Here is a 288,358-nt window from a genome sequence, read left to right on the forward strand (position 1 = left end):
TCTCCACGTAACGATCGGCATTGACAGTTATTGTTTTTCCCTGTTCATTTGCGAAAAAATACGGTCCAATAATCCCACGAGATGAAACACCACTGTCACTTTAGTAGCGTGTAAAGACCGCTCATGAACATCATTAGGATTTATGTTTGCTCAATAACTGTACTTCTGTTTATTCACATAACCTGTGAGATGAAAATGTGCCTCATCTGACATCTAAAACTTGTTTAGAAATTCACCGTCATTTTTTATTTTTGTTATCATTTGTTGACAGGATCCTAATCGTAACCGGTAATCGTTGTCCTTCAATTGTCGCACCATCTGTAGTTTGTATGGATGAAATTTTAAATCAAGACGAAGAATTCTGCAAACACTCTCCTGGGACATTCCAATCACTGCTCTTTGCTTACGAATTGAACGCCGTGGGCTCCGTAAGACAGACTCGCGTACAACATCAATGTTCGCTGGAGAACGCACAGCCGCCCGGGGTGGCCGAGCGGTTCTAGGCGCTACAGTCTGGAACCGCGCGATCGCTACGGTCGCAGGTTCGAATCCTGCCTCGGGCATGGATGTGTGTGATGTCCTTAGGTTAGTTAGGTTTAAGTAGTTCTAAGTGCTAGGAGACTGATGACCTCAGCAGTTAAGTCCCATAGTGCTCAGAGCCATTTGAACCATTAGCCAGAACGCACACTTCGTCGTTCTGTTAGCTTCTTCTTGAGGACAGATCTTTAAAGCTATTAATCCAACATTTTATCACGTGTTTCGACGGAACGGCATCATGACGTCCTAAATTATAAAAAGATCGGAACTTCCTATGCGCCGCTACCAACTATCACTGTTTTTATAAAACATTTTTATGGCTAACGCACGCTGTTGTCCGTTCCACTGATCCATGATTACTGGAATTGCGGACTGTTTACTCGCTAAACCCGCGAACCCGCAGTGCTGCCACCTGCCCATGGCTGCCACCACTCATTTAAAACATTCCAGTTTGTTACTTCTTTACTATAAACTGTATTCGCGACACATTTTACAGACAGTATGTACATATACTACTGAATACAAATCCAAAAATTTTACCATTGTACGACACATCATTCAAGAGATATGATATCATAAACATTGAGATGCGTGAAAAAGTGCCGCATCTTGCATGACGTTGAAATTTATTATTTCTTTGCTGACCTCTATTCACAATCAATTTGACAGACAGTATCTACATGTGCCGCTGACTGTGCCTACAAAATTATATCAGTGTACGACACATAGTTCAGGAGCTATGACGTCATAAACACTAAGAACAAGGCCAGACGCTGCGTGATACAGGTGTGGACGCACGACTGTAAATAAATTACCCGGGCAACTTCGGGTTTCTCCGCTACTAAGTAATAAAATTAGGAGCTGCACGTGAAGGAACACATCAGTAAAGGGAAAGATGTGAAACAGGAAGCTTATCCTAAGACGAAGCTTTCGTCTATGCCTTCGAGGACACTCTTGCTATTACAAAATAAATGCGGAAATAGTAAATATTTACAACAGTTCTGCTTTAATTCGACAGCAGACACAAAAACGGTATTATGAATCAATCGAGTATTGTAGGGTACTCCAAGAGATCGGATACGGTGAAATTTCAAAACATGCTTTAATGTCAGTTTCACTTTTTATTACAGTGGTAGAGTGAATGATCGAGGTATTGTTACAACAGAAATTCCGGTGCAAAGCGAAATACATCGTTCGGTGACAACTTCGCGGATAATACAGAAGAGACATCCGTTTTTAAACTGCATACCATATTTCGTGAACAAAGCAAAGAGACTGAAAGGTGCAGCGACAAAGCGTCTCTCGACAATCTCCCGACAGTATACAAAGTCTATTTTAACCCTCGAGCACTCGCGCTATGAGCATTTCACTCTCTGAGATTTAAAACACTCGGCATTTTGTCAGCAACGGCAACGGGGTTCTCTCTCACACAGTAGCCGTGTTTTGTACATCCGTTTCATTTCATTCCCATCTCCGACGCGCAAGTCGCCCAATGTGGCGTCGAATGCAATAAGTACTTGCCCTCGGCGGCCGAACTTCCCCGAATGGGGGACTCCCGGGCCACAGTGCGGTAGGCTCATTTCCAAGTACAGTCGTACTCAAAAGTATCCGAACGAGCTGAATTGCATGTTGCCTATTCGCATACAACCCTCATAACGCAGCTGTCTAGCAGGTTCCCTAATCGCTCCTCGCTACAGTCGTTTGACTATTGAAAATGGTTCCAACAAATAACCACTAGAAAACACTGCTCTGTATCGCAATAACTCAAGATGTAAAGTAGTTTGGTTGGTTTGGTTGTTTGGGGAAGGAGACCAGACAGCGTGGTCATCGGTCTCATCGGATTAGGGAAGGATGGGGAAGGATGTCGGCCGTGCCCTTTCAGAGGAACCATCCCGGCATTTGCCTGGAGTGATTTAGGGAAATCACGGAAAACCTAAATCAGGATGGCCGGACCCGGGATTGAACCGTCGTCCTCCCGAATGCGAGTCCAGTGTCTAACCACTGCGCCACCTCGCTCGGTGTGTAAAGTAGTTCAAATGGTTCAAATGGCTCTGAGCACTATGGGACTCAACTGCTGTGGCTATCAGTCCCCTAGAACTTAGAACTACTTAAACCTAACTAACCTAAGGACATCACACACATCCATGCCCCAGGCAGGATTCGAACCTGCGACCGTAGCAGTCGCACGGTTCCGGACCGCTCGCCTAGAACCGCGAGACCACCGCGGCCGGCTGTAAAGTAGTAACACGATACTACAAATATTATGGAACACCTTATCACAGATAAGACTGTCCTTAAGGCTTGTAAGCTCACATTTATTACAATATAAGACGTACCTGAAATGTTACCACTGTCATTATTATATTAGATAGGTAATGCACGTAATAAGTTCGTCATATTCATGATTTCCCCTTCAAAGTAACATACCGTACTTATTATTTAACACAGAATGACATCAAAAATTTAAGTTTTTCACGAGCTGCTAGTTGAGAATATGTATGAATTTCAAATGAAACGACGAACCGCACGTTCTGCATATGGACTCAAACCCAGGTCATGCAGACTAAGCAAAGATTTCGTGACTGACCGAAACTAACAGCCATTCCTGACTAAGCATACAGAGAGCGATATACCTCTATTTTAGACAGTATCAGTTAGGAAATATCAACATACATAACGTAAACATTTTTAATGGACACGAATTCCTACCCTGCATCAATTGTCCCAGTTAACGAACTACGAGAGAGGTTAAATATTGCTTCTTCACAAGTAACTTACTTGAAATGCCGTGAGGTAAAGCTTTGTGTTGCACAGGGATTCGAACCCAGAACATAATCGGATTGTTATCGAAGCACAATCGACTGTGACATATAAGATTCTCTCGGCAATAGCAAGATGTTTTAACTGAAATGACGAGACGAAACATTAATTTTTTTCCTGCCCAGGACTCCAACCCGGCACCTATCGCTGTTACATTCTAGAGAAAACGAACGTTAAATGTGGGTTTGTTACACCAGCAGCGACATGCGAGCATGTTTGAACTAGAAATAATATGACGAAGAGTTCAGTGCTGACTGGTAATCGAACCCCACACATATCGTTGTTGACTACACACAAAGAGCCGTCAGCTACCGAATTTTTCTCCACCAGCAGCACGGCATAACATCCTTGAACTTACAGTGATCTCGCAAATAGTTCTGTGTCTCACTGGGAGTCAAAAACGTCAGACAGCGTAAGTGTTGACAACGAAAGAAAATATACTAAAAATCAAAATTATTATCCACCAACAGATAGGTGTTCTCATGCCAGAGCTTGACAATACATAATGGAAACTTTAGTGCCGGGCCAGGATTCGAACCCATTCAGGCGCAATATGTGGAGATGTTGAGCAATCTGCAGTTTTGAACAAACAACAAATTGTAGTCGAGCTGTATTGTCATGAATGAATCTAATTCCGTGTTAAGGGCGGTCTGAGTTGCATTCCCAGTTCAGATCCAATTTTATCGACATACAGAAGCTGAAATAAAAGGTAGAATAAGTGTCCTGTGACCCTACAAAGCGTTTGTTTCGTCACTAGAAATAAATAACTAGTATAAGAAAAGTTACTAGTGATAGAGTTTCTACATGTCGCCACTCCTGACTTTATTGTGGTTCAACCTAATGTCTACTTGGTAGAGAAGGAATATCATGTTTAATGTGAATTTCAGACCACAATGCCATTATACCTTCTTCACTTGGCGTAGCCAGAAGAGAATAGAATCTGTCTCTCCCTATCAAAAATCATCGGTAGAAGTTGGAACTGAATCCAGACCTTGAATATAAGAACCTCTCAGCAACCCAACAGTCCACCAGACACGCAACTGTGTGTCTCATTTTTCTCTTGTAACGCCGTTGCGACACACTGGATGATAACTCTGACACACAGGCTCCCTGTAATGGTTTACAGCATGTTCGGTACATTCATTAACTTGCTTGACCGAATTGCCATGAGCTAGCTGCCTTGGCTACCCAGTGCAGACACTCGACTCTATTTTTTAATCACTGAAACTAAATCACGAAACTGCCACTTACACAGAACTGTCAACAGTGTAGGATGCAGAAATTTAAATAGGAAGTGTTCCTTTCCATTTGAGCAACTCTATTGCGCTATCTGTTTGTTGAAAGCGTCGTGCAGTGCAAAAGAACAGCTGTAACTGTCTATCTCTCACAAGTCTACATCCGCCCATATCCATTATCTCACAACACTGAGGAATGCGGAAGTTCTGTAGGATTTGTCGTTGACTTCTTGAGCAAGTGTAGCTACAGTTCAGCTAGTAGTGTAGTGGTAAGTATAATGCACTGTGGACAAAACGTCACGAGTTCAAATACATTCACTGCTACATTTTTAAAACGCAATTCTGCTGTCTGCTGAAGTTATCAGTCTAATGGAACTTTGAACATAATTTCCTTCACTTACCGAGTGAGGTGGCGCACTCGGGAGGACGACGGTTCAATCCCGTCTCCAGCCATCCTGATTTAGGTTTTCCGTGATTTCCCTAAATCGCTTGAGGCAAATGCCAGGATGGTTCCTTTGAAAGGGCACGCCCGAGTTCCTTCGCAGTCCTTCCCTAACCCGAGCTTGCGCTCCGCCTCTAATGACCTCGTTGTCGACGGGAAGTCAAACACTAACGACCACCATCCCTTCACTTCTCAACTCAAAATATTCGCATGTGGAAAAAGAGCTAACTACTGCGACATTTTGTTCTTTTCAGGTTTAATAGACAGCTAGGCAGCAGATGCATCTCGAAACTTTTGTATTATGTTTGGGGAGAGCGCATCGTGCCAAAATACGTCAGATAAGTATTTTCTACATTAGCTGTCGTGTGGTAGTGGCATTTTATTCTTCTTCAAACCTTGTTTGACAGCTTTAATTCAGAACAAGTTTTCTACATGCATGTAATCAATAAACTGCATGTGCATTGTCAGACTGTTATACCTAACGTCTGAGAATTCGCATATATCGTTGATGATTAATTTCTCTCTCATATTTACTATTGTTTAAACAACACTAAAAGAAACCCTACGAAAATTGTGCATTGTATTATAAGAAATCAAATAAAACTACCCACAGTAACCTTACGACGAAAGTCTGTTTTAATAAAGCTGAGTATCTGTACACAAGCGTGCCTCTATCGATCCGAATTAGTAAAATACTACTCACTTTGATTTCGACTGAGTCTGTGTTTAATTGGTATGCTGTGTCATACTCAAGAGGTATGTATATAAAGCACTTGATGAATAAAGTTATGTATTCCTAGAAACCCAAAATTTTCTTGTCAGCAGTGGAAAGAGGCATTACCTGTTGTGCAGCATTGTACGTTTTTCACCATTGCACTATGAGCCGAAAGTATTTTCTTGCGTTTTTTTTTTTTTCCTGATCGATGTTTGATCTGACTGATGGAAGCTCTTTTACAGAAGGAATAAAAACGTCACAGTCAGCCAGATTGGAACCGCGACCCGTGACAGACGCTTTTTTAGAGAGCAGCATGTTACCACAGAGCTAGCGAAGACATATGCATTTAGTATTCATATTACGAGGCCAATAGTGAATAGAACTCGTAAATCGTTATCTAAAGGCCTATGTCATTTCCCAACGTAAATTGGCTCTGCCCAGTTGGTAATGAAGGAACGTAATGTTTAATGTGGATTATGAATTATAACGTCTTTCTCTTGCGGTTACCAGAGGTAAAGTAAATCTGTTTGTGCCTCTTAAAAGTAAATGCCTGAACCCACGCATTGCCCCTGAGATAGTTCGTTCCATCAGACCATTGTGGCCACATTTCCCAGCCCCTGGAGTGTGCTGTAACGGATGATATGCTTAGCTTACAAAATTAGTCACGGTGGAAAACATGTGAGTCTATTAAATGGTTAAGTAGAAGCAATCGTCTGACAGAGAGATTATGCTATTCTCATGTCAGGAGGATGTAAAGACTCTTCATTTACTTGCGCCTAGAAATGTCTGTCGAATACTGCCAAACCAAAAGCCAAGGGATCTTACTGCCTTTCGATATACGTCGCTGTTAGTTCTTCCACATGATTTGGTCGACGTGATCTGTTTCAAGTTGTGTATGACAGAGAATGTTGTAGAAAATCAATTATTTTCCTTTGCAATAAACAGAAAGATTTTCACTCTAAACTACCGAAGTTCAAAATTGTCGCAATATCAGTTCAAATTTGATATTCGCTTCTGTAATGTGGGAGAGTATTTCACAGTTGCAAAACGTGCATCTGACCCATTGACCTTACGCTTAGTCGCTGACCATAAATTCTAGCTCAGAGTGACACCAGTTTAAGTAACCTAATGTAGCGAAGACTGTTTGCTAGTGCTCTTTCTCACAAGAAAATACGCAATTAACCCATTGGGCTCCATCAGTACACTATAACAGTAATTTCTGTGTGTATGCAATGCATACGGATTGTAAAATTTACTGGTGCTATCTCTTCCACTTCTATATACAATATGCCTGATCTAAACAGGCCTTTTACCATCACAGGCCCTGGGCAGTGCAGCATTATACTGACAACAGTAATGTGCTCTTACTGACAACCTCACTGTTCGTTTTACCTGATTTTGTAATCTTTTAAATGAAACAACATGACCTTCCAGTGGGAGACATTTCGTCCCCCTTTTCCTTCTCTGAAATTTGTCAGTAAGCTTTTTGCCTTCCAACCAGCGAAATGCGGCAGAGTACGGTTGGTAAACGATTCACAAACCACGATTTAGCGCCGTTAAGACGATTTCTTTAAACATTGTCGTAGCTGAAGGAATTTAGTTTCTTCTTAAATCTTCCTATGCAGCAACATTCACAGATATGTCAAATAGGAAAAGCTCTTTATCCAGGTACGGAGGTTGTAAAACAAACTTCCCACAGTTTGAGTCAGGTTGATCTTTTCGTCTGATAGCACTGTGTAAGTATTTTGTCTGAGAATTATCACAAGTAGTTTTCATGTAGCTGTGGAACCACTGGTTGAAAACGAGTTTAACACCAATGCGTACAGTACTGCTAAATAATCAAAATGATTATCAAACTAAGGCTTAGTTCATTCAGAAACTGTGCGTATTTATAATATTGAAGCTAGAATGAGTATCCTTGTCTTCCTTGAGAAGGCACTGGAAGACATTTAGACACACGTATACAATACTATGAATACTGCGAACGCTATAGTTAACGTTGCTCTCAAACTAATTTTGTTTTTTTAGTTCTTCTGGGTCTTCAATGTGCAATAAGTGTTGCAGATACAGTCTTAGACAAAGAAAGTGACCGCCGTGTCATTCACGTAAGGTGGACAAAACAGTCGTGCTCCCCTCAGAATTCTATGTCCGTCAATATGCTCGGTCTGGCGACATTGAAGACTGCTGCACTTCTCAGAGGAAGTCTTGACTGCAGGCTGAGAACATTAGTCTTGACTACAACCGTAATCTTGAGGTAAAACACGAGACTAGGTAATACGACATCTGGCAACAGAAAGCACACGTCAACAAAACTTTCACTGACTCTTTCCTCCCGGTGCTAAGGCTATGAGTTTAATTCAAGCGAATCTATAATATATTTCGCTTTCTGTCACATTGGTAATAACAGTTAGGTTCAACACTACTTTAGGGAGAAATTTCTTGGCTGGTCATCTGCCTCTGAACACCGCATGCGCCTGAGTTCTCTGGAGCCCATTTGCTGCCTACCGGCAGGGCCTGAGACACTGCGCTGCCTCGCCTTCTGCTGACAACGTCTGCTCCACTCCTCACTCTGGACAGTGTAACATGCTTTAATGCTGTTGAGTGGTGACCCATAAAATCTGTCTACGATTTGTGTCTCAAACTCGATAGCAACGGAGGTACAAAACCGTTTTTATTTGATGAGTATTTTATTTCACTAGTATGCAATACATCAATGTGGCACAGAATTAATTTCATTGTTCCTGATCCAGTGTGCTATAATTAAAGCGTCATATCCTGTTCTTTTTCCTTTCACAGGAGATTCTTCAGATAATTTATTTTTTTCATGGATTCATATGTGTTAGTCAAGGCACAGAGAGTAAACGCAATGTAATGCGTTTGGTTAGTTTCTTTCATTCCCTACGGTAAATGGATGCAAAACATTGTGTCAATACCTTTCAGAACATGCTCTATAGCTACTCAGGCAAATTATTTGTTTTGAGGTCCATACATTAATTAATGGAGAAGTGAACGCTGTTCAACAGTGATATTTAAAATATTCATTTGGATTTAAGGTGACAAAAGCAAGCAAAACACAAATATTTCTTGCACCATGCGCAACACACAAACGACATCTCGCTGTTCTGACGTGTTGTCTGATATATTGCTTGGAAAACATATCTGATTCATGTTGCTAAATACAGCTCTATCAGATGTCAATGTGATTGCATACCAAGCGTATAAAAATATATTTTGAAATACACAGAAAGGCACAAAGGGGTATTGGAGTGAAACATATCCATGAACAAGATTGTAATAGGGGTCGACAGCATCGACGTCTACCACCTCGACAACTCGAACGGTGACAGAGCTCGGCCAGCTACTTACGTTTACTGGTATCAAAGCTACAGCGTGAAAACACAAAAATGTTAATAACTTGAAGATCATTAACTTTGGAACCCACAGTAAAGTATAGTAGTCATCAGTTAGAAGATTGCTTTGAACACCACAGGGCTTTAATAGGCACAGACCTGTTGGAGGTGGTATGCCGTAGCTTTCCTCCGACCTTTGAGTCGACTTGCCTAGACAGTTAATAGGGGAACCTACAGTTTAACGTGGCTTTCGAACCACAGTGCAACTCGGCATTTTCACCCATTGGTGTTAAACTCGTTTTCAACCAATGGTTCCCACAGCTACATGAACACTGCTTGTGATAATTCTTAGACAAAATACTTACACAGTGCTATCAGACGAAAAGATCAACCTGACTCAAGCTGTGGGAAGTTTGTTTTACAACCTTCGTACCTGGATAAAGAGCTTTTCCTATTTGAGATATCTGTGAACGTAGCTGCATAGGGCGATTTAAGAAGAAACTAAATTCCTTCAGCTACGACAATGTTTAAAGAAATAGTCTTAACGGCACTAAATCGTGGTTTGTGAATCGCTTACCAGCCGTACTCTGCCGCATTTCGCTGGTTGGAAGGCAAAAAGCTTACTGACAAATTTCAGAGAAGGAAAAGGGGGACGAAATGTCTCCCACTGGAAGGTCATGTTGTTTTATTTAAAAGATTACAAAATCAGGTAAAACGAACAGTGAGGTTGTCAGTAAAAGCACATTACTGTCGTGCTTGGGTAGCTCAGCTGGTAGAGCACTTGCCCGAGAAAAGCAAAGGTCCCGAGTTCGAGTCTCGGTCCGGCACACAGTTTTAATCTGCCAGGAAGTTTCATATCAGCGCACACTCCGCTGCAGAATGAAAAATCTCATTCTGGAAACATCCCCCAGGCTGTGGCTAAGCCATGTCTCCGCAATATCCTTTCTTTCAGGAGTGCTAGTTCTGCAGGGTTCGCAGAAGAGCTTCTGTGAAGTTTGGAAGGTAGGAGACGGGATACTGGGAGAAGTAAAGTTATGAGGATGGGACGTGAGTCGTGGTTGGGTAGCTCAGCTGGTAGAGCACTTGCCCGCGAAAGGCAAAGGTCCCGAGTTCGAGTCTCGGCCGGGCACACAGTTTTAATCTGCCAGGAAGTTTCACATTACTGTTGTCTGTATAATGTTGCACTGCCCAGGGCCCGTGATGATAAAAGGCCCGTCTGGATCAGGCATATTGTATATAGAAGTGGAAGAGAGAGCACCACTAAATTTTACAATCCGTATGCATTGCATACACACAGAAATTACTGTTATAGTGTACTGATGGAGCCCAATGGGTTAATTGCGTATTTTCTGGTGAGAAAGAGCACTGGCAAACAGTCTTCGCTACGTTAGGTTACTTAAACTGGTGTCACTCTGAGCTAGAGTTTATGGTCAGTGACTAAGCGTAAGGTCAATGGGACGGATGCAGGTTTTGCAACTGTGAAATACTCTCCCACATTACAGAAGCGAATATCAAATTTGAACTGATATTGCGACAATTTTGAACTTCGGTAGTTTAGAGTGAAAATCTTTCTGTTTATTGCAAAGGAAAATAATTGATTTTCTACAACATTCTCTGTCATACACAACTTGAAACAGCTCACGTCGACCAAATCATATGGAAGAACTGACAGCGACGTGTATCGGAAGGCAAGAAGATCCCTTGGCTTTTGGTTTGGCAGTATTCGACAGCCATTTCTAGGCGCAAGTAAATGAAGAAAGATAGTGCGTTTATGTTGTCAAGTGACGTCTTTAGCAATTACTTCAGTTTTTATGTAATCTACGAGTAATTGCTGATATTTGATATTAACATGAAAAGAATAGCCGGCCGAAGTGGCCGAGCGGTTTTAGGCGCTTCAGACCGGAACCACAGCAATAAGATCCCTTGGCTTTTGGTTTGGCAGTATTCGACAGCCATTTCTAGGCGCAAGTAAATGAAGAAAGACAGTGCGTTTATGTTGTCAAGTGACGTCTTTAGCAATTACTTCAGTTTTTATGTAATCTACGAGTAATTGCTGATATTTGATATTAACATGAAAAGAATAGCCGGCCGAAGTGGCCGAGCGGTTTTAGGCGCTTCAGACTGGAACCACGCGACCGCTACGGTCGCAGGTTCGAATCCTGCCTCCGGCATGGATGTGTGTGACGTCCTTAGGTTAGTTAGGTTTAAGTTGGTCTAAGTTGTAGGGGACTGATGACTTCAGAAGTTAAGTCCCACAGTGCTCAGAGCCATGAATAGAATTCCGTAGACAGGAAAAGAACCTGTTCCTGGCAACTACTTCTATAATGACCAAAAGGCAATAAATGATGTTCAAGCACGTGTGTTCCAGCAGCGGTATGAAGAAAATGATAGTAATAATGACGGTAATATTCGAATTATCCGGTAACTTCGCACTTCACAGTGGATTTTCTCGAATTAAGAAATTTGCTGAATTAGTGAAAGTTTCAAAATGGCTTCACATCGGGGATATGATGCCTAGAAGAGTCTTTACATCCTGAGAATAGCATAATCTCTGCGTCAGGAGATGGCTTCTACTTAACCATTTAATAGACTCACATGTTTTCCACCGTGACTAATTTTGTAAGCTAAGCATATCATCCGTTACAGCACACTCCTGGGGCTGGGAAATGTGGCCACTATGGTCTGGTGGAACGAACTATCTCAGGGGCAATGCGTGGGTTCAGGCATTTACTTTTAAGAGGCACAAACAGATTTACTTTACCTCTGGTAACCTCAAGAGAAAGACGTTATAGCTCATAATCCACATTAAACATTACGTTCCTTCATTACCAACTGGGCAGAGCCAGTTTACGTTGGGAAATGACATAGGCGGAAGAAATGGTAAACAGTAATACTGCCGCCAGTAAACTTACTTACGTTAGAAAATTTTATTTTATTTGATGAACCCATAGCCATTCAAAGGAGCAGGGATATTATACAGGGTGATTCAAAAAGAATACCACAACTTTAAAAATGTGTATTTAATGAAAGAAACATAATATAACCTTCTGTTATACATCATTACAAAGAGTATTTAAAAAGGTTTTTTTTCACTCAAAAACAAGTTCAGAGATGTTCAATACGGCCCCCTCCAGACACACGAGCAATATCAACCCGATACTCCAACTCGTTCCACACTCTCTGTAGCGTATCAGGCGTAACAATTTGGATAGCTGCTGTTATTTCTCGTTTCAAATCATCAATGGTGGCTGGGAGAGGTGGCCGAAACACCATATCCTTAACATACCCCCATAAGAAAAAAACGCAGGGGGTAAGATCAGAGCTTCTTGGAGGCCAGTGATGAAGTGCTCTGTCACGGGCTGCCTGGCGGCCGATCCATCGCTTCGGGTAGTTGACGTTCAGGTAGTTACGGACAGATAAGTGCCAATGTGGTGGCGCTCCATCCTGCTGAAATATGAATTGTTGTGCTTCTTGTTCGAGCTGAGGGAACAGCCAATTCTCTAACATCTTCAGATACTGTAGTCCAGTTACAGTAGCACCTTCGAAGAAAAAGGGACTAAAAACTTTATTGGCTGAAATGGCGAACAAATGTACAACTAAATGAAACTTTATAGCTCCCTTAATTCGCCGACAGATAGTGCTTAGCTCTGCCTTTTGTCGTTGCAGAGTTTTAAATTCCTAAAGTTGTGGTATTCTTTTTGAATCACCCTGTATTATTTGTACTTGATTGAACTGCAGACGTAGAAAAATTTGGTGCTGGACTGTGATTTGAATTCGTATCTCCTCTCTCGAGCATCTGAATCTCTCGGAACAGTATAGTTCAGTCATTTCGTTCCTTTCCCCAAGACTGCAGTCTCCTCTAGGTCTACTCCAAAGGTAAGTATGTGGGTCCGAATACTGATCCAGTACAAAAATACTCATAATTTCATTTCAAGCCCTATCACGTGCATACCGGCCTGCTAGTGAAAATTAATATGCACTTTTAATGTCTGTTCATGTGTTGCCAACAATCGCAATAGGTATCGTTATTTCTCATCAGACACGCACACATCTTACTGTTTGTGAGTAACCAATTGATACTTAAGCCATATTCGTGGATGATAAAGAAGGACCGTAGGTATGCAGTTCGATTGTCGCTCAGGCACAAAAATTGGTATCCTTATTTCAGATTCAAACACCTAGCAGCTGGTAAGAAAAACCGATACATAACATTTGACTTTACTTAGTTAACAATCCGATTACGTGTTGGTTTCGTATCTCCGTCACAGAACTTCACATCATGCGCTCCACCTTTAAATGCATGCACACTTTGTTACTTCTGAATGGAGGTATATCAGATATCTTTCGTGTTTAGTTAACAGAGACGAAAAGGTCTTGATAGGAGTCCCGGTTTATTACAAAAACTGTGGTCTTTTATTTTTAAGTTTAGATTTGGTTACCGATATTGGCGAATATTTCGGTAATTCATGACTCTTCATGGGTAGTCAGCAATATGATAAGATTAGATTTGATTTGATTCGATTAATATTTGTTCCACGGATCATGAATAGGAAATATCGTAATAATGTGGAACATGTCATTTTAATGAAAGATTTCTTTACATACCATGATGCAATTTCTTTACAACAATATTTACTCTCTATCTCTCTCTCTCTGTCTCTCTCTCTCACACACACACACACCCACATTGTTTTTTATTTTTCTTGTTTGTTGTGCTCGGCTATCGGTCAGGCACGAAAACGTCCATGAATGAATATCTTAGTCTTGAGTACACTTACGAAAGGAATATATAAACAACTATGAGAGTTACTGATTTATGATGCTTAGTTTACAGTCAGTTCTGATTATTATTAGTAACTACGCTCCAGTCCCTAAACCTAGTTACAGAAATACAAATCAGACGCATTCCAGGCTGTGCCAGCCCCGTCTTTGAGATGCCAGCTATGGTCACTTCCCAGCCCTCTGTAGGAACACATCGGTTCGTCTTTTCCTGCTGGTACTGTAACTGAGATTTGGCAACAAGGCAAGGTATATTTGGCAACTCTGTGATCGACGAGTTACTTGCTGGTGTGCACGGAATTAAGCGTCAAAGTTCACTTGATTTTTCTTGTCATTTCCATTGAATAATCTGAGTTATTATCGCTTGAGGTGTAACAAAAGTCTGTACACTTACGGTTTTCAGCCCAGGAAAGTCGTTGCACGTGGAAATCGCAAGTAATCTTGTGCTTTAAATAGCGATTTACGACTTCTAGTCACTTTTGGCCCCCTAATAGGAATCCCAAATGTATATCTCTTCGCTAGCTCTGTGGGAACATGCTGCTCCCTAAAAAAGCGTCTTTCCTGGGTCGCAGTTTCAGTCTTGCTGACTGTGGCGTTTTTATCCCTTCTGTGAAAGAGCTACAAGCAGTCATATCAAACATCGATAAGGAAAACGCAAGAAAATACTTTCGGCTCATAGTGCAATGGCGAAAAAGTTACAAATCTGCACAACAGGTAATGCCTCTTTCCGTTGCTGACAAGCTGATTTTGGGTTTCTAGCGATACATAACCTTAGTCATGAAATGCTACATTTGCATACCTCTTGAGTATGACACAATATACCAATTAAACACAGACCCAGTCGAAATCAAAGTGAGTAGTATTTTACTGATTCTATTCGATAGAGGCATGCTTGTGTACAGATACTCAGCTTTATTAAAACAGACTTTCGTTGTAAGGTTAGTTTTATATCATTTCTTATATTACAATGCACAATTTTCGTACGGTTTCTTTTAGTGTTGTTTAAACAATAGTAAACACGAGAGAGAAATTAATCGTCAACTATGTATGCGAATTCTCAAGGTTTGAAGAAGAATAAAATGCCACTACCACACGACAGTTCATATAGAAAATACTTTTCTGACGTATTTTAGCACTATGCGCTCTCCCCAAACACAATACGAAAGTTTCGAGATGCATCTGCTGCCTGGCCGTCTATTAAACCTGAAAAGTACAAAATGTTGCAGTAGTTAGCTCTTTTTCCACATGCGAATATTTTGATTTGAGAAGTGAAAGGAATTATGTTCAAAGTTCCATTAGACTGATTACTTCAGCAGACAGCAGAATCGCGTTTTAAAAAATTAGCAGTGGATATATTTGAACACGCGACATTTTCTCTACAGTGCATTGTACTTACCGCTACACTACTAGCTGAACTGTAGCTACACCTGCTCAAGAAGTCAACAACAAATCCTACAGAACTTCCGCATTCCTCAGTGTTGTGAGATAATGGGTATGGGCAGATGTAGACTTGTGAGAGATAGACAGTTACAGCTGTTCTTTTGCACTGCACGACGCTTTCAACAAACAGATAGCGCAATAGAGTTGCTCAAATGGAAAGGAACACTTCCTATTTAAATTTCTGCATCCTACACTGTTGGCAGTTCTGTGTAAGTGGCAGTTTCGTGATTTAATTTCAGTGATTAAAAAATAGAGTCGAATGTATGCACTGGGTAGCCAAGGCAGCTAGTTCATGGCAATTCGGTCAAGCAAGTTAATGAATGTACTGAACTTGCTGCAAACCACCACAGAGAGCCTGTGTGTCAGAGTTATCATCCAGTGTGTCGCAACGGCGTTACAAGAGAAAAATGAGACACACAGTTGCGTGTCTGGTGGACTGTTGGGTTGCTGAGAGGTTCTTATATTCAAGGTCTGGATTCAATTCCAACTTCTACCGATGATTTTTGATAGGGAGAGACAGATTCTATTCTCTTCTGGCTACGCCAAGTGAAGAAGGTATAATGGCATTGTGGTCTGAAATTCACATTAAACATGATATTCCTTCTCTACCAACTAGACATTAGGTTGAACCACAATAAAGTCAGGAGTGGCGACATGTAGAAACTCTATCACCAGTAACTTTTCTTATACTAGTTATTTATTTCTAGTGACGAAACAAACGCTTTGTAGGGTCACAGGACACTTATTCTATCTTTTATTTCAGCTTCTGTATGTCGATAAAATTGGTTCTGAACTGGGAATGCAACTCAGACCGCCCTTAACACGGAATTTGATCCCTTCGTGACAATACAGCTCGACTACAGTATATTAATAATTTTTACTTATGGACCGTCTGTCAGACGGTCCATAAGTAAAAATTATTAATATACCGTAATATTACACGCAACTGAGGAAGACAGGACTAAAAAAGTTGAAGCTCGACTACAATTTGTTGTTTGTTCAAAACTGCAGATTGCTCAACATCTCCACATATTGCGCCTGAATGGGTTCGAATCCTGGCTCGGCACTAAAGTTTCCATTATGTATTATCAAGCTCTGGCATGAGAACACCTATCTGCTGGTGGATAATAATTTTGATTTTTAGTGTATTTTCATTCGTTGTCAACTCTTACGCTGTCTGACGTTTTTGACTCCCAGTGAGACACAGAACTATTTGCGAGATCACTGTACGTTCAAGGATGTTATTCCGTGCTGCTGGTGGAGAAAAATTCGGTAGCTGACGTCTCTTTGTGTGTAGTCAACAACGATATATGTGGGGTTCGATTACCAGTCAGCACTGAACTCTTCGTCATATTATTTCTAGTTCAAACATGCTCGCATGTCGCTGCTGGTGTAACAAACCCACATTTAACGTTCGTTTTCTCTAGAATGTAACAGCGATAGGTGCTGGGTTGGAGTCCTGGGCAGGAAAAAATTAATGTTTCGTCTCGTCATTTCAGTTAAAACATCTTGCTATTGCCGAGAAAATCCTATATGTCACAGTTGATTGTGCTTCGATAACAATCCGATTATGTTCTGGGTTCGAATCCCTGTCCAACACAAAGTTTTACCTCACGGCATTTCATGTAAGTTATTTGTGAAGAAGCAATATTTAACCTCTCTCGTAGTTCGTTAACAGGGACATCTGATGCTGGGTAGGAATTCGCGTCCATTAAAAATGTTTACGTTATGTAATTTATAGTTGATATTTCCTAACTGATACTGTCTAAAATCTTGGTATATCACTAACTGTATGCCTAGCCAGGAATGTTAGTTTCCGTCAGTCACGAAATCTTTGCTTAGTCTGCATGACCTGGGTTTGAGTCCATATGCAGAACGAGACGGTTCGTCGTGTCATTTGAAGTTCATACATATTCTCAAATAGTAGCTCGTGAAAAACTTAAATTTTTGATGTCATTTTGTGTTCAAATGGCTCTGAGCACTATGGGACTCAACTGCTGTGGTCATAAGTCCCCTAGAACTTAGAACTACTTAAACCTAACCAACCTAAGGGCATCACTCACATCCATGCCCGAGGCGGGATTCGAACCTGCGACCGTAGCGGTCGTGCGGTTCCAGACTGTAGCGCCTTTAACCGCTCGGCCACTCCGGCCGGCTGATGTCATTTTGTGTTAAATAATAAATACGGTATGTTTCTTTGAAGAAGAAATCATGAATATGACGAACTTATAACGTGCGTTACCTGTCTGATATAATAATGACAGTGGTAACATTTCAGGTACGCCATTTATTGCAATAGATGTGAGCTTACAAGCATGAAGGACAGTCTTATCTGTGATAAGGTGTTCCATAAAATTTGTAGTATCGTGTTACTGCTTTACATCTTGACTTATTGCGATACAGAGCAGTGTTTTCTAGTGGTTATTTGTTGGAACCATTTTCAATAGTCAAACGACTGTAGCGAGGAGCGATTAGAGAACCTGCTAGACAGGTGCGTTATGAGGGTTGTAAGCGAATGAGGCAAAATGCAATTCAGGTCGTTCGGATACTTTTGAGCACGACTGTTCCTCGATCAACACTGCATCGTGTAGTTCACCAGCGTCTTCGTATGTGTGCTTACAAAGTGGAAATTCTGCAACATCTGACGCTGAACGACAAACCACGCCGACAACAATTTGCTGCGGGTAAGCTGCAGCGTATTGATGAGGATGCCAGCTTCATGGATAGATGTTTATTCTCAGGTGAGGCAACCTTTCATTTATCAAGAAGGGTTAATAGGCATAATGTTCGGATTTGGGGTTCGCAAAATCCCCACATTGGCATTGAACATGTTCGTGATAGCCCTAAACTAAATGTGTGGTGTGGGCTAATGCATGACAGGAGTTTTGGACCGTTCTTCTTTGCGGAACAAACATTGAATGGGTCAGTCTATCTGTACGTGTTGGAGCAGTTTGTGTGCCCTCAGATACAAGACTTCCAACACAACATTATTTTTCAACAAGATGGAGCTCCGCCACATTGATCAATAGCTGTTCGCAAGTTCCTGGATAGTAAATTTCCCAGTCGTTGGATCTGACGCGGTGGACCCATTGCCTGGCCACCACGTTCGTGAAGAACCGACTGTATGCGACCAAAGTGGACGATATTCCTACGTTGCGACATCGTATCACTAATGGTATTGCAACAATAACAGAGGAAATAATGTTACAAAGAACTTGGCAAGAAATTGGACATAGACTCGATATTCTTTGTACTACAGATGGTTTACATGTTGAGGTGTATTGATGATAAATAAATAAATTCTTTGCGATGCTCTACAATGTGGTACATTTTTCATTGTCGTATCTACTGTGATTTTTTTCCTGGGTCTTTGAAATCAAGGAGGTTTTTTGAGTGGTACAACCTGTATTTTATAGAGGCGTGGAGGGCTAACAATTCTCAACCAAACGCCTGTATTGTTGCTGCCTTGGCATCAGCTTCAAGGAGAAAAGGGCGAGAGGCTGCCAAACATCGTTTACATATTATTGTAGTAGGGCGCCGTTTATTGATTGGCTCGCGCCAACGACAGTGGCTTGCGTCAACATCAAGCACGAGAGGAGCGTCCAAAGCAGGAAGTGCTAGTAGTACTGCCTCAACTCTGACCACATAAAACAAATAGTGGGACAAGCAGATGCCATACTCAGATTCATAGGAAGAATCTTAAGGAAATGTAACTCATCCACGAAAGAAGTGGCTTATAAGGCGCTTGTTCGACACATTCTTGAGTATTGTTCATATATCTGTGTTACCTGTCAGATAGGACTGATAGAAGAGATAGACAAGATCCAACGATGAGCGGCAGGTTTCGTCACGGGATCGTTTAGTCGGCACGAGAGCGTTACGGAGATGCTCAACGAACTCCATTGGCAGACGTTACAAGAGAGGCGTTGTACATCACAGAGGGACTTACTATTGAAATTTCGAGAGAGCACTTTCCGGGAAGAGTCAGGCAACACATTACTTTCCCCTACATACGTCTCGCAAAAGGAGAAAATTCGAGAAATTAGAGCCAATACTGAGGCTTACCGACTGTCATTCTTCCCATACGCTATTCGCGAGTGGAACAAGGTTGGAGGGCTCAGTTCGTGGTACAAAAAGTACCCTCCGCCACAGACCATTAGGTGGCTTGCGGAATATGATGTAGATGTAGATGCTTCGCTTCGCCGTTAGAGTTTTTAGATCCCTGCTGCATGGGGCAAGTGGCAACGATAAAAGTTGAGGACCCCTAAGAATCGGCGCAATTCCATGGCCATTTCTGATCGAGCTATGCTGGGGATAGCCTCTATCTTTTCTGGCAGCAAGCGTGAGCTCTCAGAGGAAATAAAGTATCCCAAGAATGTAATTTCTGCCCTACCGAACACGCACTTCGATATATTCAAAACGATTCCAAACTCGCCCTTGTCAAAACCTTCAAACTTCTTAACTGATACAGATCCTATAACGCGCTGCAGTATGGAGCTTTACCGACGATCATTTCTTTCACGTACGTTTTGTCAATGGAACAGAAAAAAGGAGAGGGGAGAGGCAGTGGCAGTGGTGCAAAAAGTACTCTCCACCACGTACCGCAAGACGTATTGTGGTATGTCGACGTGGGTGGATTTGTAGACTGTTGAACAAGCATTCGTATTAGTTTTATATCGTGCTGATCGCGAACCGGCATAATATTCTGCTAAACTGGTTGAGAAACTTCCAGGTTCGGTACGCGGCTTAGTTGAAATACAACGGTCAATAATACTACGCTCTTATTCGATTCAAGATAGTGTCCTTTTCTTCTTTCGCATGGAAAATTTTTTACTCTATAAGAGCAACGGATTCTGTAACTGAACAGCAGTGGTTCACGATAGTGAGCTCATTTTGTCGTCTTGGCACTGCCCACTGTAGCTGGCCTCTGACTATGTTACACATGTCACAGTAAGTGTTTTTTTTTCTTTTAGCTGTTATAAGTAAATGTAAGATGGATAGATAATACATAACATAGAGTATTGTACTGAGACAATGAATGTAGGGGAGTGGATGTAGCATTGCCGTCCTGGACAAGTTTCTAATGGTGGTAGTTTGCCAATGCCTTCCTCTGACCTGTTATGAAGTGCCAAGTGTGCAACTCTACAGCGTTGATGACTGTGATGGGTACTTATACAGTGCGGTGTTGGGTTTGTGTTGTTAACGACGAAGGGAAGGGAGAGAGGCTGAAACTCCACGCCGTCACGAGGCCTACTCCTCCCGAAGAGCATGAAGGGGGCCTCCGACTCTTGATGTCCCCTACGACGGACTGATCACAACAGTGTCACATGCCCTCACTTCATCAGACACTGCGGAGAGTTTTGGAATTTAATCCAGGACACTGGCGCAAAGACTGGTGATTCGGGAACTTTACGCCTCCACCTCTCCTCTCCGCCGGCCAAATATTAGCTGTGAAAATATTCTAACAGGATTCTAACATAACAGCTTGGCCCGAGTCGAGCGCTATCACGGAAGCATGCGTTAGCGATCGCTGTTACGGTGAACACTAAGCTAAATGGACAGATTCGATTTTTCGAAGCATCCAAATTAATTGGTTTACGAAGACTGAATAAGGCTTACCGGCTCCACCGGGAACATAGTTTACTATGTTCACAATGGAGACACACGTTTGCTTAGCTCCAGTGGGAATCTGCACGTACTGTCAGCATAACACGTTCTGATACAGAAAACGCTTGCTATCGTCTGTACATTAAGACACAACGCAAAGTGTTTTCTGGTGCGGCACCTCGTCACCAGTAAAAACCGGACTGTCAGAGATTGTTGTAAATAGGTTACACTTGAAGCTTCTATACGCTCTGAACAGTGGAGTATTACGAAACTGTTATTGATCGTTGAGAAAGCAGAGTCGTATGTCTCTCACTGCTACTCTGACGTTACGTTGGCGAGGAAGATAGTAAGTGGCAATCAGTTTTATGATTACATAAAAGAAATCTAAGACATAGTAATTTTGCTGCATTTTTTTCTCTCTCTCGCTCTCGTGCGATTTGTATGTGTGTGTCTTTCGAAAGCTGTTTGCTCCCCTCTTGTGGCGTCGACGGATCTCTCTTCGTGTACCACAGTTTCATGCAATGCTGTCGGATAGGCATTCACCGCAATCACAGGCGCAGTAATGGGACTGTCATGTCAAAATTCAGTAAAAACAAGGCAAAGTAAGGTTATAGTATTTATTTTGCAATTTCTTCTGTACATGATTTATCTCTGTATCGATGGGAGGGGGTAAGCAGTTCCGGCATTTGCCTTACAACCAAGGAAAACCTCCCGAAAACCCTGGTCGGAACTGAGGGTCCGTGGTTAGCTGGACGCACTGGATGGGGCGGCGACGCTAAGCATCTGTCATGTAGAGGCGTCATGCGTGACACAGGCGCGAAGAGTCGGTAGAGTCCCTCTCTGCGTTGGGTGGCCGACACCGGCCCGCAGCGTAGTGTCGCACTGTCCGTGGAAAACTGTCCGGTTCGTTCCAGCAGGAGAGGGCAACACGGAGCGACGGCAGCTTTACACAGCAAGAATTTTTCACGTGAGTGCGGGTAAGTTTGTGACACTACAGACTTGCCGACGAATACGCCTCTGCGACTCACGTCTGCGGCTCTTACATCTGCGACTCACACGCCTGCTCGACTACACATTGGCAGGTATACGCTTCTGTGGTTGAGCACGTCTGGAACTACTCTTCTGTGAATCCTACATGTATGGGGCAGTACATCTGGAACACAATTTTTGCACGCAGGATTGTGACTCACGTTTTTAGGACTACATACCTGATCCTCCTACGTGTCTGTACTCTTACATCTGCGAATCGAGTTGTCGAGGACGCTAAGCTGCGCATCTGAGAATCTTCGCAATGAGTCCGCGCTCCGCGAGTCTGCACTAGGCATCCAAGAGTCTAAGCGTCAGCGACTCTTCAATGCACGGCCAAGAATCTACGCTAAGCAGCCTACGCTACACGTGCACGTGATTACACTTTCGCTCACTTGCCAACGGTCAGCCCGACAGTCTGAAGCACTAACCGTAAAGACCCTCCTGCGAAAGACCGACGAACGGTCCAGCAAGGCAGCGCATGGCCTAGAAGGTCCAGCGCAAGGTCTTCTGGGTATTACACGTGGTAGCAACAGGACTGGCATCGCGGCTATAAGGCGTTTGCCATTGCCCTTGCAGTGTTCTTCTCCTGACCGAAGCATCGCGTAAGCACGAGGACACAGTGTAGGCTCGTGGACGTTTAGTGTAGATGCATAGCGTAGATTCACGGGCGCGTAACTACTTAAGAGTAGCAGATGCGTAGACTTGTGGAGGCACAGCACAGACTCGCAGACCGCGTACTGCTGGAAAGATTCTCAGACGCGCAGCGTGGAGTCGTCGACGGCTTCGTTCACAGACGAGCAACGTACAAAAACGCAGCAGTCCTAGATGTGGAGTCCCAAATTCGTCAGAGTCACAGTCCTGTACGCACAAATGGTGAAGAGTCCCAGACGTACTTTCACACACATGTAGGTGTCACAGAAGAGTAGTCCCGCACAGATATGGTGAACCACAGAGGCGTACAGTCGCCAGCGCGTATCGTGCAGGCGTGTAACTCGCAGATGTGAAGAGTCGCAGACGCCAAGACGCGTAGTCGCCGAACAACCTGTCGAGTCACAGACTTGGCTACACTCAGGTGAAAACTCGCAGCTGCCGTCACCCCGTGTTGCCCTCACCTGCTGCTGAACTGGACTGAATTTCATGCACAGGGAGCCTCCTTATATAGCCATCGCGGCTCTGTTGAGCTGCTGTTTCCGAGGAAACCCGTAGCGATATTGTTGCCTCGCCGCCCTGGTTCTAATGTTACAACAATCGGTAGCATATTTCACGTGTATACTCCTTATAATACCTATTAAAACACAGTGATCCAGATCTTTCCGAGAATGTTGCTTTTAGCAGTTCTGGCGTATATTATTACTGGTTCCGATTTGGAACCTCTAAGCAACTGAAGAAACGTGTTCTCTAATCTCGGTCTCCACCAACATCCGTTAGGATTTTCACTCCGAAAACAGCAGACTTCTGTCCGAGCATCTTTTTTTAGGTCATCGGTCTTCTGACTGGTTTGACGCGGCTTGCTACGAATTCCTATCCTGTGCCAAATTCTTCATCTCAGAGTAGCACTTGTAACCTACGTCCTCATTTATTTGTTGAATGTATTCCAATCTCTGTCTTCCTCTACAGTTTTTGTCTTCTATAGCTGCGTACAGCCCCTTCTCCTTCTCAGTGTCTTCCACATATTCCTTTCTTCTCCGATAAAGACGCCATTGTCTGCACCACAGTGGGTTTGAACGAAGTCGTATAATAAGGTACGAGAAGCTGGATGTTCCTTCTGCGATACTGCAGACAGATTTAGCCACTGTACATGATTGCTAGCAGCGGTAGTCACGGGAACGTATGGTCGCAGGATGACCGGCCTCCGGACGGCCACGCAGCACTTTTTTTTCTGAGTGGTTTGATGCGACCTCCCACGAATTCCTCTCCTGTGCCAACCTCTTCATCTCAGAGTAGCACTTGCAACCTACGTCCTCAGTTATTTGCTGGACATATACCAATCTCTGTCTCCTTCTACAGTTTTCGCTCTCTACAGCTCCCGCTAGTCCCATGGAAGTTATTCCCTGATGTCTTAACAGATTATCTTATCATCTTGCCCCTTCTCCTTGTCAGTGTTTCCCACATATTCCTATCCCGTGCGATTCTGCATAGAACCTCCTCATACCTCACCTTATCAGTCCACCTAATTTTCAACATTCGCCAGTAGCACCGCATCTCAAATGCTTCGATTCTCTTCTGTTCCGATTTTCCCACAGTCCATGTTTCACTACCATACAATGCTCTGCTCCAAACGTACATTCTCAGAAATTTCTTCCTCAAATTAAGACCTATGTTTGATACTAATAGACTTCTCTTGGCCATGAATGCACTTTTTGCCAGTGCTAGTCTGTTTTTTATGCCCTTCTTGCTCCGTCCGTCATTGGTTACATTGCTGCATAGGTAGTAGAATTCCTTAACTTCATCTACTTTGTGGCCATCAATCCTAATGTTAAGTTTCTTTCTGTTCTCATTTCCGCTACTCATTACTTTCGTCTTTCTTCGATTTACTCTCAGTCCATATTCTGTACTCATTAGATTGTTCAATCCATTCAGCATATCAAGTGATTCTTCTTCACTTTCATTCAGGATACCAGTGTCATCAACGAATCGTGTCACTGATATCTTTCCTCTTGAGTTTTAATTCCATTCCTGAAACTTTCTTTTATTTCCATTATTGCTTCTTCGATGTACAGGTTGAACAGCGTTGGTGTCTTACACACTTTTTAATGCGAACACCTAGCTCTTGGTCGTCACAGAGCGAGGTTGGGCAGTGGTTAGCACACTGCACTCGCATTCGGGAGGACGATGGTTCAAACCGGCTTCAGACCATCCAGATTTAGGTTTTCCGTGATTTCTGTAAATCGCTTCAGGCAAATACCGGGATGGCTCCTTCCCTAATTCGAGCTTGTACTCCGTATGTAATAACCACGATGTCGACGGGACGTTAAACACTGATCTCCTCCTCCTCTTAGTCGCCCGCTCTTATTATTCCATCTTGACTCTTGTACGTATTGTATGTAACCCCTCTCTCCCTATAGCTTACCCCTATTTTTCTCAGAATTTCAAACATCTTGCACCATTTCACATTTCCGAATGATTTTTCCAGGTCGACAAGTCCTATGGACGTGTCTTGATTTTTCTTTAGTCGTTCTTCCATTATCAACCACGACGTCAGAATTCCGTCTCTAGTGCCCTTACCTTTTCTAAATTCAAACTAATCGTCATCTAGCACATCCTCAATTTTCTTTTCCATTATCCTGTATATTATTATTGACAGCAACCTGGATGCAAGAGCTTGTTAATTCTCGCTATAATTCTCGCACTTGTCAGCTCTTGGAACCTTCAATTTGTGTGGATGATATTTTTTCCGAAAGTCAGATAGTAAGTCACCAAACTCATACATTCTACACAACAAGGTGAATAATCGTTTTATTGCTGCTTCAATGTACTCTTTTCACCTATCCGCTCTCTCCTCTGCATTTAACAGTGGAACTCCCGTTGCTGTCCTTAATGTTACCTCCCTTGCTTTTAATGTCACCGAAGGTTGTTTTGACTCTACTATATTCTGAGTCAGTCCTTCTGACAATCATTTCTATTTCGATTTTTTCACATTTTTCATGCAGCCACTTCGTCTTAGCTTCTCTACACTTCCGGTTTATTTCATTGCTCAGCGACTTATATTTCCGTAGTACTGAATTTCCCTGAAAAGTTTTGTACTTCCTTCTCTCATCGATCACCAAACGTATTTCTTCTGTTACCCATGGTTTCTTCGCAGTTACCTTCTTTGTACCTACGTTTTTCTTTCCAATTTCTGTGATTGCTCTTTTTAGAGACGTCCATTCCTCTTCAAATGTACTGCCTACCGAGCTATTCCTCATCACTCTACTATGGCATTAGCGAACTTCAAGGGTGTCTCGTCATCCCTTAGTACTTCTCTATCCCACTTCTTTGCGTATTGATTCTTCCTAACTAATGTCTTAAACTTCAGTCCACTCTTCATCACTACTATGTTGTGATATGAGTCAGTATGTGGTCCTGGGTACGCCTTACAATCCAGTATCTGATTTCGGAATCTCTGTTTGACCTGATGTAATCTAACTGGAATCTTCCCGTATCACCTGGTCTTTTCCAAGTATAGCTCCTCCTCTTGTGATTCTTGAACAGAGTATTTGCTATTACTAGCTGAAATTTATTACAGAACTCAATCAGCCTTTCTCCTCTCTCATTCCTTGTCCCAGTTCCACATTCTCCTGTAACCTTTACTTCCACTCCTTTCCTTACAACTACATTCTAGTCCCCTATGACTATTAGATTTTCATCTCCCGTTATGTCCTGTATTATCCTTTCAATGTCCTCATATACTTTCTCTGTCTCTAAAAAAATCCTTATTATTTGGATGTTTTGAATGACAAAGAAATACATCATTCGATCTGCAATCTTTTTGAAGTGAAATACCCCATCTTAATCAAGAATGTTTGCACCTGCTTTCATTTCGTTACCCACTAAAAAATGAATACTTTTTTTAGACACTTAGAAATTCATCAATAGTTACATGGCGAACACAAAGCCAATATAAACACGTATTTCTGTCTAATCTTCGGGAACCTTTATAGATATTTCGGTGTGTGAGATGATGACTGTGTAACACGTCAGAACATGGAGTCCAACGCTCTACCACAAAAACGAATTCCTGTAGACAATGTACAGGGAATGTGACGGGGTACAACGAGAATACAACAACGCCGAAGCTACAGACCAATCATTGGACAGCTTACATGAGCAGAGAGTGGCAGAAGATGTTGTTCTTCGTAACTTTTGTCTTAGGACTTGATGTTGTGATGGCTCTTAGGAGTACCATAGAAACCGCGAGGGAGTTCTGATATTGTCAGCTGTTTCCTGTAGCGCCTTACGAAAGTGGTGGAATATCTGTGAAATAACTAATGCCGAAAAGGTGTTACATGTTCGCAACACATCGATGAAAATGGAGTCGTAGTTGTTACCGTTGTGTGATGCAGAACATGTAGCAATTTGAGGCTGAACTGATAGAGAGTTACAATTCTAGAGGCAGAAAATTCGGTTTTGGATAGTGAATCATGGAATCTGTTACACCAGTAACTGGCCGTGTCGGAATACCACGGCTTCTACGACGTTGCCTATTCGAGAAATGTATCTTGGGGCAGACTCCGATGGCTGCAGTGGGAAACATTGAAATGTGATACTATCAGAATGCAGCATAGAAGACATAGACAGAAGTAATATTATCTCTAATCTTTTGAATCCATTAATGAATTATGTCGTTCCCCCAGGGCGCTGCATTTTCCAGAAACTACTGTGATTATTTTTGTTTCCGAATTTGAGGAGCGTCTATAGAATCCAATACGTCTAGGACGCCACAAGATTCTAAAGGCTATGCCAAACGGCTTGCAATTGTTTTGAACACCAGAGGTGGGGCAACATACACTGGGTACCTGATAACGTAGTGGCAAAACACTGTAAAGAGTTTGTCTATTTACAGCAAGTACTTGAAGTTAGGCCAGCCTTCTGATAGTCACCCACAAGGACAGAATAACCGTAACCGTATTCTGAATAAGTCTGAAAAGTAGCCGAGAAGTACTGGCAGAAATGAAGCTCTGGTGCTTGTTGTGAAACGTGTCAGGATAGCTAATTTAGGAAGAAAACTGGCCACGAAAGGGAAGGTTCCGTTTGGAGATCTGGACCAGCACATAGTTTCAATCCGTAAGCAAGTTTCGTAACAGTGCTCTGAAATGTAGGCATATTTCCTAAGGTTGCGAGACAGGTGTCACTGTAATTAACGGATTACAAAGGAAGGTAAATTACCGTTTTCACCTCACTGACTTTACGGCTCATACGTCTCGACAAATGTTCTAATTTTAACAAGAACAGGCTTGACAAACATTTATAGATAGTCACATCTCTTAGGAAAGGTATATATTCAGATGGCAGGTAAGGTAGTTTCCTTTGCTTTCTTATTAACTTTTTATTTTTACTGTCACGACAATTCATTGACAGTAACCAGGATTAGGATTTAACGGCTATGTTGAAGAAGCACCAGCTTGCACAGGGCATGGACTGGTCAGTGTCTTTACATCTGCGCCAGTGTAGTTGTCCTCAGAGTTACCTACCCGTATTTTCCATATCACAAAATCATGTAAGAAAAGCCATAAATAGTTTTCATTTCATGATTATTTCTGATTTCCTTACTCAACTTGGCTCTACAGCTTTACCAAATAATATTTCTCCGAAAAAGTTTTAGACAGTTCACGACAATGACGTTATCATAAAAGACATTATTATAAAAGACGTTATTATAAATCTTTCCGATACGTCTACGAACACCAGAAAATATTACTCAGGTGTGAGACAGTTTTGCAAAAAATTCCAGCAAAATCGCAACCCCGGTTTACAGAGCAAGTGGGAATTGAAGGATCGTCATGTCAGAACGTTATAAAACAGGGTCTGGGCATTTACTCCCACATGTTTCCTGCTGCACATGAGTTAAATGTTCCAGACCAACAGTGCGTGTTTAGTTCTCACCGTGGTTTCTGAATGGAAAGCTACCGAGGCATCTCGACCCCCATGTTTTCATTTCTTTAGATAAAGATCGGTTCAGTGCGTTCGGGTATGTGAACTCACCGAATACATTCCTCCATGCAAATCCTCGTGAAGACTTTGATAAACCGCTGCATATTGTTGAGATTAGTGTTTGTAGTGCAACATCCCGGTCAGGTTCAGTTTGCCCATTAAGTATCTATTGTAATAATAATTTAAAAACACTTTGATACATCGTATTACCGTAAGCTACTTTCTTCTGAATTTATCTATGGCTCAGACATTACCAGTTTACATCAGTTTCGGCAGTTCTCTCATTTACGAGGGGACCAAATCCCCGTGTTCTCCGGTCAACTGCATTGAGATTCTTTTTTTTTGTGTCGAGTAGGGGTCGCCAGTTTAGAGAGCATCAGTCCACACCAGGCATGTGGATGTGGTCTTAATCGAGTCAGACCGCTTGATTACGGAATGCCTATCACCAACTCCAGTCCCAAAGATCTATCCCTTGACTGGTATTGCACCTCCTCCTGTAAGACGCGGAGTGATTCGTAACGCGAGTGCTGCAAATTAGTCTGAAAGTCACTTCAGGTTCGTGTATGGTCGTTCAAAAGAGCAGTGATAAGAGCTGAATGAGAGGATCACTCTAGTGACACAGCTTCACCGTAAGGCACTAATTCATTTTACAAGCTACGGCGAAATAACGAGTATTTCGGAAAAAACCCTATCATTCGAATAACACTTCCCTGGTTCTCTTCTCACACCGTCAGTATTGTAACGACAAGAGTGAATCCACACACGCAAGAAAGATTCCTATGTAGTACTTATAAATAATACTTTATTACAAAAAGTAGATAATGAACTCATTCGCAAACAATGTCTTCGGGGACGCAACCCCATACGGTGTGAACGCACAATTTGTAATCTCCCTGATTTTTTTTATACAAAAGAAATTGTAAATCTCTGAGGTTGTCGTTCGCTAACGCTAAGCAATAACTCTGAAATTATTGTTTGGTCGGAAGTCTATCACTGATGAACCACTAGCACAAATCAAAACTCCACCGCCGTATACCGTCCAAGGAACACGGTTTCACACTGAGGCTGAGATCAGTAGAGTTGATGGTGTAACACCAATAATCGATAGGTTAATGTATAATCCGTGAAAGGTCTCTGCTGACATTGTACTCTAGTGTATCGGCATAGTCATGGTCATTGGTTGTGTAAATACGCTGAAGAGCCAAAGAAACTGGCACACCTGCCTAATATTGCGTAAGGCCACCGCGAGCACTCAAAAAAGCCGCAACACGAAGTGGCAAGGACTTGACTAAGGTTTAAAGTAGCGCTGGAGGGAATTGACACCATGAATCCTTCAGAGCTGTCCATAAATCCGTAAGGGTACGAAGGGGTGGAGATCTCTTCTGAACAGCACGTTGCAAGGCATCCCAGATATCCTCAATAACGTTCGTGTCTGACGAGTTTGGTGGCTAGCGGAAGTGTTTAAAGTCAGAAGAGTGCTCCTGGAGCCACTCTGTATCAATTCTGGATGTGTGGGGCGTCACAGTGTCCTGCTGGAGTTGCCCAAGTCCATCGGAATGCACAACGGACATGAATGGATGCAGGTGATCAGACAGGATGCTTACGTACGTGTCACCTGTCAGAGTCGTATCTAGACGTACCAGGGGTCCAATATCACTCCAACTGCACACGCCCCATATCATTACAGAGCCTCCACCAGCTTGAACAGCCCCTGATGACATGCAGGGTCCATAGATTCATGAAGTTGTCTCCATACCTAAACACGTCCATCCGCTTGATACAATTTGAAACGAGACTCATCCGACCAGGCAACATGTTTCCAGTCATAAACAGTCAAATGTCGGTGTTCACGGGCCCAAGCGAGGTGTAAAGCTTTGCGTTGTGAAGTCATCAAGGGTACATGACTGGGCATTCGGCTCCTGAAGCCCATATCGATGATGCTTCGTTGAAAGGTCCGCCCGCTGACCCTTGTTGATGGCCCAGCATTGAACTCTGCAGCGATTTGCGGAAGGCTTACACTTCTGTCACGTTGAACGCTTCTCTGCAGTCGTCGTTGGTCCCGTACTTGCAGCATCTTTTTCCTACCGGAGCGATGTCGGAGATTTGATATTTTACCGGATTTCTAATTTTCAAGATACACTCGTGAAATGGTCGTACGGAAAAATCCCCACTTCATCACTACCTCGTTGATGCTGTGTTCCATCGCTCGTGCTCCGACTATAGCACCACGTTCAAACTCATTTACATCTTGATAACCTGCCACTGTAACAGCAGGAACCGATCCAACAACTGCGCCAGACACTTGCTGTCTTATACAGGCGTTGCCGACAGCAACGCTGTATTCTGCCTGTTTCATATCTCTGTATTTGAATACACATGTCTACCCCAGTTTCTTTAGCGCTTCAATGTATGTAATAATCATGATAATTATTTTGACGTTTTAAGAAATTATGTTGCAATTGCACCTCTGGTTCTATGTGTAATAGTCTGTGAATGTATAATTTGTAAAAACTCTGTATATTTTACTGGTCCATAAGTAGGGAAGCTAAATATAAAACCTGTAGCAAAGCCCCGCCGCTAAGGAAGTAGTTCGACGAGACTGGAAAAGGTGGACTTGACGAGCAAGGCTTTGATATCTTTGTGGCGAGTTAGTCGAGTTCTGACTGTGTTACTGAGTGGTCAGAGTCAGTCTTGGTCAGCTAATGTGGCATAAATTGAAGTACGAAGAGCTTGCGAGCATGTAAATTATCCTCGGATGGAACGTAAAGTGGTATATCGACCATGGTTTCACTGTTTACCACGTTTGGTTAAATTTACGATGCCAAGAAGAGTTATATCACGCCGTGGCTAACATCAAGACCCATGGTTGCTATACCGACAATTTGATGGCCACTGTAGTTTGCCACAAGCGCTGCCAGTTCCAGCAGAGTTGTCATCTAATTATGTACAGTCGTGCTCAAAAGTATCTGAACGACTTGAATGGCATTTCGCCTGATTCGCATGCAACCCACATAACGCAGCTGTCTAGCAGGTCCTCTAATCGCTCCTCGGTACAGTCGTTTGACTATTGAAAATGGTTCCAACAAGTCACCACTAGAAAACACTGCTCTGTATCGCAATAACTCAAGATGTAAAGTATTACCAAGGTATTACAAATATCAGAGAACCCCTTATCACAGATAAGATTGTCCTTAAGGCTTGTAAGCTCACATTTATTACAATAAATGACCTGAAATGTTACCACTCTCATAATTACGTCAGATAGGTAATAGACGTATTAAGTTCGTCGTATTCATGATTTCCTCTCCAAAGTAACATACCGTACTTATTGGTTAACACAAAATGACATTAAAAATTTAAGTTACTCACAATCAGATAGTTGAGAATAGTTCTTCAAATGACACGGCGAACCGTCTCGTTCTGCATATGGATTCAAACCCAGGACATGCAGACTCAGCAAAGGCTTCGTGACTGACGGAAACTAACAGTCATTCCTGAATAGGCGTACAGAGAGTGATATACTTCTGTTTTAGACAGTATCAGTTAGCAAATATCAACTTTAAATGACATAACGTAAACATTTTTAACGGACGTGAATTCCTACCCAGCATCTATTGTCCTTGTTAACGAACTACGAGAGATGTTAAATATTGCTTCTTCACAAGTAACTTACTTGAAATGCCGTGAGGTACAGCTTTGTGTTGGACAGGGATTCGAACCCAGAACCTAATGGGATTGCTATCGAAGCACAATCAACTGTAACATATAGGATTTTCTCGGCAGTAGCTCGATGTTTTAACTGAAATGACGAGACGAACATTAATTTTTTTCTTCCGAGGACTCCAACCTGGCACCTATCGCTGTTATATTCTAGAGAAAACGAACGTTAAATATGGGTTTGTTACACCAGCAGAGACATGTGAGCATATTTGAACTAGAAATAATATGATGAAGAGTTCAGTGCTGTCTGGGAATCGAACCCCACACATATCGTTGTTGGCTGCACACAGAGAGACGTCAGCTACCGAATTTTTCTCCACCAGCAGTTCGGAATAACATCCTTGAACTTACAGTGATCTCGCAAATAGTTCTGTGTCTCACTGGGCATCAAAAACGTCAAATATCGTTAGTGTTGACAACGAATGAAAATACATTAAAAATCTAAATTATTATCCACCAGCAGATAGGTGTTCTCATGTTAGAGCTTGATAATACATAATGAAAAATTTAGTGCCGGGCCAGGATTCGAACTCATTCACGCGCAGTATGTGGAGATGTTGCGGAATCTGCAGTTTTGAACAAACAACAAATTGTAGTCGAGCTGTATTGTCACGAAGGGATCGAATTCCGCGTTAAGGGCGATCTGAGTTGCATTCCCAGTTCAGAACCAATTTTATCGAGATACAGAAGCTCAAATAAAAGATGGAATAAGTGTCCTGTGACCCTAATGTCTGAAGTGGTGCTGGAGGGAACTGAAACCATGAATCCTGCAGGGCTGTCCAATAATCCGCAAAAGTACGAGGGGGCTGTAGACCTCTTCTGAACATCACATTGCAAGTCATCACAGATATGCTCAACAATGTTCATGTCTGGAGAGTTTGGTGGTCAGTGGTAGTGTATAAAATCAGAATAATGTTCCTGGAGCCACTCTGTAGCAATTATGGACGAGTGGGGTGTTGCATTGTCCTGCTGGATTTGTCCAAGTCGTTGGGATGCACAATGGACATGAACGGAATCGGGTGACCAGACAGGATGCTTATGTACGTGTCACCTGTCAGAGTCGTATCTAGACTATCAGAGGTCTCATATCACTCCAAATGCACACACCCCACACCATTACAGAGTCTCCATCAGCTTGTACAGTCCCATGCTGACATGAAGCGTCCATGGATTCATGATGTTCTCTCCACACCCTTAGACGTCCATCCGCTCAATACAATTTGAAACGAGACTCGACCAACCATGCAATATGTTCCCTGTCATCGCCGGCCGGTGTGGCCGAGCGGTTCTAGGTGCTACAGTCTGGAACCGCGCGGCCACTACAGTCGCAGGTTCGAATCCTGCCTCGGACATGGATGTGTGTGATGTCCTTAGGTTAATTAGGTTTAAGTAGTTCTAAGTTCTAGGAGACTGATGACCTAAGAAGTTAAGTCCCATAGTGCTCAGACCCATTTGAACCATTTTTCCTGTCTTCAACAGTCCAAAGTCGCTGTTGACGGGCCCAGACGACGCGTAAAGCTTTATGTCGTGCGGTCATCAAGGATACACGATTGGGCCTTCGGCTCCGAAAGAGCACATCGATGATATTTCCTTGCGTGATTTGCACTGAAATCTGCAGCAATTTTCGGAAGGGTTGCACTTCTGTCACGTTGAACGATTCTCTTCAGTCGTCGTTAGTCCCGTTCTTGCAGGCTCTTTTTTCGGTCGCAGCGATGTCAGAGATTTGATGTTTTACCGGACTCGTGAAATGGTCGTACGGGAAAATCCCCACTTCATCGCTACCACGGAGACGTTGTCTCCCTTCGCTCATGTGCCGACTATAACACCACGTTCAAACTCACTTAAATCTTGATAACCTGCCATTGTAGCAGCAGTAACCGATCTACCAACTGCGCCAACACTTGCTGACTTATATAGTCGTTTCTGAGCGCAGCAACGTGTTACATATCTCTGTATTTGAATACGCATGACTATATCAGTTTCTTCGTCATTTTATGCGTATTGGTCCTGCCTTATTGCGTTTTTTAATTATTTGCAATGGCTAAGTACATATGAAATGAGTAAACTAATATCATTTTCTATATTTGTAGATGGATAGACAAGAAGCAATAATGTTGGCTTGGCTGGAAGATGAGCTGGAAAGTGCTGATGCAGCGTTTGTTAGAGCCGATAATATTGAAAGTGACCCAGACAGTGAACACAGCAGCCACTGTATTGGACGGAAGAAGATGAGGGTGAAATGTCTTCCATCCAAGCACCAGGTTAGCTATTTTACTTGAGCAGAGACAAGCAATCAAAACTGGAGTTAAAAACCAGGCGTTCCAATATGCGGATAAGATGTCATAATACAGTTTTGGTATTGGTAGACTAGCGGTAAATACTGTGGCAAAAGATGACAAAGCTATTGTGAGTAGTGGGGCTATGTTCATATGGCCCCACATTCCATTGTTGCCAGATGCATCCAAGATGGCACGGATGACATTATCCAATTTAGCAGCATGTACACTTGACAACAGTGTATGATGTCATCCAAGATGGCGACTGTGACGTCATCCAATATGGCGGATTTTGATGGCAAGATAGGACAATCTACTAACCTAACACCCCTCCCCTACCCCAGAAAAAATGACAAGAAGTTCAAATTCCAACAGGATCATGCATCACACCGCTACCAACCTAAGAAAATCGCGGGAAAAAGGTCATTTGGGCTACCTCCACTAACCTAAGTCATCCGACTGCAACCTCTTTCTAGGAACTGGTGCCAAGTTTGAATTTTGGTGAGAAAGAAAGGTGACTTGGGGTTTCTCTACCAACCAAAGAAAATCGTGGGAAGGCAGGTCACTTGGGCTACCTCCACTAACCTAAGTCACCCGACCGCCACCTGTTCCTAGAAATTGGTGGGAAAAGGACTCAGCCTGCACTGGGCTGCTGGACAGAGGAAGGAGTGTACTTTATTTATTTTGGAACAATTTATTTATGGATGGAGTATATTTAGCACAGTGATACAGAATACATGCTCCGACATGCCACACAGCATACAGACCTGCAAGCTACTCCTAAATAACTCATGTATAATGCTCTACACATGCGCCTGCTACTTCTAAACTGTCAAAATAACGCATTGCACAGCCTACAGACATGCAATCCACTTGCAAATAATGCAATACATTTTCACCCAGCGAGCCAAGTAACTCATAAACTGTCAAAATAATAATCCATCTAAAAGACTCTGCAAACATGCTTGCTTATTGTCAACTGTCAAAATCATGCACCAGTCTTTATTTATACAATTAGAGACAGCACCACCATCCAGTGTGTTCACCAGGATATCCGCACTCCAACTGACCTAGTACACAGTATCACCACCAGAGGGTGTTGTCATCCATTCTGTGACATAATCCAAGATGGCAACCATGATGTCAGCTGATGATGCAAGTACCATTATCCAAGATGGGGGTAAACAGTGTGTTCACTATGAGGTCTGGTCCTAGTACACAGCACCACCACCAGAGGATGCTGTTGTCCATTTTGTGATGTAATCCAAGATGGTGGGAAGAAAGGGCGGGAAAACGACTATGCCTGTGCTGGACATAAGTTTTTATTTTGCAGGCAATGTCTCCACCATGAGATCTAGACTCCAACTGACTTAGTACACAATGCTGCCATCAGAGGTGCTGTTTCCCTTGTGTGATGTAATCCAATATGGTGGTCTGGAGGAGGAAAATGGAGTGAAAATGACTCAGCCTGCACTGGGCTGCTGGATAGAGTAAGGAAGGAGTGTACTTTATTTACTTTGGAACAATTTATTTAGGGATGGAGTATATTTATAACACTGATGCAAAACAGATGTTTGGGATCATCCCACGTAGTCCACAGACCTATAAACTACTCCAAAATAATGCTCTGCAGACATGCAAACAACTCATTTACCGAAATAATTTGAGTACAGTCATGCAGACTCCTCCTAAACAATGAAGTACACTGATGTGTAGACACACTCAGTACTTGTAAAATAACCAAATAACACAAAGCGCAGCCTACAGACCTGCTCAGAAAATAATGCAACAGACATGCAAACAACATATGCAGACACCGTCTGCCACCCCCTGTCCAGTAGATTGCACAGGAGGCTACCCGCAGCCATGTGAAGTGACGTGGCCATCAGCTGTCAAATCATGCGGTGGCGACATCCTTTTCATACTTGATACCTTAGAAATTCCTCTCGAAATACATGTTCACCTAGGCACCACTGCTGACACGACCAGGTGGGACCGCAAACATTCCAGGGGCGCGCGCGCTGTGACAGCCATGAGCTGCTGCCAGACGCAGGTGAAAGTTGCCTCTATTTTGCGGTATACAGTCAGTGTTATACTGACGTCACAGAACTCCAAGGCTCGCTCACACAGCTCCCATATGTGAGACACCTCCAGGCAGCACATATCTTTACCATTGAAGATAGAGTTTAGGACCTTACACAGACCTCGAAGTCATGGCAGAAAAACAGAATGTATGGCAGTGTACAAAGCATGTTAGAAAACAATGTTTTAAACAATGACACAGGGTCACAGGGAGCATCTCTTCTGACTTACAGTGTAGTGTGTGGGATACAGTTATCATCCTACAGTATGGGTGATGAAACCTTAAACTGTCCTCTACACTGAATCAAAAGCTGTATATTTTATAGGATCTTGCCGCATAAGTAGCAGCATCAGTTTGACAGGTAAATTCGATGATGGATGGGGTGACCCATTAGGAATGTTATTCTGTTGAGCATTGTGAAATCTCTATCTCCGCACTGGACCACACTGCAGCTATGCGTCATTGCGCCAGCATCGGTGCATAGGTGACTTCTATATCGGATGAAGTTAGTGGAGCTTTTATAGTTAGTAATTTTACTCTGCTGTGGGGGGAGGGGTGTAGAGGATAACGATGATAGCATGTTGGCCAGATTGATTTGAATGGATGCGGATCTGCTTCAGACTGTAGTATCTGTATCTAGTTTGGAGACATTCAACATTGCGCCCATTTCCACTGAATGGTCCAAACATGGTACTATTGCATTAACTCAAGTCATTCTGTTTCTAAACGGGTTGCAGAAGGTGGTAGATATGTCTTTCTCCGACTTCTGCTCAGTTCCAACTTAAATTGGAATGATCACATGCAGAAGGCTGTAGAAATGGGAGTAGTTGCAAGATGTGTAGGGGGTGACTAAACCCACATTGGAATTTTACTGTAGCAGCTAGGTTCTGGAAAGGTGACTCGTTTCAAGATATGGGAATGACAGAAATATGATTGAGTAGTGGTTGTAATCATTAAAGGAATTGTCAATAGGATCCAATGCAATGTGCTGAGTGGAAAGACCTGATTCCAAACCATGGACATAATTTCTAGTGGGCAGCGTAACACTGGCGATCTGAGAAGCTAGTGTACATTTTCTTATGACCGCAATCAGCATACCAAGCATACCATCTACTACTGTTTGTGATCCTTCTCAGTCAACCATCGCCTATAGCTCAGTGGACATATCACCGCACCTCTGACAATGGATCGATACAGAATGCATTACAAATACTGTAGAAATATCTAGCTGCAGTGGTGTGAGGGATTCGCAAATATCAGTTTCCTTAGCCAAATCACTTTCTAAATTGAGTAATTTTATTACGAGGTTGCACCGTTGGCGACTTGTTGGTCTGATACTATATATTTCTGTGATCGCTGTTACAGTATCTGTCTTGGCAAAAAAGCACCTCATTCAGTGGTAATGTGGTACCTCGATTTGCAAAGTGGGTATAGCTTTTAACATTGATACTTGTATGCATCTATAGAACCAAGACCGCTTGTGACAGTAACATACAGTAGTTGTTGGGATTGGGTTTTTTAACGTCTGGCGGTTTGTTAGACGATCACCATCTCGGTATTTGTCTGGAAAACCCACGTGATACGTAGGTAATGCCATACATGGATTTATAAAGCAAGTATAGCTTTAACATGGATACTTGTGTGCACCTGTAGAACCAAGACCACTTGTGACAGTAACATAAAGTAATTATTGTGATCGGGTTTTTTAACATATGAGACGATTACGGCTCTCTTTCTAAGATACAGTGGTAACACTCACAAGAAAAACTTATGAGACATGTCCACCCATCGATGATCTTCTCTCAGTATTATTTTGTATCGTAGGTAATCAGTTATCGATAATGTATTATACTTAGTAGTAGGGGGTGCATGATAGGTTCGTCTTGAGCATCAGGCTTATAAAGTATGTGTTTGTGTTCCGACATATGCAGAGGAAATGACTATGTCCATTCATCAGGAAGGTATGGATTTGACGTCTAGCACTGTGATAGCAATGGAAAGAGTATGTCAAGTCATAAAAATGGTACTGATATTTCTATTTCCAGAACCATAGGCGTCAACAAGGTGTATTTCTGATACTTTGCTCATTGTCGAATGTCTTTTAACTGAGAACTGTGATCATAACATTTAGTTGTTAATTACATGGATGAAATATATATATATATGACCGATTTTTTGGGATGATTGATTCTACCTGTGCATGCTCGGCCTGTAGCGCTGGTGACCTGTGTGGGGGTGATTCACACTTCCCTTTAATGGTAGGAGCTGTCAGAACGGAGAGGCCTGTTGGATTGTAAGAATGTAGATGAATTAAAGTGTTGTCCTCTAGACTACCGAATAGCGAACTAATACTTAGTATGTGTTGGATAGCTTTCGTGATCACAAGGAAATTGGAGAGTGAATGTAGAGGTACGTTTGCGCTAGACCATTATTCCCTCCCAATGTAAATTGTCCAGTTGACGGATTCTCCACATTTTGCGCCTTTATTTAGTTGAGAGAAGGTCCATTGTGGGGTGTGCATCTAGCATGTGGAAGACACGTTTGCCGGTTCCCTAGACATAAGAAAAACCTTAGTTGACCTTATAAATTACAGGGATGATTTTGAATCTGTTACTTCACCGAGATCGGTATTTGCGGGCCGAAATATCATTTTTCGTCTGTTTGTTTCTAGTTACTCAGTGGTGTAGAGCACACTCCACCTAGCTAATGTTTTTGGTTTATATAGAAATAACTGGAATTCGAGAGTAGGAAAAGAGAAAGAAGGAAACATAGTAGGAGAATACGGATTGGGGCCAAGAAATGAAAGAGGAAGCCGCCTGGTAGAATTTTGCGCAGAGCATAACATAATCATAGCTAACACTTAGTTCAAGAATCATGAAAGAAGGTTGTATATATGGAAGAACCCTGGAGATACTAGAAGGTATCAGATAGATTATATAAAGGTAAGACAGAGATTTAGGAACCAGGTTTTAAACTGTAAGACATTTCCAGGGGCAGATGTGGACTCTGACCACAATCTATTGGTTATGAACTGTAGATTAAAATTGAAGAAACTGCAAAAAGGTGGGAGTTTAAGGAGATGGGACCTGGATAAACTGAAAGAACCAGAGGTTGTACAGAGTTTCAGGGACAGCATAAGGGGACAATTGACAGGAATGGGGGAAAGAAATACAGTAGAAGAAGAATGGGTAGCTTTGAGGGATGAAACAGTGAAGGCAGCAGAGGATCAAATAGGTAAAAAGACGAGGGCTAGTAGAAACCCTTGGGTAACAGAAGAAATATTGAATTTAATTGATGAAAGGAGAAAATATAAAAATGCAGTAAATGAAGCAGGCAAAAAGGAATACAAACGTCTCAAAAATGAGATCGACAGGAAGTGCAAAATGGCTAAGCAGGCATGGCTAGAGGACAAATGTAAGGATGTAGAGGCTTATCTCGCTAGGGGTAAGATAGATACTGCCTACAGGAAAATTAAAGAGACCTTTGGAAAAAAGAAGAACCACTTGCAGGAATATCAAGAACTTTGATGGAAACCCAGTTGTAAGCAAAGAAGGGAAAGCAGAAAGGTGGAAGGAGTATATGGAGGGTCTATACAAAGGCGATGTTCTTGAGGACAATATTATGGAAATGGAAAAGAATGTAGATGAAGATGGAATGGGAGATATGATACTGCATGAAGAGTTTGACAGAGCACTGAAAGACCTGAGTCAAAACAAGGCCCCCGGAGTAAACATTCCATTAGAACTACTGACAGCCTTGGGAGAGCCAGTTCTGACAAAACTCTACCATCTGGTGAGCAAGATGTATGGGATAGGCGAAATACCCTCAGACTTTAAGAAGAATATAATAATTCCAATCCCAAAGAAAGCAGGTGTTGACAGATGTGAAAATTGCCGAACTATCAGTTTAATAAGTCACAGCTGCAAAATACTAACGTGAATTCTTTACAGACGAATGGAAAAACTGACAGAAGCCGACCTCGGGGAAGATCAGTTTGGATTCCGTAGAAATGTTGGAACACGTGAGGCAATACTGACCCTACAACTTATCTTAGAAGCTAGATTAAGGAAAGGCAAACCTACGTTTCTAGCATTTGTAGACTTAGAGAAAGCTTTTGACAATGTTGACTGGAATACTCTCTTTCAAATTCTGAAGGAGGCAGGGGTAAAATACAGAGAGCGAAAGGCTATTTACAATTTGTACAGAAAGCAGATGGCAGATATAAGAGTCGAGGGGTATGAAAGGGAAGCAGTGGTTGGGAAGGGAGTGAGACAGGGTTGTAGCCTATCCCCGATGTTATTAATCTGTATATTGAGGAAGCAGTAAAGGAAACAAAAGAAAAGTTCGGAGTAGTTATTAAAATCCATGGAGAAGAAATAAAAACTTTGAGGTTCGCCAATGACATTGTAATTTTGTCAGAGACAGCTAAGGACTTGGAAGAGCAGCTGAACGGAATGGACAGTGTCTTGAAAGGAGGGTATAAGATGAACATCAACAAAAGCAAAACAAGGATAATGGAATGTAGTCGAATTGAGTCAGGTGATGCTGAGGGAATTAGATTAGGAAATGAGGCACTTAAAGAAGTAAAGGAGTTTTGCTATTTGGGGAGCAAAATAACTGATGATGGTCGAAGTAGAGAGGATATAAAATGTAGACTGGCAATGGCAAGGAAAGCGTTTCTGAAGAAGAAAAATTTTTAACATCGAGTATAGATTTAAATGTAAGGAAGTCTATTCTGAAAGTATTTGTATGGAGTGTAGCCATGTATAGAAGTGAAACATGGACGATAAATAGTTTAGACAAGAAGAGAATAGAAGCTTTCGAAATGTGGTGCTACAGAAGAACGCTGAAGATTAAGTGGGTAGATCACATAACTAATGAGGAGGTATTGAATAGAATTGGGGAGGAGTCTGTGGCACAACTTGACTAGAAGAAGGGATCAGTTGGTAGGACATGTTCTGAGACATCGAGGGATCATCAATTTAGTATTGGAGGGCAGCGTGAAGGGAAAAATCGTAGAGGGAGACCAAGAGATGAATACACTAAGCAGATTCAGAAGGATGTAGGTTGCAGTAGGTACTGGGAGATGAAGAAGCTTGCACAGGATAGAGTAGCATAGAGAACTGCATCAAACCAGTCTCAGGACTGAAGACCACAACAACAACAACATAGAAATAATTCTCAGTCTATATCTTCAGAATTATGTTGCATGAGCGATCAGTAGGATACTGCTAAGTGCAAACCATGCGAAATTAGATATATTCTTGTAGCCCCTGAGTCTGGGTGTAGAAACATGAGCAAGCAGGCACGTCCAGACCAGAAACAGTAATGCATTTGTACCGATGGGGGTAAACGAGCCAGTCTTTGCACAACAGTTCTGAGAGTGACTTCGATCCACTGATGGCTTTCTGATGTAAAAGGGATGATTTTGTGTGGTGGTGGATATGAATTGTATGTTTACTACATCGAAACAGTACGCGGTGATATATTCCTTGGTTGGAGATCAGTTTCGTGCTCTAATATTCAAGCTCCTGTCCTCACTAGGAGAGCTGTGTAATTGAGTAAGAGTCTTTCTGTATTTGACGATATGTACGGCACTTTGCGACGTTTAGTTGCCGGTGCAATATGGGTTCAGTGTAAAATAGTTTATTGCCACTAAATATCACATCTGTAGAAGGAAAGAAAAGGTGGACGGTGCTTCCCTAGGACTGACTAGCATCGTGACATATAGCCAGTTTGAGTGTAGGCATACCATAATTTTTTCAGGTGCTGTACAGATATAAGAGATAACTGCACTGTTTATGTAAAATGTGTATACATTGCATTGTAAGGTTACTGTGGCTTATGTTGTGTAAAATATGTATATCTTGCATTGTGAAGTTACTGTGGTTAATGTTGTGACTGTGAGTCCTATCATGAGGGATGTATAGATTCAGCACATCGATAACTGTTAGGGTATGAGAAAGATTTTTCATGGGGAAAATTATTTTCACTATAGATACTGAGATTCGTTCCAGATGCACAGCTGTTAAGAGGAGACATTACCTGTACATCGATCGGTGTCAGATTGTAGCAGCATTCATAATACATAATTGTAGTTACACTGGTAAATATGTTCCTGGCTCCCAACATTCTTGTGAGTATCATATGTGTTTGACGATCTGTAGAAAACTTAACAGGTTTAACTGTCAATGCAATTTAGTGATCTGTGCAAAATAATTTTACCACTGAAAGTCCCATCTGCAGAAAGAAACAAAAGGTGGATGGTGCTTCGGTACCAGAGGCATCAGTAATTTGGCAGGTAAATTCTATAACAGACTATCATAATACTTGATTCATTCACATCCTTTGTGCTGGGATATAGGAGCTTCTACATAGTGGTGGGAATGTTTGTGTGTGTTGAAAGCAGGAAGGGTAACACGTAACGGACTGAGGTATCACATTAGGACTGCTGGGAAGAGTGCATTCGATGTTATTCTGCGCTAGTTGCAGTTAAGCACGGTTAGATGTGTCTCTCATGTCAGGTTCGGAACAATGCGCCCTGTGCTTACTCTGTCATCAACGGTAAAGACACGTGGTGCCCAGAGGTGCCTCGCATGTGGGAGCTGCGTGAGCACGCCTTGGAGTTCTGTGACGTTAGTATAACACTGACTGTATACCCAAAAATAGAGGCAACTACACTCCTGGAAATTGAAATAAGAACACCGTGAATTCATTGTCCCAGGAAGGGGAAACTTTATTGACACATTCCTGGGGTCAGATACATAACATGATCACACTGACAGAACCACAGGCACATAAACACAGGCAACAGAGCATGCACAATGTCGGCACTAGTACAGTGTATATCCACCTTTCGCAGCAATGCAGGCTGCTATTCTCCCATGGAGACGATCGTAGAGATGCTGGATGTAGTCCTGTGGAACGGCTTGCCATGCCATTTCCACCTGGCGCCTCAGTTGGACCAGCGTTCGTGCTGGACGTGCAGACCGCGTGAGACGACGCTTCATCCAGTCCCAAACATGCTCAATGGGGGACAGATCCGGAGATCTTGCTGGCCAGGGTAGTTGACTTACACCTTCTAGAGCACGTTGGGTGGCACGGGATACATGCGGACGTGCATTGTCCTGTTGGAACAGCAAGTTCCCTTGCCGGTCTAGGAATGGTAGAACGATGGGTTCGATGACGGTTTGGATGTACCGTGCACTATTCAGTGTCCCCTCGACGATCATCAGTGGTGTACGGCCAGTGTAGGAGATCGCTCCCCACACCATGATGCCGGGTGTTGGCCCTGTGTGCCTCGGTCGTATGCAGTCCTGATTGTGGCGCTCACCTGCACGGCGCCAAACACGCATACGACCATCATTGGCACCAAGGCAGAAGCGACTCTCATCGCTGAAGACGACACGTCTCCATTCGTCCCTCCATTCACGCCTGTCGCGACACCACTGGAGGCGGGCTGCACGATGTTGGGGCGTGAGCGGAAGACGGCCTAACGGTGTGCGGGACCGTAGCCCAGCTTCATGAAGACGGTTGCGAATGGTCCTCGCCGATACCCCAGGAGCAACAGTGCCCTTAATTTGCTGGGAAGTGGCGGTGCGGTCCCCTACGGCACTGCGTAGGATCCTACGGTCTTGGCGTGCATCCGTGCGTCGCTGCGGTCCGGTCCCAGGTCGACGGGCACGTGCACCTTCCGCCGACCACTGGCGACAACATCGATGTACTGTGGAGACCTCACGCCCCACGTGTTGAGCAATTCGGCGGTACGTCCACCCGGCCTCCCGCATGCCCACTATACGCCCTCGCTCAAAGTCCGTCAACTGCACATACGGTTCACGTCCACGCTGTCGCGGCATGCTACCAGTGTTAAAGACTGCGATGGAGCTCCGTATGCCACGGCAAACTGGCTGACACTGACGGCGGCGGTGCACAAATGCTGCGCAGCTAGCGCCATTCGACGGCCAACACCGCGGTTCCTGGTGTGTCCGCTGTGCCGTGCGTGTGATCATTGCTTGTACAGCCCTCTCGCAGTGTCCGGAGCAAGTATGGTGGGTCTGACACACCGGTGTCAATGTGTTCTTTTTTCCATTTCCAGGAGTGCATCACCTGCGTCCGGCAGCGGCTCAAGGCTTTAATGACGTGCGCGCCGATGGAGTTTCTGGGCTCCCAAACGGTCATGTCAGCAACGGTGCCTAGATGAACACGTATTTCGAGAGGAATTTCTCAGGTATCAAGTATGAAAAGGATGTCGCCACCGCATGCGTACGGTCATCAGTGCATGATTTGACAGCTGACGGCTACGTCACTTCACACGTTTGCGGGTAGCCTCCTGTGCAGTCTACTGGACAGGGGGTGGCAGACGGTATCTGCGTATGTTGTTTGCATGTCTGTTGCATTATTTTGTGAGCAGATCTGTAGGCTGCGCTTTGTGTTATTTGGTCACTTTAAGAGTACTGAGTGTGTCTACACATCAGTGAACTGCATTATTTAGGAGGAGTCTGCACATCTGTACTCAAATAATTTCGGTATATGAGTTGTTTGCATGTCTGCAGAGCATTATTTTGGAGTAGTTTATAGCTCTGTGGACTGTGTGGCGTGATCCCAATCATGTGTTTTGTATCAGTGTGACAAATATACTCCATCCCTAAATAAATTGCTCCAAAGTAAATAAAGTACACTCCTTCCTTACTCTATCCAGCAGCCCACTGCAGGCGGAGTCATTTTCGCTCCATTTTCCCCCTCCAGACCACCATCTTGGATTACATCACACAAGGGAAACAGCACCTCTGATGGCAGCATTGTGTACTAGGTCAGTTGGAGTCTAGATCTCATGGTGGAGACATTGCCTGCAAAATAAAAACTTATGTCCAGCACAGGCATAGTCGTTTTCCCGCCCTTTCTTCCCACCATCTTGGATTACATCACAAAATGGACAACAGCATCCTCTGGTGGTGGTGCTGTGTACTAGGACCAGACCTCATAGTGAACACACTGTTTACCCCCATCTTGGATAATGGTACTTGCATCATCAGCTGACATCATGGTTGCCATCTTGGATTATGTCACAGAATGGATGACAACACCCTCTGGTGGTGATACTGTGTACTAGGTCAGTTGGAGTGCGGATATCCTGGTGAACACGCTGGATGGTGGTGCTGTCTCTAATTGTATAAATAAAGACTGGTGCATGATTTTGACAGTTGACAATAAGCAAGCATGTTTGCAGAGTCTTTTAGATGGATTATTATTTTGACAGTTTATGAGTTACTTGGCTCGCTGGGTGAAAATGTATTGCATTATTTGCAAGTGGATTGCATGTCTGTAGGCTGTGCAATGCGTTATTTTGACAGTTTAGAAGTAGCAGGCGCATGTGTAGAGCATTATACATGAGTTATTTAGGAGTAGCTTGCAGGTCTGTATGCTGTGTGGCATGTCGGAGCATGTATTCTGTATCACTGTGCTAAATATACTCCATCCATAAATAAATTGTTCCAAAATAAATAAAGTACACTCCTTCCTCTGTCCAGCAGCCCAGTGCAGGCTGAGTCCTTTTCCCACCAATTTCTAGGAACAGGTGGCGATCAGGTGACTTAGGTTAGTGGAGGTAGCCCAAGTGACCCATTTTCCCGCGATTTTCCTACGTTAGTAAAGATAATTGTGGTTTTAAGCATTATGCTGTTGTAATTTGAACTCCCCGCCGTTTTTCCTGGCGGAGGGAGGGGTGTTAGGTGAGTGGAGATAGCCCAATTGTCCTATCTTCCCGCAATTTTCTTAGGTAAGTAGAGGTTTGATGCATTATCCTGTTTGAACTTCCCACCATTTTCCAGGTGTGGGGTGTTAGGGTAGTGGAGGTAGCCCAATTGTCCTATCTTTCCGGTAAAATCCGCCATATTGGATGACATCACAGTCGCCATCTTGGATGACGTCATACACTGTTGCCAAGTCTACACGTCGCCATCTTGGATGACGCCATAGCCGCCATCTTGTAGACATCTGGCAACAATGGAATGTGGGGCTGTACGAACATAACCCCACTATTATTGTGGACTGTTGTTTTCTGCTGACTGACTTAGTTACATATATGAATATTCAATTAGAAAAATCAATGACCGCCTATCAAGAGAGGAGGATTGTTAGGAGACATATTATAGAACTAACAGCATCCTTTGACGTTTTATACATGGCAGGTATAAAAATATGTGTCGTTTGAACGTGTAGGAAATGTGCGACAAAGACAGGGCAGCTCCTGATTCGTGAAATATTTGAATCCTTTGTAGCGAAGTTGTCGATCGAATTACCAGGTTCGTGGAAATGTAAAAATCGATGAACTGTTGGAAACATTTCGAGGTCGCTGTAAATTTCATATGTGCACAGAAAATATACCAGCCAAGTACCGAATCAAGGTGTATGCTTTATGTGATTCAAATTCTTTTTACAACAAAAGTATAGAAATTTACTCAGGTAAGCAAGCAAATGACCCATAGGCATTCGATAACTTTGCATCTGCTGTCGTGAATCGTTTATCACATGATATGTTCTATACAGGTAGAAATATAACGAAGTTCTAGCAATAGTGGACACCGGAAGATCCTGAAGAACATCCCAGTAAAGGGGTCGAAACGTTGATTATTTTAGAGGAAATACGACGCGGCCTAACAACCCAGAAGTTTTTAACTTTAGTGACAACGGCCACGAAACCCTGCAGACTTACAAGAAATATAACGGCTGACAATTATTTCACCTCGATTCCATTGGCTGACGAATTGATGAGCAAACAACTTTAGTTGCTACTCTCAATTCCTACATGCTAAAATAAGATCAAAACCTAATAGTATCTTTGATTTTCATTTGAACAAGGTTCTTGTTTTCTATATACTAAAGAAAAACAACAGAAAAAAGTTGTACTTATGATTAGTTCACTCCATGGTAATGACCAGGTTAATCCAACTACTGGGGGAAACGCAAAACACAAAATCGTCACCTATTATAACCCGACAAAAGGACTGTCTGAAATAATAGTACTCCATAGTTCGAGTAGCATGCCGGTGGTCATTGACATTTTTTTCCGGTTTTAAATGTTATTGGCATAAATAGTCAAATAACATGCGAAGAACATTGCAATGTGATTACTACTAGCAGACAATACCTGAAAACGCTCACCTGGAGCTAACACAACCACAAATTATTGTGCGTAGGAGTACAATGCAAAATCAGCAAGTTATAAAACCAATGAAACTGAAGTTTCAGGCTCCAAAAATCCAGTGATGTATGTTAAGTCCGTCCAAAACGCAAAAATCGGAAAACAAAAAAGGCCTATTCATTGTCAAAAATGTTTGTGGAATGAATGTGCTGCAACATTATATGGTATATGTGAAGCTCGGATATACGACGAAGAGTAAGGCACAAAAGTTAAATAATCAAAAGTACTCTTTTTTTTTTTCTTTTTTTTTTTTTTTTTGTAAGTGTCTTCGAAGAGTGGCGATTTAAATAGTCCTGAAATTATCCCTAACAGCATAGATATATTGATCGTGTACTGCAAATAAATATTTTAAATAGTAAAATATGAGTGTTTTATTAAAAAATAACGGGAGACATACTACTTTCCACATAGTAGGTACATTTCAGACTGCTTACTGAGTGTGGGCAAAGTGCTCGATGCACGACCGATCGCGTAACTCTTAAAGGCTCTCGTGGGTTGACGCCATCAGTGAGCCTCAGCTCTCCGAGAGTCATGCGATTTCAATGTACTCAAATCAACCATTCAAATATTTATACATAATTAGCTAGATCGTCGTACATGTAGGATGCAAACCTTTGAAGCCTTGCAAGCCAACGTTTCTCCTGTGCATCGGAACTCTCATGTCGACACTTGAAAAGTCCCACTCACGGCGGCGGCTGGGATTCTCGCATTCTTATAGATAGACTAATGTCACAGTAAGCGACTTTCTCTGATGAAGTTAAATGACTTCCGTCGGAAAGTGCCACACTGGGCGGAAACTGTCGCTCCGTGAAATTTCCGCGCACTAACGTCGATATAGAAAGACCCAGGGTCCATTTTTAGTTGCAATTGTCGCTGACATCCTTGCCACACTTCTTATCGCTAGTCGCGCAGCAGCCACGAGGTTTACTGTACTGTTTCGTCCGCGTACAGTACGTCTGAAAATTGAGGCCTTGACTGTGTACAAAGCGTCCTTGACGCGAATAAGCGTGGCGCATGTAAACAAATCCTTGCAGAAGATGCTGGCAGGCAAGTCTGTACCCAAAGCGAACCATCGTAGGGTAGTGTAGAAACAGACTCAAGAGCAGTCCAAATCTGGAGGCAACATGACAGCAAGGCATTGATTGGTACAGCAATAAACGAGCGGCCTAGGCCAGGCAGCGTCATGAATTGCCTAACCGAACTGTTGTCAGGCTGCGTTGACAGCCAGATGTTGGGTTCAACAATCCGCCGCGACTGCCTATCAGTGAGAGGCGTAATGACGCTAGCAACATCTCTCCTCCAGTAAATGCTACATTCGATGGCCAGGGCACTATATTTGTACCTTCCTGTATAAATAAAAAAAATTATGTGTAACCTTCCCGAACAGAAAATATAAATAATTAAATTTGGATAATTAATTTCTAACGTATGAAAACTGTTAAATCTTAATTCATGAAAAACTGATAAAATTTGACGTAAGCAGCGCTACGCCATGGCCCTGTGAAATCAATCTGAATCTGTTCGTGTGAAATAAACTGAAAAATTCTTACCTCGTGATGGTGTCGCGGATAACGGCGTCTATATATCTGCTCGTAAATTGCACAGCTTAGTGTAATGCTGGGCTATCTACTAATACTGGATAACATTTATCTGACATCTTAATTACGAGAAAAACTGACTTTACTTAGTGACACAACTGCACAGCTAGTCGTCTGATTACTAAAGAAGACATGACTATGATCTGACCAAAATTCTGGAATATTTTAATTTAGATAAATGACTGGATCGGGACTGGCAATGACTTAAGGGGAAATTATACTTTTATAGTTAACTGGTAAAAACAATTATATTCTGAAAATTTTTTACGTTATTGATAAAGATCTACAATCCATTACACGGGAAAATTGAATATACACTCCTGGAAATGGAAAAAAGAACACATTGACACCGGTGTGTCAGACCCACCATACTTGCTCCGGACACTGCGAGAGGGCTGTACAAGCAATGATCACACGCACGGCACAGCGGACACACCAGGAACCGCGGTGTTGGCCGTCGAATGGCGCTAGCTGCGCAACATTTGTGCACCGCCGCCGTCAGTGTCGGCCAGTTTGCCGTGGCATACGGAGCTCCATCACTGTCTTTAACACTGGTAGCATGCCGCGACAGCGTGGACGTGAACCGTATGTGCAGTTGACGGACTTTGAGCGAGGGCGTATAGTGGGCATGCGGGAGGCCGGGTGGACGTACCGCCGAATTGCTCAACACGTGGGGCGTGAGGTCTCCACAGTACATTGATGTTGTCGCCAGTGGTCGGCGGAAAGTGCACGTGCCCGTCGACAGGGACTGGACAGCAGCGACGCACGGATGCACGCCAAGACCGTAGGATCCTACGCAGTGCCGTAGGGGACTGCACCGCCACTTCCCAGCAAATTAGGGACACTGTTGCTCCTGGGGTATCGGCGAGGACCATTCGCAACCGTCTCCATGAAGCTGGGCTACGGTCCCGCACACCGTTAGGCCGTCTTCCCCTCACGCCCCAACATCGTGCAGCCCGCCTCCAGTGGTGTCGCGACAGGCGTGAATGGAGGGACGAATGGAGACGTGTCGTCTTCAGCGATGAGAGTCGCTTCTGCCTTGGTGCCAATGATGGTCGTATGCGTGTTTGGCGCCGTGCAGGTGAGCGCCACAATCAGGACTGCATACGACCGAGGCACACAGGGCCAACACCCGGCATCATGGTGTGGGGAGCGATCTCCTACACTGGCCGTACACCACTGGTGATCGTCGAGGGGATACTGAATAGTGCACGGTACATCCAAACCGTCATCGAACCCATCGTTCTACCATTCCTAGACCGGCAAGAGAACTTGCTGTTCCAACAGGACAATGCGCGTCCGCATGTATCCCGTGCCACCCAACGTGCTCTAGAAGGTGTAAGTCAACTACCCTGGCCAGCAAGATCTCCGGATCTGTCCCCCATTGAGCATGTTTGGGACTGGATGAAGCGTCGTCTCACGCGGTCTGCACGTCCAGCACGAACGCTGGTCCAACTGAGGCGCCAGGTGGAAATGGCATGGCAAGCCGTTCCACAGGACTACATCCAGCATCTCTACGATCGTCTCCATGGGAGAATAGCAGCCTGCATTGCTGCGAAAGGTGGATATACACTGTACTAGTGCCGACATTGTGCATGCTCTGTTGCCTGTGTCTATGTGCCTGTGGTTCTGTCAGTGTGATCATGTGATGTATCTGACCCCAGGAATGTGTCAATAAAGTTTCCCCTTCCTGGGACAATGAATTCACGGTGTTCTTATTTCAATTTCCAGGAGTGTATTACAAATCTGGGTCAACTGGTGCTGACGAATCACAAAAGAGAAGATTGAAACAAATCCATATTAACATCTCAGACAAGTGACTTAACTACGTGTATGCCAATAAAAGTAATAACATTTACCTTACAATAGATGGTTGACTTAATTACAATGTTGATCTTTCATTATATTAACAATTATTCATTTGTTCATCGTCATCTCATTCTATGGTATCATTTAGCTCTGCGGCTGATCACAATTATTATTCAGTTCCATATAATAAAATTTTGCAATTTGTTCTGCGCTGTGACTTTAACAACTACTAACTATAAACTGCGCTGTACCAGTGACAGACAACTACACTGTAGCACCGAGTGACTGCAACTGCTGCAGAGACTGCTCTGACCTGCGACTCTATTGCAGCTATCTTTTAACAGGGGCAAAGATATTTTGTGTCTCAGGCAGCGCCTGTGAATTGTCGTTCTAGAAAGGGAGCATCGAGATTACATTTGCTCCAGCAGAGTGGTGAACCCCTTACATAGTGTGACCCAGAGGGTAAATCATCGTAACGGCAGCCAGAAGACCATGTATTTGGGCAGCCAAATGAAAACGAGACATGAAAAAAGTAAGTAAACTGTTCATTATTTCAAAAGTAATCGTCATAACGGTTAATAGATTTATCTCACTGTGAGACAAGCGGCCAATGTCTTCAGGAAAAAATGTCTACCAGTGTCTATGAAACAATGATTGTACCAAGACGTGTACCTCTTGGTCCGAAGCAGATCTATGGTCACGAATGTACGTCTTCAGGGCTCCAGAAATATGGGAAACACATGGGGATAGATAGAGACTATGTGGAGCAAATAGAACTTCTGAAGCTTAGCCGCAACAACCTTGACAATATTAGGGCTGACATTATCCTACTACAGAATGATACCGTCCGTCAATATTCTGGGAGTTTGGCCCCGATGGGGCACTTCAGTTCTTGCAAAGTGATTTATGTCGCGGTATGACAAGTTCGTTTATTTGGATAAAAGAGTGTCGGGCCCGAAGATGGCAAAATGAAATGCCGAAACTGGTTGCTTTCAGTTGAAGGTGTCACCAGGCTGTTTCAAGCCTTAAAAGATTTTTTTCCTAAATGAAGACAAAGTCCCCAAAACATTGGTTCAATTCCAGAATGAGATTTTCACTCTGCAGCGGAGTGTGCGCTGATATGAAACTTCCTGGCAGATGAAACTGTGTGCCGGACCGTGACTCGAACTCGGGACCTTTGCCTTTCGCGGGCAAGTGCTCCTGCGCAGGAGAGCTTCTATAAAGTTTGGAAGGTAGGAGACGAAGTACTGGCAGAAGTAAAGCTGTGAGGACGGGGCGTGAGTCGTACTTGGGTAGCTCAGTTGGTAGAGCACTTGCTCGAAAAAGGCAAAGGTCCCGAGTTCGAGTCTCGGTCCGGCACACAGTTTTAATCTGCCAGGAAGTTTTATTGGTTCAATTCTTCAGCAACCCTTTAAGTAAAGCTTTCTTGTGGTTCATTGACAGCCAGCTTAGCGCTTTGCGGCATGGAAGAAAGGAAACTTAGGGGATCACGAAAGGTGTAATAGAGGTAAAGGATGTCCTGAAAAATACTCTTGTAACTGTTACTAAGAGAAAAGAGCAACACTTTATTTCTTTTAAATCTGTTCTTAAAAGAGCAGAAGTAACACAGCCGGAGAAAAGAACTTTAAAGAAGATGAAAAATTTTATGACAGTAGTACAGAATATCTGAACAAGTGGCGCACCTCTTGTACACCGTTACTGCCGGTGTTTGACTGGATTTTACTGAAGAGAGTGCCAAAATGGGAAAATGTTGGAGAGACAGTTTCTTATTCGAAGAAGAAAATAATTGAAATCGATGACTCCATATTCTTCGATCAGTACAGAATACTGACAAATTTCGTGGAAGAAAATCTTCACAAGTCTAACGATGAAAACGAAGCACCATTACAGTGTCGTGAGAAGTGGATGAGTTTTTTTAAAAGCCGTGTTCAATAGTACTCTGAGGTGGTAATAACTGCGAGGTATTTGTTTCCGATACTAGCCCATAATGCAAATGTACAAAGAATATTTTCGTTCTTGAATATCCAGTTAACAAATAAAAAAAATAGCAGTGGATTCTTCTGAAGTAATCCTACAGATACTGTACAGCTATAAATCGACTGTGTAGAATAGTACCGCTAATTCTCAGAGAACAACACTATGATCAAAAGGCTGGAAGCGGTGAAAAACACCTTTTTCTCCAAGGACAATCAATCCCATCTACAAGCACTCGCTATTATTTAAAGTTTATGTTAATTTTATTTTATTAAACATTCCATAGCTACAATATTTTGAAGGATCACAATGAATTTGTTTCTTAACTGTTACTTGCAGCTGCACTCACACATCAGTAATTTTATTATGATGAGTGATGGTGAGTAGGCAAGTTACTATGTGTGTGATAATATCAGCTGCCCTCACATGTCTGGCTGGGTAAGCATAGCTCGTGATGTGTACCCCACTCTACCCCCTCCCAAGCTGTTCCAACACACGATACACCGGCATATGCAGCGTTGCTGTCGAGCAGTGCTTACAGAGGAGCATGGTCAGGTGGCTATTGAAGTGCTATTGAAGTAGCTATATACTACACAGAATGTACATTATCCCACAAATAGTTTTGAGGTATGGATTAAACACACCGAAGACTGTATAAGCATGATATTCATGATTTTGAATCATATCATGTCCGTAGCACAAATCAACCAATAAAAACGTTTTCACTGTATGCTGAAGATCAAAAGTTAAAGAGCAAATAGCTTTTTGAAAAAAGTAAATATTTTTCCCTAATTCACGTAACATTCTTCAAATCAATAAACACATGTCTTATATTACACAACTTTCTAAAACTGTGTTCTTCTTCATAGTTCAAGCTATCTCCATACCAAATTCCATCGAAATCGGTCCAGTGGATTGGTCATGAAAAGGTGACAGAGTTACTTTCGCAGTTATAATACAGTGCTGGCCATTAAAATTGCTACACCAAGAAGAAATGCAGATGATAAACGGGTATTCATTGGAAAAATATATTATACTAGAACTGACATTGATTACATTTTCACGCAATTAGGGTGCATAGATACTGAGAAATTCGTACCCAGAACAACCGCCTCTGGCTGTAATAACGGCCTTGATACGCCTGGGAATTGAGTCAAACAGAGCTTGGATGGCGTGTACAAGTACAGCTGCCTATGCAGCTTCAACACGATACCGCAGTTCATCAAGAGTAGTGACTGGCGCATTGTGACGAGCCAGTTGCTCGGCCACCATTGACCAAACGTTTCCAGTTGGTGAGAGATCTGGAGAAAGTGCTGGTCAGGGCAGCAGTCGAACACTCTGTATCCAGAAAGGCCCGTACAGGACATGCAACATGCGGTCGTGCATTATCCTGCTGAAAGGTAGGGTTTCGCAGAGATCGAATGAAGGGTGGAGCCACGGGTCGTAACACATCTGAAATGTAACGTCCACTGTTCAAAGTGCCGTCAATGAGAACAAGAGGAGACCTGTAACCAATGGCACCCCATACCATCACACCGTGTGATACGCCAGTATGGCGATGACGAATACACGCTTCCAGTGTGCGTTCACCCCGATGTCGCCAAACACGGATGCGACCATCATGATGTTGTAAACAGAACCTGGATTCATCCGAAAAAATGACGTTTTGAGATTCGTGCACCCAGGTTCGTCGTTGAGTACACCATCGCAAGCGCTCCTGTCTGTGATGCAGCGTCAAGGGTAATCGCAGCCATGGTCTCCGAGCTGATAGTCCATGTTGCTGCAAACGTCGTCGAACTATTCGTGCAGATGGCTGTTGTCTTGCAAATGTCCCCATCTCCCCATCTGTTGACTCAGGGATGGACGTGGCTGCACGATCCGTTACAGCCATGCGGATAAGGTGCCTGTCATCTCGACTGCTAGTGATACGAGGCTGTTGGGATCCAGTACGGCGTTCCGTATCACCCTCCTGAACCCACCGATTCCATATTTTGCTAACAGTCATTGGATCTCGACCAACGCGAGCAGCAATGTCGCGATACGATAAACCGCAATCGCGATAGGCTACAATCAAAGTCGGAAGCGTGATGGTACGCATTTCTCCTCCTTACACGAGGCATCACAACAACGTTTCACCAGGCAACGCCGGTCAACTACTGTTTGTGTATGAGAAATCGGTTGGAAACTTTGCTCATGTCAGCACGTTGTAGGTGTCGCCACCGGTGCCAACCTTGTGTGAATGCTCTGTAAAGCTAATCATTTTCATATCACAGCATCTCTTCCTGTAGGTTAAATTCGCGTCTGTAGCACGTCATCTTCGTGTTGTAGCAATATTAATGGCCAGTAGTGTATTAGTACTGATAAAACGTGCAATTACGATATTATTTTTCCTGTAATCTAGTTTATATGAAATACAACCTATACATTTTCCAAGCTTTGCTCAAGTTGCCTGTGAAAACCCTATGAATTTTCGTCTAGTGGTTTAAGAGATTAGCGTGTTCGAACAGGCAGACAAGAGGGTTTTAGCAAAATATTAAATTACGATAGCTTTTTTTTCGTGATCGAATTTTGATGAACTAAAACCAAAATGGTGCCCCGAGTACCTGTAAAAATCACTTTAAAACTCGTGCAATAGTTTTGGAGAAGCCTGTTCGAACAGTCAGACAGACAGATAGATATGACAGTTTTACATATTTATTATTAGTATAGTTATTTAATATCAATAATTAAACGGATATTGTAGAAATAAATCAGAATAAATTTGTTTTATAATAGTAAATAGGCTATCAACAGGTTAAAAATGTATTAACAAAAATTAGTATTAAAAACTTATTAAATTAAAAAATCTGGATGCATTTGGGGGGGGGGGGGGGTCGGGTGGGGATCCATTGGAGCCTGGCTGGTTGTGTCCCAGTTTTCTCAGAAAATGATTTGGTCACATTAACTACGACTTACCTTGACCTGCTTCAGAGAAGCTTGTTTCTAGTTTTCAGCTGACTATATGGAGCTTCTCTCGTCATGTGAAATGAACCAGAGCAACGAAAGTATTAAGTGTTTGTATATCAATCTTCGTTGGGCAAAAGGGCATAAGCCCACAAAAAAGAATATGTCTCTTTTACAGCGACCAGTGAAAATTTTATTTGAGCAAAAGAAATTGAGGTGACAGAAGTCATGGGCTACCTCCTAATATAGTGCCGGCCTTATTTTGCCCTGAAGAAATACTGGACCACGCTGTCTCCAGAAGCGTCCATAACTGCGAAAGTGTTGCCAGTGTAGAATTTTGTGCATGTACTGATCTCTCGATTATGTCCCATTAATGTTCTATGGAATTCACGTCAGGCGATATGGGTGGCCAACTCATACGCTCGAATTTTCCAGAATGTTCTTCAAACAATTTGGGAACAACTGTGGCCCAGTAACAGGGGTCATCCTCATGTGTAAAAATACCATCGTTGTTTGGGAGTGCGAAGTGGATGAATGGTTGCAGATTGTCTCCAAGTAGCCGAAAATAACCATTTCCAATCAACGATCGGTTTAATTGGACCAGAGGACCCATTCTATTCAATATAAACACACCCCACACCATTATGGAGCCACCATCACCTTGCAAAGTGCCTTGTTGGCAACTTGGGTCCGCGGCTTCGGGGGTCTGCATCACATGCCACACTCTAACACTACCATAAGCTCTTACCAGCTGAAATCGGGACTCGTCTGACCAGGCTACGGTTTTCCAGTCGTCAGGGGTCAAACAGACATGTTCACGAGCCCGAGAGTGGCGCTGCCGGTGGTCGTTCCGTTAGCAAAGGTTCTCTCGTCGGTTGTCTACTGCCATAGCCCATTAACGCCATATTTCGCTGCATTGTCCTAACGGATACGTTTGTCGTACGTCCTGCATTGATTTCTGCAGTTTGTTTCACGCAGTGTTGCTTCTCTGTCAGTACTGACAACTCTACACAAACGCCGCTGTTCTTGGTCGTTAAGAAACGCCGTCGGCCGCTGCGTTTTGGGTGATAACAGGTAATGCCTGATATTTGGTCTCCTCGGCGAGCTCTTGACACTGCAAACCTCGAAATACTGAATTCTCTGACGGTTTCCGGAATGGAATGTCCCATTCCTCTAGCCCCAACAACCATTCCGCGTTCACAGTCTGTTAATTTCTCGTGGTGCCACCATAATCACGTCGGAAATCTTTTCACATGATTCACCTGAGTACAAATGACAGCTCCCCCCAAAGCACTGCCCTTTTATACCTCATGTACACGATGCTACCGCGATCTGTACATATCACCTCGATGTAGAATGATCGTATTTTAAATATTTAAAGCAAGAAATTTTTCTTGATTTGGTGCTAACACCCATAATTGTAAATAAACTTTAGGTAGCAAGATACGTGGCGCCTCTGTCGTAAAGTGCCATATCTTTGGACTCTAGCATCTTTGTTACTATCTTTTGTTCTATAGTCTCTCAGTGCGAACCTTTTGTACTGCCATGTTGTTCTCGCTTACTTCAGTGCTAAATAAATGTATAAGAGGCATATAAACATCTAAAGTGTATTATTACCACCTACAATACGTGATAACCACAGTGGTGACACCGACATCGCCATTGTATGTTCGTGAGTTATTTGGTGCTTCAGTACATCATTAACGGACTTCGTGTGCCAACCCGCATGGAACAATAGATCCACCAGTATCTTTCCATACTAGTACTATACATCTTATAACTGTGCTTGTGACCACGAGTGGTCAAGTGTACCTAATTTGCATTTAGTTAAAAGCAAACAACTGTGTACACCCCAGCCAAGCTGGCAGCCACTTAACTGGCTCAACATGGCCGCCGTCAAGCGCAACTACGCAGCGACGGCCGCTACGTGGACAGTGCGTGCTGCCTAGTGACATTGTGAATGACAGCCCAGTCAAGGACGTTGTGGTTTACCCTTCGGCTACGCCGTCCCCTTCGGTTTGGTTTGATGTGCCGACAAAGTTCCAAAACTGTGAATTCCAATGCACGAGGTTGCACATTCTTATATACCTAATGTCACAACACCCCTCCCACACACTGTTTCGGCGACGCTGGTCGCCAGACCACTTCGGTTTCCACAACCGTCACTCTATGGTTATACCACAATCGCCTTCCACCTGCTTTCGTAATGGCACTGGCTGTTCCGCCGCGCCAGTTACTGAATCAGCCCCCCCCCCCCCCCCCATGGCTGCAGCGCAACTGCCTTCTGCCCGCTGTTGCAGTGGCACTGCCCGTTACACCTGTGCCATGTTAGTCATCGGGCCTGCAATTGGGACATGTCATGCCATCTATTAAACCTGCTCACTCCACACCATGTGCTACTTGCGGCCGACCCCCATGCAGACCTCGGGCGATGCACCGTCCACCGCTACTGCACTCCTGGTGTCAGGGGGCTTCCTGACCTGCATACACAGATCTTCGCCTGCCAGTGCATCAACATGTGTTACCCAGCAAGTTTCCTAAGCTGCCTGCTTTGCAAAAGGACAACTCTTAAGACTTGGTTCGCATTGGTGGATCACCTACTGGATATCCATGGGATTTCGGATGATGACGCATGTTTTGTCTGCCTGGTGAGTTAGCTCCAAGTTAACCAGACCTCATGAGTGATCTGTTCCTCTCTCCGCCCACCTTGATCAAGTATTTGATGGCGAAAGCATTGCTCATCGAGAGTCTTTCTCGCTCACCAGTGGAGGCTATCCACCAAATTATTCACGACGAGCACCTCGCCGACCACACACCTTCACAGCTTTTGGCAGCGCCTTCATTCATTAACTGATGGTCAAGCATTACCTGGCGCTTCATTTTGGACATTTTGGATGGTCAAAATGGCTTCACACCTACAACTACCCCTGCTATCTCACGTCGCCGACCCTCTCGAGGTTTGCTTACGCATGGCCGACCGAGTCTAGGCTATCATTCGCCACCGACACTACCTGTCATGGACGACATCTCCTTTGCCATCAGCTGGCACACGTGCACCTTCAGTTCCGTGCTCTGCCGCAGATGTCAGCGTGCTTGCCTCAGCATCTCAGTGGCCTGTCAGGAGCTGCCACCTAGCGGCCTACAGGAGGCCGGCAGCCTCCCAACAGCAGCCGACCCCACCCACGCAGCAGCCCAAGAGGCCACAAGCAATGACACAGCCAGCTGTGGCCTCCTTCTGCTCCTCACCACCTCGCCTCCAAGCTTACCCACTATGCTGGTACCATGGTACTTACAGGGATGCCGCAGGCAACTGTTACGTGCCTTGTGCCTACCCAAACGATTCTGGCAGGCACATTTAGGTACCACGTCTTGCCACAGTCCTTCATGGTACCTACGGCCCAATGCCACAAAAAGGAATATGTCTCTTTTACAGCGACCAGCAGCACTACACCTCTACGTCACTGACTTGTCATCGGGCACTCGCTTTCTCATCGACACCGGCGCCGACGTCAGCATTATCCTGGCCAAGCACACAGGCAACATGCTTTCACCTGCTACTCTTCTTTTGATCGCTGCTAATCATTCTCCTATCGCAGTCCTTGGCTCCATCAAGATGTTGCTTCGCCTATCACCAGTCGCCACCTTCTCTTGGACTTTCCACATAGCCGACATGGATGAACCTGTGATCGGGTTGGACTTTCTACACCATCAGGAACTTCCACCAGACCTGCAGGCCGCCGCACTCTGCCACGCAGCTGGTTCTACTGTTCCGTGCTTGAACGAGTTCAGCACGACTTTGCTCTCTGCCTCCGTGGCTACACTTTCCTCATGTGCATCTCTGCTCGAGCGTATTACTGCACAGCTCTCTGATTTGTCGGAAGTGCGCTGAGAAATCCATGAGCTCCACAAATAGAATGAGGCACTATGCACCCACATTGCCACTCCCTCTGCTGAACTGTCACATGCACAGAGTATGATTCACAGCCCGTCTGCAGAGCCGCAACAAGACAACCAACATTTGCGTCTACTGCATTTTGCACTACATTGCTCCTGTGTCAAGCTTTCCTCCACCTGCTGCCGTCTCCACGTCGCCGCAGGCGATTCTACAGGATGATCATGTTCTCACTTTACGGGATTCCTTGCATTGCGTGGCTGCTGCACTACTACGCCCTCTCTCGTCGTCTGCAGCCAACGCCCCGCCCACGCCGTTCCGGCCTGGCGAGGTCAGTGAACCGTCCTTGCATCTGCCCCCCCTCTCACCCCCCCGTGCTTGCCTCCCTTCGCAGGTATTGGCCATCAGCAATGGCATTTGTCATAGAATCCGCACCACAAATGGCCAACCTGTACGTTATAAAGCTAGGCGTCTTAATGCTCCCAAACTTCTACAAGCAAAAGAAATCGTTCAGGATTTATTGACTTCAGGAGTGCTTCGACCATCTGACAGCAACTGGTCTTCACCTATCCACCTTGTCCCTAAGAAGGACGGGTCCTTATGCATGTGTGGGGACTACAGGTCCCTCAATGCTTGGACAGTTATTGATAAACTATCCCATTCCTCATATCATGCAATTACTACATGGCTCAAATTTCTTCTCGGTCTTAGATTGCTCGAAGGCGTATCACCAAATCCCTATGCACCCTTCAGATATTCCGAAGACGGCCATCATCACACCCTTTGGCCTATTTGAATACTGTTGCATGCCTTACGGCTTGAAAAATTGCTGTGCACACGTGGCAACAGTTCATAGATTCCAATTTGCTACCTATGCCTTTTACTTTTGCTTATTTGGACGACATTCTGATTTTTGCCTCCTCTGCCGAGGAGCGCCAGGTTCACCTCAATGCTGTCCGTTCAGTCCTCATGGCCAATGGCATGGTGATCAACCACGATAAATCTCACCTCTGTTCTACATCAGTTACATTCCTAGGCCATACTGTCTCAGCTGACGGCCTCCGACCAACGGATTCTCGTGTCAAAAACATTCTCACCCTGCCTCTTCCTGAAGATTAAGCTCAACTCCGTCGTGTTCTGAGTATGGTAAACTTTTACTCACACCATATCCCTCAGGCTACCTCCATACAATCGGCTCTCACTGACATTCTCTACAGCAAAAATACCATGGGGAAATGGAAGTTGGACTGGACCAGACCCATGTTCGACACATTTGATAACCTCAAAACTGCGGTAACCAAAGCCATCACACTCGCCAACCTCGTTCCTGAGACCCATGCTTTTATTACAACTGACACTAGTGACAGCTGTGGGTGCTTTTTTACAACAGCACACCACCAACTCCCCCCAGCCGCTCTGCTTCTTTTCGAAGAAACTAACTAAAAGCCAGTGTAAGTGGTCGGCTTTCTACTCGAACTTCTCGTAGATTATGAGGCAGTCAAACACTTCCCGAGCGACCTCAAGGGGGCAACCTTTGACGATCTATTCGGATCACAAGCCTCTCATGGATGCGATACTCAATCCGACTGAGGACCTTCTGCTGAGACGTTTCCGCCATATGGACTATATTTGTCAACATTCTTCAGACACTTTCTACATCTGCGGCATGGTGAATGTTGTAGCTGACTGTCTATCTCGTATCTCCGTGCTTACTACACTCCAGACCGAAGACACCTATACACAGCGATTGGTTTCGGACAGCAAGTCATCGCTTGCTATCCAACCTCTAGTCCTGCACGTATTGATCGCCCCGGCCTTGCCACATTTGTATGGGCACTCCTCGCCCATTGGTACCGCCCACTTTTCGGGGTGGGATCTTCAATGCTTTTCACACCTTGGCCCACCCTGGAATGTGGGCCACGATGTGGTTATTCACTGAATGCTTTGTCTGGCCCAGCATGCAGCACGACTGCCACACTTGGACCCACATGTGTCACATGCCAGCATAGTAAAGTCAGCAGACACACTCAGCCTCCACTAGGCAAGTTCGATATCCCAAGGGGTCGCCTTCGGCATGTCCATATTGATGTGCTTGGGCTGCTCCCCCCTTCTGAGTGGTACATATACATATTATCTCTGATCCACCATGTAACTGGTTGGGTTGAGGCAGTCCCTCTTGTTGACACAACAGCAGAGACAATCGCGCGCCCTTTCATATCTGTGTGGGTTTCGAGGTTTGGCTGCCTCCTTTCCCTCACTACTGATCAGGGATGAAGGTTCGAATCCACGCTTTTTGCTCGACTGTGCGAGCTGTGTGGTGTAGCCAAATTCCACACCACAGCCTATCACCTGCAGGTGAACGGCCTGGTTGAACGGTGGCACCAAACTCTCAAAGCTGCACTCATGTACCATGGTTGGTTATGGTCCGAGGTCCTTCCTTGGGTCTTACTCAGCATCTGCTCTGCCCATAAGGAAGACCTGAATGCATTGCTGGCTGAGATTCTACATGGAGAGCCCCTCCTTCATCCAGCGTAGTTTGTGGAGGACACACTGCCGGCTGCCGCCATCGATCTTCCGGCCCTTGTGGAACAGGTATGTGTGCACGTCACTCCCCTGTGCAGCCCCTTGCCTCACCCTCATTCCACACCACCGGCGTTCGTCCACAAGGACCTTGCATCACGTGAATTTGTGATGCTGCGCAACAGCTCCATGTGAGTGGCCTAGCAACCACCTTACTCGGGCGGGTGGCGGGTGGTGGGGGTGGGGGTGGGGGGGCTTTGTGGAGCCTCCTGCGTAAAGCGCGATATCTTTGGACTCTAGCATCTTTGTACTACCTTTTGTCCTTTAGTCTCCCGGCGCGCAACTTTTTTTGCTGCCATGTTGTTCTCGCTTCAGTGCTAAATAAATGTATGAACGACATCTAAAGTGTTCTATTGCCGCCCTACGATACGTTATAGCCACAGATATAATGTTTCATGTTACATAGGGGAATAGGACTGAACCCTTCAGTCCAAAGAAGAGCGTTATATGGCATTAGTTGCGTTACTGAAATGTATCTTTACTTCATCGTAAGTGGTAACTGTCTACAGAGAGAGGGAGGGTCTTTTAAGTTTGTCCCAGGCACCAACTACGCTTACACTCTAAAATTTAGCTTGCGTTCGAAGCATATTGCTTCAAAACAGATTTTACATCAGAATATTTCTTAAAATTATGAAGCCCTAATTGAGACACTCCTTATATACCTTTTAGCTTCATACAGTTAGCTGCATTGCGAGAAACGGCAGAGGAAATCAAAAACCTCCCAAAACGATTGGGGAGCTGCGGCGCTACATTCCGTTAACAAATGTAGTCCCATAGGGCGTTTTTAATTCAGAGCGCAGCCGACGGCAGCGTCTATATCGATTGTGGGCCGCAGGGAGCGCACGGCGCCAGCGCTGCGCCTCGAAGAAGTAAATTTCTATGTAGATTGAATTCGCCAGCAGCAACCGGTCGCCAGTAATTGTTGCCTCACTGCGCGTTTACATCTGCGCCCAAGTTCCACCCCCTCACAGATGAATGTTGAAAACAGCGCCACACACGCTTTGAAAATACTCAGAATGATCCGAAATTGTTGAAAGATTTCATAATGCTCTAGTTTCAACCAGACTGAACTCATTCTTGTTGAACATGATGGCATCGTACAGAAAGAAGAGAATAAGAATGTTACAATACTAAATTCTGTCTTCTAAAATAGTTTTTCGGAAAAACATTACAATTCTAACTTTCGATCCTTACATGGATACAATTACGACAGGAACTGATAAACCGAAGTCTTTGGAAAGTTGAATGGCCACGGGACTTACTTTGTCCATTAGATTGTAACATATATCCCAGACTGACAGCTAGTCATCTGAGTGAAATTTAATGATAATCTAACTTACTTATAGCTGTTTTAGTGATCCCCTTTCACGTCCCGTTTACCAGTTTCAGTGTGCATTTATAATATGTTTGTCCACTATGTTTCTGTGGATTCATTTAAAGTTCTCATGCTAGGTATAAACATTATTCCGTTCAGATAGGCCACTCTTCGCATCCTCTCCCATTAGGCCGCTATTAGCCAAGGAACACTTCTGGCACCACTCGTGACACTATATAGTGGCGCCATTCTCCCCCGGTTGGACTTGCACCCGTATACTCTCATGCCAGTGCTCTCAGCCCCACAGTCTTTTTTAAAACATGTTGCTGGAATGTGGTAAACGACGTGTTTGTTGCAGTGCGTTACAACATTGTTTTTTAATAATTAAATGGATATAGAAACACCAAATAAGGTAGACCGACATGTGAGGGAAGTGAATAAACTGCTCGAAAGTAGAATGACTACAGAAGATCTAATTTCTGAGACTGAAAGGAAACCAGCGACCTGGATGCCACGACTGAAGCATGCTCGTGTTCCCGAACTTCAAAAGAAGAAAAATATAAAAAGCGGTTCTGAAGCTTTTAACAAAAAACAGTATGTATAATCAGATCAACTGAGCTTCACGGAAACTCTTTACAAGAAAACAACATGCAGTATGCAAGCAGACGACAGTAGCCATGACCATAAAGAGACTGGCACAGAAGCTGACCCAGAAAGGTGTGAAAATGCATCCAAATTTGAAAAACCAAAAAATAGAATTAGGAAGTCACGTAAAAATGAAACAGGGAACTCATTGCAGTGTAAAAAGATCGCTGCAGAAGCACATTCCAACGAGGAAGCAAACGATGAAGACAGGCACTGTCTTCTGTCCCTCCTGTGAGAGATTTGCAAAGTGCGCCCTGAAAGAAAACTGAAATTACGTTCCAGTATAATTTCTGTTGCCGCAGTAGTGCAAGGATGTTGGACCAACTATGCAGTACCCATTTCATCACAATTTCCTCCTTCCACTTCACATGAGTATCTTCTCAGCAAATGCACTGGATAACACATTATCCATCGGATACTAACATATCACAAACAAGTAACTGTGTTCATTTTCAGTGAGAGTGATAGCATATGAATGTTTATTGCGTCTTCGTTTATATATAAATACATATATTCAAAGACATATTTCGTACCATTTCCTGCATAACTGATTTACCGCAAGTTTACTGTTGTTACCAGTCACAAAGTGTTTTTCAAAATTGTATGAAATTGCTGAAGATGTATTATGAGAAATAAAGTAACAGCTACATTATTATTACTTTCCTCAGTGTGAGAACCAGTTTCTGTTCTGCTGAAAACAGTTGTTTAGTTCTGTGTCCATTCTGGTTATACCTTCTTTTACGTAGCCAAGCCACTCGTAAAACGACTATTTAGACATTCAAAGACAACTGAAAAATTCACTGTCGTCCACAATTACATCGTCAAACTATGTGTACCATAATCCTCTGGTCATTCATTCAGTATACATTGGACATTTTCTCACTTTCGTATCCTTCCGGCTTTTCTTTTTTAAAACAGGACTGAAGAGTAGTAGTTCACACAACGACATTCTCTCAACTGGCTATTTCCCGATGAAAATTGAGATATCATTAAAAAGTGCTGCCACGTGACAGTTCTGGCATGCTTTGTACTGTTCATAGATCTACCCCCTCTCCCTCCCACTTAATGTCATCTATGATGTCAAGCACTTTCGCCAAATATCTCCTAACATGCCAATTGTCCTATGTAAAAACTGGCGGGAAATTAAAAAATGACAATAAATTCAAAAATTGGTAGGACATTCAAAATTTGGCAGGAAATTCAAATATCCAGTTGTGCTACAGGATTCCCCCCCCCCCCCCCCCCCTCCCACTCTTATGTCACTATTGAAGCAAACTGTTATTCACTCAGTGGTGTATGGCTATTTTTAGCAGTATGGAATTACCTACTGGCTTTAAAGTTTAAATAATTTCTCCACCACCACCCCTATGATGTCACACTTTAAACAAGTGTCATCCTAACTTGGGGTCTAATTTGTACTAAGTCCTTTGCCCTATGCTTAAACAGCTGTTAGTTAGGGTGACAATTGTTCAAAATGTGACGTCAGAGTGCTGGGTGAGGACGACTGTTTAAAAGTTAACATCAGAGGGGAATTGTGTATTGCTAAAAATAACCAATACCTCCTAGTGAATAACATCTTGGGGGAAAGAATGTTAGTGGCTTCTCATGTCGCTGAAAGGGTTACTATCTGTAGGGTGAAAAACATCTTCAGGCTCAGGGCAAATGCTTTATCTAACAGACAGGCCTGGAACTGTGAGGAAAACAAACACATTTTGTCCTAGAACTGGTACAGGGGGGAGGCTTAAAGCTTTGTGTCGTGCAGTCATCAAGGTTACATGAGTGGGCGTTCGGCTCTGATAGCCCATATCGACGATGTTTCACTGAATGTTTCGCACACTAATACTTTTTGATGGTACAGTATTAAAATCTGCAGCAATTTCCGGAAGGGTTGCACTTCTGTCATGAACGATTCTCTTCAATCATCGTTGGCCCCATTCTTGGAGGATCTTTTTCCGACCGCGGTGATGTCTTGAGATTTTATGTTTTACCAGATGCCTGACTTTTATGGTACACTCATCAAATAGTCATATGGGAAAATCCCCACTTCAGATGTGCTGTGTCCCATCGCTCGTAGGTCGTCTATAACACCAAATTCAAACTCACTTAAATCTTGATAACCTGCCATTGCAGTACTAGTAACCGATCTAACATCTGCGCCAGAGACTTCTTGTCTTATATAGTCATTGCCGACTGCAGCGCCGCATTCTGCCTTTTACATTTCTCTGTATTTGAATATGCATGCCTATATCAGTTTCTTTCGTGCTTCAGTGTATATTTAAATTGTATAATTAATAATTTATCATTGGAAGGAATAAAACAAAATTAAAAATTGGTAGCATTGAGGATCGAACCTGAACCAACAAATTGCCATTCACTGCACTTTTCAATGTTTTTGTAATGTCAAGTATTGAACCGCAAATTCCTGTGCCCGCTTTGTGGCGACTCTGATGCAGAGTGCCCTATCTTCGACATCTTCCTTCTTTGAACTAGCATGTTCAGGTGTGTACGTTTGGTGCGTAGATGTGTATCAGCCATCCTTTGTTATATGTACGAGTGAGCAATAAATGTGTATTCAATATTAAGTGTGTTATGTCTCAATTAATCTGCCATGATAACCACAGTGGTGACCCCGACACCGTCAACGTCTCATTCAGCGATATTTTTTTGCTTTTCTTCGGCATTCACTCACATCGCATGCCAGACTGCATTGTTTCCGCCACACTGGATCTACAAATAACTTTTGGTGCAAGTGTATTGGACCCATCAACACTGCCACTTGCGATCATGAGTGGACAAGTGTACCTCCTTGGAACATGGTTAAAACTGAACAGTTATTTACGCCTGGCCACGCTGGCGGCCACCTAACCCTACCTATTTCAACATGGCCGCCACCTAGTATGGCACCACAACAACAGCCACAACAAGAACAATGCCCACAGCATAACCATAACATGGAGGACCTTCCAGTTAAAGAAATTGTGGTTTATCTTTCATGTTCATTGTTACCTACAGGATGGCTTGACATGCCAGCAAATTTCCATAACAGTGATTTGAATATTTCTATGCATGGGGTAGCACATTCTCATTTACATATTGTCGCTGCACCTCCCCCGCTCCCCCGTGACCCCCACTGGCCTCGACCACTCTGATTTCCACAACTGTCGCACCATAGTTGCACCATGACCACCTTCCACCTGCTTTCGTAACAGTGTCAGTCGTTCCACCCGCTTCAGTTACTGGGTCCACTGCCCTGCCGCTCCACCACGACTGCCCCCCTGCCTGCTGTTGATATGGCACTGGCCACTACACCCACGTTGCACTCCTCGTCAGGCTTGCCGATTGGATGCACCTTGCCAGCCTGTACGCAATCCGCCTCCTCCACCCTCTCTGTATTGTGTGCTGCTTGCGGCCACCACCCCAGCCAGACCTTGGGTGATGCATTGCTTGCCGCTACTGCACTTTTGGCGTCAGAGGCATCCTGCTCTACCCAGAGCAATCTCCATCTGCCAGTGCTGCCTCAACATGTGTTGCCAGGCAGGTTCCCTAAGTTACCTGCATTGCAAAAAGACAATCCAAAAACTTGGTTCCCCTTAGTGGATCACCTCCTGGACATCCACAGCATTTCTGACGACAGCGCTCGTTTTGTCTGCCTGGTGAGCCATCTCCACACACATACAGACCTCATCAGTGACTTGCTCCTCTCACTGCCCACCTCGCACAAATATTTGATGGGCAAATATACTGTTTATCAAGAAACTTTCCCACCCCCCGGCAGAGGCAATCCATCACATTATTCATGAGGAGCATCTTGATGACTGCACCCCTTCGCAAATTTGGCGGCGTCTAAGTGCTTTAATCAATGACCAAGCATTGCCTGACAGCGCCCTTTGGTCGTTGTGGCTGGTCAAAAAGGCTTCAGACATGCATCTTTATCAACTGTCTCACATCAATGATCCACTCGAGGTTTCATTACGCTTGGCAGATCAGGTTTACCGCATCATTCAGCACCAACACCACCTATCATGAACGACATCTCCACCATCCTACTCAGATGGCACAGCTGCATCTCTAGCTCCTCACCCTGTCGGCTGAGGCCGGCATGCTCACCACAGTGCCTCAGCTGCTCGTCAGAAGCTGCCACCTAGTGGCCTACAGGATGTACTGCCAGCGGGCTCCTGACAGCCACCGACCTCACCCGAGCAGTGGCCCAATCGGCTACCAGCCCTGCTGCAGTCAGCCACAATCCCCACCCACACTCTGCCGACCTGCCAACCAACTCATCCACTGTGCTGGTTCCACACTACTTACGGGGACACCTCCTGCAACTGCTGCGCGCCCCACGCCTACCCATACGAGGCTGATGGGCACATTTAGGCATCACATCCTGCCATGTACCTTCACGGAGCCTATCTTCCAACGCTGCTCCACTCGCTTCAGTGACGCAATGCCTCTATGTCACAGATATTTCGAATGGCATCCGCTTTTTCGTCGAAGCTGGAGCCGACATTAGTGTCATACCAGCCAAGCATGCTGTCGTCGCACTATCCCCCTCTGCCCTCACCTTGATCGCCCCCAACCAATCTCCCATTGCGGTCCATGGCTCCATCTAGATGGACCTTCCATGCTGCCAACGTGGATCTGCCTGTGATCAGGTTAGATTTTCTACACCATTACGAACTTCCACCAGACCTGCAGGCCACCACGCTCCACCACACACCTGACTGTACAGTTCCGTGCACACCCAAGTTCAGCAACACTTCACTCTCCACCTCCTTGGCTATGCTTTCCTCATGTGCTTCCCTGCTCGAACAGACTTACATGCCCGCATCGCCTCTACCTCTACTGAATTATAACATGCACGGCATACCATATGTTGCCTATATGCAGCCTCACAGCGAGGCAGCCTATCACTTGCCCCTACAGAGTCTTCTCGGCAACCTGCTCCAGTGTCAAGCACTCTACCACCTGCTGTTTTTTTCGCATCGCCTTGGCCGAATTTCCAAGACACATCTGCATGCACCTTGTCTGATTTTTCGTGCCACTGCACTCCTGCATCGCGCCTTCTGTCACCAACTGCAGCCGACGCCCCACCTATATCATCCCGGTTCATCAAGGTTAGTGAACCGATGTTGCCTGTGGATACATTTATCGATAATTACCCCATTCCACATATCCGAGTTTTCATGCAGTTGCTTCATGGTTATATCTTTTTCTCCATATTAGATTGTGCCAAAGTGTATCACCAGATTCCTATGCATCCACTGCATATTCCAAAGACGACCATAATCACACCCTTTGGCCTATTTGAATACTGTTACATGCCTTGTGGATTGAAAAATGCTGCACAGACATGGTAGCAGTTCATTGGTTCCATTTTGCTGACTCTGCTTTTTGCTTACACTTACTTAGACGATACCCTTATCATTCTTCCTCCACTGAGGAGCATCAATTTCACCTTGCTTCAGTCCGATCAGCCCTGCCGCCAACGGCGTGGCGATCAACCATGATAAATCTCAACTGTGTTCCACATCCGTTACCTTCCTTAGCCATTATGTCTCTGCTGATGGCCTCCGACTGACAAGTTCTTGTGTCGAAATCATACTCAAACTTCCTCACGCCAAGGATTAAGCTGAGCTCCGTTGTTTTCTGGGTATGGCAAACTTTTACCAACATCATATTCCTCAAGCTGCCTCCCTTCAAATGCCCCTCAGCGACCCTCTCTCCGACAAAAACACCACTGGAAAACGGAAGTTGGAGTGGACTCAACTGATGCTCGACATTTTTGGTAACCTTAAAACTGCCCTTGCCAAAGCCATCACATTCGCCCACCCTGACCCTGTGGCCCATGTCTCGATCATGGCTTATGCCAGTGACTCAGCTGTGGGCGCCATTTTACAGCAGCACACCACTGACTCCACCCAACACCTCCTCTTATTTTCAAGGAACTGACTAAGAGCCAGTACAAGTTGTTGGCATTTGACCATGTGCAGGGAGGAGACCCCCCAAGAGGGATCACTGCCGACAAAATTTTATTAAATAAAATTTTCCATACATAATGTTCGGCCGTAGCCGGCTTGGGCATACTGTGGTGGAAGGTGCTGGCCGGAAGACCATGGTCGGCACATTTCTGCTACGTGCTCCTCGGTCAGACTCAAGTCCCACGGGTTGGTTGCGCTGACGGGGGTACGCTACTAGCAAGGCGCGTTGGCGGAATCAATCCTCCAATCAGAGACTAATCGTGTGATCGCGTGGGGACGCGGCCGGGAGCGGCGAGGGCGGCTTGGAAACAGCTCCGCGCTCTCTTAGCTTCTGACCTCGGCCCCGAGTAGTCGCTCCTCTAGCCTCTGCCTCTCTGATGAGCAGACGGCAACCCCTCTTGGGGCTGCTCGGCCCTACGTAGGCACCACTGTATCATCATTACAGGAATAAACTGGGTCCATTCCACTTCATTACTTTTCATTTTACAACGCCCTCCGCTCCTGACCTCTATCCTGACGAACAAGTGGTGTCAGAAGTGGGATGCGACCCACCTTACGGTTGTAAAATCAACTTATCAGTTGAGTATGAGTACTACAAAGGGGCCGAGGCTGAGCAAGTAAAGGAAACTAGAACGAAAGTGGCGAGGCTGCAGCGCGCCATGCGCGTGCCAGACGGTCGCCTGCGTTGCAGAATGTGCGTGGCCGCGCACTAGCGCGCCACAAGCGTGACGCAGTTCGCCGCCGGACACGAGCCGAGGAGGGTCCGCGATGCAGTCACGCTCGCCGACGCCGCCGCCGACGCCGCTGTCCGTAGCTGCCACGAGTTACCGCCTGCGCCAGGGTCCGGGGTGCGGCCCTCGCGCCGCCCCGCCGTCGCAGCTGTCCGTGCTCTCGCCAGCCGCCTGCTGGGCCTGCGCGTGATCAACGCGCCTGCCGCCGCTCGTCGACACCGCCGCCGTCCGTCGTCTGCACGCCATCAAACAATGTAATTCGCTAGCGACGCTACGGTGGTGTAGATGCCCACACTATTGTAACATGCATATCACCAGGCAGCAATCGGAGGCAGGAGCAGCCGGAGAGGATAAAGATCCCCTCTTGGCGCTGCACTCCCAGTTAAATCAATTAATTTTAACTAACTCGGAGCTTAAGCAACAGTTAGATGATCTTAAAATGGCTTCTCCGCAATCTGATGTTGCTAAGCAAGTGCTAGTGGAAGAACAGCCGAAGCAAGTGACTCCACCACTCACTAGTGCAGAATCACCTGTGGCAGTAGGCACCTCTACTTTGGTGCAGAGCTTTCCAGCAGTAGCGTTTATTCCGGCGTTCGCTGGAAAGCCGCACGAGGATATTCAAACGCTTGTCCAGAATATCCAGGACATCGGAAAGCTTTGCGGTTGGCCAGATGAATTTCTCTTCAACGTGATCAAAATGAAACTCACCGGCGAAGCGCGGAACTACGTGCAGTCGGTCGAGAGCTTGAAAAATGCCCCTACCTTCCAGTCCCTTGCAACAGGGTTGATTGAAAGGTATACAGACAAACGTGGTACTAGTTACTATCGCGACTTGCTTTCCACCCTTAAGCAAAAAACGGGTGAAGATTTAGAAGCATTCGCGGACAGGATTAGAAGCGTCGCATGCCACACGTACGCAGTAAGTGCCAGTTCTGCTCGTAACGAGGTTCTGTTGGAAGAATCAGAATGTCGTGCGATAGACGTGTTTATTCGTGGCATAAACCCTCAAATAGGGGGCGAAATCAAGGTAGCTTCCCCCCGCGCTTTACACGAAGCCGTGCGATTAGCACTCTTGAGAGAGGAGGCGAGCCGATTTGTGGCCGTCTCCGCGTGGCAAAGCGAACTCCAACGTGTCTTCTCGAACGATACTAAGTGTGGGCGCTGTAATAGACAAGGACATGTGGCAGAGCAATGTCGCATGCCATATTGTCATCAGTGCAGGAACATGGGTCACCAAGGCGTGCATTGTCCAAATAACAGGCCACAACCGCCTGCAAATTCCAGGCGAAATGCAAACCAACCACAGAATTCGGGAAACGGCCGCGGGGGCAGGAAGTGCCACGCCTACCGGCCCCCGTTAAAAATAGTGACCCCCTAGCTTATAAGGGAATCACGCAGGTGGCAAGCATGGTTGTCGATGGTGTTAGAGGCCGCAAACCAATACGCGTGCTAATTGACACAGGCGCACAGATCAGCTTGGCATTTTTATCGAAGAGAGATAAAAGAACATTGCAACCGCCGCGGTACCATATCAGTGGTATTGGTCCCGGCATAGTGAAACCTGATGGCAGCTGTTGCGTTGAGTTCATGTTGGACTCCACAGAATATGCTTTTACGATGGAGGTTGTACGAAACAGGCGCACGGATTACGATATCATCCTGGGAAGTGACTTTCTGCGTCATTTCCAGGGGGTTATTGACTATAGGTTAAATACCGTCCAATTCGGCGACAACGTGCACCGTTTTGGACGTGACTGCACGTTGCGGGCGAGCGGAGCTGGGAAAAAAGGATCCGTTTCCCAAGTTTCGGAGTCTCCCGTAACGATGCTAAAAGCCGATAATCCCGTGGAGATACCAGAAGGCACAGGAAAGATCCTTTGGGTGCCTGTCGGGATACGTGAATCCGAAGAGGTTCATTTCTTGGTAGATCCACTCTGCCAGAATGAAACTCTTGACCAGATGCAGGTTCACGTAAAACGTAGCCTGTGCAAAGCGCAGCAAGTACAGAAAGAAAATTGCGTACCCGTGTGTTTAGACAATTTTAGTCACAAGCAAGCTTTAATACCGCGTGGTACAGTATTAGTCAGCTTACAGGTTATCACAGAAGATGAGTTGCCAATGAGAACCCCTTCTCTGAAAAAGAAAAAGACTGCTGCCGCCTCTCAACACCTTTTGACAATCACGTCACATCTGACAGATAAGTTTAAAGCTAAGCTTAGTCACCTCCCATTGCATGAACAAAAGCTAATAAATGAAGTACTGAATGAGTATTCATGGTTGTTTGAAGACAGGAAATATTTACCAGCAACAGATCTAATCCAACATGAGATTCCAACCGGAAATGCTAGGCCAATAGCTCAAAAAGGGTACCGAATTCCCTACCATCTTCAGTCAGTGGTAGAGGAAACTATAAAACAGCAACTAGAAGCAGGAATAATACAACCCTCTTCTAGTGCGTGGTCTAGCCCAATTGTAGTCGTTCCAAAGAAATCTATAGACGAAGAAAAATCCTATCGCCTCTGTGTAGACATGCGAGCAGTAAACAAAGTTACTACTCCAGATCATTATCCATTACCCCGGATCGATGAAACACTCGACCGTCTGGGCAATTGCCGGTACTTCACAACATTAGACATGCGCAGTGGATATCATCAAATTCCAATTGCTCCTCAAGATCGAGCTAAGACAGCTTTTGTAGTTCCTGGTGGCTTATATGAATTCTTAAGGATGCCTTTCGGGCTTCGCAACGCGCCAGCAACCTTTCAGCGATTTGCAGATCTGCTATTACGTGGGTCGAAACCTACTATGTGCCTTGTGTATCTTGATGATATAATTATATTTTCAAAACCCCGTTGCTGAACATGCTGAACATCTACGCAGTGTACTGTTGCGCTTGCAAAATGCTAATTTAAGCTTAAAATTAGAAAAATGTTCTTTTGCTCAATCACAAGTGCAGTATTTAGGTCATGTCATCAGTTCCAGCGGAGTCAAGCCAGATCCACGATTAACTGAAGCAGTAGACACTTCTCCTATTCCAACAAATTTAAAGGAATTACAATCCTTCCTTGGCCTTGCAAATTATTACCGCCGTTTTGCTAAAGATTATGCTACTATTACCAAACCACTTACTAAATTGTTGAAAAAGGATACTCCTTTTGTTTGGACGGACGAATGTTCGACCGCCTTTCAAACAGTGAAAACTATTTTAACTAGTTCACCTCTACTTGTTTACCCAGACTTCGCTGAACCTTTTATTTTATCTTGTGACGCATCTGACTTTGCTGTAGGATGTGTCCTAAGCCAAGTGCAAGATGGTGAGGAAAAACCCGTTGGGTATGCCTCTCGTCAACTGAATAAAGCAGAAACTAATTACAGTACTACAGAAAAGGAATTGCTTGCCCTTCTTTTTGGAATTAATTATTTTAGATGTTACCTTTATGGTCGCAAGTTTACAGTTCTTACCGATCACTCTGCTCTGCAGTGATTATTGAATCTTAAAGACCCTAGCAGCAAACTTATGCGCTGGGCCATGAAACTGTCAGAATATGATTTTGAAGTTCGGCACAAGCCTGGTCGATTGCATCAAAATGCTGATGCGTTAAGTAGAAATGTGCGTGTCATTCAATCAGATGAGGTATCAATTAAAGAGTTAAAAGAAGCACAGCAGGTGGACGTTCAATGTCAAAGATACGCCACCTTGCCAGAATTTGAAGTAATAGACGACCTTTTGTATCGAAGAACTCCCCATGGAAATCGTTTGGTAATACCGGAATGCTTGCAGCAACGTATAATACGGCAATGTCATGATACAATCCAAGCATGTGACAGCGGAAAACGCGCTACGAACGCTCGAATTGCGACACGTTATTGGTGGCAATACCGACAACGTGACGTGGACAGGTATGTAAGATCTTGCCTGCCGTGTGCACAACGAGCACAAAATAGGCATCCGCGAGTGCCGCTGCAAACACTTCCTCAGGCATCTTCACCCTTCGAAATTCTTGCTTTAGATTTCCAAGGTCCTTTTCCACAGTCGCAACAAGGTAACAAATACATTTTGTCTGTTATTGATCACTTTTCACGTTATCTAATTTTGGTTCCCCTCCCCGACATGACAGCTGAAACTGTGGCGAGAGAGTTTGTAAATCGTGTGATACTACCTTTTGGAAGTCCTGATGCCATTTTAACGGATCAAGGAACCAATTTCATGTCTGCTTTATTTGTAAAAGTTTGTAAATTGCTAAGAATCAAAAAATGGCGTACAACTCCCTTCCATCCTAAAGCCAACGGTCGCGTTGAACGCGTACACCGTACAATTTGTAAATGTTATCCTAGTATGTTGCAAAAACGCACGCTGATTGGGACAGATATGTACCGTATATTTCTTCTGCATACAACACCCGAATACATGAATCCACGGGGTATACTCCTTACGAAGCTGTGTTTGGACGGCCGATGAATTCGCCGTTCGAAATAGACAAACTACCTCAAGGTGTAGAAATAAAGGAAGTAAAAGGTTTAGCCCGCCGGCTAAAAGCGATCTGGTATAAGGTAAAGAGGAATAATATCAAAGCTACTAATAAACAGTTGCACAGGCAGAACAAAAATGCTGTTTTACCGACTTATCAAACAGGTGATTTAGTGTTACTACGAAACCCGGCAATCAAAAAGGGACGAACTAAAAAGTTCTCTCCCCGCTTTGAAGGGCCGTATCGGATTGTACGGTTGACCTCACCAGTCAATGCCGAACTGCAATTAACCGATCGTACGGTGCAACCCTACCACGGTAGGGCTGTGTCACCACAACAGGTCGCAGCCCCCGATCCGCCTGTGTCACATCCACCTCAAGTGGAACAAAGACGAAAGAAAAAACGGAGGAGATTACCTCCACAGGGCTGTAGATACCCTTTGCGGAATCGACACCCTTATGGGTTGAGGTCGCGTGATTAATCACGCCTAATTAGAGTTTTATGTTATGTTTCATTGAAACTTAGTTTAAGTCATTTTCTCCAGGGACTTGGAAGCAAGACGTGCCTGGCCACCACGGAGTTCCCAGCCATTCTCAATTGTCAATTTCCAGCCCTGCCATGTATTTTTGCTCATTTTTATATGTATGTTTATGTTTTATGTTTTGCAAGCAATGCCACGCATTAGACGTCACGCAACTGACTTGCTTCAAATGCAACCATTACACTTGGTGTTGGCAGTACCGCGGCTGCTAACTCCGAATAATATTCTTCAATGTCCTCTATTGCCATCTATTTGGCAAACCAGTACATGTGGAGTATTTTTACTCCGAGCTTTTCTTAATACTTGTTACGTTGACGTCTAGTGTATTGTACTATATGTCTTAGTTCTGTATTTGCTGCAGCTAACCGTAAGTAATCGGAACAGAATAAGCCAGGACTTGAAATGCATACTCCTCGTACGCTTTGTTTACGGGACCAGCTGTTGGCGGGGCAACACTTCAGCTGTCGATTCCCCTCCTCCCTGCAGCGCTGTCCCATCTCCTCGCCAAGAACTGGCCAGCGGCCATCATTTTTTCTCAGCCAGTAACAGCGCTCCACGCATATGACGTATCTTATCACCACGCGCGCTGCCGCCTCCAGCGTCTCAACAAGCGGCGCGTCCGAGTAGTTACAAAAACAAACCGCAAATTACTGCCCTATCCTCCGTGTATGACGGACTACAAGGCATTTACCATCATTTTATATGTTGTTGTTGTTGTGGTCTTCAGTCCTGAGACTGGTTTGATGCAGCTCTCCATGCTACTCTATCCTGTGCAAGCTTCTTCATCTCCCAGTACCTACTGCAACCTACATCCTTCTGAATCTGCTTAGTGTATTCATCTCTTGGTCTCCCTCTACGATTTGTACCCTCCACGCTGCCCTCCAATACTAAATTGGTGATCCCTTCATGCCTCAGAACACGTCCTACCAACCGATCCCTTCTTCTGGTCAAGTTGTGCCACAAACTTCTCTTCTCCTCAATCCTATTCAATACTTCCTCATTAGTTATCTGATCTACCCATCTAATCTTCAGCATTCTTCTGTAGCACCACATTTCGAAAGCTTCTATTCTCTTCTTGTCCAAACTATTTATCGTCCATGTTTCACTTTCATACATGGCTACACTCCATACGAATACTTTCAGAAATGACTTCCTGACACTTAAATCTATACTCGATGTTAACAAATTTCTCTTCTTCAGAAACGCTTTCCTTGCCATTGCCAGCCTACATTTTATATCCTCTCTACTTCGACCATCATCAGTTATTTTGCTCCCCAAATAGCAAAACTCCTTTACTACTTTAAGTGCCTCATTTCCTAATCTAATTCCCTTAGCATCACCCAACTTAATTAGACTACATTCCATTATCCTTGTTTTGCTTTTGTTGATGTTCATCTTATATCCTCCTTTCAAGACACTGTCCATTCCATTCAACTGCTCTTCCAAGTCCTTTGCTGTCTCTGACAGAATTACCATGTCATCGGCGAACCTCAAAGTTTTTATTTCTTCTCCATGAATTTTAATACCTACTCCAAATTTTTCTTTTGTTTCCTTTACTGCTTGCTCAATATACAGATTGAACAACATCGGGGAGAGGCTACAACCCTGTCTTACTCCCTTCCCAACCACTGCTTCCCTTTCATGCCCCTCAACTCTTCTAACTGCCATCTGGTTTCTGTACAAATTGTAAATAGCCTTTCGCTCCCTGTATTTTACCCCTGCCACCTTTAGAATTTGAAAGAGAGTATTCCAGTCAACATTGTCAAAAGCTTTCTCTAAGTCTACAAATGCTAGAAACGTAGGTTTGCCTTTCCTTAATCTTTCTTCTAAGATAAGTCGTAAGGTCAGTATTGCCTCACGTGTTCCAGTGTTTCTACGGAATCCAAACTGATCTTCCCCGAGGTTGGCTTCTACTAGTTTTTCCATTTGTCTGTAAAGAATTCGTGTTAGTATTTTGCAGCTGTGACTTATTAAACTGATAGTTCGGTAATTTTCACAACTGTCAACACCTGCTTTCTTTGGGATTGGAATTATTATATTCTTCTTGAAGTCTGAGGGTATTTCGCCTGTTTCATACATCTTGCTCACCAGATGGTAGAGTTTTGTCAGGACTGGCTCTCCCAAGGCCGTCAGTAGTTCCAATGGAATGTTGTCTACTCCGGAGGCCTTGTTTCGACTCAGGTCTTTCAGTGCTCTGTCAAACTCTTCACGCAGTATCATATCTCCCATTTCATCTTCATCTACATCCTCTTCCATTTCCATAATATTGTCCTCAAGTACATCGCCCTTGTATAGACCCTCTATATACTCCTTCCACCTTTCTGCTTTCCCTTCTTTGCTTAGAACTGGGTTTCCATCTGAGCTCTTGATATTCATACAAGTCGTTCTATTATCTCCAAAGGTCTCTTTAATTTTCCTGTAGGCAGTATCTATCTTACCCCTAGTGATATAGGCCTCTACATCCTTACGTTTGTCCTCTAGCCATCCCTGCTTAGCCATTTTGCACTTCCTGTCGATCTCATTTTTGAGACGTTTGTATTCCTTTTTGCCTGCTTCATTTACTGCATTTTTATATTTTCTCCTTTCATCAATTAAATTCAATATTTCTTCTGTTACCCAAGGATTTCTACTAGCCCTCGTCTTTTTACCTGCTTGATCCTCTGCTGCCTTCGCTACTTCGTCCCTCAAAGCTACCCATTCTTCTTCTACTGTATTTCTTTCCCCCATTCCTGTCAATTGTTCCCTTATGCTCTCCCTGAAACTCTGTACAACCTCTGGTTCTTTCAGTTTATCCAGGTCCCATCTCCTTAAATTCCCATCTTTTTGCAGTTTCTTCAGTTTTAATCTACGGGTCATAACCAATAGATTGTGGTCAGAGTCCACATCTTCCCCTGGAAATGTCTTACAATTTAAAACCTGGTTCCTAAATCTCTGTCTTGCCATTATATAATCTATCCGATACCTTTTAGTATCTCCAGGGTTCTTCCATGTATACAACCTTCTTTCATGATTCTTAAACCAAGTGTTAGTTATGATTATGTTGTGCTCTGTGCAAAATTCTACCAGGCGGCTTCCTCTTTCATTTCTTAGCCCCAATCCATATTCACCTACTATGTTTCCTTCTCTCCCTTTTCCTACACTCGAATTCCAGTCCCCCATGACTATTAAATTTTCGTCTCCCTTCACAATCTGAATAATTTCTTTTATTTCATCATACATTTCTTCAATTTCTTCGTCATCTGCAGAGCTAGTTGGCATATAAACTTGTACTACTGTAGTAGGTGTGGGCTTCGTATCTATCTTGGCCACAATAATGCGTTCACTATGCTGTTTGTAGTAGCTTACCCGCATTCCTATTTTCCTATTCATTATTAAACCTACTCCTGCATTACCCCTATTTGATTTTGTGTTTATAACCCTGTAGTCACCTGACCAGAAGTCTTGTTCCTCCTCCCACCGAACTTCACTAATTCCCACTGTATCTAACTTCAACCTATCCATTTCCCTTTTTAAATTTTCTAACCTACCTGCCCGATTAAGGGATCTGACATTCCGCGCTCCGATCCGTAGAACGCCAGTTTTCTTTCTCCTGATAACGACATCCTCTTGAGTAGTCCCCGCCCGGAGATCCGAATGGGGGACTATTTTACCTCCGGAATATTTTACCCAAGAGGACGCCATCATCATTTAATCATACAGTAAAGCTGCATGCCCTCGGGAAAAATTACGGCTGTAGTTTCCCCTTGATTTCAGCCGTTTGCAGTACCAGCACAGCAAGGCCGTTTTGGTATTGTTACAAGGCCAGATCAGTCAATCATCCAGACTGTTGCCCTTGCAACTACTGAAAAGGCTGAGTTTTATATAACTAACAACCTTTTTAAAAAAACTCTTATTCTAGATAATTAGCAATTTCTAATTCATCGTTATTTCTTGTACACGCTAAGCGCGTGACATATGTCGCTGCAGTAGCGGCCGGTCTCTCGCGGCTACACACCGTCTCACATAACCGCTGACGTGCCGGTGCCTACTCCGCACCTACGCGTGCGCTGCGCGCTCGCTAACAGCTCCAAGCTGGTTTCTTTCATGCAGCCGGAAGACACGGCAAACAAAATTTATTCAAACATCCCAATAAATCTTAACGTAAATATTAAGTAGATGTGATTCATTGTTTAAATTCTTTTCCTTGTTTTGTTTCACATTAGCTGGATAAATCACACGAAGTTCTTAACGATTTACATTATTCTGCATACCTTAGTCTGCCAATCCTATAAGTGAAGTTTCACTACTGCTTTGATTCATTGTATAAGCTACAAACTACAGCCCTAACCCCCTTACACATCGAACTATGAGGACATTTAACGTTATCTTCCTTGGACAAGGCAGAATATGGGCAAACCAACGCAATGCCACGGGTTTTGCACGCTACTGACGAGGCACAAACGACCAATCGTCCGGGCTGCCGTATATCGGTGGGCGATTGTTCCTTGGATGCTACGCAGTTATTTTTGCCCTCCCCATTTATTTTACTCTACTGCCGTGGTCATTGTTCTATCCTGTTTTCCTTCTTCTGTCGATGAGGAGGCCTCTACAACATGTTAGGTACCCTCTTCCGACAGTACCGGTCTTTTAATCTTACCACCCATTTACACCGAGATATTGCTCTTCCTTGTTGCAGTCTTGCCCCAAAATATTGGCCGATGATCCATTGTGAGATACGTACTTTGCCTCTAATTAGCCGGTGATGTAAGCGCTACGGGAACTGTGTCTAGTTGTCCTTTCAGATCAATTTGTTATCGTCAGTTTTAAAACTAACACACACGCAGCCTAGCAGCCAGCCTCAGGTGGTCAGTGTTACATGTTAACGTTGAGCGTTCCAACTACTTACAGAGTTATTATTATACATCATTGTGTTTTTATTTTCCTGTCAATATATGTCATTGTGTTTAATTATGTCATTATGCTAGCGCTAGTGATTTATAGTTCATGATTTTCATTTTATGTAGTGTTATGTACTGCGCGCACAAAAAGTGACGCTATTTATGCATGTATGCTATTCTAGCTTCAGAGCTATTTTTATTGCTTGAACGGTCGACATTTTCCTAGTACAGCAGGTCGCTAATAACCCAGCTGATACTTTTATTCCATGTATCGCAGGAAACCCATGTGCCTACACTAATTCTTATTAAGTCAGACGGACGCCCTTAGGCCCGCTGAACCACGGTATCGCAGATAGCTCCAATGCACTGCCTACCCCTCAATTATTAGACAGGTTGCCTTAGCACTATCCGCAGGTTGCTCCATTGCCCTGCAAATTATATAATCATCAATCCAAGTCTGCAGATTGCACTAATGCACTGCTGAACTTATTAGTCGAGTCACTCGCAGGTAGCTCATTCCCACCGCGAACTTGTACTTACACGTCACCGAATCCCAGGCTCCTCGGTTGACCACAAAACAATTCATACATCAATTACCGTGAGACAATTTGCGCTCACACTACGCCTTTGGCACTCAACCATAAATGAACTGAGCCCCAGACGCTCTTTTATTACATTTTATACAACGCCACTTTCTTCTACATGGCAATTCCATTGCAAAATCATCGGATTCTGCCAAAGATTCAGATACCGTTCCCCAAATGGCAGCCTTTTCAGTTGCTGAACGGATTCGTTGCTTTTCACCATCTGACAGTGCAAACTGCACCTTTAAGAACAATGTTGTTATATACACACACTGTCGGATTCTACTGACGTAGTCCCTTATGCACTTCATCAACCGACTAAAAACCAACATCCCATGACGGATTTCGTATCCAATTTGGAAGTTTATGTTCGGGAAATATTCCCTTTATTTTATTTCTTGTCAATTATTATTACTTCAATGTCTTGTTTTATTGTTATCGATTTATAGTTGTGATTAATGTTAGTACACTTTATGGTTATACGTTATTTTTAGGTCATGTTCGGTATTCCCTTTTAATTTTCATTGTTTCTCGAATGGAAGTATCTCTGATAGCACCTATTGGCCTTCAATTCGTATCCGCCATCAGATACCATTAGTCACACATTTACTCAACACTTCATACGCCCAACAACAACTTACAACACACTCACACTGTTCATATCCACACTACCTTGGTGTAACTTGATGTTACCAGACCTCTATTGTCATATACTAAGTACATGAACAAGGCTTTTATCGTTTATGCCCTCTGCTCTTAGGAAGGGGAAAGGGAAGTACGTACGTATGTACGTTATGTTCAGTAGCAGTTTCTTTTAATCAACAATGTAATCAATTTACCTGTTGAACACTTAAGTTGTTCTGTTAAAATGGAATCAAACGTCTTTGTGACGTCAGCTATTCGTTTATTATTGCTTCGCAATAAACTGTTACTTTTAAGTTGCACTTACAATGTCTTAGTCTCGGACGCTGAGCCACTAGCGCTCTCCGACGCTGTTATCTGAGCTCAGCACTCTGCCGGCTCGGCGCTGATAAAGCTGCGCTGCGCCGCCTCCACAGCTTCACGCCCAGCCTCTGTATTCAAGAGCAACAGACTCGCTCTCGCTAACATTCATTTCCGACTTCAGTACAGTTAATCTCTCTATTGACCACTTCTGTAAGTAAAGATACTATGATTATTGAGTTAACTTGAGTTGTCCTACTCTCATTCGGGTTTTCTACAGCTGAAAAACCACTCAATTTTATTTCTGAAATTTATGAAGTACTTCACCTGTCTCGCCGTGTCGATCCTTAGCGGGGTGGGTGCCCCTGCGTAGTGGCCAATGCGTGGGTGGTGCCTAGGCTGTGCTGGTTTACACCGCGATCACAGGATTCCTTCTCATTTTATTCATTTAAAAAAAAAACTTTCTTCGTACAAAATCTCAAATTAATTAACGACACTTGGCCTTCGTCCCATAGCAGGTTGAAAAATTTTTTCCAGCAAGTTACGCTTAGTCTGCACTGCGTAGTACTGCCTCCGCGTTCAGCGTCTTTTTTGCTGACGCATGATTGATCTGCGGATACTCAGTGTTGAATTACACCATTGTCTTGCCGCCTTGCTACCCCCACAGCTGCCAAATTGTTGGTTGCCTGCCGTGATTCTACTTCGTGGCCTTCTTCATCAGTAAGCGTGACTGAACTGGTCCATCGTCGCTACTTGCCAGGTAATTATTGCTACAACGTTGTACCCCCTCTGTCATCTCTAAATTACTCATCAAGTAAGCCAGGAAATTTTTACTTGTAGGGTCACTAATACTTTCTCCCGCAGTCGACCGTTATCAACATTGGAAGCTGAAAGCAGCGTCCCCTTTTACTATGCTGCGTTGGAGGTCCGACTTACCCGTAATTCGGACGGTATTCGGATGCGAATGAGGTTGCCAATCACGTGCGCAAATTGCAAATACGAGTGCTATCAAACATACACTTTTCCAGTCTCTTGGGCTACCCTTCACCACCATGTTGTTTGGCAGACTCAAGAATTTTTAATAGTTAGTCGGGATCGACAAACTCACGCCACTCTCTCTCGCGCTGAACTATCCAGTTGCTTCCATACAACACATTACTTATGCTCCACGCAAATTTTACACACTAACACTACTGAGTGCGAGATGTCACTGTTTTTAGCTGAAACTACTACACCTCCATGTCCTCGTGTTCTAGTCTCACCTCGTCAACCAATAATTCAGCCTGTTGGCAACAGTTTTCTGTTCGCTGTTCCACAGACTGTCACCGCCACCCTGGTGTGCCACCGTTCAATGTCAGAGACTGAATCGTACCGGGTAACACTGAATAATAGTGGCCAAGTGTATAATAGTTCAAGATGTGATGTATACGCTGCTTCTATGAGGATACCAGCTCAATTGCACTCCACCTTTCATGTCACCATTCCCACATTTACCTTATACCTTCCTGAACTCTCTTTTAAACTCCATCACCATGAGAAGCTAAAGAATTTACCGAATACCAATGATTCAGATCTACTCCAATTGATCAATCATCTCCTTACCCAGGAACACAACCAAGTTGCTCTTGACCGAGTGGCCTCACATATTGCTGATTGGCACCAAACCAAGTGATTAACCACCGTTGTATTACCCAGCGCTGGTTCGGTAATCATCATTGTAATGATTCTGATTATAGTATCCTGGATACTCTGTAAAAGAGGGTTTTGCAAATGTTTCACTTCCTTCCGAGAAGTAGTACCACCCCCACAACCTGAAGGTGAATATCACACCTGAAACTACCTGCCAACCTTGGTGCATGCGATCAGGCATGACCCCCCTTAGAATTAAGTTGTAGTCTAGGTGTCAGGTCAATGAACTAGTATTTCTATGTAAAGTCTATGGAATCACAATTTAACTGTCGAGTCTTAACCCTCATGTAAGTCATTTTGTTTTCTCTTTAAATTTTTGTCATTTTGTAATTTTCTCATTCACCCACTTGGGAAATTACCATTGTAATCCTAGATTTAAGAACTCAAAGTAATATTACGGGGAAAAACCCCCTTGTGACTATTAGGCCTGGGAGCATTCTCTCACCCCCACGAGGGTGGAGTGTTTCAGTGTGCTGTGTTCCGGTGCCCCTCATCATCGCCTGGGTATCCACCACCACTGATACTGCCGACACACACTCACAGCACGGCGCCGTCCCACTGCCGTCGCACCAACTTCACTAGTTTGTTATTCAAGAGCCTTCCTTCAGGCCCTTCAGGCCACTTTGTAACTTTTGCCCATATTGATATTTATACTATGTTATCGATGTTAATTTCTGGGACCATTCATAATGATCATATATTTTTTCAAATGGAATAATCAATTAGAATAAGCTCATTCATTTTCATCCAGAGAGCCTTCTTCGGAAGGGGAAAGGATGTGCAGGGAGGAGACCCCCCAAGAGGGATCATTGCCGACAAAATTTTATTAAATAAAATTTTCCATGCATAATGTTCGACCGTAGCCGGCTTGGGCGTACTGTGGTGGAAGGTGCTGGCTGGAAGACCATGGTCGGCACATTCCTGCCACTTGCTCCTCGGTCAGACTCAAGTCCCACGGGTTGGTTGCGCTGACGGGGGTACGCTACTAGCAAGGCGCGTTGGCGGAATCAATCCTCCAATCAGAGACTAATCGTGTGATCACGTGGGGACGCGGCCGGGAGTGGCGAGGGCGGCTTGGAAATAGCTCCGCGCTCTCTTAGCTTCTGACCTCGGCCCCGAGTAGTCGCTCCTCTAGCCTCTGCCTCTCTGATGAGCAGACGGCAACCCCTCTTGGGGCTGCTCAGCCCTACGTAGGCACCACTGTATCATCATTACAGGAATAAACTGGGTCCAATCCACTTCATTACTTTTCATTTTACAACGCCCTCCTCTCCTCACCTCTATCCTGACGAACAACCATGAGCTACTCACTGTGTACGGGGCAATTGAACATTTTCATAGTGACCTTGAGGGGCGATCCTTCATGATCTACAGTGATTACAAGCCACCCATGGACATTATTTGTAATCCAGCTATGGACCTTCCACCCAGGCATTTCTGCCATATGGACTACATCCGTCAGCACTCTTCCGACACATGCTATATCTGCAGTGCGGAGAACGTTGTGGCAGACTACCTTTCCCGCATCTGCATACTAACTGCACCTCTGAATCTAGAGAAACTCGCCCAACTGCAAGCCGCTGACGATGATACACAGTGAATTAAATCAGACAACAGCTCATCGCTCTCCATCCAGCCCCATATACTGCCTGGTTCGGCGATCCCTGTCTTTTGTGACATGTCTATGGGCACACTTCACCCCCTGGTCCCCACTGCCCTTCGCCATAGGGTCTTTACCACCTTGCATGGCTTAGCTCACCCTGGGACACGAAAATCGACACGGCTGGTTAAGGAGCACTTCATGTGGCCTGTCGTGAAGCACGACTGTAGCACTTGGAGCAGTGCGTGCGTTCCATTCCAGCACAGCAAGGTCAGCAGGCATGCTCAACCTCCTCTGGCCAAGTTTGACATCCCAAAGAGGCGTTCCAGCACATCCATATCGACGTCATTGGTCCCTTTCTCCCATCTGAGGGCTACAGATATATCCTATCGATCATTGACCATTTGACTCGCTGGGTCAAGGCGGTCCCCCTTACTGACTTCACAGCTGAGACTGTCACCCATTCCTTTGTCTCGGTGTCGGTTGCCCACTTCGGCTGTCCCCTATCTCTCACCACTGGCTAGGGGCGTCAGTACGAGTCTGAACTCTGTGAACTCTGTGGAATCGCCAAGTTTCATATCACAGCATACCACCCGCAGTCGAACAGCCTCATTGAGCAGTGACACCGCACAGTCAAGGCTGCCCTAATGTGCCACAGAGGCCTCTGGTTGGACGCTCTCCCATGGGTCTTGCTGGGTATTTGCTCGCCTCATAAAGATGATCTTAATATCTTGTTCGCCAAGGTGCTGTATGGCGAGCCTCTCCTTCTCTCTGCCGAATTCGTCGAGGATTCACCTTCCACCGCAGCCGAGGATCTCCCCGCCCTTGTCAAGCTTGTCCGCATGCATGTTGGACTAGAAATCTTGACATATTCTCACTGTCTGGAAACCGTGGCGAATTTGCAAGCGAGACAGGTTCAACACAAAAATTTGCAAAAAAAACAAAACCACCTAATTTTTTGAAACAGAACACAAGAGGCACTTTCTGTGGATATCCTTAGCTCAGACAATTTTCTTTTTCAGTTATACGGAATAAATCTTCAGCCTGTATGGCACCAGGGGAGTTGACAGCAGTTATTTCGAATGGGCTTCTTTCTACAGATTTTGTAGTTTTAATTATTTTATCTGGCCATTGCCCACGGTAAGACAATAAATTAATGCTGTGTGAGGCAGGTGGTCCTTCCTGTAATAAAAAATGCAATTTTTAAATAAACTGATAAGTAACTCATACCTCTATCAAGCGAGTAAAAAATTAACACTCAATGCAAAACTTAAAAGTGTGAGAACAAGAAAACAAGAAGTCAGTGTTTTCTAATCCTTCTACAAATGTCTACACTACGGTATGTCACAGAATAGGAACAGATTTAGATCTTTGTCCACTCATAGACTGTTAATACACCGGTAATCATAAGGCATAAGTCTGTGCGTAACATTCGCGCGTATAGCAATCTATTAATTTTAAGCAATCCGAGTCTGAATCAACGTATTCTTATTCTTAAAAAGAAAAGAAAAATCAGGATTGGATAAAGCTATGGCACAGTACGAAGAGGACTGTTCACTAAGAAGTAGGTTTGACAAAAAATATGCTTGTCAACTAACTTTGTATCACATTTTTCACACGAAACTGATGTGTATGACGCCTTTAACTGTTGTGTAGTGCCGTAACGATAAATAGTACTACAATTTGCAAGACGTGCTATATTTGTGCCCCAAAAACTGGCGTTTTGTACCCATTACGTAAGAGACGATACATAGGAATGTTTCATCAGCACAGAGTGCACTCCAGATGGTCTGGCATTACGCCGCAGAAGGACCGGTTGGATAACAATAGGCTGAAGTTCTATAACTGATCACTTGCTACCAGATCTGTACTATTAAAAACACACCTAACTCCTGTAAAATCGTTTATGAATTCCCTAGCGCTTCACTAACATCCATTACACTAATAAATTTCAATTTTTCTTATAAAATTCGTAACATTTTAGGACCAAGACACTAACTCTTACCGCAAGTAAAGAGAATAAGCTCCTACTGCACCAACAATGGCTCAGCTCTTGAAGAGACAGCTGGGCATTAGGGAGATCATTACCTAAGCTCTGTTTATAAAAACAATATCTTTACAAGATTTTTCAATGCTTGGAGGAGGCGATGTAAAAATAAACTTTAATAGCCTTTCTTCTTCATTTTGTTTCCTTCCTTGTGCTCAAATTTCACCCACAGCCTGCTACAAAGGGGGGATATAGTACAACATGATAGGGTACAAACACATTGTGCTGCTGATACAAGATGACATCTAATGTGCCAATATTACACAATATGGGGAAGTCGAGGGCAACCTGTAAGCTGGCCACTAAGATCACCTTACATCAATCATCTGGATCTTCCTGCCCCGTGTCATCTCAAAAGTGAGGTGTACAGCACTCCCACTGACATGGTTGAAGAACAGGAGCAGCGGATATATCTCCAACAATTCATAGCTTAGTACGAAAAAAAAAAAAAAAAAAAAAAAAAAAAAAAACGCAAGAGGTAATGGAAACAGACCAACTGTGTGTGCTTTATACATCCTACTCCTCCTCTTTTTCCAGCTGAATTGATGGAAATAGACCAGTTGTGCGTTTTGCTCCCCATGCCTTCCTCCTCTCTATTTCCATCCAACAAGAAGTTGTCATTTTACAGGGTGGCCACCATTCCACCTAGGTGGCCAACGTTCCCAGTAGATGACCACCATTCCCATACTAGGTGGCTATAGTTCACCTAGGTGTCCACCATTCTCCCTAGGTGGTCTCCATACCCCCTTGATAACCACCATTAAATGGTAAATGCTTAATGCTAAAACAGTTAATACTAAACGATAATGCTAAATGTCGAGTGCTGAACATTAAATCCAAACAAAGCTGGGATGGAGTGTATAAGGAAACCAATGTGAATATGAAACACTCTAAATTCGCCACATTGTTTAAATTGAACTTGGTGGCTCAGATGGATAGAGCGTCTGCCATGTAAGCAGGATATCCCGGGTTCGAGCCCAGGTCGGGGCACACATTTTCATCTGTTCCCGTTGACGTATATCAACGCCTGTAAGCAGCTAAGGGTGTTCATTTTATTGTAATTTCAGTCTAATGGGCTGCATGGTGACCGATGGTATCTGTGCCTTTGGACATGTCCGAAAGAACAGATACCATCTTGGTATATATAAAGTCTGATTTAATGCATGCATGGAGGTAGTACCATGGCTAAGCGAGGGCTACGACATGATCCTAGGAGTAGATTTCTTTCATCAACATCATGCCAAAATTGACCTTGGACAATGAACTGTGGAACTTGGTGGAATGTTATTTCCTCTAGGGGAAAGTGTTGTCAATACAGAGCTGTCGCGAGGGGCATTCAACATAATGAACAAACCAATTGAACCACGTGCATTAGCATTAAGGCTTAATTCACATGATTTTGTGTCTAGTGGCACCGGGAGGTCACTTTGGATAAGTGTGGAGTCGAATCTACCTGTGGGTACAGTATGTGCTATTGAACCATTGGAGAATAATGAAGATTTGGGTTCATTGGGTTGTTTTGTGAAACAGTGTTGTACATGTACAGGAGGGGAATGACGGGCGAGTAGTTCCTGTGAACGTGGTTAATTTTAGCGCTGTAGACATGAATTTGAGGAAAGGAGTTTTAGTAGAAAATTTGGATGTGCCAGATGACAACAAAGACTGGTGTTCAAGAGGTAGGCAAAGCGATCAACCACTAAGTGCCGATATAACTGCATTGCATGACAAAATTAAGCATTTGAAAGGAGGAGAAAGAGAGTATATGGAAGAATTATTGTAGGAATTTAAGGATTCGTTTTTTTCCACAAGGGCCATTACCAGCAACTCCATTAGTCCAACATAGGATACCAACAGGGAATGAAGCACCTGTTTACCATAAACCATGCAGAATACCGAGGTATTTGCAGTCAATTGTGGAGGATTTCATTGATAAGCAGTTTGCGCACGGTATTATAGAGCATAGTAATAGTTGCTGGGGAGCAGGCATTGTCGTTGTGCCTAAAAAATCTGCAGATGGAACTAAGAAATACAAGTTCTGTTGTGACTACCAATACGTCAATAATAAGACAGTAATGGATGCATACCCTATTCCAAACATATTGGAGCCTTTGGATCACTTAGGACAGTGCCAGTACTTTTCAACGATGGATTTGACAAGTGGTTATCATCAGTTAGAGGTGGCTCCAGAGGATCGTCCAAAAACTGCTTTCTCTACACCTGGAGGCCATTACCAGTACATTAGAATGCCAATGCCATTAGGTTTGAAAAATGCTCCGGCAACGTTTCAGAGGTTGCTAGACAGTGTCTTGAGGGGTTTGAAACCACGATAGTGTCTTGTCTATTTGGATGACATTATAGTGTTTTCAAGTAGTATGGAGCAACATAGACAGCGGTTAAGGGAAGTCTTTATGTGGTTAAGAGCAGTTCGTTTGACGTTGAGCCTGGAGATGTGTCATTTCGCATTAGCAGATGTAAAATATTTGGCTCATATTATCAGTAAGGACGGAGTGCGAACAGATCCGAGGTTGGTACAGGCTGTAAGGGAATTTTGGGAACCGAAAACAGTTAAGGAAGTGCAATCATTCATCGGAATTTGCAGTTTCTATCGAAAGTTCATGAAGGGTTTTGCAGACTTAGCACAACCGTTGACGCGATTGTTACAGAAGAGTGTGAAATTTGAGTGGACAAAAGAGCGTAAGAAAAGCGTTTGACAAACTGAAAGAAGTGTTAACATTAAGTCCGGTTCTTGTGTTTCCAGATATTGAAAAGGAGTTTATACTAGCATGCAATGCATCGAATCAAGCAGTAGGGTGTGTCCTTAGTCAGGAAACTGATGACAAAGAACATCCGGTAGCCTATGCGACTAGGCAGTTGAATCCAGCAGAGAAGAATTACTCAACAACAGAGAGGGAGATGCTTAGCGTAATCTATGCAATCACATATTTTAAATGTTATTTATATGGGAGAAGATTTCAGGTAGTGACAGATCATGCTGCGTTGAAGTGGTTGTTGGGGGTGAATGATCCGCCCACTAGACTCGCTCAGTGGGCTGTGAGGCTTAGTGAATTCGACTACGAGGTGGTGCACAAGCCTGGGGAGAAGCACAGTAATGCAGATGCACTAACAAGGGAACCTCCCCATCACCCCCCCCCCCTCAGATTTAGTTATAAGTTGGCATAGTGAATAGGCCTTGAAAAACTGAACACAGATCAATCGAGAAAACAGGAAGAAGTTGTGTGGAACTATGAAAAAAATAAGCAAAATTTACAAACTGAGTAGTCCATGTGCAATATAAGCAACATCAAGGAACATGCGAATCCAGGCTTGCGGTGGTCCCGTGGTTAGCGTGAGCAGTTGCGGAACGTGAGGTCCCTGGTTCAAATCTTCCCTCGAGCGAAAATTTTTTTTTCTTTATTTTCGCAAAGTTATGATCTGTCCGTTTGTTCATTGACGTCTCTGTTCACTGTAATAAGTTTAGTGTACGTGTTTTGCGACAGCATCGCAAAACCGTGCGATTAGTAGACAAAAGGACATGCCCCTCCAATGCGAACCGAAAACATTTGATCACAAGGTCATAGGTCAACTGATTACTCCACAGGAAAACACGTCTGATATACTCTATACGACACTGGTGACGGCATGTGCGTCACATGACAAGAATATGTTGTCGCCCCACCTAACTTGTACACTCTGCGAATGGGTAAAAAGATCCTTCTACCTTGCTCAATTTAGGTTTTCTTATGGATGTAATAATCATAAATAAAATAAAATAAAATAAAATAAACTTTTCCCGCAGACAACCAGCGGCAGGTCACTCTCCGGCTCGCTACTGCGGGAAGTCATCCCGGCTCCCAACACACGCCAGGGACTTCCCGAGGCGAGGGCTGCAGATACGGATGCCGGATAGCGGGTGCTTGTCGGTTGCCGCTATCTCAGCCACGCAGGCGACGAGAAGGACGCAGCTGGCCACCCGCGGCTCACACTGAGCTGCGCTGAGTCGGCAGGGACACAGACCGCTGAGTCAACTGCGGCATCCTGATGATGCCGCAACTCTGCTGGCGTACAAGGTCGGCACGACACAACGTTGCATTGCACAGGGCACTGGGGTGCTTCCTCAGCATTGCGGGGCCGTGTGATGCAGACCAAGGTGAATGGAGCACTATAGTGGAAGCAAATAAATCATTTGGAAAGTTCTTGCTGAGTTTTAATACGGCACCTCCTGGCACCCATCCGCTACATTTGGTGTCTTTCTGCTACAGTTGGTCATCCTGATACAATCGGTGGTAGAAGCAGCCACAACACATTGAAGGATTACTTAGGTAAAACAGAGTAGGGGTCTGATAAAAAATATTATACAAATAAATAACAATAATAATGATTATAAAACATCCAACATTCTACCTAACACCTACACTTTATGATTCTTCATTCTTTTTTCCTTTCTAGAAGTACGTACCCCCAAGCTATGCATAGCACAATACTAATACCTCTTCCTCTTTCTGAGCTCAACATCTCACTCATTATGAAGGGATGCTGACTCAGGTTTTCATGATAGCAAATGGGAAGTTGCGGTACAGAAAATGGCCCAGAGATCACCAGTGTGTGTGTGTGTGTGTGTGTGTGTGTGTGTGTGTGTGTGTGTGTGTGCGTGCGCGTGTGCGTGTGTGTGTAAGCGAAGTGACATGAAACGATGTGTGTATAGTGTGTGCAGTGACTGATAGTGAGATATGAGTGAAAGATCTGGCATTACATTTTTTAATAAGTTATTTTTAAAACTAGTATTGTATACCAGGAGTAAATCTAATGATTGTGTCCAACTAGATGTCTGTAAATATATGTGTATGCGAATTAGCTTATTTTAAATTGGTCTAAACTTGTAAATACTTTGATATGTCCTATAGCCTTGTAAAAAGAGATCTATGGATGAATAAAGCTACTACTGCTGCTGCTACTGCTACTAGTCAACCAACATTTCACTGCTGTATCTTCTCTTTTTTGTTTGTTGAGTCATCAGTCTTCTAACTAGTTTGATGCAGTCTGCCGCAAATTCCTTTCCTGCGCTAAACTTTTCATCTCAAGAGTAGCAATTGCAACCTATGTCCTCAGTTATTGGTTGGATGTATTCCAACCTGTCTACCTCTACAGTTTATACCCTCTACAGCCCCCTCTAGTACCGTAGAAGTTAATTCCTGAAGTCCCTTCCTGTTGTCGGTGTTTTCCACATATTCCTTTTGTTGTCAATTCTGCAGAGAACCACCTCATTCCTTACCTTATCAGTCCATCTAATTTTCAACATTCTTCTGTAGCACCACATCTCAAATGCTTCAATTCTCTTCTGTTGTAGTCTGGTTTTTCTACAGTAATTGCTTCACTACCACCCAATGCTGTGCTACAATAGTACATTCTCAGAATTTTTTTCCTCAAATTGAGGCCTATGTTTGATAATAGCAGATTTTTCTTTGCCAGAAGTGCCCTTTTTGCCAATGTTAGTCTCTTTTTTTTTTTTTTTTTTTTTTTTTTGTGTCCTCCTTAGTCATCCATCATGGGCTATTTTGCAGCATAGGTAACAGAATTCCTTAACTTCATCTACTTCATGATCCCCAATTCTGATGTTAAGTTTCTCACTGTTCTCAGTTCTGCTACTTCTCATTACATTTGTCTTTCTTCCTTAACGAAATCAAAATGCCCATCAATAGCACTGCGAATATCTGATGAAATACCAGGGAAAATACACCTGATGACCATTAGGATAGATGTGTTGGTGTGACACTGCAGTGCTTCGCTAGGTCCTATGGGTAAAATGGCACAGCCTTGCCATTCTTCATTCTTAGCCAGTTACTTAGGACAGGGGGCGGGGGGGGGGGGGGGGGGGAGGGGGGGAGGGGGGGCAAATAGATGACAGACTCTGAACCTCATGGAAACTTGGCATTTTTCACAGTAATATGTTTTTGCCACAGGTGAAAAATGCAGTAAGTGACTGAAAATATTCTCAGATCGAATGAGGACTGAACCTAGTCAGGATGTGCAGTTTGACATTTACCCTTGTAGGCAGTGAACCTTAGCAGGTAATGTTACCAGCTTCTTGGGGCTCTCCTTAGTTGTATGATTGATGTCATGTCATTAGATAATTGCTTGTAATTCAAAACAGCTTGCCGATAATTAGCACTTGGTGCAAAAACTGGAAACTGACCATCATATAAAGCAGTGTAATGATATTCATGTAAATATATGAAAAGATCTGATATTGTTTGACTACAAGATCAACAGTCAGTCACCAAAATCTATAGCTACCTGTAAATAGTAGAAGTGTGTGTCTGAGGCTATTTAAAGTGGAACAGCCACATAAATCTAACCATTATGAATGAAGAAGCTGGATAGTGTTATCAAGGATACTGTAGCAAAAAGTAATTCATCTACAAAGGATGCTGGTTGTAAAACTCTTGTTTGACCGAGCTACATGTATGTGACATTACTGAAGGAAAGAGAGAGGATATTAAAAAATAACTGCTCAATTTTTCTCTATCTTTCCTTAGGCAGCAAGAGAGCACCATCAAACTATCTACCAATCTCTAAAAGAAGACTCAACAACAAAGATACTGTGTACCACGGAAAGCTTCCCCCAAAAAGTACTCAGAGCTCACATTCTAGTACATTATTTCTACGTACATTACACACAGCAACTACAACCTGTGCATCATTCACAAAAACAAAACAGAAAGGCCAGAAAAAGAATCTGGCACACATCATATCCTTAACTCCACACCAAGAGCGGATTGCAGAAAGCCATTGTTAGCTGACATGTAAAAGAAGAGCACTGCAGGACAATCTGAAGAAACACAGAATTATTTTAAATTGTTAACCAATATCAAAAGACTTTTTTCATTAATGCTATATCTCCTCAAGTTTTTCACTGACCACCTCTTCATTTCTTTTAATGCCTGCCTAGTCCGCCCCCGGTAGCTGAGTGGTCAGCGCGATGGACTGTCAATCCTAAGGGCCCAGGTTCGATTCCCAGCTGGGTTGGAGATTTTCTCCTCTCACAGACTGGGTGTTGTATTGTCCTAATCATTGTCATTTCATCCCCATCGACGCTCAGGTCGCCGAAGTGGTGTCAAATTGAAAGACTTGCACCAGGCAATCTAAAAAAACAATCAAATACACATATACACACTGGGCTCACAACCTTTATGGAACAGTACTGACCTAGTAACAAATAAAAAGAGCCTCAAAAGTCAGGTTCTGACCAAGGTTTCCACGAAGCAGTTACAGGACCTAATAACACACTTGCAGACATTCCTCACTGCGAACCCACTGCTCCATTCACAATTCACTGACGTTTGGCTGAAATGAACTTAATTTTAGTCAAGGAATCATTACGTGATGTCTTTTGTACATTTAACATGCACTTTTGATGATTATAACTTCCATAAAATTCGTCTTGGTTGCCAACAGCATCATGTAGTGAAATGAAGAAACAATGTTTTACATATCATCATACATGATGTTCATATGTAATAAGATGAAAAAGCCACTTGTGATAGTGGCTGAAATGTTAGTTATCATTTTACATGATGTAGTCTACAATACACAAGTACTGTCAAACGCAATGCTGCCTTGCACAGAGATTTCAGATTGCACCAGAGGTACCAAGGAGAGGTGTCTAGCACAAATGGGTGATTCTAGGGGGTGTATTGCAGCTTCCGGTGTGAAACTCACGAAGCCAGCACTGCCTGCTGTGATGTTACTGGAGAAATATAACGGCAGACTGGACATTGGTCGCTAGTTGCAGTTGTAACACAGCACATTATTACGAGGTGGTATTCATTGCAGTAAGGCACACAGCTGTTTGGTACAGTGGGGCTGCAGTACGGTTTTTTTTTCTTCCCCCCCCCCCCCCTCCCCCTTCTCCACCGCTTTACTCACAGCGCAGCTGATGCTGCCCGCAGTGAGAACTGCAATACCCTCTACAAATCTAAATAATCCATATTAGTTACTATCCGATTTTGTTAAAATTTGGTGAATAGCCTTTTGTTATTAATGGAATGAGACATTACAAAATTACCGTTGCATAAAAATCAATTAATTAGAATTTTCTTTTTTAACACTTTACTCACAGTGCATTACACAATATAAAAATAGGTCAAAATTATTATTTGATTACATTTTGTTGTTGAGTCATGAGAATGAATGAGAGAGAGTATGTGGGACATACGTTAAAACTTAATATGTCATTGTTCATAAAATCTTGTACAAATAGACCGTGCGAAAGTTATGGTGCAACCATGATTCAGATAATGTATGGCGGTGTGAGATTGCTTTTGTATAAAAGCAGCCAGAATGAAAGTTAGAGACGGAATAAGTTTATTTATCAATTTGGAGAATAATTCATACTTCACTTATTTTGATTAAACAATATACTAGAAATTGATGTTTTAATGACATTAATTACTATCAGATTATTGATTGGATAAGGCAAGTTTTGCTGCGAGAATGATCTGGAAGGAACATTCTGATTGGTTGTTTAGATCAACAGCCAATCAGAATTAAGCTGTTCCCGGGTGAATATAGTGGAGTGGGCAAGTAGAGCACTTGCCCACGAAAGGTATAGGTCCCAAGTTCGAGTCTCGGTCCGGCACACAGTTTTAATCTGCCAGGAAGTTTCATATCAGCGCACACTCCGCTGCAGAGTGAAATTCTCATTCAGTGGCTAGAACAGTTCAAGATAGTCGCTTGCTAACCGGCTTATGGATAACACCATGTTAGGTAGCCCCATAAAAATACTCTGAAAAATGAAGAAATAAAGAGTCAATGCGGTTTGAATAACTCGTGACTGAAGAAACTGGGGTTACGAACATTTTAGTTAAAGTTTGGTGTTTCCAAATTAAATAGTTTGAGAGTTATGAGTGAGTGAACTTTCTGGTCATAGTAACAATTCCGCTTGGCATGTTTTGTGCTCTGTGCTGAATACTTTGGCGAGCACTTCTTACTAAGAAGACCACTGAAACAACTGAATGTTTAACTCATGAACAGTTGTGGGTCTGTGACTGTTAGAATGTGAAAATTAGTTGGGTCGGACTTGCAAAGATTCTGGCTGCTTTTCCAGTGAAACTATGTTGTACACACATGAACTTTGAATGATAGAGCATTACCATATTAAATACGGATTTGATAGCTATTTCATATGTTTCCTTATGAATAAAAAGCAGATTCAATCTAATTTAAAATGCTTTCTGCATGTAGAATGCATCCTCCGAATGCCCGATTTCTTAAATATAAACTTTCAGGAACTGACTTTCAACTAGAGTTACGCAGCCTGTGTGGTAGGTATTATGTAGTGGTTTCATCAATGCTGCTTTACACTGCCCAGCACGTATTTGCTACTACAGAGTGAAGGGACATCGGAAGAAGCATATCGAGGTAGGTGGACTATCGATGAGCGATAGAGAGAATGCAGACGACCGACCCCGCCCTGCCGCACAGACTCCAGGTAGTAATGTGCAGATAGTGCTGTAGTTTAGTTTGTCATTGCTACTTTTGTAATGGAAACTAAATTGCCAGTGAAATATAGAAGAGCAGGCTTAGTTGTACTGTGACTCATTGTAACAATAAGGCCCATAAATTACAGAATATTATGTTTGGAAAATCCAGGATGGAATGTAATAATATTGTGATAAAGGAAAGTTGTTATTCATCTTATAGCGGAGATGCTGAGTCACAGATAGGCACAACAAAATAACTGTCACAAATATAGCTTTTGGACAGTAAGGCCTAATTAGACTGCACACACACACGTACATTCATGTTTCATTGTTTTCCAAAAACAATGTATGTGTTTTGGATTCAGGCACATTATTAATCGGCAAATAAAATGAAGCTGTCAGGAGACGCCTGGTAACAATAAAGTTAATGCTAATGGTCATGTCAATACTTACCAGTTTTTTGAAAATATATGTAATTGGATAGATAAGTAATCTCTTACCACCAAGTAGTGGTAAGAGAACTTGTATACAAAAGATAAGAGCAAAAAGTGCTGTCAAAGGCAAACTGTAATACCTTTTATATGAGTATTCTCCTACTGCCACTTGGTGAATAGATTTTTATCTACGCAACTACTTAACGTAAGACTTTGTACGTCAGCAGGCTTTTGTGGCCATTACCACTGAAGTTAAAAAATCTCCTGGGTTGATGAGATCACATCATATTTCTTCTAAATTATCATTAGAGTCGACTCAAACTGCTGTGACCTTCATAAGAATCTTGTGGTGTCAGAAATCACAAGACTCTGAAGAAGATCCCACCAGAGGGGTCGAAATGTTGGTCATTTAGAAGCAATATGATGTGGAGTAACAACATAAAAGATTTTGATTTCAGAAACATAAGACTGTTGGTAATCAAGAGCAAGCTATTTATCACAGTGTTTCACATTAGGTCAGATTCTGAAAGTGTGTTACCTGGAGCACATTCTTCTGTTTTTGTTGGAATGTCAATTGAAGCAGCGATAGAAGGCTTGAATTCCGTCCTCAACAACCACAGCACCCTTAGACAAACAAATAGCTTTCACATTTCTGGCTAATGTTGTAAGGAGCACCCTGCCTCCCCCCCCCTCCCCCCCCCCCCTCCCGTCTGAACATTGTGGAATGCAACAAGATCACAAACCTTGCAAAATAATTCTCGGGTCAGTTTTGGTTCAACCTATTAGTCAATAAATAAGATGCTCCCATGTTTCTTATACCACTAATGAGACCATGATGAAGTTTACAGATGTCTAAACTCCTTTTCCAATGCTTTGAGGTCATAGCTTAACAAACTTCCACAAATCTACATAATATGAATCATTTAGTTGCTCAGTAAGATTACCTCCACATTTTCTTCAACACTTAGTTCTCAACTTGCACATATTGGCACGATAGTAACTGTGCAGCTATCCTCACACTTTGGTGTGCACATCCAGTGCTATTCATGTGCATCTCTGTATTATGAAACACAATTGATAGGTTGCCCTTCTGATGATCCAGCAGATTTAGTAGTAATAACTTCTCTGTAATGGCAGTATGTGTCCTTCATCTAGCAAATTGTTTCCTGACAATTTCATGAACGGGTACATTGCAGAATACCCATACTAACCTGTCACACTCTGCATACTCTGAGAAATGCATTTTGTTCATAGAGAGCTAAGGTTGCATCCATACTTTCAAATTTTTATTTCTAATGTTGCAAGCAACATATACAAGGTGAGTCAAAAAGGACTTTACAGCTTTGGAATGATACAGAAATTTATTTAGATAACTTACAGAATTGGCAGATGTGTCATTTTGTTGCAAACAACCTCAAGTTTGATTTTTGTAGTGCATCAGTACCCCATTACGCCACCAGGAGTGCCAGCATAGCGCACAGTTAAAATGGCTACTTTCAGCGGTGCAGAGTGTGCTCGCTGCGTGTTACGGTTTCATGAAACAAACTCTACAACAACTGTTCAGCACAAATCGTGCACTGAATACGCTAAAGAACCTCCCCTACCAAACAATCTAGCTTACCTGAAAGTCAAATCTATGCTGCCATTGCACAAGTTAGGCCCGATTTGCTGCAACGAGTGTGCGAAGAAATAGATTAGCAGTGGGATGTTTGCTGCATCACAAATGGTAACCGCATCAAACCAAAATGACACTTGATACTGTTCTGTGAAGCTTTATGTTGTTTGCTACAAAATGATACATCTACCTATACTGTAAGTTATCTCAACAAATTTCTATATAACTCCAAAGTTGTAAAGTCCCTTTTGACTAACCCTGTAAAATGTACTGTCCAGATCCTTCTCGTTCTTCCATTATTCTTTCTAAGAACTCACAAGTCATTGTGATGTCCAAGTCATAATATACTAGCTGCTTTCATGTTACAAATAAACTTTGGGTCATCACTTCAGCAGATGTACCTCATTTGACTACCCATGTTCATTTTATTGAAGGTAAGGATACACACCTCTTAAAAGGTTTCGTACAGTTCTCCAGTTCTAGTTAAGCTGTCCCACCCAAATCTGAAGCAATTAGTGGCCACACAAATGATACTCATCTCCTCAAATACACTGGTGTCCAACATTAAAGCAACAGATGTGTAGAAGGCTTTGGTAGAGTGGCCTTTATCATCGGAGATCTGTCTTATGTCTACCGCTGACATGTCTTCACAGCAGGGAATGCCTAGAGTGGAGTCATCAACATGCCACCTGGACGGTCGGACAGTGGTCCACTGTTGTTTTCACAGATGAGTCCCAATTTAGTCTGGAGAGTGATTCTTGGTGGATTCACACTGTGTGTGGGGAGGGGGGCAAACATTGAGGAAAGAGACCAATATCGAGGGGAGGATCCCCATTGGTGTACGCAGGGATTATGTTTACCACTCAAACCCCTCTTCATGGAATTGTATGGGTGAATCGGCAAGGTTTAACTGCTGTCAGTATCATAAAGAGGTCTTGAGGCTTCATTTGAAGTTGTTGCGAGGTGCTGTGGGCCCAGACTTCGTACTGATGGATGATAATGCTCATCCTCATAAGCATTGGTGGTTGATGTTTTCTTGGAAACAGAAGATATTGCACACATGGCACGGCCTGCTCGCTTTCCCGATTTGAATCCCATAGAGCATGTCTGGGACGCACTAGGGAGATGATGGAAGAATTGGCAAGACCATTTTTTGTCTACCATTATGCATGTTGCGGTTATTTACATTCTGTATATTTTTTTTTTACATTGTTTCTACTTTACTATCACCTGTTTATACTATTTTGTGGCAAAACAAATGCAACCTTGCAAAATGTCCATTTGTTGCTTTAATTCTGAACACCACTGTAATTGTATGAGTGGATAGAGACCAATGCAGTTTACCAAAACTGTTTTTCCAGTCTGTTGTGCAATAAGCCAGGCATCAGTTTAATCAGTAATTCATATTACAATGATGTCACATATACACAAGGGAAAACAATGTGCTTCTAAATAGTTTGTTTATTTCAGCATGTCTTAGTGAAGATGTGGTACTCAGCACATTGAAGAAAAAGGCAGGATGCACTGTACTCAAATGCAAGAACATTGACAGTTCACAGCAATGTCGTGCATGAAACTGTCACCTTGCTACAAAAGAAATAATGAATTGCTGTCGTTTTAAAGCAAATTCTCACATTTCCATCACCTGAATCACTGACAACATTGGTAAAGTCCAAGCATATTTTCACAACTATTGCCTAAAGTAACATCATTGCTATTTTTTAACTTGCTCAATACTTCTGATGTGAGACAGTACTATGGTTAATAGTTTTTTTTCTACCTCGAAAGGGCTTTTCTGACCTATACCAGGTGAGCTGTTAAGGGGCCAGGGGGAATCTGCATGGGGGATATTCAGGAGGGGGAATTCCAGTTCTAGCATTTGCCTTACAAACAAAAGAAACCATCCAAAAACCTTCATTGGAACTGGCAGACGTGAGCTACTTTTTTTTTCCTAGAATGATATGTCCAGACAAAAGATAAGAAATCTGTTGCACATGAACAGATATATGGTTGTATGTACACAGAGTAAAGTCACCTTGCTCAACTTGAATGGTATTCATGTTGATTTGATAATTATTACAAATTGTAAATATACACAAATGCAAGAGATGGTAAAGCTGGCTGTGCTACTCCTTTGAACAGTCTCTTGCTATTTTTGACCCTATTGTTATACAAACTTCCAACTCAACTAATAAGAACAGTAGTTGTTTTAACATGTACCAGAACAAAAAGGCATAACAATTCATGATCAGTATGAAAAATACACTAATGAACAAGGTCACTGCCACAGTTCAGAACCATAAAGAAATTATGTCTGTGGTACTGCTGTATTCCTGGTGCTGTCAAGGGTGTCTGACCGATGACAGTGTATTAGCCGGAAGTCATCTACCTGTTAAATTTCTACCTATCTTAGCTGATTCCATCACGCCACATCATGGGTCTGTAATTTACTTATCAAGTGTTCTAACACCATACCCACATGAAGAAACAAGGCGTCACCTGCGAATGTTTTCCATCTGGTGTTTTCAGTTGGAGCTAAGTGTATATTCAGATTGTTTCCACAGCATACAATTTCTGCTTGTACCAAGTTACCAGCTGAATGTGCCTCCATGAACAAAGTGCCAAAAGTAACTAGTTGACATCTACTCTGCCATGACACAAAGTTTACATATGTAGCCCACCTTGGTATGCAGACAAACATGACCATGGTGTGGTGGTTGCATGAAATTCATTGCCTTAAATATGTCATGTACTTTTAATACCTTTTTGTTACTAGTTATTGAATTGTAATTTTTTATATTGTCTTTTTTCTGATGTCACCATAGCAAAACATAATAAATTTAATCATATAAAAATTGTCCTTATATATATATGTAACCACATTCACATAAATTGGATCCCAATTAAATATAATACTTTTTAGTCACAGATATTCTAAATATCACATATCTGTAACAGTTGTATCATAATATACAAAGACTTCCTAGCTCAGCACATTGCAAAAGTACCCATGCAGCACACAAATTTCAAAAAAGCTGAATCTCAGAGCTTAGATTCAGTCAGCCAACCAAAATTTTGTGGTTTGCGATCTGCTGATGGATTGATGGAGACATTGATAATACTGGGTCGGTCATTCACCTATAAAAAAAGAAAAGGGAATCTTTTAGGAATCTAAGAAAATAAATTTACTTAAACAATATTTGCGGAAATAATTTTCATTATATTGGAAATTTATATTTAAGAGAAATGGAACAGGGAATTAATACAAGTAATAGGGTAAAATTTATGAAGAGTGTAAAGTTCACGAATAATTAATAGAAAATAGTAATCCAGAAATGTGTGAGCATTTGTAGTAATAGGAACTCGAAACACATTACATACATTGTACATTAAATGAACCTTGAGAACATGTAGCGTAGGGTTGTCAACTTTTTACAGAGAAAATAAGTAATCAAGGAGGAAGCCTACAAAATAAACATTTTAAATACTGTTTCCTACAAAGAACAGTGGGAATATATTTAAAATCTGCATGCATGTTTTATTGTACATTATTGCCTGTGTTTATTTACTCATTTTGCTTCCTTTTGCAAAGATCCATCTGATTTTATGTATGTACAGAATTCCTACAGTTAAAATTAGCATTCACTGTTACTTGAAGCTCTACTTTCATAAGTTCGGTGGTACATTTGTTACACTCCTCTGTCCATTTATTGTTCACTAGGGAAAAAATTCTCTCTGGCTCAGCATTTGAACCAGGGATGGTTAATACAAATCCAATTATTTTCAGCAAATTGGAAACCAGAACATCTTTTGGCACTCAAGAGATAGAAAACGTTAATCCACATACTTGCTTCAAAATATCATTTGCATTACAAAATTCACCATATAAACAATCTTCACCTATGCAGGACCTGAGGTTGCATGGATGGCCATAGTATGTCAGGTGGAATAAGTTATTTTAACTACCATTGGAAAAGTTCAAAAAATATGTGGATAAATTCAAAATAATACAAGACACAGGATCTAAAAAAAAGTGGGGCCAAAACACAGACAGGATCTAATAAAGAAAAGAGGGGAGGTGAAATACAGGACTTCCAAGGAAATACAGGATAGTTGGCAATCCTAATATAGAGCAAGAGAAGTGATACCATGTACACGCATATCTGCACTGCAGTAAGAGTTCTGCAAACAGATGGCTGCAATATCCACGAAACTTTTGTTTCTGCTATGTTGATACATTTTGGAGAATAATATTAGTCAAGTCCTACTTCAGCTACAGACCAGTTTTACTTCCATTGCTTTTAAAGTAGCCGTGATGTTTGTGTTTTGTTTAAATGGATAAATTGTAAGACCACACTAATCAAAAAGGCTTTGTCTGCTACATTTAATGGAAATGTTTACAGACTTAATAAGAAGAGTCTATTCCTTAATTTTCAATGCCTGTAAGGAGATAATGTCAAAAAATTTGTGCATTTTTTTACTAAAAGATAATATTTCCTTGCCACAATGACACATTTTTTACCTCACCATTATATAAAACCAAAATTAAAAGCTGCAGAACAGTGCATACATTTCTCTGCAGTAGCGAGGGAGCTGTTTTACAAGCGAAATCTTTTTACCAGGCTAGTGTATATTAAGTGAATGCTGCAGCTGTTTTTGAGCGAGTATCTGTTATTTACCACAAATTCTATGAGAAAGTATAACTAGTGTGATAACACAGTTAGAATTCAAAGTCAGTCTCTCTCACTCTCTCTCTCTCTCTCTCTCTCTCTCTCTCTCTCTCTCTCACACACACACACACACACACACACACACACACACACACACACACACGAAAACTTGAATAATGAACAACTTTGAATTATTTGTCATGTTTGATGGATTTCATTGATATATTACTACAATACAAATTTCATTGCTAAGGATTTATTTTTTATGACATATTAAAGTGTGACTGTTTTTCAACCTTGAGTAATGTTCTCATGGTGTGACAAGTTTTATCAGAAGTGCTCCCTTCAGTGGTTGTGGATGAGCAATTTACTTCATAGTAACTCAGCTTGCCCTTTTTTTCACATGACATACCACAGACAAAGGGCAACATGCAGATTCCACATCCCTAGATTTATGGAAAACTTTTAGACATGGTGCCCCTCTGCAGACTGTTAATGAAGGTCCGAAAATATAAGGGGCAGTCAAATGAGATAGAGACAAATGAGAAAAGTAAGCAAATTGTTTCAACAATCGGAAAATTCTGGAAGAACAGCAAAAAGACTGCAACACATATGAGCTTTCGCACAAGCATAACTCACACACATGACTACTGTCTCTGGCCACCAAGGTAATGCACCTGATGGGAGAAGCAATCTGTTTAGTCGTGGTAAGGAGGAGGCTGGGGCAGGGAGGGGGAGGGATAGCAGGTTAGGGGTGGGGGAGGGTAGAGTGCTGCAGGGACATCGTGGAGACAGTGTAGGGCTACTTGGTGCAGTTGGGACTTTTTTTTTTTCTTTCTTTCTCCTGCTCCGCTACTTCTCTCCTTTCCCACTTGCCCTCCCCCCTCCCCCAAAGAGACCTCCTAACTGCACCTAGCAGCCCCACCATCTCCCACAACATCACTGCATGCTCTCGCAAGCGGCACTACACCCTCTCCACAGCCTCTACCTTCTATCTCTTTCCCTCCCCAGTGCACACTCCTCCTTACCCCCAACCACCCAGATTACTTCTCCCACCAGGCGCATTTGCTCACAGTCCAATCTCAGTGGCCAGAGACAGTGGTCATGTGTGTGTGCGAGTTGTGCTTGTGTGAATGTGTGTGTGTGTATGTGTTTTCTTCAAGTTAGAAGATGGCCTTTAGGCCAAAAGCTCGTATGTATAGCTGTCTCTTTGTTGTACTTGTCTGCAACTCAACATCTCCTCTGTACGTTACGTAAATAGTTTATTATTTGACAAGTGATCACGATAACTGTTAATACGTTTATCCCAATGTGAGGGCTGGCCCCTCATGTTACCAAGAATGTTTTGCCGACACTGTAGCAGTTTTATTGGGAAGCCCTTACACATCCCCCATACAGCCCTAATCTCTATCCATGCAAATTCCACATTTTTGGAGCCATGAAGTAATACATTTGTGGCTGTTGATTTGCTTCAGATGAAGAGGCGCACACCTGCGTACAGTCAGCATCCTGTAGCCTTCAGCAAACATTTTTCCATGACAGCATTGATAGCATTGATTAAGGGTTATGGTGATTACTTTTGAAACAATAAACAGTTCAATCACTCTTTTTCAATCTGTCTCGTTTCTATTTACTACCCCTCATACAGATTAGGTTCCCAGATATGTCAGTGGCTCAAAGACATCTTATGCAATAGAACCCAGAATATTATTGTCCTTGAAGGAGAGTGTTCATAAGAGCCAAGGGTACCATCAGGAATGCCCTAAGGAAGTGTGATAGGACCGCTCTTATTCTTTATATACATAAATGATCTGGTGGAGAGGGTAAGCAGCACTCTATGGCTGTGTAGTGTACAGGAAGGTGTCATCATTGAATGACTGTAAGAGGATACAAGATGACTTAGACAAATTTTGTAGTTGGTGTGGTGAATGTCAGTTTCCAAATGTAGAAAAATGTAAGTTAATGCAGATGAGCAGCAAAACCAATACAGTGATGTTTGAATAAGGAATTGGTAGTGAGCTGTGTGACAGTCACATTGATTAAATATCTAAGCATAATATTGCAAAGCAATCTGAAATGAAACAAGCAAGTACGGCAGTAGTAGGGAAGGTGATTGGTCAACTTTGATTTATTAGGGAAAATTTTACAAAAGTGTAGCTCATCTATGATGAAGACCATGTACAGGACACTACTGTGACTCGTGAATGAGCCCACTTGAGAGTTTGGTGTCCCCACCAAATCGAATTAAAGGAAGAGATGAAAGTAATACAGAGGTAAGCTACTACATTTGCTACCCGCAGATTTGATCAACACATGAGTATAATGGAGGTGCTTCATAAACTCAAATGGGAATCCGTGGAGAAAAAGCATCACTCTTTTTGCAAAACATTATTTAGAAAATTTAGAAAACTGGCATTTGAAGCTCACTGCAGAACGATTCTACTGCCGGCAATATACAATTTGCTTAAGGACCAAGAAGATAAGACAGAGAAATTAGGACATGGGCAGAGGCATATAGACAATCATTTTTCCCTTGCTCTATTTCTGATTGGAACAGGAAAGGAATTGACTAGCAGTGGTACAAAGTATCCCCACCAAATCCCATACAGCAGCTTTTGGAGTATGTTTGTAGATGTACACGTAGATGTGCTTGTGTTCAACAAAATTGTTACTATAAATTTGTTTATTTGCTACATACATTCAAGTTAGTGCTGACTGCATTTAAAATAGGACCTTTTGAAGTCCATGCATACCTGTAGGCCTAAATCCACTACTTACACAGTGGAAAATATTTCAGTTTGTAGTTTCTCCGTAAGACTTTGCTAGAGCTCCACCATTTTCACTTTCTGACAAGATACAGGAACATTTCTATAGTAAACTGCTCACACATTGCCAGTGAGTTGATTGATTTTAATTAAACTTCCCATGAAATAAAACCACAGTTCAAGTTCAGAAAAAAAGAGAAAAATGGTTATGTTTCAAAACACCATAACAAACAGTTCCATAATAATGTGAAGAGTTTAGTTTTTATCAAGGAAATGCACAGAGCAAAGTAGCAGTCCAAGATCAGAACATTATGTCATGTCATCCTTTGCTTTACAATCATTAAAATGTTTTTCTGTTTGCTGAAATTGAACTGAAACATTACACACAAAATTAAAAGTTTTTAATTTTAATTAAACAATTAGGGGTCAGATATTAGACAGTCGACACATACTCAGCTAAAGAGGCAACAACATAAAAAGGGGAGGGAGGGAGGGAGGGAGGAAGGGAGAGGGAGAGGGGGGGGGGAGAGAGAGAGAGAGAGAGAGAGAGAGAGAGAGAGAGAGAGAGAGAGAGAGAGAGAGAGAGAGAGAGAGTGAGTGTTAGTTTAGTAACAGGATGGTGTGTAAATTACATGACCTTACCATTAGCGAATTCCGGACAGCACTCTGGAGCTGTTGCACAGTTGTACAATAATAACCATCATATCCAGCTATGCCCATCATTTTATCATATCGAGCATTTACTGACAGAGCAGATGGTGGAGTCCTGCAAAATAAAATATGTCATAAGGTAATTACAAAAGGGAAGCACTTTGAACACACTACTTAATAATTCAAAAACTTCAGCTACATATATGTAGTTATTGTTGTCACTGCAAATACAACACAGCAAGCTGAATAGTCCACAAAATCCATTTTAACCACAATACAAAAGACGAGCAATCAATGTTTGCTTCCGTTTATGATATTGTAACAAATGAATGGAGGGAGTCAGTACGTAAATAACAACTTGTGCGCACCATAACCTACTGCTGCTATCGAGTTGTGTTAAAGTCATAAACAAGCCACTATCCAGTTCTTCATATATTGTCTATTGTAGTCACTAAGTGGACAACGTAAATGAGACCGACTGAAGCTTAAAAACATCAATATCCTGGTACAAAATTTGTAAACTCTGAATGTAAATGTCTTATTTGAAACAACTTTTATAACATAATTATCTTTACTGGATATAATCAACAAAAACTAAAACCAGATTTACCGTATGTTACCATGTACAAAATACACATTTCTCTGTTTCCAGGAGTTCTTATCTTAGAGCTTTATCCTACAAGTACTTTTTTGCATGCCACAAAGTGTGACAAATCAGCATCAAACTCTATTCAGTCTTTAACTTGTTACATATTACACTCAGTTATTTACTAAAAGTTTTACATACTACTGGAAAAAATCTCATTACAGATCCTTCCATTGGCCACCAGTTTTCCTGAATTCCAGAGACAGGAACTTGCACTTCAAATATCCTTTCACACTGCCGCCCTCCTGGACTCATCTATGTTTGCCTTCCAAATTCTCCTTGTTTTTTCCTCCTTTCATTCTTTTTAACTTCTTTTTTTAATTATTGCCCTGCCTCATTTTAATATATTTTTTTATTTCCATCTTCAGTACACACAATTACTATCTCCTATCGTCTTTGAGCTGAGACTTGCATAGTGTTTACACATCTATTCGTTTTAATTTTCTAGTCCCTCTGACATTTCCTTCACTGGAGTCAGTCCTCATACATATTCACCATAGCTACCCCTAAGTTGGGTTCCAAGTAAGCTGACTGCTCCCCCTTTCCTACTTCCCACATTTTTTTTCTGTTTTTCCCCTACTCTTTTTTTTCATACTGCGGAAGAAGCCTATGTTTCCAAAAGCTACAATTAATTATTTTCATTTATTGTTTGTGTTTTTACAGGCTGTACTTTCAGCTGAATATTCTAAAAGCAAGCAATGGTCAGCTTTTTTGTCTTTTTATGAAATTAATAAATTTCTGAATGATATTTTTCTTTTTCTGTTAGATACTTACACTTTTGTAATTTCTCCAGCTTCCTGTAAGTCTTTGAAGAATTCTTTCTCAAACCCACCATATATTCCATTGTTATTTACAATTATTATTATCACTGGCAGTTTGTACCTGGGAATGATAATAAAAATAATGAGAGAAATGTGTATTAAACACCTAAGCTATCAGATTTTAAATACACCACAGGAAAGTCATCTCAGTTACACATTAAGACCAAGTACTTAACATGATTAGCACAATTGTTGGTCGAAACTATAACTGGTGGGATGTAGCATATACTCAAATAATTACTAACCTGAACATTGTTTCTATTTCCATCCCAGAAAAACCAAAAGCAGAATCTCCTTCAACACACAGGACTCGTTTACTTGGTGAATTTGTTCTGCACCATAAGGCAGCAGCAATACCAAATCCCAGTCCTACACCCATTGTTCCAAATGTGCCTACAATACAATCACATCATAGCTATAAGCATACACTGAAATATCTACTGTATATAGTTCTGGAGCTGTTTAAATAAATTTTTAAGTATGAAGGTATTTTAAAAATAAATTATGGAGAACAACATGAGTATATTCACCAAACCATTCAACCAAATGTAGATGGGATAATGAGAAGAAAAGAGCCAAATAGAGAGCACCAGAAGAGTGTAAAGCTTGTGGCAATAAACAACAATGCAAAGTAAGTATGATTAGACAGTGAGGATTCCAAGAAGGCTGAGGTGGAAAGGAATAAACAAAGATCAGGCCAAAGTGAAGAAGAGATGAGTGCACGAAACCAAGGAGGGAGAGGGAGAGAGAAAAGGCCAATAATAGGGAATTATGTGAAACAAAAAATGGACAGTACATAAAAAGAGATACAACATATGATTAGATAGGACTGAACAACTTGAGTTACTGTTGAGAGTGATCTCTAGGCTGAAGGATAAATTCCCTTTCCTGAACTCTGGTTTGACATCCTCAATTATGTACACATTTGTATTTCACATGCTACAGGTCTTGCCACTGCACTACTGGAAGCAGTATGGCAAAAAGTATTGCCAGAGTTCTAATTAATCCTCCACAGTTTCCTTACATTTGCACGTATGGCGAAGGGTATACAGTTCACCAGCATCCCCATGTTACTTCACTTGTATGTGGTGCACTGGGACAACTGTTGGTATGCATAAGCCCAAACATGTGCAAGATGTATGTAGGAGAAGGTAATATGCATTTGGTCCCGTCTTGGAGTGTTAAGGTTTTTTTTTTTTTTTTTTTTTTTTTTTTTTTTTTTTTTTTTTTTTTTTTTTTTTTTTTTTTTTTTGCATTAAAACTTTATTGTAAAACGTCCCATTTCAGTCTGAGTTGCATTTCCATGCTGCTCTCGTGATTTCTTTGCATTCTTTTATGCACATACTGGATAACAGTGGAGATAAACCACATATCTTTATGACTCCATTTGACATTCTTTCTCAAAGTCCTTCCTCATCTACAATGCCATTCTGGTTATTGTAGAACTGCAGAGCAATTTACCTATAATCTATCACTGCATTCTTTATCAATTTCAAAATTTTGTTTCACATTACTGAGTACCCTCACTATTCCTGTGAGGTCATCAACAGAGGTTTATAAACCACTACGTCTCTATAACCCCCCCCCCCCCCCCCCATGAACCATGGATCTTGCCATTGGTGGGGAGGCTTGTAAGCCTCAGTGATACAGATAGCCGTAATGTAGGTGCAAACACAATGGAGGGGTATTCGTTGAGAGGCCAGACAAACATGAGGTTCCTGAAGAAGGGCAGCAGCCTTTTCAGTAGTTGCAGGGGCAACATTCTGGATGATTGACTGATCTGGCCTTGTAACACTAACCAAAACGGCCTTGTTGTGCTCATACTGCGAACGGCTGGAAGCAAGGAGAAACTACAGCTGTAACTTTTCCTGAGGACATGCAGCTTTACTGTATGGTTAAATGATGATAGCGTCCTCTTGGGTGAAATATTCTGGAGGTAAAATAGTCCCCCATTCGGATCTCCGGGCGGGAACTACTCAGGCTCTGAGCACTATGGGACTTAACATCTGTAGTCATCAGTCCCCTAGAACTTAGAACTACTTAAACCTAACTAACCTAAGGACATCATACACATCCACGCCCGAGGCAGAATTCGAACCTGCGAGCGTAGCAGTCGCGCGGTTCCGGACTGAGCGCCTAGAATCGCGAGACCACCGCAGCGGGAATACTCAGGAGGACGTCGTTATCAGGAGAAAGAAAACTGGCTTTCTATGGATCGGAGCATGGAATGTCAGATCCCTTAATTGGGCAGGTAGGTTAGAAAATTTAAAAAGGGAAATGGATGACGAAGAGGATGATGATGTGTATGATGAGATAAAAGTAAGTATTCAAATAGTGAAGGGAGACAAAAATTTAATAGTCATGGGTGGCTGGAATTTGATAGTAGGAAAAGGAAGAGAAGAAAACGCAGTAGGTGAATATGGAATGGGAGTAAGGAATGAAAGAGGAGTCCGCCTGGTAGAATTTTGCACAGAGCACAACTTAATCATAGCTAACACTTGGTTCAAGAATCATAAAAGAAGGTTGTATACATGGAAGAACCCTGGAGATACTAAAAGGTATCAGATAGATTATATAATGGTAAGACAGAGATTTAGGAACCAGGTTTTAAATTGTAAGACATTTCCAGGGGCAGATGTGGACTCTGACCACAATCTATTGGTTATGAACTGTAGATTAAAACTGAAGAAACTGCAAAAAGGTGGGAATTTAAGGACATGGGACCTGGATAAACTGAAAGAAGCAGAGGTTGTACAGAGTTTCAGGGAGAGCATAAGGGAACAATTGACAGGAATGGGGGAAATAAATACAGTAGAAGAAGAATGCGTAGCTCTGAGGGATGAAGTAGTGAAGGCAGCATAGGAACAAGTAGGCAAAAAGACAAGGGCTAGTAGAAATCCTTGGGTAACAGAAGAAATATTGAATTTAATTGATGAAAGGAGAAAATATAAAAACGCAGTAAATGAAGCAGGCAAAAAGGAATACAAACGTCTCAAAAATGAGGTCGGTAGGAAGTGCAAAATGGCTAAGCAGGGATGGCTATAGGACAAATGTAGGGATGTAGAGGCATATATCACTAGGGGTAAGATAGATACTGCCTACAGGAAAATTAAAGAGACCTTTGGAGAAAAGAGAACCACCTGTATGAATATCAAGAGCTCAGACGGAAACCCAGTTCTAAGCAAAGAAGGGAAAGCAGAAAGGTGGAAGTAGTATATAGAGGGTCTATACAAGGGCGATGTACTTGAGGACAATATTATGGAAATGGAAGAGGATGTAGATGAAGATGAAATGGGAGATAAGATACTGCGTGAAGAGTTTGACAGAGCACTGAAAGACCTGAGTTGAAACAAGGCACCAGGAGTAGACAACATTCCATTAGAACAACTGATGGCCTTGGGAGAGCCAGTCCTGACAAAACTCTACCATCTGGTGAGCAAGATGGACGAGACAGGTGAAATACCCTCAGACTTCAAGAAGAATATAATAATTCCAATCCCAAAGAAAGCAGGTGTTGACAGATGCGAAAATTACCAAACTATCAGTTTAAAATACTAACACGAATTCTTTACAGATGAATGGAAAAACTGTTAGAAGCCGACCTCGGGGAAGATCAGTTTGGATTCCATAGAAAACTTGGAACACGAGGCAATACTAACCCTACGACTTATCCTAGAAGGAAAATTAAGAAAAGGCAAACCTCTGTTTCTAGCATTTGAAGACTTGGAGAAAACATTTGGCAATGTTGTCGGGAATACTCTCTTTCAAATTCTGAAGGAGGCAGGGATCAAATACAGGGAGCAAAAGGCTATTTACAATTTGTACAGGAACCAGATGACAGTTATAAGAGTAGAGGGGCATGAAAGGGAAGCAGTGGTTGGGAAGGGAGTGAGACAGGGTTGTGGCCTATCCCCAATGTTATTCAATCTGTATATTGAGCAAGCAGTAAAGGAAACAAAAGAAAAATTCGGAGTAGGAATTAAAATCCATGGAGAAGAAATGAAAACTTTGAGGTTCACCTATGACATTGTGATTCTGTTAGAGACAGCAAAGGACCTGAAAGATCAGCTGAACAGAATGGACATTGTCTTGAAAGGAGGACATAGGGTGAACACCAACAAAAGCAAAACAAGGATAATGGAATGTAGTCGAATTAAATTGGGTGATGCTGATGGGATTAGATTAGGAAATGAGACACAAAGTAGTAAATGAGTTTTGCTATTTGGGGAGCAAAATAACTGATAATTATAAAAGTAGAGAGGATATAAAATGTAGACTGGCAATGGCAAGGAAAGTGTTTCTGAAGAAGAGAAATTTGTTAACATTGAGTATAGATTTTTAAGTGTCAGGAAGTCGTTTCTGAAAGTATTTGTATGGAGTGGAGCCATGTATGAAAGTGAAACGTGGATGATAAATAGTTTAGACAAGCAGAGAATAGAAGCTTTTGAAATGTGGTGCTACAGAAGAATTCTGATGATTAGATGGGTAGATAACATAACTAATGAGGAGGTATTGAATAGAATTAGGGAGAAGAGAAATTTGTGGCACAACTTGACTAGAAGAAGGGATTGGTTGGTAGGACATGTTCTGAGGCATCAAGGGATCACCAATTTAGTATTGGAGGGCAGCGTGAAGGGTAAAAATCGTAGAAGGGGACCAAGAGATGAATACCCTTAGCAGATTCAGAAGAATGTAAGTTGCAGCAGATACTTGGAGATGAAGAAACTTGCACAGGATAGAACAGCATGGAGAGCTGCATCAAACCAGTCTCTGGACTGAAGACCACAACAACATGTCTTTATAATGTGATTATTACCTCAGATATTCCACTGAATTGCTGGTCAAGAGAATGTTTATTAGATGTGTTTGATCCAACTCTAAGGGCATTTTTCTCATCATGTACAGAGCACAAATAATTTGGTTTTTTAAACTTTAGTAATTAGTATTTAATTTAGTAACTAAACTTTAGTTATTAGTAATAGTAATAAACATTTAGTAATTCTTGAAGGATATTACCAGTTTCTGGAACTTATGATCTTTTAGCCCCTTCAGCACTCTGTTATAGTCCTCTCTTAGTAGGTGTGGATAATGCTCATCATCATCATCATCATCATCATCATCATCATCATCTACACTAATCACATTTTGTAGAACATTTACATACAAATCTTTTGAAACATCATTTTCTCTACACACCACTAATTTTCCTTTTCCACTGATCTTCATGTGTTGTTATTCTGCATAGTGTAATAATATAGTGCTTGGTCATATGCTGCATAAACAAATAAGTAAATAAATAAAGTAGTAAATAAATAAATAAATCTGTTCCCCTTGTTTTGTATTCTTACTAAAAGCTTTCCTTTAAATTGGTTATTCTATGATTGTCCTGCATTAGTTTTTGTCATGTTTTCATCAATCTCTGCAAAAATTTATTTTGAAAACTATTCTTCTTGTACCTTTTTCATATCTTTATTTGTTGCATTTCTATAATGCTGCTTAACAGATTGTCAACATGCTGTTTATTATTTTCTCCTTTCTTTCAGCATGTTGAGGATTTTTTATGGTTTCCACATATTGTACAGCAATGTGTCCTCCTACAGTGTGCACGAATTGAGGGGCTGCTAGATACACAGCCAGCTGGGGAAGCATGGAGAGAGTGGCAGTGGTGTGTGGTTGCTCAGAGCACTGTGCGGGAAATTCAATGTGCTGGAGAGGAAGTGCAGTTTTAAACTGAAGCCTACGCTCACATTTTTTGTAAATACTAAGTGGGGCCCTCCCACAATTGCATGCTGACCATTCAGAAAGAGCTACCGTCACCTCTGCTTTTGTCAGTATCTAAAAAGATTTCCACTGAAAATGCAGCAATTTATTTTTGCCTGCTTTGTTAACCATTTGTAACTTTCAGAGAAACATCATTAATGGCGACTTTTGAGTAAAACCTACACGTTTTTCTGGCTGCCATTTTAATATTTACTTCTTTTGTCAAAACACTGCTGAGTTTACACAGTCTCACCTCACTAACATATTGTGCAGGCACAACTGCGAGAGAATTCTGAAACAGTGGTTTATTAAGTTTATTAACTGAGGAACAGAGCAAAAGCAAGGTCAGTAGCTTATGAAAAAGCAGATTCTCATCCACAAGATGTGTAATATCTTCACTTATGTTGTTCCAAAACCCACAGTATTTCTTGTTTCACCAGCTATCAATGGCCCTTAAAAATTACATTCTTTCACTGAATTAATCTGTAGTTATTGGAATAATACAGTTTTACATAATAACACTATTGTGAAATACTCTCCTTTTTGCACGCTCTCATTTGCTAACATCTCGTTTCGATATCTGAAACAGTTTATGACATATGAGGGATGTTGTAGACATTTCACTTTGGCTGTATCACTGGCACAGTGCAATCACAAATGAGTGTGCTACATCAGATCAAATTTCTCAAGATCGATGATAGTATGTACCTCTACCCAAGTCTAAAGAAAAACTCAATACATTAGCTAAATTTCATACACAGCAACATATTTTGTAATATGCACCAAATCCAAAATTATAGCTATCTCTATTTTACATTGCACATGTTTCTGAATTTCGCGCAGTGTCTTACTTTCATGTAAATATCACAATAACTATGGCCATTAACGATGATGGGCACATCATCATCATCATGGACCTGACAAATACAGCTATAAGTAAAACAAAAATGATTTTTTTTACCTAATAGTTTCTGTAAAATTGTTTGAGACAAATCACAGGGTCCACACCTTGATTCTGTAATCACTGACCCACCAAAAGGTGGATAACCCTTATCTGCCTTCCCTCATGAACAAACTAATGAACTCACCCAGTGCTTTGGACGAAAACTGGTCACTGTGCATTGGCCACCATATCCTGTGCAAGCTATACCTGAACCATTTCCAATGTCTTAAACTCACTTCCTTAAAACAGTTTCCATTTCCCGAAGGTTCTTGATGGAAATGAACTATATATTTTACAGTATGAAAATGGCATGTGGTGACTCCTTCCATTTACCTCCATTTGTAGCAGCATGGCAGCCCAGCCTGGGCTGACTGAAAACCAGTGATTTGAAAAGCTCCTGCCTATCAAGCTAACTCTGCACCTCCCCAGCACCCGCACTGCTCACTTCCACCGCAGGTAGGCCTTAGACTGCCATGCTTTCCAGGAATCAAGCATGCCGAACTGTCACTCAACCAGCCTGTGCTTTTGCTTTGATGAGGCAGTATCTTTCAGCTGTGTTCTCAACAACTGATCCCACGCAACACCATGTGGCTCACATCATCAGCTACCACACTTTACTGGAGTTCACACTGACAGCAGGATTTCGCACCCTGCCCAGTTTCTGCATTCTTCTGTGTTCCAGTCAACGAGAGAAGTGCCACCATGTCTTCTGTGCTGCCTTCCCCATCTGTCCCCCCTCGAGAGGCGTTCCTTAACTACGGCTGTACTGAGTATGAGGCCAGATACCCAGTTCATCTCCCACAGTATCAGCATCTGGATTACATTGTGGAGTGGAGTGTACTTTAGTGGGTGAAGTTCAGTGAGTGCCAGGCAGGTTTATTACCATTTCATTCCTGGTCATTTTGGCAGCTCTTTACCGCCAAGCACATCACCAAAACGAGTTTTCTCTCTAAATGGCTCTGAGCACTATGGGACTCAACTGCTGAGGTCATTAGTCCCCTAGAACTTAGAACTAGTTAAACCTAACCAACCTAAGGGCATCACAAACATCCATGCCCGAGGCAGGATTCGAACCTGCGACCGTAGCGGCCTCGTGGTTCCAGACTGCAGCAGCTTTAACCGCACGGCCACTTCGGCTGGCTCTCTCTAAATGTCCTGGCTACCTTGACCGCCAGGCAAGTCTGTCTCACTATTGAACTTTCTCCTGTTTTTGCCCATGGACACACAAGACTTGGGAATGGACATTGTACTAGCAAAACACTGTGTTAATGTCTCCCTTCTCAGCACTTGTCTTCTCGCGCCACCAGACGACGTCAAAGAAAATACTGTAAACTGTATCATAGTTCGCCCTGTTCCAAGACACTGCCATGACTGAGGACCCCCTTGATGAAGAGGTTGCAACCCATGAAATTTTGCTGTTGTAGTTAGCTTTCAGAAATAAATATCTCTCAAACCAGCTCACATACCTCTTGCAATACACCTCATTGTTTATTGTTGTCCTTACTGATTAGCATATCTTAGGGGCACAGAAGGAAACCTTTAAATAATTCCTTCAGGCATCAAAGATGAGGTTGCTGTACATCATCCGATGCACACAAAAATGATAAAAATGTGTCATGGCTGTCGAAACATGTAATTCACAAAGGTTGTTAAAACACATCTGGAAATTTTACCTTGTGAATCCAATCAAATAATTGAATTCTAGCTCATTTATCAAACTACAGTGCATTCCCAACAATTAACATCTTGTCACAAAGACAGGATTATACCTAAGTTTTCTTCAGTTTGATTTAAGTGATGGATAGCAAACACAACTTATAGAGTTGTTTGCCCCCCTTTTTTCCCTTCAGGTTCTGTTGCATCATGTGAATGCAATCCTAATAAAAAAATTATACAAAATTCCTAGAAATGACAACAGTGATGCAGTATTACAGAATTAGTGACATGAATAAGGAGTTAACAATAATTGTAACAGTATTCAATACATACCAGCATCCAACCTGTGCCTCGGAAGAATGTTGGAAAGAACTGATCTTCCTATATCCATTGTGTTGGCACCTTCACTCACAATGATGCAGTCTGAAAGTCACAAAGAAATTCAAGATTTTAGTTTTGATTATACATATATGGACCTCACCATTTATGGGGAGGCTTTTGTGCCTCAGCGATACAGATAGCCATACCATAGGTGCAACCACAACGGAGGGGTATCTGTTGAGAGACCAGCAAACATGTGGTTCCTGAAGGACAGCAGCCTGGTCTGACCTTTTAACATCAACCAAACTGGCCTTGCTGTGCTGATACCATGAATGGCTGAATGCAGTGGAAACTACAGCTGTAACTTTCCTGAGGGCATGCAGCTCTACAGTATGGTTAAATGATTACGGTATCCTCTTGGGTAAAATATTTCAGAAGTAAAATAGCCCCCATTTGGATATCCAAACAGGGACAACTCAGAAGGATGTCATCATCACGAGAAACACAAATGGTGTTCTACAAATTGGAGCGTAGAAGGTTAGATCTCTTGATCACACAGGTCAGTTAGAAAATTTATAAGGGAAATGGATAGGTTGAAATTAGATATAGTGGAAATTACTGAAGTTTGTTGGTAGGAGGAATAAGACTTCTGGTCAGGTGAATAAATGGTTATAAATACAAAATCAAGCAGGGGTAATGGAAGAATAGGTTTAATAATGAATGGGAAAATAGGAATGTGGGTAAGCTGCTATGAACAACATAATGAACAGATTATTGCAGCCAAGACAGACACAAAGCCCATACCGATCACAGTAGTACAAGTTTATATGCCAACTAGCTCTGAGGATGATGAAGAGATTGAAGAAATGTATCAGATAAAAGAAATTACTCAGATAGTTACGGGAGATGAAAATTTAATTGTGATGGGGGACTGGAATTAGACAATGGGAAATAGGAGGGAAAGAAAAAAAATAATAGGCGAGTATGGACTGGGGGAATGAATTGAGGGAGGAAGCTGCCTGGTAGAATTTTGCACAGACCATAATTTAATCATCACTGACACTTGGTTTAAAAATCATGAAAGAAGGTTGTGTATGTGGAAGAGACCTGGAGGCATTGGAAGGTTTCACATTGATTATATACTGGTAAGACAGAGATTTTGGAATCTGATTTTAAAATGTAAGACATTACCAGGGGCAAATGAGGACTCTGACCATGATTTACTGGTTATGAACTGTAAATTAAAGCTGAAGAAATTGCAAAAAAGTAGGAAATTAAGGAGATGTGACCTGGATAAATTGAAAGAACCAGAGGTTGTTGAGTGTTTCAGAGGGAGAATTAGGGTACAATTGACAACAACAGGGGAAAGGAGTACAGTAGATGATGAATGTGTAGCTTTGAGAGATGAAATAGGGATGGCAGCAGAGAATCAAATAGATAAAAATACAAAGCCTAGTAGAAATACTTGGATAACACAGGAAATATAGAATTTAACTGATGAAAGGAGAAAATATATGAATGTAGTAAATTAAGCAGGTGAAAGGGAGTACAAATGTTTAAACAATGAGACTGACAGGAGGTGCAAAATGGCTAAAAAGGAATGGCTAGAGGACAAATGTAATGATTTAGAAGCATATTATAAAAAAAAAAAAAAAAAAAAAAAAAAAAAAAAAAAAAAAAAGATGAGGTGACTTACCGAACAAAAGCGCTGGCAGGTCGATAGACACACAAACAAACACAAAAACACACACACAAAATTCAAGCTTTCGCAACAAACTGTTGCCTCATCAGGAAAGAGGGAAGGAGAGGGGAAGACGAAAGGAAGTGGGTTTTAAGGGAGAGGGTAAGGAGTCATTCCAATCCCGGGAGCGGAAAAACTTACCTTAGGGGGAAAAAAGGACAGGTATACACTCGCACACACGCACATATCCATCCACACATACAGACACAAGCAGACATATTTAAAGACAAAGAGTTTGGGCAGAGATGTCAGTCGAGGCAGAAGTGTAGAGGCAAAGAAGTTGTTGAAAGACAGGTGAGGTATGAGTGGCGGCAACTTGAAATTAGCGGAGATTGAGGCCTGGCGGATGACGAGAAGAGAGGATATACTGAAGGGCAAGTTCCCATCTCCGGAGTTCGGATAGGTTGGTGTTGGTGGGAAGTATCCAGATAACCCGGACGGTGTAACACTGTGCCAAGATGTGCTGGCTGTGCACCAAGGCATGTTTAGCCACAGGGTGATCCTCATTACCAACAAACACTGTCTGCCTGTGTCCATTCATGCGAATGGAGAGTTTGTTGCTGGTCATTCCCACATAGAATGCATCACAGTGTAGGCAGGTCAGTTGGTAAATCACGTGGGTGCTTTCACACGTGGCTCTGCCTCTGATCGTGTACACCTTCCGGGTTACAGGACTGGAGTAGGTGGTGGTGGGAGGGTGCATGGGACAGGTTTTGCATCGGGGGCGGTTACAAGGATAGGAGCCAGAGGGTAGGGAAGGTGGTTTGGGGATTTCATAGGGATGAACTAACAGGTTACGAAGGTTAGGTGGACGGCGGAAAGACACTCTTGGCGGAGTGGGGAGGATTTCATGAAGGATGGATCTCATTTCAGGGCAGGATTTGAGGAAGTCGTATCCCTGCTGGAGAGCCACATTCAGAGTCTGGTCCAGTCCCGGAAAGTATCCTGTCACAAGTGGGGCACTTTTGTGGTTCTTCTGTGGGGGATTCTGGGTTTGAGGGGACGAGGAAGTGGCTCTGGTTATTTGCTTCTGTACCAGGTCGGGAGGGTAGTTGCGGGATGCGAAAGCTGTTTTCAGGTTGTTGGTGTAATGATTCAGGGATTCCGGACTGGAGCAGATTCGTTTGCCACGAAGACCTATGCTGTAGGGAAGGGACCGTTTGATGTGGAATGGGTGGCAGCTGTCATAATGGAGGTACTGTTGCTTGTTGGTGGGTTTGATGTGGACGGACGTGTGAAGTTGGCCATTGGACAGGTGGAGGTCAACGTCAAGGAAAGTGGCATGGGATTTGGAGTAGGACCAGGTGAAACTGATGGAACCAAAGGAGTTGAGGTTGGAGAGGAAGTTCTGGAGTTCTTCTTCACTGTGAGTCCAGTTCATGAAGATGTCATCAATAAATCTGTACCAAACTTTGGGTTGGCAGACTTGGGTAACCAAGAAGGCTTCCTCTAAGCGACCCATGAATAGGTTGGCGTACGAGGGGGCCATCCTGGTGCCCATGGCTGTTCCCTTTAATTGTTGGTATGTCTGGCCCTCAAAAGTGAAGAAGTTGTGGGTCAGGATGAAGCTGGCTAAGGTGATGAGGAAAGAGGTTTTAGGTAGGGTGGCAGGTGATCGGCGTGAAAGGAAATGCTCCATCGCAGCGAGGCCCTGGACGTGCGGAATATTTGTGTATAAGGACGTGGCATCAATGGTTGTTTCCCCCTAAGGTAAGTCTTTCCGCTCCCGGGATTGGAATGACTCCTTACCCTCTCCCTTAAAACCCACTTCCTTTCGTCTTCCCCTCTCCTTCCCTCTTTCCTGATGAGGCAACAGTTTGTTGCGAAAGCTTGAATTTTGTGTGTGTGTTTTTGTGTTTGTTTGTGTGTCTATCGACCTGCCAGCGCTTTTGTTCGGTAAGTCACCTCATCTTTGTTTTTTTTTTTTTTTTTTTTTTTTTTTTATATAATTTTTCCCACGTGGAATGTTTCCTTCCATTATATTGATTTAGAAGCATATATCACTAGGAGAAAGATTGTTTCCACCTACAGGAAAATTACAGACACCTTTGGAGAAACGAGAACCAGCTATATGAATATCAAGAGCTCAGATGGAAAACTAGTCTTAAGCAAAGAAGGGAAAGCTGAAAGGAGTATATAGAGCAGGCCTGGCAAACCATGGCTCATGAGTCATGCCCCTCCAGTGAGTGCTTTGCCATCCAACTCAACTTGAGTGGTGACATCATGGCCCTAACACAACCACGCCGCAGGACTGTCAGCTGTCGTGCATCATAAGCTCTACAACATCAACTCCCGAAATGCAAACACTAAAAGACATAATTGGGAATTGTGTTTTATTCATCTCATGAGGTACATTTGCAATCCATTTGGTTTGAGTACACGAGACATGTCAAAAATTTATAATACAGTTACAATGATTTCTACATTAACAAACAATAACACTAAAAGGATATTTCTTGGAATATATAACACATTTTATCCAGCTCAAATTTCCAGTTTGTCCTGCATGAATTCATCCACTGAGTAATAACACTTCAGTGTTAGTATTTCATATATCTTTCTTTTGAGTGAACCTAAATTCATCTGCATCAACTTGTTGCCTTTTAATTTATTGCAAATACATAAACTACTAAACATTGATTTTTATTTAGTTATTTGTCTTCAACTATTGTACTTACATAATGAGATATTTAAATGTTTAAGTTACATTTATTGTTGGCCTTGACAAGTTCTACAATTCGATTTCAATTTGTGTCGTAGTGAAATGGAGTTTATGTTCGAACGATTCATTCGAGATTTCATTACATTGAGCTGATTTAATGTATTTCATTGAAGAAAATGTACTTTCACGAACATACGTTGACCAGAAAAAGAGATTTTATTTGAAGAGTTAAGTCTGTGATTTTTGGGTACCAATCTTGTGGCATAGTTACAAAATTTCGGGATCTGTTTCTGTTCTGGACAGCATGATTGCATCATTTTGTAGCTTGCAAACTTCTTCTTGAACAAAACTAACATTCACTGGATTATGAAACAACATGACATCCAGCTATATAATACAAAAAAACCCTATCAAACTCATAGGAGGCTTCCCCAATAATGGAAGTAAAACTTGAAAATCTTACTCTCGTGTATTCTTGTTTCAGTCCATTGCAATTCTGGAAATAACACAAATTTCCCTTATTTAACTGTAATTTAAACAACATAAGTTTACAGCAGAATACATTAATATCTATGTGTGTTTCCTTCTTTGCAGATGTAAGTTGAAATTACGTAAATGATTTCTAAAATCTGTTGTAAATGTTGCTTCTGATAAAAAGAAAATGTTACTCAGTCAGCTCAGATTTTACTTCTCTAGTCAGAAACTTGAAAAAGTTATATTCCTATATTAAGTGCAAAAAAACTAGTTACACATTTTTCTGCACTCACTCAAATTTTGGAAACGACTTCTGAAAATTGTTTAAATTTTCCTTGCGTTAGAGTCCAATTTCCTCAACATACTGTATTTGTAATTTGTGTTAGGTTTTTCATTGCAGTCATCATCCTGACTTTTCCTATAATTGACTAATGAAACCATTTTACCATCAGTAAAAATTACAGAGCATTTTTTAAACCCACGAAGTTTGTCAACACAACTTTTAACTGCTTTAAAATATCCAGACCCATTGTTCTAAAGTGAGTAACTCTTCATGTACTCAAAGTCATCATTTATTACACAAAAAATTAGTATTTGACTAAAATCTGTTCAATCAGAACTTGTGTCTAAGCACACAAAACATAGTACCAACATTTTGCAACTAAATTATTGTTTCTTTTTTATGTTATGCACCATACCATGAATTCAGTATAAAGTGGCAGAGCAGCTGTTTCAAAATGTACAGCAGCTTCATTGAAACTAAACACTTTTGCCATTTCTACTGCATATTATTTTATGAGTAGGCCATTACTGATGCATTTCTGAGCCTTAGCTAATTTTAAGCATGAGACATATGATGCAGTGGAACTCTGTTCTTTAAAATTCAATGGTTCAATCAACTCTTGTACCTCTTTTTTTATGTTACTGACAGAAGGGCATTGTTGTTATGAGAGTGGCATCTGTCTGTTGCTTCAAGGAGGGAAGAGAAATGTCAAGCAAGATTATTACCTTTGTTTTGATTTAAGCATTTTGTACGTGTTACACATTGAGGTTTCTCAACAGAATTGTGTAGGAAAAAGTCGTTAATCTCTCATTTCTCATGAAAAATGCACCGTTCAGTATTCTTCATTTTCTACATTCTTAAGACCCATAATAGCCTTAGAAATAACCAGAATGAAACTAGAATGGTAAAATAACTAGGATGAAACTAGAAAGGTAAAATAACCAGGATGAAACTAGAATGATAGCTACATCAATAAACACAATGACAACTAATGATAGCGCAATATTAAGGACAATAGACCTGAACAAAATGCCTAGAGTAAGTGGACTAGTGAAACAGTGATGCCTTTTCAACGTTGAAAATACATTGTCCCACGTGATTACCGATAAACAAATGAACCAATGGCTGCGGCTATGCCGTGATGACAGCGCTCGAGGAGAGCTGAAGGGAAACATCTTGCGAGCCACACTTTGCCAGCCCTGATATCGAGTGTCTATACAAGGAATATGTACTTGAAGGCAATGTTATAGAAATGGAACAGAATGTACATAAATATGAGGTGGGAGATACGATACTGCGAGATGAGTTTGACCGAACAATGAAAAGGCCCCAGGAGTAGATGACATTCCATAGAACTATTGATAGCTTCGGGAGAGCCAGCCATGACAAAACTCTTCCGTCTGGTGTGCAAAATGTACGAGACAGGCAAAATACCCTCACACTTCAAACAAACGTAATAATTCAAATTCCAAAGAAAGCAAGTGCTGACAGTTAAGAATATTACTGAACTATCAGTTTAATAAGTCATGGTTCCAAAGTACTAACAAGCTCTTTATAGAAGAATGGAAAAATGGGTAGAATCTGCCCTCAAGAAAGATCAGTTTGGGTTCCAGAGAAATGTAGAAATATGTGAGGCAATATTGACCCTATGACTTATTTTAGAAGATAGGTTAAGGAAAGGCAAACCTTTGTTTATAGCATCCGTAGACTTTGAGAAAGCTTCTGACGATGTTGACTGGAATACTCTCTTTGAAATTCTGAAGGTAGTAGTGGTAAAATATAGGGAGCAAATGCTATTTACAACTTTCACTGTAACCAGACAGCACTTATAAGAGTTGGGGGGGGGGGGGGGGGGGCATCCTAGGGAAACAAGGGTTGAGAGGGAGGGAGATAGGGTTGTAGCCTACTGCCAGTATTACTCAATCTTTACTTTGAGCAAGCAGTAAAAATAATAATAATAATAATAATAATAATAATAATAATAATAATTTGGAGTAAGAATTAAAGAAACAAAAACTTTGAGGTTTTCTGATGACATTGTAATCCCGCCAGAGACAACAAAAGACTTGGAAGAGCAGTTGAATGGAATGAACAGTGTCTTGAAAGTAGGATATAAGGTGAACATCAACAGTAGCAAAACAAGGACAATAGAATGTAATCGAATTAAATCAGATTAGACCTTCTGGTGACAAACAGACCCGACCTATTTGAAACAGTTAACGCAGAACAGGGAATCAGTAATCATAAAGCAGTTACTGCATCAATGATTTCGGCCGTAAATAGAAATATTAAAAATGGTAGGAAGATTTTTCTGTTTAGCAAAAGTGACAAAAAGCAGATTTCAGAGTACCTGACGGCTAAACACAAAAGTTTTGTTTTAAGTACAGATAGTGTTGAGGATCAGTGGACAAAGTTCAAAACCATCATACAATATGCGTTAGATGAATATGTGCCAAGCAAGATCATAACAGATGGAAAAGAGCCACCGTAGTACAACAACCGAGTTAGAAAACTGCTGTGGAAGCAAAGGGAACTTCACAGCAAACATAAACATAGCCAACGCCTTGCAGACAAACAAAAATTACGTGAAGCGAAATGTAATGTGAGGGGGGCCATGCGAGAGGCATTCAGTGAATTCGAAAGTAAAGTTCTATGTACTGACATGGCAGAAAATCCGAAGAAATTTTGGTCTTATGTCAAAGCGGTAGGTGGATCAAAACAAAATGTCCAGACACTCTGTGACCAAAATGGTACTGAAACAGAGGATGACAGACTAAAGGCCGAAATACTAAATGTCTTTTTCCAAAGCTGTTTCACAGAGGAAGACTGCACTGTAGTTCCTTCTCTAGATTGTCGCACAGATGACAAAATGGTAGATACCAAAATAGACGACAGAGGGACAGAGAAACAATTAAAATCGCTCAAAAGAGGAAAGGCCGCTGGACCTGATGGGATACCAGTTCGATTTTACACAGAGTACGTGAAGGAACTTGCCCCCGTTCTTGCAGCGGTGTACCGTAGGTCTCTAGAACAGCGTAGGATTCCAAAGGGTTGGAAAAGGGCACAGGTCATCCCCATTTTCAAGAAGGGACATCAAACAGATGTGCAGAACTATAGACCTACGAGGGCTATCCACAAAGTACATTACGTTTTCGTTTATGTCCGTTAGGGGCGGGGCTAGCGTGGCCATCTTGGTGTCATGTCATTCCGCCACTCAGTCGGCATCCTGCCGTGCTAGTGAGAGGTGCGTGCTGTACTCCGTTGAGTTATTGTGACAGTTTGAAATGTCAGCGTTAATAGAAAATGCCACGAAGTGTGAAGTGCATGCTGTAATAAGGTTTCTGACTGCAAAAAACTGTACACCAATAGAAATCTATCGGCAGCTTTGTGAAGTGTATGGGGACAACATAATCACTGAAGGTGGAATGCGTCAATGGGTGATAAAATTTAAAAGTGGCCGAACTAATGCTCACGACGAAGAGCAAAGTGGAAGACCCAGCATAATGACTGCCGAACTTGTCGAAAAAGTCGATGCCGCGGTCCGTGAAAACCGTTAATTTCACAATAGCGGAACTCTCTATGAGTTTTCCACAAATTTCACGAAGTTTGTTGCACGAAATCATTACCGAAAAGCTTGGTTCCCACAAGTTTTGTGCAAGATGGATACCAAAAATCTTGACAGAGATTCACAAAAATCAGCGAATGGCTGAAGCGTTAACATTTTTGGACGCTTACGAGAAAGGTGGCAACTCATTACTCGATCGCATCATTACTGGTGACGAAACATGGGTTAAGCATGTGAACTGAGAGACAAAATTGCAGTCAATGCAGTGGGGGCACACAAATTCCCCCCAAAAACCCTAGAAATGCATGCAGGCAATGTCGGCAAGGAAGGTGATGGCGACTGTCTTTTGGGACAGAAAAGGTGTGATTTTTGTGGATTTCCTGGACAGAGGCACTATAATAAACTCTCAAAGGTATTGCCAAACTCTGCACAACCTCAGAAGAGCAATACAAAACATGCGCAGGGGAAAGTTGGGCTCAAAGATCTTGCTGATTCACGACAACGCCCAGGCCCACACGGCAAATGCAACTCGTGAAGTTCTCGAATCTTTTAAGTGGGAGTTGTTTCCTCATCCGCCGTACAGTCCCGACCTGGCACCAAGTGACTTCACTTATTCCCAGCAATGAAGAAGTCGTTGGCTATGCAACGTTTTGATGACGACGCACAGCTTCAAGAGGAGGTAACCACGTGGTTGAAGGCGCAGGCGGCCGAATTTTACAACGAAGGAATTTCCAAGCTCGTCCATCGCTACGATAAGTGCCTTAATTTAAATGGCAACTATGTAGAAAAGTAGTATTTAAGTGTGGCTTTCATCTGTATGTAATAAAAAAAATTTCCAATACTTTATTTATTTTTAATTCCAAAACTTAATGTACTTTGTGGATAGCCCTCGTATATCTCTAACGTCAATCAGTTGTACAATTTTGGAACACATATTGTGTTCGAGTATAATGACTTTTCTGGAAACTAGAAATCTACTCTGTAAGAATCAGCCTGGGTTTCAAAAAAGACGATCGTGTGAAACCCAGCTTGCGCTATTCGTCCATGAGACTCAGAGGGCCATAGACACGGGTTCCTAGGTAGATGCCGTGTTTCTTGACTTCCGCAAGGCATTCGATACAGTTCCCCACAGTCGTTTAATGAACAAAGTAAGAGCATATGGACTATCAGACCAATTGTGTGATTGGATGTAAGAGTTCCCAGATAACAGAACACAGCATGTCATTCTCAATGGAGAGAAGTCTCCCGAAGTAAGAGTGATTTCAGGTGTGCCGCAGGGGAGTGTCGTAGGACCGTTGCTATTCACAACATATATAAATGACCTTGTGGATGACATCGGAAGTTCACTGAGGCTTTTTGCGGATGATGCTGTGGTATATCGAGAGGTTGTAACAATAGAAAATTGTACTGAAATGCAGGAGGATCTGCAGCGAATTGATGCATGGTGCTGGGAATGGCAATTGAATCTCAATGTAGACAAGTGTAATGTGCTGCGAATACATAGAAAGAAAGATCCCATATCATTTAGCTACAATATAGCAGGTCAGCAACTGGAAGCAGTTAATTCCATAAATTATCTGGGAGTACGCGTTAGGAGTGATTTAAAATGGGATGATCATATAAAGTTGATCGCCGGTAAAGCAGATGCCAGACTGAGACTCATTGGAAGAATCCTAAGGAAATGCAATCCGAAAACAATGGAAGTAGGTTACAGTACACTTGTTCGCCCAGTGCTTGAATATTGCTCAGCAGTGTGGGATCCGTACCAGATAGGGTTGATAGAAGAAATAGAGAAGATCCAACGGAGAGCAGCGCGCTTCGTTACAGGATCATTTAGTAATCGCGAAAGCGTTACGGAGATGATAGATAAACTCCAGTGGAAGACTCTGCAGGAGACATGCTCAGTAGCTCAGTACGGGCTTTTGTTGAACACTGTTCCTTGAACAGGTTTCTAAATGATGCATGATGATCTTGAATTTACACCACAAATGATTCTTATCACATGCTTTTGCATCCTAAAAACTTTTGCTCGGTTTGATAAGTTGCTCCAGAAGACGATCCCATATGACACAATAGAATGAAAGTAAGCAAAGTATGCAAGTTTTTTATACTTATATCTCCTACATCTGACATCATTCTCACTGCAAAAACAGACTTGTTTAGGTGCTTCAGCAATTCTGTGGTATGCCCTTCCCAACTGAATTTATTATTGAGTTGTAATCCCAGAAATTTAACACTCTCAACCTCTTTGATCTTCACGTCTTCATATGTCACACACATGCTGGAAGGAAACCTCTTACAGGTTCTGAACTGCATATGGTGGGTCTTCTCAAAGTTTAATGACAGTGAATTAGCTTTAAGCCATGTATTAATGTCAGTGAAAATTTGATTAGCAGCTATTTCTACTTCTGCACTTGACTTGCTACTTATTGCAATGTTTGCATGATCTGCAAACAAAACAAACTTAGCATCTGTCAATGTAACAGATGAGAGGTCATTAATGTACACAAGAAAAAGCAATGGACTCAAGATGGGATCTTGAGGAACATCACTTCTAATTAATTCCCAGTCAGATGAAGACAGACCGCTTACTGCACAGGTATTTCTCAATGATACCCTTTGTTTCCTGTTAGATAAATAAGACTCAAACCATTTCACAGCATTGCCGGGGACATCATAATATTCTAATTTACTTAAGAGAATGTTGTGGTTCATACAGTCAAAGGCCTTTGACAGATCACAGAAAATGCCAGCAGCCTCTAATTTATTATCTAATGAATTAAGTACTTTCTCACTGTAAGTTAAAGAGCTTTCTCTATTCAGAACTCTTAAGAAATCCAGACTGTGACTTAGGCAATATATTATTTGCAGTCAGATGCTTAAGGAGACACTTGAACACAACCTTTTCAAATATTTTTGAGAAAGCTGGCAAAATTGAAATTGGTCGATGGTGTGATGGTATCTCTTTATCCCCCTTCTTGTAAAGAGGCTTAACTTCAGCATATTTTAGCTATCTGGAAATGTTCCACTGATAAGAGATTGATTGCACAAATAACTTAAGATACAACTCAACTCGCATGAGCACTCTTTGGTTAACTTCATTGATATGTTATCATACCCACTGGAATACATAGATTTTATGATGGATGTTACTTCTTAGGGAGACATGAGTGTCATTTCCATTTAACTGAAGTTATTTTTAAATACTGGTCTCAGATACTCCATTGCACTGTTCACTGAATCTGATAACCCCAAGCTGTCAGTAACAGAAATGAAGTACTTGTTTAAGAGGTTTGCAACACTACACGTACTTGTTACCAAAGTCTCATTTATTTTTAGAGCTATATGTTCCTCTTCCTTTTTGGCCCCACCTGTCTTTGTCTTCACTATATCTGATACAGTTTTTATTTTGTTGCCTGATGTAATTATCTTTTTCTCATAATAAAGCTGCTTCGCTTTATGGATTACTTACTTCAATATTTTGCTGTATTACGAGGGTCGGTCAAAAAGTAATGCCTCCCATTTTTTTTCTACTTAAAGAAATTAAGTTAAGTGAAAAATTTGAATTTGGCGCCATTCCTCAAACCTTCTTCTGCAATCCACTGCAGTAGTAACTTTCTGTGTCAACAGGTGGCAGCACAGCAGAAGTTTGTAAGATGGCCGACATCGATGTTCGTTTGAGACAGCGTTGTGTGATTGAATTCTTGAATGCAGAAGGTGAAACGCCCATACGCATTCATGAAAGACTGAAGAAGGTGTATGGTGTTGTGACAGTGGATGTCAGCACTGTTAGACGATGGGTTCGTCGTTGTAAGGAAGCTGAAGGGCAAACACCGTTGACTGACGAAAAGCGGAGCGGCAGGCCGGTGAGTGCAGTGACTCCACACAACATTCAGCAAGTTGATGACATCATTCGTGGTGACCGTCGGGTGACTGCAGATGAAGTGTGTCACATTATTTCTCTTAGTAAAGGCAGTGTGATCACAATTATTAAACAATTGGGGTACTCAAAAGTTTGTGCACGGTGGGTTCCAAGAATGTTAACCGATCAGAATAAAGAGGCAAGGAAAACAATAGCCTCCCAACACTTGCAGCGCTTCCGTTTGGAGGGAGATGAGTTTCTGAAAAAAATTGTGACCGGGGACGAAACATGGGTGCATTTTTTTGAACCCGAATCAAAGAGGCAGTCAATGGAGTGGCGTCACACAAGCTCGCCGAGGAAGAAAAAATTCAAAACTGTGTGATCGGCAGGGAAAGTTATGGCAACAGTTTTCTGGGATACAGAGGGTGTGATTCTGGTTGATTTTTTGGAGCAGGGATGCACAATAAATTCTGTTCAATACGTCACAACCCTCAACAAACTTAAAGCACATCTTCAGCGAGTTCGCCCAACAAAATCAATGGCAGATGTTCTTCTTTTGCATGACAATGCAAGACCACACACCAGTCGTCACACCTCTGACGAGATTGTCAAAATTGGATGGGAAGTTTTGCCTCATCCCCCATACAGCCCTGACCTGGCACCATCAGACTTCCATCTGTTCGGGCCACTAAAAGAAGCTCATCGTGGGATTCATTTTGAAGATGAGGAGGCCGTCAAAACATCCGTGCGTCAATGGCTTAGGAAGCAGAGCTGTGATTTTTACTGTGCTGGGATACATGCCCTTGTTCAAAGATGGACCAAAACTGTAGAGATGGACGGAGATTACATTGAAAAATGACAAAATGATCCTCAATGTTGTGGTTTTCAACCTATGTAATTGCATTTAAATTTCCTGACAATTAAACGTAGAAAAAAAAATAGGAGGCATTACTTTTTGACTGACCCTCGTATTTGTAATGCATTACAATTCTATCATCAGAGCTGTTCCTAGATAGTAGATACTGTCTCCTTTTTGCCCCACATGATAACTTTATTCCTTGTGTAATCTATGGTTTATTTTTTTGACTTCTGTGTGATATGAGTTACCTTCAGGGGATAACAATTTTCAAAAGTGGAGGCAACTTTATTAACGAATGCTTTGTATTTCCCATTTGAGTCAGAAGTATTGTAAACATCTATCCAGTTCATGTCTTTGAACAATTTCCTGAATTTCTCAATTTTTGACTTATTTATTACCCTCCTATACTCAGATTTAATATATTTTTTAATCTTGGCGAGTTTAAACATTCAATACAAAATGCTGCTTATCATGAACAGACAGCCCATTTACTATTGGTTTTGTGATATGACTTTTTTCCCTAGATTTGTCTACAAAGATATTATCAATAGCAGTCTCAGAGCATTTACATATACTAGTATATATACCTGCTATTATACAGGACCTATTATGAAAAACTACTTCTGTTGCTCAAGCAACTAAATGCTGCTCTGAGCAAAATTTATTAAGATCAATATTCTTGAAATCAAAACAGTTTCTGACAAATGTGGCAACTTCTCCTTTCTCCATATTTTCTCTACAGAAGTAAGAAGCTAACTTGACTCCTGTAACATTTAATGTATCTATACCAGCGACCACACGATGTTCAGAGAGGCACATTATACCAACGGGTTTGCTCAACTCTAATTCTTCAACACAAATAAGAAACTCATTAAGCATACCCCTTAGTCCTCGGATATTCTGATGCAATAACGATAACTGATTTTGTGCACTGACTGAATTACAACTGGATGAAACTAATTTTCCTGCCAGTTTTTGAGTATCTCTAGTTTCAATCAGAGGCTGTCTGCATGAACTGTGTACATTAAAATTTGCTTTCTGGCTGCCTGTTTTATCAATGTGAATGCCATTTTCAGCCTGTCTCTGAACATCTTTTGTTTCTGCCCTTCCTATCCCAAAAAACTGCTGCTCTGTCACTTGTAACCACTGGCACTTTACCATGTGTGACAGTGCCCCCCTCCCCCCCTCCAGACAATTTCCCCTTCCCTTTCCTGTTGAGGTGAAGGCCATGCCTAGTACAGTCCCACCTGCTGACAGAGTCAACAGGAAACACACTATGAAATCCAATATCTGATCCAAGCAGCTGTTCCACCTCTAAATTAACTCTCCTAACAAAATAGTTTAAATGAGGCCGGTCTTGCCACCTCAGAACAGACACAAGCCTAACACCAGTATGTCTCGTTGCTGAAGCTATCTTTACCAGGTCACTCTGAAATGAATAATTAGGTTTCCTATTTATGCTGTTGCCTGCCCTACCCACTACTCCCACTGTGTCTTCCTTTGTGAAGTCTTTGCAATGTGAACCTACATCCTCTATCACCTGACCCACACTTGCATTTGGTTTAAAAAAAAACTTGTGATCTGGTAACCTGATCCTAGTTCATCCTGCAAGTTGGCCAACACCTCTACCATGTGAACTACCAAACAAGAAAACTTTCTTCTTCTTCTTCTTCTTCTTCTTCTTCTTCTCCTTCACAGCTTTTTCTGACTTCTTCCTTTTCAAACACTTTTTGAAAGTTTGTTGTGTCCTGTCTACTCCTACATCTATTTGTGGCTCATCAGTTTCCAACTGTGACAACAGATCAAACCTGTTTTCCACATTCACAACCACACTGTTCGAGAATGTCTTATTCCTATTTCTTCTATATCCTGTTGTCACTTCCCACCTCTCTTTTCCCTTCTCCCTCCTTAACCTTTCCAGACCTAGTTTCACTTTATCTAGTTCCACCTGAAGGGCAGCAATCTTCTTCTCCTGTTCCATTATCTTCCTACCTCCACAGCAAATCTTACACAACCAATAAGCCTTGTTTATTTCCCCAATTCCCTTGCTGCTACAGTCACCAACATGAAAGAAACTGCAACAACCACACCTTGGAACTAACAGTCCTACAGCAAGTCATACATTTCTCACTCGTGGCAAACAAATTTTAGCTTTAGTCTAGGCTAAAACAAGAATAACTTTATAGACTACACAATTAATATATTAAATTGCTTAGAAAGTTTAGGCCTATAGTTCGGATACTAAATCAAAACTTCTCGAGAAACAAAAATGATATAACCTGTATTGTTTACATGATAAAACAAAAAGTAAACAAAGAACTGAGCCTACACTATATAAACTTTTCACTTATTTCGGAACGTTTCACTTCGGCTACTTACTAGAGAATCAAATGGATAGCGTATAAGAATACACTAGCAACACAAACTTTACTTTACTGAAATAATCATGTAACTTACAGTATATCACAATGTAAACAAATCCTAGTCCAAAATTCGCGCCTCTGAATGTTTTCTTTTTTCAGAAAATACAAAAAATTTGAACCTTCAATTGATAGCTTACAATGGGCATTAATTTACTTAATTGTGATGTAATATTGCCTTAATTGTTATTACTCAATTAAACACTTATCTTTACAAGAACTGTGAATGTGCATGACTCGCCAACCAAAGATGGTCGTTGATTGTCATTTAATATATTTAGAAAGCTATGAGTAATCGTACAAAATTTGCACACTTATGACACTTGAAATCAAAGTCGAGTGTCATTAACCAAAAATTAAAAATGATTTGTTCCACATCCATTACGGCAAGCCTTTGATTGGTTGCTCATTTCAGTTTCAAACACACAAACACAAAAACAAACAGAACAATTTTTTTAAGGATGAAGTTTTTACCACTGACTGCACATATTTATAATGAATCCTACAACTGCAATTTCAGCTTTAAGTCATTATTACATGGTATAGTTGTGGCCAATAACAAATATTAAAACTAGATGTTCCACAAGAAAGAGATATACAATTTAGAAAATACTTTCATGAAAACAATCCGAACTGGTAACAACTCACATGCTGAAACACAGCAACTATTCACATGGGTGGAAGAAATTACATAGATGTCAAGTTTGTATCGCTACTGTCAGCATTCATTACACTTCACCATCTGTATAAAGATTCAAAATACAACATCTTGTTTTGAGCACATTTTGTAGAACTGACAGCTAAATAAAGCACTCTTTATCCAGCAGCCGGAAATGATTCTCCAGAAATTGGCTCTTTAGTGTCTACACATGTCAGTATTATATACCACAGCAGCAAAAAAACAAACAGGGGACACCTTCAACATATTTACAGCAATGCCACAGACTTTACTTAAGGCACATAGGTACTAAGGCTCATAAATGTTTCCCATTAACAGTTTACTGATCTACCCTTGACAAACTTAATTAGTATCTCTCTATGTAGCCTTGTCTTGCCACCTGTGGGAGGTACTTGCTATTGCCTTACATAAGACAACAGTCACAGTTGGTTCACACCAGTCACACCTGCTTAAGTTGATATCCTGAGACAGCTGGTGGGAGAGCTGCTCAACAAACCAATTTGAGTGGCAAAGCTAAAAACCGCCATAAGAACAGCTCATTAGAAGAACAGTTGACTACCAGTAGAAGCACAATGAGTTTTTAATAGGTTTTCTATTAAAAACGTGTGTGTGTGTGTGTGTGTGTGTGTGTGTGTGTGTGTGTGTGTGGAGGTGTGTAGGCGGGCAGGCGCGCATGCGTGCACACGAGCACACTTGCATTAGCACCTGTGCATGCTCCAGTGTACTGTTCCATTTAACTTCAGAGTACCCTTCACATTGCTATGTGACATCTTTAATGTAATGAAAATTCTCACTGCTAAAAGCATCAATAAACTCCTTTTACGTTATTCTTTAATAAATATAAACTTTGTTTTGGTGAGTAATTGTGGAAGGTAAATAGGAAATGCACTATCATCAAAATTTCAGGAGACAAACCTCTCTTGTAAGTAGGGAAATAAGACTGAATAGCTTGTGCAAGGGGTAACTCATAGCCATTCCCATTGCATGTTAATTAATTTCACATGGATAGCAACATCACTCAGAAGAATATTCCTCCACCACCTTCCATTGTCTCCCACATTCCTCATCACCAAGTTACTGCAATCTCCCTTCATATGTTGTCAATTTCTTAATATTCTTCCTATTTCATAACCAGCAGCTTCTAACACGTGTGTACAAAACAGTATTACAGTGCCTGACAATGACATTTTCCATCCCTAATAAGAACAATTTGATCACTTCTTTCCTAGTAGAGTCCACCCCGTTAACTGTTTTCTGAATCCTAATAAAGCTAATATCTGTTATATAACTTGCTAATTCTTTCACTGTCACTGAATAATAATAATAATAATAATAATAATAATAATAGGATTGGGAAACAGAAGAAGTAGAGAAAAGAGTAGACTTCTCTCTAAGTGCTACAATATTAAGATGCAAATTGTAACATACCTTTTGGAATAAGTTCCTGAATATGATGAAAAACTGTATAATAATTCAGTGGAACTGTTGTGTCCAAACACATAGCCTGTAAGAAACAGATTAATGCAATATTAGGGATTTAAAATTCATTCTTCTGCTGATCTACTCTCTGATAACTAGCTAACATTCACAAAATTTGCAGGCACAGCAATGACAGCTACATAACTTACATATATGCAGACAATAGTGTCAAAGGGAAGACTTGTAACATCGAAAGTAAACAATGGGAGACTCAACATCCTGAAACTGTATACTTCATTATTAGTGGGACAATACAGTTACCACACATTTCACAATATGCAGGGTTAAATTGTTTTCACTCTCATTCTTTCTTGTTTCCTTGCTTCATGTCATGAAACACAGCAATAAATAGCTTTTAGTAAATTTTTCCACTGTTTCTTTGGGATATCCTTTTTCTCGAGCACCATACAGAAAATTTCTTTAATCACCTGCTTCCACATGATATATGCAGGGTAACAAGTATGTTAAAGAATGAATACTCATTGGTGAGATATGTCACATCTAGTGTGGTTACCAAGATGTGCTTGAAAGAATTCTCAAAATGTCTCACCTACTTTATTAATTGCAGTAATAGTAAAATATGCCTGCAACAGTCCCAATAATGAGAGTGGTCAAATTGGTGTATATAACGGGAAGTACAGATGAAGTCAAACTGTAAACCAATATCATAAATCACATGCAATTAAGTATCTGAAAGTACTAGTATGTCTCACTAAAGATAATGAGATAGCAATAGGGTGGTTGGGGCAGGTAAATCTGGAAAGAAAGGGTGTATAACATAAGTGGTGACCAGAGGTAACTAGCTTCCTCAACTAACAACAAATATGTATGCTCTACTGAGCTGTTCTGGTGACATGATCAGCCTAGCCTTGACAGTGCTGTACTGTGAGATAATGCAGAGCTAGGAATGGTGCTAGTGACTGCTGACTGGGTGCAAATAGCACTGGTGCTTGTTGGTAGTTTCAGGAGATGAAGGTGCATTATGCGTGATCTGCACCTCAACATATCTGAGAAGGGAAGGTTGGTGGAGCTAGGTTTGGTTTGGTTTGTGGGATTAAAGGGACCAGACTGCAACAGTCATCGGTCCCTTGGTGGAGCTAATTAGTAAGCGTGTATGGGGTGTGGGTGGGGTCGCAGATGGTCCTTTTTACGGCACAATGCAACAGAGTCCTCTTCCTAAAAAGTATCTCGATCAGTTTAGAGATTTCTACAACAGGTACACACAAAAGATAGAATGTACCATTCTGGAAAGTACACTTACCAGTAGTATGAAAGAAAAAGAAATCTCAAGGAAAAAACACTCAGAAATGTACAAAGAATTAACAGTCCTTCGCCAAAACATGTAGTCTATTGAAAATAAAGTATAGCAACTTGAAGTCAAATTACAGTCTTTGAACAATGTAGTTTTGTTTTGTTTTTGTTTTGCTTCAGGGTGCAAAACACCAACTGGGGTCATACGTGCCCAAGTCAGAATTACAGAACATGAGCATAGAGAGGAGTTAAATGACTATATGTCAGTTCCAATTGACAGAAGAGAAGGGAGCTAAAAACAGGCACGTCGAAAAAGGGCTTAAAAAGACACCACATGGAAACAGAGGTCCAAAGCTAAAAATTAAATGACCTTTGCCATATTGCTTCAACGGGTAAAAAGTAAAACGCAGTCGACAGCCCGCACGTCATTTGCTACAACAACTGATATAAATACTAACAAAGAGATAGAGGGGCTGGCCAGTACTTACCTCAGCTCAATACAGCTGATAGATACACAAAAAACAGAACCGAAAATTTACATTCCTAGCTTTCTGAACAAATGTTCCTTCATCAGGGAGGAGAGAGGGGAAAGAAAGGGAAGAAGGGAAAGAAGATTCAGTTACTCACAACCCAGGTTACGAAGCAACAGGGAAGGGAAAACAGGGAGGGTAGCAAGGATGGAGGCATGGTTGTCAGAGGGAAGCCAAAGATATTCTACTGTAAGTACTGTGCCAGCTTCAAACCAAAGAGGATGCATACAGAAGTAAAGAGGTATATAGTATAAAGATAAACACAACTATGTAGAATGAAAAGATGCGTGAATGGCTAAAGAGGAAAGGGAAAGAGGAGAAGACTGAAGAGTAAATGGGAGTGAGGTTGTTTAACGTAGGTTCAGTCCAGGGGGATGGCGGGATGAAAGGATGTGTTGGAGTGCAAGTTCCCATCTCCGCAGTTCAGAGGGACTGGTGTTGGGTGGGAGAAGCCAAATGGCACATACGGTGTAGCAGGTTCCTAGGTCCCTAGAATTATGCTGGGGGGCATGCTCCGCTACTGGGTATTGGACATCTCCTAGGCGGACAGTTCGTCTGTGTCCGTTCATGCGCTCAGCCAGTTTAGTTGTTGTCATACCAATGTAAAAGGCTGTGCAGTGCAGGCATGTCAGTTGATAAATGACATGTGTAGTTTCACACGTGGCCCTGCCTTGAATTGTGTATGTTTTACCAGTAGTGGGGCTGGAGTAGGTGGTTGTGGGGGAATGCATGGGGCAGGTTTTGCAGCGGGGACGGTTACAGGGGTAGGAACCGCTGGGTAGAGAAGGTAGTCTGGGAATATTGTAGGGTTTAACAAGGATGTTACGGAGGTTAGGGGGGCGACGAAAGGCAACTCTGGGTGGTGTGGGGAGAATTTTGTCAAGGGATGATCTAATTTCAGGGGTCGACTTGAGAAAGTCATATCCCTGGCGGAGTAATTTGTTGATGTTTTCGAGGCCAGGATAATATTGGGTGACAAGGGGGATGCTTCTGTGTGGTCTGGGGGAAGGAACATTGTTGTTGGACGGGGAGGAATGTATTGCTCGGGAGATCTGTTTGTGGACAAGGTCTGCAGGATAGTTGCGGGAGAGGAAAGAACTGGTCAGGTTATTGGTGTAATTGTTGAGGGATTCGTCACTGGAGCAGATACGTTTGCCATGAATACCTAGGCTGTAGGGAAGGGAGCGTTTGATGTGGAATGAGTGGCAGCTGTCGAAGTGAAGGTACTGTTGTTTGTTTGTGGGTTTGATATGGACAGAGGTGTGGATGTGAGCTTCAACAAGATGAAGGTCAACATCCAGGAAGGTGGGTTGGGTTTTGGAGAAGGACCAGGTGAAATTCAGATTTGAAAAGGAGTTGAGGTTATGGAGGAAATTAAGGAGTGTTTCTTCACCATGAGTCCAGACCACAAAGATGTCATCTATAAACCTATACCAGGCCAGGGGAAGCAGCTGTTGGGTCTTCAGGAAAGCCTCCTCCATGCGGCCCATGAAGAGGTTGGCATAGGATGGAGCCATCCTGGTTCCCATGGCCGTTCCCCTGATTTGTTTGTAGGTCTGGCCTTCAAAAGTGAAGTAATTATGGGTGAGGATGAAGTTGGTAAGTGTGATAAGGAACGAGGTTTTTGGAAGATCTTCGGGTGGGCGTTGGGAGAGGTAGTGCTCAAGGGCAGAGAGACCATGGGTATGTGGGATGTTTGTGTAAAGGGATGTAGCATCTATGGTGACAAGTAAGGTTTCAGGTGGGAGAGGAGTGGGAATGGATTTGAGGCGTTCTAGGAAGTGGTTTGTGTCTTTGATGTAGGATGGGAGTCTGCGGGTAATAGGTTGGAGGTGTTGGTCTACCAGAGCTGAGATACGATCTGTTGGGGCTTTGAAGCCTGCTACAATGGGACGGCCAGGATGGTTCTCTTTGTGGATTTTGGGTAATAGGGGTAGGGGTAGGTGTACGTGGCTCAGGTGGAGTGAGTAGATCTATGGAAGCCGTTGTGAGGCCTTGTGAGGGACCTTAAATTTTTAGGATTTTCTGCAGCTCAGTCTGGATGGAGGGAATGGGATCCTGGGTAACAGCTTTGTAGGTTGAGGTGTCGGAGAGTTAACGCAGTCCTTCTGCCACATACTCCACATGGTCAAGTACGACAGCTGTGGAGCCTTTATCCGCCGGGAGGATGACAATAGAGCAGTCTATTTTCAGCTCCTTAATGGCACGGGCTTCAGCTGGGTTGATGTTGGGGGTTGTCGGGATGTTCTTCAAGGAGGACTGGGAGGCAACACTGGATGCGAGGAATTCCTGAAATGTCTGCAAGGGATGGTTTTGGGGGAGGGGAGGAGGATCCCTTTGAGAAGGCAGTCGGAACTGTTCTAGACAGGGTTGAACACTGGGTCTAGTATTTGGGGGCTGTGTTTGGGTAGTGAAGTGATATTTCCAGTTGAGGTTCCAGGTGAATGAGAGGAGATCTTTAACCAGGGCAGTGTGGTTGAATTTAGGCGTGGGGCTAAAGGTTAAGCCTTTTGATAGAACAGATGTCTCTGGAGGAGAGAGGGATCTGGATGAGAGGTTTAGAACTGAATTGGGACTGGTGCTATGTGGCATTTGACTGTGGTTATAGTTGAGATTTGGTCTGTGTGGGGTATGTGCTGGGATGGGGAGATTGAGTAGGGTGGCTAGGCTAGGTTTGTTGGCTATGAGGGGGGTTTGTTGAAGGTTCTGTTGTGGTTGGTGTTTGTGAGGGATAGGGAGAGGGACCCCACTTCTTAGGTGTTGCACTAGCACTGTGGATAGTTTTTGCAGGTGGTGTGTGGCATGGAACTCAAGTTTGCAGCTGGCTTCTAGGATGATGTTCCTCAGTGTGTTCTCCAAGCAAGGGTTTGAGAGGTGGAGGACTTTGAAGAGAGATAGGAGCTGTTGGGAGTGGTGGTTACATGAAGTAGTGTAGAGATTCAGGACAAGTTGGGTAAGGGCTAAGGATTGAAGGTTCTGGAAGTCCAGGAGAGACTGGTGGAAGGAGGAATTGCACCCAGAGATGGGAACTTTTAAGGTAAGTCCTTTAGGTGTAATTCCAAAGGTTAAGCAGGACCGGAGGAAAAGTATGTGGGATTGCAGTTTGGCTATGGTGAATACATGTTTCCAGAATGAATGTAAATAATGTGGTATAGGATTAGGGTACATAGTGGGTAACTGGTGGGTAGGGAAATTAAATAACTAAAGTTAAAATAGTAATCATAAGAAGGAATAAAACATGGAGGGAAGGATGAGAAAGAAAGAAATTGTGTTGCTAATGTTCAATACCAAAGGAAGACCATTAAATAAGAAAAATACAGAAAAAGTTGGCCTGACCAAGCAAGTATGTCCAGATCAGGGGAAAAGAACACAACTATCCCGCAGACCTTGTCCACAAACAGATCTCCCGAGCAATACATTCCTCCCCGTCCAACAACAATGTTCCTTCCCCCAGACCACACAGAAGCATCCCCCTTGTCACCCAATATTATCCTGGCCGCGAAAACATCAACAAATTACTCCGCCAGGGATATGACTTTCTCAAGTCAACCCCTGAAATTAGATCATCCCTTGACAAAATTCTCCCCACACCACCCAGAGTTGCCTTTCGTCGCCCCCCTAACCTCCATAACATCCTTGTTAAACCCTACAATATTCCCAGACTACCTTCTCTACCCAGCGGTTCCTACCCCTGTAACCGACCCCGCTGCAAAACCTGCCCCATGCATCCCCCCACAACCACCTACTCCAGCCCCGCTACTGGTAAAACATACACAATTCAAGGCAGGGCCACGTGTGAAACTACACATGTCATTTATCAACTGACATGCCTGCACTGCACAGCCTTTTACATTGGTATGGCAACAACTAAACTGGCTGAGCGCATGAACGGACACAGATGAACTGTCCGCCTAGGAGATGTCCAATACCCAGTAGCGGAGCATGCCCTCCAGCATAATTCTAGGGACCTAGGAACCTGCTACACCGTATGTGCCATTTGGCTTCTCCCACCCAACACCAGTCCCTCTGAACTGCGGAGATGGGAACTTGCACTCCAACACATCCTTTCACCCTGCCATCCCCCTGGACTGAACCTACGTCAAACAACCTCACTCCCATTTACTCTTCAGTCTTCTCCTCTTTCCCTTTCCTCTTCAGCCATTCACGCATCTTTTCATCCTACATAGTTGTGTTTATCTTTATACTATATACCTCTTTACTTCTGTATGCATCCTCTTTGGTCTGAAGCTAGCACAGTACTTACAGTAGAATATCTTTGGCTTCCCTCTGACCACCATGCCTCCATCCTTGCTACCCTCCCTGTTTTCCCTTCCCTGTTGCTTCATAACCTGGGTTGTGAGTAACTGAATCTTCTTTCCCTTCTTCCCTTTCTTTTCCCTCTCTCCTCCCTGATGAAGGAACATTTGTTCCGAAAGCTAGGAATGTAAATTTTCAGTTCTGTTTTTTGTGTATCTATCGGCTGTACTGAGCTGAGGTAAGTACTGGCCAGCTCCTCTATCTCTTTGTTAGTATTTGTTTCACATCTTTATATGAGATTTTCCATTAATCATTTAGAACAACAACTGATATATCAGACGGCAAACCCAAGCTGGAACATAAATGGTTAAAAATAGGGCAGTCCATCAGGAAGTGGCGGACAGTTAAAATTTTAGTGCAATATGTACAGAGTGGTGGGGTAGCGCCACTTAGCAAATGACAATAGTTAAAAAGGCAGTGCCCAATATGCAGCTGAGTTAAAATAATCTTCTCCCGGCGGGAGAACCGAGATGAGGTCGTCCCAGGTGCTGGGAAAGGCTTAATAAGCTGAAGCTTATTTGTGTGGAGGGAGTACTATTGGCGATGCCAAAGGGACACCACCTCCTGACAGACGGCAACGCAGAGATCATTGGAGGGAATATAGGTACTTGTGGGCTGCAGTACAAGAACTGAAGCCTTGGCAGCAGCATTAGCAGCCTCATTTCCTGGCAGCCCGACATGACGAGGAACCCACAGAAACATGATAATGGCTCCACCAAGAGTGAGCAAGTGACAGTTTTCCTGGACCCACTTCTCTAAGGGACAGGCAGTGTACAGTGCACACAGACTTTGAAGGGCACTGAGTGTGTGTGAGCAGAGGACACAATTGAATAGGCTGTGTCGCCGGATGTACTCCGTGGCCTGATGCAGAGCAAAGAGTTCGGCTGTAAATACTGAGGAGTGTGCTGGAAGCCAATATTGAAAGACACGGGTGCCAATGACGAAGGCACACCCAACAGCATGGTCAGCCCGAGAGCCATCAGTGTACACAAAGACACTATCACGAAGTTCCTTATGAATGTCGTAAAACTGAAGGCGATAGAGTGAGGCTGGAGTAGTGTCCTTAGGAAGCAGGTGAAGGTCAAGGTTAACATGGGCTGCTTCACGAAGCGAAGGTGGTGAAGGGTTCACACCCACCAGAAAGTTTCAGGTAGTGTGAAGTTAAGCTGCCGAAGCAAGTGCCAAAAGCGGACTCCAGGATGTAACAGAGAAGAGAGGAGCGCCCCATACTGGTGATAAAAGGAATCATCGAAGAAGGAGGCATAGGATGAGTGGTCACACATGGCATACAAACAGCATGCATACCTCTTAGGAGAAAGTCACGGCGCTATGACAACGATAGTTCAGCAGCTTCAACATACAGACTCTCAACCGGGCTAGTGTAATAGGCACTAGTGGCCAGTGCCACGATGGTGGACAGTGTTGAGACAGCATTAGAGAGACGGATGTGCAGATGCATAAACAAAGCACCCATAGTCTACTTTCAAAGATACAATGGCTGGTACAAACGGAGGAGGGTGGTTCGATCTGCACCCCAGGCAGACACATAGGACAGTGGGGTACCACGTACAGCGGGCTGCCATATAAGACACATGGGAAGACAGAGTGTTTCCTATCAAGCATGAGCCCCAGGAATTCTGTAGTTTCTACAAATGGAAGAGCAACAGGCCCAAGACGTAAAGATGGTGGGAGAAACCAATTTCACTGCCAGAAATTCATACAGATGGTTTCGGCAGTGGAAAAGCAAAAGCCATTGTCGGTGCTACAGGGGTAAAGACGATCAAGACAGCGCTGAAGATGCTGCTCAGTGAGACATGTCCATGGAGAACTGCAATAGATGGCAAAATTGTTAACAAAGAGAGATCCAGAGATGCCCGGCAGGAGACAGGTCATTATAGGCTTAATGGTGATAGCAAAGAGGACAACGCTCAGGATGGAACCCTGAGGCACACCATTTTCCTGAATAAAGGTGTCCGACAAGGCAGAACCCACATGCACCTTGAAAACTCAGTCTTGTAAAAATGCCCGAAGAAAACAGCAGGTACCCACGGAAGCCCCACATATAAAGAGTACGGAGGATACCAGTTCTGCAGCAGGTGTCATAGGCATTCTCCAAATCGAAAAACAGGGAATTCTGCAGAAAACTATTCATGACATGGGTTGACAAAGTAACGAGATGGTCAACCGCAGAACGTCACACTCAAAATCCACACTGTGCATTCAAGCCACCACACCAGCCGGGCACAAATGATACGTTCCATCACCTTGCAAACGCAGCCAGTAAGAGAGATGGGGCAGTAGCTAGAAGGAAGGTTTTTGTCCTTAAAGGGCTTAGGTATGGACATGACAGTGGCTTCACGCTAGCATACAGGAAATGTGCCCTCTGTCCAGATTCGACTGTACGTGTTAAGCAGAAAAAGTGCTTCCCTGCAAGAGAAAGGTGCTGCAAGATATGAATGTGGATGGCGTCTGGCCGTGGAGAGGAGGATCGGGATGAACTGAGAGCATGATCTAGCTCCCTCATAGCGTAGGTGGCATTGTAGCACTCAAGATTTGGAGAAGAGAAGGGTATTGCCTGGGCCTCCTCCACTCACTTCCGATGGAGGAAGGCAGGGTGTTAGTGGGAAGAGCTCGAAACTTCCGCAAAATGGCGGTCCAAGGTGTTGGAGACAGCAATAGGGTCCACAATGACATCATCAGCTATTGCCAGGCCAGAAATTGGGGAATGGATCTTGGTTCCAGAGAGCTGTCAGAGGTTGGCCCACATGACAGAGGAAGGTGAGCAACTGTTAAAAGAACTAGTGCACGAAATACAGCTAGCTCTTTTGCAATCCCGAAGAATGAGACGACACTTTGCATGCATCTGTTTATATGGCAGTTAAAAATGTGAAGAGCGGCGGCATGCCTCAATCCACCAAGGGCCTGGGACACAATGTGATAAAGAGGAAGTGCGGGGAATGGAACATTCTGCAGCAGTAAGGATAATGTTTGTGAGATATTCCACCTGGTCATCACAACTGGGGAAATCTCGTTCTTCAAAGGTTGGCAGGGATTGGTAAAACTGCCTGTCAGGCTTAGGAATCTGCCATTTAGGTGTGCACGCGAATGGGGTAGGAGTCAGCAAACAGATAGCACTCGGGAAATGGTCGCTTGAGAAGGTGTCAGAATGGACCACTGAAGATGAGTGACAAGCTGCGTAGTGCACAAGGAGAGATCCAAATGGGAATAGTTGTGCAAGGAGGTGGAAAGGAAAGCAGATGATCCAGTGTTAAGGCAGCAGAAGTTAAGTTGGTTAAGAAGGTCATCCAAGAGCGCACCTCTCTGACAGGTCCTGGGAGAACCCCAAAGGGGATGATGTGCATTAAAGTCTCCTAGTAGCAAAAAGGGTGGAGGTAGTTCCCCAGTAAGTTGAAGGAAGTCTGCCCTGGTGACACTGAATGATGAAGGGACACACATGTGGTACAGAGGGAAAAAGTCAGGTGGGGAAGGAAAAGGCAAACTGCAACAGCTTTGAGATTGGTAGTCAGGGAGATGGGCTGACTATGAATATCATCCCGGATGAGCAGCATCACACCCCCATGAGACGGAATGCCGACCTCAGGGAAGATCAAAATGAATCGGTAAGAAATGTGAAAGCTCCAAGTGGTCATTAGGGTGCAGTTTCATTTCCTGAAGGCAGAGTACAAGGGGACACTGCGACGCTAAAGGCAGCCATGAATCCTCTTTATACGGCCAAAGGCCACAATATTACATTGGAGGAGAGTCATGATAATTAAGAGATGTAGGAGTGTCACCTTGGCAGCTGCTGAGTGATAGCTGGGGAAAAGGCGCTAGTACGGGACACAGAAGCAGGAGGATCCTGCTCGATGGAATCCACAGAAGCATCAGCTTACTTGTGTGGTTGGTCTGTGGAGTCCAACACTGAAAAATAGTTGTTGGTGTGCACCTGCAACACAGAGCTAGCCGGGCTAAGGTACCACATGGCAACACCATTGAAAAGAATCATCGAGATGGCAAAGGAGAAGACCTCTTGCCTTTGGTGGACTACTTCGAGCCTTTTCAGTTAGATGAAGACTTGGGTGTTGTTTGGCTGGAGGGACGGAAGAAGTCTTCAAGGGAGTACTCCTTCTGTCCTTTCTGGCCTACTGGTTGTGTAGCTGGTGGCTTCGCCCCTTGAGGTGTGAGTTTGATGGCTTGTTGCACAGCTGGACGGGGGGATGGTGATGCTACCTTGACACTGGTCAATTTCACAACCTCAGAGCTGAATTGGAGGTCGCATGTATGTGTGGCCATGTCCTTCATGGAGTGAGGGGTAACAAGAACAGAACTATAGGTACCAGACAGAAGAATGCAGGGTTTGCGACTAGCCAGTAACTTACGAGGGACTGGATAAAGCACCTTTTTCTGCATCTTTTTCCTTTACCTGGATCTCTTGAACAGTTCACTCATCAAGATACACTGGACAATCCCAAGAGGAGGCAGCACGGCCGCCATTGCAGTTGATACAGCAGGGAGAAGGAGGCGGACAATCACCCTCGTGTGCATCCCTACCACAGGTGACACATGGGGTTGGGTGTCGACAAGACATTCTTGTGTGGTTGAAACGATGACATTGGTAGCAGTGCATCAGGTTCAGAATGTACGGCTGGATGGTGATAATTTTACAGCCTGCTTTGAGCTTGGGCAGAAGCACCACTCTATAAAAGGTGAGAAAGAGAGTACGGGTGGGCACTAAGAAGGAATCTACTTTATTCCATTACATGATGGACTGCATTGACACCTTGATCAGAGAGGTAAGACTGAATTTCAGCCTCAGTTAGACTGTAAAGCAGCCTTGTGTAAATTACACCACGGGAAGAATTCAAAGTTCTATGGGCCTCGACATGAACAGGGTAACTGTGGAGAAGCGAGGCAACAAGTAGTTATTTTGCTTGAGAATCAGAAGCCATCTCCAAAAGCACAGCGCCATTCTGTAAAAGAGCAGGATTTCACAGGGCCGGCAATTGCATCTACACCTTCTGAATAATAAACAGATTTACCGTGGCGAAGGATTGACAGTCTTCAGTACATGAGACCACAAGGAACCGTGGTGCAGTGGGAAGGGTCTTTGAATCATTAGCCCCATTACATTTATGTTTTGTAGATGTTAAGTAGGAAGATGATTGACTCATCTCAAGGAAATCCCCCACGATTGCCAGTGTCTCTGATGGCATGCTCCTTCCAACTGGGGGCCCCCTTCACAAGAGGGCCCACCTGCCTTGGGTGATTGTTGACACCTCAGGTCACACTGCCCACACACTTGACAGAGGGACCAATCAACAATTTATGAAGGTTACTGCCCAGGCAATCACCCCTCCCTGGGCCTGGCCTGTGCCTGCGGGTATGTGAAAACCCTACATGTCGACCCGGGGATGAGAATTACGCATTACCCAGTCACCTGTTACGTGTCAGATGCACGGGCCAGCCTTCAGGAGTGCACAGGGAGGAAGAAGAAGAAAAAGAGGATCCTCAAACACTGAAGTGGAGGAACGAGAGGAGGAGGGAAAAACAGAAAGGAAAAGGGTCCGTAAAACGAAAGTGACTGTTCGCTTGTCAGCGATAGAATACAGAACATTCTCAATAATACCCCAGACATGTTCCCCAAGGGAGGGAAAAAAGAACAGCAAGAGGATAGACATGCAGCACAGAAGGGAAAAAATGCTGCAAAGGCTGAGGCCCCATGGTAGCCAAGCACAAACCTGCCAAAGAGTGGCAAGCCTCCTGGGGGAGAACAATGTAGTGATACACATTACAGAACACCGGTGTAGTGCTGCCATCATACGAAAGGGCAAGCTGCTACTGTAAAACTACAATAAAGAATGGCGTATCAAATATGTGTTTCAGAAATGGGACACATTTTAAAGATCAGCAAGATATCACTGGAATTACCATAGTTAAACATTTCATAATGTCAGCCACTGAACTAACAAAACTTAACATTCATAAAAATTTAAGCATTTGATGTGTACTGCTCAACTAGTTGCAAAGTGAACCCCTTTTTTCATGAGTTAACTGAAATCCTTGACGGAGCCTCAATTCCCAAAGCTAAGATTATCTTATATATCGACAAAACTGTAGGCGCGCAGAGGGATATTCTACAAACCTAAGAGAAATGCGTTTTCAGGGCCACTGACAAATCAAACCTGGAATGAAGTGTAGGCAAAAAACAATGTAGACAAAATGAGACATTCCCAGAAGTGGCTACTAAAGGCAGCAGCAGCTAAGGAAATTAAATGGATAACAGTGTGCATTAGAAAGTCCTCTGGAACTCTTAAAAAACTAAGTTCTTTAAAAAAAAACACATTATGCAAACCAAGAGTTCCTCAATTATCATCACAGTTATAGGGCACTGTTTGCTGCAAACATATTATTTAATGACAAAATAATACATAAACTTGACAATAAAAGTAAAGTTGTGTGGGACATCTTACAACATGAAACAAGAAAAAGCAGGCACAAGTTCATTAACATACAAATGTAAAGATGGAAGTCAATTAATAGAAAACTCATAAGAACTAGAAAATTTGTAAATGTATCTTTTTCAGGTATTACAGAGAATCTGCAACAAAATTTCTCTCAAACAGGTGAAGTAATCATCATGCATTGTGAAGCCAGCAAAATGATGCAGTACCCCACAATGGGGCATGAAATCAGGGAAGCAATATGAAAATTGAAAAATAAGAAGTAAGCAGGACTAGAAGTGGTGCCAATCTCGGTTCTGAAAGTGTACAGACAACAAATATAATAAATGAGTATTTTAGTTCAGGTATTTTACCCGAGCACCCAAAACACACACACACACACACACACACACACACACACACACACACACAGACAGAAGGAAAGTAATGAAAACCTAAAAGCCAGTTTCCCTACTCTCACCATTTAAAAAAATAATAATATACACCAAAAACAGACTAATGAATTACCTGAATAAACACAAGCTACCTAATGAGTCACTTTGGCTTCTGAGGTAGAACAGAATCATCCCGAGTTTACAAAATGGTACTTGAAACTCTCAATAGGTGTACCTGTGTTACACACACATTTTTAGATCTGTTCAAAACTTTTGAGGATAAAATGCTACTAAATAAACAGGTGCTATGTACAAGATGTTTGATTTATACCTGGGAAATAGGTTTGAGGAGTGCAATGGCAGAAAGTGGCACAAAATGAGTGTGAGGGGAAGTGAGTTGGGAGGAGGTGTACGACAGAGGAGGCAGAGACTATTGGGTGAAGAGTGTGGGAACACTAGGTTAGCATTTGTTGAGGCCGCAATAATTTCAGGAATGGAGAACATGTTGCAAGTGTAACTCCCCCATGTGCAATTCAGAAAAGCTAGTGTTGAAGGAGAGGGTCAAGATGACCCCGTTTGTGAAACAGCCATTGAAATCTTCAGCTGCAAGTTGTGTCACAGGGTGGTCCACTTTGCTCTTGGCCCAGTTTGGTGGTGGCCATTCAGCTTGGTGGACAGCTGGTTGGTAGTCATACTCAATACAGGGTGTTACAAAAAGGTACGGCCAAACTTTCAGGAAACATTCCTCACACACAAAGAAAGAAAATATGTTATGTGGACATGTGTCCGGAAACGCTTACTTTCCATGTTAGAGCTCATTTTATTACTTCTCTTCAAATCACATTAATCATGGAATGGAAACACACAGCAACAGAACGTACCGGCGTGACTTCAAACACATTGTTACAGGAAATGTTCAAAATGTCCTCCGTTAGTGAGGATACATGCATCTACCCTCCATCGCATGGAATCCCTGATGCGCTGATGCAGCCCTGGAGAATGGTGTATTGTATCACAGCCGTCCACAATACGAGCACGAAGAGTCTCTACATTTGGTACTGGGGTTGCGTAGACAAGAGCTTTCAAATGCCCCCATAAATGAAAGTCAAGAAAGTTGAGGTCAGGAGAGCGTGGAGGCCATGGAATTGGTCCGCCTCTACCAATCCATCGGTCACCAAATCTGTTGTTGAGAAGCGTACGAACACTTCGACTGAAATGTGCAGGAGCTCCATCGTGCATGAACCACATGTTGTGTCGTACTTGTAAAGGCACATGTTCTAGCAGCACAGGCAGAGTATCCCATATGAAATCATGATAATGTGCTCCATTGAGCGTAGGTGGAAGAACATACTGACGAAACTAAAATGAGCTATAACATGGAAATTAAGCGTTTCCGGACCCATGTCCACGTAACATCTTTTCTTTATTTGTGTGTGAGGAATGTTTCCTGAAAGTTTGGCCGTACCTTTTTGTAACACCCTGCATAAAAAGCTGTGCAATGATTGAAGCAAAAAAAATGGTATATGACACGGCTGCTTTCCCAGGTAGCCTGGCTTCTGATGGAGTAGGATGACCCTGTGAGAGGCCTGGTATAGGAAGTGCTGTGCGAGTGGATTGGACAGGTCTCGCACCTGCGTCTTCCACAGGAATATGGTCCCTGTGGCAAGGGGTTGGGATTGGGTGAAGCAGAGGGATGGACAGGGATGTTACGGAAGTTGGGTGGATGAGGAGACACCAATTTAGGAGGGGTGGGGAGGGTCTTGGGTAGGATGGCCTTCATTTCAGGCCATGATGATCACTAATCAAATCTCTGACGAAGGATGTAGTTCAGCTGTTCCAGTTCCAAATGGTATTGGGTGAAGAAGGTGTGCACTCCACTGCAATTGCTTCTTTGGGGGGGGGGGGGGGGGGGGGGGGTGAGATAATTGTTTGCAAGCTAGGTCTGAGGGATAGTGTGTGTCTGCGAGGCCTTTGTGAAACCATCAGCATACTGTTCTTGTCAATGCAGATACATCATCCCTGGGCGGCCAGGCTGTATGGAAGGGTTTAAATGTATGTGAATTCCTAAGGGACCATGTATGGGAGGGATTTTTTGATATGGAAGGGACGACAGCTGTTAAATGATTTCAGGTGACAGGTTGGCGGTGTTGGTCAATGAGGGGCAAAATTATTTCTGTGGGGGCACAATAGCCAGCTACAATGGTGTGTCCAGGACTGTGGGGTTTCTGGATTTTGGGGAGCATGAAGAAGCTGAGTGTGTGGGGTGTTATAGAGGTGAGAATGGAAATGGACTTAAGGGAGAAATTCTGGGAGAGGCCTACAGCTTTAAGCAATGATTGGAGGTCACGTTGGACTACTGGGAAAGAATCAGTCTGGCAAACTTTATAGGTGGACAAGTCAGACAATTGGCAGTCTGGTGGCTCTGTCTGCAGGTAGGATGATTATGTGAGGATCTACACTGAAGCGCCAAAGAAACTGGTATAGGCATGCGTATTTAAATACTGAGATATGTAAACTGCCAGAATACAGTGCTATGGTTGGCAGTGCCTATATACGACAACAAGTGTCTGGTGAAATTGTTAGATCGGTTACTGTTGTTACAATGGCAGGTTATCAAGATTTAAGTGAGTTTGAACGTGGTGTTATAGAAGGTGCATGAACAATGGGACAAGCATCTCCGAGGCAGTGATGAAGTGGGGATTTTCCTGTACAACCATTTCATGAGCGTACCTTGAATATCAGGAATCCAGTAAAACATCAAATCTTCAGCATTGCTGCGGCTGAAAAAAGATCTGCAAGAGCAGGACCAAAGACGACTGAAGAGAATCATTCAACATGACAGAAGTGCAAGCCTTCCGCAAATTGCTGCAGATTTCAGTATTGGGCTATCAACAAGTGACAGCATGCAAAAAATTCAGTGAAATATCATCGATATGGGCTTTCAGAGCCAAAGACCCACTCATGTAACCTTGATGACTACACGACACAAAGCTTTATGCCTCACCTGGGCCCGTCAACACAGATATTGAACTGTTTATGACCAGAAACATGTTACCTGATCAGACGAGTCTCATTTCAAATTGTATCGAGCAGATGCATGTGTAGGGGTATGGAGACAACCTCTTGAATCCATGGACCCCGCATGTCAGCAGGGGATTGTTTAAGCTGATGGAGGCTCTACAACGGTGTGGGGCGTGTGCAGTTGGAATGATATGGGACCCCTGATATGTCTATATACGACTGTGACAGGTGACACATACTTAAGCATTCTGACTCATTACCTACATCCATTCAGGTCCATTGTGCATTCCAACAGACTTGGACAATTCCAGCAGGACAATGCGACACTCCACAGGTCCAGAATTGCTACAGAGTGGCTCCAGGAACACTCTTCTGAGTTTAAATATTTCTGCTGGCCACCAAATTCCTCAGACATGAACATTATTGAGCATATCTGGAATGCCTTGCAATGTGCTGTTCAGAATAGAACTCTTACGGATTTATGGACAGCCCTGCAGCATTCATGGTGTTAATTCCCTCCAGCACTACTTTAGACATTAATTGAGTCCATGCCACGTCACGTTGTGGCACATCTGCATGCTCGTGGGGGCCCTAATGATATTAGGAAAGTGTACCAGGTTCTTCGTCTCTTCATTGTATTTGGAAACTGTGTATGGCTGTTCTTTCTTCTGACAAGTGATTGGGGGAAGGGAAACTTGTTTGCTAAATCTCTCCAAAACTGATTTCTCTTTTTTTCTGAGTAATGATCCACTGGACAGCCAGAGACTTTGCAGCCAAATACCAGGAAAGCTGGTGTAGGGTTAAAGGTAGTCCTAATTGGGAATATGTGGGAAGGGGACTGCCAGTTCCAGCATGTGCCTTACACCATGGGGGAGACCCTCCAAAAATCTTGATCAGAACTGAGGGATGAGAGTTATTGTTATTTTGGGATAGTATTCAACAGACAAATATGAAAGCCTAATGAATCCTCAACATGTGTGATGTACTTCTAATGACCAATTGATTCCTGGCATAAATAGTGGCCCTTTTATACACCATGGAGAACAAAGTGCCTTCAAGAGAAGAGAAATTGTTGCTGCTGTTCCATAACACAAAGTGGAGGCATTGCACCCTAGCGGTGAAAATTGGCAGAAATAATGAGTTGCTAAGGATCATGTGCCTTTGCTGGCCAAGTCAAAGACAGTTGTGCTTTTAATTTCAGACAAAACAGGATTCAACCTTTTTTTAAGGTGAAAATTGGCAGAAATAATGAGTTGCTAAGGATCATGTGCCTTTGCTGGCCAAGTCAAAGACAGTTGTGCTTTTAATTTCAGACAAAACAGGATTCAACCTTTTTTTAAGGGATAGTTCTTGTCTCTATTTATAATATTGTCTGCTAGTCTGATTTCAATGGATTCCTTTAAGGCACCTCTCTGTCACAGAACCAGCACTCCACAATGGCAAATTTTCCAGGTTGCAGTAGTTGTGTGGTAGTGTTGCTCAACATATCTGACATAAACAGTGCAAATCTTCTGGCCAATATACTTTTCCCCATAATTGTACAGAAGTCTATAAAAGCTGGACTTCCTCAGTCTTTGATCATCTTTAACTGACCAAAAAAGAGCTCTGCTCTTGGCTAGCAGACAAATCACATTTTTAATATTTTATCTTCTTAAGATCCTTCCTACATTTGAAGATATGCTACCAGCACAATGAAGGGATGCAGCCACTCTACATACATCTTCTACTGGTTCTGGTAAAGGCCCAAACTCTAAGGACAATGGATCAGTTTGTCAGTGTAGTCACTCTCCTTCAACATAAGATTACAGCGTTTTAGTTCTGGGGTCTAAATTTCTACATCTGAGATAGCGTAAATCCTCCTTACCAACACTCTCAGGACCAATGCTGTTGGTATGGTGAATGACAGACGATTCATCAGATGTAGATACCAGTCTCCATGCATCGATTTTCTATATACAGAGTCTTTGAGTCTCATCATCCTTCCTGTACACCAGTATATCCAGAAAAGGAAGTTTTGCAAGCCTTTTGACCTCCACTGTGAACCCGATGCTGTGGCAAAAGGAATTAATTGAGCAAAGAAACAGTTGAGAGTATATGGGCCATGTGGCCAAAGCATAAACATATCACTGATGCAACTCCAAAAACAGGTAGATTTTAAAAAAGCCAACCTTAGCATTCACTCTTCAAAATCCCCCATGGATAAATTACAGCAATGAAAATATCAATCTTCAAAAATATAATACAAATAGATAAAAAAATCTCCTCACCAAGTGGCAGCAAGAGAAAATTCATAGATGTACAAATGTGCAAGCTTTCATAGCCAGGAGTTCCTTCTTCTGGCAGAATGGTTGGAGGGAAAGGAAGAGGGATGAAGAAAGAGGGCTTTTAGGTATAGGAAATGTGAAGAGTTACGGAAAAGTCACTTTGAACCCCAGGTCAGCAACCGAGCGATATGGTGCAGTGGTTAGCAGACTGCACTCGCATTTGGGAGAACACCAGTTCAAATCCATGCCTGGATATAGAGATTTTATTTTTCCACTGTTTCCAAAAAATGCTTCAAGCAAATGCTGGGTTGTTCCTCTGAAAGGGCATGGTGAATTTCCTTCCCCATCCTCAAAACATTCTGGGCTTTTGTTTCATCTCTAATGACCTTGATGTCAACAGGCTGTTAAACCCTAATCTTCCTTCCTTCCTTCCTTGGTCAGGGAAGACTTACTGGATTGGATAAGAAGGAAAGACTTATTGTTGGTGCCTGCACCAGGTGAGGTTTGAAAACATGAGAACTGACAGGTGAAAGACGGGGAAATGAGCAAGACAGATATTACTGAAGAAACTTGTTGATATAGATAATAGGAGCAGAAAGCTAAGTGCATGAAGCCAGGAAAAATAGGTTGGGAAATAAATGCAGAAAAATAAAAGGGAGTAAAGAAAAGAAGTAGTTACTCAAAAGAAACGCTAAGACTATAGCAATTAACGTAAATGTAGGAAAGGTAGGTGGCGAGAACAAAGCACCTGTAAAGCCAGTCCCCAAATGCAAACTTCTAAATATTGCTGTCAGGAGGGAGAACCCAGGTGGCATGTGTAGTGAACCAGCCACAGAGAGCCAGACTATCATGTCCTAGAGTGTATTCTGAAACAGCATGTTGTATGCTGATAGTATACTCCCTCTGTCTAAGACCATTCATCCTAATTGTTAACTTGGTGGTTGGTTGGTTGATTTGCAGGAAGGTGACCTAACAGTGAGGTGATCGGGTCCATTGGTTTAGGGAAGGATGGGAAAGTGAGTCAGCTGTGCCCTTTCACAAAAACCATCTTGGCATTTGCTTAAAGCAATTTATGGAAAACATGGAAAACCTAAATCAGGATGGCCGGATGCGGGTTAAAATCGTTGTCCTCCTGAATGCGAGTCCAGTGGGCTAACCACTGCACCACCTCACTCAGTGTTAACTTGGTGGCAGTCATATCAATATAGAAGGCTAAACAATGTTTATGTACCAGCTGGTACATGGTATGTGTCATTTCACAGTGACTTTCCTCTTAGTGATATATTATTTGCCAGTTACAGAGCTGGTGCAGGTGGTGGTAGGAGGGTGCATCAGGCAAGTCTTACAGTGGGGACAGTCACAAGTGCATGAGCAATAGGGTGGGGAAATGCATGCAGAAGAAGCATAGGGTTTATCCAGTATATTGCAGAGACTGGGACGGGGACTGAAAGCTATTCTAGGTGGGGCGGGCCAAATATCAGACAGAATAGACCTCATTTCAGGACATAATTTTAGGAACTCATACCTGTTGAAGAATCTGAATAATACATTCAGTGGCAGAACAGTACTGAGTGACAAGACATCAAGAGATGAGCTTCCCCTTTGTTTTTTTGGGGAGATCAGCAGTACCAGAATTGGATATGATGGTCCACAAAATCTATTTTTGAAATACATTGGGATATTTACTCTGGGAAAAAAAAAATTGCAATATGCAGTATCCTGAAGGACTGTGTTCATTGATACAATCGTATAATACGTGCATCCTACGGGGTTGTAGTGTTAGTGATTCGTATGTCACCAGTATCAGTGATCAGATGATGCACAGGAGGCTTTCTGTGCACCCTGTGTCTTTTCTCTGCAGGTAGCAACTGTGCTGACTTTAGAGGCGAACAATATTTGCAACATTCATCCCAGGATACAACTATGCCCCTCTGACGAGTATGTATTCCTGTTGAACAACTGCAGCCATTTGACGAGGGTCGCAAAATGGGTCTACGGGAAGCTGAATGAACACATCAATCAATTTTTTTAGTCCTGTCTTCCTCAACTGCGTGTAATATTACGGTATATTGATAATTTTTACTTATGGACCGTCTGACAGCAACTGAATAAAACACAATTGCTGCGTATGCTGGGTGCAATACATTGCTGGTGTGTCACTGCTTTCAGCAGCAGTCTATGGAACATTCCCATACCTATAGACCAAGTTATGGATGTGTGTGTGTAGTAGAGTAGTCAAGATCGAAACATTGTTCAAGCAGTGGTGGGCAATCGATCATCATCCAGGGAAGAAATTCGGGCGCATTTTGCACCTACTGTGTCACTGAGGACCTTCTTGCAGAAGGACTAAGATCATGTGTGCCTCTGGGCAGGCAGCCACTCACACTACGACACTGCTAAGTGTGGCTACTCTGGTATTGTGAAGAAGTTGAGTGGAGGGTGAAATGACACTCTGCTGTCTTTAGTGATGAGAGGAGATTCTATCTGTATGCCAGTTATGGAGATACATGTATACAACATAGACCTGGTGAGCAGCTTACTCTGCAATGCATGTGCCCATGACGAATGGGTCCCACCCCACACCTCATGATGTAGGGAGCCATCACTTACAGCTTGTGGTAACATCTGGTGTTTTTGCAGGGTAAAGTGCCAACTAAATTGCACAGATTGTTATCCCCACGCTACTGCCATTTCTTTGACAGGAAGGTGATGTGCTTTTTCAGTGGGACAATGCACATCCACATAGATCTCTCACCAACTGGATACGTATGGAATATAGTGACATGGGAACTTACTCATCCTCCTGAGCCTGTTAGAAACATTACTGAACTGCAACACTGGGCGCAAGCCACTTGGGACAATCTATTCTAGGATATAATTCGGCACCTTCATGATCATGTACATGCAAGAATACATGCTGCCTTTGCTGCCAGAGGGGATACTGTGTGTGCTGATGTGACTGTTTGGGCACACTTTACTGTGACACTTGTTTCATAGTTCTGAATTTGTTATCAAGTACTCCTACAATGATGAACTACCTGTCATATCACTAGTTCATAAAAGTACCCCATCAAAAAAAGTTGCACAAGATTTGGAATAGGACCACGCGAAATTTAAATGAAAGAATGTATTTAGAGATTCCAAAAATTTCAACAGGTCAGCGCACCAAGAGTCTATATGACAAAGATGTCATCAATTTATCTAATCCATATAAGGTGCTGAGGGCTTGTGCATCCCAGGAAAACTCCCTCAAAAGAACCCCAGAAAAGGTTGACATAGAAAGGAGCAGCCATCCTGGTTCCCATGGCTATACGCCTGATCTCTCTCTGTGTCTGCTTCTCAGAGGCAAAGTAGTAGTTGGTAAGTATAAAGTTAATTAAGGTGAGCACAGAGGATGTCATAGGTTTGGAATTCAGTGGGTGCCACCTCTGCCTTCACTGTACATAATCACCCCTCCAGCCTAGTTCAAAAACAAATTTCCCAGGCCATCACATCCAATACTGGTACTGCTGATCCTTTCAAAACAACAACTTAGGAGTACAACTCTTGTCACTCAGCGCTATCCTTGTCTTGAGTGTATTAATCAGCTACCTTGACAGGACTATAGCTTCTTAAAATCATGCCTTGAAATTAAGTCCTTTCTGTTCGATATTTTTCCCTGTCCCAATCAAAATAGCTTTTCTTCACCCACTCCCACCCCCACCTTCAAGCTCTGCAGCATCTTGGTCAGACCCTATACTCCTTCTCACCAATTTACCTACCCTACAGCTCCTACCCCTGTGACCATCCCTGTTGTAAGACTTGGCTGATGCACCCTCCTACCACTACCTACACGAGCTCTATATCTGGCAAATAAAATTATGTCAAAGTGAAAGTGACTAATAAATGACACGTATCATGCACCAGTTGTTACATAAACACTGTTTGGTCTTCTACATTGGTGTGACTACAAAGGAGTAATCAGTTAGATGGAATGGGCATAGGCAGAGGGTGTATAAGGGCAACACACACATCCTGTTGCACTCTACAAAGTGACAGTCATGACCTTGGTACCTGATTCACTGCACATGCAATCTGGACTCCCTCCTGACACCAGTTTCTAAGAACGTCACAAATGGGAACTGACTTTACAACAAGTGCTTCATTCTCGCCAACCACCTGGTCTAAATTTACATTAACTTCTACAGTCCCAGCATTTCTTTACAATAACTATTTCTTTTCTTTGCTCCATTTTATTTTTCTATATTTATTTTCCAACCTGTCTATTTTTCCCTGGCCCTTCACCATATACCATGCACTTAGCTTTCCACTCTTATTGTCTCTGTCATGATGTTTCTTCAGTAATCTCTGTCCAACAATCGGTCTCATTCTGCCCAGTAAGTTTTTTGTGAACCTGGGTTCTGCGTGACTTTTCTGTAACTCTTGTCATTTCCTAAACCTCATCAGTCCTTTTTCTCCATCCCTCTTCCTTTCTCTTCAACCCTCCTGCCAGAAGAAGGGCTACTGACTGCAAAAGCTCATGTTTACCCATTTTTTATGTGTTTTCTCCTCCTTTTGCTGGGTGAGTAGATCTATATATCCACAAATCAAATGGCACCTATGGGGGATAACGGACTCCCCACAGCATCATTCCATTGGATACTTAAAAATATTTACCACTGAATTAAAAATAGCTCATAATGACATTGCTTTGTCACTGTCTAGTCAAGGGACACAGAATGATGTATGATGAGATATAGTGTGTGTCACTTATATGTCTGTGTCTTCAAATAATCCACTGAAATTAGACTGGCAATATTGACTTTTACTTTGCATTATGTGCCAGTCATAACAATTTCTCTTGCAGACACTTTGGTTCTCAGTGGTATGTGAAAGGGCCACTGTTCATGGCAACAGGCAGTTCTGGAGAGTTGTAGAAATAGCGTTCTCACCTGAAGATGGTGCCTGACTGCTGAAATATGATTGTCAAGCTGATTGTATGATTAGTCCGCAGACCCAACAAGGATACAATATTGTTTTGCAACTTTTAAGTGTAAAATTGTAGTTGCTACACGACGAAGAGATAAGCAGCAAATAAATCTTCAGAGTTACAGGGAAACAATTTCTTTGATTACATTTAATACATGATTTGCTGGCAAGACACTCTTAAATCAGACCATGAGAAGTTTAGTTACTTCAAAACCTGGTGAAATCATTCAGATTAACTGAGCAAATCTGTGGGACATTAATATTATTGTATAATGACACTAGATTATCACCTGAATGGTAATACAGTTACTAGTGAATCATCTGTCAGTACTGTTGAGCCACGTGATTATTAAATGCCAATATGGTGTATTTCTGTACAATTTGTGCTATACAAACTGTGGTTTGGTGGCAGTGATCCCACAACGAACTTTAGTACCACCTCCCTCTTCATCAATGTAGAACTTGCAAAGTAAAACTTCTGAAAGTGAAACTTCCGAGTTATTTTTGCCCCCAGTTCTTATTCTGTACTGACTAGAAGGACTAATCCAACATGACCATGGTGTGCAATTTGCCATATGAGGTAGTGCACTAAATTCAGGGAGATTCTGAAGAGACTGCTCAGTGGAAGTGGATACACAAACAATGTGACTTTATGTAAATAGTGTTCATGGGTTTGCTGCCAGATCACATTGTGCAAATTCCACAATATTTCCTTGGAGTAGCTGCCCGACATAAGATATGCATGTCGTACCTAGCCACCTGCAAGGTTGAACCATCTGAAGATGCTGGACAGTTGCTCCAAGGAAATATTGTGGAATTTGCACAGCGTGATCCAGTGGCAACCCATGAAGGCTATTTACAACATATCCACTGGGAAAGCTTAAAGAGTCACAATGTGACTTTATGACAAAGAAGGTGACATTTGTCATGTAGGTTCACTGATAAGGACATGTGAAGTAATGCACAGAAAAAAAGAAGGAATTCTGCAAAGCCCAAGTCTGCTCCACTTCAGAATACAATACAATTATAAAAGTGGGATCAGCCATTCTGTTCTGATCAGATGTAAAGTAGACGGAATACCTGAACATGGAGCAAACAATATAGGAAAACAACACCACTATTGTGTATCTTGAAGTTTACCAGTGTTCCCATAACTTAAGAAATATCAGTGTTTTAAATCCTTACTTTAACAGCAAGATTGAATTTATAGACACGATCACTTTCATTCATACCTTATCCAAATATTAAACTGAGTCAATGTAGAGATGGAAGTATTTCTGCATCTTTTTCTCAGATAACTGATACACAGGTAGCTACTATGCTCTAATTAGTATGGATCTTTACTTATTAATGTTTTTAAACTTACCTGTACAGATTTCTTGTTGTCAGAACACTTTTTGTCCAACAACTTCCACCAGTTACTTGTCTTAGGAAGCTTCCATGCTTTTGATCGGAGAAGTGTTGCCAGTTGTGTTGCTGCAACTCGGACATCAGACTGAATGGCTACTGCAGAAGCTACACTGTTATGAAGCTCTTCAGCACAAATATCAACCTGGTGGAGATAACATTAACTAAAATAATGGTATGGAGCATGACCAATTAACTGCACTGTGAATATCTGACTTGTATATCCCTGAAATCAACACTAGTGCAGAGAGAATGCTGTACCATGTTCAGTTATCAGTTAAATAGAACACAAACAGCCAACAGTTGGTATCAATGATTTTGCAAATCCAAAATATTTAACAAAAATCTTATTTCTGTAGAAAATAAGGTGTCTGCAGGAAAGAATCAAACACTGAAATTTCAGTAAGCACTGAACAGATGTTTAAATCAGAAACTTAATCATTTTCTCAATATAAATTGATCTTAACCTATATATATTTCTTTGGGTGTATCTAGCTGAAAACACATTCAATAGTGGTTCAATCTGTTCAATATTTGCAGATAAAATTAATATGTTCTCAATGAGTGTACAAGGTTTGCACGTTTAACTAATATAGTTGTTCATTTATATGATAGTGCAGTGTTGTGTGCAATGCTGTATGGGAACCTACACCTTGTGAAGATACAGCCCTTTGAGCAGATACATGCACTTGCAAGTCTGAAAAGGAGGGGGTGTCATATCTCAGTGTTGAGGCACCAGAAGTGAGAAGGTAGCTCTCTGCTGGGCCTGTAGATGACAGTATTCATTATGTTCCTCTCCAATGTGATTTGCCAACAGACGTGTTTGTCAAGACAGCAGGGTAGGAGGTAGCTGAGTTTGACCGGCCCATGGTCCTTTTGTGTTTGCTGCAAACACATGCAGCTGCATAACACACATTGCAAAACCCCAGTCATAGAAGAATGTGCACGATGCGCCATAACTATGTAGAAATTAAGCATGTCACATTAAAGGTCTTATTGAAACGACACAGAGAACTTACACTGAACCTCATAGCAGAATTAGTTTAAGAGCTACAGATTCATAGACATATATAAATTATCATAGATCAAGAAAATTAACTGTAGAGAGCTAAGCGATGGCTCAAAGGAAGCATAATTCCTCTTAGAATGCCTATATAGTACCAAAAGCTGGGAATGATTTATTTTTTTTAGAACTTTTCCATAATTTGACAGTAATTTTTGTGAGAAATGCTGTCAACACTAATTAAAAATAAGAAAACTGACACAGTATAATGAAGTAAAGCTAAAGATGAGTTGTTTGAGATGCTGCAATCTGCAGTGTACTCAATCTGACTTGGGAAAATTGGCATTAATTCATAAAAACATTATCACAACTGTGGTCATCCAAAAGGCACCTACATGGAGCACCTGCTCCCAATAACACCCACCACAGTACGTGACAGTTGTATGTGTGGACTTAAAGACATTCTGCTAGTTGGATGAGTTGTGGGACTGCTGGTGTTGAACTTTGAAATATTTGCAATAATCATGAGCTTAAAGCCATTCGTGATTGTGGGAACTATGATTTTATGTAGGCAGCTGTAGACTTTTACATATTTCAGACAATGTCCAGACTTTGAATATTTTATGTAAATTGGAAATGCACCAGCAAACTGAACATTAATACATTGATCAGTAGTCATTTAAACCACATGTGAATCTCATTGTGTTATTGTGTTGAGAATTTAATAAATACAGGGGATTTGATTAATTGTTTCATATAAAGAATATCCCTACCACTGTATTTTACTCAGAAAAGGCATCGCTATTCCAAAGCTTCATAACTTCATTATATTTCAGAAGGCATGGAAGTAAAAGTGCAAACCTCCTCTCCGGGCTCCCTAGACACCATAACTATTAGTCATTATGTGAACTCTCAGAACAGTCAACATTGCAGTTCTGAAAATTTTCACCATTTACATGAAGAACCACTGCATGTTATGAAAACAGCTGTGGTACACAATTAGTGCAACACAAATTATAGGTGCAATCTTTTTATACCAACCCATAACTACTTTTTTCAAAGAACTAAGAATGAATGAAAAAAACCTACAGTTACTTCACGCAAGACACTGTAACAGCATCAATTCATCAATGATAGTATTATGAGATTCCAATTAATTCCCTATCAGTCTTGGAGTCCTTTAAGCAACTCTTTTCTTCTTCCAAATGAAGAAACACCTGGTTTTGAAAGCTACACATTTTGTGATTAAGTATTTGTGAATTTCACTATTGGTAAAGGGAAACTCGTGTTTAATTGCAAATAATTGTCTCAGCATTTTATGATTCAAATGAAGCTGAAGGTGATATGACCCACATCCACAAAGAAAACGCAAACCTCAACCACACTTTCGTACTACTCACAATCATCAATTGAGATGCAAACAACAAACTAACTTTAGAATGGCTCTCTTGTTTTTGCTCAAATATTGCAGTGAAATGAATCATCTTGACAAGTTAGAAACCATCTGCTGTGGCTGAACATGAACCTTGATTTTTGTTTTCACAGGTTCAGATCCCAGTGCAGCATACAATTTTAATGTATTAGGATTTTGTGCAAACTGCATGAAATGGGGAATGGAAAATGAAGAAGCAATCAATATTAAAGCAACTCAGTAGGTTAATGAATCAACAAATTTTAACAATGTACCCAAATTCAATTAATGGTTGTGCACATCCACCTCATCTCACACCACTGTGTGTTGATAATGATACTGAGTAGAGCTTTAAATCTTTAACATGTTGCTGTCAGGCTGAGGTCTCCTGGCAATACTTGCATCTGACAAATGACACTAATAATAAATCAGATAATATGAAAATTGTGGCAGTTTATCTGTACATTAATTACTAACAGACTCCCCTGCAGGTGATGCCTGTGTCTGCTACCATAGATTCATCAATTACTACCTGTATTATCTTCACTGCAGCATCAAAACGGGGTGGTCGTCCAAAATGTAGCATCCAGTTGAGTCTGGCACCAAGTAGCAGTATGACATCAGCATTTTGAAGTGCAAATGTTCTTGCAGATGCAACACAGTGTTCGTCAGTGTCACTCACAACACCTTTCCCCATTGGAGTTGGCAAAAATGGTAAGGACGTAGCATTAATCAGTTCTCTAACTGCATGCTCAGCCTTTCCATATGCTGCTCCTGATAAATAAGTAAATGACACTCAGATACAAGTACATGTAAAAAAAAGTAACTGAAGAAGTGGTAGAAAAAGAATAGAACCAGACATTAATATGGATGATATGTAGCCAATATAATAGTCCACTGGGTGTCATTAGTAAAGAGGATGGATCAGCATCAATAACTTTCAATGCCAGGGCCATAAACAGGAATGGTCATCTGAATAAATTGGAACAACTTTTGCAGAAATTTGTCTGGGCAATCATGTTGCCTAGTATTTATTTAGTAACTGGTTAATGGCAAGTTATATTCAAGCAAAAGTGAAGACCATACACAGCTTTTGTTTGTGATGGTACAAGTTTACACCAATATATCAGTAGTGGTCTAAGAGGTTAAACTAAGTGTTAGAACCAACACAGAATGGGAGCTTGGAAACTGTGTTTGGCCAAGCACTCTACAGACAATTTTGTGGGGTATACATATACAAGTCATATGCATTTTGAAAACAAGAAATGTCCTGATAAGCAGAGGGAAACATATGTACTGAATAATGTAGTAATTTCAGCTAGAAAGGGACTGGATAAATGTAACAATGTACAAGAATAAAGATATCATCACAATTAGTGAACCATGTTTAACATACCATCTAACAGGGTAACAGAAATGGTGCCCACGACTTTGGACCATAGAAAAAATCTAAAGTTGGTATACATAAATAATCCCAGTATTGGGCCGGTGCAAAGATGAGCAAATGCAAAGTTGTGCACTTCAAAAATGTGAAGATGAGGTAGTCTTTGAATAAAAGAAAAATAAATCACAAATAGAGTCAGTAAAGTCATACAAATATTTGGAAGAATGATGTAAAAAGATGTGAAATGGAACAATCACAGATAGTTAGTTGTAGGTAAAGTAATCATCAAAATTCAATTCACTGATAGAATATAAAAACTAAAACCCCGCCTGAACAGGCCATGAAGGGCCAATGGTACTGACCTACCACCGTGTCATCCTCAGCCCACAGGTGTCAGTGGATGCAGATATGGAGGGGCATGTGGTCAGCACACCGCTCTCCCAGCCCTATGTCAGTTTACGAGACCAGAGCTGCTACTTCTCAGTCCGGTAGCTCCTCAGTTTGCCCCACAAGGGCTGAGTGCATCCCGCTTGCCAACAGCACTCGGCAGACTGGACGGTCACCCATCCAAGTGCCAGCCCGGCCTGACAGCACTTAATTTCAGTGATCTGGTGGGAACCGGTGTTCCCACTGCATAAAGGCCGTTGGCATTGATAGAATATGGGAAAGTTGAAATTTGTTTACAAAAATGGACTACCTTCAAAACACCTTAACAGTCCATACTAAAATTTGCTCAAGTACATGGAACCCACATCAGGTGAGAATAACAGAGTTGTAATAACATAAATATTTTCCATTTAGTTATACAGTTTAGACTTTTACACTTCTGGTCGTTACGTGTCAATATCTTTTTCTGTTATCAGAGTAGTTGAGACATTAATTCTGCTGTCAGGGTAACATTCAGAAGTCACTGGTTGAGCATATGATCGATTTCATTAATTTACACTGCCAAACTGTTATAATTCATTAATTTTAATCTCCTTGAGTTATTGCAGTTGTAGCTGTCTCCGAGTAACAAGACATAAGAGAAAGCAGCATTGCTCCCATAATAATAGTATAAAGGAGTAGTGATAAAATAGGGGAGACATTACAATTTTTTATATACAGAGAAAAGAATCTGTTTAGATAATTTCAATAACTTTCTTTTAGGATGGAAACCACAATTATTCTTCACCACATACATATTGAGCCCATAAATATCATGAAAATAAAAATTAGGCTAATAATAACTCCATGCAGTAGAAGCAATAATTTCTCCTACGACAGATTCATGAGCGGAGCGGCAAAAAACCTTAATATATGGTACACGAGAAAACATCCTCTGCCACAAACTTCATAGTGATTTGCAGAGTATATAGAATGTTGAAATAGATCTTGTCAGCTATAAAGGCAAGAGCGTGTCTGGAATAAAACAGATGAATTCACAAACTTACCTTTGCCAACTATTACAAGTGGATGTTTTGCACTGGTCAGCAATTGGCCAGCAATCTGAATAAGGTCTGGATCTGGATAGATAACAGGTGGACTGGCACAAGGTGGCATCCATCCCACAGTGTCCCGTGGCACACGTTGAATAAGCAGGTTTCCTGGGAAGTCCAGGTAGCTCACACCTACAATTAATTTCAGTAGAAGAAAAATACCCATATAATAATCTTTTATTTTCAATATTTGAGACAGAATAGTAATGTTTTCTTAACAAATGACAAAACAAAAACAACCATAGGAGGACTGAGAGGACATATAAATTGGAAAACAAAACAATCTTTAACATTCTGTTTACAATGTCTACTGTTAGTATAAAGATAGAGCAGTGGGTTTCAAACTTTTTGGGTGCGTGGCTCCCTTGACCTGAACAGACATCCATGGCGTATGGTTCCACACATGACACATGGCTCAAAGTATGAGGTAAATAAACTTAAGTTTGACTCACATCTCTTTTTCCATATTCAGCCAATGGAAAATCCAGGATGCAATGTAACAATATTGTGAAAAGGATAGTTGCTTTTCACCATATAGAGGAGATTCTGAGTCATAGATAGGCACAACAAAAAAGACTATCACAAAATAAACTTCCGGCCAACAAGGCCTTTGTCAAAAACAGATGACACACACACACACACACACACACACACACACACACACACACACACACACACACACACACACACAACCACATGCACAACCACACACACACAACTACAGTCTCTGGCATTGATTCCCATCTGCAGTTCATACTGATGACTGCCAGTACTGAAAAAACTATCTCATGTAACTAGGTGAGCCATGGCGGGCTCCCTCTTTGAACTCCCAACCCGCACACCTGCCTATGTCACTTCTTGTGGCTCGGAGCTTGTAGCAATACGGGGTGTGGTGGAGACATGCTAGGCGATAACAAGTGGCAGCGGACTGCATGGGCAGTCGGTGTTTTGAAGCCAAACTGGAGGGTGAGCGGCGCAGGGCCCGTGTACAGTATGTGCTGTTCAGCCGAACTTGGCGTTCCATCATGACGTGATAGGTAGCCCTTTATATATTTTGCCTATTCAATAGTTGTGATGGTGCAGACTGTGAATCAATGCCAGAGACTGTGTGCGTGTGTGTGTGTGTGTGTGTGTGTGTGTGTGTGTGTGTGTGTGATCAAAAGACAGAACATCGGTGTGGTCTTGACTATTTGAATTTGCTGTTGTTTCTTCTCGGTGGAAGTCATGTTATGTAAGGGGCTTTCTGATCCGATAAACTTCCTGATTTGAGTCACGTTGTACAACTTAATACCTTGTGGCATTTCCTTGGAAGGGGTTAGAGTAATGTTTAGCTACTGTAGACACTTATTTAAATTGTCACTAAACTAAGGTGTGTAATTTCTTAAATTTGAAAAGTTCAGAATGTTGTTTGTAATCCTGTTAATCTATCTTATTTTAGTTATTTTTCTTAAATAAATTCATTTTAATAAACATTGGTGAATGAAGGTTTGGTCAACTACAGCTTACCTCTGTCTACTGAAGATATACAACGTAATAGTCAAGCAATAACTTTTTATTTACCAAAGCTAGAGCACCAATCAACTGAAAAACGCAAGTCAGTACAAAGAATACTTATAAAAATCAAAGAGTAAAGCAGATTGCCCATGCACTCGTCACCACAGAATAATTCTGCATTTCATTGTGCATTCATAAATGTTGTTCTGGTGACTACCACACAGCCCCCCCCCCCATGGTAGAGCGGTGCTCTGGGAATGAAGGGGTCTCTATATTTCACATGACATTCAGCTCTCGTGTGTACTGAAGGCACTGCTTGAACTTCTTCAGCCTCCAGTGCTGGCAGTGACGGTTCTACTCCCTCTTGTGGTGCTGAGAGAGAGTCATCCATGGTAGTAGTGTGGAAGGTGACACATTGTGTTCAGTGTGTACATCCTCTTCGGTCCGTAACATATGTGCAGGTGTGACGTGATCCAACGATACCACTTGGGTCTTCCCGTTTTGATCTATATGCATGGTATGTTCATCCTGGAAGAGAACTCCGTAGGGCCCAGAATATGGGGCAGCAGTGGTGACTTGACAGCGTCTGTCCGTAGCATCACATGTGTACATGATCGTAGGTCTTTGAGCACGAATGTAGTTACCGCCCCATGTCTCGAGACAATGGATGGGCGAAGTCTGGCTGTATGCTCGTGCACCGTTTGCAGTACATAAGGCAACTCGGTATGTCGTGCTCAGTTTGATCGGTGAAGAATTCTGCAGGCAGTCTTAAGGGTTCACCATAAACCAATTCTGCAGTGGATGCTCCTAAATCTGCTTTTAGTGCTGTACAAAGGCCCAACAAAACCAGTGGCAATGCTGATGACCAAGACTGTGCATGGCACATTAAAGCAGCTTTTAACATTCTGTGCCAACATTCCACCATTCCATTGCTTGTTGGGTGGTAAGCTGTGGTACGATGATGGTGGAAACCGCAGAGGTTGGCCAATTCTGAGAACAGCGTAAATTGGAATTGACACCCATGGTCTGTGGTGACATGTAAAGGCCAGCTGAAGTGTGCGATCCATGATGAAAGAAATGCCCGTGGCACCATTTCCGCAGAAATGTCCAATAATGGAACTGCCGCCACCCATCTGATGAAGCAGTCCACTGCAGTGACGAGGTAATAGTATCCTTCTGATGGCAATAGAGGTCCCACGATGTCCAGGTGCACATGTGGGAAACGTTGCGTCGTACATGGGAAGTCTCCTACCGCTTTGTACACGTGTCATCTAACCTTGGCCCTCTGACAATCGAAGCACGTTTTGTCCAACTATGGCAGTCCTTCTTTATGTTGGGCCACACAAATCTCTCTGTCATCAGTTTGCTGCTGGCGTTTATTCCTGGATGAGCCAGCCCAGGGATGATGTCAAATAATTGCCATCGCAATTTCTTAAGTATAAAAAGGACTCAGTTTTCCCTGTGACACATCACACTAAACTTGCAAACATTCACCAGCAGGTTGAATTTGCCACAGACATAATCCGGATGTACTTTCACAATGGAATTCGGCGACTTGTTGGTCTTGTCTCTTGAGCAGCAGCTAGCTCCTTGTAGTCAATAGTCTGAGAGATTGATTCCAACCGAGACAGGAAATCTGCCATGACATTCGTGGCTCCTTTTATATGCTGCAGGTCTGTTCTGAATTGGGTAATAAATTCAAGTTGTCTAAATTGTCGTGGTGAGCAGCCATCCTTGTTCCTACTGAGGGCGAAAGTAATCGGGTTCTGGTCTGTGAAAACCGTGAATGGCCTGGTTTCCACTTGCAGCCGGAAATGTCTGACAGCTTCATAAGTTGCCAGCAATTCCCTATCATAAGCACTCCATTTCACTTGTGACAACGTAAGCCTACGGGAGAAGCAGCCCAGGGGTTGCCAGCGGCCTTCGACATGCTGGTGTAGAGCTGCACAAATGGCTTGCTGGCTAGCACCCACAACAATTGCTGGTCACACCTGAGGAATCGGGTGTGTCAACATGATTGCCTGAAGTTGACATACCTTGGTCTTACTGATTGCCATCAACAACTCTGGTGTCCATTGCGAAGATTGTTTGCCCACTGCATCCTTGCAGGCTAGTGCTGACATCAAAGGTGCCTGGATGGCTGCCGCATTAGGCAGATGTTGTCTGTAGAAATAAATTGCTCCAAGGAACTGGCATAGTTGATGATAATCAATGGAGCGAGCCATCTCTTTGATAATGACAAGTTTATCTTGCACTGGACTGATGCCAGCTGCTGTCACTGAGTATCCCAAGAATGGCACCTGACATCACCAAAGCAAACACTTTGATTCATTGACCAAAAAGCCACATGCATCAATGCATTGGTAAACAGTCTTTAGATGCAGTTCATGCTGTTTCTCAGATGTCAAAAAGACCAGGATATCAGCGAGGTATGCGAAGCAGTACGGTAAATCTGTTAGTACTTTGTCGACAAACTGCTGCCAGTTTGTGCCACATTTTTCAAACCAAATGACATATGGAGGTATGAATAAGCCGAATGGTGTCGTGACAGCCGTCTTCCGTATATCAGCAGGTGCGACTGGTATCTGGTGATATGCTTTCTGCCAATTACTGACACTAAAAATGGTCGCACCTGCCAGCATGTGCATAAAATCCTTAATAAGTGCTATCAGATAGCAATCGGGAATAGTATGGATACTGAGTGCTTGATAGTCTCCACATGGTCTCCAGGTCCAGTCTTTCTTATTTATTAGATGAAGTGGTGATGACCATGGGGTGTCAGATCTACATATGACTCCCACGCACAAGAGTTCTTCGAATTCTGCCTTCGCTGCAGTCAAATGGTCAGGAGCCAATCGGCGCTGGCACTGGGACACTGGTTGACCAGGTGTAGTCCTGATGTGATGGACTGATGGACCATGTTGTGCTTAACTGCCTGCACACACGGCATGGATTTGCAGTTTGCTACGTGTGATGTCACTTCCTGTCTGTCTTCGAACGTAGGCAGAGAACCTCGTGCTAGGGTGCTCTGTTTACCCTGGCGGATGCTCAATGAGCTAATATCTTCTTCAACTGTGTAATGAAACACGAAATCCACTCCCAATATTGCGTCTGACACATTGGCAATCACAAAAGTCCATGGAAAACTATCTTGGAAACCAAGGTCTGCACCTATCTGGCATTTTCCATAAATCATTATTGAAGTCTGATTTTCTGCTGTGAGCTTCGATTGAGATGGAGGAAGCTTCACATCACAACTTCTAACAGGCAATGCACTGATGTCTGAGCCTGAGTCGGATTTAGCGTCTGGGACAAGAAGTTGGTGGGACAGCGAAGGTAAAGAAGAAAGCTTACTCACCAGTAGTTTCCTGTCAACACTCTTACCTCGCAGTGGTAGGTGCTGGTGCTCAAACTTGCAAGGAGATGTGCATCATGATGCCTTGTTTATGAAGCAATGGTGGTACCAGCAGATACATTGCTTAGACACATTGCCATCTTCCTTGCTCTTCTTGTATGCGGCTGCTCTGCCTCCCAGCAACGTCAATTCTGTCACCGCAAGATGTCAATATGATTTCATAGTTTGTACATTGTTGAGTAACATCTGTTTGTTGGTGTTGTTGTATCGCTGCAGCTTCCTGAACGTCTTTACTGCTGTGTTTGAATGTCATAGACGATGTATGCCCTGCATCTAATGAGGCATAGGCCTTGTTGGCTATTGAGAGCAAAGATGAAATATTGCGTGCGTCAGAAAGCACTACAGCTGTTCTAACTGCCTCTGGCAACTGTACGCACCATACATGTTGCAGTGTCATATCTGGCAACTCGGTGTCATCGACTAAGCTTTGCAGGTGCCGCCAAAATTCCGAAGGCGACATGTCTCTTCTCTTTTCACCATGTAGTGCTTGTTGGATATGTTGTTCCACTGACCGACGTAGTCGCTCAAGGAGCAGCTGTTTAAAATGTGTATACTCCTGTGTGGCAGACAGACGGAGTATTATATCTGCGCTGACAGTTGCTGGTTTACTGTCAATCTCACTAACAGTGATCATAAATTTGATATCTTCGTTTACACTCCCTTGGTGCTGGAAAGTCAGATCACGCATTGCAAGCCATAAATTTTGATGTGTTTCAACAAAGCATCACGCCGATTCGTAGTACTCTGTGTGTCAGGCGGACAGGCCGACTCTGCGGTAGATGATACCGAACGGTGTTGCATTTGCTCTTCTAAATCGGAATACAATATACGGGATCACCACTTTGGTCAACTACAGCTTATCTCCATCTGTTGAAGAGATACAACATAGTAGTCAAGCAATAACTTTTTATTTACTAAAACTCGAACACCAATCAGCTGAAAAACATAAGTCTATACAAAGACTACTTATAAAAATCAAAGAGTAAAGCAGATTGTCTGTGCACTCATCGCCACAGAATAATGCTGTGTTTCATTGTGCATTCAAGATGCTCTTCTGGCGACTCCCACAGTGGGAATCCCAATCCATCCAGTCCTCCAACTTAATTTTCTGTTTGCCTGCTGGAGGCTTGAGTAGGATGTTGCAAAATGTAACAAAACTTGCAGGCTCTTGTTACCTATTTGTGGATATTCCTACATCACTAAGTTACAAAATGCATCAGTGGTGATGACTAAATTTTTGCATTCACTTTAGAATCTGAAGAAATATCTATAAATTATGGTTGTTCTTCAATGGTAAATGTTGATGGAAGGTCCATATTGAAGGGATCTTTAATCCAGCAGTTGTGTTGATGAATTTCTTCTTGAAAGTCCTTTGGACAGTAATCACTGTGTCAAATGATTCACAAACACAAACTTCAATTGTTCAGCCATCTAAAAGTCATTGTCTTCCAGCAAAAATGTAATGCACATCATCCAACTTTTCCTTCTACATGAGTAGTTTGTTTCTGAAGGCTGATATTTTGTCTGACTGTAGCAGAATGTTGGTCTCACTACCTTGAAGAGATATAGATTCAATGAAATGAATTTTTCAAAGAAGTCACAAAAATATGCCAGCCTTACTGTTTGCAAACTTACCAGAACTGAAATGTCTCTTTTGGACGAGGTAACACTAAAAGCTCATGCCAGAGTTCACACAACCTTTTAAAGGCATTTCCTTGTGACAGCCAGTGAGAGTTACTGTAATAAATTAGGGAAATGTGCTCTCCTTCCCTATCAACACATATTTGTTGAAAACATCTTGACTTAAGGGGTCAACTTCTAATGAAGTTTACCACTTTGATCACTGATTGAAGGATCACATAAAGGACAGGACTCATTCTCTTATGCCAGTGCATCTCAGTGAATAAAACAGTATGTCCAAATAGCATTAGGAGCCTCTTTATGGATCAGAGCTTGCAATCTTGCATAACAGCCAGCCATACTACAAATTTCATCTGTATACATGACTACACAATTTTCCCAATTAATGTTTTTTTTCCACAGAAGAATATATCCCGAAGAGCCAAAGAAACTGGTACACCTGTCCCGCGAGCATGCAGAAGCATCGCAACATGACATGGAATGGATTTGACTAATGTCTGTAGCAGATACATTGACGCCATGATGTGCAGGGCTGTCCATAAATCCATTAGGAGTATGAGGGGGTGGAGAACTCTTCTGAACAGCACACTGCAAGGCATCCCAGATATGCTCAATAATGTTCATGTCTGGGGAGTTTGGTGGCAAGCGGAAGTGTTTAAACTCAGAAGTGTGTTCCTGGAGCCACTCTGTAGCAATTCTGGACATGTGAAGTGATGCATTGTTCTACTGTAATTTCTTGAGTCTGTCAGAATGCACACACAATGGGTATGAATGGATGCAGGTGATTAGACAGGATGCTTCGATATGGGTCACTTGTCACAGTTGTATCTAGACATATAGGGCACCCCATATCACTCCAACTGCACATGCCCCACACCATTATAGAATCTCCAACAGCTTGAACAGTCCCCTGCTGGCATGTAGCATCCATGAATTCATGAGGTTGTCTCCACACTGGTACACATCCATCCACTTGATAAAAATTGAAATGAGACTCATCTGACCAAGCAACATGTTTCTATTCACCAACAGACCAATGTCGGTGTTGATGGGCCCAGGCAAGATGTAAAGATGCAGTCATTGAGTGAATGTGAGTGGTCTTCGGCTCCAAAAGCCCATATTGATGATGTTTTGTTGAATGTTTTGCATGCTGACACTTGTTGATGGCCCTGCACTGAAATCTGCAGCAATTTCTTGCACTTCTGTAATGTTGAACAATTCTCTTCAGTCGCAGTCGGTCCCAGTCTTACAGGAGCTTTTTCCGACCGCAGCGATGTTGGAGATTTGATATTTTACTGGATTCCTGATATTCACAGTACACTTGGGAAATGGTTGTATGGGAAAATCCCCTCTTCAGAGCTACCTTGGAGATGCTGTGTCCCATAGCTCATGCGCCAACTGGACCACCACATTCATACTCACTTAAATCTTGATAAACTGCCGTCGTAGCAGCAGTAACAAATCTAACAACTGTGTCAGACACTTGTCATCTTATGTAGGCATTGCCAACCACAGTGCCGTATTCTGCCTGTTTACGTATCTCTGTATTTGAATATGCATGCCTATACCAATTTCTTTGACGCTTCAGTATTGTATTTCAAAGAGGTCTGCTGTTTTTGTTCCAAGAGCTATTTTCCCGCAGAAAAGAAGATCTTCATGAAATTTGTTGCCATGCATAAATGGAACATAATAAATTATATGTGCATCATTGCTGTTGTCTGTTCCTTCATACAACTGTATATGAAATAAGCATTACCATTGATTTTTAACCAACTGATCACTAACATCATCAGCCAAAGTAAGTATTTGCTGAATAATAGGGTTGTATGACAAAGACACATTTTCCATTGTTTGGCAGCTGACTCACCTATCATAATAGATACCATGTCCAGAGCAGCTGGTAAAATAAGGTCTTTCACTATGGTTTGTGGTTTCTTGCTCTTTGCTACATGGAAGTTAATTTTGAAAGATGAAAGAAGAGGTTTGTTGGAATCGTAGCTTGTTTAGTGAAAGTTTTTTTTCTATCCATTTCTTTTAGCTAGTGGGAAAAGTATCCTCTTGGTTTATTAATCAAATTATCATGATTTAACTATAAATGTTACTCCATTCTATTGTAAGCATGCTTTCAGTAGCCAGAATTTTGAAACAGATGACACACTGTGTTTCTCCTTCATTCTCAAGTACACATAAAACCAAAATTGAAATAACTGTCATTATATTTTCTGCATGTCCGTCTATTCATGTCTTTAGAACTGTGTGATACATTTGAAATACCACATTTTCTTCTTACTTAGAAAATTGTCCTTGCTGTCAGAGAAACACAAATCACAGATGACAGACAACTATTGAAAATGACCTGCATTTTACAGAGCTAACTTTCAAACTGATTATTGCTGGGGGGGGGGGGGGGGGGGGGGGGGGGGGGGGGAATAAAGCGAATCATGTCGTACAATTCAACTGCCACCTACCACACTGCCATAGTAACAATACGGAGAGAGAGAGAGAGAGAGAGAGAGAGAGAGAGAGAGAGAGAGAGAGAGAGAGAGAGAGAGAGAGTCCAGGATCCCAGCATCAATTTCAACCAAATTTTCTACACAAATAGCAGGCCTCATGAGTATCTGTATCTGCAATACTTGCAATACTTACATGCTGGCCCACTAGATATCACTACTAGTGCATGACAATCTTTTTGCTGTGCCTATCTGTGACTCAGCATCTCCACTATATGGTGAGTAGCAACTACCCTTTTCATAATATTGTTACATTCCATCCTGGATTTTCCATTGTTCGATAGTGCATATAAACCAGAATGACGGGATGGGGGTTTAACACCTTTCCTTCCAAGTATACGTAAATCAACATGACTGGAGTCATGGCTTCTGCGTACAAAACCAGCATCTTAACCACTGCAGCAAATCCCAAGTCAGCAGAAAGACGTAAACAAAGCAGAAAGAGGTAATATTGAACACATAATTGTTAAAGATGTAAGCACAATATGCTGGTACTAAGAAAAAATAAAACAAATATTTTTAATATTTCACAAATATGACAGGAACAAAGACTACAATGCAATTCATTCTGAAAAATAAATCCAGCAGATGTGCTTTCAGATGAGTCTCTTGATCATAAATGAAATCATTCATTAATTGACAAAGACATAAGAAAGTCGTTAACTATTTTGAAGTTATTGGACTTCTTTTCAAAGTTCCCAATCACAATACTGTTAGTTTTATTACACAAACATTTTCCTTTCAACATTATAATTTGCAGTAAAATCTAGCTTTGAGAGTAAGTTAAAAACATATGATGGCCTACAAGCATAATACAGCTACATTTCTGAGCAAATAACACATATTACTGTAAAAAGAGTACGTTACAAAAAAGTTCTGTTGTCTGTTCAGTACTGAATCACCACATTTGTGACTTTCTGTGGCTACCTGTAGCATTTAGCCAGCCATTCACTCAACCATATTTCTAAAAATACAAAAACAAACAGTTTGTCACACTTTTTTCTGTTTTTTTACCTGGTCTTCCATAAACAGAGAGACGAACTGCTTTTTCAACGTGTAGTGGAATGAGTGAAGGACTTGGTGGGCGAGCAGCATATTTGCAATATGGGCGGCTCAGTTCTACCTGTGGACATTCTTGAAATCCACCAATCCCTTCATGATCTTGAGGAGCTGAACCACCAATCACTATCAATGGCCTGTTAAAAGTTGTTTTCACACAAGATCCATCAGTGTTTTTCATAATACAAACTGAGTGCAAGTACAGTGTTTCTTCTGCCAACAAATTAAGGGTAGTAGATATCAGATATAAAAATTTGGTGTCATACTAGAAAACGTAGAAAAACTTGTAACCTATGCTGCTGGACTTCACTCTACTAGTTTCCTATTCACATACAGATAGAATATTTATGATTCAAATCATATTGCTCTGACAAATTTTTCATTTTCAACCAAGTGGTCAAAGTTTCTTTCATTTTTCAGCCCAGTTGCTTTTATTGACTAATTTGACTCATACTAACAACTTTTGGTAGAGTTTAATATCCCCTTGACAGTGAGGTGATTGAAAATGCTATCGCATAAACAACTCCTTTGTCACAGACACCTATTCTGTCAGAGATTGACTTGGTCAGTTATAGAGCATGGAATATAAAAAAAAGTCCAATATAAATTTTGTTTATCTGCTTCATAAGATATGATTTCAGTAATCAGTTTCAACTGGCAGCCACCCATCTACAACTGCAGATGCCTGTATGTAGCATGTACACACACTGCTTGGGAGGCTCAACTCCTGTAACTACGCATTAATTACTTGAAGATTATTGTTTAACAGTCAAAACCTGTCATCAGAATTGCATCTTACAAACAACACAAAATTTATATTTAACTCATTTTATTTTAGTAAACACTATGCAATAAGAAAAGTATGGTTTTTAAGAAAAAGATGAACTTATTTGATGGAAATTTATGACAGAAATTCTATATGGACTGCCAACAATGTACTGATCTTACAAATTGACGACAGATGGTTGCAAAAACATTTGTGATGTGAGGAAATTCATGCTATTCACTTTTATTTGTTCAATATAAATGTTAATTGATACAGACACTAAAATATGGATTATATGATGAGAAGAATATACCATTAACCAATACACAATAATTATCACAGGACCTTATTTAACCTTATGCATGGATGCATCTTATTTGATCCAAGAAACACACACTGAAAAATAGCAATGACAGCAGTTCAAGTGATGGAAGCATTCTAAAATCACTAAGTGTTGTGTGAAAGACACAGATGACTAATATATACACTGAGAAAAGTTATGAATTGCTGAAAGAACAAATAGAATTGTAAACAGATGCAATGAAAAGACTGATACACATTATAGCTTTCAGCCAAAGCCTTCTTCAGCAAAGAAAACACACACGCAAGCACACCTCATTCAGACATGACCGCAACCACCAGCACCTCGGATCAAAATGTGACTGTTATGTGAATAATTATCTGGAGTGGAGCAGGGGAGGGGTAGTGTTAGCTGGATAGGGGTGAGGGTGGGGGTGAGGAGAAGAGCACTGTCTGGCGGGGCATGCAGGGACTACATGGTGGCCTGCGAGACTGCCAGGTGCAGTGTCAGACGGTGGGGTCTGATAGACAAAAACGGAGAGCAGAAATGGAGAAGAGCAGTGATGGGGGAAGGATGGGCAGTTACATTGGCACAGGGTGGCACACAACAAGGGTAAGGGACCATGAAAAGGGAGGAGATTCTAGGGCAGAGGGGACAGAAATTGTTGAGTGATGGTTTACCATAGGTTGAAACTGAGAGAATTTTGGGAGTGTGAAGAATGTGTCGCAAGAATAACACCCAAATATGAAATTCAGAAAAGCTTGTGGTGGAGAGGAGTATCCAAATGTCCCACATTGTGAAGCGGCTGTTGAAATCAAGTATGTTATGTTCACCTGCATGTTGTGCCGTAGGGCACTTCACTTTGTTCTTGGCCAGAGTTTGGCAGTGGCCGTTCATCTTGGTGGACAGCTGGTTGGTAATCATACAGATATAAAAAGCTTTGCAACAGTTCGGGCAGAGTTCATATATGATATGGCTGCTCTTGCAAGTGACCCAGCCTCTGATGGGTAGACTGCCATATGGTATAACATGCAGCTGAATATAACATGCTCGATTTGAACAGCTGCTTCACAACTTGGGCCATCTGGATACTCCCCTCCACCACCAGCTTTTCTGAATTGCACAGATGGATGTTATTCTCGCAACACATACTGCACCTACTGTTCCCACATCCACCACTCAACAATTTCTGTCCCGCTCTGCCATATCACCATCTCTCTTTTCTCGGCACCTCGCCCCCATTGTGCACCATGCTCTGCCAATGCACCCACCCAGCCTTTCCCCTTCCGTGTTCCTCCCCATTTCTGCTCCCTGTCTCCCCCCCGCACCTCCTCCATACTGCACCTGGCAGTCTCCTTAGGCCGCCATCTAGACCCCGCACATCCCGCCAGACAACACACTCCTCTCTCGCCATCTGTACTCTGCTACCCTTCCCCCTTCCCTGGCCCACTTCAGATGGCTATTCACATAAGAGTCACATTCCGGTCAGAGTTGACGGTAGTAGCAATCATATGTGAGTGAGTGTGTGCGGGCGCGCGTGCTTGTGCTTGTCTGCAACTCAATGGGTCAACTTAGTGGTGAGTAGCAATCTATCCCTTTCCTAAAATCTGTATTGTTGATACTCCAATGTGGAGAGTTTCCATCATTTGAAAGAACAGATACATTTACTGGGGTGCTGCAAATCTAAGACAAGAAGGGAGCTTCATTTACACGCAAAACTCATAACTGGAGGACTTTTCTGTAAGTTATTATAATGCCTAATCATGCCAAAAGCTGATGCATGAAACCACAGTTACACACACCCTTCAACTTTCACAAGAAAATTAAAAAAAATTAATTATGAACTTCTTGCAATCCTGCATGACGTATTGATGTATCAATTGATATAGTTATGAATACATCAGGTGAGTTCACTCGGTGTGATGTGAAGTGGTACATCTGCTGGTGTCAAATCACATGAGTAAGCAACAGTGACAGATTTAAGCACTGCTGCAGACCATTCAGCCCCAATTATCTCAGCTCATTGACGCATGATACTACATGCACTCGGACTTATTTATGATGACTTTGAGATGCTTTACAGCTGGACAATTGATCTGTATTCTGTTGTTCCCAGCCATCAACATTTGGCTTGTACACGGACATGTCTATTTTCCTAAGTGGTAGGGTCTCCATTCTCCATTCAACTGCATGTTATTTCTACCGTGGTTGTGCCAATGGCATGTGCATGCACTGAGACAGTGATTTGCATTAGAGAGCTTCTCAGCCTAAAAAAGGTATAGTGTTCTCCTGCACTGACATTTAACTTATCCAGTAAATCTCCAGAATAGTTTAGTTGTCAAGAGGTGTCCATCTGCAGAAGTCTTTGTTTCTGTTTGCTTCAAGAACAGTCAGGATCTATTTCCTGCAGTGATTTATTGGTACCTAACTGGTGCTCAATAAAACATGTAGGCCTATGCTGAAGAAGCACACACCTAACAAAACTTAACAAGGTCTTTGTTGTTTTCATTAGAATATGAGAGCTATCTCTGATCCATTTCAAAGGTTTCAAATGGAACAAAGACAAGTCTCATATGAGTCTCTTGATCAGAAATGAAATCATTCATTAACTGCAAAGACATAATAAGGTGGTTAATTCAATGAAATCTTTTATCATCATCTCCTCCTTCACTCTCCCTCTACCTTCCCACCTGCCTCAGATTACATTCTAGTCGACAGTCTGCCCCTTCTCACATTGTCTTCAATTTGAAAGGTGATCCTTTCTGCTGTTGTTATTGTCATGCCATCCCATGATACCATTATTAAAAATCCACAAGCACACAGACCCTGATGTCTGTTTAAATATCTGTCCTATTATTCATAAAGAAATCTTTCAGAACAAAAATAGCAGCAACAACCTAAAGAATGGTAACAGTAATAGTGAGAAAAAAGTGCCAAAAGCCATAACAACTGTCTTTATGTTATCAGTTTGTCATACATCCTTGTCAACAGATAAATTATCTAACTAGTAATGAACCATTTACTGATGTATTTATTTTTTCACTTTCTAAATAAATAAACAACACATGACAGTAATTATTACCATGATAACCATTATATCATTTCCTTGCCAAGTGTTCTGTACATGCATTAACAACATACCAGCAGTTAATCTGTGCATTTGCCATACCACCAGTACAGTGAAGCAAGCCAGGCCCTGAGACCACAAGGCAAACACCTGGTCGACCAGTGAGGAAGCCAACAGCTTGAGCTGCATAGCAAGCTGCTTGTTCATTTCTCATGCCAACATAGTGCAATCCTGCCTGCTGTAGGCTCATGCTCAGCTCCACAACAGGGATGCCCACGATTCCAAAAACATATTGCACTCCCTGCAACAAAGTTATGTCCTCTGGTGACCCACAGTTATAAAGACAACATTGAGGTCACATTAAGAAAACTGGTGAAACTTTCTATTGTCAAAATAAATATACAAATTTTCTTAGAGAATGGCAAATGAATGTGCAGACTGAAATTTCTGGTATGATTAATATATTTCATTTTCATGGATGATGTGACAAAGTAAGAAACAGAAAATAATTATGATATTTCATGTACAAAAGAAACAAAGCATTCAGAGATATGCATCCTTATTTTTCCCAGAATAATGAATGATCCATCACTCAGTTATTGGACAAGCAGCCACAACACCGCCATCTCCTCGATTTATATTTCGTATGTATGTTTTTTGGGTCCCCCCCACCCCACCCCCCTCCCTCTCTCTCGAATGGGTAGTTGGCGGTGTGTGAGTGTGTGTGTGTGTGTGTGTGTGTGTGTGTGTGTGTGTGTGTGTGTGTGTGTGTGTAGGTGTGTGTGTAGGTGTGTGTGTGTGTGTGTGTGTGTGTGTCCAGGATCCCTGCATCAATTTCAACCAAATTTGGTACAGAAACAGCGGATTTCACAAGTATGTGCACAGTGTGGTTTATAACGTTCTAGCTTCAGCAGGAGCAGAGGTACGGGCAGAAAATGAGATTTTTTCAGCCTCTGGCATGTAAGCTGCACTGTATGACAGGCAGATTGTGTAGGAATAGTATCAGCCTGTCTTAGAGCCCTGCTTTGCAATGCAGCCTACACATCAGGGGCAAAATACAGTTTTCCAGCTACAGCGTGTAGGCTGCCATGTACAACATGCAAGTTGTGTGGGAGTTGTATCAGACTACTGTATCATTGTCCTTTACAAGGGATGCATTACATGACATAGCACAAGGTTGGGGGGAGGAGATGGATAGTGAGAGGGGGGAGGTGATGGATAGAGAGAGGGGGTGGAGGATGAGGTGGACAGAGAAAAGGCGAAGGGGGATATGGATAGAGGGAGGGCAGGAGTATATGGACAGAGGGGGGAGGAGGATGTGGCTGGACAGAGGTCAGAGGTGACAGACCCAAAGAGAGAAAGAAGGAGACGGAAAGACAGAGAGGGAAGGAGGAGACAAATATATAGAGTTGGGAAGATGAGGTGGGCAAAGAGATGTGAGGGAGGAAAGGGTGAACACTGAGAGGGAGGAGGAGAAAATGCCTGCAACATATGTGTTGAATGTATATGCAAGTTAAGCTTCAGGAAAGAGGCTATTACAATTAATCTAGACATAATTACCACAATTAATCAGTCTGAGTAACTTACGGCTAGACATATTTTTTTTTTTTTTAATTGATATATTTGGCACACACAGCCAACAGTGGTTGCTTCTGCCTGTTAATTGGTTGCTTCTGCATGTTAATGCATAACTTCACTCATTCCATATTCCTGAAAGGTTTCCTTTTTGATTGGATTAGTGGTGGTAGAACATGATACCTGAATGAATGAATCTTCCCTTCTTTATCCGTTCTGCATTCAAGGTCACAAAATTCATATTACAGCCACCAGCTAGTACATATTCCATTTCATTGAGTACCCACCTCTACAACTGTTCACTTTTGGCAACTACAGCTACATCAGCACCAAACCATTTCATATTAATACTTTCTATCCATGACAAATTATTTCCAAACTGACATAGTATTTATTTTCATCATCGCCACCCTCTACATTTCAGAACAGCACTTACCTCAATTGTTTGTTGGGCATAACTCAATATCTGTCTTCCCCCACAATTATTCCCTCTACTAATCTCTCTAGTACCATGGAAGTTATTCCCCCTGTATCTTAAGACACGTCCCTCCTTCTTGTCAAAGTTGTCGGTGATTCTGTGCAGGGCCTGCTCGCTTCTTATCTTATCTATCCACATGATTTTTAGCATCCTTCTGGATGTAATACCACTTCCCAAACACATTGAACACATTCTTTCCTGGTTTTCTCAATGTCCATGAGAAGTATCATACATTGCTATGCTGTGCCTCAAATATATATAAATATTCTCATAAATTCCTTGCTCAAATTAAGGCCCACGTTTAATACTAGTAGATTTTTTTAGTGGTGAATGGCTTCTTTGCCTGTGCTAGTCTGTTTCTTATATCCCCCTTGCTTCACCCGGCAAGCTTAATTTACTTCCAAGGTAGCAGAATTCATTTACTTCATCACTACATGGTCCACAATAGGGTATTTGATTGTTTTCTGAAAACTGTCTTAAATGAATAATTATGTAATTTCATGTTCCTAACATGCTTTTTTTCCTCTTGAATTTCAGTATTCTTTTATAAAAATGGAAATGAAATTCAAATAATTTGAAAGCCTGCTAAAACTCTCCATTCTGCTTGTGATGTCACTGGCTAGCTCGCTGCTTTTACAATCATAATGCTAATTCACAGTGTGTCTTATTTTGGATGTTACTTTTCAGAAAATGGGTTACAAATGGTATGTAGTAGTGTACTGTACAGCTACATCTACAAAAACTTCAAAAAGTTGGTATTGAGTTTCCAGACAATGAGGAGAAGCGCAAAATATGGTTGCACTGTACCAGCATATTGCCATCACGGCAGAAAACAAGCTCACTAACTTAATTAAAAATGTGTTGCACTGTGAAGTTAACATTAACTTACCTCCAAGATATATTCTCCCACTGTTGCAACAAGGATAGTGTCATTCAAGAAAATTAAACTCCTAGTGAAAATTGTCATTTCACCCAAATATACCTCAATTATTCACTAGCTTAGTTGTTAAAGTGGTACACTGTTGAATTTTAAAGAAGATGTCTATTGACTGCCAACCCAAAAGAACATTTTAACTTATTTGTAAAATGACTCAACAGTCCTTTCATATGAAAACCAAATCACAATTACAAAACTTCACCAAACCAATCAGAAACTGAATATTATTGTGTTTTCCTTGCCATTTACATGTGCTTACATTTGCAATCATAGGTAACACACACCGCATTCAAAAAGATTTTATCTAGTTAAGATGACCACACAACTTTTACTTTTTTAGGAACAATGTTTTTACCTTCGTACTGCCAAGCTATGATCCTTATTGTTTAAACTTTTTCAGTTTTATCATCTTACATCAAGATGACAAATCTGCTTCAGATGCTAACATTAGTTTACACTCACGAACATCAGAGCCCTTACGCTTGTGTCACTTGCATGTTGTACATGCTTTATATCTCTCTCCATACAGAACCTTATCACCCTACACCACCTTGTACTGTGAGTGTATGGTGACATCTTCATTACTAGCAATGCTTTATATATATATATATATATATATATATATATATATATATATATATATATATATATATATATATGTGTGTGTGTGTGTGTGTGTCTGCTTGTGCCTGTATATGTGTGGATGGATATATGTGTGTGTGTGTGTGTGTGTGTGTGTGTGTGTGTGTGGGCGCGCGCGCGCGCGCGCGCGCGCGCGCGCGAGCGAGAGAGTGTATACCCGTCCTTTTTTCCCCCTAAGGTAAGTCTTTCCGCTCCCGGGATTGGAATGACTCCTTACCCTCTCCCTTAAAACCCACATCCTTTCGTCTTTCCCTCTCCTTCCCTCTTTCCTGATGAGGCAACAGTTTGTTGCGAAAGCTTGAATTTTGTGTGTATGTTTGTGTTTGTTTGTGTGTCTGTCGACCTGCCAGCACTTTCATTTGGTAAGTCACATTATCTTTGTTTTTAGATATATATTTCCTACGTGGAATGTTTCCCTCTATTATAACCATATTATATATATATATATATATATATATATATATATATATATATATATATATATATATATAAAAACAAAGATGAGGTGACTTACCGAACAAAAGCGCTGGCAGGTCGATAGATACACAAACAAACATAAACATACACACAAAATTCAAGCTTTCGCAACAAACTGTTGCCTCATCAGGAAAGAGGGAAGGAGAGGGGAAGACGAAAGGAAGTGGGTTTTAAGGGAGAGGGTAAGGAGTCATTCCAATCCCGGGAGCGGAAAGACTTACCTTAGGGGGAAAAAAGGACAGGTATACACTAGCACACACGCACATATCCATCCACACATACAGACACAAGCAGACATAATTTTTCCCACGTGGAATGTTTCCTTCCATTATATATATACACACACACACACACACACACACACACACACACACACACACACACAAAGATGAGGTGACTTGCCGAACGAAAGCGCTGGCAGGTCGATAGACACACAAACAAACACAAACATACACACAAAATTCAAGCTTTCGCAACAAACTGTTGCCTCATCAGGAAAGAGGGAAGGAGAGGGGAAGACGAAAGGAAGTGGGTTTTAAGGGAGAGGGTAAGGAGTCATTCCAATCCCGGGAGCGGAAAGACTTACCTTAGGGGGAAAAAAGGACAAGTATACACTCGCACTCACGCACATATCCATCCACACATACAGGCTTGTGTCTGTATATAATTTTCAAAATATTCCAGGTTTTCAACGAGTGACTTTTTTACCTATAGTCAGATGTGCTAATCGTTCCACCACCGAATGCCTGCTTGATACAGTATCTCTGCTAAGTGTCTTTTACAGACGAAATCAGCACCAAGTTCTGCCAAGAATAATTTTATTGTGCTTTGAGTCGTAGCTCATGACTGATGGCTGACAATCTAGTAATAATATACAGACCGATACCCAAAAGTTTTACAATTCCTTAGTTTTCAGAGAGTTTAACAATGTTTCAGGGAGCAGGAGGAAGAATGTCCATCATTGCACATATTGGTGCTATAAATGCATGGAGCATAAACGCATCAACTTTCACAAGGTTTCCACTATCAGCATTCACAAAATTCCTTTCTATTATTACTTAAAAGTTGTACTGCAATTGCATTTTCTGCCACTAAATAGCTAAACTGTTTGCAGAAAAACTACCCCGTAACTTTGGCCAACGTATAACTCCATCTTACTCCTAGTCTGTGATGTCGCCAGAGCTTCATCCAATAACACAGCATTTTCAATCATGTGACCAGATCTTGATATTCAGTGATTTTTAATCTTTAATTGGATAAAAATAACATATTTTGTGAGAATTTTGACTGTAAATGCTATTTAAATGTTATAATCAATTAGAATAAAAACAATTTGAATCATAGTTTTAAGATAGGAAAATAGCCTATTGTAATGCTAAGTTTATTGCTCATCTCATTTCTGCCACTCCTCAGTTCTTACATCTTTCTTAGGTTCACCCAAAGTCAATATTCTGTGCTCATTAGACTACATTCATCTCAACATGTCCAGTAATTCTCCCTCACTTTCACAGAGAATATCAATATCATCAGTGTTGTATCGCTGACCCATCTATAGCCGCCTCTCTAGCAACTGCAGAGCACTTGAGGAGCCGTAGCTTAGTTACCACGGGGCATGCAACATGCAGCATTGGTCCCACGGTTGCAGACCAAACTTCTCAAGTTACAGTGACGAAATTAAAAGTGTTTGCCACACAAGTTGTACATTTCATATCAGTGTTCATGGCTAATTATTGAAAGTCTTTTCGGGTTTGCTGCCGGATCCTAAAATCAACTTGACTCGATATTTCGGCGATCCAACTGTTCGCCATCTTCAGGGAATGCTGCTTCTGCTGATGAGTCCCGCTGAGAACTGACGCAACATTGCAATTCGACGTCCTATATAGGCCACCGTTCAGTACACGGCGCATGCGCCGCCCATCACGGTTTCTGACTTCCAAATGGCTAATTATTAATGTTAGGTGACAATTTTCAAGCCCATGTGTCATTTTGGGAAGTCTATAATCAACCGCATCAGGACGGCTACAGGACAATAATGTGGACTGGACTGATTCTAATTACAAGTTCCAAGTGAAAGAAACACATATGATTTGACTATCTGATTATCACAAGTGTTGGTACTTTCTTGTTTTGGATATCATACACCCACTTTTATACACATCCAGCTCACAATTTGATCACATGCATGCTCATGTAACGCACAAAGTAATTATTTAGCGCTAAGTAAAAAGACAAGGGCTAGTAGAAATCCTTGGGTAACAGACGAAATATTGAATTTAATTGATGAAAGGAGAAAATATAAAAATGCAATAAATGAAGCGGGCAAAAAGGAACACAAACATCTCAAAAATGAGATCGACAGGAAGTGCAAAATGGCTTAGCAGGGATGGCTAGAGGACAAATGTAAGGATGTAGAGGCTTATCTCACTAGGGGTAAGATAGATACTGCCTACAGGAAAATTAGAGACCTTTGGAGATAAGAGAACCACTTGTATGAACATCAAGAGCTCAGATGGAAACCCAGTTCTAAGCAAAGAAGGGAAAGTAGAAAGGTGGAAGGAGTATATAGAGGGTCTACACAAGGCGGATGTACTTGAAGACAATATTATGGAAATGGAAGAGGACGTAGATGAAATGGGAGATACGATACTGCGTGAAGAGTTTGACAGAGCACTGGAAGACCTGAGTCGAAACAAGGCCCGCGGAGTAGACAACATTCCATTGGAACTAATGACGGCATTGGGAGAGCCAGTCCTGACAAAACTCTACCATCTGGTGAGCAAGATGTATGAAACAGGCGAAATACCCTCAGACTTCAAGAAGAATATAATAATTCCAATACCAAAGAAAGCAGGTGTTGACAGATGTGAAAATTACCAAACTATCAGTTTAATAAGTCACAGCTGCAAAATACTAACACGAATTCTTTACAGACGAATGGAAAAACTGGTAGAAGCCGACCTCAGGGAAGATCAGTTTGGATTCCGTAGTAATGTTGGAACACGTGAGGCAATACTGACCCTACGACTTATCTTAGAAGAAAGATTAAGGAAAGGCAAACCTACGTTTCTAGCATTTGTAGACTTAGCTTTTGACAATGTTGACTGGAATACTCTCTTTCAAATTCTAAAGGTGGCAGGGGTAAAATACAGGGAGCAAAAGGCTATTTACAATTTGTACAGAAACCAGATGGCAGTCGAGGAACATGAAAGGGAAGCAGTGGTTGGGAAGGGAGTAAGACAGGGTTGTAGCCTCTCCCCAACGTTATTCAATCTGTATATTGAGCAAGCAGTAAAGGAAACAAAAGAAAAATTCGGAGTAGGTATTAAAATCCATGGAGAAGAAATAAAACTTTGAGGTTCGCCGATGACATTGTAATTCTGTCAGAGACAGCAAAGGACTTGGAAGAGCAGTTGAATGGAATGGACAGTGTCTTGAGAGGAGTATATAAGATGAACATCAACAAAAGCAAAACGAGGATAATGGAATGTGGTAGAATTAAGTCGGGTGATGCTGAGGGAATTAGATTAGGAAATGAGACACTTAAAGTAGTAAAGGAGTTTTGCTATTTGGGGAGCAAAATAACTGATGATGGTCGAAGTAGAGAGGATATAAAATGTAGACTGGCAATGGCAAGGAAAGCGTTTCTGAAGAAGAGAAATTTGTTAACATCGAGTATAGATTTAAGTGTCAGGAAGTCATTTCTGAAAGTATTTGTATGGAGCGTAGCCATTTATGGAAGTGAAACATGGACGATAAATAGTTTGGACAAGAAGAGAATAGAAGCTTTCGAAATGTGGTGCTACAGAAGAATGCTGAAGATTAGATGGGTAGATCACATAACTAATGAGGAAGTATTGAATAGGATTGGGGAGAAGAGAAGTTTGTGGCACAACTTGACCAGAAGAAGGGATCAGTTGGTAGGACATGTTCTGAGGCTTCAAGGGATCACCAATTTAGTATTGGAGGGCAGCGTGGAGGGTAAAAATCGTAGAGGGAGACCAAGAGATGAATACACTAAGCAGATTCAGAAGGATGTAGGTTGCAGTAGGTACTGGGAGATGAAGAAGCTTGCAGAGGATAGAGTAGCATGGAGAGCTGCATCAAACCAGTCTCAGGACTGAAGACCACAACAACAACAACAACAACAACTGGAAGGACGGTGGTTTTCATCGATTTATAAAGCCGCTTTCAAACAGTAAGTTTCATATGTGTTCTGTGTTGTGCATTCTTGAATTGGATGATATTGTTTCAACAATAACTTTAGTAAGTCATAACTTGGAATGCAAATACTGATATGTCAATTGTGGAATAATGTTAATTATGAACAGTACAGCTCAACACTGTGTGTGTGTTTAACATAACATACTGAATTCTGCTAGATTAAGTTGGCATTGTTTGTGTGAGGGGCTCCACACACTGTTAGATAATAATTATTGCAGGACTCATTGAAACAGGCAGTGCAAGAAGCAGAAGAGCAACTGCCACGGAAAACCAGGTAGGTTGAGTTTAGGCACGTGGTCATTAAATATCCAGCTCCTGGTGGTGGTGGTGGTTGTTGGATGTTTAAGGGGGACTAAACAGCGAAGGTCATCAGTCCCCCATTCCAAAATCAGGCGAGCCCAAAATCGACGGAGCATGTAAAAACCAAAGGGGGAGGAGACGTCCCCCCAGGCGCTAAAAGAACACAAATGCAGCAACAAACACTACAGACAAGAACAGGACAGAGGAACACCAGACAGAAAGAAACAGAAGAAAGGAGGATGGCCGGAGACTGGTTGACTGACCATGAGAAAAAAAGGGAAAGAGTCAACCATCTGACGGCACACCAGAACAGCAACAGACACAAGGACAAAAGACACAGAAAGGGAACGGCGCAGGACCTCCCTAAATCAAACCATAAAAACGACTACTACGGATAAAATGTAAAACATTGTCAGCCATGGAGGCATCGTCGGATAAAACCAAAGCCAAAGTGCCCGGGAGATTAAAAGATTGCCGGAGTGTGCGCAGTCGAGGACACTCCAGCAAAATGTGGCCGACCGTCAGCCGGGACCCACACTGACACAAGGGGGGATCCTCCTGACGTAACAGATGGCCGTGCGTCAGGTAGGTATGGCCGATGCGCAACCGACACAGGACTACCGAGTCCCTGCGAGAAGCTCGCAGGGAGGAACGCCACACATCGGTCGTCCCCTTGACAGCCCGTAGGTTATTCGGGGCTGTCACGCCACGCCACTCAGCAGCCCACATCCCAAGTACCTTACGGCGCAACACCAGCTGCTGGTCGCGAGCCGTAAGGCCGATCTCCAAAGCTGGGGCGTCTATCGCCCCTTTGGCCAGCCTGTCAACACGTTCGTTCCCTGGGATGCCAACGTGACCTGGCGTCCAAACAAAAACCACCGAACGACCAGAGTGGGTAATGGTGGAAACAGACTCCCGAATAGAGGACACCAGAGGAGAAGAGGGATAGCAGCGGTCGATGGCCTGGAAGCTGCTCAGGGAGTCACTGCAGATGACGACGGACGCATCTGAGCAGGAACGCATATGCTCAAGAGCTCGCAAGATGGCCACCAGCTCTGCAGTAAAAATACTGCAGCCAGCCGGCAAGGAGCGTTGCTCAACATGGGCAGCGTGAGCAAAAGCGTAGGCAGTGCGACCATCAACCAGGGAACCATCAGTGTAGACAGGCTCACAGCCCGGAAATGAGTCGAGGAGCGCAAGAAAACGGCGACGGAGGGCCACAGGCGGAACCGAGTCCTTAGGTCCCTGTGCCAAATCCAGATGGACGGACGGCCGGGACAAACACCAGGGAGGCGTAGGTGTATGGACCCGGAAGGGAGGCAGAAGAGGGAATGACCCCAGTTCTGACAGCAGGGACTGGACACGGACAGCTACGGAAAGCCCAGACCGAGGTCGCCGTTCGGGCAGGTGGTGGACCAAGGCAGGGAAAAGCAGGCGACGATTGGGATGGCCTGGCGAGCAATGTACATGGACAGCATAGTCGGCGAGCAGACGATGGCGGCGAATCCGCAGCGGGGGAACCCCGGCCTCCACCAGTAGACTATCCACGGGGCTTATCCAGCTCCTGTTCTTGTGTTTATGGAGTACTTGTGTAGAAAACATACACTACATTTTCCCAGGTGTGTTACATGGTGATGTGCTTTCCAGGACTTGTGATCCTCGATGATAAGGTGTGGATTATTTAAATTGAAACTGTGTAAAATTTTATATGAATAGTGAAAGTATTTCAGATTGTTGTGTGAGGTCAGTGTGTGCACAGAGTGGATGATGAGTTCAAGTTACTGCAATCCCACTTAACTACTACAGAGTGCACTACAGAGAACCTTTGTTGAAGAGTAAGTCTACTACTGTATTCTACATCACCTATGAGAGTGGCATGTATGAGCAAAACAAACAACTACATTACTGTGTTTCTCCAAACGATCTGCAGGTAGTGACGCATGAGCCACATTACATAATGCTGCGATTGCTCTGGCAATGACGACCGTGTTTAGACAACTTCAGTAAAATGCAAATAGTGACAATTTAGTATAATGGAGGCAACTTATAATACTGGTATTATATCTTGACATTTGTCAATCAGTGAGTACAGTAATGTAAATGCTATTGCCCTATCTCTAAATAGTAGCACACACTAATTTTTTAACACAGTACTAATCTGGAGCCAAATCTGTTATGTACATATAAGTATATTCCTGTGTCATTTGATTATACACTGAAGTACCAAAGAAACTGGTATAGGCATGCATATTCAAATACAGAGATACGTAAACAGCCAGAATACAGCACCCAATTGGAAACACCTATATAAGACGACAAGTGTCTGGTACAGCCGTTAGGTTGGTTACTGAAGGTCATCAAGATGTAAGTTAGTTTGAATGTGGTGTTATAGTTGGCACACAAGCTATGGGACACAGCATCTCTGAGGTAATGATGAATTGGGGATTTTCCTTTATGACCATTTCACGAGTATACCGTAAATATCAGGAATCTGGTAAAACATCAAATCTTCAATATCACTGCGGCCAGAAAAATAGCCTGCAAGAACAGGACCAACGACGACTGAAGACAATTGTTCAACATGACAGAAGTGCAACCCTTCCGCAAATTGCTGCAGATTTCAATGCTGGGCCATCAACAAATGTCAGCATGCAAAACATTCAATGAAACATCATCAATATGGACTTTTGGAGCTGAAGGCCCTCAGTTGTAGCCTTTATGACTGCACGACACAAAGGAACAGAAGAAGGCAAACATGTTAGAAGAGTGCAAAAGGAAGAAAAGGACACAGTTATCTACTTTAAAGGAAAAATCAATGTTAGGAAAGGGGCAGGAATGACCGAGTTATGTTGTTTAAGTGCACTATGTAAGAAGCAATGGAGATAGGAAGGCAACAGAAGATTTTGAACTTGTTGAGCAGAAACTCCAGTACCTAGAGCAACAGAACCAGGTGGAGACAGAAAGTTTGATAGAGATCCTGAAAAGGCATAAGTGAATTTTCTTGAGTAATCCAGGGATGATAAAGACAGCAGAATGTAAACTGCAGGTGAGAGAACATGAACCATTTTTCGTACAGCTATATGTGATTCCATAGTAAAAACTTGAAGCAGTGGAGGAGGAAATCCAGAGGATGTTAAGGATGAAACTCATTGAACGGTCAACCACATTATTTGCAATACAAAAATGAAATGATGACATCAGAATCATATTGGATGTACTTTCGAGGTGCCAGCAGATATTTAAGATGTCAATGTAAAAAGTCTGCAAGGATGGGAGCTGAGCATTAATCTGATAAGAGGTATTCAGTATGAATCATTTGTAATGAAGTTACTAAAGATTATTTGAAGAGAGCAAAATGAGGATCTGACTGCTGAAGAATGTTATGGTGAAATATCACTGTGCAGGGGAAGAGAAGTTGAGAAAAACTCTGTATCGGTGTGTGGATGTGTCATCACAAGATTGGAGGTTGTGTGTTCCAGAACAAGCAACTAAAAAGCTGCTGCGGTACATACATTTCAGTAGTACTCATTTTGGTGCAGATAAATGCCTAGAGAAGCTCAGAAAAAGACTGTATTTTTTGGAATGATTAGAGGACTCACAGGATCCTACACACGCATGATGTATTTCAGAGGGGGAAGATGACTACCATTAAACATCAGGGTCCCACGCACCCTATAATTAAAGAAGACACCAAAGATATCAATACTATTGATTTACTTGGTCCTCTGCCAAAATCCTGTGGTAATTTCACACAACTCACGGGGGCACTAGAGGTGTGTTCGAAGTTTGTGAAATTCTACCCACTGAAGATAGCAAATAGCAAGGTCATGTCAGTTTAACTGGAGAACCATTATTTCAAAAATGAGTGCAAGTTCAAAAAAATTCTGACAAAGGTCCACAATTTATTTCCAGAGAGTGGAAGAAGATGATACAGAATAACAACACAGAACAAACCTAAATAGCATAATATAGACCAGCGTCCAATCCAGCAGTGAGGGCTATGAAGGAAGTGAACTGCATGTGTGATATGTATTGCCACCACAAGCACTGTAAGTGGAAGGAATATGCAGAGGACTTTGAGGGAGTGTTTAACAGCATGCTCATTCCATGACAGGACTTGCACAATGCAAAATTCCACTCAACCACTTGCCTGAAAGTATCATCATCATCATCATCATCATCATCATCATCATCTAAGACTGATTATGCCTTTCAGCGTTCAGTCTGGAGCATAGCCCCCCTTATACAGTTCCTCCATGATCCCCTATTCAGTGCTAACATTGGTGCCTCTTCTGATGTTAAACCTATTACTTCAAAATCATTCTTAACCAAATCCAGGTACCTTCTCCTTGGTCTGCCCCGACTCCTCCTGCCCTCTACTGCTGAATCCTTGAGTCTCTTGGGTAACCTTGCTTCTCCCATGCGTGTAACATGACCCCACCATCTAAGCCTGTTCGCCCTGACTGCTACATCTATAAAGTTCATTCCCAGTTTTTCTTTGATTTCCTCATTGTGGACACGCTCCTGCCATTGTTCCCATCTACTAGTACCTGCAATCATCCAAGCTACTTTTATATCCGTAACCTCAACCTTGTTGATAAGGTAACCTGAATCCACCCAGCTTTCGCTCCCATACAACAAAGTTGGTCGAAAGATTGAACGGTGCACAGATAACTTAGTCTTGGTACTGACTTCCTTCTTGCAGAAGAGAGTAGATCGTAGCTGAGCGCTCACTGCATTAGCTTTGCTACACCTCGCTTCCAGTTCTTTCACTATGTTGCCATCCTGTGAGAATATGCATCCTAAGTACTTGAAACCGTCCACCTGTTCTAACTTTGTCCTCCTATTTGGCACTCAATCCGTTTATATTTCTTTCCCACTGACATTACTTTCGTTTTGGAGATGCTAATCTTCATACCATAGTCCTTACATTTGTGATCTAGCTCTGAAATATTACTTTGCAAACTTTCAATCGAATCTGCCATCACAACTGAGTCATCCGCATATGCAAGACTGCTTATTTTGTGTTCACATATCTTAATCTCACCCAGCCAGTCTATTGTTTTCAACATATGATCCATAAATAATATGAACAACAGTGGAGACAGGTTGCAGCCTTGTCTTCCCCCTGAAACTACTCTGAACCACGAACTCAATTTACTGTCAACTCTAACTGCTGCCTGACTATCAATGTAAAGACCTTTAATTGCTTGCAAAAATTTGCCTCCTATTCCATAATCTTGTAGAACAGACAATAACTTCCTCCTAGGGACCCGGTCATAAGCCTTTTCTAGATCTATAAAGCATAGATACAATTCCCTGTTCCACTCATAACACTTCTCCATTATTTGCCATAAGCTAAAGATCTGGTCCTGACAACCTCTAAGAGGCCTAAACCCACACTGATTTTCATCCAATTGGTCCTCAACTAATACTCGCACTTTCCTTTCAACAATACCTGCGAAGATTTTACCCACAACGCTGATTAAAGAGATACCTCTGTAGTTGTTACAATCTTTTCTGTTTCCATGTTTAAAGATTGGTGTGATTACTGCTTTTGTCCAGTCTGATGGAACCTGTCCCGACTCCCAGGCCATTTCAATTATCCTGTGTAGCCATTTAAGACCTGACATTCCACTGTATTTGATGAGTTCCGACTTAATTTCATCCACCCCAGCCGATTTATTGAACTGCAATCTATTGACCATTTTTTCCACTTCCTCAAATGTGATCCTATTTCCATCATCATTCCTATCCCATTCTACCTCGAAATCTGAAACATTACTGATCGCATTTTCACCTACATTGAGCAACTCTTCAAAATATTCCCTCCATCTGCCCAAGGCATCCACAGGATTCACCAGCAGTTTTCCTGACCTGTCCAAAATACTTGTCATTTCCTTCTTACCTCCCTTTCGAAGACTGCTAATTATACTCCAGAATGGTTTTCCAGCAGCTTGACCCATAGTCTCCAACCTGTTTCCAAAGTCTTCCCACGATTTCTTCTTCGATGCTGCAATTATCTGTTTGGCTTTGTTTCTTTCTTCAACATAACTTTCTCTATCTACCTGGGTTCTGGTATGTAGCCATTTTTGATACGCCTTCTTTTTCCTTTTACAGGCTGCCTTGACTGTATCATTCCACCAAGCTGTTTGCTTCATCCTACTTTTACACACTACTGTTCCAAGACATTCTTTAGCCACTTCTAGTACTGTGTCCCTGTACCTTGTCCATTCCTTTTCCAATGACTGTAACTGACTACATTCAACTAACTGGTACCTTTCTGAGATCGCTGTTATGTATTTGTGCCTGATTTCCTTATCCTGAAGTTTCTCCACTCTTATCCTCCTACATATGGACCTGATCTCCTGCACTTTCGGACTCACAATCCCAATTTCACTGCAGATTAAATAATGATCAGTGTCATCAAAGAATCCCCTGAATACACGTGTGTCCCTCACAGCCTTCCTGAATTCCTGATCTGTTATTATATAGTCAATGACAGATCTGGTTCCCCTGCCTTCCCAAGTATACCGGTGAATGTTCTTACGTTTAAAAAAGGAGTTTGTGATTACTAAGCCCATACTGGCACAGAAATCCAAGAGTTGTTTCCCGTTCCTGTTGGCCTCCATATCCTCTCCAAATTTACCCATAACCTTTTCATACCCTTCTGTTCGATTTCCAATCCTGGTGTTAAAATCACCCATGAGCAAAACACTGTCCTTGTCCTTTACTCTAACAACTACATCACTGAGTGCCTCATAAAAACTATCCATCTTATCTTGATCTGTCCCTTCACAATGCGAATATACTGACACAATCCTAATTTTCTTGCTAGACACTGTCAAATCTATCCACATCAGTCGTTCGTTTACATACCTTATTGCAACTACGCTGGGTTCCATTTCTTTCCTGATGTAAAGCCCTACACCCCATTGTGCTATTCCTGCTTTGACTCCTGACAGGTAGACCTTGTATTCTCCCACTTCCTCTTCTTTCTCACCCCTTACCCGAATGTCACTAACAGCTAAAACGTCCAGCCCCATCTCACTTGCAGCCTCTGCCAGCTCTACCTTCTTCCCAGAGTAGCCCCCATTGATATTAACAGCTCCCCATCTCATTACCATTTGTTTGCCAAGTCGTATCTTAGGAGTCCCTGGTTTGTCAGTTAGAGGTGGGACTCCGTCACCTCCAAAGGTCCGAGGCATTTTGCTCTGATTATTGCCAGCATCATATTTAAAGTACCAGGGAAGCAGGTTGCTAGCCTTACTTGCCCCGAGTCCCATTGGGTTTTACCCCTAACGACTGAGGGACTAACCGGTGGATTTGGTAGTCTTTGCCGTATGAGCACAAAGGTGACCACGACTCAGAATATGTCCGAGATGCCCAGCCTTATTCCAAAGTAACTGGTATCCCAACTGTCGGGACCACTTACTTGGCCACTCATACGTTGCCCGTGGTTCATGAACTAGGACACGACTACAGGAACCCACGCCATGAACCACGCCTGAAAGTATATTTTTGGAAATTTTGAATACGTCTTCAGTCGCAGATCGAATGTGCGATGAAAAGAGAGAGTCAGCCACATAACAGCTGTGAGAGAATGCTCAGCAGAGAAAGGAGCACCATGGTAAGATGGTGCAGCCCATCAAATATGAGAGAGGGGATCTTGTGTTAATTAAGACTCATATGCATTCAAGCAAGATCAATGAAGAAATACATTAGTTTAATCATGAGTACATGGGTCCTTATCATATTATAGGTATCAAGTGTCAAAATACTATCGAGCTGGAAGCTACAAAATCTGATAAACATGAGGGTAAACACCACTGTGAGCAGTGTTAGAGACAAATATGTTTCTGGCTCATGTACAGTTACTTAATTCTGGAATGTGCGTAATTATATAGTTGTAAAAACAAAGATGATGTGACTTACCAAACGAAAGCGCTGGCACGTCGATAGACACACAAACAAACACAAACATACACACAAAATACTAGCTTTCGCAACCAACGGTTGCTTCATCAGGAAAGAGGGAAGGAGAGGGAAAGACGAAAGCATTTGGGTTTTAAGGGAGATGGTAAGGAGTCATTCCAATCTCGGGAGCGGAAAGACTTACCTTAGGGGGAAAAAAGGACGGGTATACACTCGCGCACACACACACACACATATCCATCCACACATATACAGACACAAGCAGACCGAAAACTCTTTGCCTCTGTATATGTCTGCTTGTGTCTGTATATGTGTGGATGGATATGTGTGTGTGTGTGCGAGTGTATACCCATCCTTTTTTCCCCCTAAGGTAAGTCTTTCCGCTCCCGGGATTGGAATGACTCCTTACCCTCTCCCTTAAAACCCAAATCCTTTCGTCTTTCCCTCTCCTTCCCTCTTTCCTGATGAAGCAACCGTTGGTTGCGAAAGCTAGTATTTTGTGTGTATGTTTGTGTTTGTTTGTGTGTCTATCGACGTGCCAGCCCATTCGTTTGGTAAGTCACATCATCTTTGTTTTTTGATATATTTTTCCCATGTGGAATGTTTCCCTCTATTAATTATATAGTTGGCTACTTATGGACATTGACAGCCTCTGATAAGTATTTTGAAATTTATTGCTTCTTGTGTGAACAGTTAGTGAGATTTTGTGTGTGTGTGTGTGTGTGTGTGTTTGTGTGTGTGTGTGTGTGTGTGTGTGTTTAGACATGTGTGAGGACACCTAACTGGAGTAATATTGTGGGTAATACTGATTAGTTTTAGCGTACTTTCTAATCTGAAATTCTGTCTATATACTGTGCATTTAATGATTTTGTTCCACATGTGTATTTTTGCTGTGAAAGAGACAGATGGGCAGAATTTTAATTTTATTAGGTTCATAATACATTGGCAATTGGAAAAGTTTTCTCAGCATACATTAACTACTACTGGGTTTTGGCAAAATAGGGCATTTTTCTGATGAGCACAACATCTGCAGCATTTTTCTGATAAGAAAAATATTTGCAGAGTGCACAGGCTCACTTAAAGTAATCTAATGCTAGCTAAATTTTTTAATTAATAAACTTTATGAGTTTTTACATAAAAAATTCAAATGCATTATGGTCCAGCACACCCTCATAGAAATTAAATATCACACTTGACACCCATTTTCTTCTCTTGTATTATTTCCATAAGAGAGGATTACATAAGTCTGCTTCACATAAATAGAGTGAATTACCCTTGTATCCCATTAGCTAATACCAAACTCCCTAAGAATGGAAAACATTTTATTCCATTCCATTACCAAAAGTCTTCTCCAAATCTAAGAATGCAATGTATGTTTCCTTGTTTATCCTAAGTATTGTTTCTCTCTCCTAAAAGCAAACTGGTCTTCTGCTAGTTTACATTCAACTTCTCTTTCCTTTCTTTGATAAAGTACTTTAGATATTTATTTTTACTGCACATTATAACAGATTGATTATATGGTAATTTTCACATCAATCTAGTCTCACTTTCTTCAGAAGTGCAATAATTTCATTCTTTACAAAATATAATGCAACCTCCCCAGTTACATAAATTTCATTCCTGGGCTTGTATAGTTCCTGTTTTGCTTTCTGACCTGATGTCTGCAAGAGTTCCACGTGTATTCATTAATACCTGGCCATTTCTTCCTTCCCAGTTTGTACTAAGCTTTTTGAAATTCAGAGAAGAGTATTTCTGAGCAGTTTCTGTCACACCCTGTTTTAATTTTATTTTTCCCTCATGACATTTTTCCTACATCCATTCTTTCTTCACTTTTCCTGCACGATTTCATTTCTGCAATTTTTCTGGTGCATTTGAAAAACCTCTTTTAAGGCCATTCCATCAGCTTTCCACAACAGAAGTTCTTTTTAGGTTCACAGCTCAACAAGCGAATGCAGATTTCTTTTCATGGTTGCCAATAGGGCAGAAGCTTGTTCAGCAGTACAATATAGATAGTCATTTACTGATTTTTTTCTCTCGGTACAGAACCACTCCACGTGAAGCAAAATCTCCAGTTGCAGAGTTACAAGGGAGACCACATTACACTTTAATTCAATTTTGCAGGCACACATGCATCCACAGCCCAAGCACTTACACCAGTTGAGATAAAGTATTTTAAAATAAATGATCCCATACGCACTATGATGTTTAAGTATGGAAAGAAATCTTGGAGGTGCAGCAATCTGCTATAAATACTAAATAAGTCCATGCTACCCTCATGCACATATTGGCGGAACTCTAGGTTGTTGTCTTTCTCAGGCTCTTGACTTCAATGCAGCCAGCCATCCAGAGGACCAACAGATGCAGCTAGCAGCTGCCCTCTACATTTCCTCTGGCTGTGGAGCCCAGCTGCAACCAAATGGCAATGACCAGATGGATGCAGACATCACACCTCACTTCACAGATGAGCCTACAGAAATGGACATGGTACAATAGTTTCAGCAACTGCCCCCTCATTAGTGTTTTGGATGTTGTTTACTCCAGAGCTGCATACAAATGCAAGGAAGAACAACATGTGTGCACACCCTCCCACATTTAGATATCGGCAAGTGAGGGAGCATGAAGCTAATGAAGTCAACTTCATAAGCTTCCTCCTCCCCCGTGTGGCGTATGCAATCATATTGTTCACAGCAATATCTCCTGAGGGTGTCACCATACAAGGCACTCAGGCCATGGTACCACACTGAGTTCTGATCAGTCGCTACCTAGATGGCACTCAAACTGCAACCAATTTATCTGTTTGTCGCAAGACCCTCAAATAGTCAGCTCCACCTGGTGGTAGTTCTATCAGCCACCACAGAGGGTGCTGACACCTGGTACTATGTTCCTCTTTCACAAAATAGAGTTCAGATGGACATCATTCTGCTGGTCACGAATAAATGGAGACATACCACCATATCACACACACTCACCAATTGCAGTTCATCAGTTCCAATCTAACATCATCAACTGACACAGATCAATAGCTGCCACTGTTAAAGCCAGCCGCTATAAATGAGTGATCATCGTACAATGAACGCCAAGTGTCAAGCGTCTAAGTGTTATTCAAACCAGAGACAGGTTAATAAACTGTTGTGGAAACTTCTGGTACACTGTAAATACTTCTGAATTAAAGGAGACCACTCATCGAAAAGCAGAACCACTGCGTCGTTGACAGGCAAAAACAAAAAAAGGAAAACACGCAAGCTTCTGGAGTAATCCTTTTTCTGGGTAGAGGAAGACAGTGGTGGGAAGCAGGGAGAGTGGTTAGGTGGCTGGCTAGCAGCTCAGAGAGGCAGCTGTTTTGCGAGCTAGGAATTGGGGGAGGGAGGTGTGACAGGTGCACGGGCTAGGCATATGATGCGCAGTTGGTGGGGAGTGGTGCATGCTGAAGGTAACGTGGGGCATGAATTGGAAGGAGATGTCAAGATGGAGGAAGGAGAAACTGTTAGGTGGAAGGTGTGGAACCAGTGGGTTACCAGAGATTGGGGTACCAGGAGGATTATGGGAGCAAAGGATGTGTTGCAAGAACAATTCCCATCTGTGTAGTTCAGAGAAGCTGGTGGTGCAGAGAAGAATCCAGATGGCCCAGATTGTGAAGCAGCCATTTAAATTGAGCAAGCTATGCTCAGCTGCATGTCATGCCAACAGGTGGTCAGCTTTGCTCTTGGCAACACTTTGGCTGTGGCCCTTCATCCTGGTGGACAGCTGGTTGGTAATTATACCACTGCAGAAGGCTGTGCAGTGTTTGCAGCAGAGTTAGTGCATGACATGGCTGCTTTCACAGGTGGCCCGGGCCTCTGACAGTCCAGGATAAGCCTGCAACAAGACTGGAGTAGCCAGTACTGTGTGGGTGGGTTGGGCAGGTCTTGAACCTTTGGCTTCCACAATGACATGATTCCTGTGGCACAAGAAGTTGGGAGTGCATGTGGCATAGAGACTGACTATGATGTGTAGGTTGTGTGGAAGACAGAACACCACTTTAGAAAGGGTGGGAAGGATCCTGGGTAAATGACTCTCATTTCGGGTCATCACGATAGATAATAAAGCACTGATGAAGGATATGGTTCAGTTGCTCCAATCCATGTTATACTGGGTGACAAGGAGCAGTCATCTGCAGCTGATTCTTGGGGATGGTATTGTTGAGTTCATGAAAAGCATAAAACATCACAGAACACATGAAATTTTGATTTTTTTGCAAAACTGTTTTTCTAAACACATACTGTAAACAACCTGGATGTCCAGTTTTTGAGCCACATTGTTTTAACAATAACAAATTCCAAATTTTAAAACAACAGTAATGTTACTTCTCAGCAGCAACATATAGCAGCCAGTTTTTAAAACTTAAAAGACAACGATGTAAATATAGCTCTCGGGCGAGATGTCTGATGTGTATGTGAAAATTCCACAATATTTTGGCAGCACAACTGACCGACATCTTCAGATGCAGCAAACATGCTTCAACTCATGCAACACATAAAAAGACAACACTTGTATGAGTGTAGACCCTTCAAATACACCAAAGCTGCAATTTAATGAATATGAAGTGACAATCAAAACAGGATGAGACTCATTCATTTACTCACAAATCATGTTCTGCAAATCCCATCATGAAGGAGGGCCTTAGAGGATGTGGAACATGTATTCCTGAAGCCAGAATTCCTGCTTAATGCAAGCAGTCACCTTAACCATTATGCTATATGAGCTTGCCTCCTGGCCTAACTAACACTGCACTGATGTTTTCACCTACAGTTCCTGCCACTGCTATAATCAAGGAAATAATGGAATGATAGGAATAAAATCAATGACATGAAGTATTATCAGTATAAAACACTGTGATTTGCTGAAACTGCTATGTAATAAATGTCTAGTGACAACTGAAGATTTATGACAAATACTGACTCAAAACCCAGATTTCCTGATTCTGTGAACAGTCACCTCAATCATTAGATTAACTGCGGACACCTCCAAACATGATTCAAATTGATGTTACGAAGTTCTTCAAGTGTTCCTGACAGGCATATTATCCCCCAACATTCACTGCGCGTGTATCAGTGACATCAACACTTGCTCTTGCGATACTTCGGCTGTGAACCTTACAGCCATATTCAAGGCTAATCAGCATCCAAGTTCTAATTGTCTCAGAGTGCCTATTTACAAGACAATATAAGTTTAAATCACCTGATTTTAGCTTATCAATACACATGCCTGAACACTCAGACCTCAATTGCTGACTTCGCTTGAAGATGAGTGTAGGGTTCACACCTGAAATGTCACATGAGGAAGTGTTATTACTCCTAATGCATTGCCAAAAAATCATGAAACATGACACTAATGTTGCCATCTATGATTTCTAAATAACACTTCCATAGGTTCTTCCACAAGGTATGTAAGGATGGTATCACTGTGGGCCAGAGTTGGAGGAGGATGATGGTTTGCCCTGCTACAATGGATATTTATGAATGAAATGGATGAGTTGATGTTTGTCCTTGAAATCGAGAGAAGACAAAGGCACCCAGCTTAATATTGTGTTCCTTCATTTTCAAATGGCATTTGATACAGTTCCACATTCTCATTTAGTGAACAAAGTACAAGCTTACTGAGTGTTAGTAGATTTATGATTTGGTAAGCATTCATCTTGTGCTTGTAACCATGTTTTCACTGCATGAATTATGCTCTCACCATCTTCAAAAGACGCCCAAGAAAGAGAATCCTTAAGCAGCCCAAACAGACGGAGGTCCGAGGGCAGAGTAGCTGTGACTGGACATCTGGAAATATGGCAGATTATAGAGCTCAGAGTCTGCATTTCCAAACACTAACTCTCTCTACCAATCAGCCAACAGTCCTACTAACAACTGCATCATTAACATACACTGCACACAGAAGTTTATGATGTTCAACTCAGGGTTTTTTCTGCAACCAAGACTTCAATTACAGCACATTGCTTGTAATGTGTGTCCTGCAAAGATGCCATTTTGATATTTCACTACAGCTCTAATATCTGCTGAACTTGTTCAAAACTTTGCGGACATGCAGAAGAATACCAAATTTGAAGCATCAAAGAGGGCATTTTCCTACATTCATTAACAGCAGTAAAATAAATAAATAAAATATACTGGGGCATTATTTACTGCATGACTGCCATTTAAAAAGGATACAGTGGATAATGTTGGAAGCTCTATGGGGATTTTTGTGGGCAATGCTGCTGTCTATTGGAAGGTTACAACACCACAAATGTCAAATGACTTGCAGAGCAGCAATGATTGGTACATGGACTATCAGCTGAACCTGGACGTAGAAAAATGTAAAATGTTGCATGTAAATAAGCATAAAAGATCCATTACCGTTAAAATTAGACAATCAGTGAAAAATCACTGGAAACAGTAGTAAATACCTAGAAGTAACCATCTGAGGCCATCTACAGCAGAAAGACTGCTAAAGAGAAGAGTAGGAACATTGAATGCCAGGCTGAGATTCATTAGTAGAAACTTAAGGAAATGTAATTGAACCAAGAAAGAAGTGGCTTGCAAAACACTCATTTGATCTATTCTTGAGTACTGCTCATCAGTCAGGTACTCTGGAGATCCAATGAAGAGTAGCAGGTTTCATCAGGGATTGTTTAGTAAGTGTAAGAGCTTTACTGATAAATGTTGATATTCCAAAATTGTACATTGGAAGGTGAGCACCATAATGTACTGCTACCTCCAACACCTCACAAAAGATCATGACAAAAAAACAACCCCAGAAGTTACAGTTTATACAGAAGTTTATCTCGCACACCTTTCATGACTGAAACAAAGGAAATAAAAAGGACAGTATTACCAGAGGTAGCCTCTGCTTGCAGAGTATAGATGTAGATATAGAACCATTAGGCTAAGGGCACCTCAAGGACAGACTTGAAATTTCATTGTGACTGATGTTTCCAAACATTCCCAAATATCCTGTGCGAGAACCTCCAGTAGTGGTGTTTGAAAAACATTGATGGACCTGTCAGTGACAAAGTTTGAGTGGGGTCGGAGGTGTGCTCAGGCAACCTAATGATTAATGTGACTGGCCACAATAAGAAAGAAATCCAGGTTCTAACCTGAGTCTGGCATAAATTTTCAAGACATTAGCATAACCAAGAAAACATCAGCTTGCCAGTACATCTGTTTCCCAATCATACTGCTACACTGGAGAAGACTTTATGATTAAACTCTTATCTCAGGGACACGTGCATGTAGAGGAACTGCAGCTCAAGTTTAGAAGAACAGTAGGCCAAGCACTGGAGATTTGTACCAAGTAGAATAGTTTGTAATGGAATGGACTCACCATGATCCATGGTCTGAGTAAAGAAACTTTCAAAGAAACTCCAACTGCTTCACTATACAGACTGAACAAAGCATAGGGCTAAAGAGAGATGCTAAATGAAATGTGTTTGCCCATCAAAATGACAGTGTGTGAAGCCTTTAATGACTATAGTAAAAGAATCTTACAGAAATATCTCACACAAGGTTCAAATAAATTATGGCCATATGTAAAGACTGTCAATGGCATCAAAGTTAGTGTTCACACACCCATTGATGACAAGAGAATTGACACAGAGCAGTAAATCAAAATCTTAAATGCTGAAGTCCACTGTCAGACGTTCCTTTACAAAGAAAAGTCCACACGTACTGCCCAAGTATAGTTCTCACAGCACTACAGAGTTGAGCAATTTTGCAAAAACTCTACAAAACTCCAGAAGTCAATGCAATCTCTATAACATTCTACACAAAATTTTTGTCTCAGTTAGTCCCTCTTTAACTGGATTATATCACACATATAACTTCCATAGACTAGTTACAACATACACGAGGCGTTTACACAGTTAGCCATCCCACACTCCATATGCCGATTGAACAGTAAAAAACGCTAATATAATGGAAAGTAATGTATATAATACAATGGGAAGTAATGTATGAAGTGCTTCTTGAAGAGTGGCAGCAGCCTTTTCAGTAGCTGCCTGAATGATTGACCTTCCAACATTAGTCAACATGCCCACTCTATGTTGGTAATATGAGTGGATAAAGGCAAGAGGAACCTATAGCTATTTTCTTTTCCCAAGGACATGCAGCTCTACTGCATGGCTTAATGATGATGGGATCCTCTAGGTAAAATATTCCAGAGGCAAAATAGTCGCTCATTCAGATCTCCACAGGGGGATTACACAGAAGGATGCTGTCATCAGGAAAAATGTAACTGGCATTCTACAGTTTGGGCCATGGAATGTTAAATACCTTAATCAAGTACATAGGTTAGAAAATATAAAAAGAAAAGTGGAAATGCTGAAGTTAGATATAGTGGGAATTAGTGACATGTACTGGGGAGAAAAAAAAACAACATAATTTCTGGTCATGTGAATACAAGGTTATAAATTCACAATCGAATAGAGGTGATGCAGGAGTAGGTCTTATGATGAATAAGAAAATAGGGATGTGGATAAGCTGCTATGAACAGCACAGTGAATAAATTACCACAGCCAAGGCACACATGATGCCAACACCCACCAAAATAGGACAAATTTATATGACTACTAGCTCTGCAGATCATGAAGAGATGGAAACAATGTATAAAGAAAGAAATTATTCAGACAGTTAAGAGAGACGAACATTTAACTGTGATGGGGGACTGGAATTTGATAGCAGGAAAAGGGAGAGAAGGAAAAGTAGCAGGATAACATGGATTAGGGAAAAAGGAATGAGATGTAAGGCCACCTGGTAGAATTTTTCATAGAGCATAACTTAATTGTAGCAAAGACTTTATTTATGAATCATGAATGAAGGTTATGTGCATAGAAGAGACTGGGAGACACCAGAAGGGGTCACAGAGATTCTGAAATGAGATTTTAAACTTCGCAACATTTTCTTGGGCAGATGAAGACTTTACCATAATTTATCAGTTATGAACTGCAGATTAAAACTGAAGAACATGTGATTTAAAGCTGACACGACCATGGTAAACTGAATGAATCAGAGGTTGTTGAGAGTTCCAAAGAGATTATTAGACAATGACTGACAAACAGAGGAAAGAAATACATCAGAAGATAAATGAAAAGCTTTAAGAGATGAAAAAGTAAAGTTAACAGGGAATCAAACATGGAAAAAAGACAAAGACTAATAAAAATGCTTAGATAACACAAGAGATACTAAATTTAAATGACACAAGGAGAAAATGTAAAAGTGCAGCAAGAAGTGGGCAGATGAGAAAAGACATTTAAACAATGGGATTGACAGAAGTTCAAAATGATAAACAGGTATGACTAGTGGACAAATGCTAGACTGCAGCAGCTCACATGACAAGGGGAAAATAGATATTACATATAAGAAATTAAAGAGATTTTTGGAGAAAAGAGAATTAGCTGTATGAATATCAAGAGCTCAGACGGTAAGGCAGAAATAAGCAAAGAAAGGAAAGCTAGAAGGTGAAAGGAATATACTGAGGGGAAAATGAAGGGAAAACCCGATCTACACCTCCTAGTGGTGAGAAGCAGGCAATGCTTCAGGTGGCTAGTATAGAGCAGGATCAGATTTCTCCTTGAATGAGGAGTTAACATCAATCAAGTTCCAACTATCTCCTTGGAGGGCAAATGGAGGGCAGAGATAGGACAACCTCTTGTCTTTTGAATGGAAAACTATCCCTGAAGAAAAGCAGTGCATTAAAGGTCCATTTGGACAGCCCATGTGTGGCAACTGTGGCAGAATCTAATAATACATCTGTCCTTACTGACAATGGGTTTCAGATCCCAAGATCTGGCAGGAGGAGTGGCGAGACTTCTCATATCGTCATTCCACAAAATAATCAAAGAGGAGGAGGAGGAGGAGGAAGACCACAAAAAGAAGGAAAAGATAAATTTAACGCTGGCACATGGAATGTGCAAACACAGTTTAATCTTAGGAAACTGGATGAAGTCAAAAAGACTATAACAAAATGTCAGTTGGATATTATAGGACTATGTGAGACAAGATGGGCTAAAAATGGCAACTACAGACCAGAAAATTTCAAGAATAATTCATACTAGATAAACGAAGTATCTATTACATTAACTAAGAAGTGGATCCTTAATGTAATGAATATTTACCAAGTGAGTGGTAGGATATTAAAGATAAAGTTAAATGCTAACCCATTTGACATAACAATAACTCAAGTACAGGTAAATCTCATTACACACAATAGTGATGTTCTGCAGAACAGCCACACATACCAAATTCGTGTAAACTGAGAGTCATTTTCTACATAAAATATGTGGTTGGGTTCTCACTTAATCACCTATTACATTCACAATAGCAGAGTTTCTCAGAGTTTCTGAAACACACAGTAATGCAAAATTTATACACCTAAAAATTTAACGTTGTTCACATAATAACACAACGAAGTCATTTTCATTAAGCCTAGTTACATCCTAAATAGCCTCTGGATCATCTGCATCAGAAGAATCTGTTGGTGCTACAGTCAGTTCAGTTTTCATGGCAGATTTCCTTTCATGCAAATCCTTTGTAGCTTGCTTGGCACTCCACATTCATTTGAAGTACAAAAGAAATTTTTCTTTGTCGGCTGTGTCGGCTTCTTTGCCAATTGATTATATAACTCTTTGCTACCTTTAATAGTGTATTCAACATCTCTCTTCACTATCACACTACTTACTTCTTCAAGATTGTTTTCTCCAAAAACTGACATAGCAATGATGATCATTTTGATTGGCCTCAGCCATTTTCTTCATCGTCAGTTTTCTAACGGGCTGAACTTCCTCAGCTTCTATTTCTTCTTTATCACTGACCTCACTGAAAACTATCAAATCTTTGTTGCTCAGATCCCTGGAATGAGAGTTAGGATGTCACACACATTCTCTTCTTCTTACCCAGCATTTTTAATACAGACCCTGTGGAGAGCAACATCATAGCTCTACTGGCCTTAACTGATGATTCATGTCACCACACACGCAATAGAATATGCTAAAACATGATATGCTAAAACATGCTGACATGATATGCTAAAACATTATGCTTCCATATACTGTAAACAGAGGGCAGCACTGGACTTAAAACTTAAATCACATATACGCAAAACCAGGTATAAAGAAATCCGCATGTAACAGAGTCTACCTGTATATTTACCAATCACAAATAGAAACAATGAAGAAATAGAAAGTTTTGTGACTTCAGAGAAGAATTAATGAGAATGATAAACACCAATGACACTGTTATTCTCATGGGAGATTTCAGTGTCAGTAGCAAAGAGAACTATAAGTGTGCTGGTAAGTTCATACCGGGAAGAATGAATCCATGAAGTGAGAAATAATTACAATTTTGTGAACAATATTGAGATGGTTGTAGAAACAACATGTTATAAAGCCCCAAAGAGGAGACACTACACATGGAAAACATCTGTTAACAATGGGGGATGCATAGTTGGTTATATAATAGTAGAGGTAGAGAAACTACGCACAATCTAGTCACAGTTGGCCTGGAGCTAACATAGGTAGTGACCGTACACTTATTGCAGAAATGTGCAGTATCAATTTTAGAAGCACCAGCTGAAATATACAGTTGATTATACAACAGTAAAGTAAAGGCACAGGTAAATGTACAATCTAGTCACAGTTGACCTGGTGCTAACACAGGCAGTCACCATACACTTGTTACAACAAAATGAAATATCAAATTTAAGAAGCAGCAGCTGAAATATCCAAAGAAATGGCCAATATACACTACTAGCCATTAAAATTGCTACACCACGAAGATGATGTGCTACAGCTGCGAAATTTAACCGACAGGAAGAGGATGCTGTGATATGCGAATGATTAGCTTTTCGGAGCATTCACACAAGGCTGGCACCGGTGGCAACACCTACAACGTGCTGACATGAGGAAAGTGTGGAACCAATTTCTCATACACAAACAGCAGTTGACCGGCGTTGCCTGGTGAAATGTTGTTGTGACGCCTCGTGTAAGGAGGAGAAATGCATACCATCACGTTTCCGACTTTGATAAAGGTCGGATTGTAGCCTATTGCGATTGCAGTTTATCGTATCACTACATTGCTGCTGGTGTTGGTTGAGATCCAATGACTGTTAGCAGAATATGAAATTGGTGGGTTCAGGAGGGTAATATGGAATGCTGTGCTGGATCCCAACAGCCTGGTATCACTAGCAGTCAAGATGACAGGCATCTTATCTGCATGGCTGTAAAGGATTGTGCAGCCACGTCTCGATCCCTGAGTCAATAGATGGGGACATTTGCAAGACAACAACCATCTGCACGAACAGTTCAATGACGTTTGCAGCGGCATGGACCATCAGCTCAGAGACCATGGCTGCGGTTACCCTTGACGCTGCATCACAGACAGGAGCGCCTGCGATGGTGTACTCAACGACGAACCTGGGAGCACGAATGGCAAAACGTCATTTTTTCGGATGAATCCAGGATCTGTTTACAGCATCATGATGGTCGCATCCGTGTTTGACGACATTGCGGTGAACACACATTGGAAGCGTGTACTCGTCATCGGCATACTGGCGTATCATCCAGCATGATGGTATGGGATGCCATTGGTTACACGTCTCGGTCACCTCTTGTTCACGTTGACAGCACTTTGAACAGTGGACGTTACATTTCAGATGTGTTACAACCCGTGGCTCTACCCTTCATTCGATCCCTGCAAAACCCTACATTTCAGCAGGATAATGCACAACCGCATGTTGCAGGTCCTGTACAGGCCTTTCTGGATACAGAAAATGTTCGACTGCTGCCCTGGCCAGCACATTCTTCAGATCTCTCACCAACTGAAAACGTCTGGTCAATGGTGGCCGAGCAACTGGCTCGTCACAATACGCAAGTCACTACTCTTGAGGAACTGTGGTATCGTGTTGAAGCTGCATGGGCAGCTGTACCTGTACACGCCATCCAAGCTCTGACTCAATGCCCAGGCGTATCAAGGACGTTATTACGGCCAGAGGTGGTTGTTCTGGGTACTGATTTCTCAGGATCTATGCACCCAAACTGCGTGAAAATGTAATCACATGTCAGTTCTAGTATAATATATTTGTCCAATGAATACCCGTTCATCATCTGCATTTCTTCATGGTGTAGCAATTTTAATGGCCAACAGTGTATAAACTGAAGGATTTATACATGCAACAACTGAATCAGGCAGGGGAAAAAGCAGTTGGGGTGCTATTAACCCAAATATAACAAGTGCAGCCACACACAAAGAAAGAAGTTAGAACTTAGAAAGCCTTGGATGACCCCGAATTACTGGAACTCACTGACAAAAGGAAAAGATTACAAGAAAAGAATGCTGATCAATATAAAGCAAGAACAAGATGTTGTTTAGAGAAATAAAGTGACTGGGAAAAATTAGTGAAGAAATAGTAGATGATTTAAAATAAGGGAAACAGAAAGAAGCCGTTGCAGCATAGACAGAGAATGGGTAGCTGATGTTTGACGTAAAGGATGTAAGTGATGGACACAAAGAGTATACTGAAGACCGGTACAGTGGCACTGGAAGTTTAGGTGTATCTATTGAAAATTAAAAACTAATTGATAAAACCAATAAGAGACCATCTATAACTAAAGAGTTCTCCCTTGCAATAAATAGGTTTGTGGCGACATAGCGACTATACATCACCTCTGACTGACAAAATAAACATCACTGCCCTGTGCAGTATATTGAATAACAATATCTCTGAAAGTTTAGTATGTGCTGAACCTCTGATCGGTGTAGACCACAATGTAATTCTGCCCATCAAAATAAAGTAAGGATTTGTCTACCACAGTCCATGTACCATATATGACATATGCACTCCTGCTGGTACAGCATTTCTTACAGTGGCGACCCTATCAATCGCACCACGTCGTGATTCTGCGCAAATCTGCTGCGCTGGGTAGGCACTCAACAATGCTGCCAGTGTTCACCACATCGCCTCACCGTATCAATGGCGGTGCCGAGGATGTTTCACAAACAGTGCCACGGTGTGACACGAACATTCTATCTGACAATTTACAAATAACGCTCAATCTGGACTAGAGGAACTTCAGTGCATGATTTAGAAAGAAGCAAAGCCAAGTGGAGTAACGAAAAATGGTGCCCTGTTTAACCAGCAGCTGTTACCCGTGGGCTTTCAAATAGAAATGAAATTATATGATGAGTTGAAATATTAAAGGTTTTGGCTAGTTTCATTGTCTAGGGGCTGGGATATGTAGTTGCCGCATTACAAGACAAATACTTTTCAGTCTACAGTATGCAATATGAATGGACACATGAACCAAATGGTTGAAGGTTCCTATCACTCAGCAATTGCGAATTTTGGACGTAATATACACATTTATAAATGAAAGACTGCAATAAATAAAATCTGCAGGTGCTATCTTAATGACTTTAAATTATGAGTGCAAGAGTGCTAAATTTGTGATCCCTTGATGCCTCAGAACATGTCCTACCAACCGGTCCCTTCTTCTTGTCAAGTTGTGCCACAAACTCCCCTTCTCCCCAATTCTATTCAATACTTCTTCATTAGTTATGTGATCTACCCATCTAATCTTCAGCATTCTTCTGTAGCACCACATTTCGAAAGCTTCTATTCTCTTCTTGTCCAAACTATTTACTGTCCATGTTTCACTTCCATACATGGCTACACTCCATACAAATACTTTCAGAAAAGACTTCCTGACACATAAATCTATACTTGATGTTAACAAATTTCTCTTCTTCAGAAACCCTTTCCTTGTCATTGCCAGTCTACATTTTATATCTTCTCTACTTCGACTATCATCAGTTATTTTGCTCCCCAAATAGCAAAACTCCTTTACTACTTTATGTGTCTCATTTCCTAATCTAATTCCCTCAGCATCACCCAACTTAATTCGACTACATTCCATTATCCTCGTTTTGCTTTTGTTGATGTTCATCTTATATCCTCCTTTCAAGACACTGTCCATTACGTTCAATTGTTCTTCCAAGTCCTTTGCTGTCTCTGAATGAATTACAATGTCATTGGCGAACCTCAATGTTTTTATTTCTTTTCCATGGATTTTAATACCTACTCCGAATTTTTCTTTTGTTTCCTTTACTGCTTGCCTCACGTGTTCCAATATTTCTATGGAATCCAAACTGATCTTCCCTGAGGTCGGCTTCTAACAGTTTTTCCTTTCATCTGTAAAGATTTCGTGTTAGAATTTTGCAGCCGTGACTTGTTAACCTGATAGTTTGGTAATTTTCACATCTGTCAACACCTGCTTTCTTTGGGATTTGAATTATTGTATTCTTCTTGAAGTCTGAGGCTATTTCACCTGTCTCATACATCTTGCTCAACAGATGGTAGAATTTTGTCAGGGCTGGCATTCTTCTTGAAGTCTGAGGTTATTTCACCTGTCTCATATATCTTGCTCACCAGATGGTAGAATTTTGTCAGGGCTGGCTCTCTCAAGACTATCGGTAGTTCTAATGGAATGTTGTCTACTCCTTGGGCCTTGTTTCAACTTAGGTTTCTCAGTGCTCTGTCAAACTCTTCATGCAGTATCATATCTCCCATTTCATCTTCATCTACATTCTCCTCCATTTCTATAATATTGTCCTCAAGTACATCGCCCTTGTATAGACCCTCCAAATACTCTTTCCACCTTTCTGCTTTCCCTTCTTTGCTTAGAACTGGGTTTCCATCTGAGCTCTTCATATTCATACAAGTGGTTCTCTTTTCTCCAAAGGTCTCTAATTTTCCTGTAGGCAGTATCTATCTTACCCCTAGTGAGATAAGCCTCTACATCCTTACATTTGTCCTCTAGCCATCCCTGCTTAGCCATTTTGCACTTCCTGTCGATCTCATTTTTCAGACGTATGTATTCCTTTTTGCCTGCTTCATTTACCGCATTTTTATATTTTCTCCTTTCATCAATTAAATTCAATATTTCTTCTGTTACCCAGGGATTTCTACTAGCCCTCGTCTTTTTACCTACTTGATCCTCTGCTACCTTCACTATTTCATCTCTGAAAGCTACCCATTCTTCTTCTACTGTATTTCTTTCCCCCATTCTTGTCAGTCATTCCCTAATGCTCTCCCTGAAGCTCTCTACAACGTCTGGTTCTGTCAGTTTATCCAGGTCCCATCTCCTTAAATTCCCACCTTTTTGCAGTTTCTTCAGCTTTAATCTACAGTTCATAACCAATAGATTGTGGTCAGAGTCCACATCTGCCCCTGGAAAGGTCTTACAGTTTAAAACCTTGTTCCTAAATCTGTCTTACCATTATATAATTATCTGATACCTTCTAGTATCTCCAGGATTCTTCCATGTATACAACCTTCTTTTATGATTCTTGAACCAAGTGTTAGCTATGATTAAGTTATGCTTGTGCAAAATTCTACAAGACGGCTTCCTCTTTCATTTCTTGCCCCCAATCCATATTCACTGTTGTGTCTAGACAAGACAGTCTAGACACAATGAGAGGAAGCTGAAAGGCACGCGCTTAAACTCACGCAGGCTGGCGTGAGGTCTCAAACAGGATACGTAATGGATGCTATAAAGAAAAGTACGTAGCTTCTGGAATACTTAACTTTAATCCATAATTGTATAACATCACTCTGGTACAGATATAATCTCCATTTCAATATACTTGGTGATGGCGCCTTGCTAGGTCGTAGCAAATGACTTAGCTGAAGGCTATGCTAACTATCGTCTCGGCAAATGAGAGCGTGATTGTCAGTGAACCATGGCTAGCAACGTCGGCTGTACAACTGGGGCGAGTGCCAGGACGTCTCTCTAGACCTGCCGTGTGGTGGCGCTCGGTCTGCTATCACTGACCGTGGCGACACGCGGGTCCAACGTATACTAATGGACCGCGGCCGATTTAAAGGCTACCACCTAGCAAGTGTGGTGTCTGGCGGTGACACCACATTCACCTACTATGTTTCCTTCTCTCCCTTTTCCTACTCTCAAATTCCAGTCACGTATGACTATTAAATTTTTGCCTCCCTTCACTATCTGAATAATTTCTTTTATCTCATCATACATTTCATCAATTTCTTCGTCATCTGCAGAGCTAGTTGGCATAAATTTGTACTACTGTAGTAGGCGTGGGCTTCGTGTCTATCTTGGCCACAATAATGCGTTCACTATGCTGTTTGTAGTAGCTTACCTGCACTCCTATTTTTTTTATTCGTTATTAAACCTACTCCTGCATTACCCCTATTTGATTTTGTATTCACCTGACCAAAAGTCTTGTTCCTCCTGCCATTGAACTTCACTAATTCCCACTATATCTAACTTTAACCTATCCATTTCCCTTTTTAAATTTTCTAACCTACCTGCCCAATTAAGGGATCTGACATTCCACGCTATGATCCGTAGAATACCAGTTTTCTTTCTCCTGATAAAGACGTCCTCTTGAGTAGGCCCCACCCTGACATCCGAATGGGGGACTATTTTACCTCCGGAATATTTTAGCCAAGTGGATGCCATCATCATTTAACCATACAGTAAAGCTGCGTGCCCTCGGTAAAAATTACGGCTGTAGTTTCCCATTGCTTTCAGCCGTTCGCAGTACCAGTACAGCAAGGCTGTTTTGGTTAGTGTTACAGGGCCAGATCAGTCAATCATCCAGACTGTTGCCCCTGCAACTACTGAAAAGGCTGGTGCCCCACTTCAGGAACCACATGTTTGTCTGGCCTCTCAACAGATACCCCTCCATTGTGGTTGCACCTACGGTACAGCCATCTGTATCGCTGAGGCACGCAAGCCTCCCCACCAACGGCAAGGTCCATGGTTCATACATAAACAAATTAAATAAACATACATCAAAGGAATAAGCAAGCAAAAGTAGGCCAGTAGTCTAATGTCTCTGTGCTTTCTAAAACACAGTAAATATTTTAGCAATTTCTTCACGAATAGTATATATAGGATATAAACAAAGACATACATGGATAAATATATTTATAAGCATGCTGCTACCGTTTTTCCGTGTAACTGTGGAGAAATTATGGCCTGATGTGATCTATAGTAATTGGCCACTTTGACCTCCAATAACTCATGTACTATTCAAGTTACACACCTGTAACTTATACCTATTTAGGTTTACACTAATAGCTTTCTAATGACATGTCGATTGACAAAAATCGGATGAACCGTTTAGATTTTGGAAATTTGTTGCTGGGTGTTACTTGTATAATTTATAGTCAGATACTAAACTTTAAACATTGTGCAAATAATGGTAATGTACACATTTCTTTTTGAGGTATCATGATTCATTAATTTCTATGCGAACTGTGAAATGTCAATTAAGGTTTCACAAAGTCCACCATCTTTGGCACTCCCAGTGTGTCTTCTTCATCGACACAGCATCACCATGGAATTCCCAGCCACATGGCTGGACCATGCACCGGGGCTACCCTTCTTGCTAAGCTAATGTTTGGCACCACATGGTTGCTGCCAGGAAGCGACCCGCCGAGTGGCGCCTGCACGGCCACACCAACTCTGAACTTAGAATATTTCCAGGGCGCCACAACTCTCCCATTACCTCACATACCTCATGTGCTCCTAGTTTTTCCTCTGCTCTGGTTACTGTGCCTAAGTGCAGAGTTCCGAACCTTTCCAGTGACTTTTCGAGTGATATTCTCCAGTGACAATGCTATACGGATGCTTTTAACGGCGCGTTTCCAACGCATCAACAATGGACTCTGTCAAATAATCCTGCTTCAATGAATGGACAGCAAATTACACCGGCAAAAACCCCAAGTCTCATTATGCAATAACTGCACCATTCGTCCCACTCAAAAGTGGTCCCAGGAATTGAACAGTAACATCACACACATTCCAGCTGCGCCTCCCGTACTGTGTACCATTTTCAACCTAACCACCGACACACACCTCACATCTCACACCTTTCAGTTGTATTCTGTGTACAGTGCTTACATGCTCCGCACCTATTAATTTTCACAGCATTCACTGCAACATATTCTATCTACATTGTGCCAACCCATGTCTGACATCACATTCGTGTCAGCCGTGGTGTGCACTTTTGACTGCTCATACGCCACTCACGAAGATGGATCATCATCATCCCCATCATCATCATCATCATCATCATCATCTCAGTCAACTGAGCTTTATACATGCCATGTTGGTTTTCGAGTCACACAAAATCGTGCTTCCATAAAGTTCTGCGTCAATCACGTTGGACCTGTGGGCAGAGTGTCGCATGCAATGGACTTCCTTGTCGCCAGGACAGATGAGCCAGTCCTTGGAGCAGATTTTCTGCATCACTATCACCTGCCTCCTGACCTCGTGTGTTGTTTGTTATTAGGTCATAATGGTCAGCAGCCAATCATTAGAGTTATCGGCAAAGTTCTCACCAAATATTCTTGTCCACCTCCCACCTCTTCATCACACACAGATCCACCACTGAATCACCACCTAAAATGCTGAGCACTCTTCAGCGAAATTTTCTCTCTGATCTCCAGGTATTCTTTGCATGCACCACAAATGACATCATGAGATGAAAAATCATGGATCTTTAGCAGTGCATTGCTGACACTGCTGCATCATTTCATGCTTCCAAGCACAAACTTGCTGTCCTACCATGTTTGCAACAGCCACACCACAGGTCTGCCTCTTTAGAGGGTGCCAACATACTACCAGAGCCTATCTGCACGGTATCTGAACAGGTGGGTGGAGCGCTATATCCAACTTCAGTGTGCAATTCTGACAGTGTACCCATTATGAATTAATAGAGAGAAACATTCCTCATGGGAAAAATATATCTAAAAACAAAGATGATGTGACTTACCAAACGAAAGCACTGGCACGTCGATAGACACACAAACTCCTTACCCTCTCCCTTAAAACCCACATCCTTTCGTCTTTCCCTCTCCTTCCCTCTTTCCTGATGAGGCAACAGTTTGTTTCGAAAGCTTGAATTTTGTGTGTATGTTTGTGTGTCTATCGACGTGCCAGCGCTTTCGTTTGGTAAGTCACATCATCTTTGTTTTTAGATATATTAGTGTACCCATTATTCTACACAGTGACCCTGCTCTAGAACGCGGTGTGTTTCTGGCCACAGATGTGCACCCAACGATCAGGCCACATGCAGTTTGTGCTGTCCGCGATGGTACTGTTCACTGTATAAACACTACACTCAGTTCACCTGTCTGACATAGACCTCAATACCTACCCCCCCCCCCCCCCCCCCAAAAAAAAAAAAAAAAAAAAAAAAAACTTAGAGTGGCGAAGGCCACCATCAACAAACTAATGGAGGCAGGCATCGTTCACCCATTGGATAGCCCCTGGATGCCCCTATAAAGCTTGTTTTAAGAAAAAACAAATGATGGTGCCCACATGGCGACTACCAGTGGCTCGATTACCAAGCTATTATAGACAGTTATCCAGTCCCTAACTTACAGGAATTCGCCCACATGCTGGCAGGCACCAAAATATTCAGCATACTTGACTGCAAAATGAAGTACCTCCAGATTCCCAAGGCAGAAGAGGACATACCAAAGATAGCGATAATTACACTTTTAGGAGTCTTTGAGTTTTGTATATGTTTTACAGTTTAAAAACGTAGCAACGTTTTATTGAAAAAGTTTTGTTCAATCTACCATTTTGTTATGCCTACATAGATGACATTCTTATATTCCCACAATCAGTGGAAGAACACAAGGCTCACTTAAAACAAGTGTTCGACAGACTAGCTGCCTGTGAGGTTCTCATCAACGAAGACAAATGTCAGTTACGGCAAGCCCACGTGCCATTTGTCATCCACCTCATAGGCACCTCAGGCATCCGCCTGACACCAGAGAAGACCAACCAGACTCTTAACACCTTCTTCCATCTACCAAGAGTTACGCAGATTTTTAGGCATCATAAACTTCTACAAGAGACACATCTCATATGCAGCTCAGATTCTTCTTCCTTCTGACCAAACTTCTGCATGGGAAGAATACTGTGGGAAGACACTGCCCCAAGTTGGCACATCCTATGTATACCAACTTCGATAAAATCAAGGATGACTTACTGCACCCTACTACACTGGCTCATCCGTCTCCTAATGCCCACCTTCCTATAACAGCGGACGCAAGTGACCTCACTATCAGTGCCATGTTACAACAGGAGATAGCTGGCATTCCCAAGCCTCTGCAGTTTTTCACTCATTAACTTTCAGACATTCAGTGTAAGTGATCGAACTTTGACTGTGAGCCACTTGCTATTTATACAAGGTCATCTGCTACTCTCGAAAATATATAGAGGGCAGACCTTTTACTGTTTACACAGATCACCGTACCCTGCCTGGGGCATCACACAGCCCGTCTGATGACCCCTCCCACAGGCGTTTTCAATACCTCAATTTCATTTCACAGTTCACGACCAACGCACGCTGCATCAAAGGCGCTGCCAACACTGTTGCAGACTATTTGTCATGCATCACCTCTTCCTCTGCCCAGCTCAATTACGACTGGATCGCTAAGATACAAGACGTGGATCAAGACTTCCATAACCTTTTTCATGACCTGGCCAGAGGCTGCAAACTTGAACAACATACCTTCCCCGGTTTCACAAAATCAGTTTGGCGCGATGTGTCCTGCGACTAGGTCTGACCAGTTGTCCCAAAACCTTTTCATAAACAAATCTTTAATCTCATCCACAATCTCGCACACCCTGGGGTGTGACCCTGCATCCACCATACAGAGCCCTCAAAGTTATTACTCATGGCACAAATACATTTGACATCATGATTGAGGCCAAATGACTGATAGTTCTGTTAACAGATTGAAGACAGCTTAGTCCATCGCAGAATGATCTCTTCAGCCGCCATCCAGCCTTGCACCTGACCAACCAGCTTCTACCCCTTTCACACTGCAGCTCAACCTCTCCTACTTTCTCCCCGAGGACATATCTGTGACGCTTGTCAATGAAAACATGGTCGTCCTCGAGCAGTGCAAAGATAGGAGATCTGGGGCCAGCATGATTTTGCAATGTTATCACCACACCATGCCTATACCAGCCAACACAGACATAATGTAACTGATGTTCCAGCTCAATACTAAGGGCTCTCTCATCATAACTGCCCTAGTTTACAATGTGGGTGTCCCAGCTACAGCTGTCAATAGAACTACACCATTGGAAAATCCACCGTCTACAACCACTGCTGAGGCTGCTATCGACAACAGTGCACTGATACCAGCTACTTCTCATATGGACATGCCCTCAAGCCTCCTTCCCACCTCAGAGACTATGAGATCTCCGGCATAACTGCAGACTTCATCTCCTAGCAAAGCTTCCCTTCTCCCATGCTCCACACTATGGGACAGGGGGAAAAAGAAGCTCTATAGTGACACAGCAACTATATGTAACCTGTGACTAACCAAATAAACATTCACTGGAATGATAAGATCTGTGACAATTTAGTATGTGTCGAACCTCTGACCAGTGCAGACCATAATGTATTTCTGCCCAGCAAAATAAAGTAAGGATTTTTCTACCACACTCCATGTACTGTATATTATGTATGCACTCCTGCTGGTACCCATTTCCTTCAGGTACAGATAATCAACTGCTATAGATGACATCTCTGCAAAGTTCCTACAAAACTGTACTGACAACATCAAAATAACTTGTTTACTGGGGTATTTAAATGTATGAGCGGGACATAATACCACCTGACTCTACTAAAAGTAGAACTCTTCCATTATTCAGGGGTTGGGAGAGGGGGGAGGGGGGGGGGAGAATGCAAAGGACCGTTATTATACAACACTAGTCTTTCTGTCACATTCATCAAAATTGTTACTGTTAAAAGGAAATAGATTGGAACTTAGCCAATAATCAATATGGCTTCAGGACTGGGAAAGGAACAAGTAACTCTGATAATAGGCCGATTTTGGAAATAAGATTAGAAGTAAACATTAAAACATGTACAGCATTTATTGACTTAGAAAAGGCATTTGATATGGTTGATTGGAAGTTATTTCAAGCAATGTACAAAGTTGGTCTTGGCTGGAAGAAGAGGTGAGTAATTTTGAGTATAACTAAAGTCAAAGTATTGAACTGGATTTTACTGGTAGCAAGAAAGAAGCAAAAAGCCAGAAGCGAAGAAAGACGTGGGTATTCTCTATCACCTTGGTCATTTAATATGTTCATTGAAGAGACAATAACAATAACTAAATAAATGACAGCTGGAATCAAATGTAATGATTCCTGTATTCACTGCATCAGCTTTGTCAATGACACTGCAACAGTGGCAGACTCAGAGACGAAACTAAAAATGTTTAAGGACTTAAATCAAGAGATAACAAAAACACAGGTAAATACCAGAAAGACAAAGTCAATGTTAAAGGCAAGAAAGGAAGTGCTTATAAGACTGGCACAAAAATGCAACTCTAAATTATTGTATTTCGCTATCTCAGCAGCACTTTGGATGAAAACGATAGAGGTTTCAAGAAACTCAAGACAAGAATAGCACTGGCTATAAGAGCCTTCCAAAGTAACAAAAACCTTCTACTGATAACTTCAGCAGATTCCACACTAAAAAAAGATTTGTAAAGACCTTTGTTTGGAGTGTTCTGGCATATGGATGTGAAACTTGAACATGAGAAAAACAGTTTGCTTTGAAGATGCGGAAATGTGGCTTTGGAGGACAATTACCAGAACTAGCTGGACTGGCAAAAAAATGAAGCAATACGGAAGGGAAAGAACTACTGAAAGTTATAGGCTAGTAGAAAGCAAAACTCATTGGTCACTTGATTAGATATGATATCCTTCTCCAAAGCATTTTCAATGGTGCAATCATAGGGAGTAAAATAAGGGTATGATTGAGAAAATTCTATTGAAACAATATGATCAGTGAGATGGGACATTCTTCATACATGGAGATGACGAGGATAACTTAATAGAGAAAGCTGTGGCTGCAGAGACAAGGCTTAGACTTTCAAAAGCAGAGAATGCAAGGGAAATAGACTTTAAGAAAATAATACAGAATGGGAAGAGGAAGTTAGAGATAAGATAGGTGATATGATACTATGCTAAGCATTCGACAGAGGACTTAAAGGCCTAAACTAAAGCAGGGCTCCTGGAGTAGGCAACATACCCTCAGAACTGTTGATTTTTGGGGCAGCCAGACATGATGAAAAATATTTCCTCCCTGGTGCAAGATATATGACACTTCAAGAAAAATGAATCATTCCAATTCCAAAGAAGGCAAGTGTTAATATTATGGAACGATCAGTTTAATAAGTCATAGCTGTAAAATACATAAATTATTCACAGAAGAATGGTAATGGCCAACCTTGAGGAAGATATGTTAGAGTTCCAAAGAAATGTAGGAGTATACAAGGAAACACTGACCTCATAACTTATCTTAGAAATGATGGCAAACCTATATTTATAGGTTTTGTACATTTAGAAAAAACTTTTCACAACATTGACTGGAATGTACTTACCCATATTCTGAAAGTAGCAAAGATAAAATACAGGGAGCAAAAAGTTATTTACAATTTGTACAAGAGCCAGACTGCAATTATAAGAGTTGGAAAGACATGAATGGGAATCAGTGTCTGAAAATGGAATATAACAGGGTTGTAGCCTATCCTCTACATTATGTAATCTTTTCACTGAGTGAGCAGTAAAGGAAACCAAGAAGAAATTCTGAAAGGAAATTAAGTTTCAGGGAGAAGAAATAAAAACTTTGAGGTTTCCTGATGACCATATAATTCTGTCAGACAGAGCAAATTACTTGGAAATTAGCTGAACAGAATGGATAGTGCCTTAAAAATTTATTATAAGACAAACATTAATAAAATTAAAGCAATGGTAATGGAATAAAGTGGAATTAAGTCAGGTGGGGCTGAGAGAATGAAATCAGGAAATGAGACACTAAAAGCAATAGATGAGTTTTGCTATTTGGACAGCAATATAATTGAGTATGGCTGCAGTAGGGGGATATAAACTGTAGACTGGCAATAGCAGGAAAAGCATTTCTGAAAGAGAGAGATCTGTTGACATCTAATATATGTTTATATGCTGGAAGCCTTTTATAAGGGTATGTCTCAAATATGGCCTCGAAGGAGTGAAACATGGACACTGAATGGTTTCGACAGGAAGAGGATAGAAGCTTTTGAAATTTGGTGTTACATAAGACTGCTGTATATTGGATGGATTGACTGAACAGCTGATCAGGAGGTACTGAAGCGAATTGGGAAAAATATATTTGTGGCAAAACCTGACTAACATAAGGGAGGTGGAGAGCATTAAGCTTCCACATGAACGTAGCCTTCAGGTGGCAAATAAGGGACAGCCAGGTCAACTTTTTATCAAAAATAAGGCCCAAGACAACATCTAGGAGCTGGTCAGCTAAATAAAGTTCTGAATCAGTGCATACTGTGGGTTGATGACAAAAATGAATAACCTGTGTTTTGGAGGGAGATAACTGAAAGCCATGGGAGACAGCCCATGCAGAACTGAAAGCCATGGGAGACAGCCCATGCAGAGGCCCATTGGATAGCGCCTCAGAGCTGGCACTCAGCAGATGCTACTGAAGGGGAGCTGCACCAGACGCAAAAATCGTCAACATACAACACCGGGGTAGCCAGAGGCCCAGAAGAGGTTACAAGCACATTTATGGCTATGAGGAAGAGTGTGACACTTAACATGGAACCCTATGGGGTACCTTTCTCCTGAATCCGAGGGGTGCTGAGTGAAGTGCCAACTCAAACCCAGAAGAGCCGTTGGGATAAAAACCCACGGATTAAAATTGTAAGAGGGCCGTGAAAGACCCAGTCGTGGAGGGTAAATAAAATCTGATGGCACCAAGCCATGTCATATGCCTTATGTAGGTCAAATAAGACCACAACAAGGTGCCAGCGGTTAGTAGAAGCTTGTCGGATTGCTGTTTCCAAACTAAGTAAATGGTCAGTTGCAGATCATCCTTCCCAGAAACCACACTGATACAAGGACAAAAGGTCACAAGATTCGAGTCCCAACATAATAGGAAGCTAACCATCCTCTCAAGCAGTTTACAAAGTACTTTTGTCATGGTAATCAGGAGCAGGAGCAGGAGCACGGAGACGCTTGAAACCAAAGGGTTTGGTCTGTAAATGGTGTCGCTTATATTTCTGCAATACTCTGGACAGTGACTGCTACGTTCTTGGTCCACCATGGTAGCGGTCAGCGATGAGGGGAACCTGTGGATAGGGGACAGCAGTGCCAGCAGCATGAAGAATAGTGGCAGAGATACCCTGCATGACTGCATCAATGCAATTCAAGAGAGAGGCATCGAAGTGCACAGCAGACATACATAAAGGCCAATTGGCCCAGCAGAATGCCCAACGTAGGGGGCTGTCTGCCTGGTGGTAGCAGGGAACCGATATAATCACCGGAAGTGGTCACTGCCAAAGATCATCATGGGGTGACTAACGCAGGAAAGCCACAATAGCAGATCGTGACATTGATAGCAGTAAAGGTGCCACGAGCAGCACTGAAGTGGGTAGTCATTGAGGAGACACAAATCAGAGTCTGTAATAAGTTGCTCAATTAGAAGACCCTACCTGTCGCAGTGGCATTCCCTCACAGTGGGTGGCACACACTGAAGTCCCTGAGGAGGAGATATGGGGTGGGAGTCACTGTATTATGGTAAACAGTTCAACATAAGGAAGTAGCCTGGATGGAGGGAGACATTGCAAGTGATTATTGCCAGAATCATTTGTACTCTAATCATTATTGCTTCCAGGTTGGTATGAAGGGGGATCCAGTCACAAATGACATCGGCAAGAACCAAAGTGCAGACCCCTCCAGGTGTCATCCTGGAGCCGTAACGGTTCTGACAGAATGCCCATTGGAGAGTGGTCATTGTGTAAGTGCATTTCTTGAAGAGCAACAAAGACTGCAGAATAGGAGGAAACAAGGTGTTGTATTTCCAGTAGGTGACGATAATACCAGTTGCAATTCCACTGGATTATCGTGTGGTGAGAGTCCAGGTTAGACATAAAGAAGCCAAAGCACCATCATGTCAGTCAGTGGTCATCACCAACAAGAATTGGGTGACATTCATAAATAAGATGTCAGAATCAGGTTGCGAGGGGGGGATGGCACCTCTGGGGGGGGGGGGGGGGGGCACTGAGGGGTGGGGGATGGGGGGGGGGGGAGGTCTTGTCCTGGGACTAGAGGCAAAAGTTGAAGAAAGTGACGCTGGGTGTAGTCTGTCACATATTTGGCGAGCCTCAGCATAAGATAGACAATCCACGGACTTGTACTCTTCGATCTTATTTTCTCTCTTGTAAGCTGGGCAGTCTGGCAAGCAAGGAGGGTGGCGGTCATGACAATTAATAAACGCAGGTGGCGGTACACAGGGGCTTCCCTCATGGAGTGGATGTCTACAGTCACCACACAGAGGGTCCACCGTATAGCGGGAAGACATATACTCAAAACGCCAGCACCGAAAGCTTCACATGGGTGGTGGGAGTACAGCTTCACATCACATCTGTAGCACATAACCTTGACCTTCTGTGGGAGGGTATCTTTCTCAAAAACCAGAATGAAGGCGTCAATATTGGTGCTGTTGTCTTTACGAACCTTCTACGCACGTCTAACAAAATGAATGCTGCATCATTCCAGATTAGCCTGGAGTTCATCACTTTGCAGGATGAGGTCCCTATGAAAAATCACTTCCTGGACCATATTCAGAGACTGGTGAGGACAATAGACACTGGGCATTGCCAAGGTGATCACAAGCATGAAGAGCTGCATATTGGGCAGCAGAAGCAGCTTTGCCCAGCAGGGAGCCCGAACACATCTTACTGAGACACTCCACTTCACCAAACTTTTCCTCGATATTCTCCACAGAAACCAATAGCTTTGTGGTGGTGAATGTGTCCCTGTCTGTCCTAGTGCAGACAAGGTAACAGGGAAACTATTTCATCCTAAGACAGGGAACTAGGCTCACCTCCCACGATGTAGCCAGGGAAGGGAAGGCTGCCGGGTCATATGAAGCAGCATTCAATGATCCTTTACCATTTGAAGAGAGGCTGTTTGAGAACAGCCAAAGTTTTGCAGCTTGATATACTTCATGCTCCAAGCATCTGCTCTGATATAACATACTCCGACCAGGGGCTCTCCCCATGAGCGCCACCCAACCACAGCAAGGGTCACATGGTATGGTGAACGTTTTCAGGATTTCCGATGCTCCAGGAAGACAAGCAACCACTTCTTGGCATACACTGGGAGGGAACGGCTTGGGTATCAGTATTGTGATCCCTGTTTTGTCATCAGGCTCACCCAGACAGGTACATAACAGCCCACCACACAGAATGGCTTCAAGTGCTGATGACCTAGCAGAGTGAGGGTGGGGGGTAGGGCTCGAGCAGGGCAGGAAGGGGGATGAGGAATCCACACTGTAGACATCAGGGAGCAAGTTCTTCCTGAAATAGCTCGCGCTAAGAACAGAAAATTTGGGAGTGGAGGTCAAACCTCAAGCAGGGACTTAAATGCCAAAAAAGAATGAAATAGAACAGACAGAAGGAACAAAATTGAAAGCAATACAGGGAAATAGGTCAAAAGCCAGGTTGACATAAATCAGAACACCGAGAGAGAGGAAGGAGGGGTCAGCAGGGAAGGAGCGAGGACGGGAGGGGGGAGGGGGGCACGGTGAAGGGGAAATGCAGTCAGTTAAGAAATAAAGGGCTGCAATAGCTCGGGGCCCTGTGTGCGCCACATACAAACCCACAAAATAACTGTGATACCCCTGGGGAGGGGGGCGAAATTGAGGAGTTAAGGATGTAAGCACTAGATGGGATAAACAAACTCGAAAGCCTACATGAGGAGCATCACATGATGTGGTGGGATAGTCATCAGAAGTAACAATGAGCTAATTATTTACATTCTACCAGGGCCTTTCTACTAAACTTAACTTACGAAAACAAAAGTTGCAAATGAATGCACAAATCACGGCAAAAAGCAAATGAGTTACACCAGAACAAAAAATATAGAGGAAAAGGAAATATTAATAATGAAAAATGTCAAAGGAATACAGGGATTGGTACACAGACATGGAGGAAAAAACTGACCACCACTTGAATCTTGCACAGAACCATACAACACCCAGTAAAGTTTGCTTTGCTGGAAGACATTTCTCTCAAGCATAAAACATTGCCTCAAGCCAATGGAATGACTGTTGCATGATTTCATGGCCAATTTTTGCTAGCTGCAATACTGTATTGATTGATTGACTTAAGGCCTGTTTCCTTGGCAGAAGTTAGTTGATAATTCTTCTGAAGAACTCAATGAGTGAACAAATCAAAAAAGCAAAATAACTTATACACATTAAAATAAACTTGCAAAAACCAAATATTTCATGTTTAAATGAAAAAAAGGCAGTAAAGGAAACAAAAACCGTATGTTACAACTACACTATAGTCTACAAGAAGCACAACACACATTAGTTCTTACAAAGGGAAGATCCATAATGTAATCCAAAAAATACCATCACACAACTGGCACACGGAACAGTCTCTTACAAAAGCAAGGATATAAATCCACAATGTAACAAAAATAGCATGATTAGAATTTAGAATGCACCAATGATTATTTATTTATACGTTAACCCTGTGCAAGTGGGGATTTATATCCCATCACTGTGGAATTCATAACAGACATAAAAGTAAACATAAATGAAGTCAAGATTTTAAAACGGAAAAATAACAGATAATTAACACTAATATAATTGTTTAGGCTTCTGCAACCAGAGTCAGTTAAACGTTTTCTGGGTGCAATACCACGTTATATTGTAAATAAATTAAAGGAGAAACCAATATTTCTCCAGTAATAGTTTGACAGTTAAATCAAGTTATCATAACAAGGGACATCAACTTCAAGCATTAAAAAATGGTAGAATAATGCTGTCTATTACTTTCTATAACAGAATACTGGAGGTTGTTGAATAAGTTATAAGAAAATTTATGTATCTTGCAATACGAACAGAGACTCAAAAAGTGTGCACTTTTGACGATAAACTCAGTTAAACAGAATGTGGAAAAAGCTGACAGGTGGTCACTTCGAGGTACAGTGTTAACTGTGGTCCTAGGTACAATATGGGAACTACTTCAATATAAACCCTTGTTTACTAAACCCTTGTAAAATCTATGATTGCAGGAGGGTATAAAACAGGCCATTTTGTACTTAATTTGGTATGTAACATGCCATTGGAGATCTAATAACTGTAATTGACTAATGCATAACCTATAAATTATGATTTTCTTTGAATCAAGCGTGGAGTACAAAATTTTCAGCTCGTTCTGTAGCAATGTAATATCCCTCCCCCCTCTTTAAGGTTCTAGGGTTAATTTGTTTTGCTGAATACTAGTCAATGTAATTTTAATTATATTTACGCTGCCTTAAGGATTGTCGATTTGTCCTTGGATGCAGTTCATATTCAGGCGAAATATAGTTTGAAAACATGTCACGTCGAAAAAACGCGATGTATTCAGTACTTTCTACGTACTGTCTGCTTTACGTTGTTTTCAAGGCGACTTACATTTATTCATAATACAAGTGTTAGCAACTATACGTAACCATAGACGCAATGAAATATGATTATTGTTATTACGTTATGTTTCCAGACATCACACAAGTCTTTCACCTATACATTGGAGACGTTTATTCTAACCTGGTCTCTCAAGGCTTCTGCCAAAATAGTATTTCCATCTATTTCTTCGGTGTCAGTCATTTTTCTTGCATCCAAAGGCCTAAACACTTTGCCCTACTGCAAAAACGAACTTCAGTAAGACGTCATTATGCGTTATCTAATCAAGCATGACACTCACTTCCACCAGCAAGCATAACAACACGGGAACGTGTACAAACAAGAACAGCTGATTGGCTGAACCTGTCTTCAGTTCGCACCTGTTGCCCGTTATTAGTTGACAGTTGCCAAACCACCGTTTATCAGTTGGCAACCCGACGTCGAAAAACAAAGAAGGCATGTGCCGCAATTATATTGGAACTGGCGTAAAACTACATAAACCAACGCAAGAGAAGCATTTATTATTGTCATGTTGTTTTAAAAAACAGGAGTGATATGAGTGATGGTGGAACGGAATGTTTTGAAGGTGAAGGAGTGCTGTAGGACATCTCCAGTTCACCAAAACTGCTCTGTGATGAAATGAGTGCCATCGTCATCGATGATGTGCAGTCACCTAATGGGTCTCAGTCACTAAAGCCTGATTCTTCAGGAAGGCAAAGGCATAATTGTTTGTGTTCACCAAGCAGAAAACGCCCTAATAAATGGAGACGGTAACGTTCATTAAACTGTACAAATCAAATGAGTCACCATGTGGAAAGAAGCCGGCACAGAAGAAATTTGTGAGTATGACAGAAGCTATGTATTCTCGCACTCCCCATTTCCAACCGCTGCCATCTGACACCTCGCCGAGGGCCAACTTTGTTTGCGCGAATATTCCAGTGAAATTCCGCACAAAACCTATTATCGATGCTCACAGGGGTGACAAGCTAGCCAAGTACATCCGTTTTACAAGAAATTACGCTGTACTGTGCCACAGTTCACCTAACTTCACTTCCCATTTTCGCATTAGGCCTGTAACTTACCCATCGAAAGAGGAACGAGAGGAGGCTGAACTGCAGCAAATGCAAAAGTACATCTTCAAGACAGCACCATTTTTGACATTTTTAAGATTATTTATTAATAATTTTTAAATGCACATTTAACGAAGTTTGTTTAATAATGAAATATCAATGGTTATCTGTGGTATCTTTGTTCATGTTCTATGTACGTTGTAGTCAGCCCTGGCGTAGACTGCTCACACTTGAATATTGAGCTCGTGAAAGTAAATAATTGATCCTATAATAACTGTCAATTAAGTTAATTACAACCTATTTCATATTATCTATTAAAAGTTTCACTCCTTTCAAAGTATTAAAAAAAAACATAACTGAGCGGCAGTTTCCGTGTAATTTAGACATAGCCTTACATACAAATTTAAGACTTTTGCGTAAGTATTAAGTGAAGAATTTAGGTTGTCCTCGTTACACATGTATTTATTAGTACAGTATCTACTCGTGGAATTTAACGTTTTGAGTTCTATCTTTTATTTCCTTTCGAAACGTGTACAGCCCATATCGCCCATACGTGATCTTAGGACTATTTTTTCGGGTATAGAAGTTTTGAGTTTTAACGTTATTTTAAGCGCATTACATTGCTATATTAACAGTATACTCATATATTAGTGTTCCACATTAGTGACTCTTGTGATCTGTAGTTAAGGGAGTATTATTGTTATTGTCTAGATAAATTTTGTAAAAATAATGTAAACAACCGAGAGAGAGTGTGTTTGAGCTACGATAGGAGTGTTAGTTCTGGGGCTCTATGCAGCTGTTCTCACAGATGGTTACATTGGGGGGAGCGGTGCGTAGTGGCATGGGAATTGGGGAAGTAAATGAGTCTCTTCCATGGTACTGCAGAGAATGTTTAAGGGATAGGGAGTACCTCTTTTTTAAGCTAAGATCAGTGTCCAATGATTCAAGATTGAATGAAATTAAGGTTAATGAGATGCTCAGATAGCCAGGTACCACAGTTGTTAAAATAGGCTATCACAAGATTAATAAATGAAAAGCACCAGTTTGCTTTTGTTCTACAATGTTAGTTTTATTGTTAACTGGTTTTCGGCTTACAAGGCCATCGTCAGACATTTACTGAGTATTATCACCAAAGAAGTTAAAATGTTTGAAAACAACATTGGAAGAGAAGCAACACATCTAGACTGAAGTAGAAACATCAACGAGTTATAACTCGTTGACAGTACATAAAGAACAATGCAGTAGACAGGAAAACCTTTAGCACAAAATAGGAATAGCATGCCTACATAACAGTTTCTATTAATAAACAAAACTAATAAAATAAAATAAAATTAGTACTAGACAAGACTACATCAAGATGTATGAAACATGGAGAGTGGTACACAAACCAATTAACAGAAGAGACAATTATCAGTGTAACTACAGAATATGTAAGGAACTTAAGCAATATCAGTAAGATAAACAGAAATAAATAAATGCATGAAAATGGAGGTGTTTCAGGGCACCTACAGTTAGAGAGTGTGGTGGTACTGCATTTTAACATTAACATTATAATCAAAGCAGTGGCTGTGTAACAGTTTTCATTAAATAAATGAGCAAAGTAAAATATGAACAGTATTTGATGAGACAACTACAAGGGGTGTTAAACATGGACACTAATACAAGTACCAGTTAAAAGAAAGCCTTAACTATTGAAACTACAGTCTATATGGTATACAAAGACAACTTCAACATAACTAAACAACTTAATGAATACAGGAAAACGGTAATATGTAGGAAGAGAGAGTGTGGGGAGTAATGAACAACAGAGATAATTATATGAAGTTTAGGAGAGGGGAAGTGTTGAGCTGTGTTGGGTCATTTAGGATGAGATCTGGTCTGTGAGCAAGATGTTTGTTAATTTCTAGGGCTTCCAGCAGGTTGAGTTTGTTCTAGATTCTCATAAAATAATGTTTAGTACATTGCATCAGAATATAAATAGGATTAATAAAAAGTAGCTGAGCTTCTTGTTTGCTTAGAAGATTTGTGTGCATGTGAGCTTAAACTAAATAATGGTCATTTTATAACTGTAGCTGTGTGTAGATCCCCACTGGGAAATTTTCAGCTACTTTTGAAAAAAAAAAAGGATTCTTTGTTGTGGTATCTGTCAGACAAGGGGGAGAAATTATTGTTTATATGGATTTCAGTGTTGATTTTCTGAAAGAATCTGATAGAAAATATGACCTTAAAGTATTACTTCGCTCTTTCAATTACACATCAGCTATTGATTTTCCTACTTCAGTGATACAGGAAAGCGACACACTGATAGATAATGTTTTTATAGACCGAGATAAATGTAATAAAATAATAACTTTTCCTGTTAAGAAAAGTCTGTCTGATCATGGCCCACAGCTAGTTACAGTGTACCTTTGTGAGTACATTTGAAAACAGCTGCCCTAACAAAACAGTGAAACTTAATTGTAAGAAGCCATCTAAAAAGTCATGGTTTACTAAAGGAATAAAAATATCTTGTAAACAGAAGAGAAAAACGTATGTTGTAGCTATAAGGAGTAATGATACAGAAACAATCAAACATTATAAAAACTACTGCACTGTATCAAGAAAAGTTATTAAAAAGTCCAGAAGTATATGCATTATGTCTGCTATTAGCACCTCTGATAATAAAACTAAAACAGTTTGGGATATAGTTAAAAGCGAAATAGGGCAGCCAAAAGCACAGGAAGACTGTATTTCTATCAAACCAATGAAAAGTTTGTTAATAAAAAGTCAAAAGAAAAAAATATTTTTATACTTGTTGTTGTTGTGGTCTTAAGTCCTGAGACTGGTTTGATGCAGCTCTCCATGCTACTCTATCCTGTGCAAGGTTCTTCATCTCCCAGTACCTACTGCAACCTACATCCTTCTGAATCTGCTTAGTGTATTCATCTCTTGGCCTCCCTCTACGATTTTTACCCTCCACGCTGCCCTCCAATACTAAATTGGTGATCCCTTGATGCCTCAGAACATGTCCTACCAACCAATCCTTTCTTCTGGTCAAGTTGTGCCACAAACTTCTCTTCTCCCCAATCCTATTCAATACTTCCTCATTAGTTATGTGATCTACCCATCTAATCTTCAGCATTCTTCTGTAGCACTACATTTCGAAAGCTTCTATTCTCTTCTTGTCCAAACAACACTCCTGGAAATGGAAAGAAGAACACATTGACACCGGTGTGTCAGACCCACCATACTTGCTCCAGACACTGCGAGAGGGCTGTACAAGCAATGATCACACGCACGGCACAACGGACACACCAGGAACCGCGGTGTTGGCCGTCGAATGGCGCTAGCTGCGCAGCATTTGTGCACCGCCGCCGTCAGTGTCAGCCAGTTTGCCGTGGCATACGGAGCTCCATCGCAGTCTTTAACACTGGTAGCATGCCGCGACAGCGTGGACGTGAACCGTATGTGCAGTTGACGGACTTTGAGCGAGGGCGTATAGTGGGCATGCGGGAGGCCGGGTGGACGTACCGCCGAATTGCTCAACACGTGGGGCGTGAGGTCTCCACAGTACATCGATGTTGTCGCCAGTGGTCGGCGGAAGGTGCACGTGCCCGTCGACCTGGGACCGGACCGCAGCGACGCACGGATGCACGCCAAGACCGTAGGATCCTACGCAGTGCCGTAGGGGACCGCACCGCCACTTCCCAGCAAATTAGGGACACTGTTGCTCCTGAGGTATCGGCGAGGACCATTCGCAACCGTCTCCATGAAGCTGGGCTACGGTCCCGCACACCGTTAGGCCGTCTTCCGCTCACGCCCCAACATCGTGCAGCCCGCCTCCAGTGGTGTCGCGACAGGCGTGAATGGAGGGACGAATGGAGACGTGTCGTCTTCAGCGATGAGAGTCGCTTCTGCCTTGGTGCCAATGATGGTCGTATGCGAGTTTGGCGCCGTGCAGGTAAGCGCCACAATCAGGACTGCATACGACCGAGGCACACAGGGCCAACACCCGGCATCATGGTGTGGGAAGCGATCTCCTACACTGGCCGTACACCACTGGTGATCGTCGAGGGGACACTGAATAGTGCACGGTACATCCAAACCGTCATCGAACCCATCGTTCTACCATTCCTAGACCGGCAAGGGAACTTGCTGTTCCAACAGGACAATGCACGTCCGCATGTATCCCGTGCCACCCAACGTGCTCTAGAAGGTGTAAGTCAACTACCCTGGCCAGCAAGATCTCCGGATCTGTCCCCCATTGAGCATGTTTGGGACTGGATGAAGCGTCGTCTCATGCGGTCTGCACGTCCAGCATGAACGCTGGTCCAACTGAGGCCCCAGGTGGAAATGGCATGGCAAGCCGTTCCACAGGACTACATCCAGCATCTCTACGATCGTCACCATGGGAGAATAGCAGCCTGCATTGCTGCGAAAGGTGGATATACACTGTACTAGTGCCGACATTGTGCATGCTCTGTTGCCTGTGTCTATGTGCCTGTGGTTCTGTCAGTGTGATCATGTGATGTATCTGATCCCAGGAATGTGTCAATAAAGTTTCCCCTTCCTGGGACAATGAATTCACGGTGTTCTTATTTCAATTTCCAGGAGTGTATTTATCGTCCATGTTTCACTTCCATACATGGCTACACTCCATACAAATACTTTCAGAAAAGACTTCCTGACACTTAAATCTATACTCGATGTTAACAAATTTCTCTTCTTCAGAAACACATTCCTTGCCATTGCCAGTCTACATTTTATATCCTCTCTACTTCGACCATCATCAGTTATTTTGCTCCCCAAATAGCAAAACTCCTTTACTACTTTAAGTGTCTCATTTCCTAATCTAATTCCCTCAGCATCACCCGACTTAATGCTACCACATTCCATTATCCTCGTTTTGCTTTTGTTGATGTTCATCTTATATACTCCTCTCAAGACACTGTCCATTCCATTCAACTGCTCTTCCAAGTCCTTTGCTGTCTCTGACAGAATTACAATGTCATCGGCGAACCTCAAAGTTTTATTTCTTCTCCATGGATTTTAATACCTACTCCGAAGTTTTCTTTTGTTTCCTTTACTGCTTGCTCAATATACAGATTGAATAACATCGGGGAGAGGCTACAACCCTGTCTCACTCCCTTCCCAACCACTGCTTCGCTTTCATGCCCCTCGACTCTTATAACTGCCATCAGGTTTCTGTACAAACTGTAAATAGCCTTTCGCTCTCTGTATTTTACCCCTGCCACCTTTAGAATTTTAAAGAGAGTATTCCAGTCAACATTGTCAAAAGCTTTCTCTAAGTCTACAAATGCTAGAAACGTAGGTTTGCCTTTCCTTAATCTTTCTTCTAAGATAAGTCGTATGGTCAGTATTGCCTCACGTGTTCCAGTATTTCTACGAAATCCAAACTGATCTTCCCCGAGGTCGGCTTCTACTAGATTTTCCATTCGTCTGTAAAGAATTTGTGCTAGTATTTAGTATTTTTATAGAAATAACTCAAAAGCCAAGATTGCTTAAATGCTGTTAACTGGATAACGTTTCAACACACTAAAGGTGCCATCACCGAATCTGAATGTAGCTTAACATTTATAAACCATTTGGATATAACGATACATGAGGCAGACCAGCTGATATAAAATGATTGTCACAAAAATAAAAAACAACTGCTCTCGTGGTCATTCTATTCCATCAGATATGTAAAACCGAAGTCACAAGATAAAACTATTTGGTACATGATCGCTGCTCGACTAACAACAGTCAGTGTGATGCTGACCGTTGTTAGTCCTAATCTAATTCCCTCAGCATCACCCGGCTTAATTCGACTACATTCCATTATCCTCGCTTTGCTTTTGTTGGTGTTCATCTTATATCTTTCTTTCAAGACACTGCCCATTCCGTTCAGCTGCTCTTCCAGATCCTTCTCTGTGTCTGGCAGAATTGCAATGTCATCGGCGAACGTCAAGGTTTTTATTTCTTCTCCATGGATTTTAATTCCTACTCCAAATTTTTCTATTGTTTCCTTTACTGCTTGCTCAATATATAGATTGAATAACATCAGGGATAGGCTGCAAACCTATCTCACTCCCTTCCCAACCATTGCTTTCCTTTCATGCCCCTCGACTCTTATTACTGCCATCTGGTTTCTGTACAAATTGTAAATAGCCTTTCGCTGCCTGTATTTTACCCCTGCCACCTTTAGAATTTGAAAAAGAGTATTCCAGTCAACATTGTCAAAAGCTTTCTCTAAGTCTACAAATGCTAGAAACGTAGGTTTGCCTTTCCTTAATCTTTCTTCTAAAATAAGTTGTAAGGACAGTATTGCCTCACGTGTTCCAATATTTCTACGGAATCCAAACTGATCTTCCCCGAGGTCGGCTTCTAACAGTTTTTCCTTTTGTCTCTAAAGAATTCGTGTTAGAATTTTGAAGCCATGACTTATTAACCTGTTAGTTCGGTAATTTTCACATCTGTCAACACCTGCTTTCTTTGGGATTGGAATTATTCCATTCTTCTTAAAGTCTTGAGGGTATTTCGCCTATCTCATACATACTGCTCACCAGATGGTAGAGTTTTGTCGGGGCTGGCTCTCCCAAGGCTATCAGTAGTTCTAATGGAATGTTGTCTACTCCTGGGCCCTTGTTTCAACTTAGGTCTCTCAGTGCTCTGTCAAACTCTTCACGCAGTATCATATCTCCCTTTTCATCTTCATCTACATCCTCTTCCATTTCCATAACATTGTCCTCAAGAACATCGCCTCTATATACTCCTTTCTACTTTGCCGGCCGGGGTGGTCGAGCGGTTCTAGGCGCTACAGTCTGGAACCGCGCGACCGCTATGGTCGCAGGTTCGAATCCTGCCTCGGGCATGGTTGTGTGTGATGTCCTTACGTTAGTTAGGTTAAGTAGTTCTAAGTTCTAGGGGACTGATGACCTCAGAAGTTAAGTCCCATAGTGCTCAGAGCCATTTGAACCATTTGAACCTTTCTGCTTTCCCTTCTTTGCTTAGAACTGGGTTTCCATCTGAGCTCTTCATATTCATACAAATGGTTCTCTTTTCTCCAAAGGTCTCTTAAATTTACCTGTAGGCAGTATCTCTATCTAACCCCTAGTGGTGCTTCGGTGGCTCAGTTGGTAGAGCACTTGCCCGCGAAAGGCAAGGGTCCCGAGTTCGAGTCTCGGTCGGGCACACAGTTTTAATCTGCCAGGAAGTTTCATATCAGCGCACACTCCGCTGCAGAGTGAAAATCTCATTCTTCCCCCCTGCGGGTTCGGGGGTTAGAATAGGCCCGCGGTATTCCTGCCTGTCGTAAGAGGCGACTAAAAGGAGTCTCAAACGTTTCGGCCTTATGTGATGGTCCCCTGTCGGGTTTGACCTCCATATCTCAAAATTTTTCCGAAGAGCGAGCCGATTGGGGAAGGGCGCCTTACTTGGTGCATTGTGTCCGTGTTGTGTTGAGAACTTTCGCCATCTTATTCGTCGTTGCATTGCAGTCTTGCCCGCTCTCCATCTCTTGGGCATCGATGCGCCCCTGCGTGCACTTTCTGCCAAGCACTGTGCAGGGCCATTTTCTGCACTGACGACGCCCATGGACCACATGTCACCTAACATCCAGCACGGTAGCCAGTCCGTTGTGGTGGGGCCGCCATGTACCCTCTTGGTTGTAGCCCCCTGACAACACAGGGATCGCTCTACTGATGCCTGCGCCGTTCACTCCCCACGTATGCCAAGGAGTAGATGCCCATCTCCCTGGGGCATCAGGACTCCCGGCAATGGCCATCCTGCCAGGTGGCTATTGCTGTGGCTGGGTGGCGCCCGTGGGGAGGGCCCTTGGTCGGAGTAGGTGGCATCAGGGCGGATGACCCGCAGTGAAGCGTGGTACATCATCTCTCGCTGGCGGCCAGCCGCCAGCAGTCTCTAAGCGTTCTTGGGCTCAATTTAATGCTCAGAAGTACGATCCGAAATCGTTCCCCTCCCTGGCCACGCCGTGGGAAGAGCGTAAGTCTCAGGATGGAGGTAACAGTTATTCGCCCCAATTCTTAGTTTGCACGAGAGCTGATGGGGAGTCTTTTCTCTCCACAAAGCCTCAGTTCTTCGTCGAGCATTTAGAGGACAAGTTTGGGGAGGTGGAGGGCTTGTCTAAAATGCGCTCTGGGTCAGTACTGATACAAACGGCATCCTCCACCCAGTCCCGCAGGTTACTTGCTTGTGACAAGTTGGGGGATGTTAACGTTTCTATTACACCACATAAAAGTTTAAATATGGTCCAGGGTGTTATTTTCCATAGGGATCTCCTTTTGCAGTCTGATGACGAGCTGCGCGCCCACTTAGAACGTAGAGGTGTTCATTTCGTCCGGCGCGTTCATCGGGGTCCGAGGGACAATCAGGTTGCTACCGGTGCCTTCATCTTGGCCTTCGAGGGTGATACGTTACCGGAAAAGGTCAAGGTGATGGTCTACCGATGTGACGTCAAGCCCTATATCCCTCCCCCGATGCGGTGCTTCAAGTGCTGGAAGTTCGGCCATATGTCTTCCCGCTGCACTTCCAGCCTCACATGTCGCGATTGCGGACGCCCATCTCATCCCGATACTCCATGTGCCCCGCCTCCCATCTGCGTCAACTGCGGGGAGCACCATTCACCTTGCTCGCCAGACTGCAAAGTCTTTCAGAAAGAGCGCAAAATCATGGAATATAAGACCCTGGACCGGCTGACCTATACTGAGGCCAAACGGAAGTATGACAGACTCCATCCTGTGAGAATGACATCTTCTTATGCAGCTGCTACAACAACTGTGCTAGCTCCATCAGTTTCGAGACTTCCAGCCAGCTCGATAAGCAGTAAGACTCCTCCTGCCCCCTTGCCCGTGGGGGGCTCTACCCAACAGGTTGCTCCTGCACCACCTACCTCAGGAGCAACCTCCTCCCACCCGTCGGGGACGTCCGTCCCCGCTTCTCAGCCGGAGAAGCGTCTAACTTCTTCGACTACTCTCGCCCGTAAGAGTTCCCTTGGGACCCTCCCTTCCCAGGGTTCCACCAGCGGGAAGGATGACGGCCACCAGTGGCATAAGTCCTCACCAGCGGCCGGGCGTAGGGCTTCACGATCCTCCTCTGTCCCGGAGACTGAATCGGTGAAGCCTTCCCAGCCGGTGAAACCCAAGGTTCAGCGAGAGAAGTCCAAGAGAAAGACCTCTAAGGCCAAAGAACTTGCGGTGGCACCAACCCCACCGCACCTTTCGCGCTCTGCGTCTGAGGATGAAGTGGAGATTCTAGCGTCCGCTGAGGACCTTGATCTCGCTGTTCCCTCAGACGCCATGGATGCCTCTCGTACGGGTACTGAATCGGTGGCAGTGAGTGAACAAGCGGCGTAAATTGCCTTCCCAGTCCTTTCACGCCTTTCTCAGCCATGGACAATACCATCCTCCAGTGGAACTGCGGCGGTTTTTTCCACCATTTAGCTGAGCTCCGCCAACTTCTCAGCCTTCGCCCTTTCTTCTGCATTGCTCTCCAGGAAACTTGGTTTCCAGCGATGCGAACCCCCGCCCTCCGTGGCTATCGGGGTTATTACAAGAACCGAGCAGCTTATGAAAAGGGTGTCTGGTGGTGTCTGCATATATGTCCTTCACACTCTGCACAGCGAGTCTGTCCCTCTCCAGACGCCTTTAGAGGCTGTCGCTGTACGCGTATGGACGCCACAGGCTGTTACCGTCTGCAGTCTTTACATTCCACCGGATGGTGATGTCTCGCAGCATGTCCTGGCTGCACTGGTCGCCCAATTGCCGCCACCTTTCTTGCTATTGGGCGACTTCAACGCCCATAACCCTCTGTGGGGTGGGTCAGTGGCCACAGGTCGAGGCGCCATCGTTGAACATTTGTTGTCGCAGCTCGATCTCTCGCTGTTAAATGATGGCGCCTTCACACACTTCAGTGTGGCGCATGGCACCTACTCCGCCATTGACCTTTCCATCTGTAGCCATAGCCTCTTACCGTCTGTCCAATGGAGTGTGCATGACGACCTGTGTGGTAGTGACCACTTTCCGCTCTTTTTGTCACTACCACAGCGTCACTCTTCTGGGCGCCCTAGCAGATGGGCTATGAATAAGGCTGACTGGGATTTGTTCTCCTCCACTGCCGCTTATGAGCCTCTCTCTACTGATGACATTGATGCGGTGGTTCAATCTGTCACCACCGGCATCGTTACTGCCGCCGAATCTGCCATTCCCCGTTCTTCTGGGTGCGCTCGGCGGAAGGCTGTGCCTTGGTGGTCGCCTGAGATCGCTGAAGCGATTAAAGATCGCCGGCGGGCGCTCCAGCGACACAAGCGACATCCCTCCTTAGCCCACCTTATCGCCTTCAAACGGCTGCGTGCGCGGGCCCGCCTCCTTATCCGCCACGGCAAGAAGGAGTGCTGGGAGCGGTATGTGTCCACCATTGGCCTCCATGTCACTCCCTCGCAGGTCTGGGCCAAGATTCGACGCGTCTACGGCTATCGGACCCCTGCCAGCGTCCCTGCGCTCTCACTGAATGGAGCCGTTTGTACCAACTCCGACGTCATTGCAAATCGCTTAGCAGAGCATTTTGCTATGAGTTCCGCTTCTGCGAATTACCCCCAGGCCTTCCGCTCCATTAAAGAGCGGCTGGAACGTCGGAGCCTTTCGTTTCGCACCAACCACCCGGAATCTTACAATACTCCATTCAGTGAGTGGGAATTTCGCAGTGCCCTAGCTGCTTGCCCTGATACCGCTCCTGGGCCAGATGGCATCCACTGTCAGATGCTGAAACACCTTTCAGTGGACTGCCAGCGGCGCCTTCTCGATCTTTACAACCGTCTTTGGGTCGAGGGGGAGTTTCCGTCGCAATGGTGGGAAGGCATTGTCATCCCCGTTTTGAAACCTGGGAAGACCCCTCTGGAGGTGGACAGCTACCGTCCCATTAGCCTCACCAACGTTCTTTGTAAGTTGCTTGAACGGATGGTGAGCCGGAGCTTGCATTGGGTACTGGAGTGTCAGGGCCTTCTGGCTCCGTCTCAGGGTGGGTTCCGTAAAGGCCGCTCCGCCACCGACAATCTGGTGAGTCTGGAGTCGGCCATCCGTACTGCTTTTGCCCGCCGTCAGCACCTGGTCGCTGTCTTTTTCGACATGCGGAAGGCGTACGATACGACATGGCGTCATCACATTCTTTCTACGCTTCATGGATGGGGTCTTCGGGGTCCTCTGCCGATTTTTATCCGCAATTTTCTGTCGTGTCGTACCTTCCGCGTGCAAGTCGCGGCCTCGTATAGTTCCTCCCACGTCCAGGAGAACGGTGTGCCACAGGGCTCTGTTTTAAGTGTCTGTCTGTTTTTAATAGTCATTAACGGGCTTGCTGCGGCCGTGGGAAATTCTGTCTCCGCTTCCCTGTATGCTGACGACTTCTGCCTTTATTACAGCTCTACTGGCATTGCAGCTGTTGAACGTCAGCTACAGGGCGCTATCCGTAAGGCGCAGTCTTGGGCTGTAGCGCATGGGTTTCAGTTTTCGGCAGCCAAGACCTGCGTTATGCATTTCTGCCGGCGCCGAACAGTCCATCCTGAGCCGCGGCTTTATCTTGCCGACGAACTCCTTGCTGTGGTGGAGACCCACAGGTTTTTGGGGGTGGTTTTCGATGCCCGGTTGACTTGGCTGCCTCATATCCGGCAGCTGAAACAGACGTGTTGGCGGCATCTAAACGCTCTGAGATGCTTGAGCAACACCCGCTGGGGCGCCGACCGCTCTACACTGTTGCGGCTCTACCAGGCGTTAATCCAGTCCCGTCTGGATTATGGGAGCCTGGCTTATGGCTCAGCATCCCCATCTGCGTTATGGGTGCTGGACCCGATTCTCCACAGCGGGATACGCCTTGCCACTGGTGCTTTCCGCACCAGCCCTGTGGACAGCGTACTAGTGGAGGCAGGTGTACCTCCACTGCGGTTCCGACGCCAACGTTTGCTGGCCGCTTATGCTGCCCATGTTCTAAGCTCGCCCGGGCATCCAAACTATCGCCTCCTGTTCCCGCGGTCGGTCGTCCGTATGCCAGAACGTCGGCCCCGGTCTGGTTGTACAATAGCGGTCCGCGTCAAAGAGCTTCTCTCTGGGCTCCAGGGTTTCACTGTTCCACCTCCTTTCCGGGCTACTTTGCATACACCCCCATGGTGTGTTCGTCGCCCTAGCCTTCGGCTCGACTTGGCACAGGGCCCTAAGGACTCAGTCCCTCCAGAGGCCTTCCGCCGCCGCTTTTATTCCACCCTGGCCACGTATCAGGGCTCTGGTGTTGTTTACACTGACGGTTCGATGGTTGCTGGTCGTGTCGGATATGCGCTCACTCTAGGGGACCTTTCCGAACAACGTTCCTTGCCGGATGGCTGCAGCGTTTTCACTGCTGAACTGGTCGCCATCTTTCGTGCCCTAGAGTGTATCCGCTCCTGTTCAGGTGAGTCCTTCGTTATCTGTAGCGATTCCCTGAGCGGTTTACGAGCTCTCGACCAGTGTTTCCCTCGTTCTCGTCTGGTGATGGCTATCCACGAGTCTCTGCATACTCTCGCCTGTTGCGGCCGCTCTGTGGTCTTTGTGTGGACCCCCAGTCATGTCGGTATCCCGGGTAACGAACATGTTGACCGCCTGGCGAAAGAGGCCACCAGTAAGCCATCTCTGGACGTTGGCCTCCCAGAGACTGATTTGCGGGCAGTCTTCCGCCGCAAAATCTTAGCGCTATGGGACGATGAATGGCGCGAACTGACAATGCGCAATAAACTCCGTGCTGTCAAGGAGACGACGGCTGTGTGGCGGTCATCCCTGCGAGCCACTCGCAGGGACTCAGTAGTTCTTTGCCGGCTCCGCATTGGCCACTCCCGGCTGACACACAGTTATTTACTGCGCCGGGAGGACCCTCCTCTATGTCGCTGTGGGGCAGCTTTGACAGTGGCCCACATTTTGCTGGCCTGCCCCCTTTTAGCTGTGGTCCGGCAGACATTTGCGCTGCCTGCTACGCTCCCTGCCCTTTTAACAGACGACTCCACTATGGCTGACTTAGTTTTACGTTTCATTCGGGCAGGGGGATTTTATCGTTTACTCTGAGTGTTTCTGTTTTATTTTATTGTTTTGTGTTGATTCTGGCCTTTGGCCTATGGTTTTACACTGATTTTTTAATGTGTTTCTAAGTGGTTGGCCTTTCCTTTTTTATGTCTATGGTCGGCCAACCACCGTCACACTCTGTGTGGTTTTAGTTTGTTTTGTCTTGTCTTTGTCTCAGTCTCTCTTGTTCTGTATCGTCTGTGATCTCTTCTGTTCCTTGTTTTTATTCTCTGTGGGTGTTCTTTGTCTTTGGAAAAAGGGACCGATGACCATAGCAGTCTGGTCCCTTTAATCCCCCAAACCAACCAACTAACCCCTAGTGATATGCGCCTCTGCATCCTTACGTTTGACCTCTAGCCATCTCTGCTTAGCCATTTTGCACTTCCTGTCGATCTCATTTTTGAGACGTTTGTATTTCTTTTTGCCAGCTTCATTTATTGCATTTTTGTATTTTCTTCTTGCATCAATTAAATTTAATATATCTTCTGTTACCCAAGGATTTCTATTATCTCTCATCTTTTTACCTACTTGATCCTCTGCTGCCTTCACTATTTCATCTCTCAAAGCTACCCATTCTTCTTCTACTGTATTTCTTTCCCCCATTCTTGTTAATCGTTCCCCAATGCTCTTCCTGAAACTCTCTACAACCTCTTGTTCTGTCAGTTTATCCAGGTCCCATCTCCTTAAATTCCCACCTTTTTGCAGTTTCTTCAGTTTTAATCTACAGTTCATAACCAATAGATTGCGGTCAGAGTCCACATCTACCCCTGGAAGGGTCTTACAATTTAAAACATGGTTCCTAAATCTCTATCTTGCCAGTATATAATCTATCTGAAGCCTTTCAGTATCTCCAGGCTTCTTCCATATATACAACCTTCTTTCATGATTCTTGAACCAAGTGTTAGCTATGATTAAGTTGTGCTTTGTGCAAAATTCTACCAGGAGGCTTCCTCTTTCATTCTTTACCCCCATTTCATATTCACCTACTACATTTCCCTCTCTTCGTTTTCCTACTCTCGAATTCCAGTCACCCATGACTATTTAATTTTCGTATCCCTTCAGTATGTGAATAATTTCTTTTATCTCATCATACATTTCATCAATCACTTTGTCATCATCTAGATGGCATATAAACTAGTACTACTGTGGTAGGCATGGGCTTTGTATCTATCTTCGCCACAATAATGCGTTCACTATGCTGTTTGTGGTACTTACCCGCATTCCTATTTTTTTATTCATTATTAAACCTACTCCTGCATTACCCCTATTTGATTTGTATTTATAACCCTGTATTCACCTGACCATAAGTCTTATTCCTCCTGCCACTGAACTTCACTAATTCTCACTATATTTAACTTTAACCTATCCGTTTCCCCTTTTACGTTTTCTAACCTAGCTGCCCGATTAAGGGATCTGACATTCCACGCTCCGACCCGTAGAACGCCAGTTTTCTTTCTCCTAATATCAATGTCCTCCTGAGTAGTCCCCACCCGGAGATCTGAATGGGGGACTATTTTATCTCCGGAATATTTTACCCAAGAGAAAGCCATCATCATTTAACCATACAGTAAAGCTGCATACCCTTGGGAAAAATTACAGCTGTAGTTTCTCCTTCCACTCACCCATTTGCAGTACCAGCACAGCAAGGCCGTTTTGGTTAGTGCCACAAGGCCAGATCAGTCAATCATCCAGTCTGTTGCCCCTGCAACTACTGAAAAGGCTGCTGCCCCTCACATTTGTCTGGCCTCTCAACAGATAACTCTCCATTGTGGTTGCACCTACGGTACGGCTATCTGTATCGCTGAGGCACACAAGCCTCCCCACCAATGGATCATGGGTGGTATATTCGTAAAAATGAAGTACTGACAAATGTCAGTTTTATTTTCAGAAAATGCAGTATATGCGTTCACTGCTCAAATGTTAAATGTTCTGAATAGCCAAACATCACCAATTGGGATATTTTGTCATCTCCCAAAGGATTTTGAGAGAGTGAATCACGAAATTCTTCTAGATAAGCTTAAGTACTGTGGTCTACAAATGGTTTAATTCGGTGGATAATTGGTTTAATTCAATTGGAAGAAAGCAGAAGGTTGAAAATAACAGTACAGATAGTCTGCAAAAATCAGCAGAGTCCTCTAACTGGGGAGGAATCAAGAATGGTGTCCCACACCGTTCAGTCTTGGATCCCTTATTGTTCTTAATATATATTAATGACTTAATACTCTATATTCATGAAGATGCAAAACTAGTTCTTTTTGCTGATGATACCCAAATAGTAAACACCCAAAAAACAAGTATTGGCTAAGGAAATTGTAAATAATGTCTTTCATAATATTATTAAGTGGTTCTCTGCAAATGGACGCTCACTAAATTTTGAGAAAATACAATATATATAATTCTGTACAGTTAATGGCATAACACCATTGATAAACATAGACTTTTAACAGAAGTCTGTTGCTAAGGCAGAGGCAGAATATTCAAAACTTCTGGGTGTGTGCATTGATGAGAAATTGAATTGGAAAAAACACGCCGATAATGTGCTGAAACAGTTACATTCAGATGCTTATGCTATTAGGGTTATTGCACATTTTGGTGATAAAATTATCAGAAAATTAGCCTACTATGCATATTTTCATTCACTGTTTTCATATGGCATCATATTTTGGGGTTAATTCAACGTTAAGAGAAAAAGTATTCATTGCACAAAGGCATGTAATCAGAATAATAGCTGGAGCCCACCCAAGATCACCTTGAAAACATTTATTTAACGAAGTCAGGATATTCACAGTACCTTTTCAATACATATATTCATTTTGAAATTTGTTATTAATAACCCATTCCAATTAAAAAATAACAGTGAAGTGAATAGCTACAACACGAGAAGAACGGATGCTCTCTACTATTCTGGGTTAAGTCTGACTTTGGCACAGAATGGGGTTAATTATGCTGCCTCAAAAATCTTTGGTCATTTGCCAAATAGCATAAAAAGTTTGACAGATGGCCAACTAACATTTAAAAACAAATAAAAATAATTTCTGAATGACAAGTCCTTCTACTCAACAAATGGATTTTTAGATATGAAGTAGTAACTGGACAAAAATTGTCTAATGAAAACTTACGTTAAACTGAAACATTCCACATTATTACCAAATGTCATACTCATGTCTGTGTAACAAGTATTAATGTAACGCAATGTAATTCTAGACAACATGTGTATTCAACACTTATATTTGTATTTCTGTTATTTGTTACATTTTTCAAAAAAATTTTTAAATACTTTTGAAACCACATTTAATAAAGTTTGTTTTGTTTTGAAATTTATCCTCTGCCATGCTTCTAATGGTGGTTTGCAGGGTATAGTTGAAAACGAGAAGAAATATGTTAGAGACCTGTTGAAAAAAAGGAGCGATTTGTTGCATGTTAATTCACTGACTCTCAAGAACCTATGGAACTGAAAGATTTCATAAGCATTTTCAGTTCAGTCTTGGATCATACGGCAAGTTACTAATGTTGATATGAAGTAAAACAGAGTGGCAAAATATGTTAATGAGAGAGGTGATCACAGTTAAAAAAAGATTATGAGTAACTCTATCATTACAGCCAGTCCGAACACAATGAACAGTCTGCATACATCAAATCTGCTCAGGCTGATCTTGTACTCATTGTAGCGTGAGAAGAAGAGAATTTCACAGATATGAGCTGTACACAAACCTAGAAGTTGGAAGTTTGGACAAAACTGGTCACATATGTTGATGTGTCGCCATAGCTTGTTTGTCAAATACCAATAGCGCAAGAAGCTGAAGTGAGTGACAGAGAGTCTGTTTTTATCAGTACAGATGCTTCACCATGGTTACCAATTTTATTTTATTATTTATTTATTTATTCATCCATAGACCATTTAGTACAATACTATCAGCAATGTCGGGCACATTACAGTGATAATATATATAATATGAATGAAATGTAAACAAAATAGGATACAATAAGGTGAGGATACAACAAGAAATTGTCCATGGTTTAATCAAAGAAACCATTCCAGCATTCACCTTTGCGGCAAGGGGAACCGTAGAAGCACAAATCAGGATATGTTAAAAAATGCTGCACATAAAAATAGGATTTTTCCAGGGCTCACACTTAAGGTTCTATTGGTGATATGTTATTATTATCATTATTATTATTATTATTATTCATTGAGCATCCATTTTATCATATACAACGATATGGGATCTGTCATGTGTTGATGAAGAAAAAATGAATAAAAGCATGTTATGTAATAGTGTCTGTAAACAAAGTTTAAATCAAATCCATAAATCAAACAAATTAAAGTTTACATGATACAAATCTGCAACAATTCAGTAAAATAATTAAATGCAATAGTAAATCACTTATGTACAATATATACAGTAATCAATAGAAATAAAATGATTTTAATTTAATACTCTATACTGGCAGATTAATTTCAATTGTCCATAGAAATAAGTAATTACACTCTTTGTATCACATTCGTATGTTATCATATTACTGACACTGTCTTAAGCAGCACTTGATAACAGTACCACCGGTTATGAACAATCAAGTGCAGTGGTATCCTGCTGCATCAGCTGCTCAGTATAACCAGTGAGACATGGCTGTACATAACTTGAATTAGGAAATGTAAGCCTACTGACATACTGAAAATTGACATATATACTACCACTGTAAAAAACTATCACTGTCAGCCAACTGACGCCTTTACTGAAGAAGCCAGCAGCATCGCCAGCACTAGCTGTTCCAAAATTTCGTCCCTACCACAGCCAAGACAGAGACAGGCTTTACTATAGGGCGCAATTGGAAGTATGCTTCTCCACCTTCAAAATAATAGGTATGGAGTGCAATGCCTGCTTTTTGTCCACTATTGGTCCTACCATGTATCTTCTCTGCTTCAAATTACGTGTTCCTGAGTGAGTCAAGTATGATGGTCTTGTGAGATTGTCAGATAAACGTTCTGGTAGTCAAATCCATGTAGCTTCATCTGAAGCAGCAGCATGCTCAGTCAATCAAACACTGGTTAGCAGAACTCAGAGGTCTCACCAGGCATTGCAAATTTAAATGTTAATGTGGAATTAACTATAGTTAAGTCATGTTACATGATGCTATCCCACAGAATGCATCAAACACATGTATTCATGCTGCGATTCTAGACCTGCCAGGCTCTAATTAAAAATGGTTCTGTCTATACAGCGATCAAAAAAAAAAATAATTGACGGCTAAACAGAGGTTGAATTTGAGGCTCCACATGTTTCTTTTGTTCGTAGTGCATCAGACACTAAGTCTCATGTACAGAATAGTGTTCAGGTAATTAAGAATAGAACTCAGACACATAGTAAGAACAGTAGAAGTTAGAACTTTCAGCCTTGTGGCACACTGTGTGTGTTACAACACTCTGGTAGAAAATCATCTCCTTAGTGCATTTTGAGACATGCTCAGAGAGGTTATCCTTGTCGTAACGCTAGGTGCTTTCAATGCAGATGTGAAGACCACATTCAGTCTGTGTGCTTATGCAGCAAACAAGGCCCAGGCGACAATCACCATTATGTGAGGGCACAGCAACCATAACTACACTGTTAACAGATGTATGCAATACGGCGTACGCTACTCAATCAGGAGCGAGCTGAATCAAGCACTTCTGCTTTTGCAGACAAATTTTTTGTTCATTTAAAAGTGGAACGAAAGGCGATTGAGCTACAGCTAGACACTGGTGCTTCAGTTTCCCTGATAAATAAAGACACTTACAATAGAATGTGCAGCCCACTACTACAGCAGCCTATTCCTATTTTGACTGTCTAGAATGAATGTCAAATTCCAGTCCTTGTCGTGTATAGTGTGCCAGCAACTATTCAGGCTGTAACAAAGAGTATTTCATTTCATGTACTCAATTCTAGAAACAGTGCAAATATATTTGGGTTGGATGTATTTGATTTGTTCAATTTGTGCATTTCAAATGTTGTATTACAAATCAGTGTTTGTGATTCACATTGCACGGCCCCTCCTGCTGGAGGTTCGAGTCCTCCCTCAGGCATGGGCGTGTGTATTGTCCTTAGCGTAAGTTAGTTTAAGTAGGGACCAATGACCTCAGTGGTTTGGTCCCTTAGGAATTCACACACGTTTGAACGGTTTACTGTGCTTCACACTAACGTTTCTGACTAGCGTGGTAAGTACAAGGGACTATTTGTACCAGTTGTAGAAAGGGCTGAACACAGTGAAGCACACATAATTGTGAAGGAAAATGCATAGCTTCGATTTTTTCGTGCACGACCTGTCCCTCATGCAATATGTGAGCAAGCTGCTAAGGAACTGCGTAGATATCAAGAAAATGAGGTTACCTAACCCATTTCTGCGAGCCAATGGATATCATGTTTGATCATTCTAAAGAAGCTTTCAGTGGTTTAATTTGTGTCTGGACTTTCTGGCAACAGTAAGTCCACAGACAGTAGTGGACTTCAGAATGAAATTTTCACTCTGCAGCGGAGTGTGCACTGGCATGAAACTTCCTGGCAGATTAAAACTGTGTGTCGCACCGAGACTCGAACCTGGGACCTTTGCCTTTTGCAGGCAAGTGCTCTACCAACTGAGCTACCCAAGCACACAGTTTTAATCTGCCAGGAAGTGTCATATCAGTGCACACTCTACAGCAGAGTGAAAATTTCATTCTGGAAACATCCCCCAGGCTGTGGCTATGCCATGTCTCCGCAATACCCTTTCTTCCAGGAGTGCTAGTTGTGTAAGGTTTGCAAAAGAGGTTCTGTGCAGTTTGGAAGGTAGGAGACGAGATACTGGTAGAATTGAAGCTGCCTTGATTGACGGGCCACGAGTCGTTTGGGTAGCTCAGTGGTTGAACACTAGCTCGCAAAAGGCAAAGGTCCTGAGTTCGTGTCCCAGTCCGGTACACAGTTTTAATCTGCCAGGAAGTTTCAGCAGTGGACTTGTTTCCTCTTGCACATCCGGAGGAGTTGATGGACAGACTAAGACAGGGCAGATACTTTTCAAAGACAGATTTCTGGGAGGTATATGTACAGTTACCACTGGACAAACAGTCCAAGCAATACGTTGTGATAAACACCCATTTAGGTTTGTTTCTGTTTCAAAGACTATCATTTGGAAGTGATTCAGTTCTTCCCATTTTTGAACGGTTGCTGGAACAGTTAACAGCAAACGTCTCTTTTTGTACAAACTATTTAGACGATATTATTGTTGTCGGTTGTAGACCTGCTGAACATTTAGCAAATTTTGACTGTTTCAGGTCCTTTCTGCCGCTGGGAGAAGTACAGCAAGGGAAGAAACCACCTTCTTCCACGAAGAATTTGAACTATTTGGATCACATAATAAAAGCACAGGGTGTACATCCCACTAATTCGTACTTGGCTGCTGTTAGAGATCTGCCAGCGCCCTGTAACGTTAAGGAGCTCCAGTCTTGGGGAAGCTTGCCAATTACATGAAATTTATTCCAGATGCCATGCGAATTACTGTTCCATTTAAACGGCTGTGCAGTCAAACTGTTTCTTTTCGGTGGTCCAAAAAAAGCCAGCACACGTCTCAGCAACTGAAAGACACAGTGTTAAGTCATAGATGTTTGATTCATTTTGACCTAGTTAAGTCAGTTGTGTTAGCTGTGAATGCATCTTCTTATGAGATTGTGACTGTGCTCTCCCACATGATTGGTTCTTCTGACAGACTTACTGCTTCTGCCATTAAAATTCTTAATAAAGTGCAGTGTAACTGTAGTCAGCCTGAAAAAGAGTCTCTCTTTATTATCTGTGGTGTTACGAAATTACACCAACATTTGTAAGGTAGCAAGTTGTATTGTCTGACAGATCATTGGCCTTTGACAGTCTTGTTCAATCTTGCCAAGCCTTTCCCACCTCGGACAGTGCAAAAATTGCAACCTTGGGCTCTGACACTGTCCAGTCATCAGTATTAGCTTTGTACACGCTCACTGCTCAGCATTTGAACGCGGACATGTTGTTCCGGTTTCGAGTCAGTACAGGTACAGAACTTGATTTATCCGAGGAATCATTTTTTCGAGTCAATTCTCAAGAATTTGGAAGTCTTCAAAATTTTCCTCTTGCTTTCCAGCGTCAGCTTCTGACGCATATTTAAGCTTGTTTTGCAATATGTGCGCCATGGGTGGACATGCAGTTTGAAAGAAATTCCTCACCTAGTGGCGCATCGCAACTTTTTCACATCATCACGGCTTTCCACATGGATTTGTCATCTGCTGTTGTACACAGGGAATGGCGATGCACGTGTTGTGGTTTCTCAATCCTAATCAATGCAGCAAGACGTCACTCTGAAGCGGAGTGTGTGCTAATATGAAACTTCCTGGCAGATTAAAACTGTGTGCCGGACTGAGACTCGGTCTCGGGACCTTTGCCTGTCGTGCGCTAGTGCTCTACCGACGTCACGAAGGTCACTGGGGCGTAGTTCGCACGAAGAAATTCGCCTGTCATCATTGTGCTTGGCAGGGAATGGTTACCCAGGCTGAAAACGTGACTGCTCATTGCTATGTTCGTGTGGAAAATCAATCAGCTCCGCCACATGGCTTTTCTGAGCGACCACACTTATCCAAACTGTAGCAACACATTCATATTGATTTCGCGGTCACGTTCTGGAACACGCGGTAGTTGTTAGTGGTATATGCTTAAAGTGAGTCTTCTTTTGTTGTCCCCATGACATCCACCACTACTGAAAATGCGGTATCGGCTTTGCCTTCTGTTTTTTCTCTTGTCTCTGACAGTGGACCACAATTCACGTCAGCCATATTCCAACAGTTTTGTGCCATCAGTGGCTTACACTATGTGACCACTATATCTTTTCACCCATAGTCAAATGGTGAAGCTGAACAGTTCGTTCATATATCAAAAGTCACCTGGAGAAACTCCATTCCTCTCACAAACAGAAGCAGGCATCGAAAATGTTTGTTAACTAGTGCATCAAGTAACGCTTAAGTAATCAAATTACAAGCACTTCTGTGGCAAAGGATTGTATTGAGTTAAGTGAATATTCTTATCATTAATTAAAGTAACTAATATTTCATGTGTTGTAGTTCCAATGAGCCATCTCCCAGAGCATTCAAAGAACCCAGAGTTATGACTGGGTGATTGTAGTTTTGTCTGGCTATAGCAGAAACAATGGCAGTGTGAGAGAAAGAAAGGGACGCAGTGGCATTGGAACATAGTTGACAGTGGCAGAACAGTGCTAGGAAAAGGATGAAGGGGAGAACGTCAGTGGAGGAGGAATAAAGAGAGGAGAAAGTAGATGACGTTGAGATGATGATGAGAGACAGAGTCTATGATAATGCCACTGAGGAAGAGAGGGATCATGACAGTGAGAAGAGGGAGCAACAGTGGAAATGAATTAATGAGATAGTAGCAATAAGAGAGAGCAAGAGGAGACAGTGACAGTGAGAGGATGCTGTAGCAATAGGACAGAACAAAGGAGACGCTGACTGAGACACGGGAGGCAGTCGTATTTAGAGAGACACAAAGATATAATTGCAATGAGTTGGGTTCGATGATGGGAAAGTGGGAGTGGTTGGGTATGAGTGACTTACAGCAATGGATTAATGGAAGTGAGTGACTTATAGTTAAGGGAGCTTGTGGGAATTAGAGATGATTTATATGTTAAAGAGAGCACGATTATGCTTGCATGCCAAAATGTTTGGGAAAAATTTTAAAAGTACTGTGGAAGGTAGAATGACAGCGATGGTAGCCCACATTTCAGTCAGAATCATTTAAATAAACAGGAACATATTCACACTTTTTGTTCTCCAATAGGAGAATTTTTCCACTGGTTTATTTAGTTATTTTGTTTTAGGTGATATCCACTATCATCCTGTCATGTCTTGTCGATTCGGTAGGCCTAGTGGAAGTGAGGTTATTACTAACCACCCATGTCACCAAAATATGGACAATGGCATCAGAATCGAGGAACTAACAATGGTAAAGTTTATTAATGCCCACAGAAAACCTTTTCATGTAGCTTCTTGATCAATTTTCTGTGGTAAAGTGCTAAGAAGTGAAACAACATTTCAAAACATCGACGTTTATTTGCTAGCGAAAATATATACATGCAAACACATCAAACAACATGTATTAGAGCGTAAATAGGATCATGTTTACCTTATCCCTTTCGTTTTTATTTATGTAACTAATTACTTCATAAACAATCGTATTTTTCTTCTTCCTTAGAGCCAGCCTTTTTACTTTCAATGCTATTTAATGAAAATTCCTTCATAAACTTATGTTCTTATTTGTACACCGTGTGAGTGTCAGCTCTTTTCTGTTACTGAAAACCTAAATAATTTGTCGTTTTCAGATGAAGAGGAGCAGGAGGTTAGTGTTTAACGTCCCATCGTCAATGAGATCATTAGCGATGGAGCACAAGCTCGGATTGGGGAAGGATGAGGAAGGAAATTGGCCATGCTCTTCCAAAGGAACCATCCTGGTATTTCTCTGAAGCGATTTGGGGAAATCACAGAAAGCTTAAATCAGAATCGCTGGATGCGGGTTTGAACCGTCATCCTCCTGAATGCGAGTCCAGTGTGCTAACCACTGCATCACCTTGCTCGACCGTTTTCAGATAATAGACCTCGCTTGTGAAGAACACTCAATGGGAAAAAATATCCAAATCATTACGGAACATTTGCAATTTGCCACGAAAACAAAATAGTTTGTATATCCTCAGCATAAAATTCTTTCCAACCAATTATACTTGTTGCATTATTAACCAATTAGCGGCTACTCAGCCAAGAGCTTCCGTAACAAGAGAGTAAAAGGAGAATGTGGGGGTTACTGTTGTCACTTGATGTATGGTTCTTGACTCAATGCATCGCGGGGAAGGCTAGGTTCACCTCTATAATACTTCTCTATGACGCTACTAAGACGTGTACATGCCCAGTTTCGACCGTCGGGGATGCCTATCGACTTTAGTGGTCGTATCAAGTATGAGCACGTCTGCACAGTAAGCCTCCCGTAGCATGAATTTCTGGTACACTAACTGCTGTAATTTAATGATTCTTAGAAATAATGTGACTGTTTGCTGTTTCCAGTACCTAATTGCTTCCAAGCATTAAGCTGCTCTGGATATGTTCATTTCAGAAATTCTGTCTGCAAATGCTCAATCACTGGTGTGTTTTGTAAGTATTAATAAATGGAAACGTATTTACAGGTTGTGGACCAGTGAGAAAAATCTCATCTTGCCTTGTTTTATTCGACTTAACCTGTTTGTTGACTTCGTTGAAACTGAACTGTTTATTCATTTGAGGGACGTATACATAACATTATGTCGTCTAGTTACAGGCTCATAATTAAACATGTTTCGCTCAGCAGAATAATAAATGTAGTATTACCAAAACACTCTAACTGTAAAAAGATTGTAAATACGGAGAATCGTTGTGACTGTGGAAGCCATTCGTGCAAAGCAGCAACTCATTATCTCCAATTGGTCATTCATTGCCGTTTTGGAAACTATTGCTGCCTTTTCTTTCTTTAAAACTGAGAATCTACCCACTTCATACTCGTTATTCCCACATTTATTACGAAAAGAACTTTTAAAATTAGGCTCCATGAACTCCTTCCTTTGTATGTGGAAGTAACTGAAAAAATGATAAAAACAGCAGGAGGAATATCCTTGTACCAATACCAGAACTAGAATATGTTTCTTCTGCACGTGTAAATTAACTTAAGATGTTATTTTTTGTAAAAGAATCTCTTAAAATAAATAGGTTGTAAACTTAGTTCATGTTTTAAAGAAGCTACAGATTAAGTTATCTTTTAACCCTTTTTCAAATGCATCAATCTTTTCTATGCTTTTTATGCTGAGTGGTACCTAGTTTGTTTTACCTGATGATCAACACATTCCGAATATTTACCGGCGGTTGCCTATTTCATCCTTCACTTGCAAATTATTGACAATGTTATTTCATTCCTGGGAGAATGTGCTCTTATGTATACAAAACATCGAATATTACAGAAACTAATTTTCTTAAGTTGATAAGAAGGTCTCACAATCTATTAGAAAAGCGCAAAAATTTTTAGCACAAATAATATTCGAACCACCATTAGTCCGCAGCTCGTGGTCGTGCGGTAGCGTTCTCGCTTAACCCGCCTGGGTTCCCGGGTTCGATTCCCAGTGGAGTCAGCGATTTTCTCTGCCTCGTGATGACTGGGTGTTGTGTGATGTCCTTAGGTTAGTTAGGTTTAAGTAGTTCTAAGTTCTAGGGGACTGATGACCGTAGATGTAAAGTCCCATAGTGCTCTGAGCCATTTGAACCATCTTTGAACCACCATTGAACCTACATTGTATACCCACTATGCCATAGTGGGCTCCCACAATTACAACTTCTGTTATTGAATTTTTCTCACTGATACGTTTTTATCTCACATTTAAATACAACAAATTATACCAATAAAGTTGCATTTTCAAGACAGCCTAATACTTAAAACAGCATTTATTCATAGGATACACTTCGCAATTTAAAACCTATCAATTACAAGATTAAACTAAGTGACAAAATCCAGTAGGGCTTCTCCAACATCTCATAACCCGATTCAACCTCGAAAGTCGATTGACATCCCCAAAGGATCAGCTAGATAGAAGGATAATGTATGTTTTGGTGCACATTTGGTATCAAATTGATAGACAAATAAGTTAAACTGGGACAGCTGATTGATTTACGATTTTAGCCTATTGCTATTTTTCATGTAACCCCTCTCTCTCATCTTAACCTGTTGTTATGCTAATTGATTTATGACCCCCTGGGGATAATCCATTCTCCTAAGAAAAACACACCTCACCTCACCTCACCCCACCCCACCCTATATCTGTCCCTGTCGTAATCCCCTTCCCCCCCCTTCCTTATCCCCATCCCCCTCTTCCTCCTCCTCCTAATCCTCCTCCTCCTCCTCTGCCACTCTCTGGGAAATTTCAATTCCTCCCCCTCTCCTCACCCACACAAGCACACTTATGATATCAAATTAACCAATTAATTAAATTGATCAATTATTAACCCTCACTACCCCCTGGGAAATCCCAAGCCCAACTCACCCCAGCCGAGACCACTCCATGCTCGCAGTCGTGACCAGTGTCAGTTTTTCTAATTTAAAAATGGACGAAGTAGTTATAGCAAGTGTCAGCTTCCTTGTGATGCGCCTGTTAGGTGAGGAAGAAGGTGCTACAAAGACCCAAGAAAAGTCAGGTTATGGATGGCCATAGTGGTTTGATGGATGACTTGAATATTGAAAACATACACTTCAAGACATTTTGCCGTATGTCCGCATCAGATTTTGAATATCTGATAAATTTGGTTGGAACGAAAATATCAAGACTGACAGCAAATTTCGGAAAGCTATACCAGTTACTGGGTGGTTGGGATACGCTCAGATACCTAGCAACTGGCGATTCCTACACCAGCCTCAGTTTTTTATTTAGTCTTCAAGCAATTATTATCAAACATTGTTCCTGAATCATGTGCAGCTCTTACTGGCAGCTTGAAGGAGTTTGTAAAGGTAAGTTAATAAATTACAGAAATTTTGTTATAATGCACTTTTATTCATCAGTTAATAAGCAAAAGAAATAAAAACATTTGGATTTAAAGAATGAAAAACAATTAAATGCAACGATTATTACTTTTAATTATTAATAATCAAGCAGATCCAGAAAACGTGGAGAGCCTTGCTTGGTGTTGCCAGAAGTAGAAGTAGAAGTAGATGTCAGTTGTAAGTTGCTTTGCATCTGCTCATGGGCGTGAACATGTTGAGTCGAAGGAATCGGTAAATGCGACGAGAAATTGTAGTCGTTGTTGGTTGAACTTGGTCTAAAATGCTCGAAAAGCCGCTTTCTGCTCTGAAAAACGTGTCGGAAAATTCTTTTCTAACAAAAGCACGTGTTCTTTTGTCCATGGACCATAGAACGTTCGCTATGCACTCTCAACAGGCGTCAAACTCGTCTCTAGTTTTAGATAAAACAATCTGTAGTGCATTACATGCCTCTCCTATACCCTCTTCGGCACCTTTTCTCTGATTTTTTCTAGGTGAAGCAAATACCTTGGTGCTTTTGTTTGATGTGGGTGGTGGTTTTCCTTGTGTTGTTTGACGATCGACATCTTCACTACTAATTTCTTTGCAAGTGCTCGCTGTACCTACGTTTGTATCCATGCCCGCAACCCCCTGTTCTTCCAATCCTCCTTAAATTGCTCCTAAAACAAAGTGATGACAACAGTTTGGTATAAACAATAACAAACCAAATAAAATAAAAGAATGGATGCAGGAATAGGGGGTATATGCTAATAATCGTAAAAAATTGGGAACAAAGTCAAGTTGATAAGTGAAATGCAGAATATTCGTTATAATGTTTACCTACCTATTATTACACAATATTATTGATTTTAATTATTTTTAATGTTCTTAATTATTAGAAGTCCATTATTCTTGATGTTATTAATAATTTTTTATATTATTAGGAGTTATTACTTTCTATTTACCTTTTTGCAGATGCCACAGACACAACAAGAGTGGTTGCTTGTAGCAGAGGAATATGAAAGAAAATGGACCTTTCCTCATTGCCTCAGTGCAATGGATGGCAAACATAGCGCAGTCCAAAGCCTAGTTAATTCTCGAAGCGATTTCTTCAATTATAAGTAGTTTTGCAGTATTGTTTTTTGTTCTAGCGGATGCTGACTATTGTTTCTTGTATGCTGATGTCGGTTGCCAAGGTCGCATTTCAGACTGTGGTGTTTTTCGAAATACATCATTTTTTAAGAATATGAGTAATGGTACCATCGTTTTTCCAGACTATCATAACCTCCCAGGTAAATAGAAAAAGTACCCTATGTCGCAGACAACGCGTTTCCCATCAACAATCATATCATGAAACTGTATAGTGGACAACAATCTCGGGGGTCAATGAAAAGCATTTTTACGAGTAACTACAGTTTTTCAAGAGCACGGCAGATTGTGGAAAATGCGTTCGGAATACTTTCTTCCGTATTCTGGATACTAAGAAAGCATATATTACTAGAGTCCTAGAAAGCCCAAAGTGTAATTATGACTAGTATATACCTCAATAATTTCTTGCGAAAAAGTTCTGCTTCCAGACAAATTTATACCCCTCTAGGAGCAGTGGATCATGAAGAAGAATGAGCATTTAAAGCCAGAAACTTGTAGAAATAAGATCACTCCTGCTACAACGTTTACACGATTAGCGAACATTCTATGATGTTCAACACAGACTGCCCAAGACATTAGAGATGAATTTACTGCTTATTTCAGTTCTGAAGAGGGAAGAGTTCCATGGCAAGATGATTACCAATAACTTACGAAAGAATTCTTTTCAGCTACTAGCTATGTATGTACTATTGACTGCATGACTGCACACATTTCAAGTACATATATATATGTGAAGTTTTACCTTCATTAATTCCTATTTTATAATTTTTATTTCGTCAAATAACATAATACACAAATAAAATACATATAAATGTACAAGTGCTTAAATATATTGTGTTAGAAAAATAAATGTTATTTATTATTATTTATTTATTACTAGCTGAGTACCCAGCATTGCCCTGGTATATATTCCAATCCTGTTAGTCCATTTCCTCCTTTCCCCTCTGTGACGATTATTTTCCTATAAACCCTGTAATTTTATCACAATTAGAACTTTTTTAATTTTTAAGTTTGGAAACTATATGCAATTACTAGGTATATTCCTAATAGAAATGGTAGTAAGCTAAAATACATATGAAAAAAATATCTTAAGATATGATGTAATTAATAGTATGTAAGGGAATAAAACCAAAAAATTTAAAAATAACAAATAAGCAGGGACCGAAATGTAAGCTGGAAAAGGTAAAGTAGCCATGGAGGCAGAACCCAAAAGGGACTGAACCCCATTACGTTTGTTCATAGGTTTTCTATACATTTCCAAAAATAAATATTTTTTACTTACTTCTGTGTTGATTGTCTTCTGTGGCTGATATTTGCAGTGCAGTCTTTCAAACGCTTAACCGAACCACTTTGGAACGTTCACTTCCTTAACCCCAGCGCCAGACTTCCCAGGCTCATTTTTCTTCTGGTGGACTTTCCTGTAAGTAGCTAATAAGCTGGTCATTTTTTTTTTAATTCGGCCACATCCACCCAGAGTTCAGTAGTTCATTAGTATTTATGAATTTAATGGCAAAATCGTAGATCCACTCCATTTTAAAAGAAATACCAATCTCCACAACAAGTGGTCAGCGCTTGTTGCCGTCCACATCGCTCACGCAGCTTGCTGCATGTCCCTTTTATGTTCCGACAACAGCCGGAGCCAGACAAGCCATATGCTCTGGCGGCTCACAAGCCTGTTTCGCAGTGAGCCCTCTGAGCCTACCTCCGTCCACATTACTCGTAACGCTCGCAAGTCTCACAAGTACACGAGCCACACGAGTAGTACGTACGCACGTTTAAGCTGGGGCTTCCAGTCGTCCAACTACCTCATGACCACTTCTCCCTCCGGCAGTGGCACAATGCAAGACAAGCAGGCGCAAATTGGACTAACTGCATTTCCACCCCTGACATAGACTCCTCAGTTTAAAAAATCCACTTTACTGAATCCAAAATGGGGATGTCGTGTTATCGATACAGCTCGAATTTCTCATGCAAAATGTAGATTCCTCCCTTTTATACGATATATTTGGAGAAAGAAGAAACTGAAGTGTACACGCTTTTACATTGCTAATGTATCATTATTTGTGCAAATCCTGTACAACACTATGGCATAGGCTGTATTTCGAGAGGTTTAATATTTGAAGCAGCATTTATTCATAGGCTATATAGGATACACTTCACAATTTAAAAGCTATCAAATAGGAAATTCAGCTGAGTGACGAAATCCAATTGTGCATCTTCAACTTCTCATAACTCGACGCGACCTCGAAAGTCGATTTATATCCCCAATGGTCGTAACTGGGCATGTAAACATCACTGGTAAGTGTTATAGAGGTGAACATAGCTTCTCCCACCACTGTATAGGCGTTTCCCATTTTCAGTCGCCCCATCAGCCATCGCGCCGAGTCTCAACTTAGTTTGCATGTATAGTATTTGTTGTTTGACTAGTGAGAGATATTTCTAGATTTTCAAATAAAGTAGGGGAAAAATATGCAACTATTTCCATACACAAACAAATTCACATAGATCGACAGAGCAGCTGTAACAGACAGACGCTTTTTTTCTTCAAGAAAAAAACAAATATGTAAGTACTGTGCCCAGAAAAGGTATCACGAGCTACAGACTGGTGGCGCCCCATATGTGGAATGTAAGTTCCAAGTGTGCAATGAAAAACGTGATTTGATAAAGATGTCAACAGAAGTCAGTTCGATTCGGATGCAACATTTCTAGACACAATACGAGTCCATCAAATGTATGGTAGATGGTGAACTTGTGACGACTGCGATTCTACCCTGTCACTAAGAATCGCCAAAATACCCGAAAAGTACCGTGTTAACTAATGCAGTCCAAATCAAGTCGTATATAAATAGACGTTTCTCCAAATTTTACTTCCCAACACAATATCTGACCGTGCACTTATCCCAGTTTAGCATAGAATAACCATATTAATTAAGATTTAAGGACATTGACAAAAAATTTGTTTCTAACATCAATAAACAAAAGAATACCAAAGTTGAGTGATGAACCCACAATTTTACACGACTCTCATTAAAAGTAATCACAACCCGTGTGGTTTGATAGCTACCCACCTTTGAATTACCCACTATAGAATGTTAGCACCAATAGCAAGCGAGCTTCACTGTCATTGGTCGACGTTTAAGAAATTAATGGCGGGCGCCCTTGTCCAAGTAGCAGAGCATTACAATACTTCTGCTAAATGCTACGGCACAAGAAATTAGACACATACCCTCCAAAACTTATAACAAAATACACATGCAGCGGCAGCGGATTTAAAACGTAAAAAAAAATAAAAATGGAAATAATTAAAAGGGAAATGGCTACTGCTAATGAAAGTCAACAATGTCTACATAGAACACACCACTTCGTGGGGAACGCTTTTATTCTAAAGAAGATAAATGTTACGTGTATGTCAGCCAAAAAGAAATTAAAATTGTTTGCAATAATATTGAGTCCTTGAGAGGAGAGCGCTGCTTTTAAATCTTATCTTGTGTGTTGTGACGATGGTCGCGATATCGACGGCAGCTGGCTGGTCCTGGTGAAACGCTGAGATCTGCTCCCACGGTCGTTTGATTGCAGCTGATGATTTTCCTCATAACCGGGCGGGCGGTGGTATTCATTAAGCTGCAAATCTGATTACAGTGGCGTTTTGCAGGCCACAGGTTGGTCGATGTAATTGTTGTTGCAGATGTCCATATGTGCACAATATTAATGTGTCTGGCACACACAATTTAAGTTTACTTATGCCACACACAGTTTATAAAACTTGCTGACGGCGAATTCTATAGAAAATCAATTTGTATTATGACGGCCGCAATCGCGAAAAACCGTCCTGGGCGGGAATGTACTCACACACAATAGACAGTTCGCATAGGTTCAGAACGACTGTTACTGATTATAGGCGTCCGACAGTTCATCGAAATGCGAATAAATATGTAAGTTCACAGTACTTGAGTGTATGAAAACACAGTCAAAATACAAGTGCAGTTCAATTCACAGACACAGAGCTATAACTCCGCCCACTCTCGGTTGCATTGTCATAGTTACTTCGACTCACGGCACAGTCTAAGTATTTACTTTGCCCAGTTTCTACACTCACTATTATCATATCACGTACTGGTATAAAACAGTCATTCAAAATGTACATCGCTTGCCACTAAATTCAATCTGCACCAGTTCGTAAAAGTCACAACTCCCACAGTAAAACATGTGTCCGCCTCTCTAGCTACCCAACCACAAACCCCCTTTGTTGGATCGACTATCGATATTGCTCTCTCTCTTTCTCAATACTCTCGCCCACAGTTTATACAACATCAAAGTATATTACATATATCTTCACACAACTATTTTCTACCAAACTTATTACAGTAAATGATAAACACAAAAAAATTAAAGCTTTCCACAATCAATAAACTCTAAACATATTTATCTACTTACAAAAAAAGAAATAATTTCCAGTTACATATTACATCTAGAAAACAACTTTTATCTCTATATTACAGGACAAAAGAAAAATGCGTTACAACATCAAAGATATATGAACAGACGGAAAAAACAAGATAAATATTGCAAAATAAGATGTCTTCACAAACTCTAAGTAGGCACATAAAATAGAAACAACTGTGAAATGCCATCTGCTTTGTAAAATAGTTGGCCTTTTCATTGTTTGCTACAAACTGTGACCAAACAGAAATCAAGGAGATTAAGTTACAGTTGATAAAGATTAAGGACACAAAAAATCCACTATCATGACATAAGTAAGTGCAACAATAATAACTGAACTTCTGACATTTGCAGACAACGTCAGTGTCAAAACTTTCTTCCTGGGATAGCTTGACATGACGTGACAGTCCGTTGGTGTTCTGTGTAAATTATGTCTTTTCAAATACATTGCGGAATGTTTTGACAGATGTGAAGTGATGGCAAGTGTGAATTGGCCTATCCCCATAGGCTAACTAGCCTATCCTTTTAAAGCGTTTTGTGTATGCTGTTTGTTATTCACTCTTAAAAAACGCACCACAAAGGAATTATGCAAATCAGACGGAAACTAGTAGATATGATGTACGAGGTTTGTTCAATAATTCCAGAAGTTTGTTCACAAAATTTTTCTGCCATTACCTTTCAGTTATTGTGGATGGTCTCTTCGAAACAGTCTCTTCCAGAGATCATACACCACTCTCAACACCGTTTCCCTTTCTGGAAACAGTTTGATATGACACTTGCAGGGTCCCCGAAGTACCAGGAGCAGAGTAGTAGGGCAACGGGGGCATGAGTGCGTTTTGATCATGCGTTTTGCCTACATTCAAATTCAAATGGTTCAAATGGCTCTGAGCACTATGGGACTTAACATCTGAGGTCATCAGTTCCCTAGAACTTAGAACTACTTAAACCTAACTAACTTAAGGACATCACACACATCCATGCCCGAGGCAGGATTCAAACCTGTGACCGTAGCGATCGCGCAGTTTCAGACTGAAGCACCTAGAATCGCTCGCTCACATTGGCTGGCCTGCCTAAATTCAGGGGCAAGTATACATTCAGGGCGAAACATAATGTTCTCTTCTGGTTCACTGGTCCTTAACCTATTGTCTGGTTAAGTGTTTTTCCAAGAAACCCCCACTCTCGCTCTCCCCCTCCTTGTCTCCCAATCCCTCCTCCTCCTCCACCTCTATCGCTCTGGGAACTCTCCACACCGATAAAAGCACATTTCTGATAACAATTTGATTGACTAAATAATTAAATAGATCAATTAATTATCCTCTTTCCAGTCAGAAACTCCCTAGCCCTCTGCCTCACCACCCCCACATGAAATGGGTGGGAGGAAGACTCAGTTGATTGTCTATCTGGTAGGAAATCGATTGCAGTGTATGTAATATTTTTTAAACAGTTTAGACAGTGTATAGAATATATTTTATTTAAACAATTTATGGGCAATAAGGGCCTACTTGGAATATGTTTTACTTACTTAGTTAAAGAGCTTGTCTGGAAATAGACTGCAGTGTATAGAATATTGTTTATTTAAACAATTAACAGGATACAAGGCAGTGTATGGAATGTAGTTTATTTAAAGAATTTGTCAGTAAATCGATTGCAGTATGGAATATTAAACAATTATGGCATTTCTTTAGTCTGATTACACATGGAAACACTGTGTAGTTTATATTTGCTGCCAGAGTCAGGGACGTTAAGGCTATTGTTTTTTATTTTCTTCACTTTTCGAAGCACACTGGTGTCTAAGGACAGACAGAAAAATTAGAACAATTAGATAATTACATAGCTAAAAGTTCATGACAATTTCGAAACCCACCACCACTTTCTGCAGATGGACATATTACTAGAATCGCAGTGGCAAAACTATTTTGTACATATCAAAATTCCACACAGCAGTCAGATTGCACTGACAGCTAAACGCTGCAAATGTGGTCTACAGATCATGAATGGAATGAAGTGCGGTACAGTAGCCACCGTTTGGAGTCTCCCACACGTGTGTCCATCGTCAGGGCACCGCCACGAAGGTCAAAAACTCACAAAGTCCTCACTGCAGATAACATTACTAAATACCACCGACCACGAACCGCATATCAGGCACTTTTGATCTCGAGCCCCCAAACAAACCATCATGTGGTGGCATTCTGTTTATCAGGAAATTCCAGACTCACTTTCTGTCTCTGTCTTTCTCAAGAGCCCACTCCATGTTTGTCGGTGTGACTGTGTGAACCAACGCTTTGAAACATGTAGAAGGAGGTTTTCATCTCTTCCCAGAGTTCCTACTGGTAAATGGTGCAGACATAGGGAGAGCCGAGGCAATTTCAATATCAAAAATAGAGTGAAATAATCCATTTGCAATCCACTATCAAAGTAATTATCTAACAATTTACAGAAGTCAAATAGATCGCTGAAAACACCATCTATACCTTACAATAATCCATCTTTGTAATAAAACAATTTTCAACGTTTTAGTATCACACACAAACATTATGCAAATCAAGTAATGACATTTCCACTGCAAACAGGTCGTAGCACAAAATATATGCGAGGTCTTGTATGCACAGTCGTTTGAGAGAACAAACACCCTCCTCCACCACAACATTACCACTAAACGTATCTGGTGGAAAAAAAATCCTACCGATCACACAAACTAGTGATCACGAGACATGTGCTGTCTGCTGACTACAGGGTAGCCCCTGTCTGCACCAGCCAGGAGAGAGATCCACACCCACCCCTGAATGCCTGTACCAAATGCTTGCATGCTCGCAATACAACTTCAGGAAACAATAAATTGATCAATTGGTAATCTGATGCTGCGATTGGGTTTTTAAATGCACTATATAATTCCTAAGTCGACTGGTTTTCTCAGTTAGACCAGGACGAAGGAGGAGGGAGGAAAGTATCTATCACATGATAGGATGGTAAAAACCACAACAAAAACTGCTGCAATGTATTGAGAAGCACTAAAGACAACACATTTAAACCGCAATCTGATCCACAGTAAGAAGTTGTCATGGCTAGAAGTCAGCGATCGCTATCAGTCGGGAAACTGACATCGCAATTGTGTTTTTCAGGCACTATAGAATTCCTAAATGGTTCTCTTTACTACACTCGAAAGGAGGAGGAAGGGTCTACCATTTAATAGGACACACACAACAAATACCACTGCAAGACAGAGTACACTGCAATGTATTGAGAAGCACTAAACATAAAATACTTCAACCATGATCCACTCCATAGCAGTAGTTGTCGTGGGTAGACCCAGAAATCGCCGAAAACACTTGTATGTTCCACGCAGTAACCTCCCAGATTGCACATGAAGCACGCCCATCCTCTCATACACCGGCAGCGCCGACCTTCAGAGTTCAGTGAAAATTACCACTGCGATCGCAGCCGCAGTCACGGACGTGTGTGTTTGCCAGAATGCACCAAACTGAGTCATGGAGTATGTTGAAAGACGTGCACTTCATTCACCATTCAGTGCCCGTATTTCATATTTCTAATCCCAGCATTCAGGTACTCGGTAAAGTAATGATTCAGGTAATATCAATAATTTCTATGGGTTGCCTGATTTATTTGACGATTTTTACAGCTTGTCTCAGACTGATCTGTGAGAGAAGATTGGCGCTAGAAATTTTCTTTATTTATGGGCGAGGGCAGCAGTCTTCCTAGCAGCCATGATGGCTTCCCGTTTCCCATCCTTTTTCCGATCGCCAGGGTAACACTTGGTGTCGTTTGAACATTCAGTAGTGGCCAAAGTTTCTCCTGTTCTCAGCTCCCCAACCTGCCTTACCAACCTTGTAACCGCTATTTCTGCTCGTTTTTAACGTCACGAGACCGCCTCCCTGTGAAATTCTGGCCCTATGATTGGTCAGTTCAGGTGCGCGCCCGTTTTTCGCGGGCGGGCGCCAACCGCCCTCTGCGGATGGATAGTGGACAATGGGGCAGCAGCTCAGTTCTAGTGTGACCGTGCCGGAGACCGGAGGTGCCGCTTCCAGGAGATGAGGTTCGGTAAGCATGAGCACCGACGCGCGCTGTAGATTCGCGCCCTGCGGCCCAGAGGGAACCTGATAGGTCATTGTGAATAGTTTCGCGTCTTGCGGGTTTTATTGCTTTAGTACGGGAGGCTACCGAGCGATTCACGCACAGTAGCATCTTCTTAGTCTTTGGCTAATTCCTGGTGGTGGTCGTTGCACGCCTGCAACTCCTTCCTTTACTAAATGGGATTCTATCTGATAATACGGCGATCGTTACTAAAATTCCTTTCCTCCTACTATCGTGGCGTGTTATGAACGTACGTTAGAGCAGGCTGCTGAACTCGAATCTTTCTTCCCCCCACCCCCATTTAGTTGTATTCTTGTTCGATTCTCAACTGTTTAATAAATGAGTCTGTAAATCTTACATTCTCTCTCTTTCCTTGCGTGAACTCACCCCTAGTGTAACAGAATAATGCGGAACTATAACGGTTGCTATAAGGCCGTGCAGGTCTCGCTCCACTAACGATAGTATAAAGATTCAATATCGCGCGCCTGGCACGACCGTTGCACGCAGGGCACCGATAACAGTAGTAATCATGTTCAACTATTCCCCATTGATAAACTGGGAAGTGTTCACGGCTCAGTGTGAGTACGTGAGCACTAAATCCACTTGATGTGGTGGAAGTAGTGGCCTCTGTTTTGCCTTGCTGGTTTAGACAAAAAATATCAAAAGTCACAGCCCCTACAGCAAGGAATAATAACCCGTAAAATAAAACGAGCCACCGCTTTTAATGTCTGGGGATGATTGGAGTGGTAGGAATTCGGACGTTATCAATACGTCCAGCGCAAACACCCATCATTTTGAATCTTCTTTGACGCAACACACACTTCACTTCTGTCGCACTCATCCAGCAGCATACTCTCCCGTCATGGGCAAGAACAGACAGGTCTGCACATCCTTTGTACCTAACTGCACGTCACAGGCTGAGCTAATCCATTGCTTCCAGTTGCCAACTCTGCCCGATCGCCATTACAACCAGCATTAAGTGCACTGTGAAACAAACAGCTGCAACTTAGATGTATACAGTATTTCTAACAATTCCATTCCAACATAGAACACCCTTCCCCCCCCCCCCCCCAATCACTTCCTCTTAAGGTAAGCAAATAAGCAAATACCAAGCCACATATGAAGTCTCGTAAGGTAACAGCATAGAGAAGTTGTAAATATCAGGTGTATACTACGTATCACTTTATAAAATCCCTTATACATCTGATTTTATTACTATGGTTGTCTCTCTCTGTGTAGGTGTGAGATTGAAATATCGTTAAAAGATATCGTCCCAATGAAGAAAACGCCTGTGTACCGCTCCAAGCCAAGAATCGTATCCATGGTAACCTAGCCATCGCTTTCACCCGCCAGGCGGTACGTCATTGTTACGAAATTGGTATGTTAATTAATTAAATTGATCGTGACTATCACTTTGCATGGCGAGTACTTTCTTTTCAGCAATCAGATTACACTCACCAGATAGAACAAATGGGAATCGCTGGAGGGAAGACGATGTTCTTTTGAGGGAACTCTATTGGGAGCCAACATTTCAAGCTGACCACAGAAGGATCCTACCGCCAGCAACATACATTTCACGTAAGGACTGCGCTATTAAAAACACGGCCACAACGACTATGTTACAATCAACCTGCATAAAAAGCAGTCGTGCTTCTACTGGCACACACAAGAGTCGCTGATAGCGTTACGCTTTCTGGAATAAATGCTGTCTGTGATTTTGAATCAGGTCTGTCCATTCAACCACATGCTCACGTTCGACTATATGGAGACGACTTTGAATGATTAGAGCCACTGGTGAATCACTCTCATATCTCGAAACGAGTCACCTTTTTCGAATCTATCTGCTAAGGATCACATACAGAAAAAACTCCAGTATGGTTTTTTAGACAGCGCTCTGTGTCTTATAACTGCTCCTCTGTGTCTGCCCCACCCTCCCTGTAGCTTCGTCCATGTGATCGTCCCAGTTTAAGTTGGAACCGAATGGTAGTCACAGAGCGCTTTATCTAAGACATTCTGCATCCTATGGAAAAACAGGGTAACCTGAGTTAATGTGACAGGACCCTGTTATGACAACTCGGTAAAAATGAAGGCATGCTGTCATGTCTCAACCATGTACGATGTGTAAGGCCAGTGCCAAACGAAGCTTTCTCCTTTCTCCTGCAACATGAGGCAGTAGTAGAAAAAGACAGTATGAGCAGTTACAGTGGTGTTTGTTACCGGAAGATAGACTAATATTTTGCTAATGTGTTGTGGTCTGTCTCCAAACTACATACAGATACTAAAGTCCAAGGGAGATCTGCATCTCTCATGGTTCATTATGTATGTCGCCCAAACATTCTCTATATCCTTGTTATTTTGTACTGTAATGACACATTCCTATGCAGAGACATACAATATCTTAAAAGCTGCGCCAAAGATAAATTGAGAGGCATGTATATTATAATCTTTGTAAAGTTCACATTGGATTCTCTTTTGCTTGATACTCCAAGGAGCTAAGGGACACTTTCGATTGTTGCCTTGTGGAGGATGGACGTGATTTTTGGACTGTGCGGAAAGGCAGCCATATGGTTGGTAATTATGGTTTGTGCGACGAGCACAGCAAGTCTTATTGTGTTGTGAATAAAAAATAGTGAAAAGTATCGAAGTGTTACGAAAATTATTGATAGCGACGTAGCATAGTATTCCTTGGTTTCCACAGTCTTCGTGAAGTGAACCGATGCCGACTCATGATGGTACACACGGTCAACGAAGAGAGGAACATCGATGGCGACTAATGAATTAATATTGTGGCAGAAGGACTAATTCTACGTCTAAGGTGAGAACTCTGATTAAATCAACAATGATGTGGAATTTAAAATATAAAAATGTTTTTTATTTATTTCGCCACACTGGCGACCGCTGACAGGGACAGTGCTGGTGGAACAAAGAGTAAGTACTTCATTGTTGTGCTACAAATGTACTTGTACTAATTACTGTTTCTCTGTTACATGACGCACATGGAAAATGACGAATAAGGTGGAACAATATTAACTGTATAAACGGATGGCACAATAACCAGAAGGAACAAGGACAAGGATTTACAAACCTAACGTAATCGTGAGTGACGCAGCTCAGCCGTAATTAAGGTAGGAAAGCGCAAACGCATGCAGCGGCTGCACCTTGGCTTAGCTCCACTTAAAGCAGAACCTTTTCCTTTCCGTATTAAAATCCTGGTAGTGTTTGTGGCAACACACAATTACACTTTGATAATTACTTTTTTATGTTCAACAATCGAAGAATTAGAAGACGTAGTGCGCCATCTTGTAAATTTCCGACACGCAACAAATAACAATCGCGAGATATTTTTATTAATTCAACTGCGAGAGAATTTAAAGATTTAGATTAACAGTAAAGTACAGATAAAAATAATATCTTCACAATGGAATCGAAGAACTTTAATTTGACAAATGTTCATGGACACGTCACCGATTCTGCCAATAGTGACGTAAATGATGACGCAATTAGTTTTTCAGCACAACATAATGTAGAAGTAAATACATTTCAATTGCACTCCACAGGGATTAACAATAGCGAACCACTTGCAAATGAAACCTTGTGCACAGTCGATGAAGCATCGATTACCAGATCAGATGAAAATATTTCGCGTGAAATCAGTGAACCTAGCCCGGTTTCGATTCAATCAGACCGTGGCAGAGAAACAATGGCAACAAATAATGGCATAAATACAAACACACAAGCTTCGTCAGTTACGCTTGAGGCATTATATAGTCTGATGTCAAACGTGAGCGAGAAACTGGCGAATCTAGAAATCAGCCACAACATGACAAACACAAAATTGTCAAACATGGAAATTGGGTTCCAACAGCAGTTTTCAAGTGTAAACACGCAATTTGAAAACATACACGGACATTTCGATCAACGCTTAAATAAACTCACCAATGAAATCGATCAAAAGATCGAAGACAAAGTCATCAAAACCGTCAATAGTGTATACAATGTATTGGCAAATGACTTAGAAAAGAAATTGTCAGATCTTACAAACAAACAGGAACTGTCAGAAATAGCAGAAACACACAATCAAACACAAACCGTACAAAAAGAAATACATGAAAACGTACAGGCTATTCAATTAAATTTAACAAGAGTACAGTCCGCATGTGAAGAAATACCTGACCAAGTTAATAAAGTTAACGAAGAAGTCGGTTTTCTGAAACAGGAGACTCGACGTATCAACGCGGACATTATCAAAATAAATGAAACTTTAGAAAACGGTAATGTAAATGAATCAATAACTGACCGGGAAACAAAGTTTTTTGAAAAATTAGGTAATGAAATCAAAGTAGCCGAGGACAGAATACGCAAGGAAATTGCTGGTAGACTGAATGTTTCAAATGACTTGCCTACGTCAAGCAGCAGGCAGCGCGACACTTATTCGCCCGTGCCAGATTACGATGTCAATAACGCAGAACATCAGGCGCCCAGTCCGGCGTATGTGCACGCACCGGCACAGGCAAACGATGGCTATTCGCCAAACGCGGTGCTGCAACAGGCAGTAGGTGTGTCGCCTTGCATCTCGACGATTCTAGTCGATGAGAGCCTGTTGAAACATAGACAGTTTCCAGTTTTCTCCACAGAATCCAGAAAAACTCATCCAGTCGTACTTGTAAGAGCATTTAAAAATGTCTTACCAAGAAACTGGACTGAGGCACAGAAGATTAGATATGTAGTAGGCTTCACACAAGGCGACACACTTTTGTGGGCCAAGAAAGACTGCGTCGTGAGGTATTCAACCCACAACCGTTCAACCTCAAAAACGGCGGGTTGAGAAAGTATTTCGAAAAGTACTTGAATAAGACGCGCTATTGGAACAATCCAATACCGCACGTAGATGTTCTCAAAATTCTGAAAAACAGACTACCCGCGAACTTACGCGAAAAATTGGTAACCATACCGGAGAACGACCTTGAATACTTTCTTTCCGTGCTTGACTCAATTGATCTAATATACGAAGAAGAGCCGAGCACAAGTAATCGGAATGAATATTCCGGAACCAATCAAAACAACGATAACGGATATCATTTTAATGGCAGTGGACAAAACCCACACAGTTGGCATCCGTATGCGACAAGGCCAAATAATGGAACCTGGAATTACGGAAATCGGGGGAATTCGGCGCCACAGAGACGTGAAGACCGAAGGTATAGTACAGATTACGGTCCACGCCGGTATGGAAATGATAGAAATCACGTGAATGATTGGTCAGGCCCGCGTGATGAAAGGCGGCACACAAATGAAAATTACAATAGTTACAGTAATAGGAATGATAGACCAAGGAGGAATAGCGACGGCCGGTCGCAAGAAAATGTTGCACGCAGCGGTCCGGAAACTAATTGGCGATAGAATAACCACTCAGTACACTTTGTAGAGGTAACGGACAGTACTGAAGCAACGCCTTTGTCTCCCCCGGTAAACAACAATCGGTCGTAATGAGCCCCCACCGGCCGACCGATTTGACAACAGGGGGCACAAACAAGCACACATTACATCTTAGGCAATTATTTTTAAGATATGATCAGGATGCGATCGTAGAATATGATCTATGTGAAGAAGAGATGAAAGCACCGGACAAGGTAAGTGACCTCGTGCAGGCTGTAATAATAGCAAAGATAGGAACTATAATTACCAACGTAATTTTAGATACAGGCGCATCTACGAATATTATTTCTAACAGTTTATTTAAAGAAGTTTCGAAAGTATTAAAAGTACCAGTGTTGCCAACGGAAAATTGTAAAATCTTGACAGCTGTAGGTAACAAGTCAAAAAGTATTAACTGGCAGACGCAAATACCTGTTACCATTAGCGATGCCACGATAAACTTCACATTCTTAATCGTTGACAAGTTAATCGTCAATTGTATTTTAGGCATGGAAGTTTTCCGGCAGCATAAAGTAAACATCGACATAGGCAGTGGACTTTGCTATTTCCGAGTGGGCAGTCGTAGTGTGAAGGTCAATCTTGTAAAGTCAACAATAGACCGTAATGGCCAATCACAGAAACAAGCTGAAGTAAAATTAGTTTACCCACAAGTTTTATTGATAGATATTCCTTTCCCCGAACAATTAGACACGGAAATAATTAACGAACAGGCCGCCCACGAGAAGGTAGGAAAATCCACTTGTCTTTCAGAAACTCAACAAAATGAACTAGCAGATCTTATTTATGAATACCGCGACATTTTTAGAAAACAGCCAACAATAATCAAAAAGTATGAATACAAAATGGAAGTCTACCCACATAAAACGTACTGCCATAAATCATATGCGATACCATGGGCAAAGAAGGAAGCGGTTCGCAAAGAAATAAATAGAATGGTTCTGTGGAAGGTGATAGAACCTTCGCATTCACCGTACTGCAGTCCCATCCTAGCTGTCAGCAAACCTGAAGGGTCAGTCAGATTAGTACTTGATGCGCGGGAAATTAATAAGATCATCGTACCAATACGCACTAGGCCGGAGAACTTAGATGAGCAATTGCTTAAATTTCATGGAGTGAAGTATTTAACATCCGTTGACACGAAGGCTTCGTATTGGCAAATAGCCCTACATAGTGATAGCAGAAAATATACTGCGTTCATTCATGCTGACAGAAGCTATCAATTCCAAGTACTGCCATTTGGACTCAACGTGAGTGCTGGGGTGTTTATAGAGGCTTTAGACAGTATTGGGTCCAGAACTGATTAGCAAAGTGACGTTGTAGGTAGACGATCTCTTGATAGCCACGGACACCTGACAAGAGCATGTAGATTTGGTACACAAGGTGTTCCAAAAGTTCCGAGAATATGACGTCACAGCAAATTTTAAGAAGTCCGAATTCGGAAGGGATCAAATAAAATTTTTAGGCCACATTATTTCACCAGGCGGAATTTTACCAGATCCAAAAAAGCTTGATGCCATAGAATATTTCCCCTCACCACAAACACGTCAACAATTGAAAGCTTTTCTGGGGCTCACGTCATTTTTTCGAAAATTCGTGCACAAACAGTTACTGAATAGTGTTTCCCTACTCAACCTTTTAAGGAAAAACCACACATGGTTGTGGACAGTAAAATGTGAGGAAGATTTCGTAAAAATCAAACAGGCACTCATAAACGCACCCATTTTGAAGCATCCTAACATGAACTACAACTTTTGTTTGAGCTCGGACGCATCATGTCAGGGATTAGGCTCTTGTCTGTTCCAATTAGTAAATGACAATGGAGAACAGAAAGTAAACATAATTAGTTTTGCCAGTAGAACGTTAACGGAATGTGAAAGAGCCTATTCGGCAACTGAACTTGAAGCGTTAGCTGTAGTGTGGGCTTTCCGCAAGTTCCAATACTATCTCTGGGGAAGGCATACACGAGTGTTTTGTGACCATCAAGCATTATCGTTTTTACTCACATGTAGATTGTTGCACAAACGGATTGCACGTTGGTGTTTATTCCTCCAGGAATTTGATTTCGAGATAGTTTATATCAATGGTGAACAGAATGTAATTGCTGACGCATTATCGCGTTTGCCACAAGGCTTGAGCGAGTTCAATGAATTGATCGAACAGACTTCCGATTTTATAGTTTTTCTGATGCATGATGGCACATTTCAACCATATTACAGAAATATGTGTAAGGACATGAGCAAACTACAAAAGGAAGACAATAGATGGAGACAAGTTATGCAAAAACTGCAGGCAGATGACAATAGTACATTGAAACAATATTACACAATGTCAAACGATGTTCTTTTCTACAGGCGCAATCCACAATCCAACACCTGGCGTGTCTGCATCCCGGAAGAATACATAGACAATTTGATAAGACACACACATAGAGTATGGGGACACTATGGGGTATCAAAATGTACAGCGAAAATATCAACGTATTGTTACTTCCCGAATCTCAGACGCAGGATTGAACAAATAATAAAAAAGTGTACAATATGTCAGAAGGTTAAACATCTTAATAGATCTTGTTTGGACGTATTACACCCTATCATTCCAACTAGACCAAGAGAACTAGTTTCCGTGGACGCAGCAGGACCATATCCACGAGCTAGGGGAGGAGTTAGATATGTGATCGCATTTTATGATGTCTTCACAAAGTATTTAAAAATGTATGCTATAAAAGCAGTACTGTCGGGATCAATAATCAAACGCATGATAGAAGACTACATACCACTAGTGGGAAAATCGAAAATTATATTAACTGATAATGCAACAAACTTCACTAGTAATAAATGGAAAAGATTTCTCGAATCTCAAAACATAAAACATATATTGGTATCCAAATTTCACCCAGAATCGAGCCCGATTGAGAGAAATTTTAAAGAATTTAATCGCTTTATAAGAACTTATGTACCAAATAAACAGACAAAATGGGTAGAATACATAGCTCCATTTCAGCATATTGTAAATAATTTAATTCATACTTCAACAGGCTTTACACCTACAGAGTTAATGTTTCAAGGCACAGAATTTGACGAATGGGCTAAACCTTTACCTAAATTAGCCACAAAGGAAATAACACTAGGCGAAAAGGTACGTCAAGCATTACTACAGATGGAAGAACAAGCAGAAATAAGGAGAAAGCAGTTCAACAAAAAGATAAGAAAGGTTACAGAATTTAACATTGGACAGGAAGTACTATTACGTACCCACCCAAAATCCTCTAAAATTAAGGCATTAAACAAAAAGTGGCAGTTGTTGTATGATGGCCCTTTCATTATAATAGACAAACCTCACCCAGGATGTTATCTGTTAGGTAACACACAAACGAGCAAGGTGAAAGGGTTATACCCCCACAAGGACATCAAGGAATTTTTTCATTAAAGGTCATATGTTATTTTAGCAAAATTGAAATTGTACAACCTTGGATCACATAGTAAAATTGCTGTCATTAACCTAAGAAACTTGCGAACAACTGGGGGCATATGCCAGCTTAAAAACGCATATTTAACCAAACCTAATGAAACATGTGTTACTGTGAGTCTTAACACTATAAAATAAACCATACGGTACTTTTGTAGTCTAACTCAGTTATTTAAGAGAGGGGAACAAAGACAAATTAGCGCGAAGGTCAGAGTTTGTTCGCTTGAGACGAGCAACAAACCACACGTCGAAGTTGCAATCCAACGCTCAGCTCATGAGCACGCGATAGCTGCATGTCAAGACGAGGTCATTGCCCGCGCTGTAGGCAGCGAGCCGGGGAGAAATCTTCCCCCTTCCCTGTCCGATCAGCTGAGTGTATACAAAGCAAGAAGGCGCATGCGCGGTCGAGTCCAGGCGTCACGTGACTCTATTACACGATGGTGGCTATCAGGAATAATGTTCACCAACAATGCAGAGTTTTCCCCGCACCCACAGTCCAGTCGTGGTACATAAGCGCCCTTGCCCGGAACGTTTAAAAGTTTTGAGACCATGCTTACTATGAGACACAGTGATGAAAGCCATTCAAAAACAAGAAAGAAAATGGTACACAAGTCTTGTAAATAGTAGTTTAGAAAATTTAATTATAAGCTGGTATTACGTAATAAAAGTGAACATACAAGTACATACTGGTCATGGACGGTATTGTAATATTATATTATACTGAGTAAAATCTTAGCTTGTACGGAAGGAGAAACAAAATAAATAAATAAATAATGCAGATATATAACCGGAAGAAAGGCTATGTACACGAGAACAACACACAATTACATATAGGGAAAAAGCAGCAAAGAGGAAAGAAAAGAGGTAACGCATGCATTTACATTACACAGTAGCGGGCGATTTTCAGAATGAACAACAAGGCAAACGCGTTAAATTTTGTGACTAAGGAAGAGAATGACACATGCTTTAAAATAGGAAAATAATAAACAGATCTATGCAACGTGAGTAACGAACTGAATCGCCCTCAAAACAAATACCTAGGGTTTATAGAGGGAGAAACACATTAACGTTAGGAAACACCTGAAGCACTCAGCAAACAACTTTGTAGAATATATAAGCTATACACGAGGGTACATGTACGAAAGCTAAAGTGTAAAGGAGGAAAATAGGGAATGGTGCGCATTAATGGACTGTAAGGCAGTTATGTATGTAAGAAGAAATATTTAGTTGTAAGTATTATTAGTATAAGGGACGGTGCTCAGCACACCCTGAATTATTTTGGAATATTGAAGGAATGGTGCAGGGTACCGAAAAAGGGCCCCACCAGCAATGGTATATTATAGTGGTAGATATTTTTTTGTGTATAAACGTATGTATGAATGTGTGAAAGGCGAAAGAAGCCCTGTACATGTACGGAACTTAAACAACGTAGAAGTGTATAAGGAAAATTAAACTGTAAGACAACCTCGTATAAACAGGTATACCTAACGTCAAGAAACAACTTAATTAAAACCGTAAGACTCTACGAGTTTACGAGAAAATGCGAAAACCCTGATACAAAGTGCAACATTAGCAATGCTTCACTCATGTATGCAAAAGGAAGGTATGAATTACTTTACCCACTTGAAACATGAAAGGAAAAATCATGTCAAAATTATATCTTTCACACATATAACAATCTACAGTCACAAGGAATGAAAATGATATCGCCGCTATACGAGAAACAGGTAAGTAGTGTGATCGACGACCTGTAAGCAAAGGAATCGTCTATAAAATGAATTGTGAACAAAACGTCATAAAGAATTTCATGCTGCACTGAAGCTATGAAAGTCTGATTGTTCGTGTACATAGATTTTCATGACAACCGATGCATTAAAATGTCTGTATTTTTTCTCCCATGATAACACAAGACGCCTATAAGCGCACTTTAATTGAAAATGATACACGCACACAAGGGCGTGCCACTATTGTGAAACACTGTACATATTAATAGTAGCTACACCCTGAACTTCAAAATTTTATGTTTATATGTCCATGTTAAGGTAGGAAGTTTTATTAGGGTTAATGATTTACAAGCACACCAGAACGTGCTTAAGCACAAAACACTGTACATATTAGGGTTATGCTGCAAATAAATGATTATTTCGTGCATTTTCAGATTTTATACGCAAAAAACCGTAGCATACACGTAGTCGTTGCCACTACCCTAAGTAGAAGGTAGAAAATTCCCTTCCCAAGCTTCAGTGGAGCGGCTACAGGTGTATTCTCTGCATGCTGATGCATGTCGTTGCGTGTGAAGTATACGTAATGGAGGTAAACCTTAACTTATACTCCAGTTCAAGAAGGAAAACAAAGGACTTGTTCCTTCTAACAGATTAATGGGAAAAGGCGAGTGTGTGTGTCAGTAAAATCCAAGACGAAGAAGCCACTATGAGTGGTCAAACATTTTTTCAATTTTAGTCGATAGTTTTTTCCTGTAGTTAATGTAAACAATGTATTGTATGTATTATATGTTATTCCATTGTATGTGATGTATTTTGTATTTCATGCCAAGTCCCGTGACTTACCAATTATGTACATTGACCAGAAGTATTGAGGGGAATGAATCTCAGTACAATAGGTAAAAGGGGTTAATGCGAAGAAAAAAAGCGTAGTGAAAAGGAAGTTTCGATCGCAATACTCGCGGTTAAAGTGGTGTGTGTATAAATTAAAATTGTGCAAAGTAGTGCTACGTTGCAAGTGTCAGAGAGCCTAAACAAGTGACATCGAAAATTGAAGCTTGTATCGTCAAACGACACATGGCGTCACAGTAGGAAAGGACAATGCCAAACAAGTTTGACATGGTACGCTTCTTACCAGGAGCTGCATCGACGGGATCGTCCTCCGCCTCGCACATAGTGTGGTGTGTTCTGTGGGGCACATATTCCAGTGTACCTCGTCGTATCCAGTCTAAGTACTGGAAGGAACTACAAAAAGCACACGCATACTGAGGTTCGGAAGTGTCGACGGTACCCGCACGTCGGTGTATATTCAGTGCACTGGCGCGCGCATTCAACCAACGTCGCCCGCTAACGGACGACCAAACAATCAGGCGCGCGTATCACCCGCCCATATTCAGCACGGGCTAGCGAACAAAGCTCGTCGCCCCAGAATAAATACAGAAAGCAATACAAGGACTTAATTTTCACCTCTGATGAGGAAGGAAACATTTGTATGTAACGTTGTATTCATTGTATATTTTACTGTACAAACTTTACTACATGATGTCATTTTCTCAGTATTAACCAGAACTTTGTATATTAGGATTAAGGTTTGTAAATATTAGCATAAGTATACCAAAAAACTGACACACACTCAGAAATACCAAAGAATTCACAGTGCCATGAAAATGAGACAATAAAAATGAAGTTTGTAAATAAAAGATCCCCAAACCTATCAATTGCAAGGTCGACTACTGTATCCTGTCAATCAAATAAAATTTTCTAGTGACAGTATACAGTAGGGGGGCAGTTGTAATGACACATTCCTATGCAGAGACATACAATATCTTAAAAGCTGCGCCAAAGATAAATTGAGAGGCATGTATATTATAATCTTTGTTAAGTTCACATTGGATTCTCTTTTGTTTGATACTCCAAGGAGCTAAGGGACACTTTCGATTGTTGCCTTGTGGAGGATGGACGTGATTTTTGGACTCTGCGGAAAGGCAGCCATATGGTTGGTAATTATGGTTTGTGCGACGAGCACAGCAAGTCTTATTGTGTTGTGAATAAAAAATAGTGAAAAGTATCGAAGTGTTACGAAAATTATTGATAGCGACGTAGCATAGTATTCCTTGGTTTCCACCGTCTTCGTGAAGTGAACCGATGCCGGACTCATGATGGTACACACGGTCAACAAAGAGAAGAACATCGATGGCGACTAATGAATTAATATTGTGGCAGAAGGACTAATTCTACGTCTAAGGTGAGAACTCTGATTAAATCAACAATGACGTGGAATTTAAAATATAAAAATGTTTTTTATTTATTTCGCCACAGTACAATCCAACAGAGAAAAGTTACGAACTATAAAAACTGTGATAACAACATCCAATAGAGAACCCGATGAGATATTACCATGTCTCTGTCTTTCGATATATTGAAAACAAATACGTCTGCATTCTGACATCGAGCAAATCTGGCAATCCTATTAAATATACAGATATTGGTTCATTGGGTCAGGCAGCTAATTGTCGAAGTCACTTCCACAGACCAGTGTAAAGTTTCGTCACCTGTACTGTATGGGAACCATGCACCACAGACTGTCATTTGCAAGAAAGGACCCCTGTGGTGTTGTTTGATATATAGTTTTTTTTCCTACGGGGACAAATGCAAGCAGTGTATGACTACAGTTACATTAACTACCATCATTTTGTATTTTTCCACCATGACTTTGAGGTCTGTGTCAGGTGCTGAACCGACTTTAACCTGTCTCGATCCATTGGCTCTCATAGAAAACTGGACAACGCACAGAGTAACTTATGCTACTGCTGCTTTCACAACACAAACACGGTGATTGAAATAAATGACAGGGATGGTGTTTCTTATTAATAAAAGAATGTGGAAGACTTTACGACATATGGATACTGGAAGAGTTTTGTAGCATTGTGGGGCTTTTGCAAACACCTGTCCAAGGTGACTGATGACCTCTACATTTAAAGTCATCTTTCACAGTGACGTGGTAGCAAATGTCTAGGTGTTCGTTTTGATTGCTGTCATGTATGTGATTACTGTTTCAGTGTAGGTCATCCCTCGAGAGTGATTCTCCCACTAACGCTCTCCCTCCATCTCAAACAAGTGATGTCAGTCAATCATTATGTGGTAATCAACACCATATCTGTAGACGGATACAATGGGAAAGACACCATTGATGTACTGTAATAAGCACTGCAATTGATACTGCCATCAATTTTAGCAATTTTACCAGTTTTTCCACAATTTCAACACCGACCAATGAGCTGAAAGTAAGCTTCCCAATTTCTGTATCATCGCGAAACTACCCTCGACTAACTTGCGAATGCTGTATACTACATTGAAAATGTAGATAGATGACTGTGCAGCACGTCCAATCATTGTTAATTCTCGAACATATGTGTACAAACGTATTCCAGACAGCGTCCTATATGGATCTACATACGAGGGTTGGAACTTAAATAGTGGCAACTACTTATTCACAACCGATACAACAGAGTTACATGTTTGCACCTGTTACTGTCCTTCAGAGTAGTCACCAGCGTTGTGTAGAACCCGTTGCCAGCGATGTGTAAGGCGTAGTATACCGTTAGCAGAGCCTGTTCTGTTGATGATGCGATTGGAGCAGTCTACTGCCTGTCGAGTCTCTGGAACAGATCTGAAGCGAATGCCACGAAGTGGTTCTTTCACCTTCTGAATCAAATTATATTCACAAGGACTTACGGCGAGTATGGTGGATGGTACAGTACTTCCCAGTCCCATCGACAGAACAGAGTAGCAACAGCTCGTCCTGTATGCACCTGTGCGTTGTCGTGCAAAATGATGGGTGTGTTGCACAGAAAGTGACGCCGCTTCTTTCGAAAAGCTGGTCGCAGGTGATGCTCCAAAAACGAATCGTAATAATGTGCATTGGCGGTCTGCCGTGGAGGAATATAATGTGTTAGGATAACACCATCACAGTCGTACATGAGAATCACACCATTGCGTTAGACTGCTCGTTCACAAGTGACTGTGTTTCCCTCGATTGTGCGTATGCTGGTGACATGGGAGGGCTATAATGCTAGAGTGGTGTTATTTCCAACCCGTTAGTCATGTGGAATGCAACACAGTTAATATTCCAATGTAAGAAATATATTTCCAGCGCACGACGATAAACTATGGCGACAAACTGTACAGTGGTAAAACTACAGCCTTGCACACCAAAGAAAACATTGACTCCTTATAGCACAAACACTACGTAGGTGTCCAGAGGTGTATGACGCCTGCTGTTCATGAAGTTCAAGCCCGATTACGGTTCGGAAATTTGTGTGTTCACAACGGCCCTGTAAAATGATCGTCAAAAGCCGAAAATGCATTTGAAGAAACAGTGAAATCGTACGAAGAAATAAACACCATGATCAGTAGCCAGAGGTGATGTAACTGCCTTACCGCAGTTTACCACCACCCCAGGTAACCTTCCTCTTGCACACAGAAGTAATGATCCAATGTAAATCTGTACTTCTCCTTTGTGGGATAATTTTGCTGTTTCGCCTTCACGTCACATCTCTAGAATGCATCCTCTCTCCATTAAGGTGTGTATATGTAGCATCAGTCCACACATCTCCTGCAGAACACGTTATTTTATTGATTTTGCTCATTACTCTTTTCATGGTACTTGTCTCTAATTTTATGTATTACCAGTCAATTTCCGTAATTTTACTAGGTTTTCGCGATTTTACATATTTCGTGGTTCAAATGGTTCTGAGCACTATGAGACTTAACTGCTGAGGTTATGTCCCCTAGAACTTAGAACTACTTAAACCTAACTAACGTAAGGACATCACACACATCCATGACCGAGGCAGGATTCGAACCTGCGACCGTAGCGGTCGCGTGGTTCCAGACTGTAGCGGCTAGAACTGCTCGGCTACCCCGGCCGGTCACATTTCATGGTATTTCCCTCAGTCCCTCTATGTATCTCACATCGAAGTTTCGTGATTGCACCTGGTTTTCCTCCAATTTTACCGGTTTTTTGTCATTTTCCATATTTTTCCCATTGTTTTTCATATGTATATGGTCATATTGCTGACATACCCATGTGCTGTTTGATTTTCTATGAGAAATATTTGCGCGTCCTATATATCAATCTACTAAAAAATCCTAAGACTTACATCTCCCTCTCTCTCTCTCTCTCTCTCTCTCTCTCTCTCTCTCTCTCAACCGATAACTCAATCTACTTTCTATCGTCCTTTAACGCAGATCCATGTCAGTTTAGAGACAGATGACTCTCTTCCCAGCAAAGCATCAAAGACAGCAGCAGTTAAGTTGCGTGTATCACTATTACTTCAGTAGACATAGAGCAGAATGTTTTTTAAAAAACCGTACATCATCTGTTTGTTAGCTGACACCGCTAGGTTGTGATTGGCGGAGAGTACAGAGAAGCACATTGTAAATACTGTTTGTTATGACTTAAAACACCTAAACAGTCCTCCACAGTGTTAAACAAGCGATAAATTTTTTAGTTGTACGTCGCAGCCATTCCAGCTAGTAATACAAGGCTCTTCAGTTAAGGAGACTGTGTAAAAATCTATAAGGTGGTTGGTGATAACTTTGGGGTCACACCTGGGCTTATGATCCGACATACATAAAGTGATGTTGGGATTAAATCCACAATACGGCACGTCCGGCCTCCAGATATAACGAGTGGCGGATCCACACTCGAACACTAGCTCAGGTCTACTCTTGGTCATGGGAGCCATCTGCGACATTGACATACGGAACACAGAGCAAATACAGTACAACTGTATAATATGTACTAGTTGGAGGTGACTAGGTACATTAGAGTAATGTGATATTCTATGCTGTCCAACCAGAAAATCTGGAAATTTGTGGTAAGGTCTTATGGGACCAAACTGCTGAGGTCATCGGTCCCTAAGCTTACACACTATTTAGTCTAACTCAAACTAACTTACGCTAAGGACGACACACGTACCCATGCCCGAGGGAGGACTCGAACCTCTGATGGGGGGAGCTGTGCGGACCGTGAAAAGGCGCCATAGACCGCGCGTCCATCCGACTAGAAAAATAGTGCATATGCGCTGAGTGCTAACAGATATACTACATTTACAAGCAATTTTAGAATCCGGAGCGAGAAGCGATCTCATGATCGCGTGGTCAGCAGCGGCATAAAATCGATAAAACTACGAAAAAATGACGGAAAATACGTATAAATTGAAGGAAAATACACTGAAGAAAACGAAAATTATGGCAACTACACCTATCAATTCGTGGGATATAGCAGGAGAAACCAAGGAGGTAGCGACCACATTCAGTTATCTCGGTTCCCAGATCTCTGCTGATGGCGACTGCAGCCATGAAATCAGGAGACGCCTGTTGCTCGGTAGACAGGCGATGTCAAACCTTGACAAGGTTATAAGGTCCAGGGATATAACACTAGCAACAAAGATCCGTATTGTGAGGGCTATGGTCTTTCCAGTTGTGATTTATGGATGTGAGACCTGGACCATTAGAAAGGCTGAACGGCGAAGAATTGACTCCTTCGAATTGTGGTGTTGGAGGAAACTTCTTAGAGTTTCATGGACTGCAAAGAGAACCAACAGATCAATATTGGAGCAAATAAAACGAGATTTCTCCCTGGAAGGTCTAATGTTAAAACAAAAGCTGACCTACTTTGGACACACAATGCAAACGCATTCCTCGCTGGAAAAAACATTAATGCTGGGGAAGATTGAAGGAACTAGAAGAAGAGGACGTCAGAGGATGAGATGGATTGATGGCATAGATTAGATTAGATTAGATTTACTTTCATTCCAATTGATCCGTAGTGAGGAGGTCCTCCTGGATGTGGAACATGTCAGAAAAACAACAATACATGACAAATATTTACAACTAAAACAAATAAGCTAATGTACCATTCCACAGGTCCCAAGTGGAATGATCGTCATTTTTAATGAACACTAAGAGTCATTTTACAAATACTAATGCACTGAATTTAAAATAAAAAATCACAGAAGCAATGTGTTCCAACCTGGAAGGTCTACGGGAGAAAGTGCAAGACAGGAAAAAGTGGCGTGATTTGGTTCATGGGGTCACGAAGAGTAGGAACCGACTAAACGAATAGAGAGAGAGAGAGAGAGAGAGAGAGACACTGAAACACAGGGAGTTGAAGGAGTACTTACATGTCTTCTACTTGGTGCAGGAAAATTCTTGAACATGGCAGGGGGTATGCGACAGTAAGAGGAATACGAGAAAAAGTTGACATGGAAGCACCAGGAACCATGGAAACTGGCATTATTCGTCGATAGTGATAAGACGGCTGGAACATAAGACTTAAGGGGACTCGCCCCTGAATGGGTTGCATTTTCAGCATTATCTTGACCCTCATAGTGCAACTGATCTGTAAATGAGAGATAGCTCAAAATTCTTACACACAATTAGGGTTATTAGTAAAAGCATTTCCCAAAAAATCATTGAGATATTTATTATATTTTGTTACTGACAATAATATGTATAATAGTATCAAAAATGGAACACTGTTCTACTGCAGTACCATTTTCTTTGGAACGACTGACTGCACAGCTTGGAAAAAGAGTCAGAGTACAGACAATATTCACATAAGTGTTCTATGCCTCCAGTTTCCTTTCCTGGTGCTGATCTGTCAAAACGACAAGTAATTTATTTCACTGCAACAAAAATATTTAAAAATGTAGCTCAGATTTCACTGATGCCATCGTCATGTTATAAATTTTTCAGGAAATAGTAGGCAAGAGAGATCATTCTAAACATCTGTACCAATTTTTGTGAGTTTAGCTTCAGTCATTTAAGAGAAAAATGTACCTCAATGATGAAAATTCAATTTCGGTAAATCGCAAAAGAAAGTTTACAGAGTTGTTAACTTACCACTATGCTCATTTGGAACATTCCAGCCACATACTCCAGTTGTCCTCCTGTTTCCTTATCCTCCATACTCTTTCTCTTAATTCTTTCCTTTATCCTTGACTCCCTGGTAGCAGCTTCTGCAGCTGTCTCTGCTTATGTTACCCGCCACTTATCAATAGCAGTTAGAGCTGAAGCCATATTCCTTCCCATCTGGATGTTGAATTTCATCTCAACATTGATCCTTGAAATGGCACCATCATTGTATGTTATTCTTGCATCCATTACACCAGTCTTCAGCGCTGTCAGCCCAATAAATACAGTTTTGGGTATTCTCTCACATATAAAGCTGTTGAAGCTTTCATTCTGAGTGAGATCACACATACATTTCCTAAGTAGATTTTTATTTTCCAGACCCCTATAAATAGGTCTAATTGCCTCCATTACAGCAAGTGGTAAGGAATGCTTGTAGGTATATTGTATGCCTGTAGCATTGCTCAACCAGTACTTGCACCATGAATCTTCCCCTGTTGGACATAAACCATGCTGTGGGATTTCATCTGTTGACACTGTACGAAACCATGTTGCCTAAGCAGCTTGTCTCATGTTCTCCAAATCTCCTACATTTCTCCTTACTGCTAATCCATAATATCGAATCAAAGAATCAATTTTACTTTTTGTAAGACGACCTGGACCACCTATGTGTTTTCTGTCAGACAGTTTTTTTCCACTTTAGTCTTTACATAATATTCTTAGCCAAGCTCCCATTCTTTTTTGTACATGCCCAACACATTCAAGCTTTTCTATCAGTGTTCCCCATATGGTCTGTCATTAACAACAGTAGTGTGTTCTTTACAGTCTCCATCCCCAAGGTAGCCTACATACTTCACACCACGACTAACCTCTGATCTTCTAAAAGTGTTTAGAACGCCTTTTGTTTCCATGTTTCCATTTGGGCCAAACATGGGTGCCAATGAATTTACTTGAAGAACCCTGGCAGTGCTTTGTTAGACATTCAGAATCTAGTATCTTACCAGTTTCAATAAATGTGGCAGTTACAGCCCCGTTCAGAGAAGTATGACCTCTCTTCTGCCAAGATCCATCAAATGCTGCTATGATGTCTGTATTCTCAGACAAGGCTACTGATTCTTCTGCTGCTGCTCTTTTCATTGAATGTTCACTTACACCACATAAATCATTATGTATTAATTTATTGTATCTGTCAAACCTCAGTGGAGGTGGAGGCAAATCCATCACTGCACAAAAAGTCTGGGCAGCTCTCCTTCCCCTTCGAATACATTGCATTGAATAAGCAAGCTGAATATTTACACTATAATGTCGACTATCAGTTACTGGCGATGTCATAGTATTACTGTGCATTTTACACAAGTTACAGGCAATCACTATCCAATTTGAAGACCCTTCCTTGTTGAAATGTTCTCAGAAACGTCAATACTATCTTCACAATTGCAGTACTTACATTTCACAGCACTCTTCAAAAGTCTTGACAGCATATTTAGATTCACAATAACATTTCCGTCGTTATTGCTGCTCACAATACTACTAGGCTTGTTCCTATTACATTCAAAAAGCGAAAGTTTCCGTCTAGAAGCACTGCCTGTAGATGCACTTTCCACAGGCGACTTTTGAAGCAACTGATGTGTATTATTCAGTTTGTTTGGAACTGGTTGTCACGAAGCTTTTGTTTGGGCCAGGAAACACACACATAGAAACAAAACAACACACAAAAACCACACACATATGAAATTCCGAAATCATATATTCTCAGAACTTTGTTTACATTCGAACCATAGCCTTCTAGACACGCCTGTACTTTAGTTCTGGGGGACAGTGCCATCTAAAATACACCTATGTTAACGATCCTTTACTAACTTTGGAAAAAACGGAAGTACAAAATAATGCATCACATATTCTGATGCACTTCAAACTGACAGATGGGCGTGGCCCCTGTGCAACATTAAGTTCAACCTCAACTTTACAACAAACAGAAAATGATATTGCCCATCAACTATACATTTTTGAAATCAGCATAAAATGCTCTTTTCTATAGACCAAGAAATTTTTTTCAAATGATTGGTCATTTTCAGGAGCATGTCCCCTTAATGTGGATGACCACCAAATGTCGAGTAATAAATGTATGTATGTCGGATCACAAACGCAGGTGTGACATTAAAATTATTGACAATCACCTTATAGATTTTTATATAATGTCCTTAGCTAAAGAGCGTTGTATTAGCGGCTGGAGTGGCTGCAGTATATAACAACAGAAAATAAACCATACTAAGATGGTATCTGTTCTTTCGGACATGTCTGAAAGAACAGATACAATCAGTGACCATGCAGCTCGTTAGAATGAAATTACAATGAAATGAACAACCTTTAGCTGCTTACAGGCGTTGACATACGTCAGTGGGGACAGATGAAAATGTGTGCCCCGACCGGGACTCGAACCCGGGAACTCCTGCTTACATGGCAGACGCTCTATCCATCTGAGCCACCGAAGACACAGAGGATAGCGCGACTGCAGGGATTTATCTCTGGCACGCCTCCCGCGATACCCACATTCTCAATGTATTGTCCCGCACTACATTCGTAGTGTCCCCGCCCATTATACTCATTATTCGCGGCGCGTTGCCGATTCCCGTAAGAGTTCGGGCACTGTTTGTGCATTCACACAGAAGAAGAAGATGGTCAAGTGGCCGGTGAGCCTGAACTATATACATATATATATACTAAGATGGTAACTGTTCTTTCGGACTTGTCCGAAAGAACAGATACAATTGGTGACCATGCAGCTCTTTAGAATGAAATTACAATGAAATGAACAACTTTTAGCTGCTTACAGGAGTTGACACACGTCAACGGGGACAGATGAAAATGTGTGCCCCGACCGGGACTTGAACCTGGGATCTCCCGCTTACATGGAACTGGAGTCTTACATATAAAACCCAAAAAAACCCAATTTATTTCACCACTGTCAAGTGTATATATATATATATATATATATATATATATATACTCATCCTAACGAGCTGCATTGTCACCTGCATTGTCATCGATGGAATCTGTTCTTTCGGACATGTTCGAAAGAATAGATACCATCTTCATATATATATATAGTTAAGACTCACCGGCCATTTGACCATCTTCTTCTGTGAGGGTGCACAAACAGTGCCCGAACTCTTACGGGAATCGGTAAAAAACTGCGAGTAATGAGTATAATTGGCAGGGGCACCATGAATATACTGCGGGACAGTAAGTTGATAATGTGAGTCTCACGGGAGGTATGCCAGAGATAAGTCCCTGCAGTCGCACTATCCTCTGTGTCCTCAGTTGCTCAAATGGATAGAGCATCTGCAATGTAAGCAGGAGATCCCAGGTTCGAGTCCTGGTTAGGGCACACATCTTCAACTATCCCTGTTGACTTATATCAACGCCTGTATGCAGCTAGGGGTATTCATTTCATTCTAAATGCATATATTATACAAATAGTTGGAGATCCTCTTAATTATTCATAAATCAATTCATTCATTATTTTCACACTCTTGTAATACAGACCACAGTGTTATCGGCAATTGGCCAGTCTCTTCTATTAGGGACAGCTGTGTTCCAACTGTGATAGTTCTTATTGTGAACGATTGTATTTCTTCATCACTGTCTGAAGATTCAGTTGACTGATCAGTTTCAGCATGGTCCATTATGGTTACAGAAGCATCAGCTAAAGAACCACTTTCATCAGGAATGCCACTTATGCCACTGCAGTGACTGAGTTCTTCTAACAAGATTCCTGTATAGCATCTTCCATTAGTAAAATGTCATTTCTACACGCTATTTTCAATACACATGAGCTTCACACTGAGCAACAGAATTGTTCCACAATGTGTACTCCAGGGTCACAGTGACCCTTCAATAAATGTCAAATTAATTAAACAACAATGTCTCACAACTTCGAACATCCATCCTCTACTATAGTCCGGTCCACAAATGATGGCGGTTCGGACGTATAGAGACAGGGAGGGGGATTACATTGTTGACGATTCTAAGCGACAGCTATGGTGCGCGCATGCGCGTGTTTTCCGCTTGAAGAAAGCGTATATCCTGCAAATTATGTCTCTCGCTTGCTTACACAGAATTTATCACTTACCCCCACAATCAGCGATGACAATTCGCAACAAATGGAATCGAAATTCTCTAAACAACTCGTTACTATCACGTTTAATGCTCACGTTAGCTTGGCATTCACAGCACAGAGTTAAAAAAACACTACTGAGCGCTCATTGACTGTCGGAGAATACGTGATGTAGATGCACAGAAAGAGCCTTAACTCGAATGCCATCGTTCGTGACTCCAACTATGCCTCATTCAATACTGAATTTACATTGGTGGCTGCAAGCTGTATACGTGCAGTGGCACCTGAGCGATAAGAAATACATACTCCGAGTTCAGACACACCCTGATGAACACTTCTCGAACTAAGAAGGAGATTCTATCTATAATAATTTTAACAGGTCCCCGACACATCTGTTCCAGGCCGACGATGTCCGGAAGGGTTTGCTTTAATCTTGCTGCTATGGCACGAGAAGTTGCTTTCGATTCTACGCACAACAACGTTATCAGCCTGAAATGCGTTATTCTTCGTGAGATCGGTTTCTTAGGAACTGTTACGATAGTTCTCGATTAGTTTTTAGAGTATAAGTGTCCGCATTGCTATTTCTCTCGCCACTTCAACGAATTCTTTTTTAAAAAGTGATCAGAAGGACTTAAAAGACTCTAGGGAATACCTTCTCCTCCTCGACTCCTCCATTTTGTCAAACTTTTCTTCTTCAGGTAGTAGTTCTCACAGCATAGTGATACTTTCGTTTGTTAGATGTGAGATACAATTTTGAAGGAGCTGTACTGTTTTTAGAGTACCAGATGGTTGTGTTCTATGCAGTTCTTGGAAACGTTCTCTGATCACTTCCCGACTAATAAGTTCGTTCCCATCTGTAGATGTAAGTATGATACTTATATATCTCTCTTTGTACCTTTTTCACTCCCTTGTGAGCTAACAAATACTGTGCTTCAATTCTCATTTGGTAGATGCCCATAATCACTGCAGATGGTAATTTTCCCTTATAGTTCATTTTCTTGCAGTTCTGAAATTCTCTTTTTGAACTTTCTTAAATCACTTTCTCAGTCTTATCCGTTGTCTACTTTTGTTCACGAGTGACAAAGTGGTAATATTCGAAGTTCTTACTCCTCATTTCATTAATCGTGTAGGCAACATTTGCGAATTATTTCCGAATATCAGGATTCACAAGGTTCTCACAACACTCAATCGCATTACAAAAGAAATGTTTCCAGTTAACCCACGATTCGTAACGAAC

At 42.1% G+C, this 288,358-nt stretch overlaps 1 protein-coding gene and 1 non-coding gene across 3 annotated transcripts; both read right to left on the bottom strand.

Annotated features, from left to right (window-relative positions):
- Positions 1 to 102,381: 102,381 nt before the first annotated feature.
- Positions 102,382 to 227,566, bottom strand: LOC124595513 (2-hydroxyacyl-CoA lyase 1). 2 transcript variants are annotated; one of them, XM_047134277.1, is made up of 12 exons: positions 227,393 to 227,566; positions 180,059 to 180,285; positions 175,806 to 175,987; positions 165,687 to 165,863; positions 163,402 to 163,643; positions 160,415 to 160,600; positions 135,812 to 135,887; positions 117,851 to 117,940; positions 109,404 to 109,551; positions 109,112 to 109,219; positions 107,683 to 107,806; positions 102,382 to 102,743 (listed from the first exon to the last, which is right to left on the bottom strand). In XM_047134277.1, exons 1-12 carry the CDS (start codon positions 227,549 to 227,551, stop codon positions 102,648 to 102,650), a joined length of 1,815 nt encoding a protein of 604 aa, XP_046990233.1. In that variant the 5' UTR covers positions 227,552 to 227,566; the 3' UTR covers positions 102,382 to 102,647. The 2 variants fall into 2 exon arrangements, with proteins under 2 accessions (XP_046990233.1, XP_046990234.1); XM_047134278.1 differs by having other exon boundaries at positions 227,236 to 227,498.
- A 57,856-nt stretch (positions 227,567 to 285,422) lies between these two features.
- Positions 285,423 to 285,497, bottom strand: Trnat-ugu. Its single transcript has one exon. It is a non-coding gene; the product is annotated as a tRNA-Thr (tRNA).
- Positions 285,498 to 288,358: the final 2,861 nt, after the last annotated feature.

Source organism: Schistocerca americana, chromosome 2 (assembly GCF_021461395.2).
Source record: "Schistocerca americana isolate TAMUIC-IGC-003095 chromosome 2, iqSchAmer2.1, whole genome shotgun sequence".
Classification (NCBI taxonomy): domain Eukaryota; kingdom Metazoa; phylum Arthropoda; class Insecta; order Orthoptera; family Acrididae; genus Schistocerca; species Schistocerca americana.

What these genes read in the sequence shown, in the direction of transcription:
- LOC124595513 (XM_047134277.1), bottom strand. Translation starts at nt 227,551, where the DNA reads ATGCCTTCTTTGTTTTTCGACGTCGGGTTGCCAACTGATAAACGGTGG. An exon ending in TGTTATGCTTGCTGGTGGAA is followed by an intron (nt 180,286 to 227,392) that starts GTGAGTGTCATG and finishes ACTTTGTTGCAG; the next exon opens with GGAGTGCAATATGTTTTTGG. An exon ending in ACTTGTAATAGTTGGCAAAG is followed by an intron (nt 163,644 to 165,686) that starts GTAAGTTTGTGA and finishes CTTATTTATCAG; the next exon opens with GAGCAGCATATGGAAAGGCT.